Source organism: Passer montanus, unplaced genomic scaffold (genome assembly GCF_014805655.1).
Source record: "Passer montanus isolate IOZ18808 unplaced genomic scaffold, ASM1480565v1 scaffold14, whole genome shotgun sequence".
Classification (NCBI taxonomy): domain Eukaryota; kingdom Metazoa; phylum Chordata; class Aves; order Passeriformes; family Passeridae; genus Passer; species Passer montanus.
The window spans coordinates 5,632,225-5,920,582 of NW_024360941.1; the positions used below are offsets into that span (position 1 = coordinate 5,632,225).

The 288,358-nt window shown below is 37.0% G+C and overlaps 1 protein-coding gene across 3 annotated transcripts; it reads left to right on the forward strand.

Moving 5' to 3' along the window:
• The first annotated feature begins 105,989 nt into the window (after window positions 1–105,989).
• On the forward strand, window positions 105,990–233,320 carry TLL1 (tolloid like 1). Of its 3 annotated transcripts, none has more exons than XM_039700267.1 (21): window positions 105,990–107,863; window positions 162,818–162,928; window positions 166,861–166,941; window positions 169,042–169,194; window positions 171,195–171,312; window positions 178,481–178,659; window positions 180,347–180,452; window positions 183,458–183,582; window positions 190,166–190,281; window positions 194,955–195,057; window positions 196,253–196,369; window positions 197,307–197,452; window positions 203,311–203,506; window positions 205,003–205,128; window positions 208,003–208,163; window positions 211,121–211,301; window positions 217,874–217,999; window positions 219,335–219,462; window positions 224,295–224,508; window positions 229,429–229,679; window positions 231,296–233,320. In XM_039700267.1, exons 1-21 carry the CDS (start codon window positions 107,602–107,604, stop codon window positions 231,428–231,430), a joined length of 3,135 nt encoding a protein of 1,044 aa, XP_039556201.1. In that variant the 5' UTR covers window positions 105,990–107,601; the 3' UTR covers window positions 231,431–233,320. The 3 variants fall into 3 exon arrangements, 2 of the variants coding, with proteins under 2 accessions (XP_039556201.1, XP_039556202.1); XM_039700268.1 differs by having other exon boundaries at window positions 107,750–107,863; window positions 162,879–162,928; XR_005626621.1 differs by lacking the exons at window positions 205,003–205,128; window positions 208,003–208,163; window positions 211,121–211,301; ... (3 more) ...; window positions 229,429–229,679; window positions 231,296–233,320 and having other exon boundaries at window positions 107,578–107,863; window positions 194,955–195,020; window positions 203,311–203,444.
• Window positions 233,321–288,358: the final 55,038 nt, after the last annotated feature.

Below are 288,358 nucleotides of genomic sequence, written 5' to 3' on the forward strand. Positions count from 1 at the left end.
CTTGTTTTTTTAATGTCTATTTAAATACCTTCCCTGATAACCTGCAGTGGGAGGGATTTGAAGCCCTACCTCAACATCTATTGAGGTACCAAACGGGACAATGCATCCTTTTGGAGGAGCAGCAGTGCAGGTGTCTGGCTGTTGAGAAGGGCTCACAATCCATGGGCTGTCAGACCAGCAGGGTGTACAGCAGGCAGGAGACACCAGCCCAGGGTTGCACTGTAAGTCAGGGTAGGGAGGAATCTGCTGTGAGGCTGCTGGGGTGAAATGGGCTCTGTGGAGCAGCCCTGCAGCTTCATAGGAACTAAGGAGAGGAAGATAGGAGGATTATTTGGCAATTACCATTCAGTCTGATCTTGAAAGAATCTAATTATGCAAGTTAGTTCAAGCATTCCACAAGATGCATGAGCATTCAGCACCTTAACATGTCAGGACCAGAAATGGGGAGAAAAGGGAAATGATTGCTCCTCTGACTGCCAAATCTCTGTATTTGTACAATCTAGCACCTAATAAATAGCAAGCGATGTCCTCGTAACAGTTAATAAACTATAAACATTCATTTAAATGTTTTCTAATCTAAATGCGATGATTAGTTGTTGGTTTGTGGTTTTTGTTTTTCTTTTAAAAAATGTAACATACACTCATTTGTTAAAATCTTGATGGAAGTAGAGAACAGTTTCTGCTTATGTCCTTAGGGAAATTGGCCCGTCAATTTTCAGCTCCTATAAAAGGGGATAGAAGAGAGTTCCCAAGGACTAGACTTGAGCAGATTGTGGAGGTCCATCCCATCCTACTTAATGCAGTTCAGATGTAGGAGTTTCCACCTACTCCAAAAGATGATTAGCTTCTAGTGATTTTCCATCACTAGCATAATTTTTAATGCTGTGCAATGTCTGTCTGCAATCCAATGGTTCTGGTGAAAACAGTGACACAGATCGTATATACCAGTGTATGTGTGCACTAGAAATTTTTTTCTATCTCTGTCTTGACCTCCCTCCTCCAGAACTGAGTTTCCAGACACACCCAAATGTACATTGATCCTTAAAAAACCCCAAGCAAGTCTCGACCTCCCTCCTCCAGAACTGAGTTTTCAGACACACCCAAATGTACATTGATCCTTAAAAAACCCAAGCAATTATATTTAAAGGAATACAGAATACTTGTTCTATTTTTATCTGACTCTGTCACAGATGGTGGGGGTATAATAGTCTTTGAGGAACTGTGGTGTGACTCATTCCAGTAAGAAGATTTGTAATCCCAGGCTGTGTATCTTGTTAGTTAATTTGGAGTACAGGAACAAAGTTTCATCAAAAGTTTGTAGGAGCAAAGTGATTTGTCTCCCTTAGGCACCCAGCTAAGTAAAATTTCCAAATGTGAAATTGGAGAGAGTATAAAGTGCATGTGACAGCACTCAAAGCATTTGTTTGCCTCTCTATGCCTATGATGTAAAGTTACCACAGTTTTTGTTGCCTTAAATTGATTGTAAAATGTTGCTGTCACAGAGTTTTGGGGTTTCTTTACAATATTTCCAATATGCTAGTTCATTTACTTTAATGCAATTTAATCTCTTCCTTGGATCTAATGATATGCCTGTGTTATGTTTTTTGTTTGGATCAAACATATCCTCTCAAAGGGAATTTTCTGGTCATCCTCTCCTTTCCCTGCATTTAGGTTTGCATTTGGGAGTATATGAGTCAGGATGTGTTGATTGGCCACTGTAAGCACCCCAAAGCCCACACAGCTCCATGGCAGGCCCTCTGTCCAGATCCCCTGTGCTGACTCAGGTGCTCACAGCACTGGGCAGTATCCTGGGGCAGTGCTCTGCTCTCTGTAACCACTGAGGGCTCAGTCTGGGCGGCTGTGCACAGCTCCCAGTTCACTTACAGCATCTCCCTTTGTGCCAGGGTGGAAGAATGAGGTGTCAGGCTGTGAGTGAGCCAGCGCTGTGCCGCACACAGCGTGCTCTTCCCAGCTGGCGCTGCTCTGGGTGCCCGTGGCACGGTGACTGCTGCCGGGATGGCCAGTGTCCTAGCTCCCCTATATCTCAGCAGCAAGCTATTCCACTTGCAGAACACCCAATCGCTCATTTGCCTTCATGAGTAGGACACTGTGAGAAAATTGCTAAGTGAAATTCTGTTGGTAAATGTGAATGTTTTTTCTTTCCGTGTACATTAGATTAATTTCACCATTTCTATCTTTTTATAATCTCCATAACGTTCAGTTTTGCAAGTAGTCTCCCAAGTACTGTGTTAGCATCTATCTGAAAAACTGCTGGCAATATCCCCAAAGTTTTCTCTCCCATCTCCTCTGTGAGTCCTCAGTATTGAATGTGAACATGGAAGGTGGTGCAGATAAAAAATAGAGAAGGGAGAATGTGAATATGTAAGAATTGATAAAATGAGCATTGCCAAAGTCCTCCACAGAATGACAAGGTGAAGAAGCTTGGTAGAAATGAGGACTGAGAGGTTCCTTTGAGTTTTTCTCCTTTGTTATACTCCTGTTGGTGTCACTCTGAGGTATTTTGGGGAAGCCTCTTTGTAATTCAGGACCAGGGGAACAGACTGAGTGACCAGCCACTTTACTGGCTTGCTGTGTGACCTTCTATTGTTTTATTCCTGTGTCACAATATTCTTCCCTCCCTAGAGTTTGTTGAAAAAATAAAATTTTAGTAAAGGATTCCTGAACTGTAGCTAACATTTGCAAAGGATTTTGCTTCACACAAAAAAGCAGTCTAACGGCACCATGACATGACACTTATTACATGGCTTTATGCATTTTTTGTTTTTCCACAAATAGCTTTTTGGCTCAATCAAAAGGAGTGCTGGATGAAAAAATTCAGTGTCAGCAACTTCATATCCTCTCTATTGCTTTATTTACTTACTTCTTGAAAAATCTCACTTGTGATATTAATTTTACTGGGCACTTGCTGATCAGTTTTCTCATCACAGCAAGACAAATTGCTCTCTGCAGACATTATTTTCACATTCGTTGGTGGCAGGGGAGGAACCATGTGGGTTTATCAGATTGGCAGATGTGATCTAGAAGAACTTCAGTTTGACTTCACAATCTCTATTTTCCAATTACTCTTTTATGTTTTCTTAACTGGTCTTTTAAAGAGCTGGATTCTGTCTTGATTGTTTATAGAATAAGTAAAACTAAGAGAAAAATAATCTGGCATGAGACTCTGCTCTGCTTGGTGCTGCTGTATGGAGCAGTGAGGATTGGTACAGTGCTGTCAGAGCACCTCACAGGGAGGATGTTGTATCCCATTGCCTCTGGGATGCAGAAACACTCTGCAAAAGTCATCAGATGAACTTCAAAGTATCAACAGCAAGGTCATTAAAGACCTGCCAAGTGCAATGTCTGTTGGACTCTAGAAAACAAAACACTATTTCAGGACTAATGGAAATTTCCACGAAACAGGCGGGATGTGACAAAAAGCCCTGCACCCACCCAACCCTTAAAAACATTGCAGGTTATAAGGTAAATGTATTAATAATGCTTTGTGGACCTATAGGAGGCTTTCCACAAAAAGAGTATAAGACGATGTCACAGTATGTGATGCCTGAAATATAGAAAATAATTGGGTTTTTTTTAATGCATAATTATATTTACATATGTATGTCAAGTTTTTATTGCATATCATATTTCAAGTGAATTCCCTTTATTTAAAATGTTTCTGCAGCAAAGAAAAAAGTAAGAATGATCACAGGGCTTGGTTCTCCAGTAGAAAAATTTTGATAAACCAATAGTTGTCCTTTGCTTAATGAGAAGCTAAGCAGAATATTTGTCAGCTCTGCTGGTGTAAGGGATTCAGAAGCAGTGTAGCCAAGGAACATGAGGAAGAGTGACCTTGGTATCTTTAAATATTTTTGTTTTTCTTCTCTGTTTTGGTGAAGCTGTGCTAATTTGGGGAATTTGTCTTATTGTGATCCAAATGATAAATTATGTACTAGCAAAAGCTGCAAAACAGAAATGAAATACTTTTGAAGTTGTTCAAATTATTTTTAATACAGTTTGGAACATTTTTCTTAGTAGTTTTACCCTAAAGAATAAATCTTGAATATGATTAAGTTGAAGAGACACTTTAAATCCAGATTAAATAACAGTTTGTTCTACTTATTCGCATCTTTGTCTTTTTTTTTTTGTTGTTTGCTTTGGGTTTGTAGGGGGATTTTTTTTGCCTTTTTTATGCTGATTTTTTTTCATGTTTTCTTCTTTTATCTTACAAATTTATTCCTCTTTCACCATATTCTTTCTTTTCTTAATTTAATTTTACCTGAGAACTCCTGAAACATAACTATTATAATTGTTTTACCTTTTAAACTCTCTTTAAAAATAATTTATTAATGTGTAGCTATGTAGAATATATAGAATTATGCCCATATATCTAGTTCTGATTAGTGAAAAATTAAATATTCCCTTTTTATACGATCTACTAGAACAGGAAGAGTTAATTGACATACTGTAAGAGATTCAAGCAGAGGATTTGTAAATACCTGCAATTTGCCTAGCAGGAAAAACTGTGGATTTTTTTTAATATTGGGAGCATTGGATATTATTCCAGCAGAATCTCTCTTCTTCTGTGACCAGTGGCAAGAGTCGAGGAAATGGTGTGATGCTGAGTCAGGGGAGGTTTAGGTTAGGTATCAGGAGAAGCTTCTTGTGCAGAAGATGATTGGGCACTGGAACAGGGTCCCCAGGGAAGTGGTCACAGTGCCAAGCCTGTCTGAGTTCAAGAAGTGTTTGGACAGTGCTCTCAGGCACATGGTGTGACTCCTGGGGATGGTCCTGTGCACTTGGACTCAATGATCCTGATGCATCCCTTCCAACTCAGCATATTCTACAAAAATGATAAAGCTAATGTCTCCCTTTAAATGGACTGAAAAAGAGTTATTATTTATGAGTCAGCTTTGCTTCAATGCATGGAAAAATACTGGAACTAAAAATTAAGCTCAGTATTTGTAGGTACTTTGAAAAAGGAGAGTAGCAAAAGGAGGTAAGTTATAGTCAATACAGACCTGTCAAAAATACATTAAATCTAATTAATTTCCACTCAGGATTGGCTAATACCCCTTGTCAGTAGAAGAAAGGTATTACATATGGTTACATTAAGGCTGTAGATATTTTCATAAGCAAAAGAGATACGGTCTAGACACAAGATGAATCATTAGAGGATGAATTCAGACTCAAAGACTATACTCAGCAGTTTTGTGCAGTCCACTATCAACCCTTTTAATTATCTATCTGGATAGTAGGTTAGGGAGTGTTGTTATCATCTTTGTAAGAAGCATCCTCCTGGGAGAGACAGCAAGCACTTTCAGGCAGGGTTGGATTTTGCGATAAGCACTCCCATGGGGGGAGGATCATGGTGCTGCCCCTCAAGGACAGGACAGAACCACTGTCTTTGGCAAGAGGTCAGTTTGGCCAGCACTGACCACAGACAAGCCTGGTTCACGCCAATGCCACGCTGAGATCTGCCAGGGGGGAGTGCTGGAGGTGTGGCAGGGCACGCAACAGCTTCCACTCAGGGGTGGGAGAGCCTTGGAGCTGCTTTGTGGGGTCAGCCTTGGGACACTCCTCTTTCTGCAGGGATTGGCTCTTGGAGATGTCCAGTGGCTGAGCAGCTGAAATTATCGGAACCTGTGAAACTGGGAAAACATTGTTGAATCTAGAGGAGACAAGAAGGAAGCACGTTAAGTCTTCACATAAGTAAATGTTTTTTAATGTTTCCATTAAAACTGGGTAACACAAGAGGAATATAATGAATTGTGCCATGAAAGATTTCTGTTAGATTTTAGCAAAATGTGATGGCTACTCAGAAGGTTAAATAAGTACTGGGATAGATTCTTGGAAAGGGCTTTCATTACTAAGGGCCTGAATAGCTAAGTTAGAGAAGTGTCTACTTGCCATGAACATCTGACATGCACTTTGATCTTGCTTGGTGGAGGTAGAGAGTGAAATGAATGACCTTTTAGCTTCCCTTCCAGCTTTATGTTTTCAGATTTTATGATAAGAATATAGATTCCAGAGCAGAAAGATAGCTTTATATTTCAGCCAGTGGAGAATGTTCTGAAGAGCCAAAATTCACATTTTGAAAGTAGGCACATGTGAAGTTTATTTGACAAGATCCAAGAAAATTTAAAGATGGGCACATGCAACCTTTAGAAGACCTCTATCTCCTTTTTCTCTAATGTGCTAGCAATTAGGGTAACTTCTTCTCCATAATACCATAGTATTGTCTGATTTATGGAGTGGCTGATGTTTTCCAAAGATCTTTCCTCCTCCCCTTCAACTATAAAAATGGCTCCCCTGGAGGTTTTTGATTAACACGGAACAAAAAAATATTATTTCACTTGTGAGGATATTTTTGCGGTACTAGAAATTTTCTCAAGACTGTGAACTTTATGGGGAGTGTTTAACAACATAGATTCCACCTATTTTCCCACATTTGCTTTATAATATCAAGCCTGAGTTTAAAAAAACTTAAGCATTTCCACTGAACATTTTCTCTAGTAAAACCCTATTAAAACCATATTTCTGAAACAAAAATTACAGTATGACCAAAACAGTTGGAATGTTCCCACTAAGGCATATCTGCAGTACTTGATAGTTATTGGCATTTTAGATTTATGAAGGGCCAGCTGCGAGACATTCACAAAACAGAACTTTTGATTTATTTATTATTAATAACAACCAGAAGTCTGCACTAAAAAACAAATTGCACAATGTGACAAGCTAAGGAAATGAGTAAATTCCTTGTGCCAATCGTGTGATTGTGCATTTGCATAATGAATTCATTTTCCCATAAATGGTCAGAAAAAGGCCTATCCCCCACATACAAAATATTTCATGCTTTGATTTTTTAAACATTTTTATGATGAATAGACATGGTTGCATGGCTTAAATGCAATTTTAAGCATATATCAGAAATTAGTTGTGTTGGTTGCTAGTAATCTGCTGTCACAAAGCCATCAACTTATCCATGTGATCTTTGGCTTTGAAAAATACATTATTTTCTCTTTTCAGATATGCATGGCTAATTATTGTATAATTGCTTACAGAACTAGCAGGGGAACTACTGAAATTAATTATGTTTTTCAAGACAGCTTGCCAGCTCATACACAGATATTGACACCCATCCAGTTTCCCACTCATAGGGAGTTTCCTTTCTGTTTATTAGTGGTATTCTACCAAATATCTACCTGACTCCTCCTTCAGATTTATCTACACATTTAGCAATACTATTTTAATAAATCATAATTTCAGTTTCTCTTTTAATACATCTTTGGTTAGGATGAAAGATTGTAGCATTTGATAATGTCCTTGTAATAGTCTGTTTCTGTCAAGGGAAGATGTTACTGCTGGCAGTGTGATAAAGCAAATAGTTTATTAATTATGTGTGAATCCAGTTCATTTAGGGAGGAGCCATTTGGGAGACCAAAGTACCCACAGGTTTCTGGTTTCAGATTTATCTAAGTGTTTTTCTTTTTTTTTAATTTTTTTTTTGTTGGGTTTTTTCTGTGTGGTTTTGTTGTTTTTTGGGTTTTTTTTTAATTGAAGGAGAAGATCTATCTGATCTAGTGTAATTCCACAAATTGCCAGGGGCCCAAACTATACATTATTGAACCTAAAAAATAGATTCCATTGTTTGACTGTAGTTTAAATTCTGAGGCAATATGTAAAATAATCATCAGCATATTTACATACAACAAGTTATATGAACAATAGAACTGGACTATATATTCAAATTGTCTAGTTTATTAGAACATGGTGTTTAAAATTGTGAGATCACAGAATAATATCAATTTATGATTACAAATTTGTAATGAATACAAAATTTTTATTGATATGCAGTAGGATTTAAAATGGTACTATTTTCTGCAGGCACTTACTTCAAACTGTAGTAAGTCTGCTTCCTTACCATTGCTTTTCAATGACATTTTGTTAATCTTTTGTTACACTTCTGGTTGAATTTTAGATTAAAAAGTAGGAGCCGTGGTGATATTGCTCATGTTAATGACATGGCTCCCAGTGATGCCAATAAATCCATACCCCATTATACTCACATTTCTGTTTCAGGTCCCATAGGTATGTGTGATATTGCATAGGTAGTAATCTCACATAAGTCTGCTTGTTAATTATGGAAATGTAAATTTAGAGTATAAAATCACCTTCGATTATAAAATTTAATAAAATAAAAAAATACCTATTTGAAAAAAGTAAATTAGATCTACAATCTACAGGACCTTCTTTTCAAAATTAGTAATCTAATATGGCTTTCTACATATGAAACTGAATCAGCAAAAGAATGAACCAGTGCTCATTCTGACTCATGTCCAAAACCATTTCAGTGAATCAAATGCACCTGTTGAGACATTCAACAGTGACCTTTGGCTCACACTCTACCTCATGCCTATAAGGGTTGAGATATGTAAAATAGGTGAATACATTTGATGGGCCATCAGGTTAGAAAAACATCATCCTACGTGGTTATCAACCAGCTATCAATTTCTCACTTGTGTGGTCTTTAAGTCTCTAAAACCCTCATGGATGTGGCATGAAAGATGCAGAGCTTTCCTTTCTGAGTGTTTCAGCAAAATGCTTAAATTGGGTAAAGCTGCAAAATAATATCTGACAGTTTTGAAGCCCATTTAAAAAATCCATATCAGTTTTTGTTATTCATTTGCATGACAGCAGTCAAGGCTATTTACTGTAACATGGACAGAAAAATCAAATTTCATTTAAAAATGAATGCTGACTGTTCAATAAAGCAGGTAAAGTAAATTGATCTCTATAGGATACTTTTAGTGAGAACTCCTGAAAGTTAAGTAAACAGAACAGTCATAAACATGTAGTTTTGCCTGGTTTTCAAAATTCAAGATCCCTGGTTTTTTTTGGGAAAATGTACCAGGAATACTCTAGTGAAAATCATGTTCCTATTTCAGGATTAATTTTTTTTAAGTCCTCAATGTAAAGTGCTGATCATGCTTTCTTTCATCTACCAAATCTCTGAACTTGTTTAACTATGAACAAATCAAGATGTCATTTCTGATAGGACTGAGAATTTCCTGACAGCTCATTTGTCTGCCAATAATAAAATCTGATCTTTCTCATATGGGCCAGATTCCTCACTGTGGATCAAATGAAAATGAAAAGCATGTGATGATGCTGGCTTTTCAAAGATAAAATAATGATCAAAATCCTGACAGATATTTATTATAATAAGCTTTCTTTTCTGAAACAATATTAATAGTTGCATGAATCAGAGTTATTTCTCTAAAGAAGGTTCTGGTCTACTTCCACCTCCCTTGAGATTTTGAGAAGTTAAACATGCCTCTCTCTTGCTATTTTTCTTCATTCCCTGTCTTGGAAGAAGCTGCTCCCAAGCAGGTCTGTATTCTTTCTATGCCAGAATTAAAAAAATATACTTCTTCAGGGAACATCTTGAGGTATTTGGAAACCTGCCTTTGTAGACTCACTTCACTCTGGGTGAAGAATAACTTGATGGAAACTACTTGTTTGGATATTATGGTAACCTACAATAAGATAAATACAATAAAAATACATTATCACCTTATATATGCTAAAAATATCGTTCAGAAATTTTGTTCAGATAGGTAACAAAGTGAAAAGAAACCCCACCATTATGATCTACTTAGTGACAGATCAAACCAAAAAGATGTCTCAGGAGGTCTGGTTCTCTGCTAGCAGCTTTCTGGCTGTTAAGCATTGCAATTCTATGTCATTCTGTGACTGCTTTCCACAGAGGTATCCCACTCCCTGGGAAATGTGAAATGTGCTTGCTTTTATAGGCAGATCCTTTCTTTGAGCCTTCCAGGGATTCCATTCATATCTAGATATTCTTTTGTGTTTATCTCTAAATTTTTGGTGGAAGGTTTTGATATATTTCCCATTAAATTACTAGGAGTCTGTCCTTCCTTTGTATGTAAAAGTCATGTCTGCATCCTACGTATTTGACTAGCTTGCAGGTGACTGTGCTTGGAAGGCAGGCCTGATGATCTTGTCAGTGTCTGAAAGTATCCTCTCTTTCAAGGAAATACTGATGTGAGGCTTTGGTTGGTTACTGGAATCATGCAGACAGGATTCTTCACTTTGCTATCATCGCAGATGTGGTTACAGCTTTTTTGTGGATGTGTTATAAAACAGGTCCACAAAATAGTTCAGGTTAAGAGTAAACTCCCCAAGGTCTTATTATTCAACAGCATAATTTATTTTTAAACTATGTCCCGAGCAAAGGACCTGAAACTTGTAATTGAAAACCTGTATATTGTAAAAAATACTTCATATACACATCTAGACGAAGTTAATGTACACAAACACAACACGATCTTAACTGAGCCTAAACATATCAGTAATTAAACATTGTAACATGTAACAATTAAGAATTGTAACATGTATGAGGCAACTACAGTTAAAATCTATATTGGAAAAAAGTTATTCTTGGAAAATATTCTTTGCAATAAATTCTACCAGTGATTATCTCTGTGCTGTAAATCTAAGATGTCTGAATACACAAGAGACTGCATATCAAACAAATATCCATAAAATATAAATAATATTCATTTGGTTTTTTTCTGTTTGTTTTTGAGCATCAATGGACCTTTCATCTGGATATATAAATAAGAGGAAGAATGAAATCAATGTGCTGATAAGAAATCCCCTATCAAATTGCTTTCAGAGCTTTCATAAGCTTTCTGCAGAGCTTTGGTGTGGATGAGTAGTTTTCTAGTTTTTTTTTCTTTTTTTTTTCCTGGTACACCCACATATCTAGTTCTGTCCAGCTTCCAAATCTTGTGCAGTCTCAGAATAACATCAAATCAATACAGATCCAATACTCTTGCTTTTGCCTCAACAGTAAAAACCTAATGGTGCTGACAGCTTTTGAAAAGCTTTCCAGTTGGCCAAATGTGGAATAAATTATCCTTAAAAAGAAGTAGAAGTCTTTTCCAGCTATGCTATTATTGTAGTATATTCCATCAACAATACCTATAAGTGTTTAACAATACATTACAGCATTACAGGCTAATGGGGGATATTACCTTTAGTACAGAAAAACTGGTACATTTTATCCTTTTGTTCTCTAAGAAAATTACTCCTTAAAGCAGGAACTGTTGACTTTCTATTGCAGCTTCAAACACTGAGCCTTTAAGAAATAAACAAATTTAATGTAAAATGTGTGTGTAATTTCCTTTGGAACCAATTTAGGGAAAAAAGGAGTGTAACATTTTGTTCAATTTTCTTAACACAGGTGCTAGCTGTGACCTTTTTTTCAGGAGGGTTCTTAAGTATGTGTCTCACTTGAATTCTGTAAATCTACAGATGCTGGTATGACTTCTCATGTACGAACATGACACACATATGTCCTAAGGGATGCTCTTTTGCAAGGAGGAAAAAAAAAATCTCGTATCTTGTTTCTGCGCCCCTGTCCTATTTCTTCTTTGCAAATGTCCTTGCCTTTTTATCCTCCTCCCCACAGATTTGATTTCTGCGTCCCTGTCCTATTTCTTCTTTGCAAAGGTCCTTGCCTTTTTTATCCTCCTCCCCACAGATTTGATTTCTTATCCTCTGCCCTTCTGGTACTTATCTATCCATTTCCTTCTCCAGACAGATCACTACACACGTTTTGATGATCAGAGATATCAGATGCAAAATGAGTTTGACCAATATCTATTACCTCATTAACGCCCACAACCCTCCTGTGCTGCTGCCTCTTCAGCAGTGCCAACACTCTTGTTTGTAGAGTTGTGTAGTGAAACACCTGGGGATGAAAAAGATTTAGTAGGTGTTATTTAACAAATTCTGTTCTGAGGTTACTCATCTGGCTCACCGTGCAGGCTCAGCTGAGGCTGGTGTGCACAAGTGAGTCGCAGTTAACTGCAGTGCAGCACTACAGAGCAGTGGAAGCAAAAGGGCAGTCATGGCAAGTGTCAGAGCTACCACAGGACAGTGCTCAGGATGGCATTTCTGACAGTGCTTTGTATCTCAGATAAGGCTGAGGACAACACTGCTCTAAGAAATGAACACTGCCTGATTTCCAGATGAGAAGTTGAGAAGTCTGTGGGATAACTAGTGATATAACTGGGGACAGCTTGACCTCTTCAATTTAGGAGGAAACTGCCTGTACAGCAGTCAAAATTCAAAAGGTCGTGTCTACTGATGATCATAAATAGTTTAAAAATATTATTAAGTTCATAGGAATGCAATCTATAAACAATGGGAGTTTGCTTGTTTATAATGTCTTTAAACTTTTTCCTATAAAAAGTTGAGATGCATGTTGTACTTATAAAACAGTTTTAGAGATTTTGAGTCAAGCCTTGATACTGCGATTCCAAGGTACAGAATTGCATTGAAAAATCTGGAGGGCCGTCAGAGATATTGCAGATCTCATAAAAGGGGAGCACTATCATGTAATGTGACTCTTTAAACATGCAGATTTTGTTCCTACAGTTTGTATTTTTTTTTTTCTGATGGTATAGCGAGTCCATCTCTGTGTGCCTAAAGAAATTCATCTGAAGCTTTTATTAGTAGTACTGTCTGCACTGGAGCAAGATGGAAATTTCTTAAGTCTAAATTTTGAGAGTGAAACTCCCCAGATAGTTATATAAAAAGGGATTGTTACTGTTAAGAATCAGAAACTTTTCCCACCAAATGTACGATAATTTCTTTTAACAGAAGAGGAATTTTATTATTTGTATGTTATCAACAAAACAATTATTTTCGAACTTGTATTTAGTTTGGATGTTTAGAAAGGAAAACAAACAGTCACTGGATCAAGTATTTATTCTGGCCAATTTTCAGCTAACTTCATTCTGTGTACTTTTTTAAATAAGAAAAGGATTTTTGCAGATACTGTGTTTTGTGGTTTTAAGTGCTCTTGGCAGGAAGGATAGGTATAGAAAGGACATTCTGTATGGAGCTATTTGCTCTCAGATTTTACCATTTCTTCTCAAGAGCTAGGTGTACAGATTGGGAGTGCAAAAAGAATAGAAGGAAATCAACCAAAACCCCCAACAGACACACAACAAAAATGCCCTAACAAGATTGTTTGTGGGGATTGTAAATCACATGTCTGACTGCAATTAGCACATGGCTATTGTTCTTTGTCAGTTAGTGTATGGAGAATGTTTAATTTCCACTTACCTAACATTGCTTTACTTTTGGTTTGCAACAAGACCATGGCAATACTTGACAAGATTAAAACTCACCTGAGTAGTTACAGCCTATTAGCAAGGTTAAAAGGGCAATGAGAAGGAGAGTCAGAGAAATGAAAAGCATCAGTGGTGTTTTAGTACCAAGAAAGGATGGGAAACTGCAAGAAATTTACAGTCAAACTGCAGTATAGCCAGGAAGATGAGGGCAATATTCTTTCTCTTTTCCCTTATCTAGGGTGAATATAATTCTTTTTTCCAAGATGTTTTTTTCTTCTTTTCATTTTAGAAAAATGTTGTTTGTTGCACAAACCTCCACAGAAATATTGAATACCTTATACCAGTTAATCTAATGTGAAAGCTATTACCCTGTATGGTATGATACACTAGAATATGCCATACTCCTACATTGCACGTAACTGGAACACCTAAGACTTCAGAGCAAGAGAAGTCAATGACTTTCCTAATATCAAATATGAAAACCTTGCTTCTTTGGTATTTTAGTAAAAGGGACTTCCTAGACCCTTGGGAGTTTTTGATTATTTGGCCCTTCTTGCCTATGAAACCCAACCTGGGAGTAACATTGCATTAGTAATGAATGACTGTGATGGCTGACATTAGTAGAAGAAAAGAGAAATGGGTAATGTGGAGGTATTTTTTAAGGTTCCCATTGCTGTGGTTATATATCATTATCACCTAAAGAGAATCATAAGTGCAGAGCTCGCTTTGGTTCTGTGTTTCTGTTGCAGTTGGAATCTCTTGTTTGTAGATAAGTGACCCTGATAACTGAACACAGAGCAGGTGCCCCAAGGTGCCCAGTCCTTTTGGCATGCAGAAGAGATGTGTCCTCTAATCAGTGAGCTCTAATTATACCCAAGTGTTAGGGGCAAAAGACTGCTAGCTGAGATGCGTAGAGGCCCAAAGAACAGAAGATTTTAACTCTGTAATGAATCAATTTTAAAATTACCGTATTTGAGATTTTCAAGTTTGGAACTAAATTTTTGTCCTGTCTTCGGATTTATGAAGAGTTCTGTTTTTACCGAGTGTATCTGCATACTTTCTCCTGAAGAACACAAGTTTAGTTCAATAAGCTAGCTATTTCTGAATAGCAAAATGTATCAGTTTCCCCCATCATTTCTAATTTTTTCCATTGTTCAAAGATTGCCACAAATTAGCATAATCTTATAGGTGATGATATTAAGGACACAAAATATTTCTTTAGTGTTGTGTTTTACTTATTTGTTCTACTGTTTCCATAGTTAAGGATTACACCACTTATTCTTCCTGATGGCAAAAACATTCATTTATTATTTACTGGGGATGGTGTTTTGCAGCAAGGATGCATGAAATTGAAAAGATTAGCATCTGAAGGAAGACTACCTGTACCTATTTAACTATCAGCCTGGAAATGACTGGAGCTGTTTATAATTTGTTGAAATACTTGGAAAAATTTTGGTTCAACCTTTTTTATTATTATTTAGTTGGAAAAAAAAGAGCTCCGGACCAAACAAAACAAACTCCTTTTGACTAGCAACAAAAAAATGGTGATTAATGAAAAATAGGAAAAGGGAAGGAAATATAACTGGAGAGCTGGAAGCAGAGAGCTAGAAAAGCTGGAACAGAAGCAGTTTCTGAATGTTCTTGTGAAATTCTTTCAGTTCCAGCTTTCCACCCAGATATTTAGCAGAAATGTGATCACATTGTATTTGTTAAGACATATGCTTGCTATTTTCCCTCATCCTTTTTATCTGCCCAACTGTTGATAGGAAGTACAACCTCTGTACTTGGTGCTAAAGTGAAGTTGCAGATCTAGCTGATGTTTAGTTTGGTGCTGATGGCTGCCTTCCATTTCCCCCAATGAGAGTTCTCACTGTTCTGATAAATTATAGTTGTTGCCAATGGACCTTTTCCTTCCCTTTCTTCAGCACTGCAATCCAGCTGTCTACTGAGTACAGGGAAAATAGCTGACTGCCCAAGGTTAAAGCAAGGACATTTTTCTCTTGCTGGAAAGCTGACAGTGAGCAGTATAACTCTGCCTGAAGAAAAGGGCTTACCCAAAACACTCCTATTAAAATATCTTTTCATTCCACTTGACATTCATGCATCTACTGGTGGTGGTTATTGAATAACTAAATCCAAGGCAACCATTTTAAATCAAATTAACTCTAGCGGAAACTCAAAATTTTACGGACATTTTTGACATTGCTTTAAGGCAGGTGCGTGCCTTCACCAGCAGCCTGTTAGACACCATTTTGTTTCAGGAAAGAAAGTTTCTGTTTAAGATGTGTAGAATCAAGTATCTTCTATATAATTTGTATGTCACCTTAAAGAAAAATCTGAGATTCATGCTGTTGAAATAATTCTGAAATTTGATTCCTAACTTATCATCTAATCTGCACTCAGCTGGAAGTTCTTGTCATGAAAGGTCAAACCTCAGTGCACCAGAAATTCAGTTTAACAGTGACTAGGAATGCAATTAGATATGGAATTCTAAAACTTCAGTACCTCAAGACACTGACAAGTATCTTGTGAGTTGCAAGGAAATCTTTAAAATAAAAAAAATTTAAATTATTTAAGTAAGAAAGAAAATTAAGAAAATACTCGTCCGGTGTTATTTCTGTCAGTGAATTTCTGGATCCTAAGCACGTGCTATAGATGTTGTCAATCTTAGAGTTTTGTCAAGAAAGCAGTAAATATCCTCTAAATGTCAGAGCAATCAAGAGCCAAAGGAAAGACTCCAGCTGATTCCTCACAGAGCTGAAAGTAAGAATAGCCTCTCTTTGTGCTACCGGTTCAACTACACCCTGCTGCTGGTCAGTTTAATGTTAAGCTTCATTGATCTGCAGTCAGAACTTTCTGCTGAAGATCAAGAGAGCCAAGAAAGATTAACTTTCCAACATTGTCATAAAGCTTTCCTGCACCAGACATATGGGAGCAAGTTGCTTTAAAATTTAGTTCTGTTAATGACCTTCCAATGAGTTTTTTCATCTGAGATCTAAAAACATCTGCCAGAGCCCAACCACAAGTGTTCACAATCTCACACAACATTTTAAATTCTGTTAATAAAAATGCCAAAATGAAATAACATTTGAGCTTAACTTCACTACTGTAATATGCAGAAAGCAGGTGAAAAGCTAATTCAAAAAGAGAAAAGCATAAATGTAAATAAAAGAGTTTTAGCATGGGATTCAAGAGTATGTCATTAGTGAAAAAAGGTATTAATATGGAACAAGGCCGGAGCAATTCAGATTTTTTTGCAGTGGCTTAGCATGAGGCTGATTGAAAGATTAGAATCCACATCAAATTGAAATTTGACCCTAAACTTATTCTTGAACTGATGTCTGTGGTATTTACTTGCTAGTGCTAGACCTGAATTCAATTCCAGGTGACACAACAGTTGTAAAGGTACTCCTGCAAATATAGTATTTGAAAGGTATTTCACAAATTTAGAAAGTAAATCAAAATAGCAGACCAGTATAATTTTGTGTGATTGAATTTTTCTCAGATTGTACATTACTGAAATTGAAGGATGATGAAGGTGATGGTGGAAGACTGGCAGTTACCTTTACATTGAACAATAAATGTTTCGTTTACAGGTTGAATTGTAGTCTTATAGGGCTTCAAATTCTTGCCAGAGAAAAAAACACTAACCTACATATTTCATGAAGAACTGACATTTATTAATGTTTTAAAATCAAAGCTGATTGTTCAAAAATCTCTAAACAATGCTCTGTACACAGGGATCATGTTATGAGCAATCTTTCTGACAGAAAAGTATTGGTTTTTCTCATGCTCTTGACATTATTTGGGACTGACTCTTCATTGGGGATCTATTTCCCTAATCTCTGTTAATTTCAAATTTCTATTAAGAATTAAAAAATGGTGAAGTATCTTTATCCTCCAGTTTCAGTGAACAGTGGGCTAAGCACTAACAGTTGTTACACTTGCGTAGATGCTGCTGGATCATACTCATGTTTCCTTCTGATTTTAAGTAGTAAAATCCAAAAAATGTAACACAGTAGAACCTTTACAATTAAAATGGAGTTCCTGTTGTATCTCATTATCATATTTCTTGGCTGAGTTTTTGAAAGATAAGCCCGTTTAAGTCAGATGAGGTTAAAGACTGAACTATAGCAGGAGAGCTGTATGTGACTCTGCAGTATGATGCTCTCCTTTGCCCCATAGCTATCCATCTCCACTTAAATGCATGCAGTTCACATTTGTTACCATGAAAATGTGAATAAATGTTAAGTATTGCTTTATTTCCATCCCTTGCTTGAGGCTCAGCAAGCATATCACATTGCCACATGCCACTTTTCCTGACCTTGTATCCTGGAGACCTTTGAACATCTTAATGGCTAAGCATGAATGATGAACAGCAAGAAGTTGGGCAGTCAAGAATCAAATGCCTCTGAAAATAACACTGTTATAGACAGTGAATTATCTTCATTTAGTACCATTGCTACTGGTTTTCTGTAAACCAGCTGTTGGCAGTTTTATGTAATCAAAGATTTTTGAGTAATGAGCATGTTAATAGAGTTGAGCACATAGCAAAATTACTAGGTATACTATATTTTAGAAATTCAATTACTAAAAAATAATTATGATGAATCCTTATATCATGAGAGGGGCATAAAATACTAGTGAATCTGGCTGCTGGCAGTGAGTTGTGACCCATGTACAGCTAGATCTGGCCTTGAATGTGGGTAACTACCTTAAAATTTGAATTTCAGTTTAAGAATTTAAAAGCTCAGTAGGTGATTTCTGTCTCCTAGAGAAAGAGCACAAAATAGGACATGCACAACAAAATTTCTTGTCTGTTTTCTACCTGTAAGAGAAGAACTCTTTCCTCAAATGGGAAAAGCCCAGTGGAAAGAACATGTTGAAGTGATTATGGTTTAAGCCATTTCTCCCTGCAGCCTTCTTAAAGATTGAAGTGCTCAATATTAAGTAGTGTTGCTGTTATATATATATTCTCAATAGGATTAATTATTGTAGATTCATAACATCATTTAGATTGGAAAAGAACACTAACATGGTCCAACAGTTAATTGATGTGAAGTGTAAATTGTTTTTACATTAAATTCTTATTGTTAGAAACCTTAAACATATTAGGGTTATGTAATTAGAGAATTTCATTGCAGAAACAGCAAGTACATTCAAGAAACATTTCTTTGTGCACTGAATGCAAGTTAATATACAGCAAAATGCTACTCAAAGCCAGTGTGATTTGCTAGTATAATTAATTTAGTATCTTATTAGAAAGATAAAATTCTGGATAAATAAAGATATACTTTTGGTACCTTTTTATACCTTTATATTTTCATGTGTATAAAGTTCCTTAAGAAACCCAAGAATGAAAAAAAAGAACCAGTTACTCAGTGGTGCATTTTTTGTATTTCTTCTCTGTATTCAGTACAAGATAATAAAAGGGTTTATGAAATGTCCTTCTTGTTTTAAGTCTCAGACACTGTAGAAAAAGTAGAACAATTGAACACATTGGAACTTAGATTTTGACAGGTCAAAATCTGAGTTTCATTTTTACTTGAAAAGAAATGCATTTCAATATGATCATATGCACTGGTTTACTTAAAAATCATTGCATTTTTTATATACTTCATCACATAAAAAAATCTAATATTTATTAAAGGCATGTGTATGGATAAAATCAACAATTGTATTATTCAGACTGTTCAGAGAAAGCCCAAGTCAAAAATGTTAAATGAGTTCATGCTTCCTTTTCAAATACCTTTTCCACAGCTTTTTGTGGTGTTCATGCAGCTTTACTCTGGACCTTAAGGCTGCTGCTCATGCCTTAGCTTTATTTAGCCTTTTCAAAAGAAGTGAGGGGAGAAGATCAGACTTTTCTGCTGAGAGTGTAGGCTTTTTTCATCTTGCTACCTTTGACAGAATTCACAGGAAGAGTCCAAGATGGTGAGGGAAAGGTTCTTTTGAAATTTCTGGGTAACATCTCCTGTGTTGTTATCTTATTCTTTCATCCCAGACACTTTTATTTTCAACGTGAATAACTGTCACAATAAATAATCTTCACAGGTTTCATAGAGCATTATTTGCTCTGTTGAATCTTCTCAATGATTTTGATTCAAATATCAAAAACTCTTCACAGAGGCGGGAAAACCTTTTCATTCCCAGACCAGGGAAACAATTTTGCTGGTATAGCAATGCAGTCAGCTCTGCTATAGAAAAGAATGCAGTTCTTCCATCGCTATGCTGGGAAAAAAAAAAAAAATCCAAGTAATTGTTGTCGTTCTTACGGCTGTGGTTTCTCTTCCATGGTTCTGTTTCCATCTCTGTGACCTTGCAGCTGCTGCAGCCATGTTGCTTTGTCTCAGCAATGGGGCCTTAGCATTTTTTCCCTTTATGCTGTGAAGACCGTGACCCATTGACTTGTTATGATTTTTTAAAAGCTCTCCATAGAATTTAATCCAGTTGTTCACATCTGGAAAGTAGAAACATAACTGCCTGATTTTTTTTTTTTTCAGCTTGGGGAGGGGAGGAGAGGTAAAGGAAAGGATCAGGATTTGGATTTTAATCACTTCTACTTCTTTCTGAACTAGCTCTATTGATTTGTAGAAATTGAACCCACACAGAAGGAGAGGCCCAGTTTTATTCTTCAGACAGTCAAAGTCTAACTTTTCTGTATAAAAATCTTAATAGCAACACGTAATTATGTGGCTGCCAGCTAAAGAAAATACTTCCACATTAAAACAAGCCTTTATCCAGTTTAAATGCAAACTTCAGGTTACTAGGGATTTCTGTTGGTTGGAATAGGCTTTACAGGTATTTGCATTCAAGTCAGTCAGATTCTTCCATTTTACTCAGAATGGATTCAGATAGGTAACACAAAAAAAAAAGGTTTGATTTTTTTTTTTGTTGTTGGTTCTAGTTTTTAATATTTTTAAAAATATCATTCGTTCATTTAGCACTTTTCCAATCTGTTCTCCAAGCCCAGCACACATTTCTTGTGAGAGAATTAGTTGCAGTGGGAGCTAGTGACCTGAACAGCAAGCTCACATATTTTTACAATCTGGATGTTTTCACTGTGCTAATTTGAATATAAGACTTGTGAATGCGTGATTGTTTATCTGTGTGCAGCAGTACATGACACCACCACATGCTTCTCCAAGTATTACAAAAAACAGAAACAAGAGGGAGAAAAATTATTAACAAAGGAGTAATCTGTGTTTAGTAATGGGATCTATAAGCTGAAGCAACCTATAAATCTGCAATGTTGACGAAAGCTTATTTATTGCTGGGCAGTCAATGTAACTAGTAATGATCTGGGCAGTAGTTTTCATACTGAGGCAGTAAGAAAATTAGGTGCTTTTACTGGCAAAAATCCTGGATCACTAGGGAATTATACAATGAGATCTGGGAAATTTAACATTTTCTTGGTAGTGTAGGGGTAGTGGAGTTAGCCTGGGAAAATGCAAGTCAACATAAATTTTCTAGTGAAAGAAAAATTTGTGATACAACATAGAGATTAGTGCTCATGTGTAGCTTGAACTTTGACCTGTGGCCTGTGATAAGAAGGGATAGGATTTATTTAGCTGCAATGATGGTATTAATTTCTGTATAATTAAATGTGGTAATAGCTACATGAATCCATTTGATTCTGAGCACCAGGAAAGCAGAAGAATGCTGAAGAAATTCCTTAAGTAGTAAAGGGAATGGTCAAATCTAAGGGTATTTGTAGACAGAGCTAGGTGTCAGATACAGTAAAATCAGTACAGCTGCATGAAGAATGCCACAGTGAAAGAGAGAATATTCTCTTCTATTGTACTATTGAAATTTTCATCATCAGGTTCATTGTGAGTTTTCCTCAGCCACCTAATTCTCTGAAAATGAATGAGTTATTTCTTAGCAGTAGTAATAAAGTGGAATAACTTAAAGTTAAAATAAACTGAAGGAAAAAGGCAATATTTCCAAAGGTTTTGGTAAATGAATAAATGCAGCCATTACAAGCATCTTTGTACAACTGGATGTCCATTAAGCAAATCAACATTTTATCCTTTGTATTTTGCCAATTTATTAATTATCATAATTTCACAAGTCAATCATCTTGACTTTTTACACTTTTGAGGTAAGATTGCTCAACACATTTTCCACTTGATGGTTTATACAAGTTCGACCCTGAAATCTTCAACTTGTTTTACATTTTACATTGTAGGCATACTAAAATGAATAATTATGAAATATAATGATTAAGAGCTGATTAATGTGTCAAAATGGCTGATTCTAACTCTTTCTAGGAAACCAGTTCTATATGTATTTCATTAATTCTTAATATTTTATCTTCTGATTATTTCAAAGATTTCTCTCTTAATAATTAATTTTTTCTGAAGATAAGAAAATGCATGGATTACTTGGAGTTCCTCTTAGGGAAAAAGTACTATATAAAAACTATTTTCAGGGCCAGACACCTTGATCTTATGCTGCTTGTGCCTGAGCTATAAATAAGGAAATATGTAGATTCACTGTTTATTCAGGAAATCCAAATATTATTATTATAAAGGGGGAATAGAAAAAAATTTGGAAAAGATATTTAAAGTAAATGGAAGGAAATTAAAAGCCGAAGGGGTTTTTGGTGTGTTTTTTTTATTTTCTTTTTTTTTTCTTTTAGATAAAAATATTTTTGTTCTCTTACTTGAAAAAAAAAATGCATAAATTTCATATGAAGCAGTGTGTTCTACATGTTAACATTGCTAGGTAGTAATATACAATCTATTTGGACAAGAAAACATCAGAAATAGTGTTTCCAACCTCGCATTTCAAAACTGTGTAAGGTTTTTAAACATATTTTTGTTCTTGCACTGTTCACCTTTTCCAGTAAGCTGAACATCAAAAGTACTGTATCTGCATAAACATGAGAAGTATAAGGAAAATATTTTAATTCCCTTTAAAGAAATCAATAAAAAGTGGCTTGTGGATATGTTTGAATATATCTTAGTGAGTTTCAATTATGTGTGAGTATATCTTACTGGGAATATGGATTAATTTGAGAGCACAACATTTCTCAAGTGTATCATCTGCTATTTTTAGATTGTGCCTTTATTAATGGGAAATTTTATATATCAGAGCTTGTATAAAACAGCCAAAGCAGACCCCTATTCACTTACCAGTGGTGTAAATAGCAGGTTTAGTTTTTTGGGGTTGATTTGGTTTTGGTTTTTTTTCCTTCACTGGCTGGATCAGCTCATATATGTGGTATGTAGAGTAATGCTATAAAACTACAGGTGTGGTCAGAGGTATCTCTTTAGTTTTTTGGGGTTGATTTGGTTTTGGTTTTTTTTCCTTCACTGGCTGGATCAGCTCATATATGTGGTATGTAGAGTAATGCTATAAAACTACAGGTGTGGTCAGAGGTATCTCTGAAATGTCAGATGGTTTTATTCAGATAGGAATAAATTTCTAAGTATTAAAGGTAGAAGTATTTCTTCTAGAGCCAAGTTTGTGAATAGCCATTGTATCCTTAGTGGTTTGAATACTTTAAATTTTGAAGGAAATGAAAAATATTATCAGAATTTGATGTCTTGGTTTATCAGTACTTTTTCATATCAGCAAATTCAGGTTTAGTAAATTGGTTGTGCTTAATAATAGCATGGAAATCACCTACATAATTTCTGAGTTAAGAGGATAAGAGTGAGCTGTGGTGCTCATTGCAAAAGCTGTGAATTTGCTTTCTGTGCATTAGGAGCAAAAGCAACAAAAGTTTAGCATCATATCTGTGATATGATCTTGAGCAATTTTGCTTATTTCAGGTAGTTCTAGGCTATTCCTCTCTAAATAGAAAAGGGCATTGTAATTTCATTGGTATGGAGTTAGGGAAATTCGGTTGTCTGGGAAAGTGTTTTGTGCTGCTTTTGGTTTTGCTCAAAAATAGTTAGGAATGGCCAATTCTAAAGGGAAAGGGCGTGTATTCTTTTATCCAGGATTGTAATTAAAAAAAACATAATAAAGGAATAAGTTAATAAGTGTTTTATTCAATACACCATTGTAAAGTTAAAAATTAAATTCTAATCTAAAGTCTATAAAAGTAAGCACACATCAGAGATTCAGTCCTACAGATGAAAACTCCTATCACTGAAATGAACAAAACTGAAATAATTGTGGCTAGTGTTATGGCATCTTTTTGCCCTTTTGGGGTTTCTAAAATAAAGACAAGACTTGTGCAAGAATTTTTGTATAAAACTCTAACCACAATTTAAAAGATGTTCATGACTCACACTGACGTTTTCCTCTCACATGTGTTATGACTGTGACTTAGATGAACAAACTCAGATGTAGTATCTGAGTGAAAAATAGGGAAAGTGGCCAGCAAGGCAGGGGCTTGTACCATCAGTGGGAATTGTCTTTCTGTCACTTCTCAAGGAAGATGAGTTTTGATTTTGAACATGTCACAACTCCTTCAGAATGGTCCAGCTTACTTTAAAAACCAAAGAACTTTACTATAAAAGTATTATATTGTCTTACTGTCTCCTGAGTTTTTATCAGTTTTGTGATTTTTAGATTTTTAACTATGAGGTCGAGGATTGGCAAGGGTTGGGGAGTGGTTAGTTTGCTTTGTTTGGTTTCAAATAAAATATCTTGGTTTGAATACCCACTTCCTGAAGATGTTTGCAAAATACTAATCATTGTCACAACATGGAAACCAACAGGCAGGAAACTCCACTGTGAGGACCTTTCAGCCAGAGAAGGTGCTGAGCACTACCTAGAGCTCTTCTCTGGCTGGGAATGGAAGTGCTTCTGCAGCACAGAAACAGGGGGAATATTTCTTTTAATAAATGGAAGAACTTGCAGGAAACAAAATGACATCTGCGTCTTTTCGGTACTGCTGTTGCATATACAACAGTTGACAGTTCTCCAAAAAGTGAGGCAAATGTTTCAGAAATCTCACTGTAAATTTTATCTGCTCATTTAATTCATGTTCCATCCATAAATGAAGTGAGTCCTTCCAGTCTGCGGTTCTCCCATGACTAGATAAATAACAATAAAAGAATTAAAAACAGTGTTGCCCTGGGGACAGTAAGTCTCTCAAGATTATTAGTTTGTGTTTTTACTGTGTCAGCAAGGATGTAGATTTGTAAATATCCCAGACTACCCAAAAGGGCAATAAGTTATTCCCCTTTTGTTGTTTTCTTACGTAATATACTTCCTTATTTTCATAGAGGAGGAAATATAATGCTGAGAACCAGTGCTAGAAGTTGCCTACTCAGAGTCTTTCTCATAAATATGAGTGAGTCAGAAGTTGCCAATTTGCTCAGGAAAAGCTATGTAAGACTAGCACACAGAGATGAAAGAAATATATTTTTCTTAAGGATGCCTTGTACTACCAGAGTTTTAAAGGCTGATTAATTATAAAGGTCAGAAGTTAATCTTTGTTTTCAGGATAAAAACTCTGCTTTGGGAAAAAACTTGAGTCATTTACTGTCAATAGTGACAGCTTGGATTATGTTCATTTATAGCTTGTATTCTGCCATATATTGTCATGCTATTATATTGAAATGACAGTGTCACAGGAAAGCATGCGTAACAAAGTCTGTGCTAAAGGATGTACGTATCATTGAGCAGTCATTAAAGTCAAAAAGAGTTCTACTGTTAATGCCAGTGAAGGTATGATTTCCACCCACCCTATCTCTAGACCACTGCCAGTCTTAAAATGATGCATTGGCCTGGGGTTTCCAGTAAAACCTTTTGTAACTAAACTCCTCCTTTGTGTGTCTTGTTTCTGCCATCATCTTATCTGCTGTTACTATCCAGGAAGCTTTTCAGACTGGCTGCTGAAATGCTGCTTAGTGCCTCTGGGACTCTGTGCACTCAGTTTGGTTCCCTAAACTTCCCTATTTGGTGCCATATGGACTGCCATGATGTATGTGAAGCACTTGTGCAAGAGATAGAGAAGGAAGATGAAAGAATTTGAGAATTCAGTTCAATGAGCCCTTGGTTACACTGTGGCTAGTTTACAAGGATATTAAAACACCATTCCACAAAAAAAAAAAAAAAAGCCAACCAACCAAAAAAAACAAAAACAAAAAAAAAAAAAAAGCCAACCAACCAAAAAAAACAAAAACAAAAAAAAAAAACCAACAAACCCCCCAAATAAAAGGCAGTTTCAGAAAATTCTTTGTATTTTATTCTGTCTTTTTCTGATTTAGCATCTTTGAAGTATTTGTTTTGAAAGCATAATTTGCTTTTTAAATGAACACTAATTATTGCAAATAAAAATGGGGCTGAAATTCTATACATAATATTGAAGTTATGGAAGACACTTTTTTTTAATGCACTTCAAAAAATATTTACTTTGTTTCAGTCTGACCACATCTCCTGCATTGTATTCATTAGTTCAGGGCCTGAATTAACATAAATTCATCCTCTTTTCAACCCTTGACTTTGCCACAAAAATACTATTGCAGGATTTCTTTCAGAGTAATTCTCTTACAACTCCTTCCAATGTGAAGGACTGGTGGGATTTAAAACACTGTTTTCCTTTGCATCTTGTCAAGTTTGAAGGGCATAGTCTGAGCCAGAGCAGTTCCCATTGTGTTGTCAGGCCTCTGAATCCTACCCAGTCTTGTATTACTGATCTGGGCTCTGGCAAGGAGATGTGGATTCCAGGGCCTGCCAGGTAGTTGAATATTAAAACCAAATCCTCAAGAGGTATTGAGGGTCTAATCTTCAACATTAGCTCCCACTCAGCTCTGAGTGCTTGGGCTTTAACTGGATGGGATGAGTCCTCTTCTCAGGAAGTGAATGGCATGCCAGAATAGGTCTGCTCTGGATAATGGTATTTCCTCACACTTTATGGCCTTGGTGTGAAGTTCTGATGCCATTTGGTAATAACTTTGCCTTCCACTGACCCAGCTCTAGATTTGGTCTTATTTCTTTTCTTGAAACTGGAGCTCTGTCAGGTTTTCTATACTTTTCATATAGAAACTTTTGTCAGCCTTTTGCCAAGATAAATAATTCTCTTAGGGAACATAAATTGAAATATTTTCATCTCCTCTGACTCTAAACGATCTACTGATCTGTTTATCTAATCAGCCTATTTTCTTTCTTATCTATTGTGCTGACATCTGAATTTTCATCTCTTATGTGATAGATTAAACTTAAACAACTGCCCTCCAACACTTCAGTATTCTCTCAAACTTCCCTCTCTGTTTTTAACCTACAAGAGATGTTTCAACAGTGGACTTTAAAATGATCCCAGACTGACTTATATTATTTTTTGATTCAAACTTCAATTTTCAAAACTAATGCCCATTTAGAGGGAATTCTCTCTCTAGTAAATATCTCTAAAAATCAAGTTACATTTAGGTCACTGCTTTCAACTGGTGATACCATTCTGTAGAAGTGCCACAGTTATTAAATATTGTGTTCAGATATTTGTATTTAAAATCAGTCTTCTTATCAATTTTATTTGCAAAAATCAGAAATAAAGCACTCAATTCAGTCTTGTGGGGTGACACAAAATTAGAAATTCACACACAAAAAAACCCCCAAAAACGAAAACAAAAAGAAAAGCAAAAAAGTTTACAGTATGAACATTGTTTTGTTACTGTAGTTTTACTACACATTATTCATACTTTCTCAACTTAGTTAATGGGCAACAGAAGGAACTTGGAGTTACAGTCCAGTAGGTACAATTGTTCTTATTGTCTATTTCTTACTGTGTGGAGTGTTTTATTTATTATGTTAGAACTGTTAGGTTCCTGCTTTCTGACTACTTAGCTGTGCCCTGTGTGAGTAACCTGTAGGATTTCTCTCCTACAGGTTGTTCACATAGGTAAACAGAGTTTAATCCTCTGAAGTGCTAGAATCCCATTGTATTCAGAAGTTTTCTGACATTGTGGGCTTTTTTCTGATTTTATTTTTCCAAAGAAGTAAAATATCTTTGTGAGAAAAGGATAGTTCTGTGATTGAAGTGGTGTACTGTAAACCACTGTGATTGGTCTAACCTCTGTAATATGTTCCTACACCATCCTCCAAAGTCAAATTTGTTTGGGTGGTTTTTTTTGTTTTTTTCTTTTTTTTTTTCGGGGGGGGGGTTTAATTATTTTTTAATTAAGAAGTAGATCTTCTGATTAGACAGAGAACCAGATAAGGGCTTTGCATCTTTTTTTTCCTAAGTTTTCTATAACAGCTCTATATGACTCTATATCCTGCCTCCTAGTCCCTCAGAAAAGGGAGAATCAATTCACTGAGGCAGTGGTAAAAACTTCAAAGAATGAGTTCCTAGCACAACTGAACTGAGAACTTGATTCATGCTTGAAATAGTTCAGTCATGGCCTGGATACTGGCATCTGTATTTACTATTCTTAGAGTGCCTGTATATAGTTTTTCTATATGAAACAGAATTAGTATTATGTGCAGGATTAATGTTTGTAAGAAATGATGAGATTAAAGATGCCATGGAGCTAAAAATTGTTTTGAGTATATTTAAGTCCTGATTTTTATTTTTTTTCCCCTTGGATATGACTGAATTTCCCTACTAGACTGAAACTAGGTCAATGAACAGATAATTTATTTGCATAAGTATTTTCTCATTATTTGCATAAGTATTTTCTTGTTTATCATGATATATATTAATGAGATTTTGATATGTTTGGCCAATTTCCATTGGCTACTAGATTTGCACAGTTATCTATTATGTGTATAGAAAAGAAGGAGCAGGTCTTGCGAGGAGCTGTATGGTGTAAAATTTCCTTGACACCAGTAAAGGTCAGCATTTTCGTTGCCTCCCAGGATTGTAATGGAATATATGAAAATATTTTATTGCTCCGTTTTAATATTTATGGTTTTGCCTTTCATGCATGGGATTTGAAACCACACTACAAAGCAACAATGTAATGTGAAACTTTCAAGAGGTTGATTTTTGTGTTGAAGGCATTGTAGTGTTCCTGTTGAAAAAAGTGGTAATGGACTCCAATTAGTATTTGGGCTGCAAAGAAACAGAATTATTCTTCTAAATCTAGATGACTCATAAAAAATATACAGTCCAATGAGTTTTTATTGGTTGTTGGCCACGGAACTTAATTTTTCCCTGGATCAGATCTATGCTGGCTTTTTGATAGTTTTTGTTAATACTCTTTAACAGTTCAGCTTAATCTAATTTTGATGTTTAATATTCCTTTGTTTAAACAGTATCTCATTTTAAGAAAAATATTTTAAAGGGCATAATTGCACTCTCAGGTTTACATTAACATCTTGTGAAATAAGACACGTGTTAAATTAGTATTGCTCAGAAATTAACTATTACCACGAGACCTCTGTGTTTCCTTATGTTTAACCACTAAAATGGTGAAAGTGGAGAAAATTTCTAACTTCCACCTCTTCCCAACAACACAGAAGTGTTGGCTGCACTTTCAGCCAACCTTATGCCATTTAACAAAAACTGAAGAGAGATACGATGTTTACTGCAATTAGTAGCAGATTGAAATAATTTCCTGTAGAAAAGCTACTCGTGAAAGCAGACTCCATCTTCAAAAGCACTGAATCAAATCCCCTCCTGTCCAGCTCTTAGTATTTCTTCCTGGAATGTCCCTGCACCCTATGATAAAAATCCAAAGACTGAGATATATGAAGTTTTTTGCCTGGCCACTAAGTTATCCATTAGCTTATTTGTTACTGGCTATAAATTTACATTCAGAGCATAGAACAAAATCATAGAACAGTTTGTGTTGGAAGGGAGTCAAAGAGACCTGCTTCCCCAAAGAATTGCGTGTCATATATTCTGGTGTGAGATGCAGGCCCCTCAAACCCTGCCCTGCTCCTTAGCCACAGATCAAGGACAGGAGGGTGGAGTTTCTCTTTATTATAAAGAAAGCAGATTTTGCAGTGTTTTTGTTTTATGACAGTTAATTTTTATATCAGCGGTGAAGTTTTTTTATGCGTCTTGTATTAATATAAGTGACGATAACACAGAAACATAGTGGGTGGATGAAACATTCTTATTTATAGCAGGCAAATACACCTGTCTAAGCAGATTTTTTGAGCAGAACAAGCATGAATGTATTCTGCTGTAGCAGGACTTGTAACACTCCAGAATCCTTAAGACTCCCGGATGGCCTGACCTGGGAGAGGGTAATCCTTGCCCACAGGCTACTAGGCAGCTCATCAGTTTTTGTGTATTTAGTGGTGAAAATAGCAGAGTGTGGGATAGACTGTGTGATACACACATACGCATTTTGAAAAGATGAGCTCTACTAGTTCTGCTGTTTTTATTTCTATGTGAAAGAGGCAGGATTTGCTTCTGTGCTGATGAAATCTGCTTGTAAAATCATTCTTACTAGAACCATCCAGTTCTACCAATGAAACTGGTTTCTCCTGTATTTTCTGAAACTTGGAAAAACTCATCAGCCTTGGGTTTCCCCAAGGTTATTGTAGCTGTGTCAAGTTTTCCTCTTGGTAGCAGTCCTACCTCCACAACGGTTTCGCTGGTGTTTTGAAAGAGAGAACCTATCTGCTGTATGTGTTTGCAATCCTGTTTCCATCTGAAATTACTTGTGTTAATTATTTTTTTTTGCCTGATGCGATTGCCAGTCTTCTGCTGGGAACGCATGGTAAGTGTGTTTCTGTGTAGATGTAGGTCCTTAAGCAAAGTGTGTATTGCTCCACAGGGAGCCAGACGGGTGAGAAGCGGGTGAGGTTTATTGTTGCAGTGAACTATACTAATGGGGATTCAAAACATAGCGGAAAAGGACACTTTGGGATTCATTCAACAACATGCATAACCTTGGCACAGATCCCAGTGTATCGGTGTTGAACTGAATAAAACAAATATTGGATTGCTGAACAGAGCTTTCTGAAGTGTCTTGCATGTGTTTCTGCTTTACATGGTAAATATTTGTAGATCTGTTTTTAGTTAATATTATTGACACAGATTAGGTGAGGAAAAGAGACCCAAACTCAAAAAACATTCAGAAGCTTGCTTAAACTATTAGTTTATCCCTTCTAATGCTCTGTGATACTACTTCAGTATGTATTTATTTCTGTGGAAATACCAGAGTGTCTGATATGTGTTTCCTAACCATACCATGTTTAATAGCACTTCTGAGACAAAAGCTTACTGTATGATTGATATCATATTTTTACGGAAGACACAATGAAAAACAAGAATAAGTATGAAAACCCTTAATACAACTTTGAAACTTATTTCTTTTATGTTGTATTGCATAATTAGAAGAAAAGGAGCATGAGAAACTATGTCCTGTCTTCTAATTAAAAAAAAAAAAATCTAAATGTTCCACTGAACACCCTTTTTAGAGCTCTTCTTCTTTCTGCCTGCCCCCCTGAAGAAGTTCACTGCACCCTGGCTCCCTAAATATTAAGGTCAGTGCAGGTTTCCCATTATGGAAGCCCATCTGTACAGATTTTTAATCACTAACTGTGTTCTTTCCTAATTGAGGCAAAATGGCTTCAGCAGCACCTCCCTCTCTGTTACCTTTTCCCACACAGGCATGCTGGGCTGCAATAGCATTTGGCACTTTTTTCAGATGTTTTTCCCTAATTACTTGTGCCTGTTTTCTTTCTCATGTTAGCCTCGGTGAGAACGGCTTACAACCATGTTTATAGAAACAATGCTGTGTAGAAAAGACCCAAAAATATTGCAGATGTTATGTTACTAATTTATGAGCTGCTGTTGTGAATTTGGAGGTAGAGTTTTATTAAGAGCACTTGTGCAAATAGTCATGGTTGATGATATGAGTGCTGAAGCATGGTGTCTTCAAAGGCTCTAAATGTAAATGTCACTGCTCATCCTGTCGCTGCAGACTGTCCTTGGTAGCTTGGGCAGCATATGGCTTTTAAAATTTCCTTATCATGGACACTAAGCTGGCTAATTGAAACACTCCAGCTCTTCTGCAAGGGCAGAAGAAAATTACCTCAAGCACTAAGTAGAGACCAACATTTGGTGTGTCCTGCCCTACTTTGCTCAGCAGCCTCTGTGCCGCTGTGGAAATAGCGCTGCTGGAGCAGTAGTCCTACCTGGACACCTGTGCCATAGTTCACAGGGAGTTTTTCAGAACACAGAAGTAGACACCCTTTCTCTGCCTCTGGGCTTGCTCTGCAGCAGCTGTTGTTGATAAGAAATTCCTGTGTTCTTGGAGGTTGAGCAAGCATTACAGGTGGTGGATGGATCTCCCTGGAGGGATGTACACAAGAGTGCCATTGAAACACGACCCCTCCATTACAATACCTCCTGTCTGAGAGTCTAAAAGTAATCCCTTTCCAATCTTATTTTTAAACATGCAGTCAATGCATGAGCTGGCCAGCAAGCTGCCAGGCTATGTTTCTCTTCAACTGCATCCTTACATCTAAGAAAAAAAAAATCAAACCCCATCTGATTTTATGAGAAATCAAAACCATCTTCTTTGAATACACTTCTTTCCCTACTGAGATTATCAGGACAAATATATGGTAGATGGAAACTATATTAGAAGGTGCTCATATAAGAGTAAATATTAAACATAAATCGTATTTCTCTTTCCATTTTTCTAAAGCTGCTAACGAGAAATACCTGCTAAGCTGCCCTGATGTTACATTCAGAATTCTTTATTCTATATTGATATTTGATAAATGTTGCGTTCTGAGGTTTAGAATCTAGAAACCTACTGTCCTGGGAGAAGGGCAGGTTTCTGGAACACAAGAGGAAGCAAGAAATCACAGGGAAGTGTGGCTATGGAGTAGAAGATAGAGCTCATGAGGAGAAACAAACAAGGTAGGCATATGTGGCAATCTATACACATTCACAACACCTGACCTTGTCAAACTGTGATCTCTTTAGTGAAAAACTTGCTGAAATGAAAACTAATTCTAAACATCAGTTAGATGCGTGTGATATTGCACTTTTAAAAGATGAATATTTACTGTTTTGTAAGTTGATTACTCTTTTAATGTGTGTTCAGCACACCAGACAGGGCATAGTAATGGTTTCTAGCCCTACTCAAGCTGTTATTATTGGCATATTCTTTCACCAGTACGTAATCACTTTGGCAAACAGAGTGTGGCCAACAGTGATTCTGGCTGATGGGTGTAGAAAAAGATCATTGGCTAGTTAAAACCTGTCAAAATTTCCTGTACACATAATTTGGCTGGGAGGGTTTAAAAAATTGCTCTGTAATAGATCCTTTTGCATCAGGCCATGCATGACTTTGTGTTATTTACAATTAAAACCAAGTCATTTGAGAGGATCTGAAATATGTTTCCTGATTCAACTTGTATTTGTGTCTACACAGGTCTGATGATGATTATTATTATTTTTAATTTCATAGATATAAGTTTTCATTTTGATTGAAATTTTGTCTAAAACCCACTCCCAGGAAAAGGAAGTAATACTGATTTTCCTATTCTTTGTTTTTTCTTCTTTAAAACAAAACTCAAAGTAGCTAAGATCAAATGTGAGACCTTTGGAAATTTTCTTTCCAACTCAATGAGGAGGCCATTCGTAGAAAAGTGTTAGTAAAACAGAAGTTATGAGAGGAACCGTTTTCTCATTGTAGTACCTTCCCTCAAAAGGGACAACAGTGAAAAGCAGCATCCTTTTGTATGACAAGCAAGAAATAGACCCCTTCCTTCCCTGGTTCCTGTGGCTCCAGAGCAGCAGTGGAGATCCTTATCTGCACCTCAGCTGGGCCAGGACTGAGCAGTGCTTGCTTTCAGTGGGCTGCCCAGGACAGTGAGGGCTGAAGGATGTGTTGGAGGTGTGTGTTTTTAGGTCCTGCTCCCTGCAGAGACTGACAAGGCTGTAGGAGGGCCCAGGGAGTCTCTGAAAGCCTCATTTTATATGCACAGGATCCAGCCTTATTGGCTCTGGTGCTTTGGCCATCAGCTTTCTCATAAATTGTTTCAGAGGAGTGGAATGACAGGAAGGTGGCTTTCTACCAATTGGAAAAAAAAATTATTTCTGATTCCTTGGTGAAATAGCCAGAGAGCTCTGTGTTCCAGGCCTTGCTGTTGGCGTGTGGACCTCTAGGCTCAACACAAATGCTCATAGGTTATGACAAGCTACATCTCTGCCACAGGAATTCTTGGAAATTTTGAGCTGTACCCCACTGCTGACTGATATCCCTTGGCCTCCATGTGGCCTTGCAGCTTCAGACTTGCACCAGTCTTGCTGAAGCTGTCTGTGTGTGCCAGCTCTGCTGATGTCTTCTCATTCTGCCACTTGGAAATGTTCCTAGAAGGAAACCTGTAGATGCAGGTAGGGCCTGTTGTGCAGGATTTTGGTCTCTGGAAGCCATGACAGCAGGGTGTATGAGGAGAAGGAGCCTGGTGGATGGCTCTTTTGGCTGTGTTCTGTTGCACTGGGACATGAAGGACCCAGCATGTTTTCTGACACACTGACATATTAATTTTGGGCAGGCTGGGAAAAAGAAATTGCAGCAGGTTGTGTTGACATCTTCTGTTTGTTTAGGACATCAGCATATCTTGTTAGCACCTGGTTTTCCTTAACATGCTACCTCTGCATTTCCCCTTAGAGTGGAGTTCAGGCAAAAAGGAATGGAAACAAGGGTAAGTGATAATCTACCATGGCAGTGTAAATGCAGCTCAAAGCTACTGCAGCAGTTCAACAAATGTAGGCACAGGCAGCAGCTGTACAGTGGTCCAGGTTAGCACCTGGAGAATTCTTCCTGGTTCTTTTTGTTTTGCATTAGATGCTCAGGAAAATTTCCTTATCAGGTTACTGAACTGATTTTCACCTCCCATTTTGTCTTAAACTGGAACAAATATCATGGAAATCAGCCTGACAGTAAGCATCTGATCCCCCAGCAGTTTAGCAGTGCCTGTGGGGAGTCACAGGTAGCTGTATGTGCCATGCAGGAGCACCAGAATACGCTCCTGGTATCAAAACAGCTCAGAGAATCTTCCATCATACAGCATTGTGCAGTGCAGATATACCCCAATTATCTAGGCCAGGGCAGGCAGTCCCACTTCCAATGTTCAGTAAATCTGTCCCTCTGTGTTTTGACCAGTGCAGAAGTGGTTAAAACACTGTGAGTCTTTTGAGGTTTATTGAAGTATTTAATTTTATAAAGTGTGCTCACTGAAGGCAGGTTTTGCTGTCATCGCTACAGATGCATATCTCATCACTGCATCACTGCAGGTTGCTCTTGGGACTTGTGTCTGAACACTTTGTCCTTGCATTCCTAAACAGAGAGGCAAGAAGTTTAAAAACCCCTCATCACATCTTAATGTATTTAGACTCCTTGATACCATATTTTTAACGATATCACATATGAAATGAATACATTGTGACACTTTGTGTTTGTGTATTCCCAAGCTTTGAACACACTTGGAGCTAACCTTGCACTTCAGCATCCAATCCATTTAAAATATATTTCACAGTCTTATTTTCTTTCATCAGAATCATCTAGCTGCTGCTTGAGGCATTTATAAATTATTCGTAGAAGCACATACAAAAATTATATTGGATCAATATTCACAAACCAGCAAGGTTTCAAATAACATGTAGGCATTTTGCTCTAAGCTATTAAAGTCTGTTCCAGTTTTGAAATAACTATTACTTTTAACTCCTTATAAATCTGTGGGAAATGATAATATTGATCCTTTTATTTTTGTCTTGCTGCACATTCAATTCGTATCCTACAGAGTGCACTATATAACTTTTCCTAAAGTAAACAGGACAGGATCATCTATACAGAAAAGAACTGTAATATATGGCATATATAAAATAGCTTTATAGTTGGACAATGATTAAAAATAAAATGTGCATTGAACCAATCTCATATTTCTGTGTTCCTACACACTGTCAAGAATACCTAAGAAATGTGCTTATCAAGGATTGATGGAGTATTACACAAACATTGACTTTTTATTGCAACTTCAATCTGGATTTATGCCTGAAAACCTCTGCTATATTGTTATTTTGAGTAATGAGAGGCATTTGTAATGCACTGAAGCATGAACAAATTTTAAAGGCAACTGTTATATCTCTCTGAGGTCTTTAGCATGCTGAGAGCCTGCAGTTGAAGTCTTCCAGGCCCAAGGATTTCTATGATAGCTACATTTCAGATTTTTTAATATATGAATTAGGGATTTATATTTTTTTTACTCTGTTGGGACATATTTTAAGCACTTCCAGTCATTATGAAAATGGTCTGGGATTCGAGGTTAATTCAGATCCAGATTCACAGTTTCCTGAATTATACACATATGCACAAAAAGAAGGTAATCTAGAAGGAAACCAGGTACATTTATGATCAGACCTGTCTGTTTCTCACAGGAATTTTGTTGGAAAGACATATTCCTGGGAGGTAGTTAATTTTCAAGTAAGTAGCATTCTTGTTTAGGGCAACATTCTGTCAAAAAATGTAGAGCTGTCATCACCAGGTTTTGCTGCCATGCTTAGAAATGGCTGGTGAAGAAATGGCTGGTGAATTCTCAACATTACTCTGTAGGTGATGTTACTGTTTTCTTTTGCAAAATGAGTTAAGCACTGCCACAGACAAAAGCTTCAGTCTTCTTTACAGCAGCCTGCTGGGACAGCTGAGTCTCCTCTCTAGCTCACATGCGTGCATTTGGAAAACACAATTTTCCCCACATCTGCTGTAGGGAAGACAAGCATGTTGTTAGGCATTTAGCTCATAATTTGATAATTGTTTGAGCAGAAGAGGTAGATCATGGCTTACTCTTCCTCTTCCAATCCGTATAAATAGTTCCAGCGATGCTGATGGCTCTGTATTCTATAGCATGAAATGTTTTTTAAATTTAAATCTAAGAGCAAGTGCTGTCCCCTTTTAATACAGTTCTCATTTTTAATGACAGAATTCTGGACAGAAACAAGAAGTAGTGTTGCTTCAATTTGGGCTGAGACTGGAAAGATAGAACAGTATTTTACTTTTCTTGGTAATTTTATTATCAGCTCATATGATGACTATATATGCGTTTTTCCTCAGCAGCTTTACTAATGCCTTGACAAATTGAAATTATTTACACCAAAAATTATCTATGTTACTAGGCCTTTAGGTTTGGACATATATAATTTTTGTTTATATACGTTTGGGCACTTGTGATGTTCAAAAAAAAATAATGCATCTGCAATGGTATGCAAGTGGCACATCCATATGCAGTGTCACAGCAGAGGAAGTGTCAGAATTCCCTGAGCTCACTTTTGAACAAATCCCAGCATAAAACTTTCATTGCAGAGCAGACCGGTCACAAACTGAAGTTCTATATTGGATTACTGTAAAAAAGGCATGATGGCTTTCTGCACTGAAAAATCAAATGCCTGGAAGTTTGACTGTGCTCAATTTCCAAGCCAAAGAATGTAGGGACTTTCTTAATTGCCAGTATTGCAACTGAGGCAAGTGCCTAAAATTCAGGAAGAGTCATAAAGATGCTGCCCTTAGAATTAAAATAGAGACTATTTAATGTACAACTGGAAGGAAAAAATTATTTTTGTTGCAGTTAAGGAAACATTATTTGGCCTTTTTTCATCTCATTAGTTAAGCAAGTGAGAAGTAAAAATTCAAAGTGTGAATGGATCAAGCACTGTTTGATTAACTACCTGACTGACTAGTATCTTCACAGATTAGCACTGCATTTTCACACTGATACAGACATAATTTTCAATTTTGTTGGTGTATGTGGTTGAATTTCACAGGACTATTTTCCTGATAGGAATAGATAAGGAATAATTCAGACTAAATAGGATGTATTTGATAAAAGAACTGCATTTTTTTCAGGGCATAGCAGAGGTTTATTTTTTGGAAATATCTTGATAAACACCACTTTTAATTCTATTTTTAATGGGAAACTTCAGTAGAATGTACCTTATTTTTTTTAAGCCCTGTGTTTTCAGTTTTAGCTTTTATTTTCCCTTTCTTCCCTCATTAAAAGAAGAAGGAGTTATGTCATCTGGGACTGTTGTGTATATGTTGCCTTTTATTTTGATTTTTCAGATCTTTGCCAATCTTAGAAAAATAATTATGGGAAAGAGTGAAAAAACCCCACATTTGAAACTTTGCCATTGTGTACTGAAAGTATGGAGAGATTTTTGAAAAGACAAAGGGAAGGGGAAAATATGAGCATTATTCATTTTCTTGTAGCTAGAATCAAAGCAATGGGAGTACAACACAAATTTAAGTCTGATATTTAAACATTTGTGTTTCCAATGTTTTGTAGTTTCTTGAAAGCTGTTGTTTGAAAAATAGTACCCAGCTTTAAAATTTGCAAGTATTTTCTAAATAGTTTTGCAATAACTTCATGAGTTCTAGATGAACCATTTTAAGGTCATAAGGTATGAGATTAACTTGGTCACCTTGTCATTGTTGCCAGGTTCAATTCTTCAAAGACCAGAAAGTACTCAGCAGTGCCCACGCAGTAAAGTAGCTCCATTTTTATCAATTAAGCTATAGAAATATATCCCTGCTGCTGATCTGACCTACATTTAGTGCCTGTCACTAGCAGCTATGAACAGGTTTTATTCTTGTTACTACTGAAGAACCTCACAGTAAAATTAAATCTGTTGTAACTTAGAACACCCAAGAAATTAAATTACTCATGTGATGGAAAACTTAGCTGAGTAATGGCTTATGAACCATGAAATAAATTATATTTGGTTTCATAGCAGGACACAACAAAGTGATAAGTAATTGAAATTTATTTCTGCCAGACAGTCTCAAAAATTTTGAAGACACATTTTTTTTTTCTGATGAGTGAAGACCACAATATACTGTGTAACTTGTCTATGTCTCTTTTTAAGCAGCCTATTAATGTGGTGGGTGTACTAACACTTGGTACAGCTTTTGAAGTGGTGTTAGCTGCTTAGTTGAGATGAGAAAAGCTTTTTCAGTTTCTTATTTTATTTCACAAAATGTAAATTATTTTCTCTGAGGAATCAGGGACTTCTGTGTTTTGTTTATCATGGAGTTATTTTGCTCATATAGTCTGATGATTTTTTTTGGTTTCATTTCTAAAGTTACTTCATACCTAGTCTTAAAATTCTTTCCACAGTTAAGTGTTGCAATGTAGAGTATTAGAACTGTAGCATATTGTTAGGAACTTAAATAACAAATGAATGTGCAGTGATCAATATTGACCACTTATGTTGTGCTTAGTTTTGACTAGAAGAAAATTCTCCCTTAAGACATTCAGAAATGGAAATGCTACTGACATCTTTGGCCTTTCCATTGGATTTTTAAGACATATGGAGCAAAAGTTGAAAGCAGCCATAAAACTCATGGAAAATGGCAACACTTTTCACAGAATTTCAATACAAGTAATCCTTATTTGTTCCTGAAAAATTCACCAGGGCCATCTTTCCATGCAGAGCTAGCTCCACCACAGTGCAAGAGCTGTATTCTGTATACTTTAACTCCACCCTACACCGAAGTCCCCGAGTACTGTATTCTTTGGCTGTCATTCAGTATCCAGAAGCCAAATCATCTGTGTTTGTGTAACTTGGTAAAAGAGAATTTTTAAAGTCTATTCAGTTTAAGGGAGCTTCTGCTTCTAGGTCAGACAGACAATAACTCTTCTCTTTACTATAAAGACTTACATGCTGAATCAGTAATTCTAGGCCATCGGAACAATAATATCTGAACATTATGGTATCATTTACGTATTCCCAGGGAACTAAAATGATTGCTTGAAGAATGTTTTTTAGGCAGTTTTTCCCTGAATAATTCTCCCTTGAAAATTTGAGGCCACATAAATGAATTGCACATGTAAAGTCTTGGATTCACATGTCAGCTTATCTGAGCAAGCACTTAAATCTCGGTTCACTCTCCAACAATCAATACACAAATGTAAGAATTCATTTGTCACCGCAGGTGTCTCAGGAAGAAGTGTGCCTATCTCTCTGAAATACTAAACAACTCTTTTTTGTACTAACTTTCTGTAAGTAATAAGTGTGTATATGACTATTTCAACAATAAATTGCTGGCACTTCTACTTTAAAACTTCATGTTTAATGCAACTCAAGTGTTTATATCTTGCCAATAGATGGTCATTTCTCCCAGTCAGAAATGTCTGGGTTATTCTTGCTCTACACAGGAGACGAGTCTTAAACTCCAAAGAATTCCGATTTTTTTATCAGTTATTCCCTACCATGCCCGTCTGACGTGATCAGGTTATGAAGTATAAAAGCAAGATTTAAAAGGTGATAAGAAGATAACTGTATACATGTTATTGAGAAAGATTTTCCATGGATTATATTTCACTTAGCCTTAAAATCTGCCTCTGACTGAACAAGGAACAGCAGAGCTTCTGGATTTTAAGGCTACAAGCAACCCTGATAACTCAGAGCTATATTTTTCAGTACAATGGAGATCCATCAGCTGTTGGTATTTAAAGCACAGGTCTCAAGTTTGTCTGCTTAAAAATGGGCACCCAAAAGGTCACTAATCTGACATGTGATCAGGTTATGAAGTATAAAACCAAGATTTAAAAGGTGATAAGAAGATAACTGTATACATGTTATTGAGAAAGATTTTCCATGGATTATATTTCACTTAGCCTTAAAATCTGCCTCTGACTGAACAAGGAACAGCAGAGCTTCTGGATTTTAAGGCTACAAGCAACCCTGATAACTCAGAGCTATATTTTTCAGTACAATGGAGATCCATCAGCTGTTGGTATTTAAAGCACAGGTCTCAAGTTTGTCTGCTTAAAAATGGGCACCCAAAAGGTCACTAGAAAATAAGTAAAATATATTCTGAAAGTTCTACCATCTATGTCTGGGGGGGAAAAAGGCAAACAAGCATCATGGATCTTGCAGACTTGTTGAGCAATGCAGAGTAGATTTTCTGATCTTCTAATTTTCATTAAGATTTTGTTCAGATGGTTTTAGATTGAACTGTATGGATGCCATGATTCTTCTACTTTCTGCTAGAAATTAGCCAGAAGTTCCAAGAAAAGTTGGTTTTGAAAACATCTAGCATGCATGGTCTTCCCTAAAGGAAAGTTGTTATGCACTCTGGCTAGCCAACTATCTGCATTAATAGTTCTATTAAACTGGAATTCTTGTGTGGTTTATCTCTGTGAACTTTTCAATGGCCAGTAGCAAATCCTGAAATCTTTCACTTCAAGTCTCATTCAAGAAGAATTTGCAGCAACATCCATTGCCAAGCAGGAATTCTTGCCCACCAGAGATACAGAGCTCCAGGCTAGTCCGGGATTTTTCAGAGTCTGTATCCTATATTTGCAACAGATAGCCTCAAGTAAAATAACCTGTTAAAAATCAAAGAAAACAAGCAGGGAAGAAGGAATGGCTGGGCTGCTCAAGAGTCAGAACCCAGGAGTAGCCTGAGCCGTGGTTTTCTTGGGGCTTGCCCTAAATCCAGTTTCCCTTAATTTTTCAGAATAAAACACCTTAATCCTGGAAAGTTCTTGGGGTTTTTAGGATTATTTGGGGTTTTTTGTTTTGGTTAATTGATCGGTTTTTAAAATTGGTCTTCAATTTTTCCTCTGAGAAAATTTCCAGCTATGACATCTGAGTAGTAAATTAAATTTTGGTGATGTATTAGGTCCAGTATTGACTAGAAGCCAATTTTTTTTTTAATATTCTCTAAATGTTGATATTCTGTAAATTGGTGTCCACAAGAGTGTTACCAAATGCTTGATCCCACACAGAAAGATGGAAAATCACTGACTTAGAAGTAGCAGTCACCCAGGTATTTGTGATCATATTTTATGCAGATCAGTTTATATATTTGCAATTTTAAAAGTAACAGTTTCCCAAAATTTTATGCCTTGTTGCTGTAAGTGACAAGGACTAGGAATTCAAAAGAGATAATATTCATGGAAACTGGTGTCTATTTAGACAACCCATAAGAAGCGCAAAAAGACATGAAGAAATTGTGCTGGGCAGAAAATAATCTGGTTGTAAGAAAGTGTTAGAACAGTACTGCAAAACAAAAAAGAACAAAAAGCTAGAATAAAATGAACAAAAAGCTAAGTGTTCTGATGAATTTAAATAATTAGTGTCAATGACTGTAACTTAGAAGTTTAAAAGTGTGTCTAACAAGAAATTTAAACCCAGAGTCATACCAAGACAATCAGAAAATATTTAAAAGACAAAGGAAAAAAAGGCAGGAATTCAATTTCTAGATGCAGGTATTAAAATCAAGCATCATCAATGCAAAAATACAGTCAATAGTTATTCCTATTCTGTATTTAGAACTAAGTTTCAGTATCAAAAATTTATAGAATAGAATTACATTTAAAAATATTTTAAAGCTTACTTCCTGGGGTGAAGGGAAGAATAAAACAGTATCTGTTTCCCCCACCACCCTCTCCACCCCTCAATCAATAATTAAGTAACTAACTCTCAAAAACATTAAAAAAGCTCATAGAGTCATATGAGAAACCAGTAATGTTTGTTGGGGGCTTTTTTTTGCAAACCTTATAAATTAATAGACTATTGTATGGTTTATCCTTTAGTCTAGTGCCAGATTCTCTTTATCTATTTCTTTTTTAGGTGAAGTTATTCTAAGGAAATTTTATTGAGAACTACAAAACATTTTATGGTTATAGCTATCCCATCCATTCAGGGATATTACTCCACGTGGTTGAGGGACTGATGAGTTGGATAGGTCAGTTTCGTGATCGTCTCTGTGCTTGATCATCTTTGAATAATTTTCATATTAAGTTATTATTCTGTTCTAGAATATTTTAGGGGTGGGGAGTGGGGAAGTTTAATTTGTTTGGTCTGAAGCTGGAGAATTTTCTACATCATTTCAGAACTGAGACATTGATTTCCATTGGCCAGTGGACTGTAAGCAGTTAGCAGATGTCAGATCACAAACCCCTAATAAAAGATGTGGAAGTGCTAAATTGGCCGAGATTGAGATGAAGTCACTGTGTTTAATTGAAGCTTTGCCATAACATCCTTACAGTCCGTGATCAAACATATCCCAGTGCATTATACAGCTGCTCAAATATATCACTGCTTAGACTGCAGTATGTTTTTATTGGAATCAGCCCATCCAAATACCCTTTCTAGGGGTAGCATTTTACACAAATTATGTTAATTTCTTCCATGAGTTGTTAGGCTGGAAGTGAAGTCTTCTGTAGGAGAAATAAATATGATCTAAGATCTCCAGTTCTATTTATTCCATCTCAGTCAGGTAAAATTAAAATATGTTGATTACATTACTGAATAAAACAAAATAGCTTTAGAAATATCCACGCCACAGGAGTCTTCTCTCCATTTTCTAGACATTTCAGCCAGAAATATCTCTGCTATATTGTGCTTAGGTCCTGACCTTCTTATTTTTTATAATAAAAGTATGTTCTTGCCATTGACCCTCTATTCAGCATGAAGAACTACTGCTAAACCTTATTGCTACTGTAAAAGGCTTCTTTTCATGCCTGCATGCCATGTCTTTTTGAGCCACTGAGATGTACTCTGTAATCCTTCATGGCTCGTGCTTTATCACCAGAAATAAAACAGAAACAGCTCTTCACCTAGTTTTGTCTGATAAATTTGTCTGTATTCTGCTGAGGTGAAGAAATGGCAAGTTTTAGGTGAAGACACTATATTGAGAAGTATAAGCTGGTAACACCATTTATATTCAGTCATTAAAAGATTGTGAAGAGCTATTTTCATGGTGACAATAAGAATGAAATTGGACATTGGGATTGTCATGAGCTGGTAGGCAGAAGACTTCAAAGTTGCTGTCATGGAGGAGAAATAACCTAAAGAGAATATTCTGCCTTGCTTGTAAATGTTCACTAGGGACAGTAATGCAGTGCAGGCAGCTGTGTGTCATCCACAGCTTTGGCTGGCTCTGTGTGGAGCCTGGGAGTGTGATGGATCCATGGCCATCACCTATAGTGGTGCTTTGTGTTTTGTGGGTGGCTTGAAAACTGCAGCTTGCCCAAGTAGGATTTGTGATTGGTTATGATTTTGGAATGCTTCCAAGGCACCTTACAGCTGCACTCCAGATAATTGTCATTTCTGTGTTGTGTCAGTCACAGGTTTTATACAGTATGGTGTTATGTGCCACTGCTTCACCATAAGTAAGGTGTAGAAAGTTGTAGGACAGAAGAAGGAGTATTATTTGGTTTAACTTGGGAAATGCTTACAGGAATTCTGTTGCTGCATATATCATAGTGAGGAATATAAAATACTAAAATATAGGTGCAGAAGACTTGCCTGAGCATGGCCAGCTTCCTAGGTCAAAAATTTACCTGTAAACAGAAACATTGCCAGCATGGACGTGCCTGTTATCCGCATGCAGGGCTGGACTATGGGAACACTGAAGGCTGTAATGCCTTTTCCAATGGTAGGAGATATATGTTCTTCCACAAAAAAACTACTGTAAAGCATTTTGCTGCAGATAGGCATCTTATCAAATGCTTAGATAGGATTTCAGACATAAATTGCTTTCATAAAGGTAACTGTGCTCAAACAAACATATATGATTTTTTTAAAGGCTAGAAATACATTGACACAAGAGAATGTTTGGTTGGTTATTTAAGAAGGAAGTTATTTTGTTGTCTTAGCTACCACTGTAGAATACAGAAAGTGGTATGATTTAGCTGGTTTAATATTCCACTTTAAGAACTTTCCAACAGAGTCCCTTCCTGCCCAATGCACTCAGCTGCGGTTCCCCTGGGTTGTTTGATTCATAGTTACAATTGCTTCTCTGACGTGCATCACGTCCCTGGCCATAGGAAGCTTTGGCATTAACAGGTACAATTCCTTCTGAAGCACATGAGATATCCACTCAAGCTGAGAGCTGGGTTTTACTCCTGAACTGTAATAGAACAAAAAGTTCCCCCTACAGTGCGTCTGAGAACACATCACGTCTTGAATCTTTGTTTGCCTTATAACTAGAAATTGTCTTTGCAGCTTGCTGTGAATATGTTAATATGGCACAGGCATGGAATTGCAAAGACTTTGTGTGCTATCTTCACTGCTGCTTGGCTTTGATGGTTTTACACACATTATTACTTTAACAATTTTATCTTGTGTATTTGCCCTTGAATTTGACGTTAATGTATACAGCATTTGTTGTGGCTTTTTGTCCCAGATGAGGAAAATTTTTGTTACAGAACAAGAAGAAACACCACAATTTCTTAAAAAAATATAACTTGGCTTTGATCCAGTTAAAAAACCAACAACAAAAAGCTGCTGTCTTTATTAGCAAACCCAAGGGGACCATTAAATTGTCACTGATGCCCAGATGAAAACATTTGCTTTGCCCTCAAGTTGTTATTTTAAATCAGTGTAAAATTTAAATTTAAAAAAGATGTGTCTGGAAAAAACTTGTTGAACTGATGTTTTATTTAGATATTCCATATCTCTTACTGAATAGAGATACTCTGTATAAATTATACTTGTGGAAAATAGTTTATTTTGTCTCTAAGCTCTTTTGCATTTAGGACATAGAATAAAATCAGTAGCAGATCCCCTGCAAAATACCTGTTGCAGCAGGACTGTGGTTTATTTTCTACCAGGCTACCAATCAGTACCTTCAGGATTTAAAAACACATTTCTAACTTTAAAATGGTGTTTAAATAATTATAAATAATTTATGAAGTCATCAGGCTTTCAATTTAGCATTAGGAACTCAAAATTGTGCTTCTGAGAAAGTGACCTCAATGTAAATTGGACCAGAAAGAGCTAGAAGGAGAAATTCTCTGGGAACAAAAGACATAAAGTAGGGAACTTTCTTGCAGAGCCAATTGCAACAAAGCTCCTAAAACAGGCTAACGAAGTTCACTAGATGAAAAAAATCCAAACCAGAAAATCCCCCCAACCACTAAAATAAGTAACCATTAAGCATAGAATACCTCTAATATTTTCAGTGCTAGTTACTTGCCTTCTAGCTGCAGAATATATTGCTTGTCCTATTCTCCATTCTTTGTCTAGAGCATCTCAGTTTTTGCCTTTTTTCTATAAACTCTTCAGGCTGCTATTTATACATAATAATTTTTAGACCATCTTTGCTTCACTGGGCCGTTTCTCCCAATTGTGCTCTCCTCTCATTCTGATGGTCTCAAGGACTCTGCAAACGTGTTCATATCCAATGAAATTTTTTTCCTCAGAAATTTCTTTCAGCCTGTTATCATGATAAACTTAACTAGAAGGATGGGCAGGCAAGGGGTTTTATTTTATCGCTTTGTTAATGTCAATCAAACATCCAGTCTAGGCTACTGAAGATTGTACTATTTTTCTTCTTTCTCTGTTTTTCTCTTGAAATTTGTAGGACTCTGCACTAGAATCCCAACACTGATCACAGATGTATTCAATAGCAGTCATGAGCAAGGTTGGTGAGTAGATGCCCATTACAAAACTATTAGTGGGGATTTTCACTTTTTTGTGTTTCAGTACAGAAGCTGAGTCTCTGTGTTGTAACTAAAGATCAGCTAGGTACAAGACAGATTTTAAAACTGGCTGCAGAGAATTGTGTCTAAAGGGTCTCAATGTTTTAGATGTTTAGCTCTTGTTTGATCTAATATCATATAAACAAGTAATTCCTATAAGAGATGACAAATTTTAATTAAATTACAGCATATTCCTGAGTGCAAACCCATGATTTTAAGTTATTGTCCAAGCAAAACTGTGGGCCTTAAAATGTAGGTCAGAAAGCACTAAAATCTTCTCTTCTGATAGATTGATATGGAAGGGCAATTGGAACAGAAAGGTCTTGTCCTGCTCCCACCTCAGGGACTTACTCTTGTTGCCTTGCCTTGGAGATGGATGTGGTTAGGAATGTCCTATTTTATAAGCTCAGACCTTCTCTCAGTTTCAAGAGACAGTTATTGTGAAAACTGGTAAATAATGCACATTTGTTTTGAACATGTAGAGCTCTACTGGAAAATAATTCAGCCATCATAGATAATTATTTTACATGATGACACATTTCCAGGGATAATTCCATGATGCTTGGTACATCTTCTTAAGTGCTTGGGCTTGTAAGTGGTGAAGATATTTCACAGAGTACACATTGTATGTGGTATTTCTTGGATAGAAAAATTAAGTTTCCTTTGTTCTGGATGAATCACCTGTTCCTAACTTCTAATAAGAGTTTTTGAGGAAAAGTCTCATTTGAAATTATATCTTAATAAATTAATAAATCTTGAGAAAATGTAGATAAATTCTGCCTTTTATTTAAAAAAACCCCAACTTATATCTAGTGTGATTTTCCAGAGGAAACTGAACCCAGATGTAGAACATCCATGTTCTGCATGATTGTTTTTCATTATGGCCTTTGATGGCTAAATGGGATTTTTCTTTTGGTGATTACTACAGCCAACATTTGAAATTAATTTTTTCAAATGAACAAGTAGCTATTGTTATGTTCAAATTCTTGTGTGGTCAAACCCTTCTCCTGAATAAACTCTGTTTAAATTTCTGTCACTTTTTTATGAGCATTGGATCTCTGTAGGGCTATCTTTGATGAAAAACTAAAAACAACCCTTGGGTCTTATTTTTAGTCAAGGAACCACTTCACACATGAGTTAGATCTTTTTTTCCAAACAAACATTTACTACAAATGCATGTTATAACAACTCTTGTGAATATAAATGTGTTTTGAATAATTATACTTTCATTGGGGTAGAGTTAAACCACATTCTGTAAGTGAAAGGAACTTCTCCAGTAGCAAAGGCACAACATTCAGTCAGCAGAACTGGGCCTGAATAAGATTTTTTAAAAGGCACCTGCAAGTTAAGATGCATTTCTCCTATTGCTTGTGACCAATCCAGATCTGTGAGCAAAAATTGCTAGATACGCATTGGCTTATATTAGGTCACACTGCATTGTTTTGCTACTGTCAAAAATTAACTATTTTGCAACATCTGAGAGTTTCTTTCCTTAGTTTACTCACATTTATTTGTCAGAAGGTAGAGGTCTACCAGCACTTTTCAAGACACACCTTTCAGTTGCATTGTAACAAAGATGGTGGCAAACACTAAAGCTGACAAACTGTCTTCATTCAATAAATTAATTAATTTCTTCTTTTTTTTACTGTTATCCAGTTATTTGGCTAAAACATAAAGAGCTGGCTCAAAAATAGTTTCTAATATATATTAAAATTCTGTAACTCTTAGGCTTTTACACATTTTCTTTTTTTTGTAAACCAATGGACTGAAATAATATTGATCTGAACACTAACACTTTCATGCATGGGTCCTTACACTGCAAAGGCTTTCAGAAGTTATCCAGCTTGCAAGAGGGAGTTTACAGGCCACTTAGAAGAGAAGTTAGCAGAGTTGTTTGATGTTGTGTCAGAACATCTGGGTTTTGCACCAACATAACACTGTCATATGGAAGCAGTACATTTCCTTAAACGGGCTTTTGGCTTTGTTTTATGGAATGCTTGTTACAGAATTTATAGAGGATAGTAAACATAAAAGATCTTTACTCTGAAGCTTACTATAAAAACTTCTGTATGGTTTATTTCACTGTGTAAATTTATTTTCTTCTCAAGTGCTTTTAAAGCAACAACATTGTGAAACTCTGCATTCAGACATTAATTAGAATTTTAAAAAATATCATTGACTATCAAAGTTGTAGATTGTCCACTGAGTTTTTTCATTTGTAATAAGAGGGTCTTAGGAGTGAGTTTTTTTCAGAAGTCATGCAAGTTCATCATCAAAGCATGGTCTGAAGATAAGTTTTCCCAGTGACCTGGACTTGCTGTCACAGTAGGAGCAAACATTATATTGTAACTGAAGGCACACTGCCCAAGTCCAAATCTAAAGTCAGACTATAAGGAACAAGTGAACAAAGAAATAATTAAGAAATCCTAATGCAAGTTTGCTGGCAGATTCCTTTTTCTGAAATGTCAGAACTAAATGGCACTTTTTTACTTTGTCTCTTTTTTTCGTCTTTCTCCCTGCTGTCTAACTATAGTGAGCTTGTAAATATATTAAAAAAATGTACTAATTCAGGTATGCTGCCCCCTAGATAATGTCATGTTTTTGAGGGCTTTCCCTGAAAGTAGGAAAGGTTGCTCCCTTCACATTTCTCTAGCTCAGAGAAAAGAATGAAATAAAATTTTTACTGTTCTTAATGAGCAACATAATATTTGGATAATTCATATTTTAGAGGCAATCTGTATCAGTCTTGCAGTATTACTTGTGTATACAGTAAAGTGGACACTTAAAAGGCATTTGAGGCTGAAAATCAGAGTGCAGTATAACCAACCAGTGAAGGTGGCAAAACGTGACTTTCATTTAGACTAGGGAGAGCTTGTTCAGCTCCTTGATTTGCTTTATAGGCATCTGGTTTTCATCTTTCAATTTCTTCTTTTATTTTTAAAAGTAAGTTTTAAATGCCACCTTTGTTGTGTGTAGGTGGAAGGTTCTGGATTGCCCTTGTTAGGGTCTTACACTATTTTTTGCCTGTCTGGGGAAAAAAAAAGATTTTTCTGTTTGTTTGTTAGTTTGTTTCAGGCTGACCTAGGATGTTTTCAGTTTTCTACCCAAACATTAGAAGTTCTTTCCAAACCTGCCACAAAGCCCAAGCCTTCTTTGTGTAACTTTACACCAGAACAGAAGTGTGAGCCAGTTTGCTTGGACCATATTCCCATGGACAGCCTGCTATTTTTCAACTATCTTCACATCAAACAAAACCAGGAACAAAAGAAAGATATTTTTTCTCTTTTAATTCCAACAAAGATAGAAGAAGGGCAAATTAAATTCATGTGTGTTGAAGAGCTAAAATGAGGGGAGAGGTAAATAGTCCTCCAAATTGGCACAGATTAGAAACAAGGTATTTTAACAAAATTATATATTTAACCATAGAGTTTCTTTAAGCTTCCTGCTGATTAGAATTTCAGATTCAGCAAGGCTCAAGGTCTTGCTGAAGAAATGGGGTTTCTTTTGTGCTGTCTGTGACAACAGAAAACATGAGTATTACTGACAAGGAATTATTATAGAGATAGCTCATCATTTTAAATGTAAGAGAGGAAGTAAATCATGGTCATATGTATCATTTGTCTTGCTTGGAATTATCTCTATCATGTTGGAAGTTTTTATTCGGAAGTCTGTGTTGACTCTCATGATTAGGGACAGGAATCCTACAGCTGACAGGAAAGTGACCTATAAATAATGGCCCATGATGGACTTGTCATATAGTCACTAAATGAAATATTCTAGTACCCATTTCCTTTGTCTTGTTTCTCAGTTTCCGTCTTGTTTAAGGTTACTTCTCTTGACATATCCCACTAGCTCTCTGGAAGGAGTAGGTTTTGGTTTTTTTTTGTTGTAAATGTATCGCATTTTCATCAGAAAAGTATCACTGGAAATATTATTGGAATTATTTTTTTGTGAACAAGAACTTCACTTGAGTATTATTGAATATACAGTTGATAACAGATTTCCAAGTAAAAAAATAAATAACTTTTTTTTTAAAAAAGTAAAGGTTTATAATTACATGGATACCAATAATTTATAAAATAGGATTAGGATTGGCTTACAAAGCAGTATGAAATCTGGATTTTTGGGCAAATGAAAGTGTAACAGTTTAATAACAATATAATTGTACAACACATCAAATACACTATAGTAATAATCTACATGCATTCTCTTACTACCATGCAGTAGCAATAGCTGTAGAAAATCAGTGACCTCATGATACCAGCCCATTTATACTCTGAGTCAATAAAAAATAACAATATTCCAGCAAGGAATACATTATTTTATTGAATTTACAAATGGTGAAAGATGTGCATATGGAATGATAACGTCATGTAGCAGATGTGCTCTGAGTTTGCATCATAATTTGTGTGGTCATGTCTCTAATGATAAGAACCTGATGCTTCTGACAGTCGCAAAAAGGATCTGTGCTAAATCTGTCCTCAAAAAGGGGACATTCCTGTTATTGAGGTGGAGAAAGATGTTAGCAGAGAAGAATCCTGCCTCCACTCTAGCTCATGTGAATTTTACCTTTCAATTCATTGAGTCCAGGGTTTCGCCCCAAACTTGTAGTTCAAGTGTCCTTTATTTACTCATGAGTAGAGAGACAAGCAGAAACAGTCATGCCAAATGTGCTTGGTTAGCTTTCAGCAAGCCTGCCAGGAGTGAACTCCCTTTGCAACACAGTTCAGTCAGTGTTGCACACACCACACTGGCAGCTGACAGTGCTTAAAAGTCTACAACAGTACACTGCATGAGAGAAGAGCCATAAATGTGGGGGGGGACACCTATATTTCTGCAAAACTTGCAGAAACTTTATGCTGGCAAATAAATTAGGCTTTGCTTAATAAAAAGTAGTAACTCAGTTGTTTTGACCTTTGTTTTGGTTTATAAGATTATGACAGCTACAAAAAAAAAAAATCATATGACAGCAAGACCCTCATTGTTGTGTCTGCCAGTCTCACCTTCCCTCTCTTTTGAAGTCAAGCTGATTTACTACAGGAACAGGAATAATAAATGTGTCTAAGTGGCTTAGTGGACCAGATATTTCCACTTGAGATTATGCTTGGTTGATGGAATAAATTACTTGTGGTTTTTCTCTAGTTAAACCTAGAGGATAAATTTTATCTCATTTATAACTGTGATCATTGTGTTTTAGTAACTCAATACATACACTGCTTAGTCATACTGAGTTCAAGCTTTTGAGTCTACATCGTTTTCTAGAGTAGAAAACAGGCTGTGATCTGTGCCATGACCATTACTTGTGATGTCTGTGAGACAACTGGAGTGACTAACATAGTTCTTGGAAGACTACTCATATGTGCAAGCTGTACTCATGATTTAATTTGCTTTATCAAGGTTGCACATCTGCTCATTAAAATGTAACTTCTTGTCCAAGCTGGAAATGATGTTTTTCTACTGCAGAGCTGCAGTTCTTCTACTCATCTGTCTAGTCACACACTAATCACAAAAAGAGGAATCACAGTTCATAACTGGAGATGGAGCTATTCCACTCCTATTTCCCTTTTGTTTAGTAAGCTTCAACAGTTGAGAAGATAACAGCAACAGATGTTTGCAACAGTGCTAATAGTAAAAGCCCTACAAGTACCAAAAATCAACTTGCTGTTACTTTTTTTCTCTAATCAGCTCTACAAAACAGTCTTGGAGAAACACAAAGAAAGTACAATAGTTGAAAGAAAGTTGATATAAACACAAGGTAGTTGATACAAAACAGACTGACATTAAATATGTAAAATAAGGAAAACAGTGTTTTCATACTTGCACTGCGAGAGTTTGAGTTAATGGCCATAATTGTATTAGATGGAGTCAGCTACATTTCAGTCAAACTCTCCATTGTGGGCCCTATTTACATACTCATTTGCAGTAAAAAAGTGTAGATTCCACGCTGTGATCTGAATGGACTGAATAACATATTAGTATTGGAAAAAAATTACTAATATTGAAATAAGTTATGATTGCTCTGTGATGGCAAAAGACTGAAAACACATCAATATTCCTAATGTACCAAGTGTGTCCTTTCAGATCGTTCAGGTATCAGCTGGACAACTAAAGGAGCCCACTGCATTCATTGCCTGTTTTTTGTCTCCTCATCCTTGTGTAAAACAAACCTCTTCACAACATAAGCACCAGCTTGCTGTAGTGAAAGCATCCTAAATGTGTAGATTCTTATCCAGATAGCTAGGTAATACTGAGAGTATATAATGTGAATATATATATCTGAGTAAACATATATAATGAATGATATATTATGAATTAAGAGCCTATAGGAAATAAATCATTGCATGCATAATTCAATCTGTAAAAAACCTTTCATCTAAACAAAAATAGGTGCAAATAAGGCCTTTGGATTTTTCAGTGTTTGCCTAGTTGAGAAGACTTGAATGTGTGGAAGTTTGGGCTCTTTAGCTTTCAAGATAATTGCAAGCAATTAATTTTAATTGAGGATATTTCTATAAGCTCGGGATCTCAAAGTTATATAGGAATTATATAGGTATTGTATAGGCTTGTTGTCCATCTATTAGTAAATAGCACATTATGTTTACTTTTTCTAGTTATGGCTGGCTATTTATTTCCTTATTTGCTCATAAGAATTTTATAATAGGATTAAAAAAATCCATTTTGTATGCTTAGTTAGGAAATCTGAGTTCCTGAACCATTTCTCAGACTCCCTGAAATGCATTTAAAAACACATCTGGTAAACTGTTCGATGTGAGTAGCACACCAGGAACATGTAGATTTTCAATGATGCCAGAAGTAGAGTTTTGATTTCTTGGTCTTAGCATTTCACAGTTTGTTTATATCAGCAGCAAACATTTGTTTGCAAAAAAACCCTTTCTTTTCCAGATGTGAGTTTGAAGGTGGCATCCAAACAAAAGATTTGAAATGCTGTGCCTTCTTAGCAAGACAATTTTAACGGATGATTTTCTGATTAACTTCCAGCACTTGCTTTTGCATAATTCTTTAGTTCTAATATACTTGAATGAATAGTAGCCTGCAGAGTAATGTCAAATAAACACATATTTCAAACAAGAGCAGGGGGAAGTGTAATTTTCTACGCAGTTACAGGCTGACCATATATTCAGAAGAGGTATTTGGCAGGAGTGCGACTCAATAAGTTCTGAATAGCCACTACCCGCTGTTTTACTACATCCCCTACACAGGGCTACATCAAGGACCTGCAAAGTCTACAATTGCAAATGGGACCTAAATTCCAGGGTGGTAGGAGTCCAATATTTGACCTCAGCAGGAGAACTACAAAGCTAGCAATGGCCAAGGAAGAAACAGAACTCTAATCAAGACTGAATTAATGCTGACGTGATGATTTGAAACCCAACATGAAAAATAGAACAATAGCAGATCTGCCCCTATATGGTCTGATATTGCCACCCAGCCTGAATTGCTGTTGAGAGCTTGTAATTTATTGCACCAGCATGCCTGATTGCTGTCATTGTGCCAGAGGTTTGATACTCCTGAAATCTGAATGGGGAAGGAGAGTAGATCATATCTGAAAATAAACTATGAAATTAAAATTTCTGTGGCAGAGGCTTGATTACCATATCTTCAGATAAGCAGCTGGAGGTTACTGAGTATGAATTTCATAAGGATCATATGGTGCTATTAATACTCAGCATTTTTTTCTGTAAATCTATACAATGAAACTGAGCATTTTTTTCTCTACCTCATGGCTTTAGAAACCAAACTGTACAAGTATAGGGACAGATTTTGCATGAAAAAGGAGTTTGAATTCCAATTCCCTCTTGTGGCAGAAACCCAAGTCCACACAGGACTTGATCTAGAGAAAAACTAAAATAAAACCACTGGAAATTCTTTAATGGATTACAATTGGATTTGAAACAGACCACTCTCAGCTGCATCAGAGAGGCATAACAGAGACTCTCTATGTCCTCCAGCTAATGACCAAAGCAAAACAGTGCAGCAGTAACAGCTTCAGACAGCTACGATTTAAATCAAAGGTCTGATCTTCTGCTGATTTTCATCCTTTCCACACTCACTGAATCAGACTCACTGAATCAGAATTGGTACGGTCAGAAGGGACCAGAGTGCCTCATCTGGTCCAGCATTGCAGAGAATAATTACATTACTGTGGGCCTATAGGCTGATTGCATTGAAACAAACACCTTGTTAAAATTTGTACTACCAGCTGTTCTCCTTGTATGTCTCAATTTTAAGACAGTAGCCAATGAAACTGTCATTTTGTCTCTCATCACTTGGGGTTCTAGCTCAGTGTAAGGCCATCTCCAGTCTTCAGGCACTGTTAGAAGTACTTTCTTTTAAAACAAACTTCCATGAAATCACTTCTGTGTCTACAGGTTCCAGAACCTCGACACTGTGTTGCTGACATTTTAGGCTTTGGCAATACAGTAAAACAATTACATTAGGTGGGGTTTCCCTTCTACTTTAGAGATCTTGAGCACAGCTTCTTCCATCCTGACAGCAGCCACTTGACATTCAAAGCATACTAGGGGCAGATAATGTACGAAGAACAATGACAAATTAATCCAAAAACATTTTAGAAAAGCAATGAATAACAGGCTTTAATTGCTACAGCCATGTTGGTCAAAAATTCCCTAAATCTACTAAATCTATATTCAACCACACCCTAGCCAGTTGTTTCAAGACTGCAGGACCAAGCCCATTAGTACTGGCGCCTCTATTTATATTTTTACAGTAGTACATGGTTCAATTTATATGTTAGTTTATTTATGTCCAAATATGTAATAGAATTACAACTGGCATGGCATACATGGTTTAATATTGAGTAGGCTATATTGAAATCAGGGAGGCATTTGAGGTGCAACATGCTATTTAGATAAGCTAGAAGAGAAAGTCCAAATAAAAAAATACAATGAAAAATGTTTATCTCGAATTTATTTTCAAACTCTTTGTAATAGTTTGGTTGTTTTGTCTCCCTTCACGGCTCATAAGAACGACATCTGTTCTTACTGATAACCTGCAAACTGCACATCTGCTATCAGAATTTCATATCAGATACCTTCTGTCTTCATCATGGCTTGCTTGTTTATATGCTTAAGGTGCTATATTTGTTACTGAATATGTAAGCTCTTTGAAGCAGCTATTTTTGCAAGATCTTGAAGTGACCTGGCTCTGGACTTCAGGCCTCCTACTCTGTCTCTGTCTAATTATATCTGTATTAGTATGTGTGTGGGTGTTTGTAAATATATATAATAAATTTATAAGCAAGTTGCTGGAGCCGAGTTGTAAGAAAATATAAGTAAAATTAGTTTAAGTCAGTTTTGCATCCTTAAGTTGGTCTGACTTAGAGCATACATGGGGCTTAAAGCCCGTGTCTTATTAAAATTTGACTGTTCTTCATCTACAGCAGGTGGTACAAAGAAAAACAATCCTTAGTGTACTTTAGCTTTGGGCTGTCTATTTCCAGAGAGATCCATAAACTTTGCAAAACAGATGGCTATACTGACAGCTTGCCAGAATCCTAGGGACCACACTTAGTCTAAATAGAAACATGAACAAAATCACTATTTATTTCTACTCATGACATGTCTAGTAACTGAATTAAACTGAACTGCTGCTGTTTAAACCTAAGAGTGATTTTATTATAAAAAGGTGGGGGTAAGTGCTGATGACAGTCCTAGTTTAAGACCTTTCCAGGTAGTATCTTAGATAACCATTTCTTGATAAATAAATAAAAAGGGACCTTAGTAGAAGCCATTTAATCAAGCATGCTGGCAATGCTTGCTTCGGTTCTCTGAAGGGAGGAAATGGGATTTCCTGGCGTGGTGTGCCAATGTGAAATGCATTACATGCTACTGAGGGAGCTCCTGGCCCACCCAGTGCCAGGAGGCTCATTTAACAGTTTTGCTAACGTGGTTTTCGGTGCAAGATACCCTGCTTCTTGAGCTCATTAACCTCTGCTGTGTTCTGAATACATGGGGTACAGGCAAAAATAAGCTGCAAGCAGTGGTGTATACCAGCTATGTCTAAGATCAACAACTTTTCCTATATTCGGTGAGAGTCAAGCAAAAATCAGAGGATGCAGTCAGCAACCCTTGCTTTCTATAGCATTCTGCTGACATTCAAATGTAGAAAGTTTTTTTGATTTCATCTTCAAACTTTGAGCTCTCCATCCAACCTTGAATATCACTAGGAAGAAATGCCACCTAAGTCTGAGAGGAACATAGAGCAGGACATAACATATTGTAGCTGCAGTTCTTAGCAGGTTTTTGAGCAGCTGCTGAAACTGAAGGAATCAAATGTCTATCAAACAAATACAGCAACACAGACCAAAAAGTTTTGTGCTAGTAGGAGGCTGAGTACACTTTGTATCATACATTTTACTCCTTCTGCTTTCCCTCTTGTTCAAACAGCAGGACTTCAGGGCAAACAGCCAAGACAGATTCAGCCCTTTGCTGAGGATGATTCCACAAGCCTGACATCCTTCCACAGGCACAAGGCTATGCCTTTGCAGAATACAGCTTGATTGACACTTCAGTGTGATGACTCATAAAGTCAATATTTGGATGCTATGTTGCATGAAAAAATGAAGATTCCCTCCTAGTGTCTTCTGAGCTGCATAGAGCCTCAAGTGCAGTCTGACCCAGAGCTGACCTTAGGAGCTGGCAGTAGAGGTTCCTGGTTGCTCTATTAGGCAGTGCAGGGATCTGTTTGTAAGGTGAGGTTTGGGGCTCCTGTGCAAAGTACTGTTGGAAAAGGGGGTCTTTTCTGAGCTCGTTCTTTAGCTTCAAAATCCACGTGTAGAGATTTATCTTTTAATGACTGATGGGATTTGCAAGGAATCCCTTTGCTGTCATCCTGGACATACTTGCAGTCCTGGCAGGCTAAAGTACTGTTGGCTGCAGGGATGGAGTTCATGATAAGCACCTGATTTTCCAGTATACCACACAGCTTAGAGAGCTGCTTTTCCCATCAGTCTCAGTATTATGGATGGTCCTCCTGAAGATGAGATAAAGTATCTCTGAGCAGTCCTCTTATTAGGTGGGTGCCTGGGCCTGCATCAGAGAAGCCTTATTACTGTGGTGCCAAGAACTGATTGGGCTGGGAGTTATCTACCAGATTTTACAACTGCTATCTAGTAGATAATAATTCCTGTCACAAGTGCTGTGACCCCTTAGCTCCCACTGCCCTCTAAGCTCTATAAGTTTTATTGTTAAGGGATTTCCAGCCCATCCCTATTCATTACCTTGGAAACATAAAGAGAAGCATTACTGAAAATGTCTAATAATGAATTTAGCCTAAGCACCCTGCTGGGAGGTAGAGGAACATTATTATCCCCATTTTACAGTTGAAGAATAAGTTGCAGAGTTCAAAGCTGTCCACCAGATCTCCTTCTGCCAAGTCTGTTCTGCCTATATGACTAGGCTATTAACTTGAATTCCTCTTCTGACCACTAATACAACAGAATCAATTGCAAGATAGGTGGTCTCTCATGTAATCAGATTTGAAACCTTTGAGGCTTACTCCAAATTAAAAACAACAGTTTAAATCCTGCCCATAAACTTGCTAGCATTTGCTACAGGTTTCTGCAGCATCACTTTAATAGACTCTCTCTGTAAAGCACTGATTATCAGAAGGCAGAATGCAGCTGCCAGTGCTTAGTAAGTATATCATCTCATATGCAGCTTCCTTGCAAATCCCAGAACAACAGTTTTACGTGTCTGAAAGCCATGTTCTTCTCACTCTTTCACAACAGAGATGAAAAAGTGGGTATCTCAGTTTTCCACGTAGCTACAGCTATGCTTGTTTTAAGCATTGAGAAATCAAGGCGTTGGCTTTAAAATAATGAGATTTTAGACAGATACAGTTCACTGAACCTCTCCTAGTTTTGTGTGAGGAGGATTCATGTTTTTAATATTTCTTCAAGAGCAAAAGAACTTCAGGTTCTGTGGGGTTCTTCAATGTAGGAGAAAATATTTGTATAATCTCTTGAATCCTATTGCGTGGATTTCAGCAAACCAGCACAAATCTGGTAAAGCTGAAAGATATGGAAAAATCTTTCTTGCAAGTACCTTAAACTCTGAGGTGCTTGTCACAGAAAACCAGATGTTGCCAGTGGCTTAGAAATTAAGAAAATATCTCATATGGGAGAATGAAACAAATAAAATCCCATTTTAGCTGAAACTTTTTGGTAAATTATAAGTCAAGTAAGGTAAATTCAAAGAAATCTTGATTCTATGTGCTGAAGCAATGAATACTACTTAGAAGGAAAATACTGAAGGAAATGTTATTTTGTACAGTTTTAGTCTATGTAATACTTGTCTGTTAACTCAGATAAAACAAACTGAAGTAATAATATTGTAATCTGGTAAGGAAGCAATGTGGAAAAGACATTTTGAGAGGATTGAAAAGAAAAATTCTATTTGGAGCCCGTGCCCATGTGAAAAGGAGTAGCAAAAGGACTCGAAATATAAAGGTGAACCAGACTTCAGCATGGCAACCAACACCAGTTATGCAAGTCAAAGATCCGCAAAAGGAAATGCACTGGATGCAGTTTGGGTAATGTTCATCATGAACAAAAGGGACAATTATACCACTCACTCAGATGCATATTTTTTAGCTCTAAGTAGGTGCAGTTTCAGGGAAAGATGAGTAGGCTTTCCTATAAAGTAGAGGCTTTAGTATGACAGAGAAATGCAAGAAAACACTTAGAAGATACACAGGTAGATTAAAATTCAGGACACAAGTAGGAACACTGCCTCTAGAAGAGTACATGAACCACTTTGGACTAGTTATTAGCTTAGGAGACACACAGGAAGGTGGGAATGATGAGCACATCCAAGGCTGGATTAGAAGTCCATAAAACCTTTGATCTCATGGAAGGAGGGGTGTGTATTAGAGTGGAAGACAAATGTGGTGCATGAAGAGCCTTTGATAGAGTTTTCTTGGAAAGAGAGTCATAATCAAGAAGAGAACAGAAGTATTCAAGCTTCCCATACATTAATTACTGGAGGAAAATGAATTATGGAAACACTAATAAAAAAGAGGAACATTTCTAAGGAAGGGCACTGAGGATAAGGCAAATGCCACTTAACTGTGTATGCTTGATAAACCTGCAGAATTCTGGTAGGTACTATTTGAAGAAACAAGATGCAAGGATGGATCTTGTGTCTTCAAATAGTACCTACCATCACTTACTAGATTTTTTGGTTTTTCACTGTCGCTTGAACAACAAGGTGTTTCAAAGGGATTTACTGAAAAAAATAAAATTCAAGGCACTAGAAGAACAGTTTCTCAGTGACAGGGAAAAAAGTAAAGTGGTAGAAAGATGGATTATTTTGGAAGGAATTTGAGGTGCTGCATAAACAACAAATCCAGGGTGCATTTATAAGAAAAATTAAAACTCTGAGTTGTATGGTTAAAGCTGGCAAAAGGCAGGGATTCTGTGGCTATCTAAAAAGGTACTGTGACAAGCTATGCAAAAAAACCCTGAAAAAAGTGCTTACTGTGCTTTCTCAAAAAAGTAACCTGAGTGTGCTATTTGGAATAGATATCCAGAGTACATGAGAAACAATTTTTAATAAACAGTTTCAGAGATGACAGTTAATTAAGCTGCAGCCAGGAAGGATGTGGAATAATGGTGAACCTTATTCTATTACACTTGTGCTGTTGGCTAGGTCCAGGAAGAATGCTTAAAATGGGAGGCACTGGAAAGCCTTAGGAAACATGAAACTTGTCCCAAACTATTCCTTGCTAAATCAATAGGTCTCAGGGTTTGTATACAAGTGTTAGAATAGCCTATTGCAGCTGTGGGCTTGCCTGTGAAGAAAACCACTGGTTAGGCCAAGTATTTATTTGAACTGTGCTTCTTTAAAAATCTGGAATACTGTGCTTGAGGGATTTGAACTCCTGGTTAGGAATGAGAGCATAGATGGAGTGGATGGGGGCAAGACTGAAACTTTGGAACAATGAGACAACTATTTTGTTTTTCTTTAGAGTAATTTACCAAACTCCTATACATTGCAAGTGGAACTGTATTTTTCTCCAGCTTTCTGGTGACATAGCAGAAATGTGCCAGGATCATGCTAGGTCTTGAATGGACCTAGGAGCAGCTGGGCAATATTTGTAACCCTGGTCCATGGGCAAACACTGCTCAGGGGTAAAGGACTTGTTCTAGAGAGGCACATCCCACCTAAAATAGAAGCTTCTGCTGTTTCAATATTTGCGGGTCATAACTATTTCTAGTGTTACAGTCCTAAAGAGATACCCAGGAGATAGAAGGTGCTGAGCTAGAGATGGGTTGCTAGTTAGAAAAGTCAAGGAACTGTTGTCATTTCCTGTGTTTACAGAGCAGTATACCTTATGTATAAATTCTACATTCATGGCATGAAATGTGAGGAAGTTGATGGCACTGGCTGGGAGCCAGAAGTGCTGTTCTTGCTCCTCCATGGCAACAATTACACCAGCCCAGTGAATAAATGTTCAATTAAATATTAGAAACGTAGCACAACAACTCAGTGTCTCCATGACTTTATGCCAAATTCAGGGTAAGAGTTGGTAGCAATGCCTTCCCCTAACTATCCTGCTGCCAGGTTCTCTAGTGGGAGCTTTTCTCAGTCCCTCCAGCATGAGATCTTTAAATCTGCTTTAAAGCTATAAATACTAAGAGATACATGTGGCCAGGTTGGATAGGGCACTTGTTTAAGTGCCTCTCTAGATGGCCAGTCATTTGGACAAACAAGAGTGCTATTTTCTGTAAAGAACAAGGGCAGCTGCAACCACTACAGTCACCAGGACAGGCCAAAGCAAGATCCCCTCCTCCAAAGGTGAACATTGAATCCTGCTCATCCCTCAGATTCAGAGTATTTATTTTGGCTTATCTCATCCAATACATTATCCAATTTACTGCTTTTTGTTCCATAAATATATTTCCTCTAAAACCAAAGCCTTTCTGGCTGAAAATTGTCCACATGTTAGATCCAAACTGTTCATTTGGGATGAACAAAACTACACCTTCTTGGTAAATGAGCTGTTTGTCAAAGTTGCCTGCTTAGATGTAGCAGAGAATGTCTTATTTATGGTTTCATTTACAAAGGCAATAATCATGACCTCTACCACATTGCTGCTCATGAGGCAAAGGTCCTTGCTCATGTTGTGTGGCAATCACAGCATGGCTTTCAAAGATATTTCCTTGAAAGCTGTGTCTAGCAAATAAGTTCTTTCAAGCATTTGCAATCTAAAGGGACAGACCAATGGCAAAAGTGGAGAGTGCCAGTCTTTATTTGCACTCTACTGCAGAAGCTGTGAGCCTCTGATTACAGCTATAAGCTGTTCATCTGTAAGCCTGCTGATAGCAGGGAGCTTGGTGCACTGTGGAAGCTGAACTAGGAGAAATGACGATGCACACTGGCAGAAGATACACAGTGAAAGGACTGAAAGCTCAGGGGGGAAATTATCACATATGGAGTCAAGAGCAGAGCTGAGAATCTGGCACTTGAGGGAAAGCCTAAATGAATTGTGAAAGTCTCCTACAGTAAAGGATGCAGCTGTCTTATGCTATCCACCTAATGTTCCATCTCCTGGAGCAAAAGATCCTAAATGAATGATGCCAAATTTGTTCTCCTTGCATGTAGAACACAATGTGTAGAACACTCATAAAATGGAATCTATCCAGTATTTCTCTTTCTGAATGTCTTATGTTAGTCTTCCTCAGACTTCCTTTAGTCTTCCACTGGGGAAAGTTGTCCATTTGCCAATGTCAGCCTCACCAACACAGTTATACACACCGGTTAGGTCCACCAGTATCTCTTATAGTTTTTAGATGGGAATAAAAAAAAATCAAACTATTGATAATGCATATTCTATCCTTCCTAATAGCTTCAAGATCTCCTGTTTCCAAAATAGCAATACCAGTTAAAACTGGACTTTGGATAAGTCATTAACAGGACTACAGATGGGCCACTTCATTCATTTGATAGGGAGACTAAAGGAGAGTGATTTTCATGCAGGTGGGGGTACTCTTCACAATATTGATTCAACTGCTTTATATGCTGGTAACTCTGGGTATTCCTGCTGTTGTCAAGACAGAACATTTGCAGTAATGCATATGGTATTCTAAAAATTAGCAGGTTATTAAACAGAGATAAAGTACTGTCTGAAACTTATAAGAGAAATATACCATGTGTTCATGCTAGTAAATATTATCCTGAATTATGTCTAAACTCTTGGTTAGTGCTTGGCTCAAAATGAGGGGAGGATGATCTTAAATGTGAATACAAATATGGTTGCCTACAGTAAGGGCTTTCTCTCAGCTTTGAAAATTCACCCCTTTCTTAAAAAAAATAAATAAGAAAGAAAAAACTCTTGACTGGGTTTGGATTTATTGAATGACTTATTCAGTGATGACATAACATCTATTATTGATATAGATTTTAATTTTATGCATCTAATTTATTGCTGCTCAGTCTCCTCTCTCTTGACCATGCCCACACAGTTTAGATATATTGAGAGTATAAAAGTAAAAATGCTGTGCATCAGAGGCTGTCATCTCCAATTTGTTTCTTATGCAGATAGCTAGGTAGCAAATTTTGTGAGTAAATAGCACATTAATTTATCATCTTTGGTACTTGAGAACCCCCACATAATACATATATTTGGCATTAGTGCCACTTTTCATTAAGACCCCCAGGGTCTTGAAGTCTGTGGAAACTGAACACTCATGATTGAACCATTAAATTAATAGCAGAAAGAAAAACTCTATATACTTTCAATTCTTTTTACAAGTCTGCTTGTTTTAAGAGAAGGGTTGGCCAGAAAACAAGAATTCTATTTGCAAAACTATTTGAGGTTTAAAATATACAACAATTTTGCTGTGGAACATTCACATGACCTTTTAGAATTTCTTATAAGTATTGATTCATTCTGGCATAACTAATTTCTTGGGCAGAAAACTTTTCTTAGACTGTGGGGGATTTTATACTCAAGGTTTCTTTCCTCCAGTGTATAGTGTTTTTTCTATCTGTCTTAATATTGGTATTGAATAGAAAAATACATAAAATGGATAAGATAGTACAGCTCTTACAGAACAGAAAGCATTGAGCCGGGTAGAAGAGGAGTCTGAAGACTGACTCTTCCAGAATCCCTTCAAGTGGTCAGGCTCTTAATTTGGTTTTGGCCAGCCAGTTCATTCTGGACTGGAAAAATAAAAATAGCCAATAGTGCTGACACAGAAACCCAAATGATGATTTGATAAATCATCAATATACTAAGAATTTTTGATGCTCTTGCAAATCTGGAATTGGTTGTCTTCTGAAATCACAGATTTAAGATTTAAGAAACTGTTAGGGCTTGAATGATTTTTTAAAAGAAACCAGCTGGTTGTCTTCTGAAATCACAGTTAAGCAAGATTTAAGAAACTGTTAGGGCTTGAATGATTTTTTAAAAGAAACCAGTATGTTTTCTTTCCTGTTTAACATGCCTTGAAAAATACAGAGGACATAATCCTTGTCCAAGCACAAGACTTGTAACTACCACAATTCAGAATCAGAAATTAAATTAAACTATGCTTCTAAAGTCAGTAAGCACATCACCCAAGGCTAATAAAATCCTTCCCTTCCTTGCTACACTTAATGAGGATTTCTTTCTAATTATTGTCTGGTGTAAGGTAATTGCTGAGTGTGTGAGGAAAGAAAAAAACTACTTAGAAATTACAAACTGCATTAAGTTTATAGCTTATAAATCCTTTTAAACACACTGTAATCATTCAGTATCCAAAGTGCTGATGTCTTCTGGAAAATTCTCTTCCTCAAAGAAAAATAAAAAATAATACTATTAGTCCTTAATTGTGGGTGTGGAATACTTTGCAGTTCTGGCTCTGACCTGAACTCCATTACACCTAGTGATACTCATGCACTGACATATGGATACACCCTCACATCAGCATCCTATTTCTATTTGGCCCAGTTAAGTCTTAGAAAAACAAATATTTCTAAACCAGCATAATTTTCTTTGGTTCTGGCATGAAATAACTGAGCCACAGCATCTGATGTTGCTCTGCTTTCCCTGCCTTGCCCATGTCAAGCGCCAGTCTTCCACATGTTTTCGTGACACAGTCTTGTAGGAGTCAGCAGAGTGCTGTATAGACTTTGGCCCAAACAGCTGGATGACTGACTGGATCTGCTCACTGACTTCAAATCACATGTTATCAGTGAAACCTTTGCTGCTGTGCTTCCTTTCATTGTGTCCTTAAGCTGACCATTTCCTGTTCATGTCCTTTAAGCAGAGAATATGCAGAAGATCAGGGTCAGCCCCGACGCTGCAAACGCTTCACTTATGGTTTGGGAAGATAAAACTGTTATTTTAATAGGGTTTGAACAAACATAAAAGTTGCCTACACTTCTTTTTTTTTCCTAATCAGTCACACTGAACTGATCATAAAAATTGCCTACCTCATCAATTTTTAGCCAATATTGAACTGATTTTTTTTTAAGCATGGCGTGTAGTTACAGCTGGATACATGTAAGCTACTGCAATCTGGTGGAGAAACCAGAGTGTTTTTAAATGACCCTACACCGTAACCTAAGCCAAGTAAATATAATGATTCACCCCGGGAAGATAAATTATTGCCTGGAAAAATGCCAAAGCATTTTAATTTGTAACTCCAACATGTCTCTCTTGGAACCCATTGCAGGGTGTTTGGGATACAAAGTTATTTTCCAAATTGTTATATAACGTCATAATTCATTGTGAGGTTTTTTTCCCTTTCTCATCCAGCATACATATACATATGCTTAATTTAGACAAAAAGTTTGCTTTAAATAGCCACCTGAAAGTCTTCTGCTATAACACCATCGGGGGAAAATTACCTTAGTTGTGATTATCAGTAACATTCAAGATTTTAAATTAGAGCTGCAGCAGGTGTCAGGAGGCTACTTGTCACCACAGCTTGGAAATGTGACAAATTGTCAGAGCTGGTTGGATGTCCTAGGCTGTTATTAGCCATCTGTTTGCAGCTCTGGGAGGGTCAGCTGCCTGGACTTGACCAATGCCACCCCTCAATTACAGAATTTACAGTTTCAGCCAATTTAGAGCTGATTTTGTTTACTGTTTATAAAAGAAAGATGCATCACATGGTGCTGGGCAGGCTTGTTTGTGGGATTTTGTGGGAATTGTGGTATACAATTTAGGATTCAACTGCCGAAGTGTCCCTTGGGCACAAAGTGGGTGTGACTCTGTGCCTCTGGGCCCTGCTCTGGGTACCTTCTCTTCTGACATGTCAGGACTTTCAGCTGGGAAGGAGAAGTTACTGTTTGCCTGTTTATGTTCATTGTATGCCATCCTTACAGCAACCACACTCAGGGTTACTATTGCAAAGTCCCTTCTCAGCTCCTGGTGCTTTCAAGAGCTCATTTGTTCCTGCAATAGTTCCCAGAGAAGTCACTCACTCTTCTGAAATTTAAAAGTTCAGTGGCTAAAAAAGGTTTAAAAACTGTTGTGTCCCATTCCTTTAGCAGAATACTAAAGTTTCATAATGATCCTACCATTTCCAAGACCAAACAAATACTTTAAAACAGAGTAGTAAGAGCTGTATTTTGATAGCTGTAGCAGGTGTTCCTTTTTTTTCTCCAAAACATGTTTGAAAACACTCTATAGCTAATTGGAGTTACCCTGCGAGCCAAAGGAAGTTGTGATGAGGTTAATAAAAAAGAAATTATTTTATTGCATTGTATACTCACTTATGTTTTTAAAAATTTCATTGTGTATTAACATGTATGAAGAAATTAATGGTAGACTTAAAATCCTGAAAAATTATATAAATTATATTTTACTGTGCTGGAAGAGAAAAAAAAGTTCAATATATTTGGTTCTTGCTTTCTGTGCTATTAGTTTTTCACTTGGGAAGAAATATGGGCAATGAAAATGGGCTAATAAATTTTACCTTCTTCTATTGTTTATAATATAATTTGCTTATTAAATAATAAAATGGACAGGAACATGTACTGTGTCTTGGAATGTTAGTCAGACTTGCTCTGACACCTCTTTGCCATAACTGGCCTGCACCACAGTTTAAAGTAGCTATCATGGACTGAGTCTTTAGTGTCACCTCGTCCTTCTATGATCATAGCATTTACAGTTCTGTCAGGGTATACTAATGCAATCTGAACTGACGTGCCCCATAGTTTTGTTGGAAGATCAGGCAAGAAAAAGCCCTTCTGTTCAGGAATTGTATGGGACACATTCCTAGAACAAGCCTGGATCTCTCCTTCCACTTGTACTATGGTGCACCTCTGGATATCAGAGCCATGAAAGCCTTATAAATCAATAAAATAACAGTTTATATGTTTTGTATATGATGTGTATCAAAATATAACATGGGCAATTCTGACTACAGAGAGTATAGTTCCACTGAGAGTTTTTGCTAAGATCATGCTGTAAATCAAGAGTGGCTTGTACAGTTTAAAGAATATTCAGCTAGCATTCAAGATCCTTAACTAAAGTTACCAAGGTTTTACTTCAACAGAGAATGGATTAGACCTATATTGTGTGTGCATGTGTGCCTCTGCACGTGTCCTACCTATCTCTCAGTGCAATTCTTGGGTTTGTGAAACTATACGCAGGATTTGGACTTCTGCAGGATTTGGTGATCCTTTCTTTAGGACTTGAAACAAAGATTTCTTTGAAGTGGCTTTTTTCTTTTTTTCCTCACTGAAGTAACTAATTTCCCATCTTTCCACCTTTAGCATTTCACAGAAACAGGTGTTGGGAAATTTCCATTAGCCTGCAGTATTTGTCTGTGGTAACAGACTATGACTACTATGTTATCACATATCAAGCCAGGCAGGTTTTCCTTGGATGGTAAGGTGAGGAAATGCAGCTCAATGAAATTTTAGGAAAAATCAATTGCCAAAGAAAGTTAGGGACAGGATGACAGGTAATAGTTCTAGACTGAAAGAGGGTAGATTTAAATTAGATGTTAGGAAGAAATTCTTTGTGAGAGTGGTGAGGCACCAGGACAGGCTGCCCAGAGAAGCTGTGGATGGCCCTTCCCTGGCAGTGTTTAAGGCAGGGCTGGATGGGGCTCTGAGAAACCCATCTACTGGGACATGCCCATGGCAGGGGGCTTTGGAGCTAGATGATCTTTAAGATCTACTCCAACTCAAACCATTCTGAGGTTTTATGAGTCTAGGATAAATTCTCAACAAAATTCTATAATTTTGTGGTAATATGTTCTAGAGCTTTTTACTAATATATGGAAGTGAATTACAGCTTATGCCTCAAATACATTGTCTTATCTAGGTACTCTCCATCTATTCTAAACAGCAATGGAGATACATATAAAGTACATAGTATTTAGAGTTTATGCCTTTATATCTTGGCTCTTCCCAGGGAAAACAAGGAGGAAATAATTTTATACTAAAGTGGCAAAGTATCAAAAGAAACAACAAATGAATTTTCACTTGTATGACACTTGCTAAGAAGTTGACATTGAATCAGTCTACATAATCCGCCTGTGTAACTCTCATCTAGATTTAAAAAATTTCCTTAAATTGTAGAAAAGCTGCTTTCAGTGCAAAGGAGACAAGTAATGAGTGTGTCACACAAAACAAGTATCTGTCTTCTTGCCTTGCTGGGTATTGTGGTATATATATAGTATTTGTTAATTCACAGGGCTACATGGACATGCACTCAAAATCAGTATGACTGCTCAGAACTGTAATTGGATGGATTTTTTTCTTGATTTCTAAACTAAGAAAACACTTCCAGGGAAAGAGAAAATTGTATATAAGAACAGAGGTGGGAGAGAGGTTCATCTTACGTGTGTGTGTGTGTGTGTCTGTTAAATTCGGTGCCTTTCATTTAAAACTGAAAACTAAAGAAGTGGGGTTTTTGTTGTTGTTGTTATGTAGCAAATAGAAATTTGTCTGGTTTTAAAGATCTGGTTAGTAAAAGATTTTGACTTAATTGGAGCAAGGAGTGTCCAAAGTTGTCTTTTGTCTGTGGAACGATAACTAATTTGTAATACACTCTCTCCTCAAAGGGAGCAGATTTATATTTCCTAGCAATAGTGGAATGTCTGGACCACAGAATGAGTCTTAAAAAACCCTGTTTTGAAGAAATCTCTGCCAATACTGGATTGTCACAGTAATGTTTCTTTTTCCTTCTGTTTTTCATGCATTATTTGGGAGGACCACACAGCATAGGGAGCAGTGGTGTACCATAACTGCTACTGAAATAACTGCAGTCTGAGAAACTGTGAGCACAAGGAAATAGAAGATATTTGGGTTGGAACTACTGAGGATTTATGCCCCAAAGGCTGCAGAAATGTTTATGTTTGTTTACATTTTAATAACAGTGGGTTTCCAGTTTCTGCTGTGATCAAGTATTTTAACTGGATGGATGCTCATAGGATGCTACCAGTCACTGGTTATGCTTAAACGTTATCCAAACACAGCCAATTAAGTACCTGTTACTGCTTGTTCCTTTTATTTGCAAAAAACATAGCTTGGTCTGCTAGGAGTCCATAGATATAAACACCAAATTTTAAGGCTTTTACTCTAAGTGTGGAGTTTTTAGAGAGTAGAACAAATTTTGTTTTAAATAGTAATACTGTTTTTAATGCAAATCGAAGTGTGGGATACTTTTCTGGAGAACAGATAAGTTTCATTATTAACAACAATAAAGACCCCATCAATCAAATTCAGCATACTAGAAACCAATGAAGAACAAAACTACAACAGCATCAGACCATGCCAACAGTATTAGGCACTAATTGGCCTAATTTCTATGTTATGACATTAATTACAACTTGGCTGTGTCTGTCAGGTTGGGCTGAACAAATACTAAACTGGCATGACTGAAATATCTGCTAGAAACTTATTTGGCTTTCTATTATTTTTAACTGTTGAGTTCACAGAAATATAAAAGTCAAGAGTAGAAGCTCACATTTCGTAGTTGCATTCTCTGTTTCAAGTAAGATCCACGTTGAATGTTTTAAAGTTTACTAACATCTGTCAATAAATTGTACTCTCAATTTTGACTATAGTGTAATAAATCAGTGAACAAAGTAAGGTAATATAGATGTCTCCATGTGGTGACTATGCTTAGAAGGGTATTTACATATGAATAGGTCAATCTTTATGCAAAAAACGTACCTTGAGCTGCACAAATTATTCACAAGTGCATTTTATGAATTGAACCTCATTACTGTAAATGATACTGACCCAAAGGCACTTCACATTGAATTTTGCTCTCATACCCTTATATATACATATATTAAAAAATGGTTATATTTAGCAATTTCATATGGCAATTAAGACTTTAAACACTGGCAGCACTTCAGGTCTATGTATATTTCAGAGCTATGTGTGTTGTGCTACTCTTACATGATGAGAAAGCTATTTCAGTGCTGGATGTCTGTCTCTTCATGAATTTGAGCTGAGGCATTCTCTTTATGCAAACGCACACCCTTTTGTTCTCCTTTTGCAGCCTAATTACATGCTGCAGTCTTCTCCCCAAATACCTAATTTCACTGAAATTGTTAGTAATTCTATCATGACATATGCAGATATACTGGGGAAAATACACTGAATGTTTGGAATGTCCTTGTTAGTGAACTGGAAAACTGATGTCAAATTTATCTTTTGAAAAGTGTGAATTGTGAGTTTAAAGTGTAAAAAAGGATGGTTTAAACAGTTTATTTAATTCAAGTCCCTTGAACCAGTTCCAGTCATCTTGTCATTTTTTAAATCTTTGCTAAGATTAAAAGGTTTTCATTAAGAAATGCACTGGGCAAATTTTGCTCAAACTGTCAATAGCAGCAGCTGCTTTTCCTTTATGAATTATCTGTAAGGACAGACACATTTGGGAGCTTTCAACAGAGGAGAAAACGTATTACTTGCTATAGTGGCAAGTTTTCCATTTCACTATGTAGCACCACTTAAGGGTCATCCTGTCCCCTTCCAGAGCCACGTTTGCACAAGAATTATTTAATGCAAAATAACAGGACAGGGAATTCTGTGTTCCTGCTTTGTCTGAGTGCAGTGTAGCAGATGAAGTAAGAGTGCAGTGGGTGACTAGACGACTCTCCCTGAAGACAGAAAGTAATCTCTGGACCAGTTATGGATTATAGGCCACAAACTACTGAACAAAGGATGTAATTGAGCTGTTCATTTCAGCCAAGATTTAAGATTTCTCTCTGTTTCAGCTAACTCTTTGCTGCTTAATATTTGTGGTCAGTGACCAGATGACTGAAGAAGGAAAATCAGAGGTTTGAGAAAGCCCTAATGAACATTCCTAGGCGTGAGCCTTTGTACAAGTACTCATGAGACTTCTTGTTTTCCTCAAGCATTTTGGCTAAAAAAATACTCACATGTTTTCTGAAAATAAATACAAAAGGTCATAAATACCACTGAGGTGAATTCATGGTTTTACTGTAATACATATCTCTGAGTACTTACTTTGCAGTATTCACCCATGTCTGAGTAGTAACAAGGGAACTCTTGGAATGCAAATGTTCTTTATCAGCTGGGAAACAAGAAAAAAAAAATCTATGTTATACACAGCATCATGCCTCTAGATCTGAATCTGCCACACATGCGAAAACACAGAATAAAAGTAAAATTGTGGAAGTAAAATTTCATTGTGCCTGGGAAAGGCTGAAGTAAAACACCATTAAAAGTAAATCAGATTTAAACTGTGCAAAAAACTTGCTGTATAGACTGCTAAATGCTACTGAGGGACTCGATGTGTTACAGCTGCAGATGTTGATTTGTAATAATAGGCCATGTAAATGTTCTTCTAGGGACAAATACACTGTAGAACTAAAATATGACTAAGTTAAAAAAAATATTATATAGTACAGTTATTTGTTTACAGTAGAAGTCTCAAATCTGCAAGGAAAATTATTAGAGAGGTATACTTAACCTAACATTGCTGATGTATGCAATCTTAGAAAATGATCTTCAGAAGTGTTAATTTTAATAGAACTACTGCTATTCACTAGTTCTTATGTATATTTTAAATGATTCATCACAGTCCTGCAAGCAGAGCAGGCAAATAGGAGCTCTGGGGACTCACTGGACCTCATTGACTGAACAGTGAACACCCAGTTTTTCTTCATTCTGTCAGATGTTTTGTACAGAATGCTGAGCTGCTTCTAAAAATTAAACTAAATGGGAATTTCAGAAAGCCTGGATTTTTAAAATCAACTTACATTTCATAAGAGGCTGTTAATAAATGTATGTGTTATCCTTTAAATACTTTTATGTATAAATGGGTATTCTTTTCTTCCCATTTTAAAAGAGAAACGAAAATGTAGCATTTGCTTAAAAGATCTGACTTGCTTTACAGAGGTCCAGAATGACTGTTGTTCTTTTATGCTTAATAAAAGAGAAGTTAATTAGATTCTTTTTAAAACAGAGTAAATTAATATCTGTAGAAAATATTTGACATGATGTACAAAATGGGTGATTCCATAGTAAGACATGGGAGAAAGGGTGCTATGCACAGAAATGATTATTCTCAGAAAAAAATCTGTTGTTGAAGTTTTCAAAAACTGACACATTATGGCATTCTTTCAGCTGTAGGAATATACTGCTCATGGACGCATTTTCTGAATCTTTCCTTAAAATTTCTATTGAGTTGGAAAAACTGAAAGTTAAAATCATCAGGGTGACAAGGAGACAATGATTTACACCTTGTACTCAGATAAGAACAAAATAACCATTTCCCTTTGACATTCTTGCCATTTTTTGTTACTTCACTTATAGCACGGGACATTCTTATTTGAACACCCTTTTAACACTACTTACTATGTCCTTCAACGCGTGCACCAGTGATATCAAAAGTTCATTGTTTTAGAAACTTTTTATTAGGATTCATAGCCTTTGAGCTTTGTATTGTTATCTGCCAAAACAAAATGACAATCAAATAATTCTGCCACCTCTTTTTTTCTGTCCTTCCACTTTTTTTCAACTTCCTTGCTTTTCATTATTACTGTACTCTGAAACGACATTATCACAGTGGAACATAAACAAAAGATTAGGTATCTCATCTGGATTAGCTTCACGGCCTCTCTCCTTTTCACCCCCAAAAGCTCGATGACCTGCTAAAATATGATATCAGCTGCGTTTTCTTTGGCTAGCTTGGTTCACTTGACTTGACACCAGCAAGATCAAACTACTGCAGACTGTCAGCATAAGGGATATCCTTTGAAAAACAGAAGTTTTTCTTCCTTAAGGTCAGACTTTTTTCCTAACTCCTTTCTCCTTTGTATTTTGGATTCCCCTTCCCATCTTCACAGAATGAAAATAAGTCTTTGTAAAGCTACAGTTGCACTTGCAGTATTGCTCTATAAAGCAGCAATTATATATTTAATATTCCAGCAGAAATTAAAGACCTATTCCAAAGATAAAAAGCAAGTAATGTTTTTCCTCTGTCTTAAAAATCAGATCTAAAAATTAAGCAAATTTTACTTTCCAATTTGCAGATGTTTAAGCAACTGAAAGATAACTCCTGAAAATTATGCTTGTTTCAGATTCTGATATTAATATTACTTTCTTCTAAACTTCATTGTAGAAAGGAAAGAACGAAATAATTTTGAAATATTACCCTACTAATAGAGCTAAGAATATGAGCATGGAAAAACTCTTCTCAGTGGAAGCTGAGACTGTTCTTTACTAGGTGAAAATGTGTAATTGCATGACACTGTCTGTACATGCACATTCAGAAAAAAATTGTTTGCATGGTTAATGATTATACTTGCTGTGATAATGACCAGTACAGTAAAGTTCTGTCCTTCCATCAAGGATACCATCTTCCCCCATTACAGACATGTGTCTAAATATTCCATTTGGTCCCAAGGGCATCATGAATTCTGAGCAGGGTATGGTTTTCCATTTGATTCATTCGTTCTGCTGCTGCAATTGCTCTGATATCAAAGGATTTTAGGGAACAGCTAGCTTATGAAAGCTGACTATGATGAATGTTTTCAAACCTCTTCCACAAGTCTTGTGGAAGGAGAGGAATTATGACCTAGTAATTTCTTTTTCTTAATTAATCTGGAAATGAAACTGTGTGTCTGTAGAGCTTGGAACTCTGTAATGGCAAAATATGAGAGTTGATGAAATGAAGATAGCACTACAGTTCACAAATTCAGGGTTGAAAGAATCCAAATTAAAAATGGAGGTTGAATAGGAGGTTGAAGCAGCTTTTGCTGCTTCAGGCAATTCACATAGATTTCATGCAGCTGCATAGATTGAGTAGGAACCCAATGACTACTGAAAATGGAATATTTCTGGTTGAGCTTTCCTGGGTGAATGCAGAAACCCATTTCTACATAGTGCTATTTTCATTGTTCTGAAAGATACACCAGCTTTATCTGTATGCTTTGCTACTGTATGGGAGACTAAGCTGGATACAAAAGGAAGACCTATATATAAACATGGAGCCTGAAAAGCTCAGCAGGGTATCAAAGAATAAGTTGACCCACTAATAAGAAAGGGGTATGAATTCTATAGCTGTGTGTCTATGAAATCTGTTCAGTGAACTGTGTGTTTATGACACTATTGTGTAATGGTTATGAAATATTCAAGTCCTAGCCTTTAGAAATATTATAGTTTACTGAAAAATAACTTCGAAATAGCAGTTATTTTAGATTGGTAGATAGCAAGACAGATGGAAACAATATTGCTATAAAAGAAATGTCAATAATAAAAATAGAATACAAAGAACTGCAATATATACATATAAAAAAATATGTACATACTATCTGTGTGCCTACATCCTGTGCAACTCCAGAGGTAATGTTATATGATCCCAGTTTTTGCTTATAGGAGACTTTTTAAATTTATGATGACATTTCTCAAAGATATTATCGGTACTTAGGTAGGAGGCTTGGGGATTGCAGGTATAAGTTTGATATTTTACAGTATATGAAATTACAGTGAATTGCGGTCAGTGAGAAGCTCCAACTTCTGACTGCATTTCTGCAACACTGTCCTAACAGTGTCACTTTGTGACAAGAGCCTATGCACACGAGGAAGGAAAAAACTGGGCAAAAGCTAATAGTTACTGGGGCTGCCAAAAACCCCAGTTAACAAAGGCTTCTGCCTCAAAGCCGCAGCACTGACAGGCAGACACCAGTGGTCATCTGGCAAATGTCATGGGCTGTGTCCCTTGTTCTGTCTCCTGATCCTTCACCTGTAGCTCCATTTGTAGGGTCCATTTCTCTCCAGCTCCTGCTGTGGACCACTAGGCTGGCTTTGCTTCGTGCTCATGTACCCTTTCTTAGCAATTCCCAGTGTTGTGCCTATTTTCCCCCTTGCCTGCCTTTGGGTTGTGCTCTTGACTCGCTCTTCTGGGGTATGTGGACTCGCTCCTTTAAGCTCTGGCAGTAACCTTGTTTTGCCTTCTCCCTCAGTGTTCCAGCTCAGCTGTCTGTGCAGCTGTGTCTGACCCTTCAGTTACCTGTAAGCATCCCATGCTTAGGCACCAGGCCTCCCTGGCCATGTACTGCTGCAAAAAGCTCTGTCCTCTCCATGAATGTCAAAACTAATCTTGAGCTCACGCCTCAGTGGCTCACTCTCACAATAAAAGAAGATTTAACACAGGTAACTAGCATGTGATGGGAGCCCCAAAGAACAACTTTGCATTTGTTTTTCTCAAATAAAACAAAACAAAACAAATTTGCTGTGTTTCATCAAAGCTGGGGCACAGCCTGACTACAGAAAGGAGCTGGAGTCAGACAATCCACTCTGCTCAGCATTGAGAGTCCTCATGTTGCCCAAGCAGATGGAATATGTGCTTCTCTGCACAATATGTCATTGTGAGCAGGAATTTCCATCATTATAAATGCAATTTAAAATGCATTTCCATATTAAATTCATTGCCAAAAGTTGTATCAAAGATGTTTGTTTCCCCTCGTGCAGGCTTTTCAGACACATCTTTCTCGTTCTGAGATAACCAATACTGCTAGTGTATAATGGACTTGCACTTTGCTAGTCATATCATCATAGCTAATACAATAAACATTGAAGTGGCTTGGATTGATTACAGTATGCTGCATGCACAAAACCCAACATATTCAGGGAATAATATACTTTTAAGAGATTCTGTCTATTCAGTGTATCCGCTGAAGAGCCCACTGAGCCAACGACTGCTAACATAATGTACTTCTCAGTTTTTATTTTTATGGTGTATTTTATTTTATTTTATGACCTAGTGAGCAGCATCCCTCTCCACAGGTGTGGAGGGTTGGAACTAGGTGATCTCTAAGGTCCCATCCAACTCAGGCTATTCTGTGATTCTATATGTTTATAGGATTTTTTATTTTTAGTCTCTATAAATTTACAGAGAAGCAGAGTGACTGGTAAGAGGGATAGCAAATCTCCTATTGTAGGCTACTGCTTCTTAATCTGGTCCTGGAAATGAACTTCAAGAGGAGAAAATCCCTGCTGTGAGCCAGCAGCTGTGGTGTGAGTCACATATACCTTTCCAGGTCAGTTGGACTTGTAACACAGTTGTACAAGACCTAAAGAAGGTAATATTTTAATTATTAACATGTTCATATAGGGAACTTTGAAAGTAAAGCAAAAAGAGAGTCACACATTCATTTCTGTTGCCCATATGAAATGATGGTCTGACATAATTTGGTCAGCAGTTGCATTGTAGAGCAACTCAGTCAAAATATTAATTTGGAGTCTTTATGAAGATTATTATGAAGTAGTTCAGATTTGGGGAAAATTTTTTTCACTAAATTGCTCTTGGGTAGTAAAAGCTAGAGCTCTCACAATAAACAATCACAAAAACAGAGGTAAATTTCACTTCATTTTTTCATAAACTGTTAGAGTTGAGATCTTAGCTTCAAGAAATTTTTTATTACAGATGACGCAGACAGACATGTTTTTCAATGTGAAAATGCAATCCATAATCTACATAACTTTTGAGATAGCAGCACCTGTGGGAGAGTGATCCTCTACAGACTAATAGTAATAAAACCTTTCTCACATGGGGAGAATTGTAAACAGTGAGAAAAACTAACAGAGGCATAAACATGGTTGGGGGTTTGATCTGTGGGGAGTACTCTAAAACATGGAGCAGAGGCTATTCATAAATATAATTGCAAAAATATTATATCTGTTGTGGACACATGATATTCTGTTCTCCCTTAAAACTTGATTGGACCTGAGTTTTCACCTTCACTTGACCAGAAAAGATACTTTGATAAGGAAAAAATATAAATTACTATTTCTTATATCCCTGGCATTCTCAGATACTTGGAGAATGAGCACAGTGGTTCACATGAAAAAAGTAAGGCAGAAAAAAGGAAATCAAGTTTTTGCTTTGTCTTTGATTTTTGTGGCACTGGGTCCTTAAAATAAGCCTCCTCACAGCCATCCCTAGAAGAGGACGAGAAAAAGTAGTAACCATGCCACATAGTTACTGGTGTATTTCTAATTAAAAAAATATAGCAAGGGCCCCAAGTGGTTTGTTGATTGGCCTGGCTGCTGATCACCCTAGAGGTGATCAACCCATATCCTTCTCCCCTTTTCAGCCAAGTCTGTTATGGCCACAGAAAACAATGCTGAAGGCACAACTTCTAAAAATATAATTCTGTCACAAAGGCAGATGTTTCATTTGTTCCATTGAGCAACTGTTAGCTTGATCCATTTTATTTATTCTCTATTAAAAGAAAGGAACATACAAAAGGAGTAGCTTCCTGGATGATAGTTATGTCAGGCTTTGATGAAGCCTCTTATTTTCCAAAAATACCTTACAGCTGAGCAGATTCTGAGGCTTTTAGATTAATAATATATATATATATTAAAGGTCAACTTCATAGAATTCATGGCAGTTGGATAATGTAAGCAGATAAAGGGAAGGAAGAGAATCCCATTTGAAGTAAAAGTACTTTTAAAAAATGCAATAGGGTCTAGGAACATTGTACTTACTAAGCATAAAATAATCAAAATGACAAATAGATATTTGGCATGTTACTGGTTTAATGCAGTTTCTCTTTATTTTTAAGTTCTCAAACTTCATATGCAAAACTTATGTACCTGTAAAATTTGTGGATAAGGAAGAGAAATGTTTCTGATGCAAAGTGCTTGACTATAAAAATTTTACTCATGCAGTCATAAGAATAGTATCACAATTTATGCAGTAATTAGCACAAGTTTTAATAATATTACAAGTTTAGTTGTATTGCAGATGCTTTTATGCACAAAGTGTTAGTATCATCCAGTTACACAGACTTATAAATTACTTTTTTCAAGTATAAAATGAAATAAACCTCATTTCTTGCTGTCCTTTACTACGCCCATAGGTAAAAGGGAACATGTATTTGTCATTATAATAATTTTCATTTCTTAGCCATATGGACGCTCCAGAACCTTTATTGCAGACAGATCTGGCCTGTTGCTGCATGCTGGAGAGCCTTCTGTCTAAACCATTTTCCCCTTGAGCATACTGTTGTGTCAGCTGTGCAACTGTTCAAGACTGGTGCTTGGCCTCAATGTGCTTCCTCTTTCTCCCTTGTCATCCTTGAACATGTTCCTGAGGAAAACCCAGTTACCAGCAGTACAATTTCACTTGCACCATGCTACCAGATCTAATCCTGAATAGCTCACTTGCCAGTTTTGCCTGGTGGGGGGATACCAATGGGTTGTAAAAAGCCAATTTCCTGCTCGTGGGGCTCTTGACTGTCTGACCCTGGTCTCCTGTGCCAGGCTGCACCCCTGCAGGCCCTAGTGCACCCAGGCAGCGCAGTGAAGGTGTTCATGTTACAGGGCTGTAGGAGTACTTATAGTTCTATTTACTGAACAGGTTTTCTGGTAAACCTTTTGCTGCATTTAGAAAAGATGAAAAGAGCAGGCAAGTTTAATCTAGCTACAAGCAGCATATATTACCTGACGATGCTTTACTGTGGTTTCTGAGCGTAAGAGAAAAGCCAAGGAGGATGAATACAAAGTTTTGAAAGAGCTGAAGCGTCATTCTTGCCTTCAATTCTGCACCATTTTCTAATGGTGCTTTTTCTTTTTCATCTGCATTACGGAATCTTTATAATTAGAGGCAATTTCTTAATGTTTAAAACAAGTGGGAAAATAATGTTCAGAGGATGAAGCAAGTGTGTTTTAAGGTTCTCCTCTGGTGAAGGTAGGAAAAGACAGGTTCAGGATTTGGAAATGTCAAACAAAATCTGTGCATGGAGGGCTAAAAATTAAGGAGTATTATAAAATATTGGTTAGAGATTTTAAAGATTCCACTGTTCTGATACTGAACATATATGCATGCTTTGAAAGTAGGGATTCATTACTTGTGAAAAATTTTCTTTTTCCTCAATATCACTCCCTCTAATAGGTCTACAAGAGATATCTTCAAGAACTTCCATTTTGAAATTTAACAAGGGGAAATAATCTTGCCAAGAAGATTTCCATCTCTAAGTGTTAGTGTCCCAGCATGGCCAGTCCATTGTGGTCAGCCTTGTGGCCAGCCTTCTTTCTCTTTCTTCCTCCCATTTCCTTTCTATTGTGGAAGAACACAATAGAAACTTCACAAAGAGGAAAATACTTGTAGCATTTAGGGTGGACCAAACACTAATACAAAGACCAAAGAGGACATTCATCCAAATAGCAAGATATAAAAATTATGTCTTAACTAAAAATAACTATGCTTCTCCTAGATGTACCATGTAGGTAGTCTATGCTAATTATTTTCCCCAAATTAAGTTATTAATTATAAATAATCACTGATACTCTAAAAATATTTGAAAAATTAGCAATGTGGCAGGCTGATGTTTATGATACTGTTTGAACTTCTACCTTTCTTTCCCCTTTTTTCCACTTTTCTTTTCCCTTTTTTATTACTTTCATCACAGATTGCACCCAGGCACCAAACACTGGAAAAATATTCTCCCAGAAGCAATAATGTAAGATGTGTGCTGAAAGCCTCCTTTTCCCAGCAGCTTTGCTAACTGTTTTCCAGATGCCTTTGCTCAGTCTAATCAAGGAGTTTGGGTAATGTGGAAACACATTGCAGATGACTGCAACAACTGGCTAAAGATATTTTGCTAAACTGCTTAGTATTTTCAAGGTACTTAGTTCTTAAAAGTAAAAACCATATTAATCAGGACAAAACCATGTCAATCAACTCTGGAATTAATTTGCTGATTCTAAAGAATGCATGAGCATTGAACACTTTGATAAAGGGCACTTACAGAAACCTCTTTTGGGACATGCTTTAGATTTTGGTACTACAATGCTTTGCTCAGTCTTTACTCCTTATGTAAGAGTGCGTGTTAGCCTCTAATGGAGTGTGAAATCTCACTGACTGTACAAGTAATGAGGATTCCATCACCTGGAACAAAGGCAGGGCTCCTTGCAGCAAGGATATGTCAGCAGTGTAGGAAGAAGACATGGATGTTATTTGGCACAGTCAGGGTAGCTGCAGGGAACTCTGAGCTGTCTAGGTCACAAGAAGAACAATAGTATTTCTATAGGTAAACAAGACCTTCATCTCTTTCCAGCTAATGACAGAATTATTTTGTTTCACTGGCAATGTTTATATGGGGAGATTAGCACAGTCATTCTCATCTATTCATGTACACTCCTATAAGTTTTGTTCATTTGTTGGTAAACAGCTGGATTGTCCCATTGTAGTTACCATTCTGTGAAAGAACATGTGTGAGTCAATTAGAATAAGCTTTGTAAACCTCAGGTCCTGTTGCTGTAATCCAAACAGCAAAAATACTGGGTTTAGAAGTAATAGTGAGTCAACATTTCAATAATTTATTTTGTCATTCTTTTTCTCTTCCCTGTAGAGAAGGTGTATGCCTTTCTGGTTCCCTGTGCCTTCTAACAATGATCCTAGGAAAAAAGAAAACTGTGTAAATAAATACCTTTTTAGAAAAAATCATAGGGAGCCCATCAACATATCTTTCAGCAACCTAATGGCCATCAGATCTGCTTCAATCAGGCACTGATTTTCATTCCCTACTTCAAAATATTTTCACCATTTTTTTCCCTTTTGTTTACAGATCAGGCTAAATTTAATTTTTTTGCCTTTGCAAACCACTAAAATTTAAAAATAATTTTAATATAACCTTGACTAACACAATAATATGCAGAACAGTGTCAAATTTTAGGACTGTTGCATTCAAATAAAAGCTGAAACTTTCAGGAATTGAGTATTAACTAAGTACAGATTGCTTAGCGAAAAAGAAAAGGACTTCAGGAGAGCAGCTGGTTTTGGTCTGATGTCTATATATTTTTCATAGTTTGCAGAAAATATTTTATTGAGCTTTTTCTGCTGTAAGAATTTTGTAGGTGGGCAGCTGACAAATGGATAGAGCAAAAGGACTCATGCAGTGTCAGAACTGAGCTTACTCATCTGCTGAACCACTATGAGCTCATTACATAGCACAGGCCAAAGCAGTGTCAAAGCTATGGTATAATTTAAGAACAAATGTGAAAGGAAGATGTGAAATACATAGAAAATTGAACACTGAAGTTATCAAAATAAATGCTGAAAATTAACTGTCTTTAATTAAAGACAGAGAATAAAATGTGCCAGAGATGTGACAAAATGTACAGCTGGAATAGCACTAAAATCAAAACTTTCTTTAGCATCTCAGGTTTAATACTTGGCATAAGTTTTGTAAATTAATTTGACTTGCAAAAGTCAAAACTTGTAGATGAAATTAAAAAAACCATTTGTTTGGTGGGTGTAAATATATTAAGAGGGGTCAATAAACCCTTTTATCATTGTGAGTGCATTATCAGGCAAACCTATATTGCCTCATGCTGTGATAGGAAAGCAGATAAGGCCTTTGCCATCTGTTCTGAAGGTCCTGAGTTTAATTCTCCATGGGAGTTAGTACATGATGCTGGTAGGAGGGGAGGTATTCATTTGGGAAACTGTTTATCTTTCCTTTGGAGAAAAAACATTTTAAAAATAATATTATTTTAATCAGAACAGATATCAACTAATTTCCCTACTTTTTTGAGGTTTACAGTGAACTTTAAGTAAACAATTTTTGTAGGAAATAAATGACTATAGAAGACAGGGATATTTATCAAAAGTGGACTTTTATTTTATGGTTTAAAAGCAATGTACAAATATCCTGTTTGCATTATATCCATCTTCACAATTTTATGTCTACTACTTTCTAGAACTTAACGTTGTCACGATGATTAAAATCCATTCACACAAAATTAATAATATTCCAATGTCTGAAAGAGAAAGAGCAAATTTGTGATATACAGCAACTGGTCTCTCTTATTTTCTTGTTTTACTTTTTTCCCCAAGTAGCAAACAAGTTTTCAGCCTATTGGTCAGAAGATGAGTTCTTTACTTCTGGTACTTTTCTTCCAAATAACAAACAAATGCAGGACACTCTACTCATTGAGTATTTTCTTTCTTGTCCTTCCCTACCAAAGACATTTTAAACAGATGATCACAGATGTCAGTCACACAGAGCTACCGCCTGCTGACTTCAAGTCATATGAGAGTTCACTTAAATCTATGCCAAAGACCCTGCTTTCTAATTGTATTTCCACCTTCATAATTGTGTGCAGAGATGTATCTTTATGAAATATATGCATGTGATAAAGATTTTGCACACAGATTCAAGGCGTTGGCTCTGGCTGGATGTTTCAGAGGCTTTTTTACAACAACATCCTTTTATAGCCAAAGTTAACAAAGGCAGAAAGCCTCTTCAATACAAAGTGAAGCTGAGTTTGTAACAACTGGTTCTCTCTACTGTGCTGTCTGAGAACTTCATGACTTTTGCTTCTGGGATTGATTATGGGGGGAAGTGGTAATGGTATATGAGCTTATAAGTGATTCTGTCTCGCATATTGATCTTCTCTGACTAGACATGTTCACAAGAGAGGCAGGAAAATGATGTGGATGTGTTCTTGGAGGAACAGGAGATGCAGTTGCAGAGTTACACAGCTGTTTTGTTCAAGCTGGGAATACAGAGATCAAAGGAGCTCTGCACTATTAAATGGGCTCTCTGGAGAGAGGGAAAGAGACAGTGAGGATAGAGGGATGCAAATAGGAATTATGGGTCTGCTGTTCTTGCTGACGAGGCAGATGTGAGATATGGATGTAGGGCCCAGGGGATGCAACATAAAGCAATTGCAGTGTTTCCCCAGCTTCTGGGGAATAGTAAGACATAGGGAATGATAGGAATAGGTGCTGGGCTGTTTTAAAATTCTTTTTTCTTGGAGATACTTCTAATTATGCTTTGATCCCAATGGCATAGCTCCTACAGGGAACAGAATCCATAAGCCACCACTGCTGTTCCAGCTGGCAGTGGTGGGAGCTGTCTGCAGGTAAAGCTTTGCTTTAGGGTGGATTGACTCTACAATTACACCCCCAGGGAAGTGACAGCTCTGCTTATGAGGCAGGGAAAGTGAAGTTATTTGACACTGTTCTCTAGTGGCACTAGAGAGTTTTTCTTTCAGGAAGTAGTGAGACAGTATTGCTGCAGCGAGACCTAAAATGGGAGATCCAAAATCTCACATTGTATGTACATAGGTAGCAATCTGTTTTCCTTATACTACACTTTTCATTAAGAAATTCTGTCTATTTTCTAGTTTCATGTGTACAGAGTGGCTGAAAATCATTACTTTAACAAGAAAATATAAAGCTCTTAGAATTACTTTTCCAGGTGTGTTTTAAATAAAGTAACTTTTTATTATGATCTCTACTGGTTCTGATCATAAATAAGGTATAATAGTTTGGTGATTGTAATAGTATTCAGGTTCACAAATTTACACAAATATTTTGTTTCCACCTTTGAAAAGATCCAGATCCTTACAGTTAAAAGGCATAAATTGAAATAAAGGACCAATGACCTTATAGTCTGACAGCAGGATCTGTTCTTGTAATCAGAAATTACTTTGAATAGAAAGACCTTTCAGAAGCCAAAAAATCATAAATGTTTTGGTTCCCATCTGGGTTTAAAGTCATGGGATTTATAATTCTAACTTAAGTGCTTATAAAAATGTTGCCCTTGTGTATTAAAAAATGCAACAAAGGTCCAAATGCACTCAAGTTTAGATATGCCCCTAAGTTTCTTTGATTTCAAGGCAAATTGAGAGCCTAGAGGCTTATGAAAATTAATTTAAACACCTAGTTCAGCTCAAAAGCTAAGCCTGAGTTTCAGTCTTGTGACATAACTCTGTATAGAATTAATGCAAATACTGTGGATCTGGACCTCTGGGCTGTTTCACCTCTACAACATTAATTACTGGTCAATATTAAATGTAGTTTATTTTGAGATGACACAGCTATCATCGCTACTGGGATTTTATTTTTTAGAAAATTTGCTTTCTACTTTTTTTCAGAGTAATTAAGTGATTCTTTAAAGTGAACCAGACAAGCAACATGATAGAATTACTTAAAATTACTTAAAAATATTTAAGTAATTTACAATTTTCTAAACATCTTCTAAAATTGGGTTTTGAGCCTGGATCACTTCTGTTATGTGCTCTGCCAGTATGGAACTTCTTGAATTAAATAAATGGCAGTAATTTAATTTCCAATATATTTCAATATAGTATTACTGTAACATGAGATTGAAAAGCTGTAATGTAATTTGTGTAATTCAAGAAAAAAACAATTACTTAAATTAGATTGCCAAGCACCTGTACTTACGTTGCTTATCTTTGCCTGTCCTTTGCTAAGGAATGTAAAGAATAAGGTGCCAGAGGGAAATGGTGCTGGTGTGTGTAGTGTACCTGTGTGTGTACACATTTGCAGACACACTAATAAATGGATTTATTTATGCTTTCTTCCATGGCTGGTGAGTGTGGAAGCAGGATGTGCTGTAACTAAACAAAACCACAGCTGTCTGAAGGTGAGATGAGCAGACCAACTGTGCAGTTTGGATGTGGAAGGACTCAGAAATTTTCATATTAAAATTTTCTTAGAAATTACTTTGAATAAGAAAGCACATAGTGATTGCAAGAACCTTTGCTGATCAATTTTAGGGCAGGGTTTTCTGAAATAGGTATTATCAGTTGTTATTCTTATATCCAAACTCATAAATTGGATAATATTAATATAGCATAAATATGGGAAATATTTTCAGTTATAATGAAATTTTCTGACACATCCAAATGGTTTTGACTGCACACATAAGAAAGCTGGCTTGAGATGCTCAAGAAAGAGGTGGTTCTCCTGTATGTCTGAGTGCTAGCATGCCTACTTGGGGTACATGAAAAGAGCCCACATTCCTCTCTCAGCCTGGTAAGAGAGTTTTCTCACCTTCCAAGCAATGGCCTTAAGCCTGGGGCTGCCAGGCATTCTGAAATGGAGATCTCCTGGGAAGATACCAGGCTGATGGAAGGAATGATCCTATAGCTCTGTTACAGTATGAATAATACCTTATAAAAATGAAGCATCTTATCTGTTTCAGTTCTGTGTGTTAGGATTGACGTCAGACCATTTGTCCTTCTGTTCCCTAGCTCATCTTGCATGACCTTTTGAATAACAGCAGAAGAATATTGGTACTGCTCCAGTATTCTGACGTTGACTCAAGTTATTAAAAAGTCTCAGAAAATAAAAACAATCAGTTGAAATCCTCTCAGATTCTCTTCTGGGAGTCCTATGTGGAATTTAAAAAGATTTAACTCTAGATTGCATAACGTTTTTCTACATATTCTGTAGTAACTAGCCCGCTCTGTAAAAGTTCATTCTTCCTTAAAGATCAAGTATCTCATCCTTCTTTCCAGATAGAAAACAGCACTGCACAGCATAAGTCTTTCAATTACCTGCACTAGTAAACATTTTATTTTTGCTTTAGTCATTGCCAAGTACATATACTTTCTTGATCTTCTCAGTTTTCTTCGTCAGTTTTGCCTAGGTCATTAATTTTATGTACTATATTTCTCTTGTTGTAAACATGGTACTTTCTAAATCACATTGGAGTAGCTGTGTAAAGAGGAATGGAAACTGCCTGATAACCTGATGGTTGCAATATCCTACTGGGAGAGAGGGGCCTTTTTCCAAGTCAGTGTGACCGAGCATGTGAGCCGCGACTAACCTTTGGCTCTCAGATAGAGCCAGAGCCATTTCCGGACGCGCTGGTGAGCCTTCTCCCCGGCTAACCTCTGCCCAAGTCCCAGCACGCAGAGCAGAAGGCCCAACAGAGGGGTTTTGGCTGGCAATCACTGTGATTTTTGAACTGGAAACCTACCTGGAAGCTGAACCCTCCTTCCTTCTGATGGTCATTTGCAAGATGTTGCCTGACATGAATAGTGGCGGAGTGGGGCTTTGTCCTTCCCAGATTCCCTCCCTCAGCCTGCCCTCCCCCTCAGTCCCTGTGCCCTTCTCATGCAAAGGGACCAACATGTTTATAGCTAACTTCCTCTGCGCTATTCTGTTTTACACAATAGGTCACTGAGGAGTTTTGGATTTACTGGAAATAATGCACACATTTGAACATGCCATTTGCTGGAGAGGATGGTCAGCACATTCATGTCTTTACCCATGCTCAAACCAAAGAGAGGAAAAAATCTCATTCCATGTTTTCCATGTGAGCTCTGGCTGCTATTGATTACTGTGCAGATGAAATGTACCCTGGTGTCAGCCTCTTTATCCAAATCACTTTATTTTTCTCCCTCTTATGGCTACAGAAAAAAATCAAGGCAGGAAGTACCCAAAATAAAAGCGGAATGAGTGCATATCATACAAGACCCAAAAAAAGTATTGTAGTGTTTTCAGAGCTAACAGCAATTTTAATGGTCTTCTAGAAACAGGCATCAATAGTATATGATAAAGCCAGAGATAGGGTTTCATTTGATTAGATCAGTAAGTGCTTTGAAAGCATGGAAGAGACATTAAATGAATGTAGTTCTATTATACAGCTGGCTTTATAAAATGGCTTTGTAGTTTATTGGTTTGTGACATGTGGCCCACTTCTGGCACTTTCTTTGGATGTTCCAGGGATCTGTACTCCCTGATACTTATCAAGTATCCTCATGTATTAATGACAGTTTTTGTTGTTTTGGGATGGAGCAGATTGAGAGAGGACCACAACACAGCTTGTGTTAAATAAGAGGAACCAGTCCAGAAAGAAATAGTTGTTGGATATGAAATAAAAGTCATCAAAAGAAATCTTATACAATAAGGTTTTAGAGATCCATAGTTAAATGGACAAGAATGCAAAACTCTCTGGCCTTATCAATCAAGGAACTGTATTATGGAAGTTGTCTCAGCATATACTTCTGCCAGAAAAAAAAGGAAACTAAATCGACTATGTATTGTCGAGCTGTTTTATTTTCAAGTTTGATGTTAGGATTTATTCTAAGTTTAGAATTTCATTATTCTCTTTTTATTGCTTGGCACAGTGAAGGGTCGAGGTGCTTGCACTGAAAAGTTCTGATGTCTAGTTGCTAGGATACTGCTTTTTTCAAATCTTTTATCAAGTAAAATAGAATATAATGCTGTTTATTTTTTTCTAACATAGATTTTGCATCAAAACACAGCCATGAAAACTGGTAAAGATTTGTATAAATCCTCCTTTTTTATTGTCTTGCTAAAGCTCTCTTAGCAGTTCAAACCCAGTACCTGAGCACAAAGCAATCACTACATTTAAGTCAAAAGTCAGTGGTTTGTTGCTATTTATATTTGGCAGACTACTTTCAATATCTGAGACACAATTTCATCTATTCTGTTTTTACATACTAGAATTTTCTATAACTCAAATGTGCACTGTATATGTCTACTTCCTTCTTAACCTACGACAATGTCCCAGAGTTACATTTCAAAATTTGCTAAATACTCACTGATCTCAGAAGAAGGAGCTTATAATTTTGTGTTCATTTAAAATATATTTATAATATGAAAGAAAATTGTTTAATTAATTTAAATGCATAAGATGAGTTGAAGTGGTGAATTAAATGTTAAATGTTTTTGTAATTATCAAAGTATTTATAAACAAGCATGACCATAATATAAAATCTCATATGCTTAAAGATAAATCAAGAGAGTTGAATCTGAAAATCACAGAATGGTTGGGGTAGGAAGTGCCCTCAAAGATCCTCTCATTTCAATGCCCCCTGCCACGGACAGGGACACTTTCCACTATCTCAGGTTGCTCAAAACCCCATCCAACCTGCCTTGGACATTTCTGGGAGTGGGGCATCCAGAACTTCTTTGGGAAACTTGTTCCAGCGCCTCACCATTGCCACTGTAAAAAATGTCATGCTTATAACTATCTAAATATACCTTCTTTCAGCTTAAAACTCTTGCCCCTTGTGTTGTCACTGCAGGCCCTGGTAAAAGCCACCATCTGTCACAAAATTTCCATGAGCCTGTTCTTCTCCAGGTTAAGCAACTCCATCTCTCTCAGCTTTTCTTCACAGGAGAGGTGTGTGCTCCCTTCCTCTGGTCACATTTATGGCCCTCCTCTGAAATTGCCACTAAGAGAATTTTACTTTCTGCCAAGCTCTCCACCCCATTTCATTCTGATTTATACATCACTAAAATATGTTCTCTGCTTTATGCATAATTAAATGTTTGAACAGTTTCAATGTTGTATTTAATTTGAGTTTGTGTGAGTGTTTTCTAACTAGAATTATAGTTCAGTTACATCAAAATTCTCCCAAGAACAGCCTCTGCACCAGAAAAACAACAGTTCTTCAGGCATTTTAGTCCTACTTTGTATTATCAGCGGAATCTTTTAGCAAAACCAGCAGAGATGAAGCTGTTCATTCTTGCTCTAGGCCAAATCTTGGCTGCTCCAAATCTGTTACACCATATTAATGAACTCACCTCACATGCTGAATGTTTTTGAAAAGTCTGTATAAAGGGTTCTGTTTAGCACTGGCCAAATGAATTACTAAATGCATATTTATGAATTTTGATCATCTTCTCACTTAGAAAGCCCAGAGTGCTTTGCTCTGTATCTTGGGCTTCAGTGAAAATATATAGAAATATGTCACTAGACTGGAAACAGTTCACTGGAATAATGAAGACATAAAAACGCAATGATAAGCATACTTATCTAACCAGCATAATTTATTTTATGTAAGCAGTCAAATCCTGCATCTCTAACAGCTTGTTTTAACATCTGAATTAAGGTTGGATTTTCTAGCACTTGGATAGCTGTCCAAGTACAAGCACATAAGTCATGACACCACTTTGTTCACTCCATGGTCCGTAAAGCATTTAGACCACGTTAGCAGGGAACCGTGTCTAAGCTTGTAAATCCTGCTTGGATGTGCTTCACAGAGAGGTTGAGAGGGTCAGCTTCTGAATCTCTGAAGAATTTTGGGACAATAAAATCTAGTGCAGTGCTTGTCAGAGAGTGAGTGAACTAGTTCATGACTGTCTGCATCCGACTGTACAGGGACAGATCAGTGATAACAGCAGGGGTGAAGTCAGCAGAGCGCCCTGGTGCTACACCCATTGCTCTAAGATGATGTGTATCAGCTGTGTTGCTGGGTGCAATTTCTTGTTATAACAGGTAAACATAGGTTTTTTTTGGTGTAACTGATTCCAGCAATGATTCTGTACTACTCTGAATGCTCAGAGGGTCTGAAGTCCAGTGTTGCATGGCATCTATAAGTCCAATGAAGTTCTTCCACACTGAGAGTTTTCTGTCTGCTCTGCCAACAGCTTTTGGTTCCTAAACAAGGAAAAGGAAAGAGAACACAACTGAGACTGTGACCTGCTACCTTTTGTGTCAGAAATTATCCAGTATAGGATGGTGCTTTCTGGTGTGAAATCTTAAAAAACAGGTGCTCTGGCAAAACTCATGAAAGAGCACTCTAAGATGCCCTAAGGTTCAAGTGATTATGGAACATTTTTTCACCATCAGTGCCACACTGATTTATTGTGTTGCTGTGCTACTCACCACTTGTTCTTCACCCTAGAAAAGCTTAGAAATTGTTCTCGGAACTGGAGCTCCAAGCATATGTGATGGAAAAAACTCCATGAGAGAGGAACAAAAGGTTTTACAGACTTTTTGCTCCATTCACTCTTGTTCCTAACATTAATGAGTTCAACTAGAGTTGAGGAACTTGTTCAGCACTGCAGTCCCCAGAAGTTTATATTTCAACAAACATACAATATGAACAAAGGAGACAAAAAGAACAGAGCAAGGAAGGATATGGCTTCAAACAAATGAAGCCAATATAAGTCAAAATATAACTAAAGAAAGAGAGGAAGAGTAAATCCTTTAAATAATGATATTAACCACAAAGCCCCAAATCATTATGGGAAAAAAAAAAAAAAAAAGGAGACAAAAAGAACAGAGCAAGGAAGGATATGGCTTCAAACAAATGAAGCCAATATAAGTCAAAATACAACTAAAGAAAGAAAGGAAGAGTAAATCCTTTAAATAAGTGATATTAACCACAAAGCCCCAAATGAATATGGGGAAAAAAAAAGAACAAATAGGAATTATTCATAGAAGCTCACACCCTCCTCTGGAGCCTGCAAACTACTGAACACGCTGAGGCACTGAAAGCCCTTCTATTCCTACTATTAACCCCAGCACCGAACATAACATTTCTCATGCCCTGAGTGCACTAACTGGCATTAGGGTCCCATAGCATGCTCACCTGGGATCCCCACCCACACACCCTCTGCCTGGAGGCCCTGGAGCTCCATAAAGCTCAGACCTGAGACTTCAGTCCCTTATAGAGCTGTGTTGGGTCTATCTGTCTGCCTGTCCATCCCTTGCTGGACCTTGAACTTGCATTGCAGGTAGTTGCTTAGTTCTATCCCCTCAGTTTCCTGCTGCAGCCTTCACTCAAGCCTTGTCTCCACCTGCTCCCTGCTGGAGTGCCCGATGGGCCCTGTGCCCAGAACCTCTTCTGCTGTGTTGGTGTGCTGTGGGGCTGGGCCTGTGCTGGGGTTGCCCTGGGCTCCTGCTCCTGCAGAGCAGCGCTGCCTGTGCAGCTGCCTGGCAGCACTGGTGTGCCGAGACAGAAAACACGTGAGCATCTGAAATCTGTTTCTCTACAGCTTCAAAACAAAGTGCTTTCCAGATCTAGAATTTCGGGGAGGAGGGATGTTTTTTCAAAATAGTCTCTTGCTGTGGGATGGCTCTCAGGTCTTGCAGAAGATCCAGCTCTCAGGAATGGTCAAAGACTAATAAATGCTTGAGTTTCAGGCTTTTACCTTCCAAATGAGCTATACATGTACCAGAGACTTGTGCTGTGGGAGGGGAATGACATCCGTTTTAGGAGAGATTCAGAAGCTTAATGCCTTTAAATTAGAATTTCTACAAAAAGTTAAATTTCCTTCAGAATGGAATGACCATTCTGTGTCCAATTTGACAGAGCACTCAGAAGAGAAATGACAGAGAACAAGGTCTGTAGGATCTCTGTGTTTATCAGGTAGACCTGGGGAATATGAAGACACTCATCAGCATCCTTCTGGAGTGAGGAAGTGACCTGGTGGGAATCAGGATTTGAAAATAATTTAATCTGCCAGAATTACATTAAAATAGAAACATCTTTGGAAAACATGAACATTAATGGATAGGCAGATTGAGAATAGAATGTTCAACAAAAGGAGCTGTGTTGTTTTCCACTCCACTTGGATCCACTGATAATTCTCCTTGCATGCCATAAAGCAGTAGTTACTATGGTTCCATGGGGATACTTTTTTTTGTTTGGAGGTTTTGGTTATTTTAAAATGTCTTTGCTCATAACTATTGATTTAGAAAACAAAAACCTCTTAATCACTCAAGAGTTAAGAAACAGAATTAAGACTGTTGAGGCCATTATAGTTCAATCCCTGTGTACATTATGAGATAGTCTTTAATTACATGATCTCATCCTTTGTTTTCCCACAGGAATGCCTCATTCAGTGTGCAGGATGAACAGTGCTTGGAATGAATCAGCACAACACAGTGAAAGAGTCTGTTGTTTGCAAGACTCATCTCAGTTTTGTTGAGGAAGTTGGGATATGTTTTCCAAATGAGTTGGGATGTCAAGGAAAGAAAGGATGGTCTTGTAGCTGAGGAAACTGTGTGTTGCCCTGGAGAATGAGTTTCTGTCACTGTCTTTCCTAAAAAGATCCTGTGAGGTACTGTCTTGGGAGAGAAAAAGCAAAACACCTAATTTCCCGAGAAATCTGAGGGCATGTGTCCACATTCTGTACTATCAATATGAAAAAAAGTGTTGAATCCTGTGATTGCTTCTTCTTGCGCTTAAGGGAAAACGTAATGTGCAATCATTAACAGTTGTTTTGCAAGGTAGTCATATAAATGTATCTTGTGCTTTCAGTATCCACCATATTCTACATTCATTATAGCTACTTGAAGTATTAATAGCAGTTATCTGTATGCACATATCTAACATTTAGTCAACAGATAAATAGAAAACTAGAAAAAGTCACTAGGAGTAAGTTAGTCTTTGGTATATAAGGATATGAAATAGTGCAAACTACCAAACATATTAATTTCAGGTTTCCTAATTGATTATAACAATGCGCATTTATCTTCGATACTGACATCTATATCCTACTAGAGTAGCTTCAAACTCTCTGTGAAGGACTTGTTTTCTTTTACAATATTTTGAAATAATCTATTTTCGTTTCATTGTAAGGGATTATTTTAAAATCACAGCCAAAATTAAAGTGGTGCACCAGCTTTCAAGAATTCAATTTGCATCTGGTCTGTTCTCAATGTATCCCACTGTGATTATTACCCTGTCCATTTTAACACCTGCTTTTAGCCACTGCTACAATGATGTGGTCAGAATTAATTTTTCCTCATTCTAGAACAAAGTAGAAGTAATCCAGTTGGCCTCTGCTCCTGTGTAACTAGGTTTTATCATGAAGGGTCTAATCAATGAAGAGTGGGATCCACATTGCACTTAAAAGTTGCACTGCAAGCTCCAGTCTGCCCAGATGAATTATTACTAAAATGTGAATATGATTTTTCTTCAAATCATAGTATCATAAGAACAATTTTTTTTTCCTCTTTATCTCTGACATCTTCAAACTCTGTCCCTTTCAGCAATACAAACAGGGTCTTTATGTCATAGCTCATAAGAGAATTTCCACCTTCCTACGATATTATTGGTTTCTAGTCCTCATGCTTTGAAGTCACTGAACTGAAAACCACTTTGTTGTTTTACAATGGAAAATCAGCCTGAGGTTCCCAAAATTTTATTCTTATTTTCTAAGTGATTGATTACTTAGCAAATACTCCCATTAACTCTTCACTAATTACATGACAAAATGTAATCTACATGGCAACACATTAGTAATCTAAAGATATTTCCTTCCACATGAGCATTTATCCAATTTGTCATTACTCTGCATTTTTAGCAGTTTGTTTTAAGGATTTGAATGTTTAAACACTTCCAAAACTTTTAGTAAGGGTTTGGATTTTGGATTGACAGCAAACAATAAAGGAAAAGGTAACAAAAAGTGAGATCAATTTGATGGTTCTGCTGGATTCTAATATATTTTAAAGCCATAGCAGGTTATCTTGCTTTTAAAGTAGTTATTCATCATAGAAGCTACGCAAAATCATAAACTTGTATTGGATGTTTTTATTTAAGTTTTCATCTACAGCAATTAACCTTAGTTGGGGATAATAAAGACTGAGCTCTCTGAGAATATCCCAGGGTTGAGGAGGGTCCGGATGTGGCTGTGAGTGTGGCAGTGTGTGTACTCAGCACGGGGGGACAGAGCAATATCTCTGACACTGCAGCACAAGCAGCCTGAGCCACAGAGGAGTCAATCCAGCTGAGTAAGGAAGGCTTCCAGCCAGGGGTATTCTCAACAAAGCAAAGCTCTGCTGGGTGCCACATTGTAAGATGTAGCTTAAATCTTAAACTTCTGCAAAACAAGGACATTGGATTTAGAGGGTAGAGAATGACTTAGAGAAGGCCAGTTATGTCATAGAGCTTATTCTGTTGATTTCCTGCTTATGTACAAAAAGCTCTGAATCTTCCAGTAGTCTTCTGAATTTTATGTTAGAATCAAATTACAGCCTGGAAAAAAAAAAGCGGGGGGAGCATTTCTGCCTCATCTCCAAATTCTCTTATTAAGAATAATAGCTATGGGCCATTTCCAAATGGTCAGAGCCATCTGTTTCCTTAAAACTTTCTTTGGATGAACTCTGAGAAGTGTTACTTTGATTTTTCCTATATCCTGTATCAACTATAGCAATCTGATGTCATTCAGGTGGAGGCCAGTATTTCTAAATCTGTCATGACAATGGGACTGTGTTGAAATAAATTAATTCAAAAATAATAATTAACCTTTTTGTCCCATTGTTACCCAGAGATGTATAAATGCAGATACTGTGACAGATCAGGTGACATCAGCTTTTCCTTAACACTAATATTAGTACTTAGCCTGGGGATATAGAAAGTTCTGTGCAATTCACTGCCTTCTTTCTGAATGATCAAATCTCTTTGTATAAGAAGGGCTATAAATACTCTCTTTGTTTACTCTGCAGCCCAAGGGCAAATCTGTGATAGAGACAAGATTCTGCAGCCACAGAGTTATAGAGAACTCAGCATTCTACTGTGCCATTAATAGGAGCTTCTAAGTACTTTTGAGATGACCTAAAAATAAGTCAGTGTAGCTCTACAGTTTTATGGACAAATTTATTAGGGACATGGTGGGAGGGGGCCAGAGAAGACAAGAAGTTATATGTAAACAAATCTTTAAAAGCAACATTTTCTAAAGGGCGTGTGCTATGGAAATATATAGGTAAAACCTGCACTTAAGTAAATGCCCAAAACCTCATCTAAATTAAATTCCCTAACTCAAAAACATTGGTTGTGAGCAAGCCAGTGCTGAGAATCAAGCAGCATCTAATCAAGGTGCTTTTCAGTTGTAGTGAAGAAGGATAAATCCAGTAAAAATAGGTTCTGAGACTATCACTGCAAAAAACCCACAAATTCTCATCTGTTCCATTTCACTTAGACAAACTGAGACTGCCCACAATCAATGGCAGTAAGTAGCACTTGATTTATCAATAGATAAAGGTACAGAAGCAGGTTCAAACCTGTAATGTAAATGAAATATTGGGCTACTAGTCAGGCCTCCCTGGGACACAGATTCTATCACATTCTTAGACCAAGCAGACAGGTCATATGTTCTCTTTTGAACTCTCTTTGAAAAGTAGATGGGATTTCTTCCTTTATTATTCTTTTTGAGCAGTGGTGTCAGACTCTCTTTACCAGATTTAATGTCATTCTTGAGCAGTTTGTAGACCTTTTTTCTTGTGTTGATTTTTTCTTATGTAGTAATTTGTTTCCCCTACTCTTACAGGAACCTAACACATTCCTTCAAATAATTCTGAAGTGCTCTCTTAATAGTCTCCTGGAAAAAAAGGCTCTCCATTCCTTTTCTAAAAATAATGGAATATATGCATCATTTCAAGTAATGTTCATTGAGCTTATAATACTGTAATCGATGTTTCTTTTTTTTAATTGAAAATACCTTCCCTCATAAATGCTTGGATTGTGTTTCTCTTTCATGGGTATAGGAGGTTGATAATAATTTTGTTTGACTATTTAATTAATATCATTCTTCAATCACTCTTTATGCCTGAGATCCCAGAAACAATGCTTGTTGTTATGCTTTATTTATGACCTTGTACTTCATACAATTCATTTTCATCCAATTACTATTACTTTGGTTTCCAAGGTCATTCACTTCTAGTATGGTAGTACAATTCTCTTCTGCGTGGATAATTCATCTCAATGATGTATTATCAGCAGATCTCAGCAGTAGATTTTCTTTTGTATGATGAGTTTATGAATGAAAGTATTAAATAATACTTGCCTTATAGTGGCTTTCTGAGAATTCCACTAGAAAATCAAAAGAACGTTTTTGGGTCCACTTTACCATCTGTGTAAAGAAGGTAGACTCACAATTTGTTTAGCATTTATTTAACCAACATTTGAGAAACATTTGCAAAGCTTATATGAACTTTGTGTTTGCATCTACACACTTGGTATTTATTTGAAAAATAACTAAAATATAAAAGTTTTAAAACTTCGAATGAGTGTATAGGAAAACAATGTAGGTTTTTGCTGTACCTTTATTTTGGTAGTGAATCTTTTAGTCTGACTTACGTGGCAGAAAAACTGGCAGTGCAAAAGTTGGTTTTTATGTGGAAAATGACAAGTCTGCATGTCTTCTTTCTTTGAGAAGAAAAAAATACAGTTCTCTATAACAATATAAAGCAATGCTGACACCTACAGAGAATGTATGTAAATATCAACTTACAATTTGCATTCTTTGTGAGAATTTCCAGAATTCTTTGGTTAAAGAACAAATGACCTACAGAAAGTTTTTATAAGGATTCAGAAAAAAAATAGATCTTTATTTTCTGCTTAGATCAGTCTTCAGTAAATAAGATACACAAATCTGAACATAAACTATATGCTTTAAAAATGATACAATTTAAGTAATGTACACTTTCAATTACATAAAAACATTTTTAAACGAATTGATTTGTGCAGCAGTGAAGGAGCCAATAGCCTTGAACCAAGCCACCAGCCTGATGTGCATTGCTGGACAGAATCAGGTTTACTGTTTCTGATAGACTGTTTGCCCTCCCCTCTCAGTGTGACACAGCAGGATTATATTGGTATTTAGAGGGTTTGCAGCCTCTCTGCTCAGCCAAACCGTTCTGCAAAAACTCCTGTGTAGTAGGTTGCCCATATGTGGGGCAAAGTTAAAGAAAAATTAGCCCAACAGATTGAGGAGAGATTCTGTAGAAGAGACACAGCTCTTTTACTGACTATTTGTTCATTGATGTACTACTATGGGTTATGCAAGCTGTGATATTCACCACACTGCTGCAGAAAGGTGAACTCCTTTCTTTCCTTTGAAGTATATAATAGAAAGGTGTTTTGACTACATAAAAGAAGTATAACTAACAATGAATTCTCCACACTAGTAATTTTCTCAGAGGCAATACATAGGCTTGACAGTATGTTGCTTAAAGTGGTGATTTAGCAAAGTGAGCAATGGATAGGAGGCACTAAACCATGTAAAAGAAACTTTGGAAAAATAGGAGATGGCAGTTGTAGGTTTGTCTAACATTCATATTATTCATGCTCCCATTATGCAAACCACGAAAATTTCAACTCTGAAAGAAAATCGTTTGAGTGAGTTCAAAGTAGGCTTTTAAATCTGGGCTGCTGAAGATCTTTAACTTTTAGTTTTGGTTGTAAGCAGATGAAAACTTCTGGGAAGACTGACTAGTAGGTTTGAATTTGAGCTTAGTGGGTTTTAGAAAGCTAAGAATCAGAAGATGATTCTATTCATCAAAGGCAAGCCATAATTATTTTGATGTAAAACACTGAATAAACCCCCCTCATTCTGGCCTCTACTGCTTCTTTAGAAATGAATATATCACAAGAGATTAATATGTGTCTTTGAAAACCAGGTGCATTTCATATCCTGGAATCTCTTAATCTGACAGATAACAGTGCTTCTCCAGTAAGACAGTCAAGATCTTCCCATGAAAAAGTGATATTATGTGTATTATAATTTCTATTGGATAATCACACTATTAAAGTTCTGGCATGTTTATTTTTAGCATTAGGTGAAATTGTTTGCATGCTTTATTGTTAATTGTAGGAACTGAAACAGCAGACTCCCCCCTTTCCTACTGTAGCTGTGGCCCTACAAATGTGTGTACAGTATGTCTCTGTACAGAACAAAGTTTGATATTTACACATTTGATTAATGAATGTATGTTCAAGCACACATTCTGATCCAACTTGATCTTAGCTGAAGGAACTGAACCAAGTTGAGAAATACCTTTTCCTCTTCAATAATTGCATGTTTACATTTTCAGTTTTTCATTCATGTATGTGTTTAGAACAGAACCAATCATTGTTTTAAACTCCATTGTTCTGGGGGATCTGAGCATGATGACAAGAGCATAAAGCTTAGCTTGCAAATTTGCACGCTGTGAGATTAACTTCTCGCCAGTGTTTTCCTAGCACCAGCGGGCAAACAAATACATTTCCCTACTGATCGTTGCTATTTGCAAAGGCTTAGGCCTTACATGCGGATAATTAGGTAGAAGTGGAGCCGGCAGTTTTCTCCTTCTTTCTTTCCTGGGATGGCATGTAGAAGATGAATCCTGTCTCTCGCCTCTCCCGCCACTACCTTGAGAGTTTACAGCAGCTTTCTGTGAGGTTGCCACACAATCAGCGCATTGTTTCGAAGCAAGCAAAGGCAAGGCGTTATGATGTTTTCAGAGCAGCTTTCAGCCAGTTTACGGGGGAAACGGAAATCCCTGGGGAGATGTTTTGCCCGCGACCTGGAAATAGCCGGTGCCTGGCGGGAGCCCGGCGGCGCTGGCGGCCCGGGGCGGGGGCAGGGGCGGCCCGGCTCTCACTAGGGGTCGCAGGATGCCAAAAAATCACTGCTTGCTCCCGGGGCAGGGATGCCAGCACACGTCTGCACCTCACCTCCAATGCCATCGCTTGCAAGCTTGGGATTCTTGGGAAAACACGCGCATTGTCGGGACGGTGTCGGGGCCGTGCGCTGCCCTCTCTCCGGGTGGTCCTGGTTCCTTGCTAAATCCGAGCTTTGCCCAGGACAGGAGGGTTGGGTCTGGGAACCCATCTACTTACTATTAACTGCATGTGGTGGGTAATCTGTAAGAAAGGCCTATCTCTGGGACAGGTGAGATTATTTTTGTTGCAGACCTTAACCTGGACATTAACAGCAAACTTGGTCAGGGAGTGTTTTCTGTATTATGCTCAGTAAGTGCTCACTGTTGAAAATTAATAATAAATTTTATTTATAAGTGCTAGTCTGTTCTTTCACACAGAATCCTTGCTTGTGGCATTTTATCACTTCTCTGGCTAACTACCTGATTAACTCAATTATGTGTACGCTGTCTGAAGAACTAGTGTAGCCTACTTCAACATGATTCCTTGTTATGGTTCTGATACCAAAATATAATCACAGATTGGGTTTCAGAGGAGAGCTTCCTCATCTGGTTTGCCACTGCTTTTTAAGCCAAACTCAGACATACTCCAATATCTTTATTTCCCCAACAAACAGATACTCTGTTCCTGTGGTGACACTGACGATGGAAGTTACAGAAAGGAACATAAACAACTGATAATAACCAAAGACTCAAATTTACTGATGGAGACACTTGGCAAACTGATCTGTTCAGTAAAGTGAATGGAACTCGGACAGGAGTAGAGAACTTGTTACAAATACATCAAGCAGCTGTATTAAAATCAAATGAAAGACAAATATTAAAAATATTCAATAGTTTGACATTTGACACCAAAGAAATAATTACTTATAAAGATTAAAATAAACCGACAGTATCAATTTCTATAGAGAGCTGAGTGACAAAGTAATGGGTTTTGGCATATTTGTGACAGGTTACAGGAACATAAAACAGAGAGAAGAAAACAGGTTTAAGTAGGAGGAAAAGTAGTAGTAGGGAGTTTCCCACAAAATGAAGGCTGCTTGAATAATTTAGAAGTCATGATCTCTTGCTTTAATGTAAATTAGTCTTAAACCAGGAATATTTCTGACTGTTTTCACTGCTAGCATTTTGTGCAGTTTTTCTGCAATGTCTGTCCTGCAAACTGCTACTCATGTCACTCAATGAAAAAGAGGATCCATGCAGATACAAATCTGGCTATGGTATATGAAGGTAGGGAGTTTTTTAGATGTTGGAAATTAAGTGCAGTTTTTATATGGTAAGTGCAATTCTTTAACAAATAAAATGCACATGCACACACATACTTAAAAAAATAAATCTTACCTGTTGTGCAGTTCTACATAATAATAAATTGGAATACAAATGTATGCCTTGATTCTTATGCTGTGTACTCAAAGATTCTGAATTGTTCATGTATTCAATGTTTTAAGCCTGTACTCATAAAGTAAGGGCTTCAGTGACTAATTTGACAAGGGCATTCCTGCCAGCACATGGGAAACACAAACTTAGATGTCTGGAGAATGTATAATAAATCTGACTCTTCAGCAAATCCTCACTGCTCTTGCAGTGAGAATGGATTCTGTTAAATGCAACACAGAACTGTGCATGCACAAGTGGTGCCTGGACCTCTTTCACCCTTTCCTTGGAAAGATAAAAATTTTATGTAAATGCTGGTTCCAGATTCTGGAATTAATTTTGGAAGTGCTTTGGTCTCAGACTTTAGTTTGGGTGCTTTATATTGAGTATTCATAGATATGTGCCCCCAATTGACAATAGCTATCTCTAGTCAGTCATCTGTGACATCTCTAGTATTGCAAATTATATAGCTTCGAGGTGGGGGTGGGAGGGCAAAAAATGAATTGCAAGAGCTTAGTACTGTAATCATGCTGAAGGAAAATGATACTAAAATGGCTGCAAGATAAGCTGAAATTGTAAAACATATGTGTATTCCACATATATGTGTGCAATTATGGTGAAATATATATTATTTACAGCAAATATTGATTGTGCCTGCACAAAACTATCACCGTAGTAAGTGAAAGAGCATTCAGCTTTAGAATACAATATAATCCCTGAATTCTCCAGACGAGGCTATTAATTATTGCTGCATGGTGCATCAGTGCCTTCTTTCAAAAGAAGCTCTTGCTGGAAAATGATCTATTGTAGTAAAGGAGAATTGACAATAAGCAGAGTGCAAATAATTTTGGATAGGGCTGGATAATGTGTATGCAATTAAATTAGTTTTGCCATAGACATTTATGATCTTATGATACTGAAGATAAGAAAAAGATGCCAAGTTAGACACCTTAGGTATATGAGCCTTTTTTTTTTTCCCAGTAGCTGTACCATAAAATTCACTGGGTATTTTACTACCTGTAGTAATGAGAAATATATGTTAGACATTGTTAAAAAAGATAAAAGTTCTCTTCTGTTTAGAGAATTTTATAAGTATTGCCACAGCTAAAACAATGCTGATAACTACAGGACAATGTTTCTGTCATTGATAGTGCTTGTATCATAGTTTCATGCTGCTTCCTGTAAGACAATTGCCATTCTTCTTCCCAGGTGCTGGTTGATAGACCTTATTTATCTTCAGTGAGCCAGAGTTAGAAGAATACTTGTGTCTACATAGACACCCAATTAGGGCAAGGTTCCTCTGTTTGCTTGGATTCCTTACCTCCAGTGTCACTGTTACATGTTTTCTGCCGTAACTGCCAGAGATGTTATAAATGATAAATTACAATGCAAACTAAACCAGAGGTTTTTCATCTGAGTGGCTCATGGCTCAAAACAGTGACTCCTGTTCGTCAAGGTGCTGAGTTGCTTCATCTTCCAGAAACGAATGGAAGATCAAAATGCTCAGCAGTCACTCAAGATCAGGCTCATTAGAGGCTTTCTTCTGTCGAAAATCACCCACTGACTCCCAGCTATGTGACAGTATGCTGAACACTGGAGGGTAAGATTAACCCTGTACACCTAGTGAGTCTAATAACAAACGTCACTTCTAACAGCAACATTTGTTCATAGAAGAACAGGTCTGGGAGTAGTACTATCATTTTTATATTTTATTACACTTAGATTATCATAGAATTGCCAAAGAAACTATTCATCAGTTACCAGTGTCTAGAGTGATGACTGATAAGTGACCCCAATCAGCTCTGATACAAATCAAACGCAAATTTGCTGTCAACTTTGACAAGGAACAGCATCTTACAAAGCTGAGAATTGGATCCACAATGATTTATCAACTTGTAAACATAAACTGCAAACTTCAAACCAAACGCTTTTAGCTATTGTTTTCAGGGGCTGGGGGGGTGTTGGTTTTTTGGGGGTGGGGTGTTGTGGGGTTTTTTTTGTTTTGTTTTTTTGTTTGGTTTTTGTTTGTTTGTTTATTTTATGTTAGACAATAAAGTAAACCAAACAAAATCAAGTTAGCAAACATTTAGATGCCAGTTTTTCATCTGGCAACCTCTATCTATCTTCTGAAGAACTGCAAGCTAAGCTCTGCTAAGCTCAAAACTCATAGACTTTGTTTTTTTAATTAAGAGAAGGTCAGGATGCCTCCTAATACTTGGAATTCAGCTGTTTTCAGACAAGTGAATATTTAATATGACCTCTTATACTAACCTCCTAGCTTTGAACATTGCTTTAACAATTAAGCTCTTCTGGCCCTGTGTTTAAATAGCTGTCCACAGCTACTGCAAATTGATTTATTGCTTGATGAGGATCAGGGATGCTGAGCAAACACAGAACAGTTTCTAATTTAAGTAGTGCACCAGTGGTTTTGTTGTTGTTGCTTGATTACTTGTTTTAACATCAGTATGTGCTATCAATGTGGTTTTGCTCACTGCAGCTTTTAGAGGATTAAAAATGGAGAGAATGTAACACAAGTCATGTTATAAACACAGTCTGGTTGGCTATCTAATATTAAATTTTCTTGACAATCTCTGCTGGTAGATATTTTTTAAGTTGCTTATACACCTTTGCTTAATTGTGAAGATTTGACATGATATTTTCCATGCTAGTGTCAGCTATGAGCTGATTTTCACTTTTAATTTCTTCATCAATCTTTCTTTCAGAATGTTAGCCTAAATTATCAAGGTATTTGAAAATGAAACATGGAAATAGATGAGTTTGATCCTAATAGAAAATCACAGCAGTATTTTTGGAAGCTTCAGTATGCTCAGCCTGCAGGAAATGTAAAAGTTAAATATTGAGCAGAATAGAAAGAAGGAGAATATCCATCCTTATGTAAAGAGGTATATCCTTTTTTTCCCTGTTAACATTGGTATGGACTTTCACATGACCACAGCCAGCCTTGAACAGATGCAGTTTTAACAGCTCCCCTACCTGATTGTGCTGCCTGCATGTGATCATTTTAAGCAGTGCCTTGCTTGGACCTGTAATTTAATTGAGGACAAGCCGTAATTCCAGATGCTTAATCCACCTCAGCCATACCTGTGGGATGGGGAGGGGAAGGTTGTCTCACTTGAATAAATGGGAGGAATAACTGATTTTGCAGCATGGTAGAGCCAGCACAAAGCTCCTGAAAAAAATATGGGGTGTGATCAGGAGAAATCAGCAGTGGGAATGATAGACGTATTTTGGGACAACAAAATTCTTTGTGTGAGGAAACTGTCCTGAGAAGTAACAGAGTGAACAGTTAGATGGAAGGTAGCAAACAAGAAAAAACTGCCTCAACAGCAATGTAAGGACTGGAGTGAGGACTTTCCCTCTGCAACTGTGAAATATGGTCAAGGAGCAAGACCAGCTTTGTGGTGCACACCTGGAGTAAAGAATAGACAAGGAGGGTGGATGTCAACATAACTAAAAGTTAAATCAGGTGAGAAGACAGAACAGAAAGATCAACTAGGTAAAGGGAGTGAAAACAAAACAACAGCAAAAACAACAACAAAAGAACTCTGCCTAGCTAAAGATGAATCGAAGACTGAGAAGTCCCAGAACGAGATTAAAGAAAAGTGCAACTAGGGCAGCTGGAACTGGGATGAGAATCAAACACTAGCATTAACTAGATAAGAAAAACAAAAGTGGGATCAGCCAAGACTGAAGAGAGAATGAAGACAGGTTTGAAATAAAAAGCAAAAATAAGGCAAAGCATGGACATGGGAAGCAAGCAGATGGGAGCGTGCTATTTAAAAACACCCTCTCCCAGAGTTTGGAAGAGATCCCAGCATTCTCTCTTCTGCCATGAAATGCAGTGGTGAACAGAGAAACATCTTTTCAAATGCTGGGCCAAACACAGCATGACATATTCATGCTAACAGGTAATGTGTTGAGGAGCAGAAGATTCAAAGCAATGGATGAATTATGTGGGTATTATTAATGATGGGGCTGTTTCTGGCAGGAGTCTGGCTGTGTTTATTCTACAAACTGAAGGAAGCATTGAAGAAAAAGAATTATGGGAAGACAAGCGGTGTCAAAAGTCTTGAGAGCTGAGCAGTTTAAAGTTCGTGTCTTAGCTCTTGTCTCTGCCACAGAGTTCCTTGATAGAGCTGGTTCAAGGCTTTTAAATTACACTTCTTGATAATTTGCTTCTCATTTTCAGATGCTTGAAGACTCCAGGATTTGATTAGAGGTAGTCACTGACTAAAATTACTATAACTGAAAGCAGTGGGAACCAGAACTTGAAGAAATAAGTTTTTCTATAGAACCAAGTCCTGACGGGTCTACAAGATATCAAACCAGGTAATCTGTAACTGTTTCTCAAATGTAATATTCATATCCTGTCACATTATCCCCTCATCTGAGAGGTGTAGTATAAAACTAAAATAGTTAATAGTTAATTTTTGAAGCCCATGAATACTGTAGCAACAAGCTCCATAAAATGCCCATGAGGAAATTAATAACTCTGTATGCAGAATAGGATCTGAATAAATGCGTAATGAATAAAGCATGGGGCATGCTTTCTAAAGTAAAACAGAAAACATAACATTGAAGGGCATTTTGTTAATTAAGCACAGAGGTTTGTAGGAAAAAGTTACATGTGAACATGCAGTGAGCAACTTTCATAATATATGAGTACATGTAGGGGAGAAAGGAGAAGTATGGTTTCTCTGCTGTTCTGATCATGAGTGCTTGATTTTTAACTTCAAAAGTTTAATTTTAGTTTACATGGTTCACTCAGTGTAGTGTTATGATTGTGTATGTGCATGTTTGTTACTGTAGACACTTGATTTGTCACAATGTGCTTTCAGCTTCAGTATTTCCCAACGGAATGACCACTTGGAGAGTGGGAAAATACTTAAACATAACTACAGCTGTCTCAGAAGTCCTCTAGGTACCTCAGAGTGAATATGTTTATCAGCAGATAAGGCAGGAAGGTAACCAGCTTCTGCACAGCTTCTCTGTTTTAGCCTCCTGAAAAGTCCCATGAGTCCTGGTCCCAAGGAGCTGACCCACCACGGTCTTCAGCCTTCAAAGCCTTAGGCATGTGCTGAGCTTGATGTTTGTGAATAAGCCCATTGTGTCCACCCACCTAAAACTCCACACTAGATGGAGGCCTAAGCAGCAGACAGATAGCCAAAGAATGAGGAGGAGGTGTGAGCAATGATGTTTCATATGTGTTTTTTTTTAGTTCTGTGATTGTGTTTGTCTTTCATACATACTTGTCCTTTTTTTTAAAGTTTTTTTTGGTTTTGGTTGTTTCTTTTTTGTGTAGGAAGAGCTGAAAAGCCCCCAGCTCTCGATTAGAAAAAAATAACAATAAACAAATAGATATAGAAATACCATCACCACTTTTAACATAACTACATTTACCATTATCTCTGTCCTCGTAATATACCCACAAACCAGGAAATTTAAAAGAGAAGGGAAAATGGCTTTGTTGTTGCTGTTGTTGTGTTCCTTTGGTTGGTTTCCTTCCAGCTTAAGCATTCTGTCTTCCTGGCTATGTATTCGTTTCTTTGGAAACGGCTGTAGGATGGATTTTTGATTGACTGTGTTGTCAGATGGATTATCAGAGTTGTGAGCTTTTTGGAATGGTAGACATGAATGTGTGATAAGGAAAAAATATTTTTTACTTAAAATGTTTCAAAAATTTGCATCATGAAAGGAATAGGTTGAATAATTAACAGGTTACTTAGGGAAAAAGTTTTTTTTAATGTGGAACAGTTTGGTTACTAGGAAAAAATTCTTTTAATATAAAGAAAGCTTTTTACTATTGTGACTGATGGGAATATTAATACCTAAGCAATGTTGAATAGTTTCTGCAGAGCTGCAATGCATATTTTAAAGAGTAATTCCAATGTGTAGCTGCTCTGGGTTACAAGCAGAAAACAGCTTTTACCCTGACATATACACACATTTGTTACAGCACTCATGTGTCCAGATTTCTGCATGACTCCCATCTAGCGTTTCTGGGTTTGTTTCCTGCCTTAGTCAGGGCTCTGCAAGGCCAGCTGTCCTCAGGGCTGTGAGTGCTTGGTGCTGCTCTGCCTGTGCTGGGGATGCTGAGGTCGGGGGCAGATTGAGGCTGAAGGTGACGTCAGTGCCTACCTTGCTGGGAGAGTTAATCTCCCACTGCAGAGGCTCTAATAATCTCATCACTTGGGAGACTGGCATGCTGAGGATTGCATGTTGCACATTCCTCTTCTTGGGCTGTAAAGCAATCAGCAAAACCAGTGTTTCTAAAGCTCTGTTGACAAACATGTGCTTGCTAGACAGAGATTGTTCTTTTTTTAGGGTGGAGGTGCAAAGGCACAGGAAAGAAAATTAACTTTTAGAAGGTGTGTATATATGAAGCAAAGTAACAAAACAAGGTTAGGGGGATCCACTTTTTCAAATGAGCAATTAGTAATACTGCAAAATAAGCTGCCTCCTTTGTGGGCATAAAAAATAACAGAAACCATATTTTGGATTGGATTGGGCTGGTTTCTTTAGCAAAACACAGCCGACAAAAGCATGACACTGCAAACAGAGGTGGTCATCAGCCCTGACACTGCTCTGAGGGACTGACAGAAAGTGTCTCTGATAACTTCCTTGGAGTCAGTTCTAAGTGTCTGAGACAGTCAGTCACAGAAAGTATATTGAGAAAAAGAGGAAAAGAGCAGGCCACAAGTTTCTCAGGCTTTTCTTTCATCTGGTAGGTGGTGCTTTTTGAGGGCTTTATGAAACACAGCAAACAACTTCTGGGACAAAGATTGCCTAGTGAAGGCTGCACCTTTTCAGTGGCAGCTACCCATTCCTTGGCTTTTAAGTTTGCAGCACGAAGACTGAATTAGGAGCAATGTAGACACAACCTGCATGCCAAAAATACAACGAAGCGCATGGATGCTTCAAAGACACTGACGCTACTCGGTGCCAGACTTCTTAATATTGTTAAACACCTATTAGCTCTGTCTTAACCGACCTTTCCAGTTTTAATGTTATGACCTGCCGAGAGTGCCTATCTATAGCAGCACGAACCCTTCATTCGCCGGACGGCAGGGGCAGAAACAGAGCGTCTGGGTAGGCACCACAGGTTTCGTCATTCCAAAGGAGGCTTTGCACCTTGCCCCCACCCGACCCCCGTATTTTGGGGGCAGCTGAGACTTGACAGCGGCGATAGGAAGTTGTTTCCCTTCCCTCGCTCTCTCGATAGCTGCGATAGCACAGTGTGCCCACCCGGAGTTTTGGTAAGCGCTGTCGGCGTGCCCCCCGCCCCCGCCGCACCTGGAGCGGGGCCGGGGCGCGCCGCCGGCGCTGCCTGCGCTCCTGGCACAGCCGGGGGAAGGGACTGTCTCCGGATTTCCAGCCCTGCCACAGAGGGAAGGCTACCGGGAAGTGCTGCGGGGAGAGCGAGCCTGTGCGGGCTTGGACGTGAGAGAAAGACGCAGCCACTTCTTCGCGGCAGCTCTTTCAAAAGTCCGTGTTAAATGTGACACCCCGGCGAAATGGGAGCAGAAGAAACACCCCTCTACCCGCCCCTCGTCGTCCCCCCCGCCCTTTTCCATGGAAACTCCTAAAAGGAGGAGGAGTAGAGTTCGCTACGGAAAAGTCTCACCTTGGTCTGAAACAGTTTCAGGCGTTTCTGCAGGATCGGAGCTGCCCGTCTCGGGGGAGGGGAGGAGGCAGGCAGGGAGATCTTTAGCTACCTATACATGTATACATATTTGTTTCCCCGTTTGATCTTATTTTATTCCAGCAGCACGTATCTCTGCCCCTCCTCCCCCTCCCTCTCCAGGTTGAGCGGCTGAAATGAGGCTTTGCGCGCTGATCCCTTCTCGGGCTTTAAAACAAAACCCGGCCCCGCGCAGCCGGCGGCAGCTCGGGGCGCCTCGGCGCTGAAGCGCGGCGGGGCCGGGCCAGGCGAGGCAGGACACCGCGGAGCGGGGCGGTGGCTCCCGCGGAAACTTCGCTTGGAAAATAAACCTCCACCACTTTCCTGGAGATCCACGTGAGAGCAGGAAAGCCCGACTGCAAGATCTCTGCGCTGCTGCTGCATGCTGCAATTTTACTTTTTGTTTGCTTTGATTATTTTTTTTTTCTGTTTGTTTGTTTGTTCTTACTTTCATTTTGGAACCGGCTCCCAGCTGCTTGGCTGAACTTCTGGAGACCAGTGGACCTTTTATAATGCCTTCTTCTGTTTTAAACAAACTGTGGGCTCTTAAACTTTTCTCTTTCCCCCTCCCCCTCGCTCCTTAACCCCCACCCTTCAGCTCATGGGGCTAACACTGCAAAGCAGCAGCAGCAGAGGGGGAAATATACAGACACTGATTTATTTTCCTGTCTCCTAAATTGTAGTTAATTCTTCTCATCGTCCTCCTCAGCACCCATTTTCTCGCGCTTTTTTGGCTGCCGGGTGTCGATCTGTGCATTGTTTTATCTGATCTCGATCCTTTTGTTGTTGTTGTTTAAATGCCATGCACTGCTTATCTAGAGAGAAAGCTATATGGAGATAGAGGCGTATAGTGAATGCGCGTGTGTTTCCATAAGACACACTATCAAGGGAGCAGATCAGAAGCAGCCCGGATCCTGACCCTGACTGTATGAATAAGTAAGCAGGATGCTGACGACTGTGTGTTAGTTGCCTGTAAGGTTTTCGTAAGTTAAAGGGGGACGGAGGAGGGGGGACAGGACAGAGACAGAGCTTAGAGTGTTTGTGCAGAGGGGGGCGAAACTCTGACACTTTGCTCCTTCCAGTATAGCTGCTGCCTCCCATCAGTAGAGCTCCGCGGTTTGCTGTAGTGCACCCCACCTCCCTCTCCCTCCTCCCCGCTCCCTTTTCTTCCCTTCCTCCTTTTTTTTTTTTCTTTTTTTCCCCTCTCCTCGAGGTAGTTTGCTGATGTGCAGCCCGGATCCATCTTCTGGCAGCATCAGCGGGACCGGGGTCGGCAGCGCGGCGGTCGGCGGGCGCGCAGCGGGGCGCGGGCCGGGCGCGGAGCGGGACGCGGGCAGCAGCCGCCGCCGCCTCCTCCTCCGCGGGAAGTTTGGCTGGGTTTTGACAGAGGCGAGGGGAAGCCCTGACAGACAGGATCTCCCGGACTGAGTCCACCCCCTGCGCCCACCCACACACCCAGCGACTTTTCCCCGGCGAGGGGGCAGGGGGGGCAGCGGCGCTCATGCTCCTCACTCTGTGTCGCACCCGTCTGACTGGGGCTACCTAGGGAGCACCGTCTCTTGGAAGAGCCTCCAGGTGGAGAAGGAAAAACATACCAACCTCCCCCAAAACCTATGGTTTCTCCATCCCTTACCCTCCTTTACCAAGCCGGCGTGGACAGCAGAGCCGGCCGCCTAGCTCACCCTCGCCCTGCTCGCCACCTCTCCGCCCGAGGGAGGATGAAGATGCTTTGCTGGAGGATGGCACTGTGGCTGGCCGGGTGGACTGTCTGCGGGAAGCCTTCTTCCTGCTCTGGCCTTGATTATGACTACACTTACGATTTCACTGAAGAGGATAAAGCCGAGGCGATAGATTATAAGGATCCTTGCAAAGCTGGTAAGTGACTTCCCCGTCTAATGCAGCTCCCCGCCCCCTCCCCAGATGGTGACTTTGTCTCGGCTTTATTTACGCGGGGTGCGTGTGGGGGGAGTCCCGGGCTCACCTGCTCCCTCCCGGGGCAGCGGCGGCGAGCGCAGCCGGAGCCCTGCATCCAGCCGCCTCAGCAGGGCACGGTACCCAGGACCTGCTTTTCTGGGACTTCCCACTTACTTCCCTACGGTCTCCGGCGGGGCTGGGGAGAGGCGCGGCGGCGGGCAGGGCTGGACCGGCCGCCACCGCTCCGCGGCCCCGGGGCCGTCGTGCGGCCGAGGAGCCCTCGGGTCAGGGCGCCGCCGGAGCCGCGGAAGTTGCAGAGAGCATTTCGGCGGGGCTCGAAGGTGTCGAGGCGGGACTGCGCCCCGCAGCACCAGCCGGCAACGCGGAGCGGCCGGGCCGGGCTCTGCCGGAGGGTGGCGGCTTCTCCCGGGGCCCTGCCCGCCCCCGCGGCCGGAGCGGGTGCCGCCTCCGCCTGCCTCTCGCCTTGTTCCATCCCAACCTGTCGCTCCCCGGCCGGGCACCCCTTGCCTTGGGCCGGGGCGAGCTCTCGGCGGCGGCCGCCCCGGGGATGTGGATGCGATGAGTGCGGCTCCCGAGCGGGAGGGCTGCGCGGGGGCGGTGACTGTCTGCCGGGGTTTCAGCCCACGCGTCCCGCTCCCAGAGCCCGCCTGGTGCTGCTGCGGGCTGGTGTTCCACAGCGTGTGCCCTGGGCGGGCTCGGTGCCTGACAGATCCTTTTCCACACTGTGCGGGAAGAGCTGGGGTACAGCTTCTTCTCTCTTTGTACAGTGGTTTTCTAGAACGTTTATCCTACTGATTTAGGACTGCAGCCTCTCTAATGCCAGATACAATTCTTCACCCGTTAAAGTTATCAGTAACAAGAACTGACCTCAGGAACCGGGTTCACTGGTATTTCAGTAGGCATGTGTATCTCAGTGATGCTTTTTTATCAACAACAGTGGTTGGTCCATTCCCAACAGTTTTATTGTTGAACAAGTGCTCAAGTTTTCTAGCAGCCTCCTTTACATTAATTAGTTATTTTGTATTCTGAAAACTAGTTCAGCCAAAGGTTGTGTTCTCTATATTTGTGTGGTTTTCTTTAATTTATTGAAGAGAATGTGGTGTACATATATGCCAAATATGCAGACGCTCTGTTTTTCTAATCACAAAAATATTTTGTTCTTAAGTGTGAATTGTTAGGTCTGACTTGTGTACTACTGAAGAATGTTCAAGTTCAAAAAGAACAGAAGCAACTGCAATCAAAACATTATTTTTTTCCTCAATTAACACTCCCAAATAAGTAACTGGTCATTGTTAACCTAAACTCTTTTCTTCTGGTCTGTAATTATTTAAGAAGATTCATATGCATCATTTCATATAATGAGAAATGCCTATTTACTCTCAGTTTGCTGTGGGATTCTTGTTTCATAGTGGGAATAATTAGCAATTATAATTCATGATACTAAGTGTTTTGAGGTTATGCATGAGAGAAAGACAACAGTAGGAGACTGCAATTTGATCTGCATTGCCAATTCTCTGCCATCACTTTGTTTTGCCTGGAGAAAGAAGCATTTGTTTGGAAAATTTGGCCCATGGAAACATTTTATTGAAGTTCTTACTTGTGCTGCTTCACAAGTATAGGGAGCTTAGGTACTACAGGGACAAGAGATAGGTAGGTGTGTGAAGAGTTACCTGTGTGTAGTTCCTCTTAGTCTTAAAAGCTGCCACTTTGAGGATGTCTATCCAGTAAAAAAAACTGTATTTTTTTGTTTGCTTCTTAGTGTGTGGTAAGTTCTTCAGAAATAAAAATGTGCCTCAATGCTGCACACTGAGTGTGTACCATGTACCCATCATTTTTAGTAAAAAACTGAAAGCGCTATGTATCAATGAAACTGATCCTCTAAGAGTATTTCCCAATTTACTTTTCCTGCTAGACCTTCCTTAAAGGTTCCATTAATTTCAGCCTGTAAAGTGCCTGATCAAAGATGCTGGGAGCAGTGGGTGCTCAACCTCTTTTAGCAGCACAGCCCAAGTGTGTGTTCTCCCCAGGTCAGCTCTTATCATCTGGGGTGGGTTTTGGGCTCCCAGGAGTAAATTTACTGATCTCTGCCATTAGGATGGGTTCCACAGTGAGACCCTAATGAAGGACAAAGCCAGGCTTCACCTCAGGGGTGTGAGACGTTCACACTCAAATTTGTGTGTCACTCTGTGCGCAAGGTAACGGGATAAAATAAGGGAATTCTTGCTGAGATAACACTCAAGGTATGCAAGCTTTGTAGATATAATTAACACCTGCTTTTACTGCATCTTGAGGGCTTGCAGCTGAGCCTGTAAAAGTGGTTGTTTTTTTTTTTTTTTTCCCCAAGCTGTTCAGGCTGGTCAGTTGGGTCTGTGCTTTCTGTTAGGAACCAGATAGAAGTGAGTTTCTGCAGCTTAGCAAACATCCAAAGTCATTTATGGTTTTACCTAGTTCAAAAACTTCAGTGATACCCATGCAAATCTTAGACATGTTAGAATAATTTGACCTACCCCCAAATATGCTGATGCAAGATTGTTTCACCTGTATTTTAGAAGTTATTTACATTCAAATTTTCTCCAGTGAGTAGTGTTTGCGGCTTAGTTTTTTACTGCACAGACTACGTTTGCACTCTTGTGAGAGAAAGCTCTGCACATGAGGCATGAGATCCATAGTTAGATGAAGTTATAATTCTGTATATCCTTATAGATGCCTATTCCATTGAATAAATGTTCTCTTGGTAGGTTCCTTTCTCCCTGTTTTATTGTGAAGAAACTGAAGGAATTTACCAGAAACACAATGTGAAAGCCTCTGAGGCGTTATTTATGAGTATTCTGTGGGGTTTTTTTATGGGTGCTATATGTGTGTTTTAACTTTTTCACAAGGAATCACACTGTTGCTTTGACTTAAAACTCCCAGGAGCAGCACAGTGCAGGATGCTATAGAGGCTGAAAAGTACATTTTCTTACAATATTTTCAGCTTTTTGAAAAATCTACAAATAACAGATGTCTGTCAGATGCCCTGTAGAACTAGGAGGTGTTTCTGGAGCTGATGTTGCCATTTGCATCTAAACCAGCAGTTATTTTATGCGGCAACCCCAAAGTACAGTCTCAGAAAAGCCAGCACATTGAGAGCCCTGGAGCTTCAGGGAAAAGAAGGGCCTGGAGAAATGTTATGATGCTGTTGGGGAGACAGCCATTGGAAGGAAGCTGTTGACATTGTGCAGAAGAACTTGATGAGCTGTGTGGTTTCCCGTAGGTTTGAATGCGGACCTTTAACCTGTGTGTGAATTTTGGGTCACGCTACTCCTCCTTACAACAAGAATCCTGGCACACTGTAACAGCGGGATGTGATGTAACACAGTTTCTGTGCTTCTGATGTCTCGGATGCTTCCTTGTGTCTCTCTGCAGGATATTGCCCTCAGTGTTTACCGTTGTGAGTTCAAGTGTAAGGCATTCTTAGTTCATCTTCAAGATCTAATTTGCCAGAAGATGTGAAACTGGGAACGCCATACTCTAAGGGCCTAGATCAGCATTTGTATAATCAGATATCATTCCAAAGAAGAAAATGCTGAGTTAGATTTCAAGGGGCATCATCAGACTTTTCAGATTGCAGCATGCACCTGCATTTATTTGTGGATTCCTGAAGTTTTTATTTTTTTTTCCCATTCTTACGACAGTTTATGACTTATTCAGGATATCTGCTGAGAAACACAGAGAGTGAGATGGCTAGAAAAATAATTTCCCATCCTGTGATACTTGTTCATAGCCTGCACTTAGTTGATACTCAAGGTTTTTTGAAGGCTTTTGTTTTGTCTTCTCAACAACTTTGTTTTCCTGAAACAAAGCAAAGCAAAAAACGTGGGTGTACTCTGGTGTGGTCTTCCAATTAAAATACCATGAACTGTGGGAGATTAGGCAAGAAATCTCCATTCTGTTGTATAGCTACAGTGCTGAGGTCTGTTTCAGCCTCTGGACAGCTGACTGTCCTCAGATAAGTCTTTTAGCATTTCTTCTGTGAGGTATTTCACTTCCTAAAACAAATGTTAAAGGTTTTGGAAATAAGCTTGAAGTTGAGTCCCTTGGGCTATTATTATTCCCTTTTCTGGGCCTGTTTTTTGGGGTTTTTTTTGCACTAGAAATTTTGTCTTGTACTAGGAGAAGCTCTCCCAAAGAAAATGTCATTGAAAATTTTACAGTTTTCAGTGGAGTTAGTTTGGATTACTCCCCCTGCCAAAACTCAGTTAATTGGAATTTTCTTTGCTTTCAAATGATGCATGAATTGCTCTTTTTTTCCCTCAGTGAAGCTAGATAAAAATGTCAAAAAATATTGTAAACAAGCAATTAAATTTACAGTTTTATACCTTGAAACTTGGTTAGCATGCACTTATTTGACTAAGAACAAAGTCTGTATGCATGCATGCCTGCCTGGTTGAGAATTAGAGAAAATTAAGACAGACTGTCCTTACATGTTCATTTCTCCCTCCTGAAGAATCTGAGGAACTAGTTTCTTTACTTTGCACTTTTATAAATAATAATAAAGAAGTCTGGACTGTATGTAGCAGGGAAGTTACTATTTCCCACATCACTGAAGCATCCAACCTAATAATATCTTTTATTTGTAAAATAGCTGAACAGGAAAGATTGATGGTAAATGTTGTTTACAATTATTATGCAGTGTCATCTGTAACTGCAATCTAACTATTGTTTCCTGATGTTGTAGCAGCAGCTTTCTATACTGCTGCATTTTTATGTTAGTTTCCCTCTTGTGCTCTGGGACGTGTGTTCAGTTGTAAGCATTCTAATTGTGCATTCTGGTAATAGGAGAATTCTTAGAGCCTCTGATTCTGTATTTTGAATCTGTTGTATGATTTAGGTAATCAAGATCTTTTGTATTTATAGTTCAGTCATGTAGTAGACTCTTAAAGCTATATTGTGCAGTTTGTACTAATATAGAGGTTGTGCTGCTAATATCACTTGCCAGATTGACAGAACTGTGACTGTTCATGTAGTAAATGCATAGTGTAGGCAGCTGAAAGAGAAACAAGCTTTCCTGAATAGTCTTCCCAACTGGTTTCCATCCTGCTGTGGATAAACTTATAAGGCAAATAAGACTACTGACAAATTTAGTTTTAAAATATTTTTTCCCCCCAGAATTCTCCACCATTACTTTATCTTTTATGTCCTTAAATGTGGTATCTTAACACCTTTGAAGGAGATTTGTGAGAACATAAAGTTCTTTCCTCCTCAGCTTCATTGAAAAGATTAATTCAATATGAAACTCTGGGAAAACTACATTAAATGAATATGTTTTATGTTCTGTCTTTGTGAATGTCCTTCCACACCAAAGGCTCAATTTCATGTCCAGACCACTTTCCATAGGCGTCTGTTTCTGAATATATATCCGGTGTGTCGAACGAGTGACCTGCAAGGAGCAGTATTACATCACTGCAAAACAAGTCTAATTGACAAATCTAATTGAGCTTGGAATCGAGTCCCCAAGGCAAACTCTGAAACACTCACCACACCTGGATATCTGCATTATGTCATTCTGATTACCCCTCTGGACAATAGGGTTGATAGGCTTATTACATGATTTCATTCACTTCTTTTTGGAGAGAAAGTCATGTCTGTGGTGCATAGTGGTGACAGATGGTCTGTAAAATGGAAGAGCTGCAAGATTGGAGAGTCAACTTCTGGTTTTCACAAGCCCAGTGGACCTTCTGAAGAGGAAGACTTCTTTTTTCCCTTTCTGGGTGCATTATAGTAGTCTAAATTTTATAACAGTGAATGAACAATAGAAGAAATCTCTAGTCTTTTTTTAGACAAGATGTATTTATGCTTAAACTGAAATAGCTTTTTATAGTCTGGCTTTCAACTTAAGAAAAATATTCTAGTATTTATTTTTTTGTTTTTAAATGTATCTGTCGAAAAGATAAATTCTGAGAGCAGTGTTACAGAGCAAAACTAAATTTTGGCCTTTCAAAGCTTTCAGTTGGATGAGCAGCATTTCATGGGGTTTTTCAGAGTTTTCTCAGCCTCTTTAGGACCTTTCTAACCTCCTTGTTTCAGTCATTATTGGATGCAGTCCATACCCCCCATTCTTAACCAGAAGCAACCTCTCCCCACCTCCCTACTACATCTCTTCAGAGTAACAGAACTGAAAGTGTGACTAGAGAAATCTTTGTGTATTTTTAGTTCTGTCTTGTCAGGATATTTTTCTTGGCTGAGAAATAATGGCCAATCTGTTAATGTGTTTTAATGCATATTCATTCTTTGTGTCTGCTGTGTATCTTCTACTTCTTTTCCTATAATTTCTTTCATTGTTACTGTGGCAAGTTTTCTTGCTTCTGGATTCCCCCTCCACTGAATGCACTTTTCGCTTGTTTTTCAGCTTTTCCTTGTGCTGCCTGACTGGTCTTCTACTCCTCCCTGTTTTCTTCCCTCAATGTGTTATTCTCTTGCTTACAATTATCAGTTATTCCCTCCAAATAGAACTTCTAGCTCATCATCAGGCTTTCTGTAAGATTGTCCTCTAGTGCTTTGATAGTTCTGCAGCAGAGAAACTGGGCACCTGTGAGCACAGCTGGAAATGAGGAGGAGGTGAAAGATGAGTGGGCTGTGTGTGACCAGCATGTTCTCAGAGGCCTCGTGCTGGATGCTCAGTGGGCTGCAATGATCTGTTAGGCACTGCACAGCCAATCCTGAAATATCCAGCTACAAATGTTTATGCAGAAAGCATACGTGAACCTTCTTTCTCTGTTGGGCTCCCGTACCTAAATATCAAGATTTGATGTGCAGACAGTCCCTTGCTGACCAGCAGGAGCAGGAGTACTCTAAGCACTTGAAGTGCAGAGGTTGTATAAATAGCAGCACAGGTTGAGCAGGGAAGTGTGAAGGTGGTGGCTGTGCTGGGGACATACGCAGAGTGCCGGTGTGCGACCCATGTGAGTGATTGCTCCTGCAGGCTGCTGCAGAGGCAGCTCTCACTCAGACAGACACTCTCAGATGGCTTTTTTACTTTTGGCTTTTTGGGGGGAGTTATGTCTGAGTAATGGCCTGCAAGTGCAAATATTGAGTGACAATAAGTATCAGGTGTTTGAAAATATTTGAGCACAATCAGATAGCTCTTAAAGAGCAATAACGCTCCAAAATGTAGGTTTGTGGGTTTTCTCTTCAATATTACAAAACAGAGATTCTCAAGACCAAAGTGCCTAAAAATCAATATTATTCTAAAATAACTCCTAATTTTTTTCTTGAGGTGTGTGAAATACGATGCCTAATAGGATATGCAGTGTTTATTAAACCAGTTTCTTTGCTATATATACTGTAATGATAAAAAGGTCCATCAATAATTGACTAGAATTGATTTTGAAACTTTTTCCTTCATTTTGATGGTCGTAAGTGACGCCTGATCAGGAAATAAGCAGCAAAATCAGGGCACAAAATTGCAAAGGATGTATTTTTATTTCAAAATTCATTTTCAGTGCATTTAAATCTGGCTTTGGAAATTCTCTGTCTTGCTGTCCTTGTGAATTTCAAGTCTTTTTCTACAGAAACTGAATGACAGAGACACATTGCTTCATTTGAAAGGTGCCAGTACCTCTCCTGTCACATTGTGATTCTTGGTTATTGTAAATTGTACAGTGGAACTCAAGTATCAGCTCTTGTAGGAAGTGAGGGGACAAGGACATCAGCCAGGGAGTTGTATCAAAATAGTTGCACAGATGAATAACATTGTTCTCATGCTGGTAGCAGCAGTTAAATATATTCCTAATAACAAGTTTAATCATTATCAAACAAAAATAAATACATTTTATTGGTGTCTGATGTTTTAATAGGTGCTACTTAGGTGCATTCTTGCTGTCATGAGCATTGTAGCACTAAAGACCTTCAACACCTTTCCACTTTCCCAAAAGTGGATAAGAATTTTGCTTAGGGCTCAATGATTGTCCAGAGTGGTCAAAAGGCAGAATTTCTGATGTTTCCAGATGATGTATTCAGATAAGCAAAGAAAAGAATTTCAGATGGTTCTTATATAATATCAAGATTTATTTAAACAGTTTACTTGCAGAGTGAATTATATTTGCTTTCATAAGGAGTAGTTTGAGAACAACTCTGCGGGTGTGAGAACATGACGATGAACTGCCCAATTTCTCCATCTGGTAAAATGTCCTTAAATTTATAACAAATTAGCATACAACTTCTTTTTCACTTGTACTTGCTTTTTTCCCTTACTCAACATTACTCTTAAAATTGTGCTCTTACTTCAGCTTTATTTGTAGGTGAGTTATCCCACACTACTTTACAACTGTTTCCATACTTATGCTTCTGTCCTTCATCCCTTGTGTAAATGTATAGACAAATGGATAAATTAGGTATCTTGTGTTCAGGCAGCATGCTTAGCCCTTTTCTAATGAAGAGCATAGTATGTTTCCATGAAAAATTGCCAGCACCATGTTGAAGGCATGTTACCCATTTTTTATGACCTTCATTTTAGTACCAGCATCTTTGATATGTCCATCAGCCCATCCTTTTGTCATAATATAAATTACTCAGTCTTTAACTATGGAGCTCTTCAAGACTAGTGATTCAGGACTGAGTTGTGGAATCCTTTTTCTGTTGTTGCTGATATGCCATAATTGCATTATCTTCTGATAACTTACAGATATTAATTTTTTATACTTGGAAAGGAAATTGTGAAAGAAAAACCCACAATAAACCCTTAGATAAAAGACAATAATTCAGCCTGTACACCGCTGAGGAACCAGGCTTGCATGGGTGTTTAATTTACTCAAGGTTGCATTATTGGAAAAATTGTTTCATGAAAACAGGGTAAAAAGATATTCAAGTTATCAAAGAGGAAAATGAAAGAGAAAGAACATGATAAACATGAACAATTTCAGAAGTTATACAAAATTATAAAATAGAAGATATTTGCTTCTACTTCTGTTAGTCTGTTTAATTCTGATGTGGAAAATTCAAAACAGAGACTAGGAGACGTGGGGATTTCATACAACTATTTTTTCTATTGAAATCTGCTAAAGGATTCCATGGAGTCAGTATTTGGATATATGATATGACATTTACATAGGTAGCAGGGGTATCTGGAGGGCTGATATTTAGTAATGGTAGCAATAGTGATTTTCAAGTGGATATATACCTCAGTCTTCAGAGTTTAAGCCAGTATTTAGTAGCTTGAAACAGGGATGAACCCCAATATGTGGCAAGATTATGCCTGTCTACCTACTGCAAATTCTTGTTTCTTTCTGTGAAGCAGCTGGTGGTGACTGCTGTCAAAGACAGGACCTTGGATATGATCCAGTGTTGCAGTTCCTTTGTTCCTCAGCCCTCCCTAAGTGCTATTTCAAAAACTCATGTCTTGTAGCATGCCTAAAAGATAAATGCAATTTAGCTATTTTGGGATGTGAATTAATTTCAAAGCTCAATATCACTGAAAACTCATTGACCAACTATAGCTGATGAAAATGAATGTATGCAGGCATACAAGAATAAAACTGCATTTAGCTATGTTTATAGAATGTTTGGGTCCAGTGGAGCACTTGTACACATTTTTCTGTAAACCACAGGTATGCGCACACTCACCTGACTACCTAAGGAGCTACCACTGAAATATAGATGCCTGTAGAACTATCTCTAGAGGCTCTTTGAAGTCATGTGTACAGATTGTGTGGCTGCTTTTCTTCTTTTTGCTTTTCCCACACTTATAAATGCCAAGGTAACTTGTGTGTAAATCTGACCTAGAGGCCATTGGACTCAGTGTGTGTGTTTCCAGCTACTTTAGAGATAATGTTTATAGGTGCATAAGTAATAAGCAGAGCTGACTAATTAACTTCTGTGTACTTGGGCTATGGCTTACTTATATGCATGTGCTCACATGCTTTGCAGGCACATCAATGAAGGCAGTTGGATTTTTGCCCCAGTTTCTGTAGTTGTCATCACTAACACAAGAGTATCATGAAATCTTGCATTCAGTGACCTTGTGATTACAGGTTCTTTCTTGCTGGACTGGGGTGTGAAAAAAATCCAGCAGCTTGAAGAGCATCTGATTTTCTCTTTTTTTCCCTTTAAGAGAAGCTGCAGGATAAGACTGGATTTTGATTACTGCAACAATTTCTCAACCTTTAGAGATAGGTTTCTTCTTGTCATAGCTGAATACTCTATTAATTGGGCAATCTAATAAATGGCTCAAGATGCTGATAAACATGATGGTTGCAGTTGTATATACAGTTCCTTATCTGTATAATTTCAAGAAATGTAAAGTCAAAGATAAGAAGCCATTTGTTACAAAATACAGCAGGCATGTGAAACTGGTGTCAATCACGTACCATTAGGTGAAATTTGACAGGCCCTGAAGTCTTCAATCACAATCAAAGCACTGAAATCTTTCAGTGATTTGCAATATCCCCAAATTAACACATTTTTTTAATGCAGAGGCTGCTAGGAGATAAAGAGATCTTGGAAAACTAGGAGGAATAGGTGTACTAATGTTCCCATTTATTTATTAAATTGAAGAATTAGTTAATGGCAAAATAAGAAGGGAGCAGAAAGTATTTTTTTTCCCACAGCTGTGTGTAGTTTGGATGGATTGGAAAAGCTCTAGATTGCTTAGATAGCTCTTAGATTGCTTGTATAGAAATAAGTAACCTTACAACATAGCCTAACTCTGTGCAAATCTTGCATTTAACCACACAGTTTGTTACTTTTGTGTTTTGGAAACTTCTGTTTTCTTTCTGATGTTGTTTCTTCAGAGTGTTGAACTTAAATCATGGCCAGAGTGAGAACTGCAGGTGATAAATGAGTCTAGATTTGACTGAGGATTCTAGTTGAAGAAAGTTCTTGGCTTTACTTATGGAGTTTTCTGGAGTTACATGGTAAAGGAAAGAAGTAAGGAGAAAAATCTTTCCCCTTCATGAAAAGATTCATTTTATAAAGTTTTTTGATCCTTTGATCACTAAATTGCAGGAGCAATAGAGAGCAGGGAGAGTAGGAGAGGAGTTTCCTGGTTTTTTTTCCCCAGTTTTTTTATTTGCATTCTTGAGGATGAAATCTTTTCACACATAAAATTCAGGTGAAAATACAGAAACCTAGTCCAATCCTTTTTGGATGTTTTCATTCATAATACCTTTAATTTGAAAGAAGCTGAATTAAATATGGATTGTAGTGCTGATGGATCACAGTCAGTGTGTCTACACAAGTGAAGCATGAGTAAAGAGAATTTATAACATACGCTTCCTTTTGCATTATGGAAGAGAGCCAAACACAAAGATGCCTCCTAGATCAGTAATGTGTTTATGGATATATGCAGAACTTTTAGCTAAAGCTAAAGTTTTAGGGAGAAATGTAGTGTTTTAAATCAAAAATATTCTGTGGTGTTTTAAATCAAAAATGTGGAGAGCCAGATAAAGTCATGATAATCTGTATCAACTTGAACAAAATTAATTTTTCTTGGCTATTTTTTTGAGATATTTAATAACATGTCTTAGATTTATTTGGTCTGTGGTATGGCATTCCATCACATATAATGTTTTTTTACTGATTTATTGATCTAGACATTCTAAGTTCAGGTTTGTGTAAGAAATTGAATAATTTCCTGAATTACTCACACTTACAATCAAGTCTTTCCAAATATTTTGTTTGTCTTTCCTAATTATGAACAAGGTCAGACTAAATAACAGCCACAAGGAAAAAAAATAGTAATCCTTAATTCTAACTACATAATCTTATAGAAGAAAAAAATTATTTGACCCGTGGTCTCTGCTCACATAATCTGGCTTGTCTTCATTGACCTAAAGTATCCTAGGTTTTATCAGTGGGGAAATGTTCTTCCAACAAGCAGATGATGTGTCACCAAAATTAGCAAAGACCTAGATGAGATTTTGGATGCACTTGCAACTGCTAATGAGAAAAGTTAACATTCCCATTCTTTGTGTGATTCCTCAATTGTGATTCCTTTTATGCTGTACTGATATGGAAATAAGCCCTTTGTACAGCTGGCTGTCCATTGGAAAGGACAATGTGCAAGATTTGCTCCTGCACTAATGGAGCTACAGGGATTCCTTGTTCCCCAGGGCACACACTGCATCTTTCCTTTCTGCTCTCTTTGGCATCACTTCTGGATTTAGTTTCCCTCCCTGCTTGTTGCATGAGGACTCACAGGTATCTGTGTTTAAGGCTGGAGAGGTGCTTAGAGAAATCATAGAGAATGGGTTATTTGCCAGGCAAAGCCAGGTAATCTGGTAAAACTGAGATGCAAATGATAGGTAAATTATCCTGTACTGAGCCTTCTGCAGCCACAGAGGATTTCCAGCTGAAATTTCTGTGAGGGCTTTTTTTCTGCAGATCAAACTGCTCTCTGTAGTTTACCTGCTGCTAAAGTAGTGACTTTTAATTAATGATACACATATTGAAATTCCTGGTGGTATTTTGTTCCAAACTGTTGTTCAGTTAAATATGGATTAATTGTTCTTGTACAGTTCTTCTGGTTTTGCTTTTGGACACTGCCGTGGATTGCTCAGTACCTGGTAAAATGCCTTGGCTTATAAAGATTTTGGGTCAGGGAGTTTGTTACACTTTTTCTTTCAGTGAGATTGGTGTAAGAAAAAGTAGCTGCCAGCCTTGTAAACTTTGAATTTCATCTCTTTGGACTAGCATAGCTAAAATAGCACTGCCTTGTGTCCTGCTGTGGGATACAGCAGATCCAGCAGGTGGGATGTGGAAGAACCGTGCAACAATGATGTGTTACAGACCCTGGGTTGTGGTGGATGGGCCGTGATGTGGACTGTACAGCAGGGAGCTGTGCTCTGGGCAGGGACCCACAGCAGTCAGTGAAGGTGCTGTGTTTTGGGGTTTCTTTCCCTTTATGATAAATTAGTATTTTCATTTTTATCTGACTTTTGTGTCTGGCACATTTATGTATGAGTACTAAATGATTTATGTGCTGCAACCTATAAGGCTGAACTCTTCACTTAGGCTGTTCTTCCTCTTAGGATCTCTTGTTACTTCTAATGAGATGAATGGTATGGTGGCAGTGACCTTAATGAAGTCAGAATTTAAGGCTGAAGAAAAATTGTATTTTTTTTACCGAACTTTACTAGAGGTGTATTTTTTTTCAACAATCCAGTGGAGTCAAGAGGTAACTGGGTAATTATGGTGTAACTGGGTTTTTTTGTTTTTTTTGTTTTGTTTTCATATATATATATATATATATATATATGTGCAGCCATTGCAATGGGAGAATCTTTTTAAAGTGAATTCCAAAGCATAATCAGCTGTTTTAAAGCAAACAAAGAGTTGTTGTTAATACACAGTAAGAGGCAGATGGTCCATGTAGTTTAACCAGGCTCTTTGATTTGGGTGCAAAGAAAAACTAATTTTAAAAGCTTCTGTTGTCGTTCCCCCTTTACAGTAGGAAATTATATGGAGAGAAGATGTTGTAGCAAGGGGGAGCATAGAGGAACTGTTCTGTGCTGCGAGCCAAAGGACATCATTAGGAACACTCCTATTATCTGGAAGCCTGACTTCCTGTCTCAGTTTCCTCGTGGGTCTCAATGAATGGCAGAAGAAATGGAACACTTTCCTGCTTGGCCAAAAACTCTGCTAAATTACTCCTTTGGCTGGATGCCACACCATGCTCTGGAATAAATCCTGCAGCTCCCCCCTGAGTCTGGAGGGTACTTGCTATAGTTCCTTGGGGCTGGTGGAGTGAATTTTAGGAAGTCCAGGAATACTGTAATGCTTCAGGTGTCCTTCTGTATATCTTGAAAAATTCTTTTTGTGATAGAGACCAAGAGTGCATTGACTTTTTATTAATTTAAGCTTCCATGGGATGTTAAAGAACTGCAAGTATGTTAGGATTTTCATATTTGGTAAATGATTTTACTACAATGAAAACAGTGTAGCATGCCTTGTAAAATCTACCAGAAACATGTAAAATAAGAGGCTTTTAGACATGCATTCAACTAATTTTCTGGTTTTTTTCCCTACACAGTTTTAGCACATCAACTTGTGTTTATGTGCCAAAGTAATTTTATTACTTTTATTCCAAAAAGTATATATAAAAAGGTAGTAAAAATTTTTGTACATAGAATAAAACAAATTTCAGACATGTTATTAAGTGTGGTAGATGATGCATCTTCTATGCATAGAGAGGAGTTTACAGAATTTTAAAAAAATTATTTCTGGTCTTTGGTATGTTTCTTTTACATGCATATTAGCCCCCAAAACTTTCATTATCTTCTCTTAGCTCTGATTTTAATTAAAACTGCAGCACCAAACTTTTGATTCAATTGTTACTGTCAGTTTCTCTACTTTCTATTTTAACTACATTTGGCAAGTAAGAACCTTGCAGCTGACTCAAAGGAAACTTGGCGAAATATACACCATTTCCCAATAGCCTTTCTCTATAACAGAAGATATATGGGACAGTGTTTAATAAATTTTGTCTTGTTTTGCATCCAAGAAGAAAAATATTCTTAATTCTCTGGAGCAGGGAAATGCTAATTATAGTTAGTGTTCTGTATGTGTCATCTTTCAAGGGTGACAAGCAGCTGTCCAGATGGAAATGTTGGGCATACTCAGAAAAAAGTACAAAAAATAGTTAATGCTACTGGTGTATTTCAACCAGAAAATATTGATTGGGTTCTGGTTTGTTTCATTTGTTTTGTTTTGCCTTGTTTTTTTCGCTTGGGTTCGTCTCATAGTTTTTACTGTGTGTTCCTTGTTCAGGTTTTCCTGAATTTACTCTGCATGACTTTCATGGTGTACCAGCACAGAGGGTGATGTGAAGCCATGCTTCTGCCACTGAAACAGCTGTCAGCTTCATCTGTGGGGATGCAATTGTGCCATACAAGCTTGATGCTGAGGTCCCTGTTTTTTTTCCCAAGGGAGCAGAAGGGCTGGATTATGCCCACCATGCCAACCCATCCTGTAGTCTGTCTTCAGACCCCTTTGTATAGGTGGCTAAATGCTTTCTAACATTTCTTTTTAAAGCCCTTGGCTGACAATCAGTGCTCCCAGCCTTGACACCTTTGCATTCTGAGACTTGGCACTGGTGGAGGCATTGTGGATAGACTTTTCTATCTGTTTGCTACAGGAGGAAAGGAGAGAATTCCTTTTTTTATGGCAGTTGATTGATATTAAGGTCATGATTTTGAAAGCTGAAAGGCCGGGAGACCTCATTTTCTCCCATTGCTTCCCCTCCCTGAGCAGCAATAAAACCTTGTTCATTCTGTTGCACCCAAGAGTTCTCTCACAGATGTCCTTTCCCTATCTCCTCCTGACTCCGAGGAAGAAGGAGAGACTTCTGTGCCTGCCCACAGTTTTCAGAGAGTCACTGCTAAGATGCCACCAAAAGTTCCTCATCCTTTGCACTCATGACAGAAAATGTAAGATTTCAGCTAACACAGTGGAGAAACATTGATTTGTATTGTTAACATGAGTGTATCTCAGTGTCTGTAGTTAAGAATTTCGGGTTATTAAAAAAAAACAAACCCCACTCTGCTTCATAAGAGGATTTTTTGAGCTCCAAGGAGAGAGAACAGTAAAGGTGCAGAAGGCAATGTAAATACATATTTCCAAATTCTTTAGATTCTGTATTTATTTTAATTCACTGTATTTGTATTTTTGTGCAAGAGGAATTCCTCTCACCTTCTGTGGTCTAAATCAATTCCTATAGTTAAATGTAGATGTTCTTTCTGAGAAAAAAATATAAGCTAGCAAATTCTGCTATTATCCTTCTAAAAGGACAGAATTTGGCTCAACTATTAATATTATTTTCATCCTGACTTCTGAAGTAAGGATGTAGATCCAGTATTGAAGGTTTATCTTTTAAGGACTCAAGTGTATTTATGTTTTACCACTATTGCATATCATCATATTGTTTAGCTGTTTAATATCTCTATTCGCTATGTAACATTTGTCTAAGGATTTTATATCACATTAATAATTTACCCCAGGGAGCTTTGCTTTCCCAAGTTTCTTGTGTTTTACCTTTTTTTTTTCCTCAAAGAGTTCTTTGAGATAAAGTTTGCACAGAGTTTCTTCCTGATGTTTTGCTGACACTAATGTGGCAGAAAGTAGGTCTTTAGTAGACAAAGGGTACTGCCAGTTTGAGAGGGAGTAGTGCTTCTTTATGTAGACTGGCCTATAGATTGATTTGGTGTGGATATAGCTAGTAATAAAATGCAGTGTTGGTGCACCCAGTGGTGTGACTGTGAGGAAAGCTGGCCAGTGCATTGCTTGTAGGTATAAACTGAGCTAAAAATATTCCCAAAGAGGACTGCCTGAAGGAGATTTTTAAAGTTTGCCCTGACTAGATCTGTCAAGTTTCTGTTCAACAGCAAAGCTAGAAGAATAGCAAGAAACTGGATAATTCTAAAATTCTTATTCCAGTTGTTGCTTATATAAACGACGTTTTGTTTAAATTCTTATGTACTTAGGTAGCTGTGGCAGTTTGAATTTTTTTAGATCATCAGCTTAGACTTGCGATACTTATTGTACTAAAACATTAGCCAGTCTTGGTTATAAAATGTCTGCTTCATTTGTGCTGTCAAAATGAATGTAATGTGGTTACAAAGCAAGACTTCACTTTCAGTCAGCTCTATAAGGTCAGTTAAACTGAGGCTGCTGGCACATCTAGCTGCAGTTTATGTTGACACAGAAACAGTTTGATGGATCAACTGTAACTCGAAGAAGTGCATGAACTTGGGTTTTAATTGTGAAGGTTTAGTGTAATTTGGTAATGTAAATGAAAAATATGAACTTACTGTCATTATGTGTTCTATGTAAAATTTTATGGAAGCGTTTGCCAGCCACTTCACTGGTTTACACAACACATTAATATTAAATTTAGAGAAGTAAAATCTGTAGGGGGGACACTTGGTATTTGAAGATGACTTGCTTTAAAAGCTTACTGATCTATGCAATATGCACATTTTTTCCTGGAAACAAAATATGTCTTTGTTTCAAACCATTTACTCTACGTGCAGAAATGTCTGTGGTATAGGAGCTCGTGTTATTACAAGACAAGCCATTCCAGGATGAACTGCAAGTACTGGTGAAAATGTTCATACAGGTAGAAAGGACATAAATTACTTGGTCTCCTGAATACTCTGTTTCAATGTTCCAAGCTCGCTTGGTCTGTTCAGTGTGGAGAAGAGGAGACAGAGGGGAGGCCTCACTGCAGTTACGGCTTCCTTGTGAGGGGAAGGCCAGGCAGGTCTCTTCTCTTGGTCACCACTGACAGAACCCGAGGCAATGGCTTGAACTTGTGTCAGAACAGGTTTAGGTCGGTTTAGGAAAAGCTTTCTCACCCAGAGGGAGGTTGGGCACTGGGACAGGGAAGTGGTCAGAGCACCAGGCCTGGACAGTGGTCTCAGATACGTGGTGTGGTTCTTAGGGTGTTCCTGTGCCGCACCAGGAGTTGGACTTGGCCTTTGTGAGTCCCTTCCAGCTCTGATTCTGCAAAAAACACTTCCAGCTGCATTGTGTGAAGCAAGGTAACCAGTGAAACAGCTGGCTGCTTCTGTGTCATATCTGTCATTTAGGGTCTTGCTCTCAGATCTAGCTGTGTGTCTTGGCTTTCAGCAGCAGCAAGCAACATGCCTGTGCTGCCTGCTGCCAGTGCCCCATGAAAATATCACTCTCTGGGGACTCCAGTTCCCTGATATACAGAGGTTAAGATGGAGTAAGAAGAAATCACAATAAAGCTGAGGCTTCGTGGCAACTCTGAAGGTTTGGCAGTGTGGAAAGCAGTTCCTGTTGCTCAGCGTCTTAAAGCTTGAGCATGGAAAAAGAGGTGTGGACTGAGTAACAGGCTGGGATGAGCTGTAGGAGGGTGAGAAGCTGGATGGCAGAGGGAAAACTCTCTTCTCCCTCCCTGGCAGAGGGAAAATGAAATGATGCCTTTGCTGTGCAGTTGCTGGGTAATTCCTAGAAAAGCTAGAATTCATTATAGCCCAGTTAAATGATTCCACACACAGCTGCTCCCTCTTTTTGCATGTCAGGGACAGGTTGTGGTACAAATGGCATATTCTAAAGCATACGGGTCCTTTTATAAGGTTTAATCACTTTTCCAGACAGTTTTATGTTCAAATTTGAGTGTTACAGCTCCTCAGTTTCAAAGACTTTTTTTTTTCCACATTGGTCCTCTTCCTTTTCCACTCAGGATAATATGTAGTTGACAAACAATAAATACTTTATTTAATTTTTTAAAAAATTATTAAAAGGCTCTTGTCTATGTACAGAGCCTTTTTAGGTTTGTCTGTTAAAATGCTTAACAGAGGTATTTAATGAATTTCAGGATTTCTGTCTCCTCCTCTTTTAGAGGGATATTGCTGGAACACAGTGTTTTAAATTTGCTTTTGGTGAATGAAAATTTGGATGGATCAATTTTGTTTGTTTCTTTTCTAGTTAGACACATTCATTCCTGAACAGTCTCTGAAAGCTTTTATTGCCCTCTCAGCCCATCACAGACATCCTTCCCAGGAGTGCACCTCATGGAGTCAGGCTGTTGTGCACCAGTAGTCTGGAACCAGGCATCACCTTTCAGTTTGCCCAAGATGCAGTTTTATTAATGGAAACAGCAACAAATAAAAGCTTGAACCCTGACTTCTGAATAATCAGGTAAAGTTTCTTTAGTGTAGGTCTGACCTTTGCCTTCCATCAGCACAAAAAACACCCTGAAAAGCAATAACAAAAAAATAACTTTCTTCTTACAAACCACATTCATCTTTGTGAAACAGAATTGCTGTGTAGCATCTCCTATCTATCCAGTATTATTTTGTTTTCCAGTGGACTTCCCTTCTAAGGCTTGCAAGTTATAAGGTTGTCTCTGGTTTTGTTCAATATATTTAGAAAAGTTCCTATTATGTTTTTTCTTTTCTTTTATTGTTTATACTGGCTAGAAGAACAAAACTAAAACTTCCATCTCAGGTTGGAGCATAATTTGGTGTGATTGCTCAGCTTCTGATCTCACTACCAAAAACGTCTTCTTTTAGGAGTTGATAAAAAAATATTTGGCTCTGTTTCACCTCAGTCACTCTTGGCAGCTCTTCATCTGCTCTTCTGGGGTTTCCATCTGCTCTTTTATGCTGTAGTTTCTTCTTCAGGCCCCAGTTCAGCAGCAACAATTGCAAATAAGTGAAAACATCACTGATTTTTCTGAGGGTATGAGGTTGGATGCAGGTGCTATTCTGCATCTCTGGCAGAATCTTCCAGGATTTTATCTCATTGCTAAAAGGGAGAATATGGCAAATCCTGAGGCTTTGAGTATTCCTTTGTTCTTCCTCCCTCACAGGTGTCTAGAGATTTATCCTGGAGCTGTATACACTACTTAAACCTGAAACCAACAAATCGGTGAAATTAAATACGTTGCAAGGCCTAAGGAAAATATTTTTTTTTTATCTAATGAACTTTTCAAATTGAAGTGCTCGTAGTTACAGAAAAAGTGTATAAATTCATGTGAAATTAGATTTATTAAAAAGCTTGTGTTAAGTTTTTCTCCAGTAACTTATACTTGTTCTGTTATTTAAGCACTTTTAACATTAAAAAAATTCACAACTCATAATAGGGGTTATTGATGCTGAATAATCATTTGCTCTCAAGTGATTAAGCTGCTAACCAGCACTCAATGTTATATTAAAAAAAAAAAAAATCACACTTATACATGACTGTCTGCTTACTTACGTATTTCACTTTCAAATGTGTTTGCCATTTCACAGCGTTTTTCACCTCTTATCCATGGATTTTTTTTCTTTTTTTTTTTTTTCCGGAAAGCACAATTGAAGTTTCCTTCATCATCTAGCTGGTGAAAATGTAATTGTAGTTGTGTAGTGCTGGTGAACCAAAAGGCATATCATTACAGCCAAACCCCTATATTCGTTACTTGTAGGAGACAGCTTGTCTGACTTAATATAAAGCTTAATCAGAAGGTTTAGAAGGGAAAGGAAAGCACAATCAAAGTTTCCTTCACCATCTAGCTGGTGAAAATGTAATTGTAGTTGTGTAGTGCTGGTGAACCAAAAGGCATATCATTATAGCCAAACCCCTATATTCGTTACTTGTAGGAGACAGCTTGTCTGACTTAATATAAAGCTTAATCAGAAGGTTTAGAAGGGAAAGTAACAGAAGAAAAAAGACCTGAGTAGTGAATACATGCATAATTAATTGATTCATTCAGTGCTTTCCTTGTATTTTTTTTTCACTTGCTCTTGCAATGTACATTTTGTCATACTGAGAATTTAATTAATGGTAGGGAAAAAAAAAGGCAATAGTCCTGTGTCAACCTAGCACTGACATTTATGACAGACTCCTATTGAGTTAGCAGGGCTTTTTTTTCCTATAGAATGCTGACAACTTATCATGTAAAAGCTTTTTAATAACTTTAACAGTGAAAAAGATTATTGAACAAAAAAGTGGTTTAATAAAAATCTTTATCCATTTACTGAAGCATGCCTTCTACACAAGCTCTCGGTTTCATTCAAACAACTATTCTATATATTCCACTAGTACTTTTTGCTGTCTCAGAACTATTGTGTAAACTAGAGATATTTACAGCAGAAGTGTGTTTGACAGTTTTTTTTTTGGTTTAAATTTTATCTTGCTTTCACTTTCAAAAATAACCATCGATAGAAGTGTTTTCCTTTGACCACTGAAATGAGAATGTAATATTCAGCTGCTTGTACTGGAGAGGAAGTTGAGGGAGCCTAGAACATCTGAACTTAAATAAAGAGTGAATTTACTAATGCATGTTGGCAAATCAGTTTTCATGGTGTTTTCAGGCACAGTGATGTGATCCTGGTAGACAAAACCAGGAGGAGAAATGCTGCACTGATTCCTCTTTCATTCCTCACCCCCAAATCTTCCTAAGTCAGCTTTTAGTGTTTCCTACTAGCTCTGACAGTTGAAGGCAGGTGGTTCTTTCTTTCCCACTGTACCTGGGGCAGCTGCTGGATGAACCAAAAGCACAACTGGGAGCACTGCATCAGCACTCAACAGAGTTTGCAGACCTGATGGCTGCTGCTGTGAGCCTCTGAGCCAGTGCAATCTCCTGTTTTTCTCTCTCTAGTGTACCTTGCTGGCTAAGGATACTTTCTGTCTTCTGTCCACTTTAGAGTGTAAGAAGGCACCTGGTATTTGGAGTCTGCCTGGGAAGCTGCCTCTGTTATTCTTTCCAAAAACAGAAGGGGAGAATTGATTCATCCTTTATCACAGGGGAAGCTTGTTCCCTGCTTTAAGCCCTGAGGGTTTAAATTAAACTTGGCAAGACTTGATGTGCCCTTAGTCACAAGAATCTGTTAGATAGCCCTACTACATAATCTTCTGTATTCAGACGTGACCTGGTTTTCTCACAGTTGGTTCTGCAATAAACAGATTAATGCAGGCAGGTGCTTACTATTACTGCCTGTTAAGTCCTTAAAAACTCCTTCCTGCTGATGTCACTCTCCCTAAGGGCCTGGTGGATGATCTGTTGCCTGCATGGTCATGAGGAACTGCTAGCAGGTAGGGAAATTGTCATGATTTCCCATGATGGTGGCGGGGAAGAAGAAGTGGAACAAAAAAGATTATTTTCTCTTTCTTGTTTTTTGGAGAGTCTATGGAAGTGATAGGGTTTTGGAGCTCCCTAAGAGTCAGGATCCTGAAGAACTATTTGTGAGTCAGGAAGATGTTTTTGAGGAAGGCACTTGTATAAAGGCTGACTGGCTTGTATGGGGTGAAATAATACAAGCAATGTGGTAGAATGGTGTGGTAGTGAGGCAGAAGCTCTGGCCAGATGTCCATTTACTACTTCACTTTTAGTCTTAGCTTAAAAGCTTGGGAGAAATTTTACTACTGGTTTCTATACAGCCAGAAATGGTCCTTTTTTTTTTTTAAACTTGTAAGTAAGGAATTGTCCTAAATACTTTTGTTCTGACATAGTATAAAAATTTATGGTGGTCAGCATCACTGTTTGTAACATACTGGGTGTCACTGGATTGCAGTGTAAATCACTATAGGCGTACATAGTGAGTTAAAATACATTGTGAGGCGGGTGGTAATGTGTGTCAGTGGAGTCGTTTGGGCTTTCTTTTGGTCATTTCAACTAACTTTGTGGTCAGACAGCTGCTACTTATAACTTCACAGTTAGGTCTGACTTGAGTCTAAGAAATTCAATGTAGTGGATGAAAGAACAATTTTGAGGAGATGATTGCTGAGATGAGCTTTGAAGGCTCAAAGGGAGAAGAACAGCTTTCCAGTGGCTCTGTTTTTTGATGTGGAGTACATTGTCTACAATCTTATCCTAGTTATTTATTCTACCTTATGCATGCCATTACAGGGATAAAAATAGGACCTTTAAAAAATGGTTTTGTTTCTATAGCACCTGAGAGCTTCAAATGAAATGTGTCTTGCACTCCATCTGGAAAAATGATCTCTTGCAAATTCTATATTTGTATAGATGGATGTTTGGCCTGATGATCATCTTTGGTGACTCAGTGCATAAGCCAATATGTTGCTGTTGACAAAAATGGAAATTCTGGCTAGAATATTTCTTCCAGGGACTCTGTTAGGATTTGGCCTCATAAGCTCAAATGTTATTTACCATTCTTGTGGCAGTATTCCAACACTAGTTCTAGGTGGAAAACAAAACTTCCATGAAAGGTGTCAGTTCCTGTATACTTTATTCCAGAATTCCTAGTTCCACTGCTGTCTGAAAATACAGAGTGATGCTCTCTAAGATGCTCAGGTCAGTGAAATAGTGAGTGAATAGAGCTGTTTTATAAGTCATGTTGGTCTTGTGGGCAGGTGTATTGGCTGCAAAACAAAAAGGAAAAGACAGACAAGTTTCTCAGTAACAGTGTGTTTCCATGAAACTGATGTTAATAGTTTTTCCATTGGTTTAATGAAGTAAATGCAGCTCACAAATGCTGTGGTTTTCTGCTTTTGTATGTTTATCACTTTAGAAAGATGCATTATGCAAGTTGCAGTGTAGGGTTTGGATACTTTCCTTTACGTCCTTCCATAAGTGGGATATTTATCCAATATTCTTGAAATCACTGTGAGTTGCTCACTTATTTTCCTCCTAGTTTCTCACAACCCCCTCCTCCCAGTCTTCCTTAGCTTGACAACCAGCTTTTCACAATCAAGAAAACCCTTTTTAACTACACAAAAGACACAAAATATTGTCACAAAAGAAAATAAAATGCTACATATATTAAATCAATTGTGAAAGCAAGAAAATCTTACTGTTTATCCCCTTGGCCTGTTGAAGGCATGATGTGCTGTTTGTCTGTAGAGCACCTTGCCCATCTGTGGGAAGTGATCAGGTCAAATATTTAAATAGTAGTCCAGATTCTTGAGTTTTTTACTCTGTCAGTAAATGAAATGAACATTTGCTTATGTTAAAAGCTAAATGAGTATTTCAGAGCAATAATAAGGTGATGGAAAATACCCAAATATGCTAGTACTGAAGAGATGTAGAAGATCAGTGCCAAACCCTGGATCAAACTGAACGTCCACAACCACAGCTGACACCAGAGGTGGGTGTGGAGTTCAGGGAAGAGCCAAAAATGAACTGGGATTTTTACCTCCACCAAAAGAACTGTAGTTTGCCCATGTGGAAATCACAAAGGAGGTGAGGAATCCTCTACTAGCTTTTAAAAATATTTAATGCAGAAGTTTGTTGATTTCCTCATGTGGAAGGGGTAGTTGCAGAAAACAAGATGATTTCCCAGTCACACCAGGAATGTATTGGTGGAATGGTATCTCTGACCTCTCTCAGTTGATGTAGGATAACTGGCAAAGTAGGAAAACCTGGAAAAAATTGTTAAATCTTTTGTTAATGCTGTCCGTTGTCCCAGATATCTTCATTTTTGAGTTTGCTACATGTTCCCTTCTTCTGATGCAACTCCATTCTGGAAATGAAGACAAATGAGGCGGCCATGACACAGAGAAAACACTTCACATACTTAATGGTTTAATAGTTTAGAAGAAAAATGTGGGACTTTTGCCTAGGTTTTTTTAAATGTTCAATTTTCCTCTAGACCCAGATCAAGTATGGCTCTGTACTAGAAGCTGTCTTGCTACTGGAAAGTGGAGGCAATTAAGGCACCAATGTACTCTGATAATAATTGTCATGATCTGATATAGCAAGAAGAATTGGCATTTGTGCCCATTAACTTGTGCAGGTGCTAAACTGCATTTTATGTGTGTCCTTACACTCAAATTGGTGTTCTGTCTCCTGTATGAAGAAAGGAGCTTCCCCTCTGCTGTTAGGCATTCTAGATGTCTTTTATTGATTACCAAGGAAGGTGAGGTGAAAGGGGAAAATTTAAAAGCATGAGAAAAAAAATCTGTGAGAAAACAGGAAGGTATAGGAAAAAAGGGAGAGAAAAGTCTTCCTTTTATCTTTATTGATCTGGATGTGAAAAGTCAAGCAAGTGAATAGAACAGTAAGGGGAAAAACAATAGATTAACAAACCCATCTCTCATATTTTACACAAGTGTAAAATCTGAAGAAGCTATTAAAAGAACTGGAAAGGAGGTTATAGAGCATCCTGAAAGCAAACCACTGTGAGATTCAAATGCCTAAGAATCTTGAAAAGGAGGTGTGTGTAGAGGTCTCTACAAGCTGCCCTGGGTTATCCAGCAGCTGGTGAGAATAGTGTTAAGTGTTGCAGGAGGAGAGGGGAAGCCACAGCTGCATGCCCTGGGCACAAGGACTGTCAAGCACCTGTCAGCAGAGGAAGTGAGGTGGGGCCCTGCCTGACTGAATTATGGTTTTCTCCCAAGGCACTGTAAGAGGCATGTGCACTGTCATCCACACAAGCTTCTATTCTATGGAAAAAGGCAAGTGCTACTGGAGAAAAGTTCATTATGCAGATTGCTTGTGTGTGAAGTTTCCTTTCACAAAGATATTCTTTTGTTTTGCTTAGGCATAGGCTGTGGTAAATCCCTTTTGCTAAATGTAAATTATTTTCTGAGTAATGCCTTTATTTTCATTTTCTGTGTGTGTATTCATGTGGTGCTGCATAGATTTTGGAAAAAAATATTAGCCTGTCTAGCCTTGGCTAGTGTAGTGGTGTAATAGGTATCCACTTCTTCCACACACAGACTAGTTAAAAATCTCATCTTCCTTGTCATGCAAATACAACTATCCTAAGAGCTGTTAGCATGAAGCAAGCTGCTTAGGAGGGAGTAATCAAACAAAGGCTTGTGTACCTAATCTGCAGCTCGTTTTGGATTCCTGGTCCATCAAGCTTCTCTCAGTATCCTCGAAGCCCCTTTTCAAGGGGCTGCTGTAACACAAAGGCCTTGTGTACACAAGAAAAGTGTAGTGATTAAATCTCTGAAGCTTAGAGATCAGTTTAAACAAGGCATTGCCTTCTTTAGACATTGTTTCTTCAATTTAAGAGCACCTCGTGGTAATGTTTCCAAGTTAAATCAACAGAAAACATTCTTAAAGCAAAGAACTCCAGCAAACCTGTGTGTAAACAGCATTAATTAGTCTAATCAGTTGTTAAAACAATGTTCTCAGATACAATTGAAGCGTCTTCTATGAAGTTTCTTTTCCTTAATGCTTTATTGAAAACACAGTAGGAAATTATGGATTGAGATAGGTTTGTTAGCTTTACCTTGATAGAACAAGCAAGGATAGATCTGGCACGAAAGAGGAGATTGCCAGCCCACCTCCTCCTTACCTGTCAGTGGTGCCAAGTGCTGAATCCCTCTTTGTGCATTTATGTACTGAGGGGTTCTGTAGAGGATGGTGGAAAGACAAAGCATCTTAAAAGTTGATGGCAATGATAATAAACTGGTTGCCACTTGCTGGCTTTAGATGAGAGAAGAAGTAGTATATAATCAAATGTTATTTTAGCTTCCATAGTTTGGTAATTTATTGTTTTTTCCCTAATGTGAAGCACTAGGTCATTATAGGTAAATCACAGTGACATCATACAGAGCTTATTTTCTGATGGGGAAGATTTTTCTGAAGTAGGATTTATGAAGAAATATGTTTATTTTTGTCTACCCAGCTGAATTAAAAAGTGTCTCTTACCAAGTATGTATGAAGATTTGCATTTTTTAGATATCAAATTTACCACAAGCATTTAGTTTTATGAGTTTTTTAGATTTTAGACTATATGAGCCATAAAACACATATTGAAAAATCTTTGGTGTCATTTGTGAGATGCAATTCTCAGCTGAGCTTTATAATATCTGGTTATATACCTGCTTACCATTTAGGACATACAGAGGTTTTTTGGGGGAGGGGGGATAAGCCAAGAGAAAGACTAACTGAATGCTACGGTTGAGGTGACCTGATTTGGCAGAGTAGAGAAGAAGATAACATAGATAGTGATTCTACTGAAATTTAAATTAGTTTGGTTTTGGATCAAATTAAATGCTTTGTAAAGAGTGCATCTCAGAATTGAGATATTTTGAAAGCATGCTGACTAAACGTGGATCTGAGCTTCTGTTTAGGTGTCTGATTTCTATCAGCAGTGCTTCCATGTGTGGAATGAGAGAAAATCTGAATAAGGCAGAGTGTGTGAAATGTTAATGAGGCTGAATTAGTTATACACACTCAAAGGAAGATTGGAGAAAGCAGCTGAAATATTTAATTACTGAAGCAACTCATTATAAAAACTCTAAGTATGTGCTTTAAGTTAAATCTGTTATTCTGTAGGTATGAGAAAGAAGTCTACTTCTTTTGATTACATGGGTGCTTTCAATAAGCCCCTTAATTTTTACAGTGAAGACTTTTGTTTGTCAAACACTTTTTGATCCAGTTTAGCTGACAAAACAGAAGTTTTTGCTGTGAATCAAGGCCTAGTGAGATAAGATGTTGCAAAAGTCTCTGTTCCTAACCACTTTAAGTGAAGCTCGTAGTTGTATGTTTGCTAAGCTTGTGCTTGTGGCCCTTCTCTCACTTGCTCTGCAGCTGTAGTCAAATTATCAAAGCGGCAAAGGTGGGTTTGGTGAGTGCTTTTAAATTGAAGTGGTAGGCGTGGTCGGGTTCCTTTGACTTTCTAAGTGTTATCAATGAAGATAAGCAATTTTTGTCTTGTGGGCACTTAGCAAAAGTCAATAAATAAAGCTTCTGTTGACATCCTTGGCCAGTTCCATTGGATGTTCTTGTAACTAAATATTTGCAGGAACACAATTTATCTCACTACTTTAGTTGGATGTGCAGGGTTTGGTTCGAAGAGAGATTACACATCCCTCTCTGCATTGTGTTTCTCAAATCAAGCTTGAAGTCATCTTTGTTTTGGAACCACTGATTAACAGCGTATGGAATAAATTTTGCAGTTAGTGGGAATGTAAAGTAAATATTTACATGACCAAATTTTAATTTGACTTTGTAGGTGTGAAATTTGTGCTTTATAGCTATACATAGAGCTCAATCTATTTGTATATTTAGAGGATAAAAATAAAATCAGTTTATATTAATATGTGTAAATGTCACCCTTGTAATCCTGATTTTTTTTTTCCTTGGTTGGGTTTTTCTGGCTTTTTTTTTTTTAAGAACAAACTAGACAAAGTTGTTATTGTTAAGTGGGTTGGAGGTAACTACTAATCATAGAATGTTAGAATATCTTGGGTTAGAAGGGACTTTAAAGCTCATATAGTTTCAAACTTCCTGCTGTAGTCAGGAATGCCACCCATTAGTTCCAATTGCTTAGGGACCAATGCAACTAAATTAAAGGATGAATATTAAAATATGAAATTAGAAATGGTTTTAAAATTGTCTGTCTTTCAAATGTCACTGAAGGTGCATCTCAGAAGGATCTGGCCCTTTCTGTGTCACATCTGTATACCATACAGATTAGGCATTCACTGAGGAATACATTTGAAAGAATTGGTAAATAGGCTAGTGGGTGAATTTTTTCTCATGGATACACATGATGGATTTTGATACTGATAATCCATACATGTGATTTCTAAGAATATTTTTCAGATTTAGAATTGCCATCAGCTGATGGCAATTGTGTGTCTTAGAGGAGAAATTGTTTACACTCAGGAAAATAAATACATTTTACCTTTTTGTGAATTTGGATAAATGTATTCTGTAAATTATGTTTTGTTTTTCTTCACATATAATTGTCTCCTAAATACCAGCTGGCAGAGAAGTTGCCTTTTGCAGAACAGATGATTTTTTCACAGCAGTTACTTGATTCATTCCATAGCTGTCATTTTTTCAAGGAACAGATCAAGCAAACATTCCTAAAAGTAAGGATTTTCTTCTTGACCCTTATCAACACTGAGTTTGAAATGATGGAAACTTTCAGAGCTTTTTTGTTGTTTTCCTTTGAATTTTTGTTCTTTGTGTTTTGGCTAACTCATGTCTTTATTTTAATTCTCTTGCTCCTGGAGCAGCGAGGATGCCTTGTTGTTTTGAGGGACTAGAGATTATACCTAGCTTTCCTGATTTTGGGGTTACCTTTCATTAAATGTTAATCCCTTTGTCAGTTATGCACTGGTCTATTTGCCTTTCAACTTGGTTCTTTCTTTTCAGGGATTTACAATATTATCGAGTTAAGGATTCTCACAGTAGATGGTAATGGAGAAATACAGTTAAGTAAGTTTGTTTAAGAGTGCTGATTAAGTAAACGTTTTTAAGACTATTGCCTTAAGGCACTGTGTAAAGAAGTTTCATTTTACTTCTTTTAGCTCTAAATGTAGTTTTATTGAACTCTGTTGTTTGTTAAGCACTAGGTTTTTCCTACCTGATATGCTTAAGAAAAAAATGTGATATCTTCATTGTTCTTAATAAAATGGATTCCTAAATTGTAAGAGGATTAAGCATTTTAGCTTCTGGCCTTTGCACTTAATTGCAGAATACCTTTCTGGAGAGAAAAAAAGAGACCAACAACCAGTGTTTTATGTTCTGGCTTGAAGTACTTCATTCCTGGAGATAGTTTCCAGGTAAATGAAATGGTCTTATCTACAACGTGTCATTTAAAAATCTGTTTTCCATTAGTGGGATAGTGAATGATTCTTCCTTATAATTAGGCAAATTGTAATTTAGTGAGTAGGTTAAGTTATTCTCTAAATTAAAGTAATTGAAGTGTTGGCAATTAAGAGTTGGTGTGATATCATAAATTACATGTGATCTTGCTTTTTGTCCAAGGACCTCAATGACTTTTCTAAATGCTGAGCAGTGTTCCTTTGAAAACATATAGCTCATTTTTTGGAAAAGTACGGTCTAGTACCCAGAGATATCAAAGGAGTCTATTAAGTCTCATAAAAAATTCTCTTGTCTCTGAAGCCTTGCTTAAACTTTGGCATAATGCTGCTGTTCAGACCCTTTTTTAGAAGTCTTGAGAACTGAAGAAAATGCAGTTTTTATCATCTTTCAGCTTCATAATGAGTCCCAACGTTGTTTTGGGGACAAATTGATGATTTGTGTAGTCTTTTTGGCTCAAAGTATGAAAATAGGGCATGGGCTGTGCTGTGTTCTACTGAAGTGATGGGTTTTATGGAAGAGATGAAGGATGTATGTGGGCATGCATTGCCTGCCCTGGCGCGTGTCAGGGGAGACCAGGCAGCCTCTCAGGAGCTGAGCTGGTGGGATCTGAACGTTTGCAGTTTTGCTTGGAAGTGGTCTCTAGAGTGAACACTTAGGGGCATGCTTAAATTTTGTCAGGAAAACAGCAAGTTGGAGCAATTTGAAACAGTGAGGGAATGACAGGGAGAATGGATAATCACATGCCCCATGCTCATATTTATTTGCTTTGATCCCCTTTTTACTTACCAATCAATGTAAGACCAAGAGAGCACTATTTCTTCATGTCTCCGAAACCACTGGAATAATTGTTCTAAGAGCCTGTCAAGACTTTTACCAAACTTTTCTAATGTACAGAGTTTTCTATATGGCTTAATTAATTTCAGAATTAAATCAAGATATGGGCTTAAAATAGAAACTACACTGAACTTTGCTTTACAGCAATTACAGAAATCAGAATAAAAGTAGTTAAATTAACTGTGGTACTTTTTTATACTTAGTATTTTTTCAAGTTTGTAATTGTTTGGTCTTTAACTTTTGTATAATTAGTCTAAGAATCTACAGGGAAGATTCTATCCCATGTGGAACTTTTTTGCCAAAATTACTAATTACCTAAGTAAGTGGTAATTACATAGTCCCCTGTGCAAATTATGTCTTAATCTTTTGATGGAGATTAAGACATAATTTTGGCAAGCATGTTTGAATTTTCAGGCTGCTGTGTAGTAATAATAAATGAAGCTATTGATTTGTCTTCTCAGTTTAAGTACACTGTTAGGTTAACATTTCAAATCCTAGAAACATCATTTAAATAGACAAAACAGAGGTAACTTGTATCTTGAAATGTGCAGAATTGTTTTATTGGAACTTAATGCAGTGATATTTTTTGAACTCAAACCCAGTATTTTAGGGTGTTTTATATCTTAATTTTAAAAATCACCTGCTCCTGTATATATAGCTTGTGTTTTCTGATTTGCACGCATGCCACACTTGCCTGAAGATCAGTTACATTGCCACTTGTGCCTTCATTGGAGAATGTAATCATGCTGCAAGAATAAATAAGGCACAACACTGCATCCATTTTCTCTGTTGCATATGAAAAATACCGGGGAGGAAATGTGGTAAAGCATTATTAACAATCAAGACAGAATTTATCTCCCTTAAGGCCAGCCTTGTAAAAGTCAGGTGTTTAGTTTAATCTGGTCATCTCTCATCCTGCTGTGATGAGTTGAAGAGAGATGTGGCATTATCAGTCAGTCACTGGGCCTATGTTAGATGTCTGCATTAGACATGGGTGCATGGCCTGGGCCTGAAATACCTGTTTTTATCTTTCTTCTTGCTGGAAAAGTGAGTATGGATGTGTATGATCCAGTGAGCTACACTTTGGATACTCTTGGATTTGGAGGGAATAGCTGAACTTCCCAAGTAAGTGACCAGATATTCTATTTAATTAAAGTTGTCTATGCAACTGCCTGTTTACCTAGTGAATTCACATAACTGGTATTTGATTTTATTCTACATGGACAGATACTTTTTTTTTTTTTTTGTCTCAGTTTTTCTTGTAAAGGACAACAGTTTGGAAGCACATTATCTGTGCACTGGATGTTTCTTCACTTTGCAGGCATGGTGATCCTTTTTTTTTTTCCCACTAGTTTTCACTTTTCCCTGATTTTGCATGTTTGATTGGCCTTGATATTTTTACATTGAAGAATGGGCTACAAGATATAAAAATGGTGTTGGGGCACTCTTTCCAAAGATTTCCTGGTCTGTAAAATGTCGAGTTTGAGAGTCAAGTCTTTCATTAATGGTTGAGATAAACTATTGTAAAACTAGATGGGTACTTTGAAATTTGTCCAGTTACTGGAATTCACACAAATGGAGAGGAGATGCTCAAATAGATCTTCTGAGGCATACCTGAATGTTCCCTTTTTTCATCTACTTTCTGTTGAGTGGTTTAGCATTCAACTTAGAGACTTTCAGAGGGTATTCTTAAGTCAGTGGGAGTGAGGCCTGGCTGATGTGTTTCAAAATCACACTCACTTATAAAGAATAAATATATTCTATTTTAGAAACAAATAATGCTCTTAAAGAAAACATTACAAATTTATTCCTCACTTGCATTCCTTTGTATTATGTATTTCTTCTGGCTCTAATACTAGCTTTGTCCTCATAGCAAAAGTAAACATATGGGAAAAGCTAAACACTTTCTTGCTTACAAAGAAGGTAAACAAGCACTTCTTTTCATGAAAATAGCCAATGTTTTATTTTAAAGAAGAGATAACCCAAGACTTTTCAAAAAAAAGTAGTGCCAACTCATCCTGAGAAGCAGATGGGAAGCAAAGAGCTCTTTGAAACAGCTGATAGCATGTTAAAGTCTGTAAGGTGGTGTGGCTGGTGAGGTGGGACTGTGGGATAGGCCACTTTTTATTCAGGAGAAGTAACAGCAGTATGGTAGTTCTAAAACCTGTTTTACTAAACCATAGAAAGCAAGTAATAGGCAAAACTGTATATTATTCATTTGTGGTTAGTGAGTGCTCAGATATTGCAAATAACTGTATTGTGTAGGAAAATAACTATTGTGTAGCAAATAACAGTAAATTTGGAAAAAAGGCTTCCTCAGTGTATCCATGCCAGCCTTACATAACATGGACATTAACTTTTCTATGAAACTTGCTTTTCTATATAGTTGCTTTTGATGTTGCTTTTTGGAAGTTAGCTTTTGATCCACACTTAATACTATTTTTGTGTAATAGGTAGTGACTACTGTTTTCCTTGGTTTCAATTTTATTTTGGATTCAAGAAAGATGATAATTTGTATAACTGATCAAGTATGTATTTTAATATTTTCAAATAATTCAAGAAACAGAGTATTCACTTCCAAAGTTTCAGAATAAAGAGTTGATGGAAGCACCAGACTGAGGCACAAAATCAAAATTGTGTAGAAAAAAAAGTTTGCACAAAAACAAATGTTAGGACATAGTGAAAGTTGAGGAAAAGCTATGTGTCAGTTGGATGTTACTGCTTTCAGTCCTCTGGGCTTTCATAGCCGCATGCCTGCCTGTCTGTTCTTCCATTCACTTGGAACACAAGTATTGCTCTGGACAACAAAGACAAATCTGCAAAATCTGTATGAATCTACAAACACTGTGTGTATGCCTGCCTGTCTGTTCTTCCATTCACCAATTACTTGGAACACAAGTATTGCTCTGGGCAACAAAGACAAATCTGCAAAATCTGTATGAATCTACAAACACTGTGTAAATCACCAACTGTACTTCATAGTTAGCATTTAGAAGAGAGCAAGCCAAGGACAGGAATTGTGCTTATATTTGTGGCTTAAATAAATTGCAAATTTTTTTTTTTGACTTTGCTTAGAAAATTTTTCAAGCTATCAAGTAGATATAATCAAGTAAGTAGGAACGAACCCACCCCATTTCCTCAGACTTCTGTACAAAAATTCTCCTTGGTAAAATATTAATTACACTGTGGTTCCAGGCTAGATACACAAAAGGTGTAAATAATAAATTTCTCACTGTAGCTCTGTTTTTTCCTATCTTTATAGGTGTTAGGGAGTGAAGCAGAGCATGAAGTGCCCTACATGGCAATTCTAAGCTGTTGTGATGAAGATTCTGCTGAACATGCCAAAAAACCTCCCAATTATTTATAGTGTTAACATGTGTACTGGGTAGTACAGGCTGAGCTTCACAAATGCACATCATGTAAGCTTTCTCATAGTTAAGCAGTAATGTCTGCTAATCATGACAGGTTTTAGACTGGATTTTAGCTACTGATTTCAGAACAAGGTTGGGCTTCGATGCTGAAGAGATCTCTTTGAACTGTCACCTGTCCTAGTCTGTGTTTTGGCATTTGTCCGTTTTACCCTCTCTGCCTTATTGCAGAGTTAAAGAATGGGGGCCACAATCCTCAAATGCAAATTCCTACAACTGCCATAATTTTATAATTGGAGAGTATTACTACACACATCTGTAGATTTGATATTGTCTTTGGTATTTTAAGATTATTTTGACTGTTGCTGGAGGATGGGATAGAGAAAAGCTATTACATTGCAAATTTTTGAAATTTGGAGGGAAAAAGACCCTGAAGCTAAAAACCTACTTTTTTTTTGTAATTCCCATCCAATTTTATTCAGATTTAGTTGAATTTAAACAGTTCAGTTTAGACACCCAATTTCCCTTCAGTTGATTTTTTTCTTAGGAAACTGGTTTCAGCCTGCCAAATCCGTGTCTGAACGTGGCTGTTCCAGGGCGAGGGTCCCAGGCTGCCACAAAAGCACTAGACTACATTATGCTGGGAACTGACAGAACAAAATGATTTTGAGTGAAGCAACTTAGTGAAGTCCTTCCTCCTATCCTGAGCCCCATCAGCCTCTCAGAATGCCTCCTGGGAGAAAAGGTTCTCACAATTGCTGGGAAACTTGGAGAAGCAGACAGCCTGGCCAGGCTATCTCCATTAAACCATAGTCTCTTTTCCCTCCTTTGGGGGCACAAATATGTGGCACAGATCCCACCTCCAGAGTGGGAGCAACGAGTGTGATAAATGGAGCCATGGCTCTTCTGACTGATGTAGGAGGCAGGACTCAGCTCCATGAGCCATCTTCCTCTCTGGGTTAAGGCCTTCCTCTATTGCCAGGTAACTTCCTGCATCTCAGCTGACAAAAGTCTCTGCTGTAATTTCAGGCTGAAACCTGTGATGATGGGTGCATGGTCCTTGTTGCTGGCCCTGCTAGAAATTGACTTTTCAGTTTTTAAAGTAATAGCTAGGAAATGACTTTAAAATAATTGTTATCTGTTTTGTAACTATACATAATAGATATATATTATGACACAATCCTCGATGTTGCAAATTATTTAGTTTTCAAAAATAATGCTACAATAGAAAAGAATGAAAATGTCTGTATATCTGTTATGTCTAAATTGAGATTCTTTTGCTGTAGAGGTTTTTTTCCCCTGATCATAGTACATCATAATACAAGGCCCCAAAACAGGAAGCACAGTGCAGTACTTTATTTTACCTTTCTTTTAAGGGATTAATTTATGTGAAATATCATGGGAGAGATGGAAGAGTTTCAGCTCCTCCAAAGGGTTTGTTTCAAATGTGCACTCTCAATGAAGTTTAGGTACAAGGAAAACTAAGCATTACCATGAAGACTGCTGTATTTGCAAAACAGCCTTAGTGTTAGATATATCTGTTTCTTGAATTCATTAGTTAAGGCCTTTTGGCAGAAAACTCTTATGAGTTTTACTAGTGAGATAGTCTTACATTTTATAGTGGTGAAATGTATAACAATGGCTAGATACTTATCATCTTTACAGACAATTGTTTTAATGAGTTACACTATCGCTTTCTTTTCAGAAAGAGTAGTTTTTAAATTCAGTTTTCTCTAAATGAAAGGTCATCTGAGCATACAGTTCAGATTAATTTTTCTTCCAAACAAAATACCATTAAATTTTAGTATTGCCAGGTATTCCTGTCCATGTTATTGTGAGGAAAGACACGATGTGAATATTTGGCTGTCAGCTTATCTGATACTATCTTTGCTATTAAAGAGCAGAATGCACATTGCCAACCTTTTGTTATCTAGTTTCCCGACTGCAGCACAGTGTCGAGTTCTGCCAAACTGGCTTACGTTTATTAAGTGCTCACCATGGACTTTAGTTATCTTTTCCTGGTAGTCTGCATCCTGCCACTTTAGCTGTAAATGTCACACACTCTTCTTCATTCATGCTTCCTACTAAGAGTTAGTTTTATTGAAATTGTGTGCAGAAATATGCAAGCGGGCAGGGGAGAAAAATTAAATTTGTTCTAGCCATAGGTGCTGCTGAAAAGACTTCTGTAGGGAAGAGGTAAAAAATACTGTTCTTGATGATTGTACCCTGTCTGGTGAGTGGAAAAATGGGAAAAGACCCATAAAAAATGTCCAAATGTAGAAGATTAAAAAAATTTATTCTGATACCTTAAAGCATAATTCGTGTGAACTAGTCTTTTTTCTGTATTTGCATAGCATGTACCAAAATTTAACTTTCATATTTTAGCTCAGGTATTGATTTTTAAGATGTAATCTTTCCCTGTAATTAAAGAGAGAACAGAAGTAATAGAACAGAAGTCAGTATACAAAATGCTAAAAATTTGTTACCATTTAACTGGTTGCAGGATATGCTCCTTTTAAGTATCTGATCTGCTGACAGATTGAAACTATACTGCAAAGTACACCATCAAACCAACTCCTTGGTACATCTGAATTATACTTCACTGTATGTCTCACCGGACAAGAGTGTTTTGCTTTTTAGGACATTTTACCACAAGTAAAATCTTGTTATACATCTACAAAGAAGATATTATGTAAGGTTAGAACAAAATGTTATTTTGTCCCAAACCAAGTGAAGGACAATTTTCAAAATGTTTCCATAGCAGGGAAGAAATTCCATGTACTCAGAGGGGGAAAAAAAAACAAACCCAGAACATCTTATTGTGAAATCAAACTGCCTTTACATTATCCTGAAGAATGTAAAAATCATAATATTCAATGGCACAGCATACCTACATGTGACAACAGTGTGCTTCTGATTGTTACAGAAGCAAGGAGTGTAGGAGGCAAGTGTTGGAAAAGATGTGTACATGGCTGCACACTAGTGTACCCTAGCTGATATTTATTGGTAATAAATGAAGCATTTATCTCCAGTAGCTACCTATCCCTAAGTATTTGTTATGTTTTGAAACTTGTTCAACATTTTTTCTTTTGTCTGATGTTTTTTTTTATGGTGGCACAAATTTCTGATAAGGATTTTCTTTTTTTTTTTCCCCTCCAAACCTAAGCTACCTTCTTTTTCAAGCTAATCAGACCAAAGGCTCATTTTTTCTCTTTTTCCTGCCAAGTGTAGACATGAGATTTTTGCTTTGTTTTAGTAATTCTCTGCTGAAGATGAGGGTGCTTCTGAGAGTTGCAATTTCAGTAAATACCTTCTTCACTGGTGCATTGTTAATATCGTTTGTACAGTGCTCCATGTTAAATTTCACCTCATTGATTATCATAATACAGAATTGCCTCAGAAGTTTAGTTTTGTCCCAGTGGAAAATACCAAAGATTCCATTCCTGAAAGCTGCTTCTTTTGCTTCACTGACAGATGACTTTGCCAGATCAAATAGGATGATAGGAAAAACACAAGATCAGAACTGTTCATTTATCTGTCCATCATGATTTTTGCTTTTCAGATAACTTTACCACAAGTCAAATCTTGTTATGTGTCTTTTTTTGTAATTACCTTAAACTCAAGGATCATGAGATTACTGTGAATCTTTACTGTCATTTCCTGCGCCATTCAGAAAAATAACGTATATTTCTGTCAAGGCATCTGAACCAACTCAAACCAGATGTTAAGAATTTGTCCTGTCATTTCAATTCAGAATTTATATAGGTTTTTTAGGGTATTTTGTAGATCCAAAGTAGAAAGTTCTGGGAAGCATGCTGATTGTAACATGCAAAATTACTCCAGCTGGTACCAAAGGGTGGTCTGAAGTGGCACAGCCACGTCTTGGTGGCCACAGCTTTTGTTGTCAGCTGTAGAATGCTCACTCACTGTCTGCTTGCCACAAATACCCTGAAAAGTTTTTGAAGAAGTGAAGTTCTTCTGCAAAACATCAGGCATCAAGGACAGCCAAAAGAAGCCAGACCCATGAAACACAGACTGTCTTGTTAATGTGTTTGTACTGACCTCTCACAGAGCAGTGAGAAGGAAAATGTTCTGTCAGTATGTGTGTGTCAATTAAAGCATCATATGAAAACTGCCTTTTGTGACTGCTGGGATGAATTTTCTACATTTGTTAAATATTATACCGTTCTACAGGAAGTTTAATTATAAGGTATGGACGGTAGAGAGCAGGTTTTCTGAAAGCACTGGAAAGTGTATTTTTGACTTTAAAAGAAAAACAATGGTGTGAAATTTATCCTCTGAAAGAGATAAATAATTTTTCATGGTCTTCAGAGATGAAGCTTATTAGAGCTCTCTGTTATTTTTATTGCTTATACCAGATATGTTTTACATACAGCTTTCTTGAAATTGAGATAATTTGCAGTTCTGGATTGTTATTTTCTTTGTTTAAGAAACTACTTAACTTTTGTTGGCTGCTACTTCTGATAAACTCATATAAGAGTGATTTTGTTTTTTCATTGTCTCTTTTCCAGATACTGTGTCTGTCCTGCCTCCAAGGAGAGGCTTTACTTTTCTGTGGGATCTGTAGAGCAATGACAGTTGTTTCTCTTACCTTTATACTCAGGGATTGGAGTTCAGTAACCATAAAATGAGCATTTTGAATTGGTAATTCACTTATTGTAACCATCACATCAAGCAGTTATACTTTTGACTGCCTATTCCAATTCTGTCTAGTCCCTTGCTTTCTATTCTCTTAAGGTGGCAAAGGGTGTATTTGCAACTCACTTTTTTTAGAGTGTGGATGAGCTACAGATAAAAATTAGTGGAGTATGATTAATAAAGTTAATGATCATTGCCACACTGTAAATGCCTTCCCAGCTCCAGCATGCCTTATTCCGTAACAGTGTGTTCTGTCCAGTTTGATCTGTCCCATTATCAACTTCTGTTTTCTTTGCCATTTGTCAGTGAAACTAAGAAGTCACACAGTGAATAAGCTTCTTTTTACTATTTTAATGGTGATAAAATAATTTAACATTTTTTTCTGTTACATTTTATATATATCAACTTCTGTTTTCTTTGCCATTTGTCAGTGAAACTAAGTCACACAGTGAATAAGCTTCTTTTTACTATTTTAATGGTGATAAAATAATTTAACATTTTTTTCTGTTACATTTTATATATAATGACTTTCTCAGGTCTCTCATTATACCTTGAAAAATCCTTTGCCCTTATCCCTTATGAACCTGTTCCAGCCTGTCAGTATTCTGTTGAGAGAGCATACATGAAAGCTGAACTGTCCTGCTAATGGCCTAAGTTTGTTTGCCAGGTGAAATATCTACTGTTCTTTTATACCATTTGTCTGCTAAAATAGCTTACAGTTCTTGGGCCACAATGTTGCCCTGAAACTCATGTTTGCCTGGTTGTTCACCATTCTGCTAATTCCATGTTGCATTGATAAGTGGGCCATTAGCAAATGCTAATGTTTCTGTCCAGCTGCATCCCCAGTGAACTCTGGCCTTTTTCCCAGCTCTCTCCCTTGTTGTTTTCCATTGCTTGCCAACTTGATAAGATACCGAGCAGGTTCTGTTTGGTCCACGTGCCTAATATTTCCTTGATGAGGTGGACAGAGCTATGAACACCGAAAGGGTGGCCTCATGTCAGTCAAGGCATGCTCTGCTTCTTGGCTGCTGTTAAACCAAGCTGTTGATTTTTAGGCTGTATGCCATGTAAACTCACAATCCTTTTGGGTAATTTATGTTTTCTAGGATACATCTGCTTCCTATAATGTGATCTATATTCTTCACAGGTACGTGCACCTGTGTGCACCTGTTCTGAATGTATGAGTTTTCTAAAATGCGCCCAGGTTAGCTGTTAGCTCTTGGTTTGGACAGTTGTGATTTCAGTTTAGCAAGAGGTCCAGGTCACTCTGCATTTAGGACTAGTCTCTCTCATTGTACACAGTTACTGTAGACCCATGTTAAATGCTGACTTTTTCCTAAATGTTCTCTATATTTTTCTAGTTGAAAAATAGTTATATAGCTTGAAGCAAAGAGATGACTTCGAAGAAAATGGATGCAGATGAATGATAATTCTTTTTACTTAATTGTGCCTTCTTTTGTCCAAAGGCCATTTTAATCAACTTAGTATGAATGATTCTAATGGTTGTAATATGAAGATAACGGCTTCAATTTTATATAGAAGAAACATTTAGTTTCTGACAGAAATCTGTGATATAGCTACCAAATTAAAGACAAAGTTAGTTCATCCCTCTCTCTTTTATTAAGCTAGAGATTTAGAAGTATTAGAGTAATTATTTTTATCTTTGCGTGTAAAGTTTTGCTGATAAGTTGACTCCAGCTGGCATCATGCCTTTCTCTAAAAGTCTACTTATCTTCATTTCTTTACTAGTAATTTTAAGCTGTCTGTATCTTGCTGTACAGTAAGACTTCAATATTTTTTATATTGTTATTAGTATTATTAGTATTGAAGGATGCTATCAGTTAAATGCTCGTACAGAATTTTATTTATGGTAGGAATTCCAGTGATACTGTCACAAAATTTTACTCTTTGGCTTGATGTATTTTAAATGCTTAGAGCAGGAATGGTCTCTACATTTGTATTTGTGATATTGGTTTATGAAAATTGAGTGGTAGCGCAAACTTATTTTTTAAAAAATAGATCTAAAGCCAAGTAAGAAAGGTCAGCTTCAAATTGAAAGACTCACAGAAAAAGTTTTCAGTAGAAACAGTGAAAGAAATGTACTGTTTTCAAAGTGGTTCTCGGTAAGTTATGGGAAGGTTCTTGCAATAGTTGGTGTGCCAGCAGGGATCTGAGTTTAGTAGCCCAACCAGCTGCATATTTCTGTTAACAGAAAGTGAATTTCAAAGTGAAATCTTTTTTGTATTTCTAAGTACTATGTCATTAAAACAGTGAACTTCTGGGTATTCCATGAAAAATTTGATAGAATATATGGTTGAACTTTTATTTTGGACACTATTATACAGGGAAATTGAGAGTAACATGGAAAGGAGAATAAAATATGTATTGTTCATAAACTAGGTTAGAGTATTTTATAATTTCTACTTCTACTCACTCATTGTTTATGTTTTGCAATTTAAATAAAAGAAAATTTCAATATGACAGATTAACCAAAAATAGTGACTTTGATTTTAGTTCTATTTTTGAAACATGGAGAATGGGAAAAATCCATTTACCAAATGGAAAGCAATGTAATTATTAGAAAGGTTATTTTCATACTCCCATACTGGAACTGATACTAAATTCCAAACTTGAAAATACCGTATTTGTTGATCTAGTGACAATAGTCAGGCAGATGATGTTTTTGTGGTGGCACATGAAGCTTTGCTGGGACTGGGAGCTATGGGTGCTCTTTAAAGAGCAAGCAGTGCAATGCTTCAGGAGAGTGAGATGCTGTGCAAACCCTGCCAGGTGGGGATGGGTTGGCTGTCATGATCAGCTCAGCAGTAGTTAGCAGTGCTCTTGTTCAGCACAGGCTAGGGAACCAGCAATGGCTGCTGCATTTTGCCGTTCAGATTTTTTGTTAGAACTGAAAGATCCCTGTGGAGTTAGCAGAGTACCTTATTTCCTTGAGGTGTTTGCCTTATTTTATCAAGATAACTTATTTCAGTGCAAATCCAATAAATGCCTCTTGAGATATCACAGATTGACAAAAATAGGTGGGATCAATCAAGTAACTCAGGCGTAGAACTGGGAACAGAAATATTTGTTTTAGTAACTCAGAAGCTTTTTGGTGTTTTCTTCCAAATGAACTGTTGCAGGTGGAGTAGCACTGATATGCATTTTCTAAGTTTTCCTTTTAATCTCCTAAGGTCCATAATACATAGATTTTTAATTTACTATATTTTCTCAAGATTTATAGGAACCTTGCAATCCTTTCTATGCAGTCTTGAGCTCTAAGGTTCTAGCTTGCTTTCTCTAGGTTGCAGAAACGTGAAGTACCCTTTGTCAATGCCAAACAAGCATTCAGAAAAAAAATCCAACCCTAAATCCCTCCTGCCAATTTCAGCTCTGATGCCTTAAGTTGCAGAATGCTTTCCTGTCCTGACAGATGTTCCTCCCATGTTTTATGAAAACAAATGAAGTCATTTTAGCACATGAAGATGTCTTCTGTTCTCAACCTTTGTGTTAGGTCACTTTATGCTCTCTGAATTGTCCCTTGTGCATTCATGATTTTCTAACGCATTCCTCAAAGTTAAAAGCATTTGGGATGCCACAAAGACAGTTTTATGGTATATGCACAACCCAAAGCTATGCTTCTTACTTTTGTCTGCCATGAAAAGAACAATTAAGTCCTGTTAGTACAGGATTTTTCTTTTTTCAACTGTGTCTTGTAGATTACATGACAATTTTCTGTTTATCCCCATTCTGCCTTATATCTTTTTTTTTGGTATTTGTTAGTTCTAAGATTAATATGTCAGTCCTTCAGTTGAAAATGAGCATGACGTTTCTAAAAGATTCTGGTGATATATTTCTACTGACTGTACTAAAAAGCTGACTATCTTTAAATATAGTTCTTTTTTCTTGTTCAGATATAGAAAGAAATGTACTTTCAGAACTAGTACAAGAACAATTTATAAATCATAAATGTCACTCATTTTCACAGTAGTGAAGGTGCTTCTACTTGACACTTTTATAGATTAGTTTTTATATGCCATTTGTATTTGTCCACATGAATGTATTTATACCAGTAGTAGTAGTCATGTTATGATAATTTTTTTTTTCTTTTTGGGATCTGAGTTTTTGGGAATATCTAGTAACTGAATAACTTACGATTTTCACAAGAGGGCTGTGATAGTACAGCTCTCTAATAACAGAAACAGTATTCATGCTACCAATCCACAATCTGAGCTCTTGTCTTCCTAAAAGAGCTTCCAACAGATCAGTTTTTATAAAATGACAGTCTTTGGATATTTTAGCTCCTAACAGAAAATTTAAAGTGTTCATTTCCAAACACAGGGAATTACCCAGGATCATTTACCTGAAATTTTATTTGTCCCAAAATGCTCTGTATTGTTTGAGCACTCTCATATTCAAAGACCAATGCCATAAAAAGCTCTGCTTTAGAGAACAGGCTCAACAAATCCTCCTGTTTTGTTCTTTATTAGGAATGCTATTTTCAGTTACTCTTGTATTAACTTGGGGAAACACAAGTATGTGTACTGACACAATTTGTACGTGAGAAACGTGGATGTGGAGGATTACGATTTACAGAGCAGAATTCATATGAGAAGAGATAGCTGGTAGAAGAAAGCATGTTTTGTATGCCTGGCTTTTTTTTTCCTCCCACGTGTGGAACACCCGTCTCTCAAATATTTACAGGAGTATGCCTTTTGATAATATAGGATTTGTCTCCAGAGTTAAAAGAAGAGTCCAAGAGTTTAATGAAAGTGGTTTTTAAACACAGTAATAATACATGTGGTCTGCTTAAGAGCTAAGTGATGCAGTAGCATGTTTTCTGACTGCTCTTTACTTGGTCAAGTGCTTTTCTTTGGTTTTCTACATATTCATATTTATTTCTGAATTGTTTGCAGTGAAAGTATAAAAGAATAAAGAAGGAAGATCACCTGGGTGTTAAAGAATCTACTACAGTTCTCCATTTCTAAAATGTTAATAGTCAAGGAAATTTGAAATATTAGACCCTTAATGCCATAGGCTAAACAGCAGTCCTCTGAAGAGGTTAATATTTAATTTGGCATATTTGCTCTGAATGTTAGCTATATTAAATATTTGTGTTTTCTCTGAGCTTGAAAGAAGCTTAGTATTTTCAGCATCTTGTGTAATTCCTATTTTCAGAGATATATTAAGAGGTTATTTAAGGTCACCACTGTGTTGCTGTCAAAATACACCGCTCTCATAGCCAGCAGACCATGCTAGCCCAGGGTGAGCTGGCTAGAAACATCATGTTTGGCTCATGTACTTTGTTTCAGCTGCTGAATTGTACTGAAAGACATCTGAAAATACTCTGAGAATAATTTAGGCAGCAACATCTTTATTAATTAAGAAACAAATCCATTTAAAAAAAAATTAAATACTTAGTATCTCCCTTCTCTGTGTTCATGCAAACAGCAGCTGCAATTAAGGCTGTTGTAGCTGAAAGGGGAGAAGCAGTGTCGGCGAGTGGGATGGCAAATGGACCCTGGTACGCTGTTCCTGCTAACATATGGGCTGCTATTAGAAAGGAGCAGAAGAAATCTGGTGGTGAGCAGTACATAAGGAGCTGCAACGGCTTAATGAAGGCAAGAAGAGAAGAATAATTGACATGGAGAACAAGTCAGGATCTGTTATTTGAATTGGCCCTTTGGTGTTTCAGTTTGACATGCAAGCTTTAATGCCCTATACAATGAGGATCAGCATGAGGCTGACTTATGGAAATAGAAAGCCTAACCAAGATATAACTTTTGCTTTCTTTTAAAATTTGTGAAATTCTTGAACCTTCACATAGCTACCATTTTACACCACAGAATGGTCTGTACTTAAATTCACGGGACTCAGGTGTTTCTCACCATAGGATTGATTTTAAGCTTATTTTGCTTGTGATGCATCAGCCTGATAATCAGCTGCAAACAAGTAAGAAACTGTAAGTCCTTATGAAAATCCCACTGCAAATTTGCACAATTTAACCTAATCAATTTGTGGCAGCCTGGGGGTGGCAATAGTGGTTGCAGCCTCACAAGTCTGGGGATAAATACAGTCTTGCAAATAAATTATAGGCACAGGAGAAAGCTGAAGTTGTGTATTTTTTTATTGTCCTCTCCCCTGCCTCCCCCGCTTGAGTTCTGTGGATGACACTTGAATTACCACCATGCCAAAAACTAGGAAATGAGTAAGTGTGGACTCAGTGCCATAATTCTCTTCAGAACGGGGCGGGGATTCTGCTGGCTTGCAGCACAGTACTTGCAAAAGGCTAATACTCTTTACTGGTTAGAAACAAGGATTTAAAAAAGCTTTTAGCAGTTATGTTGGATAGTGCTTTTCAAGAGCAAACAAATAAATGCATAGATGAAATGAGGTTTCATTGTTTCCATCAAGAGGCAAAATATTACAAGGATGGTATAAATTCTGTCTCAAGTGGCTAAAATTGCTCAAAATAATAAGCTATGGAAGAATCAGATGTATCAAATATTAAATTCTACTTAATAACTTGGTATGAGGGGTTGGACAACATCAATACTTTTCCACTGTACATTTACTGTCACTTCACTAACTCTGAGGCTAATTTTTCACTTTCTCTTTTACTTGCTGTGTCCAAAAAATAATCAGCAGCTGTACCGAGTCTCCATGGGAAAATAAAACCCAACCACTTAAATTACAAATGTAGGGGGAGGGAGAGGGAGGAAACGGTATTCAGAAGCAAGCAAGGAAAATAGTTGTGATGCATGAGACTCACCATTTCTATTTTAAACTATTACATGAATTGGATGATACAGAGTTAAAGAATCGGGCTTCAACTTTTTAGCTTTATTGTCTAAAATTTGTACTCTGGTAAGAAATAAATGTGGTAGGAGACAGCTACTGAATATGAAGACAGCAATGTAGAATTGCCTTGGTCCAATACCCAGAACTGACTGTTTTAAGCACTGGATCACTGCCAAAAAAAGCAGCATTAAGAGCTATTTAGTCTCTTTCCTTGTCTTTTTCACAGAGCCAAGTCACAGAATGATGTGCTAAAATATGAGATGGAATGACTTAAGTGAGGTTCATGACAAAAATGATGGAAACAGGAAGCTGCAGCTGATAATGAAAATCACTTCTGAAACTATAATAGGGGTTTATTTACATACGGTTAAATAATTCTCCATGTTTAAATATAAGATGATGCAAATGGAGCAATATTTATTTCATGTGGTATGATAACAACCTTGATCCTGAATGCCGGATAATCCCTTAGATAGGCACTTTCCTTTCTGTGCCATTTGGCATTCTGTATAAATCTTTGGTTGTATTTAATGATTATTCAGGATTTTCTGGTTTTGAGGTACTGCTTTAGCCTACTTGGGATTTTATGTCTGTGAGAAAATGAACATTGTTTTCAGTTCTCATAGATGGGGAAAAGGTACAGAAGGGGAGGAGTTCCACATATATCAGGGCTGCTTTATTGTAACATTATTGTGATATGCTTCTTATGTTCTAATGACAAGTTATAAAGAAAGTGTTGCTGTGGCTTCTTATTATCATAGCAGAACAAAATTACTAGGGGAGTTCCCTCCCTAATTACCGAGTTCCTTATCCATTCTACTCCATAGTAACAACCTGTAACACTAGAGGAAAGATGTTATGGTTGTGGAATTTATTGAAGACTGGTATTGCCAGATCCAGATAGCTTATCTGAGTAGTTATTCCTTTTTTAGATTTTTTTAAAATTATGTTTCCTCTCTCCAGATTGCTGCTGCTGCTTCCCCCTCAGGGTTGCTGTGCAGTGCATGTGCTCTGCTGGCTTTGGCCATGATTCTGCTGTTCTTGTACCAGGATTCTCTTGGGGGAACCATTCATATCTGACGTGCCTGGGTGTTGTGGAAGAAGAAAGAATCCAGGGAAATATGCTTACAAAGGTGTATGACAGGAAACTACTACTCTCCTGTAGTGTATATACATTTAATCCTTCATTTTATCAGAAACCGTAATTTTTTACATAATTTTGTAACTTGGTGTCACTGAAAGGTTGGGATGGTAAATCTGATTTGCCCCATACCAGCAGTAGTCTATTTATGTATAAATGTTTTATTAATTTTGTTCTTCGTCTTTGAAAGGGATTTTATTCTCTCAAATCCTTCCAATTCATTCCATGGAATGATTTGGAAGGTACCTTTTTTTCTTTTTTAAAGTCTGCAGATTGGAAAAGCATATAAAAGATTTTACCTCTATCTTTTTAGCTACTTAAACTAATCTTTTGACTTTTGCCATGCATTATCTGTTAGCTTGTAATTCACTTGGTTGGGTGCTGATACTCTGTTTTCTTGGTGTTTGAATGAAAATGTCTAAGACTTGAATCTTTGAGGAGGCCTTGTAGCAGCTGCTGTGTCTGTCTCAGCCCTAACAGCTGTTTCATGTAGGTGGCACACGCAGACTGACAACTTTCTTTCCATCAAGGACTTTTCTCCATTCATCTATATGTGGCTTATTTTTCAAGTTATCAATTTCCCTATTCTCTAAGTAACTGAAATAATTAAAATCTGGTCTTAATTTCAGCAGAAATTAGTTTTTTCTTTCCAGTCTTAAATGTTTATGAGTTGTCAATATTTTAAAAGAAGATTTCACTTTGAGAGTGATAATTTTGCCTCTTAGAGGCTTTTTTTTTCCCTATTGTAAGAAAGCATAGCTATATAATTAATTTTGTAGATCTTGACCCTAAGGCTATCCAGGGTAATGGAGTTTCAAAGTAACATGAAGGTGACTATTATAGAATCTTAGTGGTCACAAGGACGATCTGGGGTAATTATGACTGTTGTGATAATACAGATCTGAATTTGCCCCCTGGTGTATTTTTCTAGCCTCCTTAATAAGGCTAGCTATAGCAGGAGAAGTCAGTGACTGGGAACAGCAAAAAAACCCCTCATGACCTGTCAACCTTCTTTTCCTATGCCAAAAATCACAGTCAGTTATCACCAAATAGAAGTTCAGCTAATATTGCTGCAATGATTTCTGCTAAGAGTGATGAGCAACTTTCCCGGGAAGATGGAGAATTGTTTTCTCCACTCTGCTGTTCAGTGGCAGAAGGAGTAACAGGGCCAGGAAATGATTTCTTGCATGTGGTGTCACATAAAGCAGTTCAGCCTTTGCTGTGGTAACAAACATTATCTGTGATTGCCCTATATTTTTGGCACTCATGGATCTTCCCAAGAGTCACTGGTTTCTTGCTATGGCTTTCCTTTCAAAGTGGTTAATAACTGCTCTGAAGAAAGCCTTGTGTTTTAATTTATTTTTTATTATGCTCCAAACTGTTTCTGCTTACGAAAAACTTGAAATAGTAGAAAACTATAATAAGACATATTAATAGTAGGATGGATAAGTGGGTCTCCTTGAGGTGATTTCTCTGTAGCTTCGTTTTGCCACTATCTGGCCTGAGGCAGTTATGAGTGCTGAAGAAAGTTCTCTGTGTAGCTGCTTGTTTTGCCAACAGTGCAGGCACCTTTACTGTTTGCTGAGCAGTGTCCTCTGTGTCCAGTTCAGTGGTTCACCCATTATATGAGGAATCTATTTTACCACCTACAAAGTGTGTGTGGTGTTGATGATGATCGTCCACAAAAAAAAGAACATAGTTACTGAAAGCCAGGAAGCTTGCCAGGTTGAGCAGCCTAACCAAGAACAAAACCTTTCACAGAGTAGTTGTTGCAATATTGAAGATCCTGTCCTCAAAACACACTGTAGTAAGTTTAGGAGTAAAATATGTCCTTTTACCTAAGATTGCAACTTCTGTCAGAATTGTCTGCTTTTTTGAAGTTTTTATTTTTATTGTACTGATTTTAAAGAAATATGAAAATTGTCACTAAAAACAAAGCAGAAGGAAATTGGAATTGAAAAAAAATCACTATTTTGAAATTAAGAACAAAATAAAAACTGGAATTAGCTCAGAGTAAACGGATATCTGTAAATTGAGACTTATCTGTGCAATGAAGATGCATATGTAGCAAATTAGTGTGCCCTTTCAAAAAGATCAAGCTCTACAAGTGAATGTTCTACTTGGATAAAGGGTGTCACAGTTATTCCATTTTCCTCACGAGTATTGCTCTATATCAGGTGTTTCCTGCTTTGAAAAAATCAGGACGTGCTGCAGTGCTGTGTGCCTCTCACCCTATGGCACACCTGCCCTGTGATGTGACTGCCATGCTCCTGGAAAGGCTGTCTGGAACGAGTTGACTCTATAGGATGGTGGATGGCTTTCCAGCAATTTCTCTTCTCCTGCCTTTGGCTCTACAGCTTTGTGTCCCCAGTCAGGTCCTTCCTGGTTGTTTTTCTGCCCTAGTCAGGTCAGTTGGTAGTCCTTTCCTGGAAATAGTGTGGAGTGGCTATAGGGAAATGCTGCATACCTCAGATGAGGCTCCATAAGTGTAACTTGGGAGCAGCAATAGGGAGTTAGTTCCCTGTTAGTTGTCCTGTCTTGTTTTAATGATTTCTAAGAAAAGTATATTGTACCTGAATATCCCAATAGGGATGTTGCCTTGCCAATATCTTCCCTATAAACGTGAACACGTGGTTGAAGGAAGGAAGGAAGCCAAAAGTGTTGTGCATGGGGAACACTGGGAAGTTTTCTAGGGGTGGATGACATGAGACATTGGTGAGTTACAGGTAATGCTGTGAACATGGAAGTAGTGTCATAAAAGAAGTAAATTGCATTAAAATTAGTTCTGAGGCTACATCACTACCACATAAAAGCTAGCTGATTTCTGGATATCTTTGTGTGTCCATGTGAGCTGTTGTCAATGGATGCCACATTCAGAAGTATGGAGGAATGAATTTCTAACTGGTGTACAGTCTGGAGATGTTTAAAGTATTCAGTCATCATTATTTTCTTTTCTGATAGAAGTGGAAATGATACATTGCTTAGGGAAAATTTTCTGATTGTGAGTTTGAAAAATAGAATTGTTATGAGTGTTGATGAACTTGCTATTTTATATAATTTATGTGGAAACATGGGAGCAGCCTATCAGAGGTGTTATGTCCCTTTTCAGGTGTGCCTGTGTGAGCTTTTTCAAGTATATTAGCTATTTCAGTATACATCTGTTATTTCTGTGACAATTGCTTAGAGTTGTGCAGATTTGGAAAGCGTGCTGAAAATCATGAAATAGCTAAATTTTGATTTGTCTTTGAAAATAGGCTGTTTTGCTTAACTTCCCTTTTCTGTCATATTTTTGTCCAATAAAAAGGCAAATTGATTTGGATAATTATTTAACACTTGATTAAATTAACTTTCTTTGAAAGTTTTGCGGGCTCTGTATGGCAACATGGGAATTTATTGCACAGTTACAACTGAAGGTAGTACTTGTGATGAACAATGATAAAAAGAGTTCAGTGTATGGTGTACAGTGTTATGCTCATAGTTATACACAAGATCTTTTGCTGTTTATTTGCCCTGTATTGTTCTCAGTTTGATAATTTCTAAAAAAAAGTGTATTGCACCTGAGAGTCTTGGAAAGACTGAAATAATTTGAAGACACTGGTAATACAGAATAAGGTTAGTTACAGTATTGTATGTTGCTGTCCTTGTAATGAGGTAAAATTGTCTTTACTTAGTTAGCTTTAATCTTTCCATTTTCTGTTCAGATTTAGAGGCAGTTATGTAAGTTGTGAACGGATTGTATGGAATAGAGTGACTCACCAAGCTAGAACATAGTGCTCATAGCTGTGTTGTTACAGAGAAGCGCTCAATGACTCAGCTACAGAAGAGTCTGCTAATTGGAACTGCTATGCATGTGGATTTAGATGAATATCTGCCCGGAAGCTGTCCAGCATGCTTTCTGGCACCTCCTACTGCATGAATTACTGGGCAGGCTTTGCTTTGTGGTGGGCATATCACCTTTAAGGATGTTAAAGGAGCTCTTCAGATCTCCTTGTTATGCCTTGTAGTTTCCTATTTATTTAATATTTTTTTGTTGTCCATTCTTAGTAGCTTCTGCAATGGGGAGAAGCACAAACTTTGTGTGCATTGCCCTCTAGTAGCATACCAAATTTTGAGGCTTTGCTTTTGAAATGTCTTCTAGTATTGCCTTAATCCTTTCATTGGTATCTTCTCAGTATAGGAGTAATCCCCCTGTCAAAATTCTGTGTCTGTTCACAGGACAAGGTCACAGTTTACATCTCGGTTTGGGAACGTCTCAGTTGAACATGTTTCTAGCCTGAGGAGTCATCAGACCAAATCAGGTCCTGGGAATGGTTTCTGGGTGGTGTTGGTCTCTGCTGGGTAGCTGAGTGCTCCTGATCTACCTCAGGGTCAAGTTGGTTTTCTTTAGGGACAAACACTAGCAATCCCAACTTACTTGCATTTTATATTGTTACTAATATTGGTATGAATGCTAGCAGGAATATATTTTATTAAAAAATGGCTGCTTATGATTTGAGTTTTAAAAAGCAAAATTGTAGGAGGAATTATGATGAAGGTTGAAGTAGATAATTTTGTTGTTGCAATTATAAGAAGATACTCATTTCTATATTTTGCAGACTTGCATGTTAATTGATGTTTCAAATCCTAGAATAAGCCATCCTACTATGTATTGCAGCCCTTTGTATTTAGCAAATAATTTCTTTCTTCCAGACATCTTGAAAGTTGTGAAAGATGTTTTTATTGTCACTGTATATGCTCGTTGACTCATACCATGTGTGTACATCTATAAACATAAAATAGTTCAAATATCTTTTTTGAAAATTATACAACCTACTTATTTTCCTGTTTGTTTTGTGCTTGTGAGTTAATTGGCTACAGGTTGCAAACTTGGCTGATTTCGTGGCAGTGTTTTGTCTTTATAAGACCTTTTAGAAGGGGCTGTTTAACTGAGGGCTTTTGAGTTGTGTGAAAGCAGAACTGCATCTGCTGGTTAAGTGTCTTCTCTATTTTAACAGCTGCACAAAAATCCTTCTCCAGTGTTACAGAAAAACATCCCTTTACTGCATAACCAGGTTTTGTCTACCTTTTAGAAACAGATCTGTGTATTTTCTCTGTTGAATTTGTTTAAGTGCATCATGTTGTGGCCATATAAAACATATGAAAATAGAAACCAAAAACTACCTGGCATGAAATCTGGTATGATAGAGTATTGTCTTTATCAAGTATTGGACAAAAAGGTCCATTTTCTTTTTTCGTAAGAACCTTTATATAATAAAATATATTTGAAATACTTTTTCTCTGCAATTAATACTGTCTCAGATATTCAACAGATATTTCTTAAGTTCATTGGCAGTCTTGCATTTTCAAAATAAACAAAAAAGCTATCTCTAATATGAAGTCTTTGTGATCACTGAACAAATAGGTAGGATAAGAGATAATATGACACAGGAGAGGTACATTGAGTTCTGTTTGGATCACTTTAAAAGTGTTTCTATCCATTTGTTTTAATTTTGTTTCCTTGCCTAGTCAATTCATTATCAGATTCTTAATTTTCCAGATGAAACATAGGAATTAAATATGTGTGAAAAATGAGTGAACAGCTGAACTGATCAAGTCTGTCAGAAGTTCCTTAGAGGGAGTTACTAAAGCTCTTAATCCTAACATACTCTTAGCAAAGCCTTTAACATCATGCCTTGCATACCCAAACAATCCTTTGCTAGCTTTCTGTAATGTTAACATTGGTTTGTGACATGATGAAGTATATGGAGTGACTTCTTCAGATGGTTTCAGGCCATAAAAACTTTAAGGCAGGAGATAAAACTGTGGTCTTCTCTTGTTACAAAGTATTTTGACACTTAAACTGGCATTCCCAAAAATTAAAGGATACTTTTAATAGTTATGGGGAATAATTTTTAAACCTGTTTGATAATTCTGTTGGGATTGTGCTTTAGGCTTTGAAGGGGCAGAATTAGTATTCAGTGCAGGCCTTTAATTGGAAAAAAAGGTGAAATTTTAGAGAACAGTTATCAGCTCCCTTTTTGTCTCAGTTGATGATTGCTTGGACTACATTGAAATTAAAGAACATCCAGTTAACTGTTGTTTCTTTTGCTAGGTAAAGTTAAATTAATTCAGAAGATCAGAGATGTAGTTCAGTAGAAATAAAGTAACACTTATTAAATTGTTGCTAAAGTCAAATGAGATCATTTTATCAAGGTTTCTGTGTTTTGGCATGTTTATTGCGTTCTGCAAAACAGAATTGCCTTGAGTAAAATGAGCCAGTGGTTTGAAGAAAGTTCCAAACTTTCCATTGTATTTTAATAAAATAATCTTATCTATTTCTAATGTTAGTGGTTACTCATATTTCTTTAGTATGCCAGAGAGTATGGCTGCTATTAGTCACATACTTTACTTGTTTATGCTTATGTGACACTTGTATCAGGACTTATTATTATATTACTGTGGTTATATTATTGGTAAACTCAACCTGGTCCTTGGTTGCTAATCAAAAACTAGGTAATGCTCCTGATGTTTAACAAAAGTAGCTTTCTTTTCCTTTTAAGGCAACAAAGTTGCTACACACTGCCTAAACACTAAGGTGTATTTTACATGTGTACATACCAGTTCCATACCTTTATGTCAGACAAATTCACACAGATTAGTATTTCCTGTATTTTCATCTTAAGTGAACGTTACCACAATGAAGTGGCAAAAGTGATAAAGATGCATCACCAGGACTAGGTGATAGATCACTAGGGCAGACATTTTCCAGTTTTTTCGCGCTCTGTTGTCAGTAGGAAGTTGGATTTGCCTTGGGTTTTCCTATTCATACATCAGAATTACAGAAACCAAAGTGATTTCTGGTGATGCATTTGTCTGTGGGCTCTCTTTTGCATCATTCATTGTTAATTTGGAATCTTCCTATTAACTCTCAATATCACCAGGAAAGAAAAATGGCCTTGCTGCTAAGCTTTAGCACTTCACTGAGTTTTGTGTGGGCAGTCTGTGTGATTTCTGCTAGGGCACCTTGTGTCTCTATGGACAGAAATGTAATAGTTTCTTCGTTTTACAACTTTGTTCTGGTTGTTCAAGTTTTCAATCTGTCTTTGTGCTTATACAGAGGTCCTATTATGAATGGCATTCAAGAGAAAACTCCTGAAGATGCTTATAGAAGTAAATAATATTTAGCTTAACCAGATGGAGACTACTGACTTTCTTCTTTCACTGTTCAAAACCCTGATAATTCAAGATTTTTTTTCCTAGAGCTTAAGGGAAAAGATACACAAACATCTTGACGTGTCACTGGCTTTGTGTCTTGATGGATGTGATGGTAAAACCATCCCTGGTGAGAAGAGGTTAGCTAGAGGAATAATGTCCCCAGTGTGTCCAACGTGAGCATGAGAACAGTGATCCTTGGGAGGACAGTATTCCACAATGTGCTAGACTGAACAGTTTCAGTAATTGTCTCAAGTGCTTGTGGTTTCCAAGAACTGTTATCTTGTGAAAAAAAAATGTTAGTGGAGATATTAATATTTAGAGGAGATATAAAATGTTGGTTCTGTTTTGAATTGAAAAGGTTCATTTTTAATTTCACTAATAATTTCATTATTAACACTGTGTAGATGATCTGGTGGTGTTTTAAAGGTATTTTACAAGGCAAGCTAAAGGCATATTCAACATAATTTCTGATCATAGCCTTTTGGTCAGGAAAAATCACGTAAGTTGGAGGAGGCAATACAATACCTTGGAGTTATTTAAAAATACCTATCTTTTAAGTAAAAATTCTTTTTTAAAGTGGGTTTAATTCAACACCAATGAATGTGAGCATCATATTCTGAGAAATGGGTAACTTTTGCAGCAACATATAACTACTTTGAAGAATGGTCTTTAAAGTGCAATATAAGAAACAGATGAAGTGTAATACAAGAAACAGATTAAGAAGAATGCAATTAACAGTAAAAGAATACAATTAACAATGATGTTTAGGATCAATTTGAATGGAGGAAGACCGGAGAGATTGATTTGGTAACAGCTGGACTTTGGACTAGGGTTTATTTGGGTGGAAGTGAAGAAAGTTTGCTGTAGAGCTGTGACAAACAACCAAGCAGTTATTGAGGTCTCCCTCAATGGGGGAAAGAAGGAATGGAGTTGAAGATGACACTGAGATTGAATCCAGGGATTTTTGTGACTCTGAGGGAACAGGAAAAAGAAGAATTTGGATAAAGATGATAAAAAAAACACTTTCAGCTCCTGTTAAATGGTACTTGCTCTGTTGACTTCATTCCCAGCAATGGAGAATATGGCTGTTTTCAGCTTTAATGCTAAGTTTAAATTGGCAGGGAGAGCTCAGGATAAAATCTCAGCAAAAATAAGTGGAGATCCCGAATTTCTGGAAGTGGGATTGTATCATGGTCCACTGAGTTGTAGAGGCAGCTTAGGGAAGATGAGTTACCTGTGAAAAAGAAAAAAAACTAAAAGAAAAAGCAAAGAGAGAAGAGGAAATCCACCAAAAAGGCCAAAGCAAGATTAAAAAGAGATTGGAGCTTTGAAAAGTAAAGAATTTGAAAGCATCCTAATTGTGAGATTAATTATAAAAGGAAAGCATAGAAATAAACTGGGAGGAAAATAAACTGAGAAAAGAAAAACCCTTTATTTTTTAACAGAAAACAGGTTTAATTATCTGAGCAAAACGTAATATAGAAAGCAACTGAAACATAATAAAAACTCCTTCAAATAATCACTATTTTTTGAAAGGTGTTAGGAAACATAAAGGTTCTGTTTTCTCAGAAATGTATCTATTTTACTTTATAGTTTAAATATTCACATCCCAGGGTTTTTTCTGCTTTGTTCTATTTACATAGAGAAAACTACGTGCTACAGAAGTATTAATGGAATGACTCTAGATTTAAGTTACTGCATTTAGGTAATGTACAAAGAAACCAAATAGACTAAGACTTTGGAATAAAATTTGGAATTTTACTGGGTAATTTTGTTTTTTTCTTCATATAAAAATATTGATCAGTAAGGAAATATATATGATGTAAATATATGTTTGTCATATACTTGCCCAAAGGTTGTAATCATGGCGTTATATTATTCAGATTGGCTTTATTGTCCAAATAATTCTTTAATTAAATTAAGCTCTTTTTTATTTAAAGCTGTCTTTTGGGGAGATATTGCCTTAGATGATGAAGACTTAAAAATCTTTCAAATTGACAGGACGATTGACCTCACGCAGCACTCCAACGAAAGACTTGGCCATAACACAGGTATGCTATTTCAAACTTGTTTTAATTTATTTTTCCTGTAAGTTAAATCTGTGCAGAAGGCAGTCTGTGTTTTAAATGTGGAAAGTCAGTATAATGTCTTGGATAACATTAGTTTACACTTAGAAAAGTTATTAAACAAAAGCTATAGATTCACATTAGGGAAAAGAGAAGCAAAACATTTAATTTTATTCCAGCATTTCTGTTTAAAAATGTCTTGTTGAATTGAGGAGCTGAAACTGGTAGGAAGATTAGAGTCTACTCTGCAGGTGGTCATGTGGGAAAGGAAATTGTACAAAGCTTTGATTTCATCACTGAAAGTTCCTGATAGTAGAGCCCGAACACACTATGGAGAACATATGTGGTATCCTGGAGGCAAAATTGGAAGCCTCACATTGCAACCCCTCTTTTTGCTTTTTTTTTTTTTTACTGTTTCATCCAGTTCTGTACCCAGACCTAGAGGAAACACTAGAATGTGTTAGTCATCCTTGCTAGATATGCCTTGTCTAAAAAACCAACTATTTATTTGACATGTTAATGCACGTTTCTGTGCTATTGTTAACATACAATGCATTAGCACCAGAAGCTGCAATCTGATTAACAGAGGCAGCTGGGTATTCAGACAGATAGATAAAATAGATTTTTTTAATGTGTAAATGTCTGTTTGCAAGAGAGAAAACATAATCCATGCCTAAATGGATGTCTGTCTAATGTCTAAAAATATTTATGCTTTCAGGCTGTGATTTGTAAATTGAAAACTGAGAATTTGTAAACTTTCAGGTTATGATACAAAAAAAGCCAACTTACTGAGAAAAAGTCTGGAAAAAAATATCACTAGAAAATGTAAAATTTTATTACTGAAATTTGTTTTCTGTTAAGCATGTTTTATGTGTGCCTAAACTGAGCTACCATAACTTATTCCTGATATGTGGAAAAAAGTTTTCAGACCAAAGAAGCAATTTTGAATTTAAGCTTTCAATATTGATATATTTAAAAATATTTTTATTCATTCTAGGTAGATGCTGTGATTAGAGTATTTTTATGACAACTTGAAAATTTATTTTATCTCCTTTTACATCCATTTGTTTTTCCAAAACAGGAAAACTTTTGATCATATCTAGATCTGGATTGGATCTGAAAATATGAATGGAATTAGTGGTCTTTCTGCTCTCCTCTGCTGCAAACAAATAGTTTTAATTGCCTTTGAAGATAACTCAGGCACTAATTTTGTTGAAAAAATGTAGGACAACATTGGTCATTTCCCCTTAAAGTGGATCCAGTCAAGTGATGTCTTTGGCTTGCTGACTCCGGCTTCTTTTTGCTTTTCTACTTTTTCTTTTTAACTGCAAAGCTACTATTATTTTTTAATTTTCACACAAAATTATGCATTTCTAAGCATTTTTAAAACTATATTTAGTTTTCTAACACCTAGTTTTTTCTTTCTCATGTGTTTTGTGACACGCAGGTTATTGTTTCTTGTGGATGGTACCCTATTCAGGATATTGAACCACCCTCTTAAGTATTGTTAATGCATTTGCACCAGTTTTTCTACCTTTATTGCACAACAAGAGTCAATGAAATTGTGATGATCAGTGGGACTAAACTTTGGAGAACAAACTCTTCTAAGTTAATGACTTCATAACTGCTCTCAGTGAACCCTCAACATTCTTGATCTTTCCAAAAAGCATTAGAGAAGTCAATTGTACACTTCACATATGCAATTAATTTTTCTAAATTTACAACATTCTTGATGTGTAAACTAGGAATTGTGTGCTCATCTCCCCTAATTCCAAAAGAGCAAATGGCCAACTAGCTCATTAGTATCAGGTAGCAACTAGAAAAGGAATAAAAGCAATGCTAGATATCTGTGATCTAGAAAACAAAATTTAGTCTTAGTTACAGACACGATGGCAATGAATTGTAAATTATTTCTGAGCACTTTCTGTTGTAGATTGTCACAGACTAAAGGTGACATCAGGTGGAAGGATTAGATACTTGGTTGTAAACCATCAAGATGAAGTGGCCAGAGTCACAGTTATTGCAACTCTAATTAAAATCCTGAGGCTCACAGGCTGTGATTCACATTATGTGACTGCTCCTTTTCATGAGAATTATCTGCCTGGATTTGTGAGCTTCTTGGAGTATGGCTCTGTCATTTTATTTTTCATTTTGTACAATGTCATTTTGTAAAATGCATAATCACTGTAAATAGAAAAAAAAACCCAGTAAAGCTGATAACATTTATGTGTATAGTTTTAGAAGTCCAAACTGCCAAAAGTGCCCTCCTTATCCTGCCTGAATTATGAGAAGATGCAGCAAATAGGAATTAAAACTTTTTTAGTCTATATGGTTTGGCAAGGCTGCATGTTAGACAGCATAGAGACAGCTTAGTTAAGAGAGAGACTTTTTCTTTGTTTTTTTTCACTAAATGAAATACACAGACTGCAATAAGACAGAAGAGTGTTTTGTGGTTTCCTTTCCCCCTAAAAATATAGTATAAAACTTAAGTAGCTAATGGATTCTTCAGGGGTTTTCTGTTGTTTGACAGCTGGTGCTTATAATGATTTTTAAAATATTTATTTGGAATGCTTAGCTATAAGCCCTATTTTATAAGATTAATGTGAACATGAGAGACAATTACGGTAATCATGATCAATGTTCTATCCTCTGCACTTTATGTTATAGTTACTCTGTAACTTGTTGGAAAGGAATGTGTTGATCTATTACCTCATCTATTTAAAATGTTTTTAGAAATTTGGAAAATTTTTCTCAAGGGAGCCAGCAACTATGTGACAGCATAATGCAAATAATTAGGCACATTGTTATTCACTGAGCAGCCACATACTCACTTGCCTTATATGGAATTTTCTCATCTGTAATATTAATTGAAGTTGCTGTTTAAAGAAAAATTTCTGCATAGATATTGCAAATTTTTATAGAAATTTGGGAAAGGCCTTTTTAGTGGTGTTGGAGGTATCAATGGTCTGGATTTTTCTATATTTTTACTTTTTCAGTTGTTCAAGTAGTTTACAAACTCTCTTGTCCTATAACAAGTAGTGACTTGTAAAATACAACTTACTGCAAACCTGTAAAATCACAAAACTTTCAGAACAATTCTGAATTGTTTAATTGATTCATGTAATGTAGTCAGTGTTTGAAAAGCTGCTTGTAGCTACAAAAGGTTCATGTGTGAAAGGGGTATGTGGCAAACCCAGATGCAGTAAACCCAAAAATGTGTTTTATTTCTGTAAATGGCACGGTAAATGGTAAAATAAACTACTATATAAATAAACTTCCTATCTTAGGCTTTCATTGACTGCTGTAATCACATAGACATATATACATATATACCTGCCAGGTCTTAGTGCAATATACACTAGCATGTGATGTTTCAAGGCTTTAAAAGTACACTGACATCTCTATTTGCATGCTAGGAAAGAAAAACAAATATTTAATGGCAAAATAAACCATATTAAGTTTTGCTGGATTGGTTTGTTTGTTTGTTTTCTGATGAAACTTTGGCTGTTTGGTTTTTCTGCTTCCCCTCCCTTGAAATGAGAAAATTTTGGAATGCATTCAGGAAATGTCTTTGAGAGTAACCCTTTTAACTGTCAGTCAATATGGCTCTGAGGATGTCAAGGTCACCAGGAAGAAAAAAGCTCCAAATAATAATTAGATGATGTAATTGTCATGACTTGCCTGAATAACAAAGACATGTTGGCTTACATTCATGGAATGCATATTAGAAAAAAATTCAGCTCATCATGTGTTTTTATTGCATTGTCAAGTGTACTTGAAATGTTTTTATGGAAATTATCGAAGAATATGAAGCTTCCTTTAGGATGCCTCTCTAGGCAAATATGGTTGCTGTATGTGTAAAATTCCACAGTTTTAACTTTTGAAAATGCCTTTCTTTTTTTTCCTTCTTTTTAAAGGTGGCTTTGGAGAGCATGGAATGTCAAAAAAACGCAGTGCCCTCTATCAGCTTATAGAGAGGATAAGAAGATTTGGCTCTGGTATTTTCACTGTTTAAATTAGCAAGTTGCCTGATGTGATAGTGTATCATGAACATTAATGATGATAGTACTTTAACACTTTAAAGCCTTTCTGTGTTACTATCGGCATAAACAAATTACCAAATTATTAGCGCAAAAATAGTAATGAGGAGATTAGCTCTTTTTGCCATTTTCTTAGAGTTCTTCTTCCAGCATGAAATCTGAAAGCTCAACCACATAGTTTTAAATGTTATATTAAAAATTCCTTAACTTTGTTTTATGACTGTGTTCACAGTTGTGGGCTTAATACAGTGTCTTTTCACTGCAAGTAGACTATGCTGCAAAGCTGCTAATTTAGTTTGTTTCCTACTTTTTTCTGGCTCCAGGTGGGGTATCCTGATGATTCATGCTGTGAAGCATTTGTGGTGTGTTGTGCTGAACAAGCATATTTCTATATTAATCATACTCTTGTCAGTATGAATGTTAGTTGAGCAGCACAGAGAAGTGGAATCCCCCCTTACTCTGTCTGAGTTTACGCTCTATATTTGATGCAAGAAGACATGACTTTAATGTTGTGTGAAACCTCACTTCAAAAAGGAAATTACGTGCAACTCCATTGTAATTGCACCACATTGTGTTAATCAGAGCATGGTAACTGCCTTTGCAGAGGTGCTTTGATATATAATCTTTACTCTTTAAAGGAGAATTAAAATTTTAGTGTTGCATAAATTCTTGTCATCTTTTGGGTACAGTTCGGAATAAATTTCTTGCTTAGACCTCTAAAGAGCACCAATAAAAATAATTTGTAATGTTAAAACATCTAAACAAACGTGTGATGTGGTTCAGTAATGACTGAATACTAAGTGTAAAAATAGTTTTTGGTAAAGCATCTGCCTATACTGTAGACACTTTGTGTGTAATTTCTTGTGTAATTCTCATTTACATGCCCATTTAATTACAAAGATGAGTCATTTGCTTTACCTGTTTTTGGTTGTATTTTTTTTAAACCCTGGGATTTTCTGTATAATTCGTGGTACAATTCAAGTTGCATGTTGGTTGTCACAAAGGCAGGCTTTTCTTCCCAAGTATCAGAGCTTCCTCACTGCCTTGTGCTGTAGCTTCTTCCTTGTCTTCCTATTGCTGCTCTCTCAGCCTTGGGGCTACGCCAACATTCCTTACCATGACTCTGCCCTGGAATCCTCCCTGATTCTGACATGGTCATTAACACTTAAGTGCAGCTGGTACCACAGGGGATTCTCACAGAGGGAAAATGTAATCTTCCACCAGGAATAAGACAAAAGGCTTCAACTGCACTGAGTACAATTTGTTAACTAATTTTTGAGGGATCCATTTTGATCAATTGGCCAGATCTACAAACTAACTTATAAATTGTTCAGCACCTGTTCTGGTGTCCAAGTCCTTGTCTAATTACCCTTTTCCTTTTCTGTTCTCACAGCAGGTTTCAGCTGATTTAGAAAGATTTTCCTGTAATGGGGTGAATGGTGGTAGTATCCCTGAAAATGGTAGACACTTTTTTTCTCTTGTAAAGAAATTCCAGCCAAGAGTAAAACCTACCCATGGGGTTCCAAATGTTAGTTTATGAAAAATGTATGATTTCTTACTGTCCAGTGCTCTAGAGATAGTCATTGTACTTGCTTTATCCAGATCATACAATAAAAATGAATGGGATAGTGAATGTCTTGATTAGTTTGAGTCTGTCCAAAGTCTGACTCCTTTGCTGGAAAAATCCTAATTTATTAAAAAAAAAAACAGGCCAAAACAAAAACCAGAGAAAATTAAATGCAAAAGACACCACCAAAACCACAGGGAGTGTTATTTCTTAAATATTTTTATTTAGTGAGAAAATGTAGTTGCACTTACGCAATGCACATTCCAGTTGATAAACATATGTGCAAGATTGTTACTCTAGATATATTAAAAAAAATGAAGATTCAGACTTCATGTCTTTCTCAGAAAACTATGTAATAATAGACTGTCACATAACAGCCATGTCCTACTTTGAAAGGGTATAAAGAAATCTGAGTTTGACTGGCTAGAAAAGAATTGCTCCCCTTTTTCATGTGTGTGTGATCTCATTTAGTGTTTTAATTACCATTGCAGGTTTTGAGCAAAATAATACATCTAAAGGAAGACCTACTGCAAAATTGTCAGGGAAAAATGAGAAAAACCGATTTCCCAGAGCTGCTACATCACGAACAGAAAGAATATGGCCAGGTGGTGTCATTCCATATGTAATAGGTGGAAATTTCACTGGTAAGCTTTGTGCTTTGCATGAAAAGAGGAAAAATAATTTTTAAAAATTGCCTTCGTTTTTTTTTTTTAATTTTTAAAAGTGAAGGCATGCTATGGAAGTGAGTAGAAGGGTTTCTGTTGGAACAGGCCTGAAGTGTATCTGCTTTGAAAATATTAGTCATACTTAATTATTTTCAAAGGCAAGCTACATAATAAAAAATGTTTAGCAACATTTTAGAGAGGGAAAGCTCTATTTCTTTACCTAATATTTCTTGTTGCACATTTGTTTGCATGAGCCTAAGTAGATGGAATGTCAAGGAATTCTTTTAATGCAGTATGTTTAGCACAAGAATATCTTTGATTTAACTGGTGTGACATGTATTCCTCTAAACTGATTTCACTTAACAAACTGACTCAAATGTGTTTTGTCATTCCTCAGTTTGGTTTTCAGGTGGGTACACACAGACACTGTACATGACAAAAGAAAGACTGGCTGCCCTACATAAAAAATTCTTAGCAGAAAACTGTAAAAAAAGTTAAAACATTAGTTATCCTTGAAAAATGTAAATAGATCAATATCAATGTGGATGTAAGAGATAATTTAAAACAAAAGCAGAGCAAGGAAAGCAAAAAGATAATGAAAAATATATTAAATAGCATCTTAATTTATTGTATATGATAATACAGGAAACTAAAATAAATATGCAAATGCTCACACATTGTATATGGAGAAGCCAGAGTGATTCCTTTCAAACTGACAGCTACAGTCAGGCTTTCACTTTGGGTATTTACATAGTACTGTGCCAGATATGACCTTTGCTTTAGGATTACTGTCTTCTGAAATAACTGTAGTAAATGAAATGAAAGGACCATATTAAAGATATTGCCTTTTTCATAATGAAAGATAAATTCTAAAGCTTAGAAAAAATATCTTAAAGATAAAAGAAAAGGGCAAGATGGGATGGAATAACCTTTATTTATTAGAATCTGATGTGATTTCAACTTGTTATTTCTACAGAGTTTTAGGTTTTGTTGTCTGTAAGTTTTAACAAGGTTAGATTTTCTTTTCGTTTAATTATCCTATGTTTTAACTTGCAAGGTGAGTGTATTTCTGCTAGCTCATTCTTGCCAAATAATACTGTTTGTAGATTTTAGCTCAGAACCAATACAGAGATATTCTCACATGTTGCCTCCAGGTCACTAAACCTTGTCTTTTGTTACACAATGAAATTACATTGCTCTGCTCTCTGAAGTTTTGTTCTGGAGAGTTGGCCTGGATGATTGTGTATCTAGGGGATAGTTCTGACCCTTTCTGAATGTATTTCTCATTTTAAAATAAAATGTCTAGGTCTACTTTTACCAAATTCTGAATTTCCCACTTTTGTTGGATCATTTGTTTTCTGAGAGATTTTGATGAAAAGAAAATCTCTTTTAATTCAAGGGGAGACTGGTCCCTGTTTACGACATCCTTATTTTAATCAAATGTTTTTAGCAGTATGCTTATTTGCATGGCTTAGATTAAACTGGTGTCCAGACTTTAAAGCTGTGGCATTTTAATTTTTTTTTCTTTCTACTAGATATATAGCTGTGATGTAAAGTTAATCAATTGTGCTTGTTCTTTTCCTTCCTGTAGTTTTTTTTTTTCTTCCCCCAGTGTGGTTCACTTGATAGTTTCATCTGGGAAATTGCTTAGTGAATGTTGTGCTGGTGCAGGCACATAAGCAACGCTGTATATCTTCTGCTGTCTTCCTCTGGTGTAATGTCATGATCTTTATTGCAGATTTTATATATACTGGGGTGTGTCAGGCAGTGTTAGCCCCCTTGCAGGCACATCTGTTATGATGAACTGATGGCCTGAGCATCCCTTCAGCTGGAATCTTGCCATACATGGGAGTACAGGGACACACAGGGCTTTGTGATTCGGTAACTACTTCCAGGCCCATATTCCTGGTATTGGTTGTAAGAAGGAAGGTGCAGTCAGGAGAACGCTGTGCTTTCATCTACTGCAATTGCTGTTGCAGGCACGCAGCGCGCCATGTTCAAGCAGGCCATGCGGCACTGGGAGAAGTACACCTGCGTCACCTTCATCGAGCGCAGCGACGAGGAGAGCTACATTGTCTTCACCTACAGACCCTGTGGGTAAGTGTGCACCTGTGGGAACACACAGTGCTGCTCTCAGCCTTTGGCTCTCAGCCACGTCTGTCAGCTTTGCACCCATAAGGGAGTATGAACTTCACAGGAAAATTAATACTGCATTTCAGTGATGCACGTGTTCTGCCTGGCTTTTAAGTTCATTGAAACAAATATGTGTGGTACCTTTGTAAAGTTGCACCTCTTTGGTCTATTTCTAGATAAATTTATCTTAACATATACACATATAGATATAAGACTTTTTTTTTTGCTTTCTGTCATGCTTCCAATATTCATGTGTGTTGTACTAAAGGTGTTTCAGGTTTATCATTTTTAGCTTTCTCTATGTCACATGTTTACTGCTGAATTAAATATGGACATCTACCCCACATCCCTTTTCCAGTTAAATTGTTGTTTGTTGTAATTTTAACTCTTGTATTGCTAGACTATCCTTGCCCAGATTTGTTTCGTCACCAAATTTATGGCCATTTTGCAGATTCCTTCTTTTGGGTCACTGATGTGTAAAAGTGAACAGAACAGGTTTTATTGCTCAGGAGTGCAGCTTTCCATTAATCACCATGTTCCATCTAACAGATATTACTGCTCACAAATGCCTCTATTAGCTATATTTGCTATTTATTCCACTCAGCATTCTTAATTTTATATGGTGCTTAGTGAGCGCACAGTGTTCATTTCCCAAGAAGAGCGCACACTGCTTGTGGAAATTCTGTACTTCTGACAGTCACCTCCTGTTTGAGTTGTCGGCTCTGCAGTGAACAGCTTTCTATCTTACTGCCTTCCTGATCATTGAGCCCTTTGCATGTCTACTTTTGAATCATAATATGATAGGGTAGTGAAAAAAGGTTTTTGGGACCTACTTGTGTTGTAGGAATGATCCTGGATGTATTTAATTTATAGCCTCTGAAATTACATGTAGAATTATCTGTTTGAAGCACCCAGTGTATTTTTCTTAAGGTATAGGATAGCATAATAAAATCTACTCCTAGGCTACTTTTGAAAGTATGAAAATGCAATGCCTTTGCCCCTGAAAGTGTCTTAGCCTCAGATCCTTGCAGCAGGAGAGCTTATTCTGTGGTTTCCTGTCATGTTCTTGTGGCACTGTAGGTTTGCTGTAGACCCCCCTTTAGAAACAGTGCCAAATGTTTGTTCTGAGCCATCATGGGCATTATTTTAGTTAAAGACATCCCTGAGATAGGATTCACCCATTAAGTAAGATTCAGGGATACTGACACACAGCTGGAAGAAAAATGGAAAGCACAGAATAATCACAATGGCTCCCTTGCACTCACAGAGTCAAAAAGCAATTTAAACAGAAGAGTGTGAAAAGTGTAAGTGTTTTCATGCAGTTCAGAAAGAGATCTATGGGGGTATCGGCCAAATGTAAATCCTACAACTTCAAAATACTCAAAGCCAAATGACAAAAAAATCTCTCCGACAAAGAACTGTTCCCTAGGCTGCTTGATGTTTCATGAGATGAAATCACTTCAGGAGAAGGCAGGACTATAACCAGTTTTAACCAGAAGTTTGGAATATACTCAGCATCCACCCCCAAAGTCTTTATTGCTCTTTGTCATTAATGTTGTTCAATTGAAGGGTACTTTGCAAAATACAAATGATTTACCAGGGCTGTAACAAGTTTAAAATAAAACCGAAGAAGAGTGTGGCTATGAAAAGTCTATCATTGATGAAATGAAGCCAGGCCAAACAGAAGGGATGGCTGAATGATTTTTCTGTGGGACCACAAGTTGTTTCAGGAAGACCCAGATAATAGGGACTTGCGTTCTCTGGGTGAGCAGGAACTGTGCACTACCCACCAGCATCCAGTGCTGACGCAGGATTTTCCACGGAAAGAGCCCAGACTGAAGTGACACCAAACCAACTGCAAACACTTTCTGCTGCATGGCCAGTCGCATTGAAACTGATCTTCAGTTCTTTCCCATGGCACCCTGCTGTGTTGGTTTGTTAGCACATTGTGTCAGTATTGTTTGTACTACCATGGCAGCTAACATTCACAGATGGTGGAGACTTTATTGTACTTAGCGCTGTTGAAATTAAAAGCTAAATGATAAACCCTGCCCCAAAGAGCACACAGTCAAAACATAACACATTAAATGAAACAAAGTGGATAGTCATATATGTGGAAATTCAGGTGGCAGTATCTACAAAAGTCTCATATGATAGCATTAGCACACTAGCAAGTGAAGTGTTGCTGAGCCTTTTTAAACAATAAGGATATTTTGGAGTGTAATGCATCACATCTTGAAACAGTTCATGGGAAGATCATCCCAGAAGGGCAGTGATTAAAAAAGCATATTTGAAATATAGCAGCTGGTTATAAGAGATACATGACTTTCTTAAAGTTGAGAGCTTCCATATCAGCAAGGAACGAGAGATAAGTTTTGATTATCATAGACCCATAGGGACTGCAAGGGATCTCAGAAAGATGTCTAATGTATTCTTAAGACAGAAACAGTTATTTCTATATCATTGCTGATATATGCTTATCTAACTTGGTTCTAAAAACCTGCAGAAATGAGTATTTCACAGCCTTTTAGGAATTGTATTGCTTCTGCATCCCTAATGTAAGAATTGTAGGAAGTTTGGGCAGCATGTTTTGTCATAGCTAAACAAGGTATTTCTTATTGCAATTAAAGGACTTTAATTTTTTTCCCTATGGTCATAGGAAATAAATTGCTTTTACTTTTTGAAGAAATTTGTTTTATAGTTTGATACTGTTATTAAATCCCCCCTCCGTTCTATATTCTTGTGGGCTAGAAAACACCTAATTCATTTAGTATTTCCTGGTGAATAGTGTTTTCTAGGCCTTTAATCACACTGCTCTTTGAGATTGTTTGCAGCTAGTCCATATCATTCTTGAAATTGCTAGCCCCAAAACTAGGGCATATTTGTCCACATGAGTTGTCACTTCTGCTGAGCCAGTGCAAGAGTACTTGTAGCCTCCCCATCCTCTTAGGTACCTAAGCACAGTGCCTTCCTGTTTCTCAACAGCTGCCATGCCCAGCACATGGTTTGTTGGAATGTTATTCCAAAAAAGGAGCCAGAGCTCTTTCCACAACACAGATCCCCTTCATTGGTTCCAGTCTTTATCAGGTTTTGCACATCTCAAGATGTCAAGTAATTCAGTATTTCCTCCAGATCTCTTGTATAATTTCCTAAAGTTGCTTGTATTCATGGCATTTAGCAGTGCTTTCTATGACTGCAAACTTAAAAAGTGTCTTCTCTGTCTAACTTCATGTAATATTCCAATCAGCTTTATATCCCCCTTGATAGCAACTTCTCTGGTTTGCTTACGGACAGTTCGAAAAAATGTCAAAAGCTTTACAGCTGCATCCCTTCTTCCCATGAGAATAATTTAATCTGCTGAAGTTGTAATCTGTTGTTTTTCATCATGTCTGGTTTATTTAACCTGAGTTTGATAACAGTTAAGTATTAAAATATGGTTTAATAATATAGCTGAATCACTAACTCACTACCTTGAAATTTTCTAATTAGTGATTGTCATTTGTATCCATAAGCTGCAGATGTGAAAATAAGAATATTGTATTAAGATACTAGTGTTTGTGATTATACTATCAGGCAGTGTATACTGGCATTTATACCAATTACAGCAAGTATTTATGCATCTAGTTGATTAAGGCAAATAAAACTTTGATGGATAACAGATTCAAAACACTCTTTGCTCACTTCTGCTTCTCTATCCTTGTGTTTCTTCCTATCAAATTGGAAGGGCCCAAAGACTCAGTCAGTGCACTTCTCTGCATGCAAAGCCAAAAAAGGGTCAGCATATTGGGATGGCATCTAGTCACTATGTGTTAATAAATATTATTGAGTAGAAGATCAAACTTCTTTTTACATAGTAGAACAAAAAAGAAAGGAACAATTATTAATTTTGTTCTGGTAGATCAGCATGCCTTTGATCTTAATTTGTTCTCCATTAAACAATTTTAAACATAAAATTCAGATGACTTATTGCAATGGCTACTGTATCCTCTTGTTTAAGTATTTGACAGATCCATTTGAGATACAGGAAAATAAAATCTCTTTCATATGCTTCTCCAAACATTGTAGAGTGAACTGATGAATATTTTAACCTCTTTGAACTTGCCAGTGTGTTAAAAAGGCATTGCAGGCAAGTTTTAAAGTTGATGAAACAGGTAAATTCATTGTCTGAGGTGCACCTTTTAGCATACTTCAGCTGAAGAACATGTTATAAAAGGCTCTCACTCTTATAAAATGAGAAGAAATCAGAGTTGTGCTAAATAATCTGTGCGTGGGGGAGGGCTGACTCATGCTCTCAGGAGTTAAATAACCCTGGCAGCTGGCACGGCTTCCCTGCTGGCTGTGGTGTGGCTCCTGTGTGCAGGCAGGGTGTGATCAAGGCACAGGTTGCTACAGTCTAGAGCATGGTGTGCTGACACAAACGGTGAGGGGTGATTTATATAAAAACATTGGGATAGGCAGCTGTTAGCTGAGGAATTCTGGTTGTAGTATTGGGGTGGCCATCTCCAATGATCAGATGAAGATGCAGGAGACACTTCTGCCATCACAAGGAGCCCTTTTAGGGCAGTGAATCATAACATTTAGTAACCACGATTGTATCTCGATTCCTGACAAAACGCAAATTCATCAAGCCAGGAAATAGTCAGTATCTCCTTTGTGTAGATGGAATTATATCTGTGACTGAAAGAGGTGTTTTCACCAAGAAAAACACTCTGCTTCCTGAGTGAGATTCTGTTTGGAAATTTTGTGAACCTCTTTTTCTTGCTTTGTGTAACATACAGGTGGTTATACACAATCCTAGTATGCTTAGGAAATTCACTCACACCTTCATACAATCAGTGTCATAGCAAGCTGATGTCGTGGTCTATGATTTTTGTATTGTCACATTTTCAAGGGTGCAGCTTTTTTAAAAAAAGACAACATTGACCCTACCTGATTCTCTCTTCCTTTGTATCAAGTATTTTTGACAGTAGTTATGAAATAATATTACTTAAAAGAATTAAAAGCACTTATTGTTCCATTCATTTCACTTTCTCCATGTCATTTGTTTCTCATTGCTCACTATCATTGATCAGCTAGACTGATTAAATGGAATTAGAGATTCATAAATAGTTACTGTCTCCGAATGCTGTCTGGTGCAATAAAGATTAAAGAGATGAGCTTTAAAACCTGCCAGTTGATTCAATTTAAGGGGTGTGACAAGTGCTCATACAGCAGAGGTCTTGTTTTTTTTTTTTTTGTCAAACACACCTGGAGTCAAACCCATAATATTACAAGTTAATGTACTTCATAGATTTTTTTTAAATTTTAGTTTTTCTTATTCTTCGTCTCAGTGCAATTGTTGCAGTAAATTGTTGTAGCCTAATTGGATGTATCTGGTGTTCTTGACAAGACATTGAACCTAACAAATCCTAATGACCCTTTGTAAGTGTGAACTGCTGCTGTTATTTTAAGACTTGGTGTTAATTCTGTTTTCCTTGGCATGTAAAGAAACACTAAATAAATGTCTTTGTATTTTCTAGGGAGTACTTGAAATCTGTCAAGTAACCAGTGTAAGGGAACTCTCACCCTCTGGCTGCTTACTTTTTAGGAGCAGGTTAGCATTAAAAAAATAATTCCCAATATGTTGGGGTTTAGATGTACAGTGTTAGACAACCTAGAGGAATATTATGTTAAAGATTGCAATTAATTTTTTTCTTCTGAAAAAAAGCCTTCTTTAAGATCTGTTAGATGATTAAACATCTAACAGATTAAACGTCATTAAACACATTTGAGAATGCTCAGTTTTTCAAGATCTGTTAGATGAGGTACCCTACGTCATTAAACACATTTGAGAATGCTCAGTTTTTCATACTGTAAGAGTAAAATGTCAAATTATTTTATGAGACACCTAAAAATCTACCTGATTTATGAAATACCACTAAAAGCTTTCAGAGGTGATCTAAAACACAGTCTTAAAAAGTTAGAATTTCATTTGGTCCAAAAGAAGTAAGAAGGATGGGAAGAGAAACAGTAGTTAAAATTTTGTTTTATTATTTTGCCTGTGTTGTCAATGGTGTCAATAAAACCAAAGCAGGAGATGTCACAGAAGATACTAATTATAATAATTTCTCCATTTTTCCTTTATATCTGTTCGTCTCCAAAGTGTCACTCTGAAAAAAAACTATATTCAATATATAGAGAAATTTTATTCAATATAGAGAAATTTTTTGGTAACCAAATATGTGTTTTCTAGCAGAAGCATGTAATGTATATGAAGTCAACAAAATAGGCATGTTAAAACTATTGAAAATAGTCTATGATTTAAAGTCTCAATAGCCTATTGATTTGTTTTAAGCCATAAGTAATCATTAATGTTCCTTAATTTCTACATTACAATTTTTCTCTGTAGAGTTTCCACACAGTGGCAAACATGAAGGCTCTGCAGAAATGTTTAAACTCTTTTAAACAAAAGGATTCTTTCTGCGTTTTCACAATTATATGTGCTTATCCTAACTCTGTTCTCATCAATCCCTTGCTCTGCAATCATGTGTTATATTAAGATCATAAATGTTTTTAACTACAAATTAAATTCCAGGACTTAAACAAATGTGTTTAAATGTGTTGTCTATTCAAGGTGATTTTGCAGGATTATAGGTGAATGGAAAACTAGGTTAAAATTGGTTGCATGGTTGGGTTTGAAGGATTGTGGTAAATGGATTGGACTCAAGCTGTGACTGAAAGTGCAGTATCATGGGCTTATTCTGCGACCTGTCATTATTAACATTTCTATCCATGACCCACAAGGAGATGAGGGTGCACGCTGCCATCAGACCATTGCTTATTTTCATTCTTTGCTGAAAGCAAGTTCCTGTGTCATTCTGTAGAATGACTGAATAGACTGTCATGATAATGAGAATTGTTGATCAATGTTAACATCTTTTAAGACCTTGAATAATAGAAAAAAAGCCCCACTCGTGTATTTTGAATAATCAACTGTTCGTGTAGAAAATCTACTTTGAGACATGTGAAATTACATTGTGCATTTAACTGTTGAATCTTTATATACTGTTTGCTCAAGTTTTAACTGAATTTGCTATGTGGTTTGTAGACATATATATAAAAACTTTCATCTGTGTTTGTATTTCAATTACAGATGCTGTTCTTACGTGGGTCGAAGGGGAAATGGTCCTCAGGCTATATCTATTGGCAAAAACTGTGATAAATTTGGCATAGTTGTCCATGAGTTGGGTCACGTGATAGGTTTTTGGCATGAACATACACGACCAGACCGTGATGACCATGTCACCATTATTAGAGAGAACATCCAACCTGGTGAGATATTCTGACAAATATTTTTGAAAGAAAAACTCATGTGTTTGTTTTTGGTGTTTCCTTCATCTGCTCCACTCTGTTGGAACTGAGTGCTGAATAGCTGAAATAGCAATTATACCTGCTATTCTTCTTACCTTGACTGATCTCAAATTGATTCACAAAATACTGAAATTATAGTATAATATTTTCCAAAGGTCTGGCCAAGTAGCAAGCCATTAAAATAGAATGCTAGAAAGAGCAAAATAACAATTATGCTCATAAACTTTGAAAGAAGCCACTGCTCTTAAGGCTCTTTAAAAGTCATATTTCTGTGCTTGAGGAAAGGCATTTCTCTTGTAGTCTTTAGTGAATGACACGTAGAAATATGTCTGTCGCTGCTCAAGAGGCTTTGGCCTGGGGGGGAAGGTGAAGGACTTTGAATTTGTGGCAGACAGGCACACGTCCTGCAGTTTACACTTTGTTCACCTCACTCTCTACAGAACATGCAGATTTAGTCAGTGACCTTGTTGTTGAGATAAAGCATCTGAGGAACTTGAGAACTTTAAACTGTGACTGTCAGCTCTGCCACCCTAGCTGTTTGTGCCCTTGCTTGTGCAATGATAGCTTGGAGTATTTTTCTGTTTTTTTAGAAAATATTTTCAAATATTTGCGATACGATGCATCTTTGCCACTTCATCTAGGACTTGGAAGGAGTCTGGCAGCTGATACACACTCCCTTAAGTCTCTAAAGTCCTGAAATGGCAGGCATGTTTGAGCCTTGTCTCAATGTAATATTGACTTGTGCAGATGCCATAAGAGATCCTCCTCTTTTCTTTTACTGTGATGAGAAGATCAGCTGGACCACCATCCTCAGCAGTATGCTCTCCCTTCCAGTTGTGTCTCTGGTTTCTGACTGAAACTGCTTCTTGTGGTGTGGCATGAGCTTGAGGATCACTAAATGGGATCAGGAAGCCATAACCACTGACACATTTGGTTTTTGTTATATTATGCAGCTTATGTTGGTTAAAATGTTAATGTCACTGCAGGGTCTTTTTGCAAGACTCCAGTGGGAGTATGAACTGGAGTAAGGGGTGCTTTGTATTGCTGATGTACTGATTAGGTCAAAGAACTTAGGGTATGGAATTAAGAACTAAGTATAATTCCTTTTCTCCTGCTCTGCTTTTGTTAATTTGCAACAGCTGGATCTTGAAAATGTGACTTTGTAGTGTCTGCATTGCATGAAGCTTCACAGAGAAAACTTCAGACTTTGTTGAAGCCGAGTCTCCAGTATCCAGTAGTTTAGTGCTGGGTTTAGTATCCAGTTAGACTCTTATTATCCAGTCTAATGAATGAGGTCAGTTCTTCTGGATCCATTACTGTCAAAATGATTTCTTTTAGGAATTGGAATCAAACCAGGAATTTGTATGGACTGTATGTGAAGCACATCATGATGTGTGGGGCCTTAATGTGTTAGTTGCATGAAACTAGTCTTTCTAAATCCAAATACACAAATTTGATGTGTTTCAGAAGATGCCTGCCCTATCAGTTAAGAGGGCTTAATAAAATCACACACTTCCTCCCAAATTGCAAAGATTCATGAATGTCAGTGAGTAATTAGGTTAGGATCTTTGTGGTTTTCTTTTTGTGTTTGGTTTTTATCTTTACTGAAAAAGATATTAAAGAATCTATAATTATCAATCATTTGTAGGTCAGGAATATAACTTTTTGAAGATGGAGCCTGGAGAAGTGAACTCCCTGGGGGAACCATATGACTTTGACAGCATTATGCACTATGCCAGGAACACCTTCTCAAGGTTGGAGTCTCAGGTTATACCTTTTGACTTTTAATTCTCTTCCTGTCTGTGAATGCTAAAAACTGTGCTTTTTGAAGTATTTTTAAATCCCTTAAAATGTCCCTTGCGGTATAATATTCCTACAGCAGTCAAAGCACAGCTTGTTTATTTTAAGTCAAAATAATTTAATTATATTTGAAAATGCATTTCTCTTCTGTTCAGTTTCAAAGGAGCCTTTTGATCTTGCCTCAGTTCTTTAGATTTTCAGACAAGATAAACTGGAAACATCATTTTATATGATACTCACTTTCTTTTTGTGTTCACAAAAATTTGAATTTAGAAAAATCAAATTAGTGAAACGGCTAGGAATGTTATGTGTAACGTGATCTGTTTTCTAAAAGAAAAATAAATCTCCTTTGATGCATAGAGTTTCATAACTATGGTTTATGCAGGTAGAGCACAGGTTATTTGGACATTTACCACACAAGCCACAGCCAAGTCCTTTTGTGAAGGACTTCAGTCAAGCCTTTATAACAGAGGCTGCAGCCTCCTCTCTATATTTGCACAGATTGTTACTGTCATCAAAAACTTATAGTAAAGACGTCTGCTGGTTTTGCTCTGTCCTGTTGCAGGCTGATCCTTTCTCAGCTCCTTAGTAACTCAGTGGGCTCTCTCTGAAAGGGTGCAGGGTTGTGGGGAGCTGTACAACGAGCTGGTCCCACAGGTCAGCCCTACCCTGGAGAAGAAGTGAAGGAGGCATTCATCCAGTCTCCTTTTACATTTCATCAGCTAATTATTCTCCAAAAATACCAGAGTTATGTAAAATTAAAAGAAACCTCCCAAAAATACCCAACAAAAAGTTTTAGTTTGGAAATATATATGCTTGGGTGGGATATTTTTTGTTGGTTTGGTTTGGGTTTTTTTTTTTTATGTGTGGTTTTTTTTTGTGTGTGTGTGTTTGTTTTTTTTTTTTTTGTGTTTCTTTTTGGGTTTTTTTTTCTTTTTTTTTTTGTTGGTGTTAGTTTGGTTTTTTTAAAATATTTTTCCAATTCGTGCATTTTAAGGAAAATAACTAGACAATCTGACACTTCAAAATAAACTGAGGGCCAGTAAAACCTCACCAGCCTTTGCAAATTTGTTTGGCTTGTTCTCTCAATATAAATTCTATTATTATATAAAAATCCAACCAAAGGCTCTATTACTCAGCATACACATAATTCACCCCTGGAAGAGCATGGGAATGAGCCACATGAGGTAGCTATTAGTCATATTGCTTAATCCAGTTACACATACCATTACCTTAAGGAAGAGATTATAAGAACCTGTATAAAATAGAGTAATTGAACAAGACAGAACGCCCCCCAAGTCCTAGGGCAATGACAACATCGAGGTAATTTGATTTATTGGCCCTGATTTCACCACTTTCCAAGCTGGCAAAAAGTGATAGTGCCATGAATAGGCATGCCCTGCCCCAAGGTACAAGGGCTTGTTACTTCATACTGTCTAAAAATAGCCAGCAGAGCCCTGAGGTTGGGTATTGATTTGCACTAATTCATCCTGCAAGCGTGAGTGATGCCCAGTGAGGCATATTACCAGCTGTTTGTTGGACTTTGCTCACCCAGATAAGTAGTAGGAATCACAAAACATCATAAAGTTCTTGTCATGCACAATGATTTTGTTCATGCTGTACTTAAACTTACAGTATGTTCCTTTTCTAAAGTGCTAAGGCATTCAAGAGAGGATTGTTTTCCAAGTTTTTCCATGTATGAAAAGCATCAGTTTGACGTTGTGCTGAAATTGAAGGGAAAATAGTATTATAATTTACAGATGTAATCACTTTCTAAAGAGTAATGTGCCTTTGTTCTAGAAAATAAATAATGCCATATGTAGTTTATTTCAGTGTTTAGGTTAACATCCTGAGATTATTCTGTCTTTACAAAATTTCTAGTGATGCCTCAAAAAATCCAACTGGATAAAGAGAGCAATGTATCTGCAATGCTCAAAATGCTTCATCAATTATAATTTAAAAACCAATATGTGTTTATAAATAGTATTCCTAACTACAAGGATCCTTGCCATTCATTAATTTTTGGACCTATATTATGTCTGAAAGTACTAGTTTTACTTTTCAATAAAACCCCTACAGGTACACAAGTGATTATAAAAAATTAAATAAAAAGAGACTATACAAATGTATTCTTCTGGTAACTGCTATTTTATGGGGTTTGAAGGCTTTTAAATTCTGCAATATGATAATACAGTGTAGTTTTGTATCTTACTCTATTAAAATTTGAGAATGGCAAAATGTTTTAGACCATATTTAAAATCTGGGAAATTTTGAATAAACTGCACATTTGGAACAAGTGTGCTTCTCTGTCGTGTCTTGTCATTTAAGGTTAATGTCACTAAAATCACATATGGTAAGTTGATATATTTTATTGTGAGGCAAGTAAAGGCTGCCAAGTAAGCATTTCTGTTTTGCAAATGTCAGCAGCTAGCATGGAGTTAAATGTCTTACAACACTTGACAGAATCATGATTGGCAAGTGTATTTGACTTTACCTGCTCTTACATGTAAGTCAGACTATAGGATTTCTTATAAAATCTTTGTTAGAAACAGGAGCTTTGTGATTAAGAATTTTTTGCTAGAGATTAACTTACGTATTTAATGAAATTTTATATTTTTTTCCAATATATCAATAGCTTAATGGCAGTGTCTTTTCTTTGTGTAGTCTTAATGCACAAGGATGTAGATATTCTTCCTCTTTTTTAGCAGAAATATAGAAGCTGATATGTTAATTAGTGTACTGAGAGAAGATTCTTTTCTGGTAACTTTGCTAAAGTTTGCCAACCTGAGGAATTTTATGGCATGTTGTCTCTTTAAAGTTCAGTATCTTACCCTCTTATTTATACCAAATGTAAAAACCAGATTTACAAAACAAGTCTACATTCATGGAACTCAGACAGTTTTATGAGACAAACCTGATAGGGGTTTTTGGGGTCTATTTTTATTTTTATTTTTTTTAGGGGCATGTTTCTGGATACCATTCTCCCTTCCCGTGATGACAATGGTATACGACCTGCCATTGGCCAGCGTACCCGGCTAAGTAAAGGAGATATTGCACAGGCAAGAAAGCTGTATAGATGTCCAGGTATTGCACCACAAACAAACAAAAACCACATACTAGCAACTGTTTGACTTGTTGTTCAAGAGGAATGATAAACTTTTTGAGTCAGCTGCTCAGTATTCTCTTTCTGTGTTGGCAACTGACATAGGCTGCTGAGGAATCAAATCCTAAAAAAAAACCTTATGGACAAGGTCACTGGAATGCAAAGCACCTAAGGACAGATGAACTGTATGAAACAACATGACATTTCAATCTGCTTTCCTTAGCTGTTCAACAACTAGAAAAATATGTTTAATATCATTTCTGGTTTGCATACTGGCTGGAGTCTTTTATTTGAATTCGAGCTGAGTGCAGAGGGAGCAAAATGAATTATTGTACTTTGCTGTGAATCCATTATGTTTTTTTAAAATGTGTCAATGAAAGAAGAGAGGACAACCAAATTGTAAACTCTTTTGTGGATGAGATGCTTAGATCTTTCTACAAAATTTCTATAGTTTTAACACATACTTTTAAAATCTAAATATCTTCCACCTAATTCTTCATCCTATAATTTGAATGCATATTCATTTTTATCTCAAAATAGTGTGGTTGAGTTGCTGTCTGTCTCAGAGACATCAGTGGTAAGCCGGGAGTAACCCAGAGTCAACCCTATGGTTCATGTTCTCTAATGCTCTTTCTCCACTAAGTGCTGCCAGAATGGTGGAGATCTCAAAGGAAAATGTTTTAATCTCCTTGCTCTAATTACTGCTGCTACCACTGTAAACCTTTGGTGTCAACCAAAGAAGTTCAGAAGTGCCATCTCTCAGTCAGAATTTACCAGCAAGATCCTTGTGGGAGGCTGGACATCCCAGCTCTGTGCCACTTAGGTTTACAGCCATACTGCTCATGGGTATGAATGACATCTCAGGAACTGTTTTAACTTAGATACATTACCTCTTTTAACCAACTGATCAATACAAAAGCACTAAAGAAAACAATCTGTGTTAAAGTAATGGAGTTGCTTCAAGTTGGTAGCAGCAGCACTGAGATCTACTGAAGATCTAGGGATTCTGATGTGCATTTGCTGTCCACTGTACAGCTGAAATGTGCTTTTCCCTTGTGCTGTAAGCATCCTGAATCATACTCTTGTATATACTGAGAACAGGCACAGAGATTCTGGGCCTGCCAGAGCAGAAACCACTTAAACACCTTTTCTTTAACAACTGTTCCTTTGGGAACAATTTCTGCTCTTTCCTTTCGGTACAGAAAGTACTTTAATAATGACACACTTGGCAGCAGTATTTCTAATGAAAACATACAGAGAGCAACCACTTCATGAATAAAAAGAATACATATATATTTTTATAAAAGACAAGTTTTGGAGGAAAATATATAAAAGTAATACTGCTGGGCATATAGGTAGCATCTCGTGATCATATTGACTTAAGAAAAAAAAAAGGAAAGAAATTATAAACTAGTCAATTTAGTATGTATATAATACTCTAATATGCAGTTTCAAAACTGTAAAAGAGGCAATGTACATTTAGAGCTAATGTTCAAGCAGTTGTTCAGAGAAAATATCCTTTTCATATATGTCACAAAAACGTACGGAGAGTTATAATTTCTTTCAGTGTCATGAAAGTCTTGTTGAAAGTTCATTTCACAGTATTGTAACACCACTGTGGTTGTTCAGTAGTGGTTTGTACTTGAAAAGTAAGATTTGTTTTGCAGCACCAGTGAACATGGGTCACATGAACAATGAAAATGAATGGTAGTTGAAGGATTATGCTCCTTTTTTGGCATCCAGCTTTGCAAAATTTGGGATAAAACATATTGGCTTTCCAGCCTTACTTAGATGAGCCATGCCATAAAAGAGTTTTAAGAGAGAGAGAAAGGCAGAAGTTTTTTCTACAAATACTAAATAGCTTGCTATTTAAAATGTTATTTTTTTGGTTAATATTTTTAATAGAAGCTGCATAGCTGAATAACACAACCCAGACTGAATCCAATAAAGAAAGCAAATCTCTGAAAATTGTGCAGTACTTCTAATAAATTCTCAAGCAAATAGTGAAACTGAAAATTCAGACAGACATAAAGTTTTGGTTTTATGCAAAGAATCAAGTGGTCATTGTAGTTCATAGCAGTAAAATCCATGACACTGTGTTGGTTTTGGAGGTAAGTTTTATTTCCTATTTCAGACAATAGATATTAATCCTGATGCCTGCTTATAATCAAACAGCCATGAATATTTCAGTCCTTAATATCTACAATGTTTCATGCATTCATTTGTGCTGCCTTAAATACAATGCAATGAAAATACAGAAAACAATGACTTAATCAGCATTTTCCAGAGACCTGCACTTCTACGATAAAGGATTTTATAGTATTGTATGTGTTTTGTTTGAAGTTCTGACTATTTCTGCAAACAGTTGCAGGCCCAAGTCCTTTTCTGGAGCCCCTGAACATGAAGTTCAGCTCGGGGTTGGTGGAAAATACAGGTGATCCTCACAGCAGGGAAGGAGCTGAGCCTTCCAGGCTGTTTTAGATAGTCAGGACAGTCAGGGTGGTTATTCAGGAAGGCACGTACTGACCAAGAAACAGTTTTGAGACTGGTGAAGCCAGAGTGAGATTTGATAACCTGCCTTTCAGCAGCAGGGTAAGTGCCAGGTCTCTAAAATGTAGCAACAGAAATTTAGGTTTGTTTTTAACTTTTCCTTAGGATTTTTGTAAAACAAAAACATAATTTCTGATAGGGATCTGTTACATTTTGAAACTGAATTATATTGTGATGTGATGGAATAATAAGGGGAAAAGAAAACAACTAAGTTGAAATCCTTTCTCTGCTAATCTGATTTTGAATTTTGAGCGTCTTGGTATTTGAGAATAAAACTTGAATTTCAAGGTTGGATGTATTGAGATAGTCCAGTTGCGTGATAAAATGTGTTTTCTTCTAGCTGTTAAAATTTTAACACAGGTCTGCCTCTATAGTTTTATATAGAAATTATAGTTGTTTATATGTAGCTTAATAGGAGCAGAAGAATAAGAAAGGAAAATTATAGAGAAGGATACTATATGCCAAAAGAAGAAAAAAAAGTGTGTAGAGTGGGACTGCAGAGTGGATAGGAAAGTCTCAGACTGGTGGGAGAAATCTATTTAGAGGAAGAGAAGGTGGATGGATGAAGTTGAGCAAATTTACAGCTTGCCTGAGTCTGTGACAGTATGTGTGGAAAAGAGCAGATGAAGGCTGAAGCCTGTCTCTCTTTTGTGCTGTTCTCACTGTTCCTCAGGCTTAACTTGCTGCCGTCCCTATTAGATTTGAAAACAATGTTCACCTTCAAAAGTCAGCCTTTGTTTTCTGTAGAAGGAGAATTAGGGTTTTTAGATTAAGGCAGTTGCCTAACAAGTGTCCTATAAATTCCTTATAAAAAGGAACCAAGTCAATAGTAAGACCCTGAGTTGCAGTAAACTGATATAAGTTTTTGATTTGACAAGAACATCATCAGCAGTAGATACTTTTAGGGCTCTGTGGCAGCTTTATATGCCATATATGTATAGTTGTACAGACCTGTGTCTAAGTGTTAAAACTTTAAAAAAAGGGTAAACTCAAATTAGCCATAAGTGATATTATGCATTTGCTAGTGCTATGTACAAGGGAATGAGACTTGGTTCCCTAAGTGTCCTGGAGGATCTGGGCTTCATCATTTGCAGATTTCACAGTAATCCTTGATGGGACATGACTGTGTGTGTAGGCCAGCCCAGAGAGGTGTCATACACAGGCTGGGTAATTAAACACTGCTGCAGAGTTCACTGGTGGGAATTGCTTTGTATAAGCACATAATCTACTGCTGCCTACACCCAGTGCTAATCTTTACAAGGAGAAGCAAAAATAGTTTCCCTCTCCTAATCATGGAAAGTCTTATTAGATGTCTAACCTTCTCAAGCTGAAAAGCAGAGGAGAGTGGCTTTTATGGCTAGAGTATGTGTGTGGGGAAAGCTAAAGTGGCATCTCTGCAAGTGGTCTAGCCTAGTAAAATTGATAAAAGGCATGATGTTTGAAAGGAGGGAAAAAGCATCAGAGAAAACCTTGGCAAATGTTAATTATTAACAAAGGAATAAAAATGTACAAATGCTTTTTAAAACATTGTAAAGCATTGCTATTTAAAGCATATAAGCTTGAAGTTGTAATTGATATCTTCTGACTTGGAATATACTAAAATAAGTATGAAATGAAATTTAAAGAAGTGGCCCTTACCACTTGTTTTACTTCCACATTTCTTTCCCAAAGTGGATTTCATTACTCATGGACCATTAAAAAGTAAAAAAAAATAAATTGTAATATTCTGTCTTATAAGCCTAGTCATGACTACTGCTGTTACCACAGTCCAAAGACTAAGAAAACTTTGCATTCCCTTTTTGGACCACTCATGGACCATTAAAAAGTAAAACAAAAAAATTGTAATATTCTCTCTTATAAGCCTAGTCATGACTACTGCTGTTACTACAGTCCAAATACTAAGAAAACTTTGCATTCTCTAGTGATAGAACTTTAACTGTTTCCCGTTGCCTAGAAATGTGCTTTTCAACAAGAAATTCCCAAATATCGCCCTGTCTACTACAGTTTTGGAAAGCAGCCTAGAGCTCAGATCCCACAGAAAATTAATTCAACTATTGATTGGTATAAGCTGTTCCTGTTATAGCTCCCTTGAGTAATCAAGAATTTACAATTAAAAGATAAATATGGCAAAATGCATGAAGCCCAAGTGTATTTCGTAAATTCTGATTGTGTTAATTCTTAGTAGAAGCTATCTACTTACAAGTTTTCTTATGCTTCTGTTAAATTTAGAGATATTTCTGAAAATAGTTCTAATTTGATAGAGAGCTCCCAAGAATTTAATAAGGATAGGAGGTAAATTTTCATATTAAATGGCTTTATTCTGTAATTCCTGGGGGAAAAAGGTGTTACATGATGTCTTTTGCAGCTTAAAAGCCATTGTTTTAGGTCTATGCCTATCTTCTGTATATGGAGCATAGAATGTTCCAACATAGACTTAATGAAACCATGAATGAGAGGAAGAATAACAGAGGGCTCTAAAAGGGGTGAGAGGAATACTTGGATTCTTGTGGATGTCTCATCTTAAGGTCCTACTGTCCTCTACTCCAACAATTTCACTGTTGGCTTTTTCTGAAGTGCTTTACTTATGTACTGTAAGCTATGGCACCACTCACCAGCTCTGGAGTAATCCAGTACAGGACTCTGCAGCTTAAATAACTTTGCATTCATTGTTGTACTAAAAATAAATTGTGGTTAATAACAGATATAGCCTTTTCATTGAAAGTTCATTGAACATTTTGCGTTGTGCAGAAATGTCACTTTCTGCGTCTGCCTGCAATTTTTAAAAGATAAAACCACATTTTTTTAAATGAAGGGAGGAATTTTTTTTTTTTACACGTTTAATTCCTAAAGGGCACAGTGGTGGTGGCTTCAGCTGTTACACTTCTTGGGAGCCATGCCACTCTTTCCTTTCTCTTCTCATCATGATAACCATTTGAGTGTCAGAGAGCATATTTGATGCCTTGAAAGTAATTTACACTTGATACAATAGTGTAGTTGTCCAATCACATCTTAGATACATTCTAACAAAACAGCTTTACATCTGTGTTGTCTGTCTTTGTCACAGGCAATCCTTTCCTTTGTCCTCTTTTATTTAAAGATTTTCCAGAACATTTATAATTCATTGATATTTTGATGACACCTGCTGGCAGTGGTAATTTGAAAGCACTGCAGATCTGATTACACTGTTAGTCATGAAATAATAGCAAATTCATGTCTTGTATCACACCTGCAAAATCAGGCGGTGAAAAAATTTGATTAAGGTCAAAAAAGATGACTGACTAAGGTGCAACATCCTACCAAAATCAGTTTTAATGGTGGATAGTGGCAGTAATTTCCAGTGTTATATTTTAGTGTGATGAGGATTTATCAGCCAGCATCTAGCAGCGTGATTGACAGGTGAGAGAAGTTTGCTAAAAGCTTCAGTAATAAAGAATATAAAAGCCTTTGGTATTTTAAGACTTTAAATTTGCTTTGCTTTTATTACTCATATGTCTACAAATCACTCTTGCTAAGAGACTTTGTCAAATATAGGATTTAGTTTTCTATACCAACATAAATAATTGAGTTTAGGTCAGATCAGTTTTTCATGTGGGTAAAGAAATAATTTAAGTGAAACCACTGAAAACATTTCAGTGTGATGCAAGTCATGTGTGCTAGCATTTCTTTTAGTTCTTAAAGGATGTCTAACTTTTTTGTTTAATTACCAAAAGAGTTCTATGTATAATATTGCAGTTGATTGACAGCAATGATATTTTTAAGTCTGCCATAATTTTGGTTATGTCAGCAGACAACACACAAGTGAAATAGTTCATGGAATAAAAACATCCTGCATAAAAGGGGATGAATGTCAGACTGGTTTAAAATCATGGTTTTAATAAATTGTAAACTAACTAGTTTATTTTCCATTCTGCATCTGCAGTGAGTTAAATGTATTGTGAGTAGATATTGGAAAGATGCATTTTTCTCTGTGAGGCGCATTAAATTTTATGTTTCTACTGTAATTGTTTCTTTCAGCCTGTGGAGAAACACTGCAGGAATCTACAGGCAACTTTTCTTCTCCTGGGTTTCCAAATGGTTATCCTTCCTACACACACTGCATATGGAGAATCTCTGTGACCCCAGGAGAGAAGGTATTTTAATGTTTCTTTAGCTAGACACAGATACTATTTTCAAAGTAAAACGTTGTGATTATTTAGCTTTTTGTTTAAGTTTAAAAGATGCATATTAATTGAAAATAATGGTGTGTCATAAAAAATGGAACCATGGACTATGTACAGTTGACTTTATTTTGATTTGTGGTGTCAGAATCATATCATCAATCCAATGGATGTACTTGTGAAATAAAGACATAATTTCAATCTGCTGTATGCTTGCAGCATGAATGCCCTTAAAAACTGGCTCCCAGTTCAATTTATGGTTCAATATAAGAGTAGGAGAGGTGATTCAGATTCCTGAATGGTCTGTTTTCCAGCATGGGCTGGGACAAGCAGACTGAGCTGTATGGGGCTGTTAGCTGGGCTGTGGCTAGCTGGGCTGTGTTCATTAAGATGTTTCTAAAATGAAACCACAATAACATGAGTAAAGAATATGTCATTGTAGGTGTTCCTTGGTATTGGTTCTAGTGTTTTACTTTCTGGGGATCAATGTTATGGGAAAAAGTGGGCTCAGTGAGAGTAGTTTGGAGAGAGAAGTGTGCCATATAGTTTTACTTTCTGGGGATCAATTTTATGGGAAAAAAGTTGGCTCAGTGAGAGTAGTTTGGAGAGAGAAGTGTGCCCAGTGTGCCATCCTAGTGAAAGTAAAACCTGTCCTTCTTGTGTGCACCTTCTAAATGTGCTAGCTAAATCTCATTTTAATTTATTGGCTCAAATATTGGGCTGCTTCAAAACATATAAGGATAGAGGGAGTGATAAAAAGCTTCATCTGAGACAAAATATGCAGAAAAAAGGATGTGAGTTTCCTTATGTGAAGCAGTGGCTAGTATCAAGCAGTCAAGTACTAAAGACTAAAATACAAAATCCAAAGACTGAAATATAGAATCTAACAGATTCAGTACTGGCAAGTTCAAATAGGAAGACCCAGCACTTGCCCCCAGATAGTTCAGTAATTTGTCTCAGAAATCTCCCACTATGTATGAATTGGACATTCTTTTCTCCTGATTTTATTACTTTGTTCCATGTTTCTTTCAGGTCAGGATCCTGGTAGACAGCAAGAATATATACTCTTGTTGTTCTAATAGCTCCTGAGAAGCTGTAAGGGCATTTGCTACTGTGGGGAATGAAAGAAAAGTAATTTGGAGAGTGTTTGCCCTCCTCTGGGCAAGAGCCAGAGACAGGAGGAAAACTAAACACTCTCTGCTGGGAGGAAAAGGGTGGCTCAGCAGGTTGTCAGGGGAAAAAAATAAAGAGATGAATAAGACAATGTTTGTGCAAAAGATGAAAATTATTCTAGATAGTTAATTTATGTCCCCATTATTTGTGTTGCATTTTAGACATGACTGTGATATCAACAAAAATGGCTTAAGTTTTTTTCCAGTTCCATTAAAAAAAAACAATAAAAAAGTGTGTTCATCTACAATTATTTGCTCTTGAAAAAATTCTAACATCTGAGTTGATGTTTAAGTATTTATAGCATACTCCAACTTTGTGTAAGCCTATCTATAGGCACCACTGTAATATTAATATGTTTGTAATATAACAAAAAAAAAGTAGTCTTGAGTTTGTGACCACCACTGAGACTGCATTATACTGGACAAAATTTTAATGGGGGAAAGCCCCTGTGTTGAAGTCAGCAACATGAGAGGACTGGCTCCTCTCCCAATTTACTCCTTTACCTTTTACTTTTGAGACTAAAGACTACATGGTGAACTGTAGCTGTAAAAGCTGTACTCAGTATATCTATACACAGAAAATCTTGGAGGATGGTGTTATTGATGCTATATGCCCCCAGCCAGGGAGAATCCTGCCTTCTGGTGTGTAGAAATTTTATTGGCATAGGGAGAGTTGCAGCTGTGCCAGTGTTTTATTTGAATCTGCCTTTTTCAATAGGTTACATTACTTTTCAGTTTCCTTAATGTTTTACATGAAAGATAAAATAGGCCAGGAAAATCCTTGATTGATATGGGTAAAAAAATGCCGCCTGCAAAAACCTTGGTTTGTATTACTGGTATTTGTTGTATATTTTGTGCTTTCTTATCTCAGGCAGTAGGAGGTATGGTATATTCTCTTGGAAGCTGCAGTTGCACAATCAAATCTGGTGTGTAATCAATAATTCTTTAATTGTGCTGACAAATACCCATTGATTGTTTTTCCTGGGAAGCCTCTCAGCCATCCTGTCCCCTTGAACAAGCTCTGCCTTGTCTGTAGCTCTATTTAGTACTTCGCAGAATAGCAAATTGGAATCTTAAATATATTCAGACTTGTTTGGTTCATGACCAGAAATCATGCTGTGACAGACTGGAGGTTCTGCCTATGTACAGCTATTGAATTCTGGTCAGTGTTAAGAAATTGCTGCATCATCAAATACCTTGGCATGTCAGAGTGTGAAAAGGCTCTGAAGGTTATTTCATGTAGTTGCAAAAGCAGAGGCCATTGAGGAGGCTCATTAAATTTTAACCATTTGAATTTAGATAGCAGCACTTTGAGACATTGACGTGATCACAGCTAAGTGAAACCATCCATTTCCCACCCCTATCCTGGCAATTAAGGTTTGGAAAAAGGTGAATTTCCAAACAAAAACCAGAGAAGAAATCTGATGTTTCAGCTGTGTCATGGAAAAAACGGAAACTTGTGGTTAGACTGGTGAGAGACCTCCAGGCTCTAAGGAGCTGAAGCAGTGGAGGAGGTATAGCTTGTGGCTTCTGTAGCTTGCTTCCAGCAGAGCCAGCTGGGTTAGTGTAAGCAGCTGTCTGCATCTCATCAGGGCAAAGAAAAAGGGCTCCCCCTTTTGAACCCCTCTGACTGCACAGATCGGGGGGTAAAGTTGGCATGGCTGGGAAAGGACCAGACTGATGAGGGCAGCAGGCTTTCCAAGCAGTATGGCTAAATACAAACAGAGATAGCTACTTCTGAGAAAATAAGAAGATAGGAGTTTAGAGGGAATCTGAACTCCAAGTGGATGATTTGAGGAGAACAAAAGTTTTGTAAGTTGGTGTGGTCTCTTTATTTGAAGGAAGAAGGATTCTGCTAAGGACAGAGAAGTTCTCTGTGAATGAGAGAATGATCTCCCTGCCACCCTCTGGAGTAGATTCAAATAGAATTTGGAAATGTATTAAAAAACTGAAGCGGAGTAAAGCATATGAATGTTTTTACTTTTAGCTAGCTCTTCATATTTCTCATGGTAAATAGGTGGTTTTGGAATTCTGGCAATATTTGTGCATTTATTTCTTCAGTACATCTTCCTGAAGGACTGCCTGAGTAGTAAAGCCAGAATGTCCTGTGGGTTAAATATCCATGAAAGGGTGCATGAAACTGAGAAGTTTGAGATGGAACTAATCCATTTTATTACTTAAATGTCTGGGTTCATTTTTCCAGTTATGGTGTTAAAATTTTTTCCTTACATCTGGACTAAGGGTAAATTCCTCTCCTTTCAACTGACAGCTGCTCCATAGGCTGCCATGGAGATGTATTTTTGAAGTGTTAGGTACCTGCTCCTGTGCAGCAATTTGTGTTTGTTTTATAATGGCAGGGTTCAATTGCGAGTTTCTAGGATCAAAGCTAAGATAATAGCAATTCTATGCTCAAATGTGAATAGAGAAGAATTTCAATTAGTTTGAAATATTTATTTATGTACACTGAGGAACTGATTCTGAAGAACATGAATTGCTTTTCCAAGTATACCTAAATCCAATAAAAAGGTATTCATTTGAAATAATTTCATAATACAAAATATTAATAACTTTTAATCTGCTTATTTGGATTTATTCCTGTAATTGCAGGACATGATGCTAAGACTATCCTAGTCAGTCAAGGTTTGAACAGTAGCTATTGTGTCAGTGTGTGATCAGGAAAAATCCTATTCCTGTGTTAAAAGTGTAAGTTCATGGCAGTTTGGGATTAATATTTCTAAAACCGGGATAATGTAATTTAGTATAAAGGTAGTCCTTATAGTAAGTATTGAAAAAATGAAACTATGTTTACAGATAGTCTCAATAACACTTGGAGCCCAAGTTCACAAGTTCCAGAAATGTGCAGATTTCAGACTTCTGTATAAAAAGCTTTGTTGTAGTTTCATTATGAATCATTAAAGGACTGTATACTCTTTTTTGTTAGTGAACTTTCTTTCAGCATTACTGTCCAACATTTTCAACGTTTATGTGTCTGAAAGTAAAGTGTCTTGTCAAAGCAATAGTTGGAGAAACACAAACCAAACTAAAACAATTATTTAATTTTTTTTTATTTGCAGCTGATTATAGTCAGTGCTAGTTATATCAAAAATGTAATGGAAGAGGAATTGGCAATAGAATTATCAAGTAACATACTTAAAATTATATTACTCTAATATTTTACCTAATTAGTATTCTCAGATTTTTACTTCAGTGAAAACCTCCCTGTGAGCAATTAAATGTGAGTAGATTGTCTTGAATTTGTGCAAATATATAAGATTAAATAAAATAAAGTTTTCATGTTCCCAGTAAATTTGTACTTAGTCAAAGAAATAATTGAGGAGAAGATAATTAGATGTCTGAATAGTTGGAATTCCATTACAGGTGATCACTCTGGCTTCAGTTCTTCAGAATGTTGTCGAGATTGTTTTTCTCTTATTTACCACACATGATTTATTTAGGCTTCTCATCTGATTGCAGATCGTTTTAAACTTTACCACCATGGATCTTTACAAGAGCAGTCTCTGTTGGTACGACTATATTGAAGTAAGAGATGGCTACTGGAGAAAATCCTCTCTGCTTGGTATGCAACGCTGCACCGTCCACTGCACCACACTCATTGGGCTCAGTGGACCTGCTGTTGAACCCACTACAAACTTTTTGGGTTTCAGGTGTCTAGAATGGATCTAAACTTGGGGATAGGAAAAAAAAAAACAAACATCTAAATGGCCTTGACTTCAAGCCTCAAGCCTTCCTTTCGCTGCAGCTTGCCAGTATTCAGCTGCAAGGGTGGAAAGATGACAACTACAAAATGTGCAAGATTTTGCTTTGCTTATGGATATTGAATTATGAAGCTGCCGTAGGTTTTTTTTTCCCCCCCACAGAAATAGGGAAGAAGTTTACAGACAAATCTGTAGAGCATATGATGGGAAATTCATAGGTCATGTGATGAGAACATGCACCTGCTGTAGAGCTGTTCTTATGAGCTCTGTGCTTGTACCTTTAAGATTTGGGACAGATCACTTCTCTTTGTTCCTTGTGTGTCCTTCCCTGCTCTTGCAGACCAGAGAAATGCAAAGCAATAGAGACTTAAGCTTGGGTTGCAATGGAAATGTAAAAGCTGCAGTCATCCTTTTTTAATTTAGAAGGTTGGTGGGAAGATTTCACCTCCCATAATGCTAGTGCCCAGATACAGAGGACAGCTCTCTAAAAGGAGTACCTATTTTTTTGGCCTTGAGCAGTAAATAAAGAGGAAACAGTTTAGACCAGACAGTAATTATCCTCTTCTTGTGTTCTCTATCAACTGGAAAACCAGAAATTTTACCTATCTAGGCAGACTTTAAGAGGGTAATGTAGAATAGGTCATTTAGATGTTGCTTTTTAAATCTCTTTGGCCCTTAGACACAATCAGCTGTATTACTGTGACCTGCATTTGTTCCTTTCTTAAGATTAGTACTCACTTTCCCCTTCCAAAATGCATGTGTTTGTATGTATATAAACAACCTCTAACAATATTTTTTTTTCATTAATTCCCCTAAGGTTTTATGCTTAGACTTGTGAGCCTGACTGCAATAAAAAGTTCTGAAAGCTTTATAATAAAATCTTTGTGTGTTAGGTCCTGATCTGCAGAAACAGATGTGCTTAACCATAAGCGTATGAATAGTTCCACTGACTTGGTTCTGCTACTTCTGCCTATAATGTTAAACACTTGTATAAATGTTTGCAGCATTTGGCTTCAGAGGCGGCAGAAAATGCAGTTACTGGTTGCATGTTTTTAGGCAGGTTTTGTGGTGACAAACTGCCAGAAGTGCTCACATCCACCGACAGCAGGATGTGGATTGAGTTCCGCAGCAGCAGCAACTGGGTTGGGAAGGGTTTTGCAGCAGTTTATGAAGGTAAGCCTCTTATAGCATTAAAAATAATTTGGTTATTGGGAAAAAATAATATTAACCAGATACCTTTTAAAATTAATCATCCCCACCAAAACTAACATATGAAATCAGTATTTTATCACCAAGAGATAGTAGGTGCTAAATTACTAGACAGGGCATTTTGAAACTCCTCCCATGACTGAATTTCAGCTGAGCTCTTTTTCAGGGGAAATCACTGATAATAATCATAAAGATTTTTACCGGTCTTTATTTACTAAGTATGCATGTTCTTGTGCTTAGTGTTTGCAAAGATTTCTGTGTGTACTTTCTGTTGATCCTTCAGAAAAATCTGTCTTATATTTTCCATATACTCTGGGAATAGTTAACAAAGGCACCCATGCACATTGGGTGTATTAGCAAGTCAACACTCACCTGTTTAAAACAGAACCTGTACTTTTCATGAAAATATTTTTTAATTTATATTAGCTGTTTCTTCAAACTGAATGCAAGCTTGAAGTGATAAACTGCAGGTTAAAATGCATAGATCATTATAAAATATGAGATTTTGCTTTCATTTGTCTCTTTCTAAAGGTTAGTAAATATCAATTAAGAATGTTTATGAAGTATACTTCAAGGGTGAACAAAAATTTAATTATTTTGACCCTTTAAATATATTCTGTAAAATGTATAGATTCAGATTATCCGTAATTACAAATTCATCCTCAACACTGTAGACATGTTTAGAGCTATTAGAAATGCTAAATTATATTTGCTAGCTAAAGTACATATAATGGTTTAAATCAATTGTGTTTTCAATAATTTATTCTTGGTTTAAGATTTAAGTATTGTCCAGAACAATTTTATTATTAGTTTTGAAAATGGGAGCATATAATGTCACTTTGGGCATGGGGAAATTATAGAAAATGTCATTATTGACAGTAAAATGTTATGCTTTTATCAGCTATTTGTGGAGGTGAAATCCACAAAAATGAAGGCCAGATCCAGTCTCCCAATTATCCTGATGACTACAGACCAATGAAGGAATGTGTGTGGAAAATAACAGTGTCAGAAAACTACAATGTAGGATTAACCTTTCAAGCATTTGAGGTAAAGCCTTTTAACTAATCTCAGACAAGCATCTAGTGGCTGAGTGATAGTGAAATTTAAAGAAATATTTATTAAACCTGTGAATGAATTTAAGAGTTCCCTATGAAAATTAACTCCATAATCTATGAAAGTTTCTCTTCCCCAGAAATTATCAAAATTATAGGGTTTTTATGTTATCTCTAATATTTGAATTAGAATATTAAAATTACTGAAGATAGTCACATTTTACCAAGTACATAATATAGCTCAGCAAGGTTACATCAATATTCTGTTAAATAACCAGGACCTTTGATTTTTGCTAAATCTTATTGTCAAAAAATGAATGCGTGACTGGATAAAAAACCACTGTTTCTTTGGCTTCTGCTTTGAAAAGGAAACAAACCTAAAACTGATATTCAGATCCAAAACCTATATTTAGTGAGGAAAGAAAAGAGATGTGGTAAGTCGTCATAGGTGTATGTTTTTAGTATACATCACACTGTGTATAGCATTTCTAAACTGTGGTAGACTATTACATAAAAATAAAAAGTGGTATTTAATGTCTGTTTTATTCCTACACAATACACCAGCTTGAACTCTGTGGATAAATTTAGCAGTATACTTTGAGTTAATTTGTTTTATTTGAATATACTTCAGCAATAAGGACATGAAGAATGTTTTTTAAAAATCTAGGCTTTTTTCCTTTATGTTGTACATAGATCTTAATACAGGTATAGGAAACAGAGCTGTAATTTCCAACCTGACACTTTAGTCTTGCAGACAAACTTCAGGGTTATGGCACATTTTTACAGTGACTGGTAGAAAGATTTGAGTATGAGACACTAAGGGACTGGGAATTTATCAGCAATTATGAATGTAAAATATCAAAGTTTTAATATTTTCATAGATTCTACTTAATTTCCCTTTTTTTTAAAAATTCTGAATTAATGTCAGTTTTAATGCAGACAAGATCAGCTTCCCCTGGTCTTCTGAGCTGCATGATCTGGCTCAAGTTCACTTACCATAGTGTGTTAGTCTCTTTATTTAAGACCTGTTGAAAATGAATGTTTTGAGTACCTTTTATATAATTTACTGACTAGATATGGAGCTTTTCTAGTCTGCCATTGGTGCTCAGCATTTATTAATGTGATGACAAAGGAAATGGTCCTATTTCTCTGCAAAAGAGATTTGCTGCAATATTTGGTTTGGATGCAGTTCATCAGCAGTGGTCTGCATGTGCTTGAACTGACCGCAGTTCAGTATCATTACTGGGAGAATCAAACATCTCTCCCTATCTTTCAGGAACTTTTTCTAATGACCAAGTTAGGGACTATTTACAAGTGTGAAGATGGCATGCTTATGCCTCACCATTCAGGAAATAACCAGAACCAAAGGACCAACAAACAACAGAATGTTTTAGTAGACAAGAGATTAATGCCTCCGGAAGAAATGTCCAGTTTTTCCTCCAGACTGTTTAGTATTATGGCACTCTAGAGGTGAGACATGTGGACTAACACCTCATAAGAAGAAAGAGGAAATTGAGCAGAAATGTAGTCAGAGGACAGTCTCAAGTTGGGGCTTATACTTCATGTGCTATGGAAAGAAAAAAAAAATTCCAACAGTAGGGACTTGAAATACTTCTCCAGGGAGAGTCTGAGCTGTAATTCCACAGTGGCAAGATGCCCTTGAGCACCAAATTAGACACCCCAGACAGGCACAAGACTGCTATATCTGTCTTTGTGGCATCTCTTACTGGCTCACCCACTGGGCTCCCTGCTGAGGATGGGAGTTACTTTGGGAACTGCTCTGGAGTGCCTGGACCTTCACCACTGATTTGTATTTCTGCTCCTAGCTCTTGAAGGTAGGTGTTCTGGTTTTTGGTACGGAGTCCCTCTCTGGACTGAATCTTTGGTGCACTGCCCAGTAAAACAAAAAGTTGCTTAAAAATCACTGTTCTTGGTGCCAGCTGAGATAGAAAAAAGTAAATGTCAGGCCAGAGAGTTATTGCAGTGTGTTTGTGAGAAAATTACTTCTCTGTCTTCTGAAAGGTACAGTTAAGTAAGAGGAATTCTCATTATCCCTATGTAATACTAGGGAAAAAAACTGTATAAATAACCTTCATTCTGAAATGAAAGCACTAGGGAAACTGGGAATTTCAAACTGTATCAATGAGTCATCTTGTTTTGCCTGCTGTGGGCAACACATTTTCCACTGAGTGCAGGATTACACTTTCTTATTTGGCTGCTATAATTTCCACTGTCTGTGTGAAAGTAGAGATGTTGGGACTGGGAACTCCATCTTTTTCATTGTTACAGTCACCTTTATAATATTCTTTGAAAATTAGAAGGTTTTTTCCCTAAGTTTATTTGCTTTTTTATTTAAGACCTTTTTTTGGCACACAGTCTCACCAGCTTAAAAAATCCCAAGGGTATGTAGAGCAGATTCATATTAATCTTCCTTGTTTGAGTGACCTTGTTAAACTCTGTGCAGATAGCAATAATTTAAATCATTTTTACATAAATCAGGGAATAAAATTTATCTGAACTTCTGATTTTACTAGGCATATATTCCACCTTTTATGACTGATGTCTAAAACCTGAGACAGATATGTTTACCTGTATTGCAGTTTGATGTTGTGAAAAAAATTAACAATGACAACAAATAAAGATTTTTACTGCAAGAGAATTGCTCCCAGATTTGCTCTTCATATCCTTATCTCTCCATTTTTTTCTTTTATTTTTCATTTTTTTCTGTTGGAAGAGTGCTATAAGACAAAGGTACTCTGGATGTGTATTTGTTTGTTTTTATGTCGGTATTTGTTTGGGTTTTTTGGTTTGGTTGATTTGTTGTTTTTCTAAACTTGAAAGTATCTATGAGGCCTTTTCTTTTTTGAGTAGGGATGTGGAGAATATCTCTGGTTTGCCATTTCTCTGGGAGATTTCCTAGTGTTTTCCTGCTCTTCTGTGCCTGTTTTAGTAATTTTTCTGACATTTTCTCAACTTAGTTCTCTGATGCCATTTAAATTCTAGGTTTCCTCCAAGGCCTTCAGGAGCTGAGGTTATCCTTCAATTTCCTATAGGAAATGCACTTTTTTGTAAAAAAATTTTAGATATGATTTCTTTTTAAAAATTGCTAATATTCTGCATCTTTCTTTTCATCAACATGTAATATAATGTAAATATCTTGTGACATTTTAGTGCTCCAGTAAACAAGATTTATGGGACCAGTCCTGTTACAGCCAAACTCACCAGGGGTCCTTTCATTAACTGGAAGAGGTTTTCCTCAATGAACAAATAGAAAGTAGGAAGAATAAGAAAGACAGAAAATACAGGAGGAATAAGAGACTATTGCAAGTGTGATAGACCTTTGTATGGTAGTGTTCCCAGATGATAGTATCAGGTAATCTTAAAAACTAAGGTTCAGAGAAAAACTCCACATTTTAAAATATTTTTTTTCATTGATTACCAAGTACCAGTTATTTCTCAAAACCACAATCCTTATCTGTTAGGTAACGTATAGGTGTAACACTTTAATCCCTTTAATATTGATAGTACTGGCATCACTTGCACTAGTAGTAAACTAAATATTAGTGAATATGGTAGAACAGCCATGTTTCAAATGGGTTTTTTTGACTCAATAGCACTTTGCAAGTTGGTTGATTCTTATAGGCTTAGAAAGTTTAGAAACTTACCCCTATACTAAATGTATTTTAGCTGTTCTCTTCTGCCCAAAATAACGTGATCCTCAGAAAAGAAATTACTAATTCACCTCAATGGAAATTTGGCACATGTAACTCAGAGCCACACTGGGCTGGTGGATAATCATAATTTCCATATTGCCCATAAAAAATGGAAACATGGAAAAAACTGATGTTAATTAAATGTCTTGAGTACTGAAATGACCACAGATGTGTGGGGAAAATGCACAATTCTTTCACTGATATTGGTGAGCTTTGTACCAGTTCACCTCTTGATTTTTACTGAGATAACAAGGCAGATTTTTTTTTTTTTTTCAAATTGGAATATGATGTCATTAATTTATTCTTTAGATGAATGAAAATTTGGAATTGGTATTGTCAAAAACTTACCAGTGCTCATGCACTGCATTAGTTGTATACAATTGCCACTAAAATCAGCAATAGGTGGTTGCATCCCAAATCTTCCTGGCTTTCCTCACTCATTCCCAAACTGTCCCAAAGCAATTCCTGACCAAAAATCTAGGCAATTGCAGTAAATGGCAATATGGTTTGTGACCGAGGAGTGGGTGGGAGAAAATTATGAATGTTAATGTCTGGAGAATTGGGAAGTTGGAAAGAAGACAGAGAAATGTGTGTAAGTGCCATATTTTCATGCCACTAAAATGGCACACAATCAAACAGTTCCTTCCCCCAGTTTTGCCTTCTATATCAGAAATCTTCATGTGCTAAGTGGAAACTCCTTAGTCTGTGGTGATTCCTGAGCTTCACGTTGGTCGTCATGCACAAGTAGAGCAGAGAACCAGTGGATACTTCTGCTTACTGTGAAGTTTAGGTGCAAGAAAAACTCTCTGGAGATCAAATGTAGATTTTTCTGGGTTTAGTTTAGACTTCTTTATTGATTTAACAGAATGTGGATATGCTGAATTAGATTTGAGGCTTTCTCCAACCCTTCTACCTGACTGTGATCCTGTCACCCTCCCCATCCTCTCCATCCCTAAACTTGCCTCTCCCAATTCAGCCAGGTCCTTGAACAAGAGTGTTCTTTTAGGAATTATTTTTGAATACTTGGATCTAGTTAATTCTTTTATAAATAAGACTGAGCGATGTGAAGTGTTCCAGCAGTAAAATGACCCAGCTCAAGCGGGTTTTTCATTCTGTTGAGAAGGACACACTCTCAATAGAGACAAGTATCATAAATTAACTAGCTTCTGGACAAGGTCATATTTGGGCTGCTACTGCTTTCCTCTCTGGTGCAATTCCCATTCTGATCAACTCTGCAAATACCATTATGTAAAAAGCACAAGGCTCACTACTCAAGCAGACATGCACACATGCCCACTCACTCATATTAGTCTGTGTTTGAATGTCATCCAGCAGAAAGTTTAAATGGAAAGGGAACTTTTCAGTTGGTCTGGTTTCAGTACAATGAAGATTCACTCATAGGCACAGAAAATCAAAAGAGGACACCTGAAATCAGGAATTGTGCAAGAGAAACTGGACCCATCAGCCGCAGAAAAATTAGTTTATTTTTGTCCTTTGTTCTGACAGAGGACAAAAATAATTTTTATTTTTTTTAAAATAAACTAATATTTTAAGTAGTCTTAAGACTACTTAAGAGCTGATCATTTTAGATGTGTTTGGATCTAATTTTTCAGATGCATCAAATTCCTTATGCACCACAATTTTTTACCTTTATCCTGCAACATCTGTGAACAGTGACAAATGCAAAATTTTGCTCTGCCTTGAGGATCAAGGGAGATTCTAAAAATCTTATCATATTGTTGAAAATTGAGCTTTTTAATATGCTAAAATGGTGAATATTTCTGACCTGTTTAGTTACTGAGCCATTAATCTTCTTTAGTTGAGTGTACATGAGAAAAGAGGACTTGAGATGAGAATAGAAGTTAACAGAACATTAGAAAGCTTAGAGGTGAGCATGTCTTTTTTAGTTTTTTCCCAGTTAGGTTGTTGTGTCCTTAGTAACATTTCTTTTTTTCTTTCTTTTTTTTTTTTTTGTGTAGAAAACAAGTATAGTTAAAATCCATTCAGTGATGTTCATTCATCTTTCTGCTGCTGGAACCCTAAACAGAGACCTGAACTTTGAAAAATTTAAATTCTTTTTATTATCTGACTGATGTATGGTCAAGTTCAGGTAGGTCATTTTGAAAATTATGTTTTACAGATTGAAAGACATGACAACTGTGCATATGACTACTTGGAAATCCGAGATGGAACAAATGAGAACAGTCCTTTGATTGGTCACTTTTGTGGATATGACAAGCCAGAAGACATTAGATCTACCTCTAATACCCTGTGGATGAAGTTTGTTTCTGATGGAACTGTTAACAAAGCAGGGTTTGCAGCTAACTTTTTTAAAGGTAAGTGTTAAAACATATTTTGGGAGTTATGAACAGCTTATCACTTCTTCTTGGACTAGAAAATTATGAAGGGCCATGAAAAATATTTCTCAATCTTTTTTTACTACTAGACTGAATAGAATATTTTTTCCTGGGCATACAATTTATTCAAAACAAAACAATAGAGATTTTTGAATCTCCTAGTAAAATGTGTCCAAAGAATGAAGGAACATATTCAGCACAACTTTCTACTGTTTTGAGGTTCAGTTAATCAACTTAGTTCTGAAACATATCTAATTTTTTAAAATGGCACATTTTTTACATTGTGTTACCAAATATAAACAGTGTAATTGCAAATGGCTTTTTTTTTCTCTTCAAGTTTTTTTTTTTCTTTTCTTTGCCTAAATCTTGTCAGTTTTTTTCTAATCTGTTTTCTGGATTAGTCTTCTTTATCAATTTATTACTCTCTGTAAGGAGGGAAGAAAACCAAAAAAATCACATCAAAAATCATATTGAGCAATAACCTCCTAGTTTTCCTTCAGCTATGTGTGTTTTTTTGGGGAGAGGAGGGTGAAATACAGTTGCATGTATGCCTGAAGCATTTGATGCATGGAAAGTTTGTAATTTGCACACGGTGCTGCCGGTGGCACAGTTAAAGCCACTGGTAGTGTTGTGGCCATGATGACACCTGGAATACAGGTCATGCCACGAGGAAAACCTTTTGCTCTTTTTTAAAGAAACCATGGCTTTTCTAATTGTAACTGATAGCTTTCATTGTAGACAATTATAACTTTGAAGGCTATAGGCATGAGAGTAGGAGCTCTTATTTTTTTCCCTGAGAAATTACTTGTCCTGGTGTAAAAAAACAATATTCCAGCATCTGAAGAATATTTCAGTAATGAATCTCATGGGTATATTTCAGAGTTAGTAGAGAGAACACACAATTCCTTTCCCTCCCCCAGCCCTGATTCATCTTGTTCCTTTTAATATCACTAGAATAAAAACCTAGGATTTGAGGATTCTGTTAATCTGTTTTTGAGTATGAATTCAGGATAATGTACAGATTGATTCTGAGGGAGATAAAGTGCCCTTCAAGTGACCCTACTGTGGATTTTCAATGTTTCCTTCAATACTTAGTACAATCTTTAGATTATAGCTGCCTGAATTACTGTATGCTGCACACAAAGTGCTTATAAATTAGTTCTGCAGCTGTTAGTAGATATTGTTAAAATAAAATAAAAAAAACCCAAGAAACCAAAAAAAAAACCCAAAAAACCCAACCCAACAAAAGAAAAAAAAAAAAAAACAAAACAACACTCCACAAAGGAAAGATTTTTATTTTCTCCATTGCAGGTCTCCTTAGCATTTGAAAATCCTCTAGTCAGCAACCACAGTGGTTTATGTAGTGCATCTTATAATGGCATGCATACAGCTTTCTGGGTTACTATTGATCCAGAAGTTACAGCTGAGGAAGATTATTATTTAACATATTTTTGCATTCTTGCCTGTCTTGGCAGAGGAAGATGAATGTGCCAAACCTGACAATGGTGGCTGTGAGCAGCGCTGTGTAAATACCCTGGGCAGTTACCAGTGTGCCTGCGACCCTGGCTATGAACTTGGTCCTGACAAGAAGAGTTGTGAAGGTACAGTGTACTGCTGTCTTATGGGCTCTTAAAGCTCTCAGAGTGCCATGGCCTGAATGAAATGCTACACATTTCTTAGGCTCTGTCTGAGCAGCATGAGATCTCTGGAATCCAACCCAGAAAACCAGTGCTGTCCTTTTAGTAGTGATGCCAGAGCCATGTTTGTCCTCTGTCTGTCAGCAATTTAATTTTGCAGATTTTGCTGTTTGTCAATCAGGAATGGTGCAAAGTAGGACTTCATAGCACTTGTTACGCTATTCATACTCACTAAAGCAAAGTCTCTCAAGGGGACAGTTACCAGCAGAGTTTCTCAGAATCAGAGTGTTTAACAAGCCCTCTGACCACCTCTGACTGGGATGTGCCTGGGAAGCTGGCAGGTCTTGAAGAGCAAGGTCCTCTATTTTAGCTCGAAGCTCAGAGGAATCCTCCCCTCTCCTAGTCACACTGTGGGCTTTTCTTACTTTTCAGGGTGAGCAAAGCATGTTCAAATAATCATTTGGAGAAAAAAGAAAGAGATAAACAGAAGTCTGTGTAAATATACTACTGAACTGAGATAAGATTTTGCATTCTATGAATATTTCATATCAAAGGAAAGAACCATAAGCTCTTGATTATTACGCACCAACTATTGTTTGATTTTTATTCATAGACACCCATAAACCAAAGGATAGCACAAATTTATTCTTAGCTCATCTGTGTGACTAGTGAATGGATTTTGAAAATTGGGGTGCTTGGAGTCCTGGTTTTCTTCTGATGCAATTCACTGGTCTCTCTTTTTCCTAATTTCCTGGCTTTAATTCATTATTATTCACAGTTTGGGGTAGTTTTGCCTAGTTTCTTTGCAATTCTTTCTTGTTATTTTGCTTTTGGATCTGTGGGACTGGTTTGGGTTTTTTTGTTTGTTGTATGTTTGTGTGAGCTCGTGCAAGTCCTAGATTAAAGGCATGTTAGATTGTGGGTCTCATGAAGTTGGTTGGGGTTTTTTTGGTTGTTTTTCCTCCCTCCCCAACCTTTAGTAAAGAGAACATTGGAAAAACGATTTATTTGGATGTCTGCACAGGTAGACAATAAGAAAATAAGTTTAATCAAAGGAGGGGCCATGAAGACAGAGGTTTGATCTCTGGGCTTTTTGATGGTCAACCCAAATTTACATAAGGAATTGAGCTTTGTCTGCTTGCTGACTCAAGTCAGAATATTAGAGAAGTCTTTCAGAAGACTCTTCTCTCTGCCTCTGAAAAATAGAAAAGAGATACGTTGCTGGCACTCAAACAGTAAAGCAACTCTGTCAAAAGAAGTCACTCTAAGCGCTGCAGTGCAGGGTAGAGCAAAAACCCTGAGCTATCCCTAGAAGTGTACGTGTTTGTTCCAGTTGAGGTGGCACTCACTGTACTTAGATAGTACTTGGAACTGCTTAATCAAAATTACTGTGTAGTCACTGTGAACATTACTTCCTCGTTATAGTTTGGGCCTCTGAGAGGTGAGCTTGCTGTATTAATTCACACATGAGTAAAAGCCTCTAGTCAGAAATTTTGCCTTATACTTCACTGCAGTGTTGACATGCACAGAAATTTACTTTATAATCTTCTAATCCAAGTCTCCACCAATGGCAGCATATTAGAAAGGGTCAAGATTTTATTTTTTCACTATTTCCACATTTCCCACCCTTGCCTCAAGGATCAATAGAGCAATGTTCAGAAGCAGCAATTGAAATCTGGCAGTAGTTTCTCTGACCCAGATTGGATCATTTGAGGGGACAGCTTGTGTCATCTGGGTGCAATCTCTAAACCTATGTCTGGCCTTTTTTTATACGCTGAGGTGTGACCCAGGGTCTTAGTCCACCCATTCCCATCAGATTACTTTTATATGTATACCAAGAAGAGTGCTGCATGGAAAACTAGGGACCAGGAGAAACATTGATGTGTGTTGGAGTTGACAAAATGAGCCTTGACATAGTAACTGGTGAATTCTCCCAGCTGTGTTAGATGGAGTAGATGCAGTATGTGAGATCATCGGCTAGACTGCAATAGCCAGTTTTTAAAGCATTCAGTGTTAGCAGAGAGCAGTTGAGTAGAGCTCCCTCCTTCAGCTCTTTGGAAAGAGATTTGTGGATGATTTCCAGTGCTGTCACAGTGCTGTAATGGTTATCAATGTAGCAGAGTGTGATTGAGAGCTTCTCTAAATCCCTTTACTTTCCTTAAAAAAAAAAAGAAATTGCACAGATGGAAAAGATTAATGAGTTTATCCTTTGCTAGTTGAACTGCATTCAAGAACGTAGCACAGTATTTTTCTGTTTTATGGAGGTGATTATTTGGCATATACTTGGAAATAAGAGGCATTTTTTCTTTTAATTGAACATCCATGATTCAGCAAAAGTAATTGTGACTGAAGTGTACATATCTGCTCTTCCAAAGAAGTTCCCTTATCTAGTAGGCTATGGGAGGCATATACAGCCATATGTGCTGGGACAGGTAGGGCTGATTCTCCATCAATAATCAAGGAGAGAAGCACATCTTAAAAATCCCTCTGTCAGAAGAGGGGTGGTCAAGGTCTTGGGGAGGGCAGTGAGGTCAGAGGACTTGCATGGGAAAGGCTGTGAGAGAATAACCAGAGTCTCTGGAGGGAGGGGAAAAGAATGAATATGATAACGCCTTGTGTAGTCCTGAAACTTATCTCTGCCCACAAACCTGCAAGCTGTTCAAGATAGAGGCTGTCTCTTTCCCTTTGTTTGCACCAAGCATGATAAAGCAAGATTCTGATTAGTCTGTCTGGGCATTGCAGCATATAAGTAATGAGAGGACTGATTCTTCTCCGTGTGCTTCTGTTTATAGTAAAACGCGCTGTCAGTCGAAATTATGTTCTCTTTTAATTTTACAGCTGCTTGTGGAGGACTCCTGACAAAGTTAAATGGGACTATAACCACACCAGGGTGGCCAAAAGAGTATCCGCCAAACAAAAACTGCGTGTGGCAGGTGGTTGCCCCAACGCAATACCGAATTTCAATGAAGTTTGAGTTTTTTGAGTTAGAAGGGAATGAAGTAAGTAACCATGAACAAAGAGCTGCACAATCTGTTATACTCTAAGTGGTTTCACAAGCATTCGAAAATAGATATTGTCTTATAGAACCCTTGCTGACCTTTCATATGCTGACAATAAGCATGGATATTCTTGTTTTCGTTTTGGGACTGTTTCTGGATTCCTTCAAAACAAACATGGAAAGAATAGCTCTCTTTTACCTATCATCTAAATGTATATGTATTACAAGAAATTTAAAAAAAAATGTTCTCTGCTGAGTCTCAGCTGACTTTTTTATCAACAAAATAAAACAGAGCAAATGGGGCTGAAGCATATTGGAAAGAATTCAAGAGAAGAAAATCTGAAGAAACCAAATCATCTTTACAGACTGACTACAAAGAATACACATAAGCTGTGGTTAGTGATGGAGTGAGGGAGCATTTAAATCACAAGTATCTCACTGGGGGAATACTTTGAAATGAGCAGTACCAGAAATAAGTCCCAATAGAACAGCAGCAGTTTTTGAGCTGGGCAACCCCCAGAGGCATGGGGGATCTTGTGCCCAGGTGGGAGGAGGAACAGGGCACAGCCCTCCATGTGCTAAAGGATGCTCCTTACAGCTTTAAACAAAGTGGGTGTTGCAGTGCTTTTTGGATGAGAAGCACTAAAATGTGGGTTTCAACATCCTTTTCAGCTTTTGTTCTGCTTTGTAGGCAATTCTCTCTCATATCATTGAATTCTCTCATCACACTCCAGTCATAACATGCTGTAACCAGTGAGTTTATATGCACATTCTTTACATGGCATTAAGAACACAAATCCCAGGATGTTACTTCTGACATTTCTATTTATTTCTAAATAAATTTGTAGCAATGTAGTATAAAGATGGCCTGCCTTTTGAGCAGAGGTATTTGAAGGGACAAAAGCCGGAGTTTGATTTGTAACTAAGAACCAAACCAGCCATGCCTCCTCCAAAATACCTCAATATTATTTTCAGAGGCAGCAATGTCAGATTTTTATTCCCCTGTAATTTTTGGAGTGGGTCCTCAAGTCCATGAAATTCTGATTTTCAATGATATATACGTTGCATTCATGTCCTGTAATCATTATGACTAGAATTGCAAGAGATGTAATAAAAGCTTAAAAGTCCCAAGGAATTAAAATTTAATTACCATTTGAACAAGTAATAAAAACCTTTTTCTTGTGCTTTCTTGGTACATGGGCAAGATTTGCAAAGCAAACACCTGGCATGTAATGAAGTTAAATCACTTCTCTAAGGTCATAAAAGACATTCAACATAAGCAGACAGAAAAATTCTAAATGTGTTTCAACGATCAGAACTGGCATTTGATCATCTCATGTGCTACTAAATCTTGGCTTCATACTGTTAAATAGTAGCACTGAGGATAGATGCCTGTGAAAATCAGAAGAAACATAATATCTGGAAAATTCTGATATATTGTGTAAGTGCAGACGTTAAATGTACACATTTATCAAGTACTCTTTTTTTAATTTGTTATCAGAGGATTTCTTTGTAAATTTATTTTATTTGCTGTAGGTCCTCCATTTACAACCAAGTTTAATATGCCTTTTACACTATTACCAATTAATATTTTACATTCACATTGTGCAATTTAACTTGTAATTTTTTTTCAGTGCAGTGTAGTAGGAAGGATGTTAGACCTATCTGAAATTATATTTGATTTCTGATCTAAACCTAGGCAACCATAAAAACTCACCACTATAATATTGCTGGAATTATTGGTATTTATCAATGTAGTGAGCTATATTTGAAAATCACATGCGCTGTCAGAAATATGTCTTCCAGTTAGTATAGATGAACATGTGGCAATAACTCAAGCTTTATGAATCTTTGTGTTCTCTATACTGTACAGAAAGAGTTTCAACTGAATTAGTCAATTTTCAACTCTGCCACATGTGAAAATCCTTCCTGTAACAATAAAAGTTTAATCTACATCTTCAGTGTATTATATTAAAACCAAATGGAAATTATGACAACTTTTCATAGAGAGAGAACAACAAAGGCCAAAACATCCTTTTCTGTTGTTCCCTTCCAGGTCCCCTGACACTTTTTTTGACTAGAAATTGCAATTTTTCAGATACAGCTTGGATTTAATGGACCAATATGAGCTCTGTATGAATCCTGCTGGCCAATGTTCTCGTTTAAGCTATTAATTGCAGACAACTGGTACATTTTTGATTAAACGATTGACAGTTGAGCCTAAGAAGCTTAGAAGTTTTTGGCTGGATGGCTTTAAGTTGACCAAGGGATTATGCATTGAAAGTATTATCATTAGAACTAGGCCTTGCATAAGGCTTTTTTATTGCATGACTTTATTTTTAACCTTTTAATGAAAATGGCATGAATCCTGTTCCAAATTATAGCTATGCTACTGTTGGTGAGAGTTGCATCGTTTTAATAGTGGAAAGTTACATATTTGGAAATAAATGAATATGTCTTAAATGTGTAATGATGAAAACTTACCTCATAAGTTTATAGGTGAAAATTAATATTTTAAAAAAATCTTTGAGATGCATGCAGTAGAACATTTGTGGGTTTGGGGTATGTGGTTTATAGCACAAAGATAGGTATAATTTTTAGATGAACATTTCTAGATTTTAGTTTACTGTCAGTGGAATATTGGCTTTTTAAATGAAGTGGAAATGATTCTAAGCATCTTGAAATTTAAATATTAAACACAGGTCAGCATCTATAAAAATATGAGTTGGAACATAATTCATAGTATAGCTATGTGTTAGTGACCTTAAAGCATGCTTACCTATAATCAACAAATGTAAGAATTTACAAATGCTTTCAGAATCAGGAGGCAGTGAAGAAGGATATTAGTCATTTATTATTCAGCAGCAATGTATATACCATCAGAATTCTGGCATTTGTAAACAGCTTCATGCTTTTATTTTGATTAGCCAAATATTTTTTCTTTCTTTCTTTTGTCAGGTTTGCAAGTACGATTACGTGGAGATTCGCAGTGGCCTTTCTTCTGATTCCAAGCTCCACGGTAAATTCTGCGGTACAGAAGTGCCTGAAGTCATCACCTCTCAGTACAACAACATGCGCATTGAGTTCCGGTCTGACAACACTGTCTCAAAAAAAGGCTTCAAGGCACACTTCTTCTCAGGTATGGAACAGTACCCTTGTGTACCTGTAAGTGTTTCTAGGTGTTCACTGGCTAGGTAGAGTGACCACGATTTTGGTATGAAAATGAGTGGTTTCTTTGCTTATGGTTTTCCTGGTAGCTTTGAAATAGTTTTATTTGCATAAACATAAACCACGCTCCTGTCTTAAAATACCATTCAGAATTGTAATGTCTGTAGAAAATATATGGAACATATCTTTATGTACTTAAATAACAGCAGAAGCAAGAAAACTTTGTGAGATACAGAGGACAAAAGAAAATTTACTGTATTTTTACATTTTTATTAGATTTCTTTTATCCCAAGTTTTGTTGCTATTTTTTTCAAATCCCAGTTGTAAAGTGATATGAATTGCACACTGTGTACTCTTGTATTTTTTTCTACTCAAGTCTCTTAATATATTCCATTTGTTGGGAAATTACCACTTTGTGGTACAACATTTGTTTAACATTATGGCTACATCTGTGCCAAACTTTGCACTTCTTAATGTTTTGCAGAAGAACAGGGTTTAAGAGCTTGATCTTGCAGAAAAAAACCTGTGTCTTTTTATTTATGAGTGTAATTTACTGAGGGAGATCAGAGCAGTGGAGGTTTATATCATATGAGGACTTATACTGTTGAATAAAGTTACACATGAGTGAAGCTTGAGATGTGAGGAAATATTTGTTCAACAGTGGCCTCTGCAATTACCCACTGAGAGTGGAATATAGAAATCTAGCTCTGGCAGGAGACCACTTGGTGTTTGTTGCAAAAGTTTGCTTTGTGTTTTCCCTGTGTATTTACACACATACATGGGGATAGGTAACTTACCTTGTGTAAAACAACAAAAAACACCAGTCCCATCTGCCCACCTCCCTAAACCAGATGTCAAACAGAAGAATTTGGGAGTTGAATTGTGCCCCAGATGTTTTAATAGCAATGAAAAATCTGAATCTGGAGAATCCTGATTGCACTTACCATGTAGTAAAGTATGCTACCATTACTAGCTATTATTTGCTTAAAATATTTTATCAAAACTTAAATGAAATTGTATTTTATTGGTTACTGCTAATAGCTAATGCTTATAATATGTATAAATATGCTAATAAGAATCTGTATAATATGTAAGGGATGTGGTTTGGAAAGTGAAAAAATATCTACCAAGATATTTATTTACCAACAGTTTAGACTTTCAGTATTTTCTTATTATTACTGTTTTGATGCTTTTATTAAGCAACAATGAAAGATGGAAAGAGGTATTTTGTCCCATACAAAGATATAACAAACATTTTGTCTCTTTTAAGTATAACTCTTTCCTAGTAATCACATTTCTCTGGTCATAATGTTCCAAAGATCCATCTTTACCCATAGTAACACTCTTTACTTTTAAATTTATTATTTAGCAAGAAGCATTCAAGGTTTACTCGTTATTTGTAGTAAATATATATGTACATCCAACAGAGCTTCCTTCTAGAAGCACACAACTTGTCATTTTGTATTGGTCTAGTTGTGCCAGCAGGAACTGTTGCATTGACTTTTACAGGACTATATATTGACATGTTCAAGGTCTAAAGACTGCAAATGAAGTTTGTTAAATCTTTTTAAGATCTTACAGATATTTCAGATAAGACTGGCAGTGATAGTGTAGTAATTTATATAAGCTCCACGGTTCAGAAGTTGTGTTTCCTGGACATTTATACATCTGTAGTCAGTTAAATTTTGGTTTTCGTTATAGTTCATCTTCACATATTTATTTATTTATTTATTTTGCTCAAGTGACTTTAAATGAGTGGGTTCCACCAATGCTGTACCTTGGAGAAAGACTAGACTAAAGGTCATGGATTACAAAGCACCATGTTGTAATTCTTCAGAAGTTGTTTCCCTTGTATATTTCAGTTCTGAATGAAATGTCCTTATCTTTCCCTCACAAGGTAATTGCAAAAAGAAATGTTTATGATGCCATAGATCACAGAATAAATTCTTTAGTCAGGGATAAGTTTGAACTAATGTGGTTTTTAATTAATAGAAATGTGTGGTGTGTCCTAGATATAGTATATATCTAATCCCTTAAAAAAATATAGTTTGCTATAAAAAGCCTTTGAATCTGTAAGTATGTAAATTTACTGAGTGCTTCATAATGCATTCCTGCCAGCATTTCATATGAGTTCAAATATCTGAATATAATATGAGTATTTTACTTTTATTCTTTCTCAACTATCTTCCATTTTTTCTAATTTCTAGCAGATTCCATTCTTCTATGTCATCTGGCTTTCCCTGTTTGACAGTTTTCTGATTAAAACAAATTTTGTAATGCTTGAGAAAAATCAAATTTCTGAACTTAAAGTACCTAAAAAGAATATACCTCCAAATAATTAATCAGACATCTTAGGACTGTCAGAAAACACTGCTACTTTCTTATCTCTGAATTCCTTAATATGGGCATAATATGCTACTAATCTGTCAATGAAGAACAGATTTGAGACTTCAAGTATTTTGGCTTTTGGGAGTTGATGACATAATTTTTCAGCTGATGAAGTGCTGGGGATTTTTTGCCTGTTTATATGTATATTGTTTTTTAGAATACAATAATTTAAGAATGATATCTGAGTAGAAATACTTTGACACTTGATTGCACACATTTACCAATTTTATTAATTGAATCACAATAGATGTGTAAGCATTTAGTTTTAAAGACATAAATAATGAAAAAAATGTAATGACTAAAACACTGCATCTTGCACTATATTCACCAGTAAAGGCATGTGCAATGGTCAGCAAGAGAGAAAGGTGGATAAGTTAAATTAGTGTGAGGATTAGGAACTGAAAAATGTTTCTCAAGCATAGCCAAAGAACTACTCTTTTCTTCAGCAACTCTTTTGGTGGTGAATTCTGCACCACCGCCGGAGATGAGAAAGCATGGCCCAGCTCCAGCTCAGACGACAGAAAGCAGTTTTTGGGTGGTTGAAACCTGCTGTGATAAACTGTGAAAGCAAACAGTGACATAGGGCAACAGATGACCGGCATTAGGAAGGTATTTATGTTGATACAAGACAACATGTAATTATATTTTTGGCTGTAAAATAGCGTTAACAGCCAGACAGGTGCTACTGGAAAGTGAGAATTTTTTTTTTCAGCTATCTGTGAAATTTACATTTGATGGGACAGTTCTGAAGAAAGCTCAGTTAGGAGTCTCTGCAGGGATCTAGCTGAACTACAGAGACTCCATTGTATATTTATAATCAAGTTTCTCCAATAAAGAGAGGAAACTAGGGGGTGACTATATATTATTTTTAAAAAGCTTTTATTAAAACTTATTGGAATTGGATATTAGGCTTCTAAAGAAAAAACTTCCAATAATTAGTTTTTTATTCTTCTCCCTCTCTTTTCCGTCTATCTTCCTCTGTCTCCCACTTGTGTTAGAAGACCAAGACCTAGGAGTAAGTCCCTGCAGGATTCAGCACCCACTACTGGGTCTGTAAGACTAGAAGAAAGTGTTAAATTATTTCAAAAAGATAACAATAATATATATATAATATAAATTTATAAATAAATTTTATATATAAAATATATAATATATATTTAAATAGCCTTTTATTTTCTGTGATCTTTCTGAAAAAATGACCTAAGGATTAGTCATAGTTTGTCATTAAACTGCTTCCATTTATCATAAGTTTCAGACTTCAGTGTTTTAAATAAACATGATTGATTCTTTGTATAAACATTCAAAATATACATGAGTTTTGATATAATGTAGAAATGAGATTTGTTGGGACATCTTTTCTTGGGTGGTGACTCATTGAGCAGTTGAAAAAGAGAAAGCTAGAATGTTTCTAGCCTGCAACAAAAACTCATCTCTGGTGCCATTCTGGTACATTTTTTTCCACAGACAAGAAAGCTGTCTGCAAAGAGAAAATTTTTGTTTTTGAATCTTGCAAGGACTTGGTACAGGTCCCTTCAGGCCGAGTACGTATTACTCACAGACTGGTGGCCTTTGAGGGTCTCAGAGGTATGACCGTTTGTCCTCAGAATGATTCAATCTATTATTTTCTTGAGAATGGATCTTTCCTTCTTCTGAAGTACTGAAATGAGAGAAGAAAGAAAGTATCTGTTTAAAATTGGGGGTACTTTTTTCCATCTGTCAGCATAACAAATGGCTTTGTTTTTACATGGCAAAACATTTGTTCTTGTAACTAATACAGACTAATTGTTTTTTTTTTTCTTCACAAATTTTTAAACCGGGCAATCAATTTGACAGAAAGTCTGTTCTCAATTATGAAGTGTGAGGAAGGCTTGTTCAACAGTTGCATCCTTGATTAACTATGTACAAGTAATTATTATAGTTCAAATGTGTTTCAAAATTTATCCTTTCTACCTTCTGTCCATTATTTTATTTCTGAGGACATCCAACATGGGACCATTTGCTTATGCACTTTTCTCTTAAGAGATTATTTTACAGAATATAAGAATATCCAATATTCATATACTTTTCAGTGTTTTCATAGAGTTTGGTGGATGATGAAAATGAACAGGACTTTTATTTATTTAGAATTTGTGTACCTACTCTGTACTTGAAAGCCTAACTTGAATGCATTTTGAGCTTGCCTTCCTTTAATTTTCTTATTCTGAGGGAAAATTACAAACTAGTGCTTAGCAGGGAATTATTGAAGACTTTTGTTCATAATAGTTCTAATTTCTCAGTTGCTTGCTACTGTTCTTAACTTGCAACGTGGAATTAATTTATGGTAGTGCTTGTTTTTGCAAAATTATTACTTTGGTTTGGAATTGCATAGATTTGCTACCTCAGTTAGGGATTCACTTTGCAAGGTGCATAAATAGTGTATTGTGAAACTTCTGTGTTTCCTTTCATCATCAAAATGACAAGTAGTATCTCTTTGAATGTATGGTTCCAAGAGGTACCTATGTTTTCAACTGTTTCTTAACCTTCAGATCTGTTCACATTAGCAGAAAGCTTCCAAAAACTTTCAGTGCAAACAGATTTGAGAGTTACAGTGCAAAATGCAGTGGATACTTGGGTTTGACTTGCAGAATTTACCTATAAATGCGCATTATCTTCTTGTATAATAAGTAGAAGCTGATTTTTATGGAAAGACCTGCAAGTCAACAGGTCCAGTGCTGAATATATTTTGGCAGAGGAAGATGACCTGAATGCAATTGCCATGCAAACTTCCTTTGTTGTGCATCAGTAAGGGCAGGGAAAAATTATTTACTAAGATAAAAATGCATGAGTAAGACAATGAAAAGAGACTTAAATTATCCATGGTGGCTTTCAGTCTATAGAAATTTTTGCTGTACCTGCTGAAGTGTGAAATATCACATTGCCTTGTTTGGAGATAATGTTAACTATTGCTTTCCAAGGTAAATAAGACTGAAGGGGGTAAATGGTCTGCATTCCAACCCACAAAAACCAGACCTCTGGGATGACCAAAATTCCTTTGCTCTTTTTCCTCCTTTCTTTTGCGTGTTGAAATGGCACATTTAGTAAAATACAGGGGAGGTTTAATATGTGTTTGTTTATGTATGTACATAAACACACACACATATATATACACATATATTTTTTATATCTAAGAATGTATACATGTGTGTGTGTGTACATTTATAGTTATATACATGTGCACACATATATGCATGTATGTGTATATACATGTCAGGAGCAGTCTGCCTCTTTTAAAGGGACCAGCCTCACCTAAAGCAAGAACAGCTGAATGACATAGAAGTGTGGCAGCAGAGGCCTCTTGCTACAATGACAGCCTGTTAATCTAGTTTGGCTTTTTTCCATGCAATGAATTTGTAGCTGTTTAATGCAGGTCATATTTCCTCCACTACTCTCTGCTTTATTTCTAACACACTAAAAGCTCTTTTGAAGGATTATATGTTAATAAACAGAGCTGCGTGCTACATTGTAGCTCTTGAACTAACTAATGCCAAATTCTTTTTTTTTTTCTTTCAATGAAATGTTTTTCTTTTTGTGATGGTCAATAATGTCCAAATTCATTAAAAATAAAGCACACTGTCCCTCTGCTGGGAAAAAAAGCCCAACTTATTAAAAAACTTTGTGAAATCTTTCTCTTCTTACATGTTTAATGTGTAGAAATTGAAGTCTTTTTTTGATCTAGGTGTTGCTATCAAGATAGCACTGTTAAATTATGGACTTTGCACAAAGCTAGAATAATTTGTGTTGTCCATAAACTACACTACCATTATTTACTAAGACTGGATATTTATGAAACTTTTACCAGCTAGACCACTTGAAAGAGTAAAAGCTGGTGAATCTCTTACCTCCTTTGTTCTAGCTTATTTGTTTTACTAGTGTTCTTCTCCCTTAGGAACTAATGCTCAATTCCTAGAAAGATGAGACAGACTCTTTGTGCCACAGTGCAAGGCTGCAGGCTGAGCAAAGAGTGACCTAAACCAAGGCATCACAAAAGTGCCTTACTGGGAAGAATGACTGTGCTGTAACTTATCCTGCTCTGGCCTCAGGCTCTGTGCTCCTCTCGGTAGCAAGGTCTGCTGGGAGCTCAGGTGTGCTCACCCAAGCTTGTTGCGTATTTTGTAGACAAGGATGAGTGCTCGAAGGACAATGGTGGCTGCCAGCACGAGTGCATCAACACAGTAGGAAGCTACGTCTGCCAGTGCCGGAACGGGTTTGTGCTACACGAAAATAAACATGACTGCAAGGAAGGTGAGCAGGAAGGCAGTGGAGTGGTTGGTTACACAACTGTCTTGCAGAAAGCTTTCTGCAGCTCTCCTTTCAAACAAATGAAAGGAAAAAAGAGTTCTTGGTAATGGGATTTTAGACATTTGGGCGTCTCTCCCTTTTCCCATCCCCTCCATCCCCAGCATTTGTCCACAGGAATGAAGTTTGGAAAACTTGGGATCATTGGCACAGAGTGCTACTTTCAATAATTCTGTGAAGTGTAGAATATTTAAAGCTCTGCTGAAGTATTCATCTAAGGCTGTATTAAACACAGGGGTAGGGTTTCTGGAGAGAAGCCTGGTAAAGTTATGATTAGCCACTATCAGTAGCAGTTAGTTTCCTCACAGCCAGGCTGAAACCATATCTACTCTTTCTGGGTTTGTTTTAGGCAACATATTTAGACAATCTAAGTTCCAGTCAGAGCCCTATGCATCTTTCTTCCACTTGGCTCTCTCTTGAGGGGTGGCTACCTTCAAGAAAACAATAGGCTTTGGGACTTAAGTAGAATTTAAATTCTCTGCAAATGAACCTCAAGTGTGCAATATCATGAGAGCTGCTGTAATGTCTCAGTGTTTTCTGGCATGGATTTAATCTGAGAATAAAGATATGCCCTTAGTGAATCATTTGCATTTTTACTGGTTTTGGAATGCTATTTGCCTACTCTAAAAGTTTTTTCAAATAATTCTCTGATATTTAGAAAGCAAATTGAGATTGTTAAAAGTAAATACACAAATACCTTCTTTTAGTTCTGGGTGCTAATGGTTTAGTTGCAAAGTCAGTGATTAAGATGTTCTTTGTACATACTCACAGTTTAGTCTTAGCTGTTCTCACATTGTGTATATGTTTACCTAGAAACTGTGGTTTACAAGTCAAATTGATTGCTCTGTAGCTGCAGTAAAAATTACCAAGAAGAGAATAAAATAAATTGTTTGAGAAATTTCTTTTGAAGTTGTACTAGTGAGATTTTCATATGGATTTACACACTTACTTATATGTAGGATGGGGGGGATGGGAAACTACTTCATTAACTTTAAATATTTATCTTGTGTTTATTCCTGTATAAGGCTTTTTCTGAAAAAAAGCCATCCATTGTAAACAACAGCGTATGTTTCACAACAATCCACAAAGAAAGATGCTGGGTTAATGCTCTAAAGCACATGCCTGAGGGGAAGCACATTCCTGAGCACTCTGAAAAGCATGCTTACCTGTCTTCCTTAAGATCCTTTCCACTTAGCGGCTGCCCTGACAAAAAATAGTACTTTTTGGACTAGTTCTGAATGCTGACCCCCAGACTAACTGATGCTATCCCTATTGGCACAGCTGAGTGTGAACAGAAGATCCACAGTCCCAATGGCATCATCACGAGTCCCAACTGGCCTGACAAGTATCCCAGCAGGAAGGAGTGCACGTGGGAAATCAGTGCCACCCCTGGGCAGAGGGTCAAACTGGTGAGTCTCTGCCTTCCCTTGCTTTTCAGCTTTCCTTCCATCAAATCAGCTTCTCAAATGACTGCTCAATGATATGAAACTGTTACTAAACTTTACTGTCAGTTTGCATCCCAGAGGTAAACTGTTGTAAAAACTTGCTGAATACTGTCCATTTCTGGCCAACAGGGACTACTCAATGACATAGAGTTGTGATTTAAGTTTATGGTGATTGGAAATACTCTGTACCGTGAAGGCAGGAGGAAGGCTTTCCTCCTGTCAGACTTTACTATATCATTGTTGCAACTCATAAAACTTGTGCAAAGTTTTGGCAAATATGGCAGAAGCCATTTACACAAATTCCAATATATAGAAAAAGCAAAATTTTGAGTTATGAACAGTCCTCTACACACACCTTTTCCTGTTCTGTTTTTTTGAGGAGGAAAAAAGATACAAAACCCCTGAGAATCTGGATTTCTCATTTAAAAGTGGTTTCAAATTTTAACATAAGTAGAAGAGCAGCCTGGAGTAGATTTGTGAATTTGGTGTCCAGCTGGCTGAGGACAGTGCTGGTGTCCAAAGACAGGCCTAACAGAGTTTAGATAGCTTTGCAGGTTTACTGAGGTTATGTGGCCTCTGCATGAGGCCAAAGGCATGGTCCAGCCAGTAGCATTTTTGCTTTGAGCTCAGTCCCAGCATTTCTTCAACAGCTTACTTGCAGGACAGCCACAACAAAAGCTGGCCTTACATATATTTAAAATTCATAAATTGATTTTTCAACTGTTTTGGAGCAAATAAAGTTAAGGAGAGAGATGCCTCTGTTTCAGAGGTAGAAGCAATAGCCAGTACTCATGCAGGGATGAAAGGTGTATTCCAATCTCATAGCTGCTGACCTTAGCAAACCCTAACCCCTTGTCCTGGTTTTGGCTGGGGTAGAATTAATTTTATTCACAGTGGCTGTATAGGTCTGTGTTTTTGATTTGTGCTGAACAATGATGATAATAGAGATGTTTTTATTAATGCTAAGCAGGGCTTACACAGAACCAAGGCTTTTTCTGATGGCGAGGAAGTTGGGGGAGGAGGCTGGGGGGAGACACAGCCAGGACAGGTGGCCCAAACTGACGACAGGGATATTTCAGACTATATGACATCATGCTCAGGATATCAAACCAGGGGAAGAAGGAGGAAGGGGTTGGTATTTGGAGTGATGGTGGGACCCATGTGATGGCCAAACACCTGCCTGCCCATGGGAACCAGTGAATTCATTCCTTGTTTTGCTTTACTTGTGTGTGCAGCTTTTGCTTTCCCTATTACAATGTCTTTATCTCAGTTTTCTCTCTTTCACACTTCCAATTCTCTCTCCAGTCCTACTGGTGGGGCAGTGAGCAAGCAGCTGTGTGGGGCTTGGCTGCTGCTGGGTTTAAACCACTCCTGTTACTGGTGCTGATGTGGGATTGTGCATTCATCCCTGTTTGCCAAAAGTAAAACAGTTGAACTGTACTAGAGCAAATGGTGGAGAATGAGTGGTGTGCATGCTCTGTCCATTCCAAGGGTGAAAAAATAGCTTTCTAATTCAGGCAGCCTTCCTACTGCTACTTCTGAGCAAGTATTCTTCATACTGGCTGAATAAACTAAAGCAGCCAGGTATAGGCACATTACTGTAAAAGCTTTTCCGTTACTAATACCCACAGCAGGGAAAATTCCAACATTTAGATATCTTCAGCAAAATATTCCATGGTCTACTTTACAAAGAAAAGGGTTGGGTTTTTTATTTTTTTTTTAATTGGCTTTTGCCAGTGGAACTGGAAAAATAGACAGAATTTTACTAGATAGAATTTTCAACAATACCTCCATGTTTTAGAGTCTGAGATCTGCTCTTCTGTGCAATCCAGTAGGGTCATTTACTAAATTCTGTGTGTACAATATTTTTAAGTTGTGCAGAACAGCAAGGTCCCATATCAATATTATTAATTCCATAATTCCACATTGGATGATTATTTTTTTTTCTTTTACACTGTGTTTAAGTTTAATTTTCATGGTTTTCTTGTTCAAACTGAAGAAGTGAATTGGTTACTTCATGGTAACAAACCACAAGAATTGTGAGGCTGTGCTTTCTTTTTGAGAGGGGTGTGTGTAGAGAAACTCCTCTTTTGTTGTGATTGCCCTCACTCTGCTAATCGTTGAAAAGTGTCTTCCTGAATGGGCTGAATTCAAGTATTTGATGCAATTAAGAAGCCTATGAAAAAAAAAAAAAGGGTATGCACTTCAGAACTTTTAAATGAAACATGTAGATAAAGATGGCTTTGAAAATGTACATAGCAGAGAGAGTGACTAACATGAGCTAATCAGCCGGATGTTTATAAGAGACAGACTTAAGTGTCCCATCCAGGCAGCTGTCCATGAGTGCCACCAACATATCTACTCGGTTGAGTGGTGTAGATAGAAAGAACTGGATGGTCAGAAGCTGTATGTAACATTTCTGAGCACCACTCCCACTAAGGAGACAAATCACATGGAGTTAAAATAGTCATGGTGGGGTAGGAATTCAAAAGTATTTGTCCCAGGAAGAGAGGGTGTGATTTAATTATGCTACCAGCTTTATTAGATCATCTGTGAACTCTGTTGGCAGCAACTATTCAGTTATGTTTAAAGGAAGTTTGTGTCAGTTCTCCTCTTTCAAACCTGCAAGGAACTGACCTTTAAAAAACTGAGGCTGTCTTTGGGTATTTTAAAATATCAGACATTTTGAGATTTTAAAGGACTATGCGCTTTAAGATCTGATTTTCCTTTAAAAACCAAGTTCCTTGCATTCTCTTTGGAATTGCTGGAATAGATTGCTATACCCACAACAGATTTAGGACTTTTCCTGGTCATGTTTGAGGGACCCAATATAACATGTACTGTGCTTCTGCAGGCTTGGGAATCCCAGTGAGAAGTCAAATACTAAAAATAATAGGTGTGCCTTATAGTTCATAATGAGATATGCTTCCTGGAGAGGGTTGGTTTTGTTGGGGGTTTTTTCATGCTGGTGAGAAGTGAACAAAACAGATCTAATTTTCCTCTTAAAAAAAAAAAAAAGAATTTCTGCAAGCTGCTCTTGGATCATGCCTATTGCTCCCATTAATTCCAAGTTGGCTTGACTCAACACTGTGTTTAACTAACTCCCTTACTGAGACTTAGTCTCTCAGCTTTCTGGGGTTTTCTTAATCCATCGGATTTTATTTCGGTATAAATGACAACACATAGTTGGCATCATAAAAGTAGGATGGCTGACCACAATTTAAGAGCAGCAGGAGTGATTGCTGTACAGCTGTTTTCCTTGCCTCTGCATTTCAGTCCCTTAATGTAAACCCCAAATTTTCACCGTGAAATGAACCTGCATCCATTGTATCACACAGCTCTTTACATATAATAAGTGTTATTCTGAATACTGAAGTTCTCTGGGAAAAAAAAAAACCACCTTTGTGTTAGTTCTTTAGGTCAGCTTTTAATGTAAATTACCATTGCATTTCACACTTTCAGGGTTCCAAATAAGTGTTATTCTGAATATTGAAGTTCTCTGGGGAAAAAAAAACAACTTTTGTGTTAGTTCTTTAGGTCAGCTTTTAATGTAAATTACCATTGCATTTCACACTTTCAGGGTTCCACAAGTGATTTGGTAGGTCAGATTTGTTTTGTGTACCAGAGAGAAGACTTAATTGTGATATTTGCTCAGCATTTGATAGTTCAGTTCTATTCCTTTTAATTATTGTTTCTTAATCCTATTCTGTTTGGGTTATGGGGTTTTGTTTGAGGCCTTCTGGGTGTTTTTTTTATAAACAGTCAGCTACATGACTACTCATGAAAGCATGTGTACTTGGTGGTTTTATGCTGTTTTGTTGACAAAATTGATTTTGAATTCCACCTTAAATTATGGCTTACTCTGCACAAAATTCACAAATATGTATATTGCCTTCACAGTGTTTACATGGGGAGAAATTACCATACTAAGCTTCAGAGTTGTTGAAATTCAGCCCTGGTCAAAAAGTCTTATCTGAAAAACCATAGATGTCCCCTTGAAATAAGTTTGTTCGTATCATTCTAGTCTTGGAAGACAGTTTTCCAAATCTGAAATGCGGGTATTAGTTGTATATGTGTTAACAGTTTCTGTCAGGCATGGCATACACTTTTTGGAAATGCCTGAAGTTTGTTCTGACAAACATTTAACACAGTTTTGTTGTTTTTCACAATGCTTTTTCTAGCAAAAAATGTGACCTTAGCATGAAGGGTGAAGCCTGAGACATCATTAAGTTGTAAGAATAAAAAAATTAGATTTCTATATACTAGATTAGAAAATATAACTTCATGCATAAACCTTCATGTGGAAAAGTCATTCTCAGAGGCTTTAGTTGCAATGTGAGATAGTTTTTAGAAAAGGGCAGGGGGAGAGCCATTATGCTTTGCAGATGTTTCAATCAATCCTCAACAATGCAAGGAACAGTAACTTCTGACTTTTTGCTGTTTTGAATGCTCTGTGAAATTTGGAATAATCCTAAAATCAGTGCAAATTCAGCAGAAAGGCAGCAGTATTCTAGATTTAATATTCTCTTACAGATAGCAGCTGATATAAAGATGCTAATGCCTTTCTGTATGAAGGATGATGGACCCTTGAAGTTCAGTGTCTTAACTTTTATTCCAATAAAATTTCAATAAAATCAATATGTTACTCAAATCTACAGGCTTGTAGAAGCAGTAATGTTAAAAGTTAAAATGTCATTTTAACTGTATCCTTGTATTCTATAACATATGGACATATATATGTATGTACCATGTAAATACAGTCCCACAATGGGTAATTTTACTTTTCTTTCCCCTAGACATTCAATGAATTTGAAATAGAACAACATCAAGAATGTGCTTATGACCACTTGGAAGTGTTTGATGGTGAAAGTGAAAAATCGCCAATCCTGGGACGCTTATGTGGCAACAAAATACCAGATCCTCTCATTGCTACTGGAAACAAAATGTTCCTCCGCTTCATTTCTGATGCTTCAGTTCAAAGAAAAGGCTTCCAAGCAACTCACTCTACAGGTCAGAGACCAGGGTGTGCTTTTTACTAATAACTTCTCCACTGTTCTTTAGTGGTAGATAGGCAGGTTTTTTTTCTTTTTGTAGGAATAGGGTGAGTTCACAGATGTAACAACTGTATCTAGTGAAGCCTTGAGCCCAGTAGGAAAAGTCTGAGGTGACAGAAAGTATTCTCTAATATTTTAGATATTCCTTTCTCCCTGTCTCTCTCTCTCATAGGTGAGAATTTAAAGGGTGTTGAAACAGAGTCAAATAAGAAATGAGGTTCCTCAGGATTCATGACTTGAGATCCTAAAAGATTGAATATCTTTTCACTGTATTTGTAATAACAACACTTAACTGGGACATGTGATGCACCTTCATTATTTTCCTCTTGTAATTTAAACAAAAATCTGGGTTTCATTTAAACAGATATTTCTTTCCTGTAGTGCTTAAAATGAAAGACAAACCAAAGAAAAATAAGAAAAAAAAATTAAAGAATTTCTTAGGACCTTTAGAGTATAATGTTCTTCATATTTACCATTCAATTTTCTTGTTTGGCAGAAGTCACTGAAGTTGGAAACAGTGGTTTGTAATTGCATTTATAGAGTTTTTGGGACATTTTCAGTGTATAGATTTGTCCCCGGACATTGCTTGGCTTACAGTGGCCTCTAGTGCTGAAGCTCTGAACATCCAGTGCCTGCAGTAAAACAAGGGGATTTGGGGTTTTTTTGACCTTTATTTTAATCTTCAATTGCAATGTCTGTCTTTACTTTCCAGACTTCATTCTTATTTATCCAGTCAATAAATAATTCATAAAATATTTGATAAATATATATATACTAGAAGATAAATTTTAAGGACAGGTAATAGTTATTAATAAAATTATCAAGATAATGGATTTTATTCCATTGTAATAAAATTTAATAATAAATAATAAATAATAATATTATTGTAATATTACAAGGTTAATAGGTTAATGTAATATGATCTTACCCAAAGCATCCATCAAGTTGATGTGTAATGCTCAGCTAAAAAATCCTCATATATATCAATGCTGTCATTTTGTCTTTTTTTCCTTCTGATTTGTTCCAAATAATTAAAATCTTTGGTAATTTAATTTTCCTTCCAGAGAAAGACAGTAAACAACAGTATATGAAATCTTTGTGATCTGAGCCTTGAAAGTGAAAAGTTTAGCTACCTGTAATTCAGTTTGTTTTTCTTGTGGAAAATCCTGTTTTACAAGCATGTAATGTTTTGTGTTCCCTACTACAGTAACATTTTCTCTGAGGTAAAAAATTCTATAGGCATTTTTAATAACCTCAGGGTATATAGTTAAAGGTCAGAACTCTTGCTAGATCAGGTGTTGTAGAACTTCTGTCTCATTTATTGTCTTCACTTTCAGTTTGCAGAACTGGAGCAATCAGAATGTGAACAAAATTCAGATGTATACTTCCTAAATTCTCAAGATTTCAAGTTTTTTAATGACTTGCTTAGTTTTTTATGTATCTTAAATATGAAAACATCTATAGCGTGGACAAGCATGTGTTCTTCTGAGAAACCAAGAAAAATAAAATCAGTTTTTAAGAATGCTATTAAAAAAATGCAAAGTTACCTTAAGAGAGGACATTTATTTCAGCTGCTGTTGCACGGACTGCTCCCTGAGATGAACCCTCATCTCTGGCCTGTGCTTGGAGGTGGTGTTTGAATGAGGGACAGCTCAGGTCTCACAGTCTGCTCCTCCAACCTTGAGCCAAACACAGACTCTTCGTGAGAATTCTGTGAGAATCTCACCCCTGTGCTCTGGGCACGTGTGAATGAACAGATGACTAACAAGAGTATGGGCAGAGGATTGTATCCTTTAGTTCATCTTTTCTAGGAAAAAATTATTTATGGTGTGCAATGGAAGTAGACAAGGTTGTGTTTGATCCTGTATACCTTTGCAGACAGACAGGGAGAGCTGAGGAAGCTGCTCCCGTCACTTTTAACATGTTGGCAGAGCTCACTCACTGAAAGGACTGATCTAACACCACAGCAGCGAATGACTAGCTGAATTCTCTGCCCAGAGCTGTCTCTGCTGCTGCATTCCTGGCATCTTTATGATTTAATGGCCCCTTATTATTCCAGTGGATGCTGTCAACGATGATTTCCCTTTCCCTTTTTGGCTTGAAGCACTATCTGATTTCCAAATTTCCATTTAATATTTCAGAAAACAGGATAAAAATGTTGCAGCAAATACAGTAAAGCTTAAAAAAACCCCAACTGGATAGAAAGGCTTCCTTGGGTGGAGCAAAACTTATAAAATGCTGTTTTGAAAGTGCAACACAGTTTTAGAAGGAGATACTGTCATATTTTCCCCTCTCAGAAAAGGCATAACCCATTCAAGAGGAATTAATAAAAATGCTCCTGATAGAACATTAAACATCATTGCTCAGGGAGTGATCTGTCTGCCCTAACTCAGGCATCTAGTTCTCTTCTGGACAGCTTCATTTATGGTGCCTGGCCTGCCGCCACTGCTTTAGGAGGTTGCAGACCCTACTGTAGGTCCTATTCGTATCTGTCAGTGCTGGGAGGATATCAAACAAATTTGGATATCTCAGATGTCACTCAGTTTAGAGGCCTGTGTTCCTTCCAAAGTAGCTGTAATAATTCAGTATGGGAGTGCTGAATCGAGTTTATAATCTTGTTTCATTAGTTCAGATGGTGTGGGTTTCAGCTTTTCCCAATTGTCTGGCCTGTTAAACAGGAAACTACTGCTTGATTTGTTCTTATGTTTGTAAGAAGCCTAAAAGTCCCCAGAAAGGTCATGAAACATGAGAGGGTTTTTGTGCCTTAGATGGTCTAGAAAGAATTTTTCACTGCAGCTACAAGATCACCATGGTTTTAGAAGTTGGACATAATTCCTTACAGTCAGAAGCAAACACCCTGCCTACAGCAGGGCAGCTGTGCCTGCACAATGGAAACCACAATGGCTCTGGTACCAAGGCAGAGCAAGCAGTGCTGCGTGGCTCTGCTCTATCCTCTGCCTGTCCCACGTGTCCCAGTGCAGAGCCTCATTGTGCAGGCTGGATGTAGGCTTCTGAAACTACAGCTTAATTCTTAAGAAATTTAAAATTTGGCTTGTAATTTCTGTTCTAAATTATGAGTCTATAATCTGTGAGAGAAAGGGAGGGGAGCAGGAATTGCCATTTTATGTGGTTGGATGTCTACAACTTTCCTTTAAGCTCCTGTCCTCTGCAGCAAGCAGAGGGAAAGAATGCAGACAGTTCATTAAATGTTTTCTTGTTTGCAGCTGTTTGGTGTCTGAGGCAGTGAGATGTTCCTAATGTTGGCAAGAGTCCAGACAAACAAAAAATAAACCCAAAACAACCCCCTCTCCACTCAAAAAACACCCCCCCCCTCAAAAAAAACCCCCAAAAAACCAAATGAAATTCCGAATAGGGAGAAAACCCAGTAAATTAGAATATCGATGGGAAATAACTGTTTGAATGATCTTTCTTGCTGATGTTTTATCATGTGCTCTTATTTGTTCTTTAAGAACAAAAAAATTGAAATTTCTGAGATTGAACTGATAATGCATAATGGATTACTTATAAATTATATTTCCTGGTTTTATTCCTTCATTTATTGCTTAAGAAAAAGACCCACTCTTTTTAAGAAGTAAGGATTTGGTCATTACCATTATTAACTCTTAGCTGAAATGTGGCTTCTCTCGATATAATAGTGCAATTGATTATGTTTAGGGTGGGTGGCGTCCATGAAGTAAAATTCAAAGTGTCTGTTCATCAAAACTTTCAAAGATTGGAATCTTGCTCTTTGTTTCAATAATATGTAGATATTTTAAAATGCAGCTAAAATTATCTGTTTATTTACAAAAATTAAATCTAAATTTGTGATTCTCAGTATTTTGTTCAAGCTCATTTGCACTTGATGTTTTTATCAAGTGCCGCAAGAGATGAATTGTTCTTGATGAGAAACCAAACCAAAATTATTCTGTTTGCACTGAAATCTTCATACATTTAAAGTAATAAAACCTGCACCCACCTTTTGCAAATATTATGCATTTTGGAAACAATTTTCATCTGTTCTTCATTGGGTTCTAATAACACTTTTACATATTTGTTTTACACCTTATTCACCTATACACCAAAGCTAATTCATATTTAAATTCTGAACTCTGAGCAGTTATAAACAAGCTCTAAAGCCCCACATCCAATTTATCAACTGCTTACAAATAGAGATTTATGCTAAAATAATGGCTGTGACAAAAGGCACAGATCTCCTGCCAAAGGCTTACCTCAAGAACAGGCTCTCAGCTACAAGCCTTTTCTCTGGTAGCAGCAGCTTTCTCCTGGCCTGCTCTGTTAGAGAGAAAGGCCTGCTCATGAACTACACAGCAGACAAGGCAGCAAGCTTTGCAGTGGTGTTTAGTATTGAGCTGGCTCTCCAATTGCCAGTTATGGTTAAAGCTGACACTACTGTGAAACAAAAGAGCCTTGCATTCAATCACTGACTACAAGTGTGCTGGAGCTGATCTTCCTCTGCCACTCGCACATGGTGTCATTAACTCCTGTGGAAGCATCACTACTGAAATGTGGGTACCCTTACAGCAACTGACTTGCTGGCCACAGGAACCTTTCCAGTGCCTACCAAAAGATGTCATACTGCTTAAGCCACATTCCTTTGATCTTCCTTGTCTTTGTCTTTCACTTGAAAATTATGAACTATGTTCACATGTCTCTAGTTGTAAAAGAAAATTTATATAAGAAAACTCAGAATGATGGAGTTCTATTCATACTGTGTGGTACTTCTTTCTCAGCTTGTTTGATTAACCTGCTTGTGACATAAAAATGCACTCAGCCTGAATGAGACTGGGCATCTATGAAAAAAAACCTACAAATTTGCACTGAATAAGCTTCTTCATCTTTTTTTCCCTCCATTTAGAGTGTGGTGGTCGTTTGAAAGCTGAACTCAAGCCCAAGGACCTGTACTCACATGCTCAGTTTGGTGATAACAACTACCCGGTTCAGGCAGACTGCGACTGGCTGCTGGTGGCCGAGCGCGGCGCTCGCGTCGAGTTAATGTTCCAGACTTTCGAGGTCGAGGAAGAGGCAGACTGTGGCTACGACTACGTGGAGCTTTTTGATGGTCATGATAAGACAGCAGTGAGACTTGGTCGATTTTGTGGATCTGGGGTAAGTAAATAGGTAGAGACTTTTTTTTTTTAAAATTTCTACAAAAAAGAATAAGAAAGGCAGGGCAGAGGAAGGTAAGGGTCATGAGATTCAGTTACTACACCTTGTAGTAAAGGTACTAGATTATCTGCCTCATATTTTAATCACTCACTTGAAATATTTTCATCAATTAATACTCGTACCTATTTTTTGACCAAAGTATTGTAGTATTATGTTAAGCTTTAAGTAGCTTGCATTGGCACGTTTATCAGCACACAAAGAAAAGTTATCAGTTTTTTCCTTATGTAGAGGGAAATCACCAGTGTTGAAAATTATTACATTAAAGTTCTTTGAATTGGAAATAAGCCACATTTTAAAGTAGGAGGGGCAGCTGGGAAGTATTTATAGTATGGTCATCAACTTTTAAATCTGATTTTAGGAAAAAAAAAGTGCTCCTAACTTGGGTGATTAATATGGGCCTTAAGAAATCTATGAAATCCTATATGCATTCTGGCACATTTTAACTGTAAGACATAGAAGAAAATTGGCCAGTGACACCCTGAAAATGCTGTATCCTATTTCTCATTTTAGACTTGCATGGGTCTGCTGGCTGCCTGCCTTGGGAAAACTGATGCAATGATCCCACAAGCCCTCATCAATTCTTTATATGTGTGCTAGTGCAAGCACACTTTTGTACATATACTCTTTGGCTAGATAAAAAGCTTCAAAGACTACATAAGATGACAGGAGCTCTTAAGTAATTTTGTGTCACTTTTTTCAGCCTCTGAGCTGGATCAAATATCTTAGTAATTCAGACAAATTACCTGAAAACTGGCTTAAATCCATTTAGTGCATTTTTGAACACTAATTAATGATGCACAAAAGGCCTTGAGCTGTAGGGAATGTATTTTAAGGGAAATGCTATAACTGAGTCTAAAATCTACTAATTTACACAAAACAATATTTTTCTTTGGAAGTTATCTTATTTTTCAAGTAGAAGGGCAGTAAACAAGAAAATGGGCTGAATTATTGTCTTCTTTTGGGGGATTGGGGTGGAATGGTTGAGCATTGGTGGTGGTTTGGTTCTGATAAGATGTAAATGAATGGCTTCAGATGCCACATAGAATAAACACAATTAAATAGAAAAGCTATTGAAAATAAAAAGCAAAATGATCCAAACTGGAGTAGGAAAAATATGTATGTTAGTACATATTACCACCTTCTCAAATTTTGAAGGAGAATTTGGTAGTTTAGCTGATACTTCTGATCAATGTGCTTCAGTAATGAAACAGGACATCATAAGGGCTGTTAAGAATAAGATAGAAAATAGGTATTGGCCTCTATTGTTTATCTAAATTTAAAATATTGTATATGGTCCTGCCCTGTCACTTTCTTTCTGCAGCAGAACTAGAGAAAAAACTAGGAGTTAGGTTATTTCCTCAGTCTGCCTCTAGCCTATAACTGAGAGCACAATGAGATAGAACTGTTCTGCCTGATGATGTCAGATGGCATTCATTGACACAGTGGAATTACAGGATGAGGTGTAGCAGGAAAAGAGAAATATTCATAAGGAGAAAAATAGTGTATGAATACAGAGTGGACAGATAACTCTTTTTCTTTTTATTAATTTATTTCAGCCACCAGAAGAAATTTATTCAGCAGGAGAATCTCTTTTACTTCACTTTCACACTGATGATACAATCAACAAGAAAGGATTTCATATACGATACAGAAGTATAAAATATCCAGATAGTGTGCACACCAAAAAATAACACAAGAACCTCTATGTCGGAAAAGAAGAGTGAGAAAGAACGCACAGTGAAAAGGAAGACATGTAATTTTTTTTTTAAACTGACATTATTAGCACAAATGATTAATATAAGTTCAGTTGAAATGCTGACTTATGATACCAGGGACTGAAATAAAATGAAAGAAGAGAATCACCTACCCCAGTGGAATAGTCAAGATGGTGATGTGCAGGCTTCATACGTGACTGTCTCTGCAGAGCTTGTTAAAGGACTTTACATGCAGGGAGAATAGAAAAGCTTTTGTTCGTGGTCCAGTATGTGCTAGAACTACATGTGGATTCAATCAGTTTCATTCAGGGGAAGTGACCCTCTAGATCATTCCTCCTTCTGACAATTGTATGGTGTCTAGAAGGAAAAGAAGCTCTTTTAGGTCACACACTCAAAAAACTGTCCTTCTATCTAGTTGCTTTGACTTTGAATCCTGCATATGGTATGTACAATGAATTGAAAGAAGATTTTAAATGGGAAGGCCTTCCTGCATTGCTCTGTATTTTTTACAAATTCACCTGTCATATCAGGTTATCAGTGTTTTGAAACTGGAAAAGTCCTACTTCTGAACATAACTGATCTATAGAGTGTTTTGTTTTACTAATGACTGAGAAGTCTGAACTGTTACATCAGTCATCACTAGTGACCACTCACTATCTGATGGAATTTTAATGGTGTAAGCATCTGAAAATGTTTGGTTTACTGGTTAAGTAAGCTATCTCTGATGATGTGCTCTTATTTTGCACTGAATATAGAAAGAGACTGAAGTGAAAACCTGTCCTGAATCAAAATCTGTATCCATGAGAAAGAGAAATGGTCAAGGATCATCTGAAGCTCCTCCTACTGAATTCTTTTTCAGCAGTTAATTTCAGCAGTACAAATAAAGCTGCTAAGCTTTATTTCTTTGGACCTTTTTGCGAATGAGCTGTTTGCCTGATTCAGTTACTCAGAAATGAAGCTGCAGTAGTGTCCAAAAGAGAAGTTTCCCAAAGAGGTTTTTGTTAGTTTTTTTTCTTTTTTTTTTTTTCCTAAGAGTAAGACTATCCACAATGGTGGAAAAAACAAAACAACAGACCCAGGATTTTTTTGATAGCAAGTGTGAATTCCTATGGTGCTATTCCATAAACATTAAAAAAAAAAAAACAACAAGAAGTTTTAGACTTTTGAGCCAACAGTTTGCAGATCATGAATGTCTCACTATACCTGGCTGCATCTTGAGAGGGAAGGCTTTACTGCTCCGATGGAAAGTGGGTTGCAATGGCAGTGCTATTCCTGTGGAACAACTACTATTATTGCCTTAGAATCCTCGCACACAATCAGACAGATCTTCCTGTAGATACGCTCCTAATCTGATAAATAATTTGACAACTCAAGCATCTTAGCATACACTAACAAAAGGATCTTCAAGCAAAAGCCCCATGCAGAGAGAGATCATCTGCTGTAAATACAGAGACCTGCTTTTGATGTAGAGATATGTTACATTTAGAACTGAGATATTCTATGTGCTTTAGGCCGTACATGGCTCTAGTCATAATGTATATGCATTATGTAAGTATTGTATGAATGAGTGCTCCAGGAGAGTGAGAGGTATTGTATGGGTGAATATGGAATTGTTTCTTTATGTGCCAAGTTCTATCAGGACCCTGTTTGACTGTAGCAACTTTTCTTTAAAGGCTTCATAGACAGATAACAAGGACTTCTAGTTTGCAAGAATCAAGTTTAAATGAAGTATTATGTTTCACTTACAAGAAATATTATTTTGATATCCTTTGATGTAAGTTGCTACTCAAATTAGCTTAGTTTTTGTTTCCTTCTATGAACATACATTGGCACTAATAAATCTGACCTTTTTTATAAAAATAAAAAGTGAATGTCTGTATAGGTCTCTTTGCTTGTTTTAACAGCCCTGTTATTACTCATATATTACCCCATATATTACTCATATATATATATGTTTTTGTTTTTAGATAGCTGATGTGGGTGAAGTTAAAAAACTTAATAATTTCTGGTTTTTTATAATGCTGCTCCACTGTCTTTTTGGCTCATTTTTCAGGTTGTTTGATCAAGAAATTAACTACAAACATTTTCTCCATGGTTTTTTTACTGCAAAGTTCAGGCAGAGATATTACTAAAGTTAAAAAAAAAAATTGTATTCTTGATGTTACATAATTTATCAGCTGGGTGGAATTCCAGTGCTTGAATTTCTGAAAGGAAAGCAAGCAGCAGCAGAAGCACTGTCTCCCTGGCATGGTTAATCAAAAGGAACTGGGAAAGTCTGAGGCTGAGAGCAAATGCAAGTTTCCATGCTATCTTATTTTCCACTTTTCTGTTCTCATCTCCCCATAATATTATCTCTCTCTCTGTTTGCTAAAGTCTTCATTTTCTCTAAATTTGGCTTTCTTATTCCCCTCAGGATTACTTTAATAACCACAGGGTTGAGCCAAGATCATTACTTTTTGGAAAGGTTTCGTTTGTTGTTGTTGATTCATACAGGCCCCTTATAAATCCTGCTGTCCTATATTAAATAGTGCAGCAGGAATGGATGGAGAAGAGGTTGGACTGGGGGCAACACGTTATGGTGTATTTCCAAAACCCTGTGGAAGGTGATTCTTTATGGTCATGTCAAAGTATTGCTTTTGAGCACAGCATTGCTGGGATTTTTTCACATGGAATATGTAAAAGCTAGAAGAGAGTAGTTGCCATAACTTTAAATACAAAGTTTGATTTTACTTCTCTGATTGGTTATTCCTTTGTAGATCTCATATACTTCAGAGTGGTGAAAATGCAGAAAGTGTTCTTAATGATTATCTTGCTGATAAATGGACCATGTGGGTTCTATCTTCTCACTGGCCATGATCCTAGTCAGTGCCTCGTGGTCCTATCAGATGCTATTAAAAACACAGATATTTACAAGTCCTAGGAGGTTTTTCCTGATGTAATGAAAAATGACATATGCAGTGAACTCCTCCCTTATAGGGGAAGTATGCCTTATAACTAGCCTAACAATAAGAAAATAATGAAAAAATAATTTATTTTTATTTTTGAAATTGAGAAAAGCAGTGTGGCTTATCCTTACGTGCAGTTCCAGCTTTGAGATCTAGTTACAGTGCATTTACTGGCAACATTCCCATCAGGGTGAAGATGATACTTGTTCTGCTTCCTATTTGACACAAACTTTTTTGACTGTGGCAAAGTCACTGGATTTAAATTACTTTTTCTGGAGCATATAATGAAGTTTTCTTCTCAACTACATAAAGAGCTTCTGATGTGCTGAGTATTATTTTTTAATGTTAAATTCAGCGTAAAGTGTTATTTTCATAGAATGTACTGGTCTGCATGGCTGACAATGGAGAATTTAAGTCTGTGGCAGACCAAATCCTGTGATCAATATCACACTCAGATAAGAGGGAAGGTAAGGGATGTTTGTGAGAAGCTTTCCATGTGTCCTTAAAAAAACCCTAAACAAACAAAAGAGAGAAAAAGGTTAAAAAGAGTAAAAGTCACCAGTGAAAGCAGTTAAAATGGTTGCCTTACATACAAGCTGTGGAGGTCAAGCTAAAGTGAGTAAAGCAAGGTAAGTGCACACACAGCAGATTTTCTGTTCTTTGCTGGCCTTTTGTTATAGTCTACAACTTATTTGAGTAATATTGCCTTGCTGTGAGACCCATGAAATCGCGAGTTGACCTAAGCATGGGTGAGAGCCAAATCATGTCCTTAACACAATATTGCAGCGTTACTTTTTCATTTAAAGCAGATTGCTTTTGAACCACTGTAAAAATTAAATTCATTGGATGAATCCACCTGGAGAATCAGTTTTGCACTTTTGCTATGCTGTCGGGGTGCAAGTGGCACACCCAGTTTGTTCTAACAGAGGAAATTGTTGTTGACCTCACAGGCTGTGTGTGCTGCACCACCACAGAGAGTGGTCACTGCTGAAGATCACTGGAACTTGTATAATTAAATGGTTATGTTCTGCCAAAATGTACAGGTCTCGGAGTTTAGAGACTTGATATGTGTATGCATTTTCAGGAAAGTATTCAATCTTAAAATAGACCTGGCCAGTAACCAGAGGAGAATTTTGCTTTGACTTCAGGTCTGAAGTTGGGTCCAAATGAATAATAGGAGGAATGGTTTATATCATGTTAACATACCTGATTGTACAGATTGGCAGAGCCTTACCAAAGGACTTGCTCTGATTTCTGTTTTATCATTGCTGATTGTGATTCAGTTATTAATTAATCAGTCAAAAAAAAAGAGGAGCCAGGACAAAGTGCCTGAAAAAGCAAAATATTAAGCTATCACAGATACAACTACATTACATTAAAGAAAAAGGTCTCTGAAGTCAGCATTGTTACTGATATATTACTTTTTCAACGCATCCTTCATATTCTTTAAAAATGCTTTATGATGTATTGCTTTCACCTACCTAGGGAACAGTTAGATGACTAATTGCATTGGTTAGTGAATTTTTCAAACAGAGAACTGAAGACAACCTAAGAAATGTCTTGCTTTGGTTCCTAATCATGTATATCTAGAATAACTACCCATTTGTGAGAGGGAGTAACACTGGGCTATAGCTCTTACAGGTTGAGGTTTTTTTTCCCCTCTAGCACTATCAAGTTTTTCTGCTCTAAACTGTATACTTGGGACAACATTCTAATGTTACTCTGCTTGATTTAATTCAATTAATCAAAATAATAAGCAGCTGCTTAATATTTTTTCATAGAATTGGGATGAATGAGGTCTGATTAAAACAAAAATAACAAAGGAAAATGCATTTTGAAAGTTAGAAAATGTTCTCCTTTCCCCTGATTTTTCATTCTGAGTTCACAAAGAAAACAAGCTATGGCAGTGGCAAAAAATATTTACAGTACAGTTGTATCGGGTGGACGGCAAAAGGAAACATTAGCAAGGCTTGAGTCTCTCTATTTGGATCCCATTTCTGAAATTGTTTTCCCTGGTTTTTATTTGTAACCTATCAAATCTCATATAAAGCAAGATTAAGTGATATGACAGACGACAGGGTTTTTGTGCGTATGAATGTCTTCAATGTCCATCAGTTGTAGTAATTCTTCCTGTATTGTTACAACTACTGGACAGGATCCTTGAATCTATGCATGTATGTTAGAGGGTGTTTACTGTATGATAGCAACATCTGAAATATGAGGAATGCTAATAATCATTAGGAATATAAAATCTTTCAGAGCATGTTCAATGACCTTTCTCTCCTTCCACAGTAATGTTTTCTAGGGACATGTCAGGTAAGTGTCTACACAATGAAATGCAATGAAAGGAAGTTATAGCAAAAAAGGAAAGATGAAAAAGACATTTTGGCTTAAATGTGGCATGTCATTCATGGAGTAGAATCAGATTGTTTAGAACATGTTACAAGAATATATGTGGGAGTGAAAAAATGAATCTGAACGTACAATATTAAAGCTGAGTGTCAGGAGACCTCTTTAGTGTTAGAGACAGAATAGTTTCCCAGGGATGATAGTCCCATCTCTCAAATATCAGGAGCCATATCATACAGAGTGGTGTCTAATGGAGAGAGAGCAATACCCAAAGGTGCCTTTCAGTTGTGAAACTCTTCTCAAATATGTGCAAAACATTTGCAATATGTTCAATTAATTTAATAGTAATAGAAATAGACTTTTGTAATAGAAAGTACTGTAGCTAGTGAAGATGAAAACACTTCTATTACAATAGATAGGATACAATGATGAGTCACATCTGCAACCTTGAGTAATTATCTTCAGTAATAATTCTCTAGTCGAATATTAACATATAGCAGGTGTTGACAATTATTGAGATACCTGTACGGAATTGATGTTCTGAAGAGCTGCATGGACAAAAGCTGACTTCTTTGAGACATCTTTACTAATATGCTTGCCTTTCTTACATTGTTGCTGTTTCTTCTGATGGTCATGAGACAAACAGTTTTAATTACTAAAATCCAGAGCCTTGACTATGCTATATAGTGAGAGCTGAAAATATTACCTCTTGACCTTTAATTAATTGCTTGAAAATTCTTATTGTTATTATGTCAGCAAAGGCAGAGTTATCGTGAAGACATTGAATAAAATGTCTTTGGAATATTTCTAGGTAATTACAGTAGTAACTCTATCCAATTAATGTGAAACTTCCTTGAGATTGCTGCACCATTGACATAATACTTTTTAAAATGTGTATTTTAGAGCAGATAAATCCTGAATTTTCTTAGTCAGTTTACCCTGTAGGTCATAAAATTACGTTAGTGTTAATTTTAGTTTACAACTGTTTAAAGTATGGGCTGATTCATGATCTCATTGGAATGAGTTGTTTTTTGTTGGCTTTATTTTTAATGCTATAAAGGAAGATTTTAACATTTGGGAAATTTAGTGAGGGCTAAATGAATTTAGTGTGTGGTAACCCACCATCATGCCTATTAATTGTGAGAGAGGGAGAGACGCAAGCAGGGAGGGGCAGCTCTCAGTGTCGTTTCCACAAAATCTGGGTCTCCAATTCTCTATTGCAAAGGGCATGTTAGTGTTACATTTATGTATAGCCACAATGAAAGTTCTGCTGAGAATTTTTCAAAATACTTTTTTTCAGGAAGCCTTGAGAAAATATTCATTCAAATTAGAATAGCTGTATGAATAAAAATCAGACTTTTATTATTTTTTTCTTTTTAATTTATTTTAGAAGCGTTGATTCCAAGTCTTTCTCAGTGTTGGTTTGGCAGAACTTGGAATGAAAGGCTGTTGGGTTTGCCTTTGTAAAAGTTCCTTGGCCTGAGGATCTCCTTTCCTAAAGAGACAGGCAGAGAAGATGGTTAGTTCTCCCCTTGAAAAGACAGTTGGCGATCCATGCAGTTGATGGTTTTTACCCAAAAAAACCTTGGATTGTTTGTTGGATTGTGTATCTCACTGGAAACAATGGGAAAAAAACCACTTAGAAATATAAATTGGATTAAATTTGTTTACTTTATACTGAGACTACTTAACCAAAGTCAACCGGTAGCAAAGACATTTGTCAGAAGTAAGATTACGGATGTGCAGTTGACTCTCTTTCTTTCCTTGAGAACAGCATATATCCTGTCTTCTGAGAAGCCACAAATTCACTGCTTTTATTTAAAATCTTAAAACCAATGACATTGCAAGTGCAAGTTGGAGAAAAAAAGGTTTTGAATCTCTAAGCTTCAGTTGCTAAAAACAATTTGACATTGTCACAATGTGCCTTCATAAGGAACTCCTGAATCTGAAAACACCAGTTGACTACAGTGTAAAATGACTGAGGAAGAACAGAAAAACTGAAATGTGGTGATAAAATACAGTGGTGTTATTGCTTCTGTGCATAAGGGAAGACCTTTATTTTTTTTTTTTATTTTTACTTTTGGTCATTATCTTCATAGAAGTTTGCATATGAATACAGAAAATACCCCAAATGTGTCCTTTAAAATCCCTTATTCTGTCTGAAGTTGTTGAATGAAGAATAGCTGTTTGCATCCTAAGTGAGATTGATTGTTTCAAGTGAAAGAAAAAAAAAAGTCTCTGGAAGTAGTGTTCAAATGAAAAATATATGCTATTGCCAACATCCTCTGTGCTTGATGTCCTTCCAAAAAGGAGGACTACAGTTGCCTGTTATGGCACTTCATTAAATACTGTGTTATGATACAAGTCACCTGAGGAATACTTCAGAATTTGTTGTTCTGTTTCCCACTTCATTTATTCAAAGTGTAAGAAACACAGTGGAAATCAGACATGAGCTTGCAGCAAAATTTATGGTAGAATAACATCAGGATTGCATTTTGAAATGGATCCCTGGCATGAACAGTAGAGTTCTGAAAGAGACCTACAGTTACCCCAGCCTACATTCACATCTTGTCTGTTTTGTATTTTGTCATATTTCTTCACTGAACTGAATTCCCACCCAGAAAATCATTTATCAAGATGCTTTTTAAAAGTTGGTTTCATCTTTCCCACTGGAAATTTCTTTTGAGAGAAATTGTCTCTTCTAGACAATCATAATTAACTGCTCTTTAATTGGGCGTGAAGAAGGGAGAGACTTTGTTTATACTCATTTCAGCTAAATCTTAGTGGCTAGCATGGCATAGTTTGTGGCATTGTTTCTTTTGATTATTCCCTTAAGGTCTCTGAAATAAATTGTGAGTTCTTTGAAGAGGATATGCTGGATTGACTGAGTATGAGTGAGTTTTATGTTCGTTAGCTGGCTTCTTTATTTTATTAAAGTGCAGAAATTTCCATTCTATCCCTGCATGTCTCAAATATATTTCAGTGCAAGAGTAGCTCACCAACTATTATTTCATTTTCTAGCATGCCTCTGCCTGCACAGAAGTGCAAATTGTAAATGGCCAGTCTCACTATCTTGTTTGTAAGATAAAGGCCCTGATAAGCAGAGTCTCCAGAGACTCTGAGATAAGACAGTCACCAGACAGTCACTAAGAAGAAGCAAAGATTACATAAAGAACAGCATTTAAAAGATAATCTTTCAGCAGGTTTTTGTAAGGAAAAATAAAAAGGCCAAATAAAGAAATGGAAAATTAATCTAGGGGTGAAATTTAATAAATACAGGAGGAAATGGAAAATAGAAGACCTTGCTTTCTTAAACTGGTCCTTTTCTGTTGTAAAGAATATGTGCATGGCAGGACAAAACCAAGGCTAAGAAAAATGTGAAGAGGTTTGTGGTGGGTTTAGCTACAATGGAGTTAATTTTCTTCAGAGTAGCTGTCTTTTGGATTTGTTGTGGAAACAGTATTGATGACACAGGGATGTTTTTGTTACTGCTAAGCAGGACTTGCACAGAGTCAATGCCTTTTCTGCTCCTCGCCCCACCCAGCCAGTGAGGAGGCTGGGCGTGCACCAGGAGCTGAGAGGGGACACAGCTGGAACAGCTGATCCCAGTTGACCAAAGGGATATTCCCTACTATAAGACATCATGCTCAGCAGTAAAAGCTGGGAGAAGAAGGAAGGGGAGGACATTTGCAGTGATGGCTTTTCAATTCTGCACCAAGTGCACATTTCATGCGAAATGGAGGTAGAAATGGTGGTTATGGCCAGGCACTCCACAAAAGCTTCAGGGACATTTATAGAGGTAAAAGCATTTCACTGAGGTTTCTTTAAATGTCAGTCATGTTGTTATTTTTCACATTTTTCTATTGATCACAATATATCACCTAACTGTATTTGGCTTAGATTGGTGGATGAATAGCAAACCTTTCCAGTTCTGAAACAAACTTTATTATCACTTTTTTTTCTTTTTTTGTTCTGTTCAGAATGGGTTTAGTGTCTTTTACCTTTTTCCATTTTTATGAAATTTACAGACTATAGCACTCTTCTCATGGCCTGTGCGAGGACCATGTGTCATTCATTTGGGATCACGTGGTCAACATAGGTAATGTCTAGTCTGATTTATAGAGCTGATGATTGCTATTAATAAGCATCAGACTTCTTTAGTAACTTTATTGCTTGCTGTATACCATAGGAGGGCCTAATGGCCATATCCAGCCAATCTGTGTTTTTCCAAGGTCCTTCATCCTACAACCCTACCCAAAATACCTGTATGTGACTCAAAAAAAGAGATGGTATCAAGTCATTAATTAAAACTTGTAAGAAAATTTGTTCCCACAACCAAAGTGATTTGAAATAACTTCATTATATGCTGCAAAAATGCAAATAACAAAGATACAACTTTTTTTTTCCTGAAATGCTATTAGCTTTTACTATTTTATGTGATGGATTTAACCCAAGATGATGTGGAATTTTGAATTTTTTGCTGTCCCCTCAGAAGGCATACCATGTCTCAGAATAGATAGACACATATACAAAAATGGGATAAAGTAGTTGTTGTGACATCTATGGAAGTAAGAAATTCCACTGGATTCCATATTTTTCATATCTACTACAAAATAAATCACCACCAGCTTTTTTTTAGAATTTTCTTTGACAAATGCTGGACAGAGATGCCTCCTGTAGTGACATCTATGGAAGTAAGAAATGCAACAAAACCTTCCACTGGATTCCATATTTTTCATATCTACTACAAAATAAATCACCACCAGCTTTTTTTTAGAATTTTCTTTGACAAATGCTGGACAGAGATGCCTCCTGTGCTTTCTACCACTGCACATTTGTCTTTAAAGCTGCTATCAGAAGGGAAAATATTTTTTGTTTGTATGTTGAGAAATGTAAATAAATAAAAGCGGTCATGTGGGTTTGGAGGTTGTTGGATTTCAAACATTTTATTTCCTACCAGGCAAAATTTTAGGAATATTTCTAGTTTTCTATGTTTCAGCCTATCAGTTCACTCTGCCTTTTTCCCAAAATGCAGTTTATCCATTTATATCTCTACAAGCAAAAACATTTTTCTTACTGGAAGCTAGTCTGTCTTTCCTCCAATTTCACTTGCGTATAGTTTTCAAGGAAGACATATTTTTATCTGAAAAGCAGTCTTTTCTAATCTGAATTTAGAGCACTTTATGATTTAGCAATTTGCTTTTCTCCTGTCTTAAATATTTATTTAATCTGAAGATTTATTAATGTTATGCCTTTTATTCTTAAGCCTGCACTTAACTTGGACTGCAAAAGGTCCTTCTGCTTTTCTCATTTCCTCTAAATTCAAAGATAGTCCATATTTCTTATAAATCTACTTCCTTATTTATCTGCCTATCAATCATTATGTCTCTTGGGACCACTAGGAAATCAGGTCTTTTTAGCTCTCTGTACAGCTTAAGTAATGAAGTTCTGCTCTGGAGTTGTGCAGGTCAGAATTTGACCCTTGCAGTTTATCACCCAACATCCTTCCGGAATGAAAAGACTTTAGCACCATTTATCTACTTATTTTTAACACACAGATCAAAGTTAATATAAGGCATCTCTGAAATTTAATATAACCTTTAAGTCCTAAAGGAAAAAAGATGGCAAGTCATTTGCAGAAGGCACTTATAAATGTATTAAGTAGACTCAAAGTAAAATACATACTCAACTGAGACAATAATCTTCCTTTTGTTGGAAGGAACTCTTCTCCTCCTGTATCCCATTCCCTTACAATTCCTTAAATAAGTTTTTATACAAGTGCTATTGGCTGTATGTGGACAGGGCACTGGAATGATCTTGGGGTATCAGTGATGTGGAGGAACAAGGCTGAGGTGGGAAGGGTTGTTTGAAGTTCTCCATCATTAATGGGAAGGTGAGAAGTTGTCATTACGCCCTTGCAATGGTTTGGACTTCTCATTCAAACTCGCCTTTGTTTACTGGCTATCCTTGCAGGGGGTTGGGAGAGAAAGAAGCAGAGCAGTGCCTTTAATATGGTGGATGCAAGAAGTGAATGGGATTGATGCAGCCTCTTTTCCTGCTGCACAGGGAGGGGACCATTCAAAGCAGAAAATGGCGAGAAACTTCACGTGGTTTTAGCTGTGGAGCATCACCTCAGTTTCTTGCTGCCTTTCTGCATCTGGCACAAATGAAAAATCATATACCCATATACCATTCTAGGGCCCCAGAAACCTGTCAGGAAATGGGGCTAAAAGGTACAAACCCCTAGCAGTTATATAAATCAACACCTTCAGCAGTGTATTTGGAAGAAAGAAGGAGAAAGTCATGTCCCAGGGAGGGAAGGGATTTGAAGTGCCATATGGTAAGGATCTGAAGGGCTGTGCAGCTCAATCCAAGTAGGGAATTTGCAAGTTCACTCAAAATCCTTTGCCAAAATAAAGTAAAACAATGTTGACTTTTGTGGTTTAGGCCACTTACCAGAGTGCTATGCTCCAAGGTAAGGAATTTTAATTTCTAGAGGGATTTGTGATTGTATCTCATCTTAATTTTCTTCAGTGTTTTGGGATAATGAATTTGCACTAATTAACTTCAATTTGCTATCATCTAAATTAGTAGATAGGATGAGTTGTCTTCTGCTTTCTGCATGTTAGTCCAGCATCTAAATAAACTCTTTTCTCTTTAGGATTACATTGTGGGTTTGGTGCCCAGCATGAAGAGAAATTTTTGTCCCCACATTCCTGCTTAAAAGTAATTGCTCCCTTTTCCGCTGGTGAGGAAGATGGTGAGATATCAAGTGGACAAACCTTCATTTTATTGTCATTTCCACCTAGTCCTTTGGACTCTAATGACTACAGGAAGGGGTACACAACTCTGCTGGCCAGCGGCCTGTAGGGCTGCTTCTGCTGATGTATTTGGATAAATATGAAAGGAAGAGAGAGAGGGTATTATGAATCACATCCCCACAGGAAAAGGCAAATGAATTACAAGACTCAAGGACACCAGTTACTGAGTTAAACATCTGTTTACACCGACGCACAAAGGAGCAACCTTGGCTCATGCTCCTATAGGGTCAGGGTGTGAAGACAATTGATTTTCTTCTGTAGCATGAGATGAGCAAAAGAACACATCTAATGTTCTTGGCTGGATGTTCTGTTTGGATATGCAAAGAGAAAAGAAAAGTCTTGTCAGGAGAAAAGAATGATATAAACAAGGATTAAGCTGTTCAAGAGTGTTCTTCATTTATAAAGAATTGAGAACACCAGCAGAGATAAACCTTGTTGCACTGTTGCTGCCTTCTTAGACAATGCCCTTGCTATCCTAGTGAAGTGCTCTCCAGTCCTTCTAGTATCTTCTCTCCTTTGATGTCTCAAAGCATCCTACACTACCACTCATTAAAGGGAAATCCTTTTCAGAAATGGATTTTGGGTTTTGGCCTTACTCCTAGGCAAAGTGAAAATAATGTGATTTTTTTTTTTAATTGATCATATTTGTAAACAGGATGATTGAGATCTATTTGAGATTATTTTCCTCTGGAAGGTGTTGATGACCACAATCACAGGCCTGCCATAAAGAAAAAGTATTAATACACCAGTAGTTATTGCTCTTATTTCAGCTGCAGATTACCCTCAGAATATAAAACTAAGTCAATGTTTACTTTTGCATTGCAGTCAAGTAACTTCTGTAATGAAGCACTCTGAAAATCTCCCTACTTGTGTGCTCTGGTAACAGGAATTGCTCCTTTGATGTGCTACCCTAAAAGCAAATACAAGTCTTCCTATCACCTTCACCTTGTGTAGCACAGTGGCAGGAAATATTTCCGTTACACCTGCAGTATTACCTGAGCAGGTAAACATCTCAACACTATGAGCTGTATAAGACAATAAATAGATGAAGAAAAGACCCACAACTGACTTAAAGTCAAATTCCAAGAAATAATGTCTTCCAAATACACACTTTTTGATGTTCTTTTGATAGCAGATATTTATTGTCTTATAAAATGGAGTTGGTCAGGGAGATAACCAGTCTTGCATAAATATTTTTGTGGTGATGTGGGTTTTGCACATTAAGTCTGATCTAGACAATGGCACAACTTTACTACTCATTCTGTAGACACAAATTAGATCAGTGGGACTCTCCCAGAAATCATCCATGAAGTTAGAGGAAAAGCCATCTGTAAATGATTCATTTCAAAATAGATAAATACACTGCATTAATGTGGAGGCTTTCAGTGGGATTTAGGTCACTCCATGATAGCAACGCTGGTTTCCCTTTTGTTCTCAGTGGAAGTAATATGAATTTTACCATTGAATCAGTGCAAAAGATTTAAGTAAGTTTATGAATAAACGTGAAAACACATTTGCAGGCATCTTCAGATGTGCAGTCTCTTAATGTTTTTCTTGTGTGTTTGTAAACAGGATAGTAGACTGAAGTGCAAGTTTATAAACCTTGGCCTGAGGTATGTAATTTTCTTTTTATAAACATCTCTTTGGCTACTGAAGAATAACCAGGTAATTGTAACAAAAGGACTTGGAAATTTGGTCCCTCCATCTGTTAACCACTTAACTCGTAATCCTGTGTGTAATGCTATTACAAATGCATAAACAATCACTTCAGCCTTAAACTGCATGCACTCCTTAAACAATTTAGGAATATATTACTTCCCTAGCAGTGACTGTGGCTTACAAAACCATACAGAGCTGCAGCTTCCTATTTCTCTTCCTTACATATGCTGACAGCTTTCAGATAATAAATACTTTGTTGTCATCTCTGAAGCAGCCAGCATTAAAATGAATAGTGACTTCCCACTTCTCCGTGTGCGGCTGTATTGGACAAGCTCCAAATGGCCTGGATGCCCTGCTGTTCATGTCTAATTGTTTTCTGTGGGGAAAGCAGTTTACTGAGGGCATTTCAGGAAAGGGGAGCCAGCAGCCAGTGGCTCAATGGCTTTTACACTAGACAGCATGAAGATGAGCTAGCAGTGTTGGCTGGGTTAAGAATTACTAAATATTGTGATCAGCTGCTGCAAGCATGAAAGGGATAGAAGGGCTGTTGCAAATAAGATAAAAACATAATTTCAGATTAACCCCTCTCCCCCTCCTCCAAATCAAAAAGTGTTTCTCATATTTACCTAGGGTTTTTTATGTCTTTGAAAATATGATGGTGATGGATTAGAAATAAAGCAGTGAATGTCTGTACTGAAATAATTTGATACACATCAAGTATTTCAGTTCTGGTTTCAATCTCACTTTGTGTCTCTTAGGTAGGAGAAAGTAAAGAAGGTAATTTATTTTAAGCTTATTTTTGGTTTTTCATTTGAGACAACATTTGGATAGAATTTACCCAGGGGATGAAAATGCTTATGAGTTATATGGTGTTTTTATTCATCATTTAAATCTACCTTAAATATGTCCAATACTAGAGAAGAAGTTAAATTTTAAAATGCAATTCTATCTGCAATTACTTAGCTGTTGGTTCTGGTTAGTATATACCTAACATTTCAGAAGTAGCAGACCTCATCAGCTTCACCCCATTTTTATCCTACTATTCTATTGTTGTCTTCTGCATGAAGAAAACAACTCTTGCTCTTTTTTCACCTCCTCGTTGGTTTTCAGCTTGAGCAAATGAGTGATTGAACTGTAATAACCAGATAGCAGAAGGAACTGCTGGGGCTAAAAGCTAGTTTAACACTTCAACAGCTTCTGTTTTAGGGTGATTAGTCAGTGTCTCCCCCCAACTGAGTGGCTCTGCTTCCCTCAAAGCAGTAGCAATGCACTGTTACACATACAGATATATATTTTTAATATGCAATAGCAAACTTGGCATTTTATAAGATTTGCTAAGTTAATTGATGTTGTCTTCTCTATGGAAAATACAGGCATTAAAGGGTCCCTCCTTTCTTTAATTTTAGAGCTTGTTGACTTTTAAGCACTGTAAAAGCTGTTGGTGTCCTTTGTGGGTAGTATTTTTATGGTCTAACAGGACACTGGTGCTACCATGATGCTAGCTGGAAAGCTTCAGTCTTGCTCTTCTGCTTTAAGAGATTACCACAATTTTCACTTAGGCTTGGCAAGTTTTCTTATCATGAGGATGCTGCTTGGCTTGATGTTCTACTGAGGTGTCAGTGTCTGCATGCCTGGCAGAAAGCAGTGCTCTTTTGGTCAGTGCAGTGTTGTGTGATTTCCCTCTCCAGTGATCAGAAGGTGCTGACCTAAACCTCCTGTGCATGTGACCCAAACCACCTTCACTGCAGCCCTCCACGAGCACTGCTCATGACCTCTCCTCTGATCCCCATGTTCACATTCCTCCCTTATCCTTGGCCATGCAGCATCCTGTGATTAATAAATTGATCTCAATTACTTACTTCTGACAGGAGTGTGTATTTTGTAACATTCTCCTGACCTTGCTAACACTTTGATCTCGTGTAAACAGTTTATCTATCAGTCACAGCTCTGTGCAGTCCCTTTTGGCCAACACTTCAGGCAAAGGTTTTATTTGAGCAGTGGGTGGTCTGAGCTATGTTCCAGTGAAACTGATACCAGTGATGCAGAAGTATACCCTAAAAGAGGTGTTGTAATAATTTAGTATGGTATAACTTCAATTTAAACATTAGTAAAATAATGATGGTATCCACAAACTAATTGAAATGCATTCTTTTTCTTAAAAGTAGAATGAAACTGATTTCCTTATGGTCTCTAGGTGATATAAAGGGAACATCTCTGTTTGTTATGCCTATTAAATCATTCCCTTATGTACCTCCAAGTCCAAAAAAAAAGTGACAATATATATTTATCAGAAATTTTTGTGATAAGACAAATAATTAAGAAGCTTCCATACTGATGACTTATTAATTTTATTGGTGTTTGACAGTCTGGATGACTAAACACCTGAGACACAGTCAGAATATGATTTTTGAGAGAGAAAGGTAATTAAAAAAATTAACAGTTTCCTAAAATGTCCAGATAATTGTAAATATTTTTAGATACCCTCTGCATGTATATCACATACATATGTTTAAGTACATACAAAAGATTTTAGTGGAAAAGTGTAATGGAAACCATCAGACTTCACATTTGATTCAATAACACTGAATTGCTGCCTTCCTCCTCTCCATTTGCATGTGCTTTTGGTTAAACCTCTAATTATCATGATTACAGGTCCTTTCCTATTCACTGCAAAGAGCAGAAAGTGCTCATATCACGTGTGACTTTTTTGTTCCCCTGTGCAACCCAACACTTATTTCCTGTTCAGTTGTTCTCTGAAAAGATTTAACAGATTTCTTCATGATCTATGTTTTTCATTTCATCTTTTTTCTTATTTGGAAGGACTTTTGAAAGGATGACTTCTTTTGAGCACATCTTTCTTAGTGAAGTCTCCTTAATAGGAAACAAAACATAGCTGTGTAAGGGAAGTGAGAAGCTGTGGTGTGTGTGTCACACACTCCTGTCTCGAAGAATCGTGCTTCTGTTAGTGATTAAAGGTAACCAGCAGCCAGCCCTTCAGCAGTCCCAAACAGGCAGGGGTAGCAATTACACCCTCTTTATATTCTTCCTGGCCAGATGAGCAGAGGTAGGTGGTTGTGATGAGAAGCAGGAAAAACGGAAAGAGGTATTTAATTTTTCAAGGAGGGAAAGAGGCCATCGGGTCATTTCATGGTTTAGCAGCCTGCTCTGGATGCAGTTGAGACCCTCCATTTCAGACTTTTGCATTGACTCGTGGTGTCATAGGACTGGGGGCTGAATTCCTCTCTGTCTTTGAGACAGCTGCTCCTTTTTTCTTTGAGTTTGGAGAAGTAAAACATTGATCCTATGTTTACAGCTCAGAGGAAATTCACAGTTTTGAGCTATGTGTGCTTTTATTATGACCTGAGTTGCTTTACATAATTTTAAAATTAACCCCAGTAAAAAGTTCTTAATGAAGGATAAGGGACACCTTTTACAAGTATTGCTTCTGAGAATACTGAAGTAAATACATTAAAAAGCCAAAGAAAATGTTGATTATTTCTGTGGTTTTTGCTCATTTTTTATTTTTTTGGGAAGAGATTTGTCACATTTTTAATGTTGAGAGTGACCTTTTGTGATTTGAGTTAAAAACAAATGGAGCAGAGCAAATTACTAGGGCACCCAAGCATGTTCTCAGCTTTGCCACACTGAAACATTTGTTTGTTCTGCAGGGGTTTGGGATGACAGCCCAAAGGCTTTGTGAGATTGAGGACCATAAAAGATGGAACAGGTGCGAATGCCTCATCTTTCCCTGTAGTAGCTCTTAATGTACCACTGCTGCATCTTTGGGGCATTTTTGTAAAATATGTGCATGCCAAACAAAAGAGACGTGATGTAGACTGTATGTCAATGAGATGGCAATACAATTACTTGTTGTAGATGATGCTGTAGTACTGCATCCATCTGCTCCTATTAAGTGAAATGAGATGTACTCCATTCTCTTTATGGTTAGATGACACCAGAAAGCAAAACCAGGCATGTCAGAATTATTGGTTACCAGAGGCATTATTCAGATCATTCCATCTTTATTCTTCCACAACTCCATTCTTTTCTGGCTTTCTGTATACACATCATATCTCCTGAATTCTGCAGTCAAGAGCACATTGATTTAAGATAGCCCTAGGATAAATGCCCATGGGCTTTCAGCAGCCATTTAGAAATATGAGGTTTTTAAAAAAACATCTTTTAAATTCTTTGATATCGCTTCAAGTGTAACAACTGGACCACAGAGAAAAGTAATATAAGAAATCTTCCATAATGGTTTTTTATCTAAGCTAATCATAATAAATCTACAATGATAAAATTATTAATGTGGTTTTGGTACCTCTGTTGAATGAGGTTCCTCAGCTGTGTGCCATATAATATTTATTACTTCTAGCTACTGTCAGGTTCTGATCACAGCAGCTTTAGTTGCTGAAGGAACAAAAGATTTGTAGCCCTACCACAAATGTAAAATCACAAATGAACGTGTTCTTAAAACAGGGGTGTGCCTGGTTTTAAATTGATGTAGATTTTAAGGTACACCTTAAAACCTTTTTTTTCAGATAAACTTCCAATGATGATTCAAACCAATCTTTAAACTGTGTTCTTAATGTTTTTCTGATTGCAGGTCGATGCACCTCACACCATTGGTTGGTGCTTTGTACATATATAGTGTTATGTCAAGGAGTACTGAGGTGTGAGGTGCAAAATTGTTAATGAAAAACAACATCATTCTTAATTTCGTTACCCATCTCTGCATGCCTTTTCATTTGTGCTATCTGTGAAATAGCAGGTTGTTTTTTTTTTTCATGTGACAGATTGAGATTGCAATAAATTAGCAAAATTCTTTCACTGGCCTGTGAAGTGCTGTGGATATGGGACTGAAAGCACAAAGTCTGAAGGATTGCCTCACCTCACTTCACTCTGCAAACTGTTAATGGGGATGATTCCTCACTGGGGTTTATAAGTATGAGTAGAAGGTGAACCTATTTTCTTTCTATTGGAAGAGATATTAATTTTCAATTTTTCAATTCCACTTTAAAATTTTCAATTTTTCAAAAGAACCTGAGTGCAAGTTATCTAAAATATATTCCAAAATTAAATATCTCCCATAGGGATTTGTGTTTAAAAGCCCTATAAAAATTAAAATGTGAAATGAAAGAGTGAAAGTTTAAGCATACTGTTTAGTTACTGCAAAGGGAGCTAGTTTAATCTGCTTCTGATCAATATAAATTAGATCTGCTTTTAATTCAATGTAAATTGAATTTTATATTGCCAGACTTCTGTTGTTAACTACCCATTACGGAAAACTAGTTCCTTCTTTGTAGCCTTAAAAATTACTAAAAATCTTTGCGTGATTACCTTTAATTTTATGATGCTGTACCTCTAAAGTTATGACAATGCAGGTGTACTGAAGTAATTTCTTAGAACAGGAAGCATTAGAAAATCATGGTCAAGAAAACAAAAGAGTCTGGGTTTTTTAGCTGTTGTGCACAAATGCTGTGAAAGCAGACTCATCTACCTACCACTTTTAGATCTGGGTTGTTCGTACAGAGTTCAGTTGTATCATTTATACATTCTCGGTGTGTACTACAAATGTCTGTATTCTCTGTTCCATTGCAGCGTACAAAATATAAATCTACTGTGCCTGTGACCTCTTTGTGGGGAGGCTGGAAAAGAAGGTGAATATAGTATGCTGTGTATTTTACATACTTCTGTGCTGCAAATCCAAGGTCCCAGCTGAACTCCTTGTACTGGAAATCCTTTAAAAGACTTTATTAGAGCACACAGTGGTGACACGATGCAGACAATCATTTTCAATGACTGGTTGAATTTAGAGACAATTACTTTAAGTTATTGGTCTGTAAAACAGCCCTGAAAAAAAGGAAATTGTTGTAGAAACAGACTGCAGATGGAAGAACCAGGTGTCTGAAGCATCTGAAGACCTGTAACCCTCGCATAAGCATAGAGAAGAAAAAATAATACCTCTGAGACTTGGTACAGTATTTAAAGACTTGGCTCGTAACTGTAGGCCAAGACCAGACATGGAACATGAACTACAAAATGCAGTTGCCCCTCCATATCTAAGAAATTTTTTTCCCTACGAGAACAGCTCCAGCTTCAAGTCAGAGAAAGTGTGTTGCTGCCTCATATGCAAACCACCTTTCATGTTGCCCTTGAATAATGCAAATCAGCCAGGTGCAGGTTGCTCCGAGTCATGCAGAAGAACCGTGGGCAAAATTATACTCTTTGAAAAATATTTTATGCCTTAGACAAACAAATGTGATACTGGCAATTCACCCACAACTGGCACTATTGCACACTCTTCAGCTTCTTGATGGGAGGCGGAGTTTACATAGGAGTTTGTAGGACATGGACCTGCTGTTGCATCAAAGCCCATAAAACCAGCTAATCTTCTGTCAAGAACTAATTCCTTCAAAAGCCTCTCTTTATTGACTGCTCAGAAATGTGGAAAAACCTTGATAAAGTGTGTTTTTATTCCCTCCAGATCATTCCAGCCAATTTTTGACTGCAGGTACAGAGAGTCCCAGTGAGGCCCAGTGTGGCTTCTGAGCATAGGAGGCTTCAGGGTGCACATTCTCCACAAACCTTTGAAAGTGTAGTGAATCAGACAAGTGTTATAAGAAAATACTGGATGGGAAGAGGAAGATCAGCGAGTACCTAAGAAGATGAAAACTATCCAAAAATGGAAGATAACTTCAAAGAGTATGTGAGGATGAGAGGTACACAAGAAGTAAGAAAAATAAAGCTGGTACTAATTGTATTTAAAGAAGAAAAAAGAGCAGCTCTTCAGATCTTTTTTTTAAAGACGTGAAGATGTTTTATTTGAGTTAGGAGGTGAACAATCTGTGGAGATACTGGCAATACCAGGATGATGATGAAGGAGGAGACTGAGTACAGTAACTTGCCCCTGAGTCCACAATGAGCTGATGACAGGACTTGAGGCTGTAACTGTAACAGGAGATGAAGAAGATTTAGAGAATGGACTTGTGCCAGGCAGAGAAATCTTGCACAGTCAGCCAAGAAATCAAACTATATGTAAAAATGTGACCATAGAAATGGAAAGAAGAGATTGTGGCTGCATTCTAGGATCACATTAGAGACAGAAAATGATAAGACCAGCTTTTTTTGTGGTTTTAAGGCAGTCAAATATGTAGCCTTAATCATTAACCAACATCATACTTGATGGGAGAGTCTACCTTTAAGAAAAAGTAAGTTCCGGTATAACAAGACTCAAAAAGTGAAAGCTTTAAAAAAATCAGTTATAAAAGCAAAAAAAAAAAAAAAAGTGAAAGCTTCAAACTCAGAAAAAACTGAGGGGCCCATGGAAGGTTTCATGGTTCCTGCTGAGCATAGTTTTAATAAGTCATGAGCAGACACAGTGGTGAATTCAGGGAGAGGACACTTGTGGTTTAATTTAAAATTTCTTTTGAGGTGAAAATTCTGGCTGAAGTGAGAGGTTCCTACCCAGCTGGCAACCATGTGTGGGCAGGATCTGCTGTCCATAGGGGTAAGCATGTGTCACAGGCCTCCTGGAACTGTGATTTACTAGCTCTTGCTCCACTGAAAACACAAGATCTGGTTTCGGTTTGGCTTGAGACACAGCATTTTAATAACTCCAGTGGCAAACTTGTCAGAGCGTAATATGATCCTTTCAGTCAAAAATCTGCTTGATTGTATTTATCTGTGATTTTTAAGGCTGTGCTTGTTAATTTGGGTTTGCATTTGTGACAGCCCATTTGTACTCTGAGATGATGGGTAAGTATGTGATTCCTTTTTGCTATGTTATTGATATACTTCTCTCTTCTCCTCTTGTTAATTTCCTCTCTAAATTAAGTATTTCTAATATTTTTTTGACTACAAACCTCCAGATGTCACTGAGTAATTTTTTGTTTGTCCCTTGGGCTTTTTTTGCTGCATTTCCCTGGCATTTCTTGATGTTTGGAAGAAGAATCCTCACTTGAGACTGGCTCAGGAGAAGGAAGCCAACCTTTTTGCTCCCCATAAAGTCACCACCATTTTCATGCTGGTCTTATAGGCTGTTTTGCTTTAAGATATAAGGTGGTCAAAAAGACAGTGGCAAATGAGAGATAAATCAGACTCTCCTGTCTTGCTTCCAGGTTTGAAGGATTTTACTCCACAACTGAATAATAAATAGAACAGAATTCAAAACTGTTCAAAATTCAAAGGAATTCATTTCCTCACAATTCCTGATGGTGATTCAGTCCTTTTGGAGTTACTATATAGTAGCTGACAGAGCAATTGTGACTTTGGAAAGTCTGGAAATTTCCTTGGCATACAGACACAGAGTCAGCACCATAGTTCTGGAAAATGTTGGCTTTACTGTGCACATATTACACAGTGTATTCACACACAAATGTCCTGAAGTCTTTGGATCTACTGCACACATGCAACACAGTAGGTCATCATGTTCTCCATATTAGAGTTCCTTAAAAGAAATAGAAAAGTTCTAATTTTCTTTTTCTAGATAGATAGCCTGTCTCCTTCTTTCTTGAGCCATAAGGATCCAAAAAGTTCTTCAGCAATAAAAACTGACAGCTGTAGACAGTCAGAGATACTGCAAAAAAATGCAAATGTTTCTAGCATGAGCAAGTCACTTCATGTAGGACTGTCTTCCTTGGCAAAGTGGCCACAGTGTGAAGTGACACTAAAATCACAAGTGAGAGAAGGCAGCTATAGTATTCATTTCAGTGTAACAGGACGAGATCTATTTTGCACCTTCACCCAAGGTTGTACTTGATTCATCTCAAATAAAACTGATATTTAGCCAACAGGAGCTGAACAAATGTGTTCAAAACATGTAATCCTCTGCTGTCCCACTATTAAAATGTCTCAGCATTATCATCTTCATTCTTGTTTCTTTCATGACATTTTTACATGAAATAATAGGACAGTGTTGTCATTCTCTGCTTTCCTTATTCTAACAGAATGATTAAATAAAACTGAGCAAATGCTTCCTATTCAGACTCAGCAGCACAGTTTTGGTTTTTGTAATGCTGGTGGCAGATCATTCTGAAATTTCTGCTGGGTCTGAAATTGAGATACAATTAACTTTTTTCCACCCTTTTAAGTAGCATTATTGAATAAAATGTGAATTTTGAACAATTGATTATAAAAGCTTAGGGTCCTATTTTTTGGTATGAAAAAAATTGAAATAGCACAATTTATTTAATGTCATTTCCCACATTTATTTCTTCTTCTTCCCCCCACCCTCCAATATTGTCAGACTTGTTATTTAAGGGGTTTTCCCCTGTATTAATATCAGATTACGTGGTCATTCTCTTAATTTTCTTATCTTCTTCAGATATCATGTAGTTGTTCTCCCTTTTCCTTTTCAAATATCTTATTTTCTCTTTTGCTTTGCTCAACAATTCTTCAGATAACCTTCTCTATTTTTTTGACTCCCAAGGCAATATTTTCATTCTCTTGTTCATCTACGCAGATTTCTATTTAGCTTTCTCCTTTTCCTTTGAATAAGAGACATCTGAGATCAGTGACCCTGGTACAACACTGCCTGTCAGAACAGCATGGTGGGTCCCTTTTTCTTTAAGAGCACATCAGAACTAAACAGAAGTTGTGCATTTCTTCCTTTACAGTTTGTTCCTCATCTATGTCATAAGTGTTTATCTTTTTTTGACTGACCAAGACTTGAGAAATTAACATCAGTCTGAGCAAATATAGCATAAAAGTTCATGGAGTAAATTTAGTTTGCAGAAATTTGACTAGCAATAACGTTTACCTCAGTATTTTAAAAAATAAAATAAGGTACCAAAGCCATTTCTGGGCCCTGCCATGCAACATTTTTGCACTAGAGGTCACTGTTATACTTTAAATAACGCTGGTCATATAAATGCAATATAACCTCATGCTCCAAGGCTCTTAAAGTCTGTGTATGAAAAGGTGTGACCAGGAAAGTATTCAATAGCATGGTGCTTCATGAAAGTGCTGTTTTGTTTCAATTTGTGTCTAAGCCACTTTTCCTGAATATTGAATGCATAACATTTCTTCTCTTTACAGCCAAAGACACTCCAACTGCTGTGGATGTGAGTGCTCTTCAAACGATTTCAGTGCAAATGCTTTTTAGTCTACAAAAGCTGATTTTTAGCAGTGGATGATGCTGAGAAATAATATAGCAATTGCCATGTTGACTGATGAGAAGTGGAAGCTCATCTTCAGCTCTCTGCTTTTTAAAAGAAAGTGCAAAAGAAATGCAAAGCCATTATGCTGACTGAAATGAGTAATATCCAAGCAGATGAATACTCATACCTGGCTTCCTCTTTGACCTATCTTCTATGTGAAGGAGTAAAAACTTGGTAGATGTCAATCCAGGATGAACATTACTTCCATTATCTGAGAAACGTTATTAGATTTGTATAATACACCATAATTAGGTTTAAAGTTGAAGTGTCTTAAGGTTCAGAGAAAAAGAAAATTTCAAGGATGTAAGCAGAGCTGCCTTTGACTGATGTGTGCTCTCTTTGGGTTCTCCTCAGAAGGAGGAGAACGCCACCACTTTAGAGTATTTAAAACCAATACAAACAACCTCCTCTCTCTCTTTCTTTGCAGCCTGTTAGACAAGTAGATCAAATGGTATATCAGTTTTGTGAGTGACTGCTGAACAATCTCTGTACTTCTCAACAGGCAGACATCATTTTGGCATGCCAAAGCAGATGAGATAAACCAGGATTAGCTAGGTGTTGCAAGACAAAGCAACTGCAGGCTGAATTTTGGAGTAGCAAGTGGAACTACACCACACAGTCTTTGCTTACATCACAGTCTTTGCTGTCTAAAATTTCTGGCACTTCAGTATGTATAGCAGAGCCACAGCTACGTGCCTCCCAGGATGCAACTCCAGAAAAGAGCTTACATTGCCTGTGCTTAGGGACAGCATCTCTGTGTGTGTATCCCACACGTGTGAGAGAGAAAGTATTTAATCAATTAAGATGTCAATTTTTCCAACAAGGTCTGAAATAGCGTTACAGTTTATCCTGCCTTTTCTCTTTGTACACTACACTGACAGAAAATCAGGGAGAACAAGTAGTTCACATGCTGCTTGGAGCAATGTTACCCCCAAACACCTATTTAGATTTCTTACATGCTTGAGAGCCTGCATATAAAAATTGTCATTGTCTTTGTATATATGCCTTACATGACAATCTCCAATCATCATTTCTGTCTGGTTCAAATTTACCTGAAGCCTTTGCATCTGCTACTTCATTATCATTCATATGTGAACTGCATTTTTAACCACTGCTAGACTTCTCCTTAAAATTTCTTTTTCCTTCCTCATTCAGCAGTTCACATGCACAGAAAACTGATCTTTAGTGTTGTTAGGCAGATATCCAAAATTATTATTTAAAAAGAGTACATAATCCCACTGAATTATTTCATAGTCATTTAATTGTTCTTTTTTTTTTTTAAAGAAAATAAAGCCGTTTGTACATGGAAGAAATTAATAATGCAAGAAATATTTATTTGTTTGTCTAAATGTTCAGGGAGTCTTGTCTTGTTGTCATCTGAGCAAAGCCATAGGCATTTTTAGCTTTAATGCTTTCTTATTGCAAAATCACCCAGAAAAATATAAAGACATTATCTGTTCCACCAGCTGGATAACTGAATTTGTAATATCCTTGAATGTTATCACCAGGCAATGTAGGCTCTTCTTCAGCTAAAAAAACCCCACTTATTATAAAAAGCATATTGATCTAAATTATAGAAAGTATTATACTTAATTATGCTTGACTTTGTTTAAATTGGAATGACTTCTACAGTTAAGGTTTCACAATATAGACTTTTAAGAACATTTTCCATCCTTATGTGCAGTATACAGAAGAGTAACTACCTTCCTAGTGAGAAATACACACTTTTCCTACAGGTGTTATGCCATCCCAGCAATTATCCTTAACAAAAATGGGCTGCAGAGAATTAAACTCTGTCTCCTCCTTATGTGAATTCTGAACTGCATGTCTGAACCATTAGAAAAAGGCAAATCTTTCCAGGCAGACAGTCTATTATTCAGACAGCTGAGTGCATAGGCCAGAGCCAGAGGGCAAACTTTCACTTCACTAGGTCACTTATTTCATCTTTACCATATGCAGTGTTTACATAAGGAGGAAGATTTTTAAAATGACTCACAAATTTCCTATCTCGGTTGGTATGTAAGCGATTTCAATTCAAGCTGCTCCAGCAGTGCAAAAATCCATAACTAACTGCAGCAAGTTTACAGCTCCAATATTCTGTGAGAGAGGAAACCTTTTTTGTTGGTGGTTTTGCCTCTGTGTTTAGACAGTTTGATTTTCTCACTGAAAAATTTTGCCTTTATAGACTGTTAAATCTATAGCAATCTTGCAATTAGTGTAAAGATATGGAGATTTTAAGATCTGTTTTTTACCCAAATATCATACAAGCTAGATGTCCTTCTTGATTAAGTCCTGTCTTGCCCCATCTTTGCTGAGGAAAACAAGTGGGTTGTCACTGGAAGTTGCTCATACTGCTGCAGACTGTGTATGCCCTTGTGTATGTTTATTCTTTCCTTATGCCCACACACCAGATTGCTCCTGCAAGAAGCAATTGAAGGAGTTCAGTATTCTTGATCATATTTAAAACAAACCAAAGACCACAGAAAAATAAAGAACATGCTGCTGAATACTACTGATGAAGGCAAGTAAATGTGTTGCACATTGCAGTAAAGTTATTTCCAGATTGTAGTATGAAGGTGTCTGTCTCAAAAAATGTAAATTTTAAGTTGCCAAAACTCTAACTGAAATTCCTCTATAAGAGAAGATAATAGTGTCTTCCTATCAGCTTACAGTACATTTGTAGTCCAAGGCTGCTTTTGCATTACTACATAATTTAAAATATCCCTTAGGAAACTGTTGGGAAAAATTATGCCTGCTATGAAAAATGCTGACTAAACTAAATACATACATAATCTATCTATCTATATATCTATGTACATTTTTGCCTTCGAGTAAATCTAAACTTCCATGTGAAGTATGAAAATTTTGTTAATATCTTAGATGCAGTCTTATGAGATTTTTAGGTTGGATATTTTCAGACATAAGAATACAGCAATCATTATGATTTATTAGAAGCTATATCTGTGGGTGTTCTTCATAAGATTGATAAAATAGTTGTGCCCCTACATGAAGAGAGATAACGGGACATAGGTGATTTTGTGGAGTTATGATTGATAGCAATCGTATTGCAATGATTCTTCAAAGACAACATATGCAAATAGTATTTGTGTCTTTTGTAGGTAAAAAGTAGCCACTGAGGAAGCCAGTGAAACTTAGGCATACAGTTAAACATATGCTAGAGATATGCCCCTTGTCAAATAATAATTGTTAAGGTGTGCAGTCCTGGCATGTGAATTGGCTGGCTGACTGAACCACAGGAAACTGCTGGACGTGACATGAGAAACTGCTGAGCATGAATAACAGAACAAGAGATTCACAAAATTGCTTCTAGGACCTTGAGGAAGGACAAGATTTCACAACTAGTTAAGTGGAAGTGATATGAGAGACTTCCACAGTCCACACACAATTTTAGAGAAGCACTGGGGACACTTTGGAGAGTTCACTCTTGCAAAGCCAAACACACCTAGGTGTAACTGTTTAAGTTGAGAGAAGACTTAGAGAAGGTTTAAGGCTGATGAGAGATGACCCAGCACAGAGTTATGGAGAGCAGGTGGATAAAAGAAGCTAGTCTCCTGCCAGTAAGACAAGCAGCATGCTCACCAGGCTGAGCCAAACACTTGGTCACTGAGGGCCTTTCTTGCTATTGTCCTATTATTTTTCACTCTCAATACATCCATGTGTAAGAAACACTTAAGATATCCAAGTGATAGAAACTGGAAGAGCGACCACAGGTGCCTTTACACTTTGTGCGCCTTTTTGTGTGTCTGTGTGTATCTATGTGTGCTGGTTTTGACTGGGGTAGAGTTAATTTTATTCACAGTGGCTGGTGTGAGGGTATGGTTTGGATTTGTGCTGAGCAGAATTGATATCAGAGATGCTTTGGTTTTGTTACTGTTGAGCAGGGCTTAGACAGACCCAGGGCCTTTTCTGCTTCTTGTATGGCCATGCTGGTGAGGAAGTGGGGGTGCATGTAAGGCTGGGAGGAGACACAGCCAGAACAGGTGATCCAGAATGACCACAGGGATATTTCAGATCAAATGACATCACACTCAGGGTGGAAAGAGGGGGGAAGAAGGAGGAATGGGAGGGTATTTGGAGTGATAATTTGTCTTCTCAAATAACCATTAAATGTGATGGGGCCCTGCTCTCCTGGGGGTTGCTGAACACCTGCCTGCCCATGGGAAGCAGTGAATTCATTCCTTGTTTTGTTTTGCTTGTGTGCAGCTTTTGCTTTCTCTATTAAACTGTCTTAATCTCAGCCCATGAATTTTCTCCCTTTTACCCTTCCAATTCTCTTCCTGATCCCGCTGGTGACGGAGTGAGTGGCTGTGTGGAGCTGGGCTGCTGGCTGGGGTTAAACCAGGATACCCAGTGAAGGCCAGCCCTGTCCCTGTGTGTGTATTTGTGTGTCATTTGCTTGGGAGTTTCATCCCCAGCTGGGTGGGTGAGTAGAGGTAACCTGCACCTGGAAAATCCCAAGCTCTGAGTTAGTGACCAGGGAAGGGGCTCAGTGGTTAAGCAGGGATAGGGGGTTACATGAAAGCTAGAGAGGGACTCTACAAGGGCATGTAGTGATAGGACAAGGGGAAATGGTTTTAAACTGACACAGGGTAGGTTTAGACTAGATATTAGGAAGAAATTCTTTACTATGAGGGTGATGAGTCACCAGAACAAGTAGCCCAGAGAACGCCAGGTTGGATGGTGCTTTGAGCAACCTGTTCCTAGTGGAAGTTGTCCCTGCCCATGACAAGAAGTGTTTGGACCTAGATGATCTTTAAGGTTCCTTCCAACCCAAAACATTCTATAATTCTTTAATTTTATGATTGAAAGGAATTTAAACCTTTATTATCCATGGAAAAAGTGGCAGCCTTTTGAATGTGAGAGTGAAGCTGGAGAGGTGATATCTTGGCTATCTGTGCTTACATATCTGTAAGACTGTTTTTTATGTGAGTGCTGGAAAAGGCACTGTGTTAGCCATATGAGAAAGTTAGAGCACTGAGAGTGCCTGCATCTTGCTGCTTGGCCAGACCTGCCCATGGGAAGAGCAGCCACTGCATCTGTCTGGCTGGGATGGGAGAACCTCCTGGGTTTGAGAGTGCATAGGCCTTAACTGTAGTGGTGTGAGAAGGAGGGATGCCTGAGCTCCTAAAGTGCATTTGATTCAGCCACTTCCTAGCAGTCATTAAGTTTAACTTTAGATTGATGTTGAATACATCCTTACCAGGATTAGCAGCAAGAGACAAATATCAAGAACCACTTGTCATATTTCTGAGGACCCAGTAGATGTGCCTGGAAAGATAGAGGTCTCTTCCTACATACGCAATGTTTTTGGTGCAGCTTTGCAAGACGTTACCAACTCAAAAAAAGATGGTTTTGGGATTTTTTTTTTCCCCCATTTCATTCTGGAGGGAAGAGCTCTATGCTTAAATTATCAGTCAAGCAGAAATGGGAGGAGTACAGCAGAAAACGTTGCTGTTTCATACTATTTGAACAGCTTCTTCGGCACTTGATGATTTATATTTTGTTGTCTTGTTCTTTTTTATCTGGGTAACAGATATTTATTCCCTCTATCAGGATCCATCTGCACTAGGAAGAAAGATTATCAGTAAATGGCAGGAAGGAAGTCTACAGCTTTTAGATGTTTGTCTGGGGATCTGAAATTTCCTTTAAAGAAAAGAAAAGGAAAATGGGATCCAGAAACATGTCAGGGCCCACATTTCTCTTTACCAAGATACCCCTTGTTTCCATTTTTCATATTTCATCTATTGTATTGGGGTTTACATTTCAGGACAATAATGGGAAATTACTAGATGTAGGGAGGGAATAAAGTGCATAATAAAGGGATCTGGACAGGCTGAATCAATGAGCAGTCATATGAGGTTCAACAATGCCAGTAGCAGCAGGTCCTGCCCTTGGGTCACCAAAAAGCCAAGCCGTACTACAGGCTTGGAAAAGAGAGGCTGGAAAGCTGCCCAGCAGAAAAGGAGCTGGGAGTGCTGGTGGACAGCAGCAGATGCCCCTGGCCTTCCTGCCCACCTGGGCACGCTGCCACCTCACCCCAGCCCCGCGGGCCCCGTTCTGCTGAGCAGCTCTCGAGCCGCTCCGCTCCAAGGCTGCAGCAGTGCACGGGGCTTTTGCAAAACAGCAACAATCCTTCCTTACCCATGCTTCTTGCCTTCAAGAACCGCTTTTGAATGACATTGGAACAAGCACACTGTGACACAAGTTCTGGGGATGTTTTCCTCATCTTGCTGATTATCCATCCAGCAGCTCTGCCTTCCTTAGGTTTCCAGCAGTGTCACGAGAGCTCCCACGACAAAAGGAATGAGCTCAGCTCTGTCCTGGTAAGATTGGCCATTTCTGTGTAGTTTTCCTGTGGATCCCCTGCAGTCTCTTATCTGTAAAAAGAAAGGGTGTTGTGTGAATTCCCTGCATTAAGCACAAATTGGCTCAAATCTAAAAGCTACAGTTCAGTGGTCTGCTTTCCCAAGTAATCATTTATGTCCTACATTTAAAACAGCAAAAGTCTTGCTGTCTTACAAGGACTTGAAGGCTCAGGGATTGAAGCTGTCTCTACCACGATAGCAGGAAATAGGTTTGTGGCAAAGAGGCCTCGCAGAAACAGCTGTGTGCTAAATTAGAAAAAATCAGTACCTACTTTGAATACATACCAACAACTAATCAGGCAGGAATTCATGAACTACCTGAAAGCTCTCTAAGTGTAGCTATGAGATTTTGTGTGGCAAATACATAAATAAGATCCAGGCTATCCTAACTTGAAGGCTACTTCTCCCTTAATGCTGTCTCACAGGATGTACAGCTGTATATATAAGGGTATTTTACTGCTTGCCTAAGTTTTCTCTCTGCTTTTTTACTGTATCTAATTCATATTTTAAATTCTAACCACCTGCCTTTAGAGTTCCCTAAGTGTTTTAATAATTCAGTGCTGAGCTGTGGGAAATAGAAAGATGTAATTGAAAGCTCTGAATCACCTGCTACAGGAGGTGCAGGCTTTGTGCTTGGCTAATTGTCAAAGTGCTAATTGATAATGGTAATATTGTCTAAGGGGGAGGAGGCAGGGGCTCAAAAGTGGAACTGTGTGCCTTTTTCTTGTTACACTGATTAACTCTTTTTAAAGGTTGTGTATGGTGAAGAGGGAAGGAGGAGTCTCAAAGAAGAGACACAGCATTTTCCTTAATAGGTATCAAAACCAGGGAACTAAGAATTTGAAAACAATAAAATAATGGGCTTTATACTTTAAACTGGAAAAAGTGTCTGTTCTCTGAAAATTACCCACATTGAAAATGGAAATTTTTTTAATGAATTGGTAACATGCAATATATGTAATTTTAAACACAGTGCTGTAGCAAGAACATTTAGCTGAGTTAAGAAATGCTCTTGTTTAGTTCTGGAAATAGCAATGATACACAGCAAGCAGATAGATTTTCTTATGCAGAAACTTTCTACCTTATGACATAAAATAGAGTCACAAAGAAAATTATGTTTTCCTTGCAGCAGAAGCATTCAGTGCAAACAACAGCTTTCTCTTTCATCATTGTTAACCATATCATAGCAACAGCCTTTACTCTCCACTTGTAAATTTTTTAAAAGCTACCCTTAAACCTTGACCTATGATGTATCTCCTACACTAGAGATGCGTCATAAATAGCCACAGAGCTTCTTCATTAAAATCCTTAAAATTCCCCTCTGCTCACAGAAAACCTTGAACAAAATAAGTTCCTGGTATAGACGGATGATTGTTAATCCTGGTCAGTAGAATTCCATTTCTATCTAATCCAGGAATCATTTCTTTGTCTAACCAGAAAACAAAGTTCTGTTTCTTTGAAATGTCCATTATTTTTCACAGTACCCATCTATTATCTATTGTCTATCTGGTTTTGGAGTCTTTGTGCCTGAGACTGTTTTTCTACGTTGTGTTTGTACAGACTCTAGCACATCAGTGGGTTGGTTCTTGATGAAAGATTTTATTTATAGAGATAATATAAGTGAGAAATAACAAAATAATTATGTTGCTTTATTCTGCCATTCTCTATTAATGGTGACACATAGACTGTCTTCCATCTGGGGGGACTCGGTACCCAAGGAAAAACTGGCTTTGCTATTGAAGACTGAAGAAAAGAAAGCATTAAGTACGTCAGCCTTTTTCTCATCTTCTGTCACTATGTCCCCTTGGCATCCAGTAAAGGATGGAGATTCTCCTGAGCCTTCTTTTTGTTATTCATGTATTCATGGAAACATTTTTTGTTGTCTTTCACAGCAGTAGCCAGATAAATTTCTAGATTATCTTTGGCCCTTTTAAATTTTTAACCTGTATAGCCTCACAAACATCCTTGATATTCCAAGTTACCTACCTTTTCTTCCAAAGGACATAAACTCTCCTCTTTTTTCCCTGAATTCCAGCCAGTCCAGTCTTCTTGCCTGCCAACTCATCTTTCAGCTGGGGGATGCCCTTCTCATGGGGACACCCTTCTCCTGCGCCTTAAAGATTTTATTGAAGAATATCCAGTCTTCCTGGATTCCTCTGCCTTCAGGACAGCCTCTTAAGGAACCCTTCCAGCCTTTCTTCCAAACAGACCGATGTATGCTCTCTGCAAGTCCACAATGGCTGCTCTGCTACCAGAAAAATGGAACTCAAACTCTGGTTTTCTGTGCTTTTGCATTAACCTTTCCACCACAGTGCTATTCTAATACAGAGAAAAAACTCACGCAGCCTCTAACACAGATAAATCTTAGTTATTTTAATGCCCACAAAATGATTAAAAAACTCTTTCAGTAAACGCAACTGAGCTAAAGGAGAATTCTTGAAAGGAAAACACGGCTTATAAAGATGCTATCTGAACACAGGGAAAAAAATAGAGATAGGATAAAGCAGGAGGTGAAGATGGAGAGCAGCAAAGGAAAAGCTCCTGACATGAAAGTAACTATGAAAGAAACCTTCAGCTTCTTCAGTGAAGCAATCTTCTCGGTTGAGACAAAATTGAACTATATATAGTAGTGGTGCTTCCTTAAACTTGAAGTTTCAGAGGAAAATTTAAACATAAATATATTGTGCTACTTTTTGTACTTCTGTTTTACAAAAAATTAAAATTTTTTCAAGTCCCTGGGCTCATCCAGAAAACTAAAGAAGGTAAATATTGGACAGACTATCCTACCTTGCTGATTTTCCCAGCATGCTTGTGCTGTGTCACTGGTGAGAAAGATGCCAGACAAAGGGTCCCTTATCTTACTAGTGCTTTGTTGTTTGTACCATAAATACAGCTCGTTCAGAAAAGTCGTTCTAGTCCTGAAACAACTCATTTGTGAAGAAGGAATGCATTAATTTCCTTAAAAATAATTTTAAATATTACTGCACAGCCAAGAATGGAGCTGAGCATTCAGACTACATTATGCTTGTTACCTGTCTATCATGTGACATCAGTAAGCACCAAGTTAAAGCAGAAAGAGGGAATGTGCCACAGTGATGTGGCCCTACAATTTCCATTGCATCTATCTGAGAGCAGTGGCAAGTTCTGAACAGAGTTAAGCTAAAAGCAAAGTCAGAGCTGGGGAAGACGTACTGGGTTTGGGCTAGCAGAAGAAAGGAACATCACTCTTGCAGAACTGCAATGTTAAAGCTGATTCAGGTGAGCTCTCAGTGCAATGTCTATTCAACTGTGTCAGGCAGAGCACAGGCAGTAGGATAAAAGCTCTGAAGTGTCAGCCTTTGATGTCCAGGAGACAGACTCCCCTTTCAAGCTGAAGTATAAAACATAGATTTGGTGGTAGAACATGCAAAACTTAGTAGTCTGAGAGTGGTGATGACAGGTATTAAGCGGCGTGAGCATTGTTGAACAGTAAAATATCACTTAAACATTTTGGCTTTAAAAAAGTCTTAGAATGCAGAGTTGACATAGCATTGATATTTCTATTTATATATATCAGAAGGAATTCTGTCCTGAATTATATAAAAAACTAAGACAAAATTAAACAATGCATGGTATTATATTATATAGCTAGACATCTATCTATCTATCTATATAAATTTTAATGGAATTTGCTATTTTATATACGCAATGCATAGTTAGTATGTTTGCCCTAAGGAATTGCTTTTTTATTCCTAAAGATTTTTTTCAGGTACACATAAATGTGAAGTAATTTCATGGTAATTGTAGACCATTGAAAGTTTAATTCTACAATACATGCTCCAGAGAGATTAGTTGTGCTGTTTTATCAGGGTCACCCCAGAATCTTGAATTGTTAGATTAGTGTAGCTTTAAATGTAATTTTCCACTTGCTGCTAGGATCAGTTTGCAAGATTCAGTCTTGTTTCTTTGTCTTATTATTTTATGAGCAGTTGAATGTCAAGCATCTCCTGGTGTCAGTAACAGGAGCTGCTCTCTTAAGTTAGTGAGAAAAGTAATGACCCCGTAAATCAATTTTTGTCTGAGTATGTACTGCTGTGTATTCATGCTGCTACCTGATTGATTCTGGTTGTGAAAGTCACTGGAGAAAATACTTAGTTGTCATTACACATTGACAGGAACAATTGCCATAAACACAAACACCCCCAAAGCCCCTAGACAGTTTTCAGAAAGCTCCTCATTCTTTAAAGGTAAAGCATTGCATTTTTAATGCTGCAACACATAAAAGCATGTCTTTTAAAACATTTCAAAGCAACCTTGTCTCCAAACTAACATGAAAGCAAGCACAGAGGTAATTTAATATGTGTGTAGATATTTCATGGTTAAAAGGTATCACTTAGAAGAGCACAAAAGCATTTTTCGGGAGCACTCAGCATCAACATTCATAGGGCATAGAATGTTTCTCCTTTTAAAAAAAATATTTATGAATTCAACATTCCTGACACTAAGAACAGCAAACAAGACATTCAGTAGAGGGCAAAAGGACAGAAAGTGTGCATAGTGTTTTGTTGAAGCAATGAAAACATAGATTGCAGAGAGGGCTTGATAGGAGTCTGAAGAGCATGGTAAAAATCATGTTGATGACTGAAAGCCATGGCACAAATTACATTGATTAAGAGATCATCAATGGCTTCAGTCGGGACATAAAGATGAGGAAAATTCTTGTGATGATATTAAGACTCTCAGCTGCTTGTGGAACTAGAAGACCGTGAAAAAATAATACTTAATCTAGGAAAGAAGAAAGATGTTTTTGATGCCAAACTACAGTTGTGCCTTTCCATGATGAAGAATTGGAGAGAGAGGGTGGAGAAAATGTATGGTGGATGGACCTGTCTTCTGGGTGATGCACTAGGTAGGAGACACCCAGAGACTTGATGAGGGAAGTGTCTGTAAGGGATGAAAAAAACTGAAGGAGAAGACAGGCCAGCACAAGTTGCTCTGCCTTTAATGATATGGTGGTCCCAGAATAGACACAGAAATATTTGTTGTCTCTGCACGCATCTGTAGGATGGGCTGGGGGAACTAGCTGGACCTGGAACTGGTAATTGTTAATCTTTGCTCTAGAGGGCTGACAGTTCTGGTCACTTGAATTTCCAAGACTTCCCTTCACTCCCCTGGTGCTGAAGGAGAACTTTTCACAACAGAGCCTCCACTGTTGAGAGCCGCCACAGAGGCAAAGTCTGCTTTTGGGCCACATAGAAAAGGTTTGGGCTGTTAGCTGTTTCTGGAGTTCAGTAGCATCAGTTTTAAAAGAGACTCTGCAATATCCTGTCGATAGCTCATAACTATATAGAATGGAAAGAAAGCACTAAGGCAGAAATTTTTGCTGCAGTTTAGTTGCCAGTTGTAGAGATGAAGAATTAAGGGGAAGGAGAAAACTTTCACAAAAAGATTTTTTTTTTCCCCCCTATCATTTTGAAGTTAGTATTTTAAAATAAGCAGAGGTATTTTTTTCCTAGGAGGACAGTGAGCAAAAGAAGGGACTAGCACTAATCATCCAGATGTCTATTGCCACTGAAAAGCCACTTTTTCTTTGGAAAAGCCATAATCCCAGAAGGATTCACGTGACAGAAAAAGCGTGAAAAGTAACAAAGAGAGTCTATATATTTGGATTTCTTCATACAGGAACCTCATTTGGTGAATATTAAGGAGGCTAAATAAAAATTAAGGTATCATGAATTAAGACTGTTGCATGCCTTGCAACATGAATTACAATAAAATAGAGGCTTTAAAGATGTGAAATAATTTCTAATTCACTGATGCTAAGGTACGGACATAAGAGCCCTAAAAAGAAAAGCAGGAAGAATAAAGTAAGCAGAAGACTGTTTTCTCTGAATATAGCAATATAAATCCCTTCTGTCTTCGGAATAAAAGTTGAAAATTTTCTTTGTATTGTTAAAATTCTTTCCGAAGAACACAGGGAGGCTTTGAACTTAGAAAGAAGCTTGTGTTTAGAAGCTAGAAACTTAGTGGAGTTGATCATGGCATGCACTACTTATCTTATAAAGACATCTCTGATGGTATTTGGTTCATCAGAGCAAATGACCTAGTTGAAATCTGCACCTGAAGAAATTCAGATTCAAAAGGAGGTGCAGGTTGTCGATGGTAACATTATTTTGTTTATGAACTTACCTAGAAAAGTATAATATTTTGGATGAGTGGAGTAAAAGAGTACAGTTCAGGAGTGCTGTAGCTCAGAACAGTATTCAAGAGCGTAGATCTCATTTGATTCTTGTTTGCCGTATACAACATGAAATGCAGGTTAGATGAGATGGTTTTCATTCTCCTTTTCAGCTTTAACATTTCTGACTTTACAAAAGGTGGCCAGACTGGCAGCCCTGGAGCATGAGCATTTCCCTTTTTTTGCACAACAGGAACCACACAATGAGCTCCACTGCACACATAATTTGTAATAACCCCAAAAACTTCCTGTAGGGTGCAATTCTGTGGAAAAGAGGATGATTTCTTGAGATCCTGCAAGGGGACAAAAAGGTGGAGGCGTGCCAAACAAATCTGGAATACTCTCTCTCTGTGAAAGGGAAAAATTTTACTAGGATTTGGACAGAGGTCTAATTCATATAGCCACTAATAGTCAGCAGATGGTAATTACTACTGGCTACTAAAAGCTAGGTCAGATTTGAGCCCAATGACCCAGAACTAAAATGCTCCATATGCCGTCACTGTGCTGTCTGGTATGCTCGCTAGTTGTAACCCTCCCACGGAAATAAGGCCTTTCCTTTCAAGAAGGAAGCTTTAATGTTCTCAGTTAGATGAAACAACTGCCTTGACATTTCTGCTCTGCCACTGGTTTTAGCACTTGCTGCATGCTGTTTCTAACACTTCAGTATTAACCTTGGGCTGACCAGGGAAAACAAGACACTGTGAAAGAGAGGAAGTAATGGAAATAGTAAAGATCCTCTTAGAAGAGGACATCTCCCTAAATCCCTGTTAGCCCATGAACTAGAAATTAGGTTGGAGATTTTTTCCTTCTCACTGTGCCCTTCAAGGCCTTTTCCAAGGCCTCAGGTGTTAACCAGTTGTTAGCTGATATCAGTTGTCTTGGGTGGTACGTGTAATTACATATCTTTCAGTTAATTTAGGCTGAAACTATCTGGATTTAATCAGTTAGGTATAGCCTGATCAAAATCTAGACACGTAGCCACATAGCCATGAGCAAAACAGCTTGCTTTGTCTGGAAAAATATGAGTATTGCTAACTATTAGGACATGCAGGACACATAGCAAATTTATATACCCAGTCATTTATATGTTCTATCACTACAGCATCTTGTGTTTTATATGCATACATAAAAAATCACAGTGTTCTCAGGTATTAATTTTCTGCAGACTAAGAGTTTGAAGAAGTTGCTGTGTAGTAAGGATTGAAATGTTGCTACTTCAACTGACAATGAATAGGGAGGGAAATTTTCTCTGTGTAGGAGATGAACCATGCCGCCTCTGTTTTTAAGTTTCCTGCCTAACAAAACACAGTCTCTGCTGCCTTCTGTAACAGGTACAAAGTTTTAAGAAGTCCTGACCTAGGCTTAACAGTCACTCTTAATTACACTACAGCACCGAAGTCATACGTTTATTGATGAATGAGCTCTTTTCAGTCTTCTCAGGAAATGGCCCTGAACTGTTATTGTATTTATGATATGCCATATATATGATCAAGAATTTCCCTGGTAGGAAACCATGTCCTTAGCTGCAGATACAGGATTTACTTGGAATCAGATCTACTGAATGCAGGCTTTCTAAAAAACATGTATTGAACCTTATATATGATTTTGTTTCTTCTAGCTATTACTGTTAAGGAAATACCTGAAAATGCATAAGGTGCCTTCAGGACATTGCTTCTTTCTTGGACTGCTGCAGGGTAAGCACTTCCATTTTCATTATTATGGCCTATTTCCTTAAACCCCAACCTCTTAAAGAAAAACTTGTTAGCAATTACATAACAATGGCGATGCTGTATTTTATTTTTCTAATTTATTTAATGTAAAGTCCTAGCTATGTGTTAATGCTTCCTTGTGTCTGTGTGGTAGCTAAATAGATAATTTTTATTTTATTTCTTTTTTTCCTTATGAAGCTCATAAAATATCAACTAAAAGGCCAATATATGCATTAATACTAAAATAATGTAATGCTGTATCAGCAGGTCTTATTTCATAAATTAAAACAAAGGAAACAATCCAAACAAAACTCTTGTGATATCAAATCATTTTTAGATAATGCTAACACAGGAGACAGAGCAAGAAAACTGCAAAATCTGCAGTTTTGTAAATGAGGAAGTCAGCAATAGGATAATAAGCCACAGAAATATTTAAAAAAAGAAGAAAAAAAGAAAACAATCAAAAAACCCCAAAACATTTTTATAGGTATATAACTCTGATTTGTGCAGAGTATATAACTCTGCACAAGAATTTAAAGTTTCTAGAAAAGTACCATAAAGACATATTTGATGATACACAAACCAGAAAAATCAAAGGTATCTGTGACTGTCAAACTAATGTGATGAAATTCCATCTTCTTTACTTGACTACCACTGCAAGCCATGTGCTACATTAATTTCCCTTGACTTCTTTTTCTCCACAAAAAAAACCCAAAAACATTACCAACCTGTACTCATTAGCAAACAAATTAGAATTGGTGGCTAAAGGATGTGCAGTTAAATCTTGACTTCTTTTTTTCTCCACAATACTCATTAGCAAACGAATTAGAATTGGTGGCTAAAGGATGTGCAGTTAAATGTGTCTTGGCTGAACAGTTTATGTATTTTCAAGTGATTTTAATTGATACCTATAACTATGGAGAAGGTGTATGCTGTCACACTGCTATGACATTTTGTCTACCTGCTCAGTGGTAAAATATCTGGGATAAACCCCTTATCCCACTGGCATAGAGTAGATACACTTTTGAGGATAGGACTAAGGTTTGCTTCTCTTCTAATTTGAATACTCCCTTTGTTTTAAAAATTTTAGTTATTTAGGAATCTAGAGCAGTCTGTATTTAGCATGAAAATGTCTTGCTGGGTTTTCTTTTGTTGGAGAAAAGAAACTCTTGAATAAGACTGATTCATATATCTGATTATAATTCTTCATTGTGGCTTATCACAAGGATTCTGAATACACCATCCCAGAAACTGTTCAGACAATGTAATAATTGCATATGTGTTTTTGTGTAAGGTTGGAGGCTGTTGAAATGCAGCTCACTTTTTTAGCAGAGCTATTTGGACCTTTCTTCTTTTAGAATATTGAAGTATTATTCGCATCAATCACTAACCAACTTCAGTATTCACAGCAATGAGTGTTCCTCCTGCTATCTGTGGCTTCACTTAGTGTCTTGTTATAAGGTACCTTGGGGCTGATGTCTCAAGCAAGTCAATTGTCAACAGTTACCATGAGCCAGAAAAACCTAAGAGCAGTAAAATAAATGGTTTGATTATTTGAAGGAAATTGAAACATGCAGTCACTCAGGAAAGAATAGAGTAATTAGAAAATGTTAAAAAAGCCCTCCACCACCCAGCCCCACACATATGTCACTTTGAATGACACACAAAAGATTTTACTGAGAAGACTTTGCCTTTTCTCCTTTTTTTTTGCCTTTCTTTTATTTTCTTTTTTACAAACCAACATTTTAAATAACATTAAATCAATTAATAAAAATGTCAAAGTAATAATTTTTATATATGCACACCAAACATCAACTGAATCACAAAAGGCTTGGCTGTCAATCAACACAACTAAAACACTAATGGATATCATAATGCACAGCATATTCTTCATGTGCTACAGCTGGGTCTTGTGCATGGGCACAAATTGATAGTTAAATTAATGCTAGATTTCCAGTCTTCCACTGATGTCTTAATTCCTCATGCACACTGAGGGATAATTACTGTTTTGCATGTCAGCTCATTCCAAAGCTGCCCTGAATTCTGGGACTGGGCAAAACAAGAGGGAGAAAAAGGAGAGGGGGGTGGTGTATGCTGTGGCTTCTCTGGAACTGCAAAGGTGCTGAGTTGAAATTGGGCATCCACAATGGAAAAAATATGAACAGAGAATAATTAAAGATGGCATTTTGGGGTTACAACTGTAGAGTGTCTGTTCTAACCAAAATAAAATTAAATTAAAGCTGAAAGAAACAGCTGCACATTAAGCCCTATTTAATATTGATGCTAACTGAAGTATGGATTTGAGTGAGTCCTTCCTCAAGGTCTTTGCCTTGTATCACTGCCTTATTGTATAATAAAAAGGATTTCTAATTAAAAAACATGGTGATCACTCATGTATATGTTCTCACTGTACTTTGAGAAGGAAAAAAATCTTTTTCCCATTGTAAGGCTCTTTCAATGATGCCAAAATAGTTAGAAAGGCTCAGTCAAAAATTAAAGTCCCCATGAGCAAAATACCCTCTGTTTTTAAGTGGGAGAATGAATCTCTATAGTTTACTTAGATCTGATACTTTAAAAGTAGAGAATTCTGTTGAAAATCCTTTTAACCAAAGCTGTTTTCTAAGACATATTAATTTGCTCCACATATGTTAGCTTGTTTTCAGAGATGCTGCTCTTTTCCATTTAGTCAGTTAATACACTTAGATGGTGAAGGATCTTGTCCTGACAGCTTTTCTTATTGAAAATCTGATATCCAGACTGTTAGCAAGAAGCATCTTGTCCAGTAGTTACTTGGTACTAAGTGGTATGTATTTAAATTAGAAGCTATTGTTTTGCAAAGACCTGCATGTACTCCCTAAAAGAAATAAAGAAGAAAACACATTGTGCTGAAAATAATAAGAGAACCTTCTTCCCTACTGCAACGAGAGGAGAGAAACTTTTTATTTAGAGTTATTGATATTGGTGTTTTAGTTGCTATTTTCTATGGGTTTCCCATCCCCCCTGCTGGTCGTCTGGTAAGACAGTGCTTTTCACAGCACAGTTTCAGGTCTGATTTGGATTGCTCTTTTACTAGATTAGTTGCTTTTGTAATGACGATGAAGAAACACTAAGTTTTACCTGCTCTAGCAGTAGTGCTTACACTAGCATTGTGCTTTCAAACCTAGTCTCTTGATCAGCCACACAACCCGTGGCTTGTTTTTGCATCAGGGAAAGGTGATTGGCTGCATAAATCTCATCCCTTCAGGGGAAAATGTGCTTGAAGTCCTGTAGGGGCAAACCCAGCACATTAAAATTAGTGTTCAGTCTGCAACACCAGCCACAGCCCAAAGGTGTGTAGCTGAACTTGTCATTAGCACCATCTCTGCTCTTCTTCAGACCCAGTTCTGATGAGCTGCAGCCCCTGTTAATGTGATGTGGCTATTGCTGGCATGCCAGCAGCCCATGCAGATAAGAGTTGCCAAGTGAGAGATAGAAGATGCCCTTGATCAGGGAACTGCTGATGAGCTGTCTGGTACCACAAAGTGGGTGAAAAAGTCATGGCAATCTGCACATTTTTTCTCACACTATCAAAAGGAACAATAGCAAACAATTATTTCAAGTTTAGCTTAAACATTATTCAGTTATGTTAGTGGAAATCATAATGACAATATTTTTGGTTGGCATTAATGACAGGGTGTGACCTTTGGAGCCTTCGGGAAAGCCAAGTAGACTTTGGACTAAGGTTAGTAAATACTGTCCTTGAAAGTGTTTCTGGACAACTGTCAGTCACATCCTTCCCGGTTCAACATTACCCTGAAATCTCTGGGATGATTATTAAGGATGGCATTGGCCGAATTTATTGGGAGAGTAAAACAGTATTTGGATTAAAATAAACTCTGAGGGTTAACTGCCTTAGGCTCTACCCAAAATACATTTCAGTACATTTGGTATATTGGAAAATGGAAAATAAGAACAGATTTCTATTAGTTCCTATGATTAAGAAAATGGACATATTATGGTGGTACAGGTTCAGAGCACACAGTCACCACATGCTTGGCTGCAGCTAGAGTGGTACATCAGTATATTTTACCATTCACAGCTGGTGGAAACAGTACAAGTTTCCTATACTAATTAATATTTTGTGGCAGATATTTCTGTCCTAGTAACTTCAGTAGAAGAATATAGCTCCTTACAGAGAGAATAGCCTGTCTCTAATGTTCACCGACAAATTTTTCTACCAAATCCTTCTGTCTCCTATACATGTGCAATTTCGGGACTAACAATTAATGATTTAATTTTTTTTTAAAGAAGGAAATGTCATTAACGGATGTGAAAGCATTCCGTGCTACTATGTCACAAATACATTGTTTCAACAGTTTTCTAAAATTTTCTGGGTCTGAGGGAAATTGCTTACTGCTTTGTGTATTATTTTCCAAGGTATCTAGATTTACATGTATTTAAAGACCTAATGAAGCTAAGAAAGAGATGAAGTAATGTAAGGTATTATTATTTTTTTTTTATTTGCCTTTTACTGTCTTTGAATTCCATTATTCCATTTTCTAGCAGTGTTCTGGATTTTTGTGCACTCATATCAAAATTATATAAATCAAAAAAATAACCTAATGAAACAATGTAAATTCTCAGTAATGGAAGTAAGAGTAGTCAGTTTCCTGAGAATAGAGGCTGGTAGCCTAGTGCTGTGAAGATCCATTTACTTTATATAATAAATGGAGTCTTGGTCCTCTCTGCTTATCTGACTGTCTCATATTGATATGTAAAAGAGTGTTTATATGCATTTCCTCAAACATTTTGGGGAAAATAATCTCTGTTAGTATAAAATGCTTATTTAAATTTTGAAGACTTGCCCAGCTGATTTTGTCTGAGGAAATCCAAAACTATTGAAGTGTAGGGATGGAATGTTCAACAGCAGACTGGTAGACAACTAGCAGAGAGGAATGCTGACAATTTATACACTGGAAATCATGGGGGTTTTATATGGTAAGTAAAAGTTTCAATATTAGTGTGAAATAGCCATACCACTATTCTTTTATTGTTTGTATTTTATTATTTTCTAACTAAACTTTGAGGGTGATTAGACTTAGGGGATATTTATTTTCATTGAAGGTGATCAAAATGTCCCAGTCCTCATGTTTCCTTTTCAGGCATCTTCTGTAGAAAAAATGATTTTTCTAAAGTATGTGCTTCTTGTTTGTAAAGTCTTTTAGAAGCCTTCAGACATCTGATGTTTTACAGAGCACTCTATTCACACATCTTAAAAGAGGTGTTGTGGTTTAGGTACAACTTCCATTTGTGGGATACGCAGGAGGAACATGTTACTGAAAGGAATCCAGGTGGACATCTGCACTTTAATGAGAGAAAGAGGGCTTTGCTATTTAGTACACTTAAGAACCCTGGAATCTGTTATAAGAGCTTTCAACTTCCTCAGCCTCCAGCTGCCATTTTACAGGTAAATGTACTTCAAAGGCACAATGAGGTCAAACAAGTGCTAGAAGCTAAAAATCCCTCAGATGTGATTCTGCTGCTACTTGCAATTTGCTGCGTGAAATTCACTGAGTTGTTCATCTGCACTTGAAATTATTCATCCTTACCACAGAGATAAGAAAACATACAACTTCCAACTGATGGAAATATTCCAAGACCTAATTAATTGTGCAGTCCTTTCATGAGAAAAATTGCCTTTGCATATAACGCCAAGACCCTATCTGCACCTGGAATAAGTCAGAGATGTGTACAGGAATACTTTCAAGGTAAATCAAATTAAGAGTAAGATGCTTCCTTTTCAAATAACTAAGCTTTGGACTATTTTCGTGTACAGACAAGCCATATAAACATCAGTGTCCCATGTTCTATTATTATCAAATGAGCTGTAAGCAGCTATTTAGATTCAGAAACATATATATATATATGGTTGAGAAACAAGCGTTGAACAGTGAAGAGTACTATTATAAAATCATATTAAGGGTGTTCAATGAGATTCCTGGAATTATACATGTGTAAACTAAGCAAAATTCAGTCTTTTTTCAAAAGCATTACTAAGCAGCAACTGAAGGGTACTCTGGACATTTGTGTGTGTATCATACTTGTATATGCTGTGCTTTGATTACTAAATATTTTAAACAAAAAACTGTTAGTCTGTCCTTAGGTATCTCTTTCAAAGTCCTTTCTTGAGAAAGAGGTGCCAGCAGATTTTCCTCATTAAATAATCCCAACCAAAGTGAGTCATTACATAGGATTCAGATTTTCTTCCTCTCCCTGCATTTTAGAATAGTAATACATTTTGGTAAGTGGTACAAAATATAAGTATGGTCTGCCACTGCTGGTCTCCTGAAAGCCCTTTCTGTGATAAATTGAACCTTGTATCATGTCTCAGCACAGTCAGTCTGTTTCACAATCTGCAATGCTTCAGTCTATCATTTATCTATTTTTACCATGGTGCTTTAGGTCCTAAGATATTCTGTGATTCTTTGTTAACATTAGTAAAGACTATAGTGAGCATTAATTCAATTGAACTCGCTCCTATGTGCAAGTTTTGAGACACTGTAATTTCAAACTTTGAAGTTCCCAAAGTATGTTGCACATTTTCTGCTCCTGTTCTCTCCACCTTTCAGAAAACTATTTTTAGAAAGCAGCATTTCACCTGGAGTTTTAAAAAGTCTATGAAAAAACTTGCAAGGCTTTTTTTCTAGCTACAAAATTAATTTATTTTAAAAGTAGTATTGTTCTAGGACAATGTTCTGAAATGGTTTGGGAATGGGGAGAAATTTTTTTTCCCCCTGACTGATTTGAACTCTGAGCTTTGAAATGCAAGTCTGATTTTATATTTTTAGGTGCTAGAGGCAAATTTAAGTTGTTTACAGTTTTTGTTGTATGTGGGAACTCTTTCATGGCGAGCCAGCACAACAATTGTATTTGGATGTAGCAGCACAGCATAGAGGAAACTGAGCTCCAGGGCAAAGAATGAAATGTGGTTATCTGCTCAAGAGGGCTTGATGCTGAAGGTGCTTCTGCCACCTTCATAATCTGGCAGCTGGCTCTGGCCTGTATAACCTCAGAGAGGAATTGTACCATGTATGTGAGAACTCATTTCTGTGGGCTAGTATGAAGGGGAGGGAAAGATATAGAATGCATTTGAGCATGTTTTTCCCTCTAAGAGATTTTCCTTAAAACTTAGGAGGCAGGAGAAGGAAAACTTTAATTATTATGGCCATAATGGCTGTTCTTCTCTGGTAAGAGTTTAGTGGTTGCGGCAAACACTGGGTTGCCACAGAGCAAAGAAAAATAGTGGTGCAAGAACACAAATGACAGTGGACAAAACATAAAATGCTTCTCACAAAATAGCAGCGGATTCATTTGTGAAAAAATGTACATACTCAGACCACTTTTATGTACTGTATTTTTGAGTCACTTATAATTTTTCTCTGCATGAAACTAGAGTCAGCCCCTTGGCTCTTGGTGCTGTTAGCAATTATGGTTTCTTTTACAGCAACAACAAGACTTTTCAATCACTCTCAGATTAAATATTAGCATTCTCTTCCTCAGAGAGTTTATATTTACTTTTGATACCAAGACAAAGACTATATCACTGATCCATGATGTCTTTACAACGACTCCAGTGGGGACTTTGACTGTCAGTAGACTACAGTGGGAGGGTCTATAAAGAATGTACAACACAGAGCCCTCATTGTTTTAGTTAATATAAGAATGAATAGATGTTGCATTAACGTATCAACAGATATGTTGCAGTAACACTGTATGTTTTTTACTGTCTATCCCTGCTGTGTGGAAAAGGTAGGACTCAATATCTCCTAAATATGTAAATGTACAGCAAGGTTCAATCTCAGCAACAAAGTTGAATTGTCCAATTTCAGCACTTGCAAATGAAGGTGTCTGCTTTGTATCCTGAACAGGACTGTCCTTTCCGGAGAGTGAGCAGAAAGCAGTGGCTCTGACAGTTTTGTTCACTAGCATTTGCCTGTGGGTAGTGATCAAAAGTGACTAACATGCCAGAATGGATATTTTCTGCACCAATTTTTTGGTTTTTAGCACTTCAGGCATTTTGGGATATTTCTTCAGATGTCCTGGAAACTGGATTTTCTGTTTCACTAAAATGAACTCAGCAGTGCAGGTGCTGAAGGGGTAAATATATATACTTCATGGTTGCTCTGAAGCTGATGATAACATGCTATAAAGTTGAAGTTAACAGATAATATTTCCAAGGGCCTCTCAGCCTTGAATAAGTAGAAAAAGGTATGCCCCAATCTCCTTACCTTCTAGCTAACATTTCTGCAGTTAACAACTTCATCACACAGAAATTGATGTCTGGGAAATTTGGATCTACAAGGTGTCTCATTCTGTATCAAGGAAAGGAAATAAAAATCCTTCATTATCTCTTCTCTTCCTCTCTCTACACCACCAAACACAAACAAAGCTCAAAGAAAGAAAGAAGAAAAACAACCACCACTCATTTCCTATATTTTCTTTAGATTGATTCTTTTCCCACTCTACAGTCAGGTGTACAATAAAAAAAACAATGTAGGGATGCAGTGAAAATTAGGTTAGGAGTTCCTCTCCTTGCATTAATCATTATAGTGCGCAGGCAAATTTCTTATTTCCAGGTCATAGGGATGCTGCCTGCTCAGCTGATGTGATATAACAGTTATTCTCTTCTGCTTGGCTGTGGAGACCTTGCTGCAGAAAGCTGGCCACCCAAGCATGCTTTAGGGTGGTGGCATCTGTCTCTTTGTGCCAATTCTGCATATGAAAAGATATCTGCAATGCCTGTTTCAGAAAGATGTCTTTCCTTCTAACAAATCCAGCTGTATTTGTCATCATTTTGACAGAAAACCAGAAATATTTATCAAATGACATCTCAACATTGATGCTAATTAAAGGATGTTGAGAATATGAATGCAAATTCCCATTACTGTTATGTCTTATAACATCAAATCTTTACATTAAGTTACAAGGACAAATTTTTCAAAGGAAATAAAACTATTTGAAATGCAGGCATAATAATGCTAGGGTTCTTACTACCATCCAGGGAGCCACCTGTGTAGACTAAAACAGCACAACACATAGTAGACAAAAAACTTTTCTCTGAAAACCTCACTTGACCACTGCGTCTTCACAATTGATCTTCAGTCTGGCACTTGTGGGTTGATTAGAAAGGGCCATTTCTCAGTTTTACACTGATTTATTCTGTCAGGAAACAGAAAAATGTCTTTGGTCCCAGGAAGAAGAAATGAAACTTGGAGTATTTTCCCTTATATTATAAAATGTGAATCACCATAATTTTGCACAGCTATATTTTCTTTCTACACAATTTGTTGCAGTTTTTTTTCTGTTCCTTTAAAATAGTTTTGAAAACTGCATTCATACCTAGGATATGAAGGATCATAGGAAAAACTTTACTAAGGTTTTTCTCTGTAGTGCTGTAAAGAAAATTCTTGCCACATTCTGTGTTGAATCATATTTAGGAGTTATAAATGAAGACAGAACTATCCATTTGAAAAATTGGACAAATAGTCATGAGGTATTATCATGAGTAATATTAATACTAGAAGTGGGTTTTTTTTGTTATTCACAGAAAACAGAAATACTACTTATTTGTCTGCTTAACCACATTATGTTAGTTCCAGACAGCAAGTATGCAGTTGGCCTCTCTTTTACTTTTCCAGTGATATGTAGGACATTGGTTGAGAAAATATAAATGGGTGGAGGACCTTTATTTTATATCTGCCATGACTTCTTGGGAGGCACCTAGCATCATGGAATATAAGAGTGAATTTATCAGAGGAAAATAATTGAGTTCTAAATTAATATTTTTATAATGCCTATAATTTACCAAGATAGACTATCTGTGTTCAAAAAATGAAATTCAGCATAGCAGCTAATTCATGACCAACACAGATTCTATTACAAAGACCTATTGAAGACATTGTTATAATGAGTTGCAGTTAACGAGTATAAATTACTTGTTTGCTAAAATAAGAGAAATAGCATTTTCAGAGGGATTAATTTCTCAATCTCAGCCCAAATCCTAGGAAGTTGCTTAACCAGAGGACAACAGTTTCAATCCATGAGAGCTCTGGAAATACTCTGTAACTATGATGCACTATTTGTCTAGACATAGGGAGATTCTAAGTGAGAAAATGTTACCACAAATATTCTGAATATTAGATATCCATTTTATATTATTAAGGCAGTAATTTTTTGTCTGTCTTAAAATTTAATTTCTATATTAGTTTTCAGATATAAATATATACAAGAATTTTATGAAAGTAATATATCTGTGACATAAAACTTCTCTGAAAGGTGCTTCAAAGATCTTTCACAGACTATATTATCCTGGCATTTTTGTTGAGCATTTCATCACATCTCCCATTCAAACAAAGACTTCTGTTTTCAGTCTGCAACAGTAACCAATCAGCAAATTACGAAACACAGAAAAGAAAGGAAACTTTGATGTAGAAAGAGTTATTGAATGGTAAATTTGTTTTCAAATAGTGTTTGTTGTTCTGTGAAAAGGGAAGGGAGGTTTTCAGCTCTTCTTTTATCAGATTCCTTTTACTGCTTAAACTGTGGTCTGGTTTTCCTGATTTTTCCTGGGAGGCCAATCTGAGTGTGGTGATTAAAGATGCACAATTGCTTATTATTCTCCTAAGCAACAGGTTCCACACACTGAATATTGGTACTTTAAAAAAAAAATCTTCTATTTCCAGGCTTTTCTACCTTTCTGATGACTTTGGGTACTAAGACTTCTTTCAGTGCTTTTAGTGAATATGTGGAGCCAGGTTTCAGATGTTTAGCAAGCTGCATTCTACCACTTTGTCCAGATACATTTTGGGTGTAATGACAAGCCAAAGTTACTGCCATGAAATAAGTTGGCATAATAAAATAAATGAGTGAAGGTAAATAATATGTCACTATAAAGTTAAACACAATTTATCATGATAGTTCAGGTACAGATTAGCTAATATTTGGCATAAGTTTTCACGCCACTATCAAATTGCATGCTAACCACCATTAACCAGCAGTATGCTTCAAGCTTTTCTTCATGACCAGACATAAATCTGCAGTTTTGTATCTATGTCAATATTTGTTTCTCGTATTTCTGTTATTTGAAACTCTACCTCATTTTGCATATGAATGTGTTAAAAAACTACCAACTATTCAGTTTTTTAAAGTACTCATCATTTTTTCTGACTGAAACATCAAGATGACATTGAATTCTGACATTTGTGTTGTTAACTACTTTGACAAGGAAAGTGCAGCTCCTCCCTTCGAAAATAAGTGATGATCCTTTATCTCAGTATTTGTGTCAGACCTTTGGATCTTACTTTAAACCAGACCAGTTGTAAATTATTGGATCATATCATTTTAGTTGAAATACAGTGGAGGAAATTGAACATATTTGCATGTCCTTTTTCAGATTAATATCTCAGCAATTTACTCTATTTAGATAGTAATTGTGATGAGAGTAGGAGGTTCTGAGTTCCACGTACTGCTAAACCAAATTCTTCAAGGAACAATTGAGGTGAACATTCCTTCAGAAGTCAATTACACAACTACTAAATTTAGTTATGGTTGTTTTCAATTACAGTTAAATTATGTTAGTGGAAAATAAGACTACAGTTGTACTCACTATTCTATGTTGTACTGAACCTGGACATGCATTTTTCAACAAAGGTTAAATATTTTTTTTCTCTAATTAGAAAAAATACGAAGCAGTCCAGAAATTCATACTTCAAGTTTAGAAAGCTCAGAAAAAAGGCAAGAGCCCAGTGACCAAAATCTACCAAGCACAAAAAAGGTGGTCTTAGAAAACAGTTACATAATTATTTTCATTTGCTCCTGAATTTCCTGTCACTTGGGAAATCTTCTAGATGACTTCTTCTAGAAGCTTCTATTACAGCTTATAAATTAAGGTAAAAAGACATCCATTAATTCCTTGCAAACTGGATCATGTTCTTACTGTGTTCCTGTAAATAATAACCGGTTTTCAGATTAATCCCGTCAAGACAGGGAGGGGTACTCCAATAATGTGTCAGATTTATTATTTTGTGCTGGCCATTATCCAAATTATTGGCAGTGGCAGGAGGCAAGGGATGGGAAGGCAGTGATGGGGGTACCAGGAGAGCAGTACTTTGCTAAATACATATTTATGCCATTACAGGAAAAGTCAAATAAATTGGGGTGGATGCACTGATATGTAATGCAGAGAAGAAACAATTATGGCAGCTTAAGTTACAGTAATGTGAGTAAACCATACAGTCCATATACGTTTAGAAGTTAACCTAAAAGGAATTCAGAAAAGCTGGGAGCTGTATTAAGAAACCCTTTTCTAATTATTTCGCTTTGTAGTCACATGGCCCTTATAAAATAATTACAATATTTTCATCAAATTTTAGCTGCTGGAACTAAGTTGCAGTCAACATTCTGAATGTTCTGAATGTTTTCACATAACTTGGTACTTTATATTTTAGAAATTTTAATTTAAACCAGAGAACACAGAACAAGCTTATATATAATCTTGTGTATGTTATGTACTTAATGTGGAACAGACTTTCTGAATTGCATTCTTATGTTTGATGTTTATTCCATGAAATGTTTGTTTTGCCGATGCATGAGGGCTCTGACTCAAAATCTTTTAGAGCACAAGATGACAAAACATGTTTCTCTCTAGTTTTTCAGTAGCCATCATGACCTATGTGATCAAATGCAAGAACTTGAAAGGTTGTACAACAGAATAAAGGTGAGGCTAATAATGTAATCTGACTCTTTTCAGAAGAGTCTGCATGAGATATCAGACAGTCTGTACAACAGAATAAAGGTGAGGCTAATACTTAATGTAATCTGACTCTTTTCAGAAGAGTCTGCATGAGATATCAGACAGTTGAAGCACAGAAAGCAGAAGTAACATTTCATTGTGAACATTTAGCCTTTCATTTCCAATTTTATTCCATCAAGTCGGTTTTCATTATTGATCATCAATTAAATAATCATATTAAGGACCAGCTTAATTACACACTGAGAAAGAACTTGAGAAATTAGTTCACACATTCTCTCTTTCTGTGTGGCAAGGTAATTCTGTGTGTTTCAGAAAGCCAACTTTATCTCATGGGTGGTTCTCTAAATAGAGAATATTAACAAGGAAACTCACTAATAAAGCAGCTGAACTTTGATGGGAAACCTATCTGAGATTTAGTACTGGACCTCATATTACTGGTACTTTGGTACTCTGATGTTTAGGTTAGAAAGTGAATAGGCTTTTCAGAAATATCTGTAGAAAAGACCAAATCTTTATTTTACTGATACTGGCATGACCAGAAAAATATATGTGTCCCAGAATTGTCCAGAACATTTTTATAAAACTCACAAGATTTGGAAAAGAGAAGTGTCTTTTGACTATCTTATATTTTGCTTGATACCCCTTTCCTAAAAGATTCTTTCTTCTGATTTAGGATATTATCTTTAATGAACAACATTTGATTATCTCATCTGCTTCTAGACAGATAAAATAAAAATATCTTAGTACATCTGTGCTCATTATTGCTTGATATTAGACATGTCTGAGAACAGCACCAGTGCTTGTTCTTGGCTCACTTTTTACAAGCTTGCAATGTACAGAGTTTACAGTGTAAGCTCTGATGCTTACATTTAACACCATTTTACTTCAGTGAAGCTCCCTAGCAATCATTTGGCATTCTGGACTTCAGGTAACTGTTTCAAAATGTGGTTAATGTGCTGTAAAAACTGCAGAGGGGTGAGTTTTTAAAGTTGTTTCTGGTCAGTCTTGAAAGAGTTGGCGTTAAAAGAAATATCTGTGAGGAAATCACAGTCATTGTATCATACTGTGCGTGACATTAACAGTCTCTCATTAGCAGCATATATGGAGTCATAGAGATATCCATGCATATGTATTTCATTGCATGGAAGAAACCAGATAATTCTTAAATTAGTCATCCTTTTGTAATAATTCTTTATTGAAGATATTTAATGTAAGTTACCTGCTTGATAAAGATGTGCAATGACATATGGCTAGACTAAAATTTCTTCAGGGTACTGCCAAAGCACCCTGAAATACTTGGGTTTGTTCACCACATGGACAAGCAGACTAAGAATTCAATAACCTTAAATATTAATATTTATTATTTGTATGCACAACTCCTGTGATTTTTTGTGTGAGTTCTAAAATTACATTTTCCAGCTAACTTCATTTTGTAGATAAGAAAAACCATAAAGTGATGGTAAACAGAATGTCACTGTCAATTATTTGTGTCAATCACATCTTCATGGAAGCCTGGCAGGAAGACTCAGGAGGGCAAATAACATTGTGTATCAGTTCTAACTGTTTCTAATTTTCATCCTTCCCCTTAAATTTGCATTGTAATTTACATTCTCTTTCAACTCAGAGGCTCCTTTTCTTTTTGAGTGGATATCACTAAAAGGTAATAAAGAATATGTAAATCTGCTGTGCTGTTTTGTCCAAGGTTCTTGGAGTGTAGAATAAATCTAATTGTTATTACTCTTACAGTTGTACTATAAACATTTATACTGTTTATTTAACTAAAGAAAGTTGACATGACTTACATAGATTAGTTAAGAGAATGTTCTGTACAGATCCTCCATAACATCTGTATTGCTATCTCCCCTTCTAGACCTCATTTTACGTGTATAAAATTTAATCAAATTCTGCAGATTAAAAATTAGGCATGGATGAATCTCTTCCAAATACAAGATTCTAAAAGTTTTTCTCAAAGTAATTTTCAGTGAAGTAAACCAATGTCCTTTTCTCATTTCTTTGTCTGGGAGTTTTTTTGCATTACTCTTTAAATCGTCTTAATTGCCTTGAAATTATCTTGCAAGCCTCATCACAAGCCTCTAGAGTGAACAGGTAAAAGGGTCTGTAAATGCTGGTTTGTTCTCAGTTTTTGCAACTCCATTACTGCATCTTTTAGAAAATATTGTGGCAAAGCTGCTAACAATGATGTGGATCTGATGTTAAAAAAGAGGTTCATGATGAGATGATGATGAGCTCTAATTATGATAAGCTTTGAAGGCAAATTTCTGAAGAGGACTTTTTTATTAACTGGATCTCCTCAGGTTTGCTTCCAACTTCCAGCTATTTCTGATAGTTGTATAATGTCCATGTAGCTGCTATGTTTAATATTCAGATGCTCTTTCAGTGCCTAAGTTTCTGTCAGTAGATTCCTACTTGTCTTCTACCAGCTAGGCATTTACATGCCTGGAAATATTTAACTTTAGATGCTGTTGGGAATGTTGTATTACATCAAATAAGTGTTTCAAGAGCTTTGGTTTTTGGACCCCAGGCAGTAAACCAGAAGCCTGTTTGTCCAGATGCTTGAACTGGCATTTTTCCCTTCTGCCCTGAGTTGCCCCAACTTGATTTCTGTTCAGGATTGGCAAGCTAATGGCAATGCAGTATGCCCTTAAACTAAAATGTTTATCACTATCAGCAGGCTGCAGTGTGGGACACCTACTGCAGATTCTCTTCACAGTAAAAGATGGGCCTCTTCCAATGTTCATTTCTTTCTCCTTCATTTGCCTTCCCATTCCCCTTCTAGCTCTTGGAAGGATACAATACCCAGGCAAACTGTTTTAGCTGTCTTCCATGAAACCATTTGCAAAAAAGGAGTAAATTCCTTCTTATTGCAAAGTATAGATACGGAAATGGAGCCATGACAACACTAACTAGCAAACTTGGTGATGCCACTGCTCTAGAAAGCAGACAGGACTGTACTGCAGCGCCTTTCCGCTCCAGAATGAGTTTTCTGACAAGGTAATTAAACAGATGAGGGAAGCACCTTCATGCTGAACCAGGGACAAAAGGCACGCTTTGCAGAAATACACCATAACAGTAGAAAGTTGATTAACTGTTTTTCAGTTTCTTTACCTACCAGATATGTGGTCCAGAACTTTTCAAACATTTTAAGTATTTTGAAAGTGTGTGTAAGTAGGGTGTCTCTTTTACATCTTATATATGCTTTTGCATGTAATCTCTCCAGGTTTCCCCTGCTGTTTTCCATCTGAAGTACACTAGTTACTATGGGAGAGTTGCTATGGAACAGTTACAGTGTCATTTACATGGGTTTAAGCATTGCGATGTCCACTGGTGCAGTAATAAGCCAATTTATTTAATGGTTAGGAGTACACAATATGTATTTGGGAAATGCAGAATTGGAGATGGTAGAATAAAATGAAAGGATGGCAAGGGTCCTACTCTTCACCTTGTAAGGGAAAACAAGTCATGATCAAATAATACTAGGAAAATTGCCTGAAATTAAATGTCAGGTAGAAATATCTACCAGATATGTGGTCCAGAACTTTTCAAACATTTTAAGTATTTTGAAAGTGTGTGTAAGTAGGGTGTCTCTTTTACATCTTATATATGCTTTTGCATGTAATCTCTTAATTTAAAAATACAGGCTGTTCAAGTTTACTTCTGCATGGAGTTTATCGTCCACATTTTTTGTTTTTACCCTCTTTTAACAATGAGATGGTTAACCTTTAAAGAATCTTCAGTTGTCTAATAGGTAATGTACAAAAAATGTTATTATTTAATTTCCAGCTTAAAAAATGGGTAAGAATTAGAGGATAATAAATTATCACCACACTAAGTTATTAAAAACAAATATGGTTATAAATACAGTTTTAAAATCTGTGTGCTAATCATTCAATATAAAGAGGCTAAGTAGAGGATAACACCAAGTTCCACTGAAAAATTACTTTTTGAAGGAATTAATTGTATATTCATAGGACATAAAATACCACACTTAATATCTAGGATGAGGTTTCTATCTGTGAAGGAACCTCCAGAAGTAGAGTCATTATGCCCTGTTAAGGAAAAATTGCAGGCCTTGTCATTTACATGATGAACTTTGACTTCATAAATGTTTTCAGAATTTGAGCAATTAACACAGTGAACTTTAGTCCTTGCTTCAGTTGGATAAAATGCATTTGAAATAGCAACTTATTTGCATTTCATTGGAAAGGTTACCATTTGATGACCCAGTAAATGACACAGGTCTGCTTTCCAAACTGTTGATCTCTTTCAAGTACATTAGCTTCAGATGTTCATCCATCTGTGGATTGTATTCAGCTTATTTACATTGCTGGCTTTATGTGAGGGAGGTTAGGGATATATGCAGTGCAATGCCATATGAATCAGAGAGAATGCTAAAATAAAGAATGTTTTTAAGGAATTATTAAGCTTGATAACATTTTGGAATATTAAAATCAATATAAACTCATAGATTGCATTTTAGACTACGTGTTTAATACAACAATTATTGTGCATACTTCGATCTGAAGTCACATCAAGCTTTTGATTTAATTTAGTCTTCCATTTAGTCTACAGTGAGCTCTTTCTCTCTAAGCACATGTATTTAATAAATTACTTTTCACTTTACTGGCTATTTCTCTGTCAGTTTTTCTCTGTTTTTTGTCAGTTGTCTTCATCATAGCCACTACTGTTTCCTCTCTCACTTCTCAACATCTCACCTTTTCCTTATGCCTTAAATGGAATTTCCAATACCTTGTTTCTCCTGTGCCTGAATATGGTCTGTATTGTTATGAGTGAAGACCAAGATTGGCAATCCTTTCTCTCTGGAAGAACACCTTCAGGAAGAAAGACCAGTGTTAACTCTTAGCTTCTGATTAGATGGCCTACAATTAACAACATTTTCTGTAAAATACCTAAGGCTCATCAAACAGTTGGTAGTCCCTCTCAGGCTGTTGCATTATTTAGAGAATAATTCTCTATTGGGACTGCACTAACAATTTTAGACTGAAAAATCTTTACATTAGGACAATTTTCATTTACGTCTTCTGTGGTACTGGTCAGGTGGCCATTAAATAAATTATAAGGACGCCTGAAAAAACAGCAAACTTGTTGTAACCCAAGCTGAGTACAGCTTCATATGGAAGGTAGCTGCTCTGACTGCAGCAAGAAAAGACCATGGGATGACCTTCAGTGCTCAAATGTCAGCTAGAAAAATCACTGCAAATCTTAGCACTGGAAGTCCAGGTAAGCAAATTCCAAGCAGAGCAAGGATATTCCATGACAGAACCTTGGGTTCAGACTGAATGAAAAGAAGGAGAACCCCAGTTTCTGCAATATATTGAACCACTCTGTAGATATTTGAGATAATCCATTTTATATGACTCTTTACTTGGACTATTAAATGTTTTTATATCCATTTTTCTGAATTTTTAGATGCATGTCATTTTATTAATGGATGTTGAAAAGCATTAGTGGTTTTTTTTTTTGCAACAATCAAGGTATGATTGTTGAAAAATACATTTCACTTTTTAAAGAAAATACCTTTTATGACAGATTTTCTTTTTTTTTTATGGATGGGAAAAGTTAAAGTTGCAGGTGGTGTCATTTCATATTTTAGGTGGAGTTTGAGTGACTTTAATCTTTAACAAATAAAGGGGCATGAAAAGTAATATGCATTTCAAAGTTAGTGAAGCAGAGTTCAGGTTTCAATTACCGTCTGGATCATTCCTTTGTTTCACGTCTCCCTGAGAGAATACACCAAGCCCCCTCAGCGTTCCTGTTCCAAAGATGTGCAGACAGTTTTTCCCTGGTGAATTATATCCAGTGCATGAACCCCTTGTATAGCAAAAGTAA

Excerpts from the sequence above, each read along its gene's own strand:
- TLL1 (XM_039700267.1), top strand. The coding sequence starts at position 107,602 with ATGGTTTCTCCATCCCTTACCCTCCTTTACCAAGCCGGCGTGGACAGC. Across the intron at positions 107,864-162,817 it reads TAAGGATCCTTGCAAAGCTG|CTGTCTTTTGGGGAGATATT; the intron begins GTAAGTGACTTC and ends TTTTATTTAAAG. Across the intron at positions 171,313-178,480 it reads TTCACCTACAGACCCTGTGG|ATGCTGTTCTTACGTGGGTC; the intron begins GTAAGTGTGCAC and ends TTTCAATTACAG.